At 39.5% G+C, this 236,034-nt stretch overlaps 20 protein-coding genes and 1 pseudogene across 36 annotated transcripts; 7 read left to right on the forward strand and 14 right to left on the reverse strand.

The window, feature by feature from the left end:
* Positions 1-8,303: 8,303 nt before the first annotated feature.
* ndufs4 (NADH:ubiquinone oxidoreductase subunit S4) lies at positions 8,304-24,787 on the reverse strand. Its single transcript, XM_067521978.1, has 5 exons — positions 24,630-24,787; positions 22,065-22,143; positions 9,851-10,023; positions 9,549-9,622; positions 8,304-8,503 (listed from the first exon to the last, which is right to left on the reverse strand). Exons 1-5 carry the CDS (start codon positions 24,710-24,712, stop codon positions 8,400-8,402), a joined length of 513 nt encoding a protein of 170 aa, XP_067378079.1. The 5' UTR covers positions 24,713-24,787; the 3' UTR covers positions 8,304-8,399.
* A 369-nt stretch (positions 24,788-25,156) lies between these two features.
* Positions 25,157-31,501, reverse strand: fsta (follistatin a). 3 transcript variants are annotated; one of them, XM_067521998.1, is made up of 6 exons: positions 31,295-31,501; positions 29,836-30,033; positions 29,476-29,694; positions 29,102-29,326; positions 28,293-28,523; positions 25,157-26,367 (listed from the first exon to the last, which is right to left on the reverse strand). In XM_067521998.1, exons 1-6 carry the CDS (start codon positions 31,383-31,385, stop codon positions 26,279-26,281), a joined length of 1,053 nt encoding a protein of 350 aa, XP_067378099.1. In that variant the 5' UTR covers positions 31,386-31,501; the 3' UTR covers positions 25,157-26,278. The 3 variants fall into 3 exon arrangements, with proteins under 3 accessions (XP_067378099.1, XP_067378101.1, XP_067378100.1); XM_067522000.1 differs by having other exon boundaries at positions 25,157-26,755; XM_067521999.1 differs by having other exon boundaries at positions 29,842-30,033; positions 31,295-31,500.
* A 3,040-nt stretch (positions 31,502-34,541) lies between these two features.
* itga2.2 (integrin, alpha 2 (CD49B, alpha 2 subunit of VLA-2 receptor), tandem duplicate 2) lies at positions 34,542-48,963 on the reverse strand. 2 transcript variants are annotated; one of them, XM_067521979.1, is made up of 30 exons: positions 48,750-48,963; positions 47,522-47,642; positions 46,327-46,436; positions 46,097-46,182; positions 45,474-45,588; positions 45,119-45,246; positions 44,858-45,006; positions 44,435-44,585; positions 44,085-44,250; positions 43,842-43,918; positions 43,290-43,428; positions 42,610-42,755; positions 42,385-42,528; positions 41,984-42,187; positions 41,774-41,904; positions 41,439-41,602; positions 40,613-40,764; positions 40,346-40,456; positions 39,900-39,967; positions 38,830-38,968; positions 38,567-38,650; positions 38,412-38,488; positions 38,231-38,314; positions 38,016-38,118; positions 37,797-37,907; positions 37,433-37,543; positions 36,843-36,956; positions 36,640-36,729; positions 36,255-36,371; positions 34,542-35,910 (listed from the first exon to the last, which is right to left on the reverse strand). In XM_067521979.1, exons 1-30 carry the CDS (start codon positions 48,793-48,795, stop codon positions 35,821-35,823), a joined length of 3,528 nt encoding a protein of 1,175 aa, XP_067378080.1. In that variant the 5' UTR covers positions 48,796-48,963; the 3' UTR covers positions 34,542-35,820. The 2 variants fall into 2 exon arrangements, with proteins under 2 accessions (XP_067378080.1, XP_067378081.1); XM_067521980.1 differs by having other exon boundaries at positions 47,522-47,645; positions 48,750-48,907.
* Positions 48,964-55,905: 6,942 nt separating this feature from the next.
* paip1 (poly(A) binding protein interacting protein 1) lies at positions 55,906-62,722 on the reverse strand. The gene is made up of 11 exons (XM_067521789.1): positions 62,322-62,722; positions 60,989-61,140; positions 60,445-60,639; positions 60,231-60,343; positions 60,034-60,145; positions 59,377-59,502; positions 59,191-59,297; positions 58,774-58,891; positions 58,635-58,689; positions 58,246-58,324; positions 55,906-56,897 (listed from the first exon to the last, which is right to left on the reverse strand). The coding sequence occupies exons 1-11, from the start codon at positions 62,518-62,520 to the stop codon at positions 56,810-56,812; spliced, it is 1,344 nt and encodes a 447-aa protein (XP_067377890.1). The 5' UTR covers positions 62,521-62,722; the 3' UTR covers positions 55,906-56,809.
* Positions 62,723-66,648: 3,926 nt separating this feature from the next.
* fgf10b (fibroblast growth factor 10b) lies at positions 66,649-73,649 on the reverse strand. Of its 2 annotated transcripts, XM_067521823.1 has the most exons (4): positions 73,299-73,649; positions 72,277-73,028; positions 67,617-67,720; positions 66,649-67,437 (listed from the first exon to the last, which is right to left on the reverse strand). In XM_067521823.1, the coding sequence occupies exons 2-4, from the start codon at positions 72,734-72,736 to the stop codon at positions 67,246-67,248; spliced, it is 756 nt and encodes a 251-aa protein (XP_067377924.1). In that variant the 5' UTR covers positions 72,737-73,028; positions 73,299-73,649; the 3' UTR covers positions 66,649-67,245. The 2 variants fall into 2 exon arrangements, with proteins under 2 accessions (XP_067377924.1, XP_067377926.1); XM_067521825.1 differs by having other exon boundaries at positions 72,277-73,649.
* A 5,766-nt stretch (positions 73,650-79,415) lies between these two features.
* adamts12 (ADAM metallopeptidase with thrombospondin type 1 motif, 12) lies at positions 79,416-99,643 on the reverse strand. 2 transcript variants are annotated; one of them, XM_067521821.1, is made up of 24 exons: positions 98,327-99,643; positions 97,804-98,162; positions 91,549-91,726; positions 91,204-91,412; positions 91,043-91,126; positions 90,381-90,505; positions 90,100-90,249; positions 88,701-88,844; positions 88,343-88,487; positions 88,152-88,244; positions 87,854-87,999; positions 87,584-87,753; positions 87,032-87,162; positions 86,741-86,861; positions 85,591-85,835; positions 84,639-84,780; positions 84,401-84,527; positions 83,842-84,052; positions 82,594-83,709; positions 81,958-82,110; positions 81,597-81,773; positions 81,138-81,284; positions 80,893-81,046; positions 79,416-80,693 (listed from the first exon to the last, which is right to left on the reverse strand). In XM_067521821.1, exons 1-24 carry the CDS (start codon positions 98,442-98,444, stop codon positions 80,578-80,580), a joined length of 4,761 nt encoding a protein of 1,586 aa, XP_067377922.1. In that variant the 5' UTR covers positions 98,445-99,643; the 3' UTR covers positions 79,416-80,577. The 2 variants fall into 2 exon arrangements, with proteins under 2 accessions (XP_067377922.1, XP_067377923.1); XM_067521822.1 differs by lacking the exon at positions 98,327-99,643 and having other exon boundaries at positions 97,815-98,096.
* A 1,691-nt stretch (positions 99,644-101,334) lies between these two features.
* agpat9l (1-acylglycerol-3-phosphate O-acyltransferase 9, like) lies at positions 101,335-106,628 on the forward strand. 2 transcript variants are annotated; one of them, XM_067521746.1, is made up of 14 exons: positions 101,335-101,480; positions 101,804-101,977; positions 102,099-102,165; positions 103,145-103,293; positions 103,388-103,533; positions 103,848-103,922; positions 104,060-104,149; positions 104,242-104,335; positions 104,434-104,549; positions 104,761-104,816; positions 105,042-105,127; positions 105,244-105,372; positions 105,495-105,574; positions 106,099-106,628. In XM_067521746.1, the coding sequence occupies exons 2-14, from the start codon at positions 101,825-101,827 to the stop codon at positions 106,205-106,207; spliced, it is 1,350 nt and encodes a 449-aa protein (XP_067377847.1). In that variant the 5' UTR covers positions 101,335-101,480; positions 101,804-101,824; the 3' UTR covers positions 106,208-106,628. The 2 variants fall into 2 exon arrangements, with proteins under 2 accessions (XP_067377847.1, XP_067377848.1); XM_067521747.1 differs by having other exon boundaries at positions 101,403-101,480; positions 101,752-101,977.
* Positions 106,629-108,523: 1,895 nt separating this feature from the next.
* myl7 (myosin, light chain 7, regulatory) lies at positions 108,524-110,293 on the reverse strand. Its single transcript, XM_067521748.1, has 7 exons — positions 110,158-110,293; positions 109,878-109,979; positions 109,459-109,534; positions 109,243-109,347; positions 109,056-109,134; positions 108,905-108,953; positions 108,524-108,820 (listed from the first exon to the last, which is right to left on the reverse strand). The coding sequence occupies exons 1-7, from the start codon at positions 110,158-110,160 to the stop codon at positions 108,716-108,718; spliced, it is 519 nt and encodes a 172-aa protein (XP_067377849.1). The 5' UTR covers positions 110,161-110,293; the 3' UTR covers positions 108,524-108,715.
* Positions 110,294-111,065: 772 nt separating this feature from the next.
* gck (glucokinase (hexokinase 4)) lies at positions 111,066-116,220 on the reverse strand. The gene is made up of 10 exons (XM_067521745.1): positions 115,617-116,220; positions 115,127-115,289; positions 114,839-114,993; positions 114,571-114,690; positions 114,378-114,473; positions 114,192-114,291; positions 113,911-114,094; positions 112,718-112,873; positions 112,285-112,518; positions 111,066-111,971 (listed from the first exon to the last, which is right to left on the reverse strand). The coding sequence occupies exons 1-10, from the start codon at positions 115,695-115,697 to the stop codon at positions 111,824-111,826; spliced, it is 1,437 nt and encodes a 478-aa protein (XP_067377846.1). The 5' UTR covers positions 115,698-116,220; the 3' UTR covers positions 111,066-111,823.
* A 3,375-nt stretch (positions 116,221-119,595) lies between these two features.
* On the forward strand, positions 119,596-124,543 carry ykt6 (YKT6 v-SNARE homolog (S. cerevisiae)). Of its 2 annotated transcripts, none has more exons than XM_067521760.1 (8): positions 119,596-119,712; positions 120,115-120,290; positions 120,384-120,466; positions 121,538-121,638; positions 121,726-121,830; positions 122,080-122,145; positions 122,525-122,626; positions 122,721-124,543. In XM_067521760.1, the coding sequence occupies exons 2-8, from the start codon at positions 120,187-120,189 to the stop codon at positions 122,754-122,756; spliced, it is 597 nt and encodes a 198-aa protein (XP_067377861.1). In that variant the 5' UTR covers positions 119,596-119,712; positions 120,115-120,186; the 3' UTR covers positions 122,757-124,543. The 2 variants fall into 2 exon arrangements, with proteins under 2 accessions (XP_067377861.1, XP_067377860.1); XM_067521759.1 differs by having other exon boundaries at positions 119,627-119,824.
* Positions 124,544-125,266: 723 nt separating this feature from the next.
* sb:cb288 (uncharacterized) lies at positions 125,267-130,125 on the forward strand. Its single transcript, XM_067521268.1, has 5 exons — positions 125,267-125,769; positions 126,095-126,146; positions 127,044-127,118; positions 128,064-128,148; positions 129,427-130,125. Exons 1-5 carry the CDS (start codon positions 125,710-125,712, stop codon positions 129,473-129,475), a joined length of 321 nt encoding a protein of 106 aa, XP_067377369.1. The 5' UTR covers positions 125,267-125,709; the 3' UTR covers positions 129,476-130,125.
* A 967-nt stretch (positions 130,126-131,092) lies between these two features.
* On the reverse strand, positions 131,093-137,522 carry osmr (oncostatin M receptor). 5 transcript variants are annotated; one of them, XM_067521265.1, is made up of 17 exons: positions 137,295-137,522; positions 137,051-137,205; positions 136,758-136,908; positions 136,082-136,354; positions 135,851-135,980; positions 135,582-135,730; positions 135,183-135,316; positions 134,958-135,090; positions 134,578-134,663; positions 134,266-134,470; positions 133,746-133,928; positions 133,561-133,662; positions 132,999-133,154; positions 132,622-132,750; positions 132,399-132,480; positions 132,225-132,309; positions 131,093-131,897 (listed from the first exon to the last, which is right to left on the reverse strand). In XM_067521265.1, exons 1-17 carry the CDS (start codon positions 137,380-137,382, stop codon positions 131,508-131,510), a joined length of 2,631 nt encoding a protein of 876 aa, XP_067377366.1. In that variant the 5' UTR covers positions 137,383-137,522; the 3' UTR covers positions 131,093-131,507. The 5 variants fall into 5 exon arrangements, 4 of the variants coding, with proteins under 4 accessions (XP_067377366.1, XP_067377365.1, XP_067377367.1 ...); XM_067521264.1 differs by having other exon boundaries at positions 131,095-131,897; positions 132,622-132,774; XM_067521266.1 differs by having other exon boundaries at positions 131,755-131,897; positions 132,269-132,309; positions 132,622-132,774.
* Positions 137,523-137,564: 42 nt separating this feature from the next.
* On the reverse strand, positions 137,565-176,521 carry LOC137136143 (rho guanine nucleotide exchange factor 28-like). Of its 4 annotated transcripts, XM_067521259.1 has the most exons (39): positions 176,330-176,521; positions 175,381-175,424; positions 170,712-170,853; positions 168,853-168,962; positions 168,379-168,565; positions 166,131-166,314; positions 165,603-165,804; positions 165,262-165,337; positions 163,828-163,874; positions 162,891-162,963; positions 155,178-155,299; positions 154,641-155,002; positions 153,965-154,124; positions 153,439-153,550; positions 152,272-152,314; positions 151,268-151,357; positions 149,888-150,011; positions 149,024-149,168; positions 148,700-148,755; positions 147,637-147,694; positions 146,985-147,126; positions 146,532-146,656; positions 146,308-146,448; positions 145,738-145,988; positions 145,534-145,659; positions 145,326-145,443; positions 144,509-144,763; positions 144,350-144,426; positions 144,087-144,265; positions 143,868-143,965; positions 143,562-143,753; positions 142,356-142,487; positions 142,069-142,202; positions 141,935-141,982; positions 141,600-141,704; positions 141,316-141,480; positions 139,603-139,854; positions 139,162-139,516; positions 137,565-139,038 (listed from the first exon to the last, which is right to left on the reverse strand). In XM_067521259.1, exons 2-39 carry the CDS (start codon positions 175,411-175,413, stop codon positions 138,851-138,853), a joined length of 5,409 nt encoding a protein of 1,802 aa, XP_067377360.1. In that variant the 5' UTR covers positions 175,414-175,424; positions 176,330-176,521; the 3' UTR covers positions 137,565-138,850. The 4 variants fall into 4 exon arrangements, with proteins under 4 accessions (XP_067377360.1, XP_067377361.1, XP_067377362.1 ...); XM_067521260.1 differs by lacking the exon at positions 151,268-151,357 and having other exon boundaries at positions 176,330-176,520; XM_067521261.1 differs by lacking the exons at positions 162,891-162,963; positions 163,828-163,874; positions 165,262-165,337; ... (5 more) ...; positions 175,381-175,424; positions 176,330-176,521 and adding an exon at positions 159,780-160,038 and having other exon boundaries at positions 137,569-139,038.
* Positions 176,522-177,810: 1,289 nt separating this feature from the next.
* Positions 177,811-183,291, reverse strand: utp15 (UTP15 small subunit processome component). Its single transcript, XM_067522341.1, has 12 exons — positions 183,127-183,291; positions 182,485-182,600; positions 182,302-182,394; positions 181,993-182,177; positions 181,236-181,414; positions 180,681-180,806; positions 180,257-180,392; positions 180,044-180,128; positions 179,638-179,793; positions 179,311-179,412; positions 178,962-179,095; positions 177,811-178,570 (listed from the first exon to the last, which is right to left on the reverse strand). The coding sequence occupies exons 2-12, from the start codon at positions 182,572-182,574 to the stop codon at positions 178,270-178,272; spliced, it is 1,587 nt and encodes a 528-aa protein (XP_067378442.1). The 5' UTR covers positions 182,575-182,600; positions 183,127-183,291; the 3' UTR covers positions 177,811-178,269.
* A 518-nt stretch (positions 183,292-183,809) lies between these two features.
* On the forward strand, positions 183,810-187,519 carry LOC137136432 (transcription factor BTF3 homolog 4-like; annotated as a pseudogene).
* Positions 187,520-190,831: 3,312 nt separating this feature from the next.
* On the forward strand, positions 190,832-196,102 carry il12b2 (interleukin 12B 2). Of its 3 annotated transcripts, none has more exons than XM_067521783.1 (8): positions 190,835-191,003; positions 191,402-191,483; positions 192,229-192,480; positions 192,774-192,876; positions 193,020-193,210; positions 193,592-193,740; positions 193,836-193,946; positions 195,541-196,102. In XM_067521783.1, the coding sequence occupies exons 1-8, from the start codon at positions 191,001-191,003 to the stop codon at positions 195,730-195,732; spliced, it is 1,083 nt and encodes a 360-aa protein (XP_067377884.1). In that variant the 5' UTR covers positions 190,835-191,000; the 3' UTR covers positions 195,733-196,102. The 3 variants fall into 3 exon arrangements, with proteins under 3 accessions (XP_067377887.1, XP_067377884.1, XP_067377886.1); XM_067521785.1 differs by having other exon boundaries at positions 191,405-191,483; XM_067521786.1 differs by lacking the exon at positions 195,541-196,102 and having other exon boundaries at positions 190,832-191,003; positions 193,836-195,517.
* Positions 196,103-197,495: 1,393 nt separating this feature from the next.
* On the forward strand, positions 197,496-201,209 carry LOC137136271 (protease-associated domain-containing protein 1-like). Its single transcript, XM_067521472.1, has 5 exons — positions 197,496-197,719; positions 198,048-198,148; positions 198,247-198,356; positions 200,173-200,340; positions 200,453-201,209. The coding sequence occupies exons 1-5, from the start codon at positions 197,644-197,646 to the stop codon at positions 200,571-200,573; spliced, it is 576 nt and encodes a 191-aa protein (XP_067377573.1). The 5' UTR covers positions 197,496-197,643; the 3' UTR covers positions 200,574-201,209.
* Positions 201,210-202,154: 945 nt separating this feature from the next.
* On the reverse strand, positions 202,155-205,596 carry LOC137136270 (uncharacterized). The gene has a single exon (XM_067521471.1). The coding sequence runs from the start codon at positions 204,055-204,057 to the stop codon at positions 203,170-203,172; it is 888 nt and encodes a 295-aa protein (XP_067377572.1). The 5' UTR covers positions 204,058-205,596; the 3' UTR covers positions 202,155-203,169.
* LOC137136193 (trace amine-associated receptor 2-like) lies at positions 205,594-207,306 on the reverse strand. Its single transcript, XM_067521334.1, has one exon. The coding sequence runs from the start codon at positions 207,304-207,306 to the stop codon at positions 206,425-206,427; it is 882 nt and encodes a 293-aa protein (XP_067377435.1). The 3' UTR covers positions 205,594-206,424.
* Positions 207,307-208,197: 891 nt separating this feature from the next.
* Positions 208,198-213,417, reverse strand: LOC137135546 (sphingosine 1-phosphate receptor 3-like). The gene has a single exon (XM_067519739.1). It carries the CDS (start codon positions 210,151-210,153, stop codon positions 209,272-209,274), a length of 882 nt encoding a protein of 293 aa, XP_067375840.1. The 5' UTR covers positions 210,154-213,417; the 3' UTR covers positions 208,198-209,271.
* A 1,584-nt stretch (positions 213,418-215,001) lies between these two features.
* hic2 (hypermethylated in cancer 2) lies at positions 215,002-233,102 on the forward strand. Its single transcript, XM_067521474.1, has 2 exons — positions 215,002-215,111; positions 225,299-233,102. The coding sequence occupies exon 2, from the start codon at positions 225,367-225,369 to the stop codon at positions 227,119-227,121; it is 1,755 nt and encodes a 584-aa protein (XP_067377575.1). The 5' UTR covers positions 215,002-215,111; positions 225,299-225,366; the 3' UTR covers positions 227,122-233,102.
* Positions 233,103-236,034: the final 2,932 nt, after the last annotated feature.

Raw genomic sequence — 236,034 nt, forward strand, 5'->3', positions numbered from 1 at the left:
TGCTGGAAGGAGCTTGCGGGACAACTGGTCAACTGGCAGCTAGTGTTCCTGGAAGTTTCCCGGATAGAATAGTAGAAGTTTCTACTAAATAAACACATCCATTCTCTGTAACTACTTATCCTGTTCAGGCTCACGGGGGACTGGAGCCTGAGAGCCTGATACCGAGAGGCCGAGTGAAACCTGGGTCAGGTCGCCAGGGTGAACATGCAGAGAGACGTACACAGATCAGACACCATAGTCAATTTAGAGTCACCAATTAACCTAACATGCATGACTGTGGGAGGAAATCAGAGCCACTGGTAAAAACCCACACAAGCCCAGAGAGAACATGCAAACTCTGCACAGAAAGGCTGCAGGTGGCTGGTGGATTCAAACCAGGGACCTTCCAACTGCGATGTGGCAGCAGTAACCATTCCACCTCTGTGCTGCCCAAGACAATGTTTCGTTATTTCAATAATTTGACTCTAAAATTAGTTGTGCAAAATAAGTTGAATTTCAAAACAACTATTTTGCTAATTTTGATCAAATTTGACTTCCATTTAAAACCCCAATTCCAAAAAGGTTTGGACAAAGTTTAAAACGTAATAAAAATTAATTGCAATGATTTGCAAATCTCATCAACCCATATTTTATTCACAATAGAACATAAACAACATATCAGATGTTGAAACTGAGAAATTTTCACATTTCATGAAAAATCACACATCAAACACATCTCAAAAAATTGGAAAAGGGCCATGTTAACCATTGTGTAGCATCCCCTCTACTTTTAACTACTGTCTGTAAATGTCTGAGAAGTGAGGAGACCAGTTGCTGGAGTTTTAGGAGAGGACTGTTGTCCCATTCTGGCCTGATACAGGGTTCTAGCTATTTTCTATTGGTCAAAGATCTGGACTGCAGGCAGGTCGGTTCAGCACCTGGACTATTCTCCTGCGAAGCCATGCTGTTGTGGTGGATGCAGTATGTGGGTTAGCATTGTCTTGCTGAAATCTGCAAGGTCTTCCCTGAGAGAGACGTTTGGACGTTTCGTCTGGATGGGAGCATATGTTGCTCTAAAACCTCTATGTACTTTTCAGCATTTCAGTGTCTTTCCAGATCTGCTGGATGGTCCCTCTCCTATTTAGTCCGCAGGACACTGTGACCCTGATTCCTGAGCCCATGCAGTGATGTCCAGTAGAGAATGATGGCTGTTTTTGATGCTCTCTGATCCTCTTGATGATATTATATACTGTAGATGGTGGGATCTTTAAAGTCTTTGCAATTTAACATTGACAATTTTTTCTTTAGATGTAGTTTGTCACAGATTGGTGAACCTCTGCCTACTTTAACATTCAAGAGGCTCTGTCTCTCTGAAATGCCCTTTTATACCCAGTCATGTTACTGACCTGTTGCCAATTTACGTAATTAGTTGTCAAATGCTCCTCCATTAGTTTTTGATTTTTATATATATATATACATACACACACACACATACAATGTCATGTAGTGTACTTCATATTTTTGGCTCAACAAATCAATGGCAAATATTTTCCATAATTTTGCTATACATTCTTGCAGCTTGTTTTACTGATTTCAGCTTTACTCAGTCATTAATAACATGTTGACCCTATCAAAACTGATTAATATTTTAGATTTAAGCGATAAATTAAAAAATCTAAAACAAATATATAATATACATTCTAATCATTCATCATCCATAGCAGCAAGCCTGCAAAAAGAATCTAAATTAAATTAAAGTTTTGGCCTTTTTTCCCCAAACTAAACAAAGAAATTAGCTGCTTAAAGTTGAAGAAGTGACATTCTTGAATTCTCCCCAGTTTTTGTCTCCTGTTGCTGCTCGGTGGACAGGCCCCCCACCCCCACCCCTCTGTATCAGCCTGGTTCACATACACAAGATTAAGTAGCAAAAGTGACATCCAAGACCAATCGGGCCACCCAAGAGAACCACAACCAGCGGAAAGGCTGTCAGAGCCCCCTTTTGCGACATTAATCTTCAAGCCTCTCCTGAGCTGCCAACTCACATCTCCTTCAAACAAGACAGGGAGGTAGGGAGCTGAACTTTTCCCTCCCTGAAGGATTTCTCCTCTCCATCAATTAACTCTTTGGGGGACAATTCATTGTCACCTGCCATGTGCCAGAAAACTTCAAACATTGGCAAAATGAATGACTTTTCCAGACATATTTTAAAATATTGCCTTTAATTTGGCAACATTGAGATTAGTGTCGACATTAGTTCAATTTGTTATTGACCTAAATGCCTTTACAAAGACGTGAGTCCGAAATTAGACAAAATAATGGTGCTTTAAAGTGATTTATGCCTGAGAAAACGACACTTAACCGCTCTGTATGTCACTACTTCGGCCTGTTCCACTCATTAATAAGATGTTAACATTCAGCAGTGGAATTTATCTTTAACATAAGGCCTGTTAAAATAGACATTGAGGGATCAGCATATTAACTGAGCTACTTTAACAACCTCAAGTGACCCTTTTGTCTTCTTTGCTCACCAATAGCATCTTTGATCTCTTTCAAGAGGATAAACCTATGGTGTGTGTGTGTTTGTATGGTGGGAGTCACTCTGACCTTCTCGGGGGTTGGTGTCACGTCCAACCCGATAGCGGTGGAGATGCTAAAACAGAAATGCTGAATACAGCAATGGATAAAGAGCGGAACATGAGTGTGTTATGCTGTGGATGCCTTCAGTCCCAGGAGAGAGGCTTCCTAACCCCAGCCTTTCTTCTGCCCGAGACCTGAGACGCAAAGGGGGAAGTCGCGCCACCTAACAGCTATTCTTTGAAATCAAGCAGCATGCCTCAAATAGTTTCTGCTAGTTTTCAGCGAGACTCTTTGGCTGCAACAGATCAACTTTAATGATCAATCTGTTGATTTTCTCATTGTCAGCCTGTAACATGAAAAGACTAAAACCAGCAGTGATTTAAATAATGAGCCAAAGCCTGATACAGTACACAACAACACCGAGCACACCCCTGGTAAATAACATTGATATTACTTCAAATAAAATTATTATAAAAATAATTGTATTAGTAAAACAGGAGTGTTTGAAAATACACAAAATATATATGCGGATGACACTTACCCAAACACCCAAATACTGAATGAAAAGATGACTCCCAGTGTCAAGATGCTTGGCAGGAGAATAATTTTCCAACATGATTGTACACTCCACAAATTGCAAAAACATGCAAGGAGTTGTTGTTTTTTTTTATTTCATTTATTTTTTTAAAGACAAAAACCGAAACTAGGACCTGGCCAAGTATGTCCCTTGACTTGAATCCAACAGATTATGTTTGGAGTATTTTAAAGCTGGAGGTGGAGCAACAAAGTCTCTCCAGCAAGCTGAAAAGAATCATCTGTGAACAACATTTCTCCACAGATTTGTGCAAAACTGGTGTTATTCATGCCCAGGAGGCTCGGGTCGGTCATCAAACATAAAATTTAAAAACAAAATAAGAGAATGGAATCTGTCTAATAAAGGATGTACTGGATAGGGACATCGGCAGACTTAACTGGCTTAACTGGCTTAATTCTTCTAGAGCTTTGGTTGAAAACACATAAGTGTATTAAACTGACCAGATTTTTTTTATTTGGTGTAGCTCATACATCTGTGGCACACAGTTCCATTGTTGTCCGAAAACAGAAACGCAGACCTGAGCTACGCCGTCGCATTGGTTAACACGCTCCTTCATTACAGCAAACGTGGGCATTGTAGTTTGTTTTGATTCACTTCCACATACACCATCCTGTTGACATAAACACTCACTGTGTATGAATCCACAGCCGTGTTTACTCCTGTGTCACTAACATTTGCTAAACACCACAGTGCTCAGCTGCGTTTTCTTTTAAATTACTTAATTTTTTTTTTTAGTTTATTCACCATTTTAAAGATTTTTCTCTTCAGTAGGAGCCACTGGTCTTAGAGTAGCACCAGGTTATTAACTAATCATTTTAACGACTTACCTCTTATAGTATCAAGCCAGACAGTTTTATGTGCCCAAGATGTGAGATAAGTAGTCAAAGTTTCTACTTTCAGTCCATTTCACTCTGTAAAAGCTTTTGCTGAATATTTTAAATGACAGTTTAAATGTTTTGAGCACAATTAAAAAAGTTTATTTCCTATGTATTGAGGTGGCAGCAATATCTAGAACTGAATAAAAACATGGAAATATACCATACAGAAGTGAGCAACATGGATAAAGTTATCAGTTAACCAATTTTAATGAATATTTTTTTTTTAATGTTATACAATTATTAGATAAATAAATAGTGGTAGTGTGTGTTTTTGGCTAACCTAAAAGACTGTCAAGTTAGAAGAATCATCAAATGGAGGCAAAAACCATATAATAATGTAAATCACAATAAATAAGTCCTGCTCATGAAGACCTCATACACCCAGGAAATTCAAACGTAATAACAATCAGTTTGTCAAAATCTTTGGTGAAAGTAAAACGTGTATATTATGTCGCAGTATAAATCATATTTTACTTGTAAAAGAAAATTTAAAAAAATCCTCACTGAAGAGATAATATGGCAAAGCTGTTTTTTCTCAATGTACAGAGAATAATTAGTGATGCAAGAATAATAAACAGCACGCTTGGGGTAAACAGGTTCGTTCCAGTGTTGCTTGCTATGACCTGTCTGGATAACCAGAAGTCATCATCAATCTGGGAGCTGTGCCCTTCAAAACAAGCTCCAGTCCACTGAAACACACACACACACACACACACACACACAAACGTATAGGCATGGGGAAGCAGGTCTTTGGCTGCAGACGAGCAGGGTTGCGTGCCTCATCGCTTAGGTTGGGGAGTTCACAGTAGCAAGCGACCACAGACGGCAGCGATCATTAGGTCATCGTGGGCTGGAGAGTGGTTTGCATGAGTGAAGGTGTGTTTGTGTGTGTGTGTTATTTAGAGAAGCTCCATTAACAAAGGAAGACTTGGCCTTTGTTCAAATTGAAACTTTCACATTAGGTCTTCTGTCCAGCTGCTGAGTCAAAGCAGGATGTAGGTCTCAATAACGGCCTACAAGTGTTCCAGCAGAGTGTAGGAGGATATTTCTTTACCCTCTTTGTATCAGAAGATAAAAACAAAACATGATGGATTAACATTTCATCTCCAATGGGAGCACCATTTGTAGATACAAACCTTCTACAGGAATTCTTATCTTGACACGTAGCATCTTTTTTTAATAAGAGGCATTTTGCGAAAACTTCTTGTCCTGGAGCCAAATTCCCCTGTCAGCACTATATAAGTTGAATAAATGATTGACTCAGATTGTCGTTTGTTTGAGCATCACCGACCTCATTTTTTTTTCATGTTCCAGCTGGTGAGGCCACTTATTACTTAACCCATAAAACAATAAAATATTTCAACAGTGTTATTGACTACAAACAGTATTAACCCTGTAGTAATGGACCGGTGCTGCACTGCATAACAGTCATAGCTCTTCCAATCTACTCGGCACATACATGTATTTAGTATTCTCTGTAAATACAACATGAAAACCTTCAGGTGGTACTAATTTAGATACTTTCTTTGGACAAGCAAACCCCCCTAATCCCTAAATATCCAATGGGATTTTCTCTGTGGTGCTCACTGGGTTTGAATACAACATTTAAAAATTAGCAGCACCTTTGTTTAACTTGAGAAACACCTTTATTTCCTATTACAGAGCAGCTGCCATAGTGACCTGCACTATGCTGACTCCCAGAATGATAGTCTTCTGTCCAAACGCATTGGGACATGAAGGATGTCTACACCAATCAGCCACAACATTAATCCCACCTGGTGGTTTTAATATGAAAATGTTTTGTTTTTCTTATAGAAATATTGAGAGCTAATAAATGGTCATGGATCATTACTGGTTAATATCCTGTCAACAAAACATGGTTAAAATCAGCTCTGCTTTTTTAATTACTGTACATCTTTTGCTAGAATTACAATATTCAGTACTGTTTAAAATACTTGTTTTTTTAGTGGAGTATCTTCACCTTTGCACTTTAAGTAAACAAATATAAGTACTCATCAGATTATCTATAAAGAGATGAAGTGGCACTTTTATTAAAGAATTATTAAAGGCCAACGCATGCAGTGTTCGTCCACCACCTCTGCACACAGTGCATCACATTTTGCTGCAGACAGCTCAGAGTGGCCATGTTGACCCTTATCCTCCATGAGACTATGATGATCACTAGTATTAATGAGGTGGCCGATCGGTTTTAGGTATCTTGCTGGTCTATTGCAATAATTTAGTACTGACAGAAAGTTTGTTAACAGTAGAAAACAGCCCCTCTGGGATTTAACTGAGCTTTTTGTGATTGTTGCATCCCCAAAATTTCACCACACATCACCTTTTCTTTGTGATGCATGTTTCAATGGTTTTCTGATGTTTTAAAGAGCAAGGTCATGCAAATTTCACTGAGGATTGAAATTTTTGCCTTCACAATGTTGGAAATTTTCTTGAGGGACTGACAAAATTTGAATCCATTTACTCTTTAAATGAGTGGTTTCAAGAGAGGCAGAAAAAACGTGGTTGTTTTTTTTTTGGGGGGGGGGGTTGGTTTTGTTTTCTTGCAAATCACTAGCTCTTGTGCTTGTCGGTCTCTTTTCAAACACGCTGTTAGCAGTTTTCATTGAGACTGTCTTTTTGGCAGACAACTGAAAATTGTTGATAGGTCTGTTAATTATTCTATTAAACACAGACGTTGGTGCTGAATGTTTTTTATGCAACTTGTCCATGTTTTATCAGCTAGCAACAGAAAATGATCTTGTCATTAATCTGAATGGCATGAAAGGCATAAGGATACTTCATACCGTTTTTATTAATTGGACTTTTCATGTAGACTGACTACAAATATATTTGAGTTAAAGTCCTTCAATAGTGAGTAGAATTTTAATATATCATGACGCTTTTACGTGTTGCTTCAAAAAAACTGTTTCTGTTGCTATTAAATGGTTAGAACTCCACATACTTTAATTGAACCTCACTTTAACCTAACGTTTATGTCCTGACTGATCGGAGCAGCTGATGTGAGTGTTGTAATGATGTTTTTGAACAACAATGCCGTGTAGCTATTCTCATTTCACATACATTGCTGTGGTTATAGGCCAAGACGGGCAGAATGCTTTCAACTTTTATGATACAAAGTTGTGCCAAGAGCTTTCTGCCCCGCTGCCTGTCTCCGCAGGGATTTCAAAGGGGAAAGCAACACATGCTGTCATTCATGTCCTGCCATTCAGATAGACCATTACGCTCATATCAGATCGGCGCTTTTGATGACCGGAGTGACAGAAAAAAACAAATAGCGAGCACAAGGCTGTGAAAGTTTTGCAATGCAGTGCGTTAATTAACGAAGGGGTTTACCAATTAAGCGCTCCTGATTGGTGTGCGAATATCAGTGCAGTCACGCAGTTTGGGACTCAGCGAGTAACACCACTGTTTGCGGAACACAAAGACCATAAACAAGCCCTGGCAACAAGTACACAGCCAAGTGTGAATGGCTGGGCATTTCAAACAATTCATGGCTTTTCCAAAGAGCTCAACTTTATTTCAACCGGGAGAAGAATAGAGTAGTTTATTTTATTTGCTTTGTGAGATTTCTTTTTTTTTTTTGAAGCAGTAAAAAGTGTAAGAGAAGAGGAAGAAAAAGCACCTTTTAAAATCTGTATGTCCTTCACATAAAACATGCCCATGTTACAAGGAAACTAGTGTCCTTATCTTACTCATCATTGTTTACAGCAGAGGTGGGTTAAGGAGAGCATTTGATATGTTAAACTGTAGAATAATTTTAGATTTTAGGGAGAACAACCATGTTGAGCTTAAAAAAAGAAAAAGTGGCATTTTATTTGTCATGTTATGGTCAAAACAAATCATTAGTTGCAGTTCTAGGTATTTTATATCTAATGAATGTACCAAAGAAATCCAAATAACAAATGCTTAACATTTTCGGATATTGCTCATAAAAGACTTGGTAACCTCACTCAGATGCTGCAGTAAAAAACCCTTTTCGAAATTCCCATTTGTGCAGCTTTTCAAAGACTGAAACAATTCAGGTAACAACGTGGAAACAAACACTCACAAAGGAAAAAGTGTCACTGGATTTGGCCACAGAGATATTTATCCCTGTGTTTAAACACGTTCTAATTGTAATAATATGTTCCCTTTTGTTTTTCAGCAGCACAACGTGAGTCAGAGAACAAACACTTCATTAATCGAGTAGACTATATTAGGTAGTCAGTAATGAGGTGAATGTTTGAAGAACAAAAGCGATAATGACCCAAATGTTTGGTTTACCCATATATAATAATGTATTTATTGACAATAATGATACAGGTCTGCTGTGGGACAGACTGAGGTCAAGCCAACTAACAGATGTGTGTTTACTTAGCAGACCTCCTGGTTCTCTTGTCCCAGGAGAAGTTTGCTCCATAGGATTTCACCCGGGGCTTTGAGGTCCTCTTCTCTGTTATATCATAGCTCCAACCTGAAGGAAAAAACAACATGTAAACCATGGGAGAGATCATCATGTATATTCATTTTGGGTGAGTTCCAGCTACAATGAGGTGTTTTGTAGACATCAACAGGCTGTGTGTAGTCAGAAGTGCACTAATCGCTTTCATGCTGCAATAAACAGAGTAAGCCGGTTTCCTTTGCTTAGTTTCAACAAACTTTCCCAGATGGTCAAGTTCTGAGTCAAAGTGAACTTACTGACAAAAAAAACTACATGAACCTCATTTACCTTTGATTAGCACAGGACTGTTCTATGTTGTCATATGATCTTTTTAACATATCAAAAGTTTTTTGTTTTTTTTTAAATGAGTCTTTTATTAGGTATTTTAAAAGTGATCTTTTATTTTTATCATGTCACCTGATAGAAGTCCTGATCTAAAGGGTTTAATAAGCTGTGACCATAATTTTATTACTACTAGAAATAAAGTTAGCATAAAGAGTGGGGTTGACCTTCAACCGTCTGGTTGCCGATTTAGCGTTTTGTCGCAGCGTTTAGTTTTTCAATCAATAGACCCTGAAGTCATATTCGTCACTATATCCTGAAAACTGTATATTAAGCTGAACCAATGTTTTTGTTCAGGAAGAAGAGAAAAAAAAACACACATTTCATTTACCACCCAGGGTGATTAAGTACCTCAGCAACACTTTACTGTACGTGCGTGATGCTGTAACTGACTGTTAGAGATTTGATTAAAGTGAACACTGATCCAGATCAAATGTAGTTCCTGCTACACCAACCTTATTACTCTGCAGTCAATGTAGCAAAACTGGCAACCATCTCAGTCACGATTACAGTCTTACTAACAAAAGTTATTGGCTGCTACTCCTAATATTATTACCATTAACAATAAAATATCTTTGTTACGGAAATAAATTGTGTTCCTTTAAAATTACTTCTAATTGTTTGGTTAATCCACATACAATAAGTGGAGGCACAGTTTCCGTACGTTATTGTTTTACAAACAAATATTGCTTTAAATGTTGCATCTAAAATTATAGGAAATTCTTTGATTTCTTACCGTTTTTCTCAGCAAAAGCAATAGCATCTTCCTTGGTGGAGAAACTGAGTAAAATGTTGGATAAGGGATCAGCCCTGAAAGGCAGAAAGAGCAGTTTGTCACAATAGTCACACTGTAGATGATGCTGTGTACTGTGCAAACTGTAAAAAAAAAAAAAAACATATGCAACAATGTGTCCATATACATACAATCATTCAGTTATTTACTGAAAGCAATGATGACTCCTCAGTTCTCTATTCATATAATTATGGAAGATATTTTTAAAAATCCACAATGAGCAGGTACATGTATGAGACCCTTACGTTGAGGCCCAGCCCATCAGTGGGTTTTCCCAGCGCTCTCTGGTATCAAAGTCCATCTTCCACTTTTTGGTGCTGTTGATTCCTGACTGCATGGCTGTTTTGGCGGGCACAAAGATGTGAACCTTGCGGGTTTTGATGTGCTCCTCTGGGACCCCAGTCAGAGTGGTGATGTCCTAGGGAACAAATAGAAATCAAAAACATTTTGCTGTAAGTGAAGAGTGTGAATTACAAACTGGAGAACAGCAGGAATTAAAATCAACTGAAGCCTATACGTTCTCCTCCAAATGTGTCAGTATGGCAAGATTAATTTTTTGCTTCAATGTGAAGACATTTGTGTTCAAAAACATAAGTTGGAGATTAAGATAAAATTCAGAATTTCACCTTTAATTTGATGTTATCTACACGTAGATATTGCACAAGGATCATTCATAGCGATACATATAAATGTAGAAAGGTCCTATGAACATTCAAACGTAATATTACGTTGTGAGTTCTGAGCCCTGCTCCAACTACTGGTATCCAAACTTCAAAATGCAAGTGGCCATACACTGAGATGTCTGAATAGAGAACTGTAGTATTTGTACGGAAAATAATCTTTTTTCTTGTTGTTGTTGTTGTTGTTGTTGCAGGGCACCCATTGGTCTTCCATAACAAATCTGACATCCATTTGAGTTGACGACTGATGTCTTTTCTTGCAAAGAACAGGAGTTTGTGCAAAGAGAAGTCTGTTGAGAAAGGTCATCTGAAAGTGAGCTTTCAGCTCTGACAACATAATCTTAACGACAGAACCAGGGTTTAGAAAAATGTTGACTCGCTTTAAACAGTAGTTAGGCACGCAACTACTCTGTGTTTTATGTTTTTGCGCTTCTCATCTGTCTGTAGATTTATTTTCACTTTTAAATATGAGGGTCAAGACCAGCTCAAATTTATTTTCAGTGTCAGAAAAACAATAAAACATTTTTAATAGGCACTCAAGTCAAATAAAAGTTTGGATTGTGTTTTACTTGTCTGATATCAACCTGTGGGCATTTTTATCTTCAATTACATATGAATTTTCCTGTGATTTAAAATGCCAGTATGTGATTTGCTATGATGTGTTGCTTTTAAATGTCCAACAGTGTACTAAGAATTAAACACTTTCCAATAACAGTTCAGATATTCACATCTCTGTTTTTAGTCTTTTGAACAAGAACATCTCACACGTAAAGCCAATGAGCCTAATACAGGGGGGGAAAAAAACAATGTAATAATCATCTTTTTGTCGTTATTCATATGCCTTTGCATTGAGGTGGATGAAATTAATGCATAATACTTGAGGTGATTTATTCCAGACCATCAGAAAGTAGGCCAATGCGAAAACAGAAGGAGGAGGGGCCTTTGGGTGTACTAAATGCATATTCCTGAGCAACTGGAGCCCCTTCAAGCTCCTATGAAGGATCTGGTCCAATTCTTTAGGGAATTAGCAAACAAGCAATGGGAAGTCTGCGACAAAACACAGACGAACCTCCCAGCACGCAGGCAACAGCCACCCAAGACTGGGGGCTTTCCAGGGTGCTCTCCTTTCAATAAAAGAATTTTACACATTTCAATGGCCATTACAACTTCAAAGAATCAAATTTTCATCATTGTCTGTCATCTGCCAGTTGATTTGTAGAAAGGGGGTCGTTTTGCATGAACTCCACACAAAAGCCTGCTTTCCCTTTGCAAGAGGATCTTCCAATGGTATTTGAGCCTAGTAAATTACAGCTCCAACTGCTAAACTACTGCTCGTTTCTATGAAACATCTTTTACCAAGAGGCAAGACCAGACTCAATTTAATCATAAACAAGATCTGCACACTGAAAAGATTGCTAAAATGAAAGGGAAAAGATGAACAAAAGAGGGGGGGGGACTTCACAAGTGCTTGGTAATTATTTCCGGCTGCCCTATCTACTTAACCTTAACAATCCCTTCTTGTCACAGAGAGGAGGAAAACATGTTCTCTTCAACCAAAGGGGAAATGGTGCACAGTTCATGACACAATAATGCACGAGACAGAGTAAGCAGGTAATCAAAAATGTTTTTAAACGTCGCTACATTTTCTTTGGAATGAATAACGCACCACTGCAAAAGTGAGAGGTAAGGAAACGAGTATTCTGGTTTTGAGATAAATAAAATTTGCACCGAGAAACATTTAGCAGTTCTGGTCTCTGTTCTGCGGGATAGATGCATGAAATTCCTTCTCCGAGACGCATTATAAATTATACCCTCGGGATTAGCAGGCCTGACTACGGTTACATGTATGTATGTTACGTAAACTATAACTGACACATGAGGCCCATGTATGGTATACTGGTGCAATAATTTGTCCAGATGTAGAAGACCTCAATGAGGACAAGAGGTCCTTCATGAATGAAGGAGTATATGTCAAATAAGCTCTTCCAACAACTGAAAACAAACTACCCGTTATCTGACATTGTTTGAAAAACACGAGTCTAGACTTCTATGATACTTGCATGCATTACACTGGAAGCTAGGACGGTTATCAGCATAACAGGCTCATGCACAATACCCAGATTCACAAAGGGAATGATTGTGGCTGGAATGTGGTGTGTTCCCAGGAAGACTAGAGAAGGCCATCACAAAAGGAAAACCCACACGGTGGGCACTTTTTCTTCTGCCATGTACAGGAAGTAAAATGAGAACTATCAAGTTTGACACTATTCACAGGGCCTTCACGGGGCCCTACAATACCTGGCTGGGCAGACAGAAAGCTAGGCTTAAGAAAGGAGGGAAAAAGGCTGGCAAAGTCTCCGTCACATGAAAGCGTGTCGATATTTCTGACACCTCCAGGCTACGTGCCAAATAAAGAGCATAGGGGCTTGTCGCTGTGGGGCCGCTGGGCGCACTAGAATGCTGAAAGCTGGTAGCCCTAACGCTCCAACGGGGACCTGGAACGGAGGGTTTCTGTCTAAACAAGAAAAAAAAGAATCCTCAAAGTTTAGGGTGGAAAAAACTTAAAGAAACAACAAGGTATCAAAGAATTGAGAGTAAAAATACTATTTCTCTCTCGAGGGGACTTGAGGTATATAACACCTCTGAAGCAATTGCGTGAACTTTACTGTATTCTGATTAACATTAATAAAATCTGTCTTTTCCATCCTGATATGCTTTTTTTTCATTTTAAAAGTGTCTTTGATATGTTAAATGATGTAGATCATGAAATATCAATAAAACACAACCTTATTCCCATAGGTTTGTGTAGATGTTTAACTGTATCTGAACCCTAACCAATAAACATATTTGTTAAACAAATTTACATTTTTTGAAATTTTACTTCCAACAGCCTTCATATCCTCATCAGTGTCAACTCCATTTCTGCGGCTCTGGTACTAGAAGGTTGCATCCTTAATTTTATCCCCCCTCTACAAATCTCTGACTGGCCACATTTGGTTTCCTGAAAGTCATCGAACACAACTATTGACCTATTTGAATTGACGTAATAGAGAAAGCTTCCCCCTCTATTTCTGTATGTATCCTCCACTGGAGTTACTGACGTTGCCATATCGCTTAGCACATCTTGTCATTTTCCGATGATTTGCAGATGAATGTCCACATTTCCTGTTTTTCATTTCCCACAGTTTGTACAGTGAAATATTAAAACCATCTTTGCCTGCTCAGTGTTGTAAAATATGGTCCCCATATTCTTTCTAATATTATTTGCAGATCTTATACTAATGAAAGAAAAGTTAAAGGATTTTTGAGGTATCGTGAATTTCTGTAAAGGGAATTATCTGGGCCAAGACTTAATCTAATTCACCTAAAACATGGCTTTGTAGTCCATGCATCTTTAAGAAAATGAACCAGTAAAAAAATACAAATCATATTAATTTTTTAAAGCACGGGGAGCTTTGAATAATGGTTCATGCTGGGATACTTAGAGCATCACAGAGTTTGGAAAAACATAGACAAGGACTTGAAAAGAGGTGAGTATAACGACCTTGTCTTCTGAGAACATTACTGTTCATTCACTTAGTGAATTGAACAGCCCGGTCTTTTCCACTTGATACTCCCTTTGTACCCTAAAAAAAAAGATCACTTTAAATTTAAAATAAACCATAAAAATGAAAATCACATCTGTTCTTTCACTGATCCTGGATGGGCCAATTATTAGTCGTGAAAAAGATCCACTCTCAGATAATGGAGTGGGACAGACATGAGGATTTCAAAAAAAAAAAAAAAAGAAAATGTTCTAGAACTAGAACTGACGCATTCCTTTGATTACCAGGAGAATCACCTGATTTCCTATTGGTAATATCATTATTTATTAACCTGCTAATTATATTCTTTATTTGATTCATTATGCTTTTAAAAAAAAAAAAAAAAAAAAAAAAAAAGGTCAGAAAATAGTGAAAGTCACCCGTTGCAACTTCCCAGAAGCCACGGTGCCATTAAATTCCTGGATTCTTCGGAGGTGGTCCAACCCATAAGATGATCAGTTTAAAGTTGAAACAGATAAAAACCAAATATGGTCATACTTAAAAAGCTGATACCACAAATTACTTTTTGGTATTTTTGTTTGTAACCAAAATTAGTCTATTGTCAAAGTAGTTGCTATTTAAAATATTGCGAATTAGCATTGCAATTTACTAAAGAAATCATTTATATTACAGTACTAAAATATCTGTTGTTTTTGAAAAACATTTTCTTTTTAATTATTTTCTACATTTTCTATTAACTATAAGGGCTACACAAATCTAGCCACCTGAATAGGTTTCCACGGCCTAAAACATGTTTTTGCTATTTACACATTACCTTAAATCACAACACATAAACACATTCATTAGTAATGATAAAGAAAAAAAATTTTTTAGCTGCGCACAAAATTGTCTAATCCCTGAAAATAAGACCTGATACACAGTCATAAAGTCTAAACACATTGGTACTGGTGGTCTTTTTTAAGACCCAGTTAAAGAGTGTATTTTCCTGTTAGTACAGTAACCAAACAGACAAAAGATGTCTCTCCATGACTCGCTCAGATGAAGTATTTCAAGTGTCACTACCACATTGTTATGGGTATTAGTGGCCATCCATGACCAACGTATGGTCCAGTTTATCCAAGCACATAAACTCATATGCCTAAATGCTGACCAGCAGCCACAAAGGGTCACAAGGTCAGCTGAGCTGAATCATGTTGAGTCAGCATGTGGTGAAAGCCAAAACACATTACCCTTAACCCCCCGCTGCCCAGCCCACACCCAGACCAAGAGCCTCACTCATCAGCCTCACCACCGGCTCCCACCTTCAGACATCTTTGAAGTGGAAAAAAACATTCCAATTACTGATTGGACATAGGGGACATCTGTAATAGAAACAAATATTATGTTGCTTGCTCATGTGTGGGAGCAGTTCAGCGCTGGAGAACAAGCAGCAGCTGGCGTGAGGGTCATCTCAATTCTCACATTACGCATACCAGCAAGGATCGAAAAAAGAAAGTAAGGAAGGGGGTCATTTATGAATGTGCTGGATGCAGATGCAGTCGTTTGTGTGTAGTATGAATATCACAGACACAAAAGCATATAAGTAAACATTTTCCAAAACTATAGAAACATATCAAGCATTAATGTCAAACATTAATGTTTTTATTATATTTAACTGAATGTTGTAGTCTGACATTACAAGCAATGTGCACAGATTCCGTTTAGCTCTGTGGCGTGTGATTTGTAAGTAGTTTTTAAACATTTATTAATTGTAGGGGTAAAAAAAACAGATTGAGACAACAATCCATTGTTACAGCTCTGAAACAGGGCAATAACAGTATACATTGTTTAGTAGTGCACATTTAGTCTGTAACTACCTTCATTCAGATGTCACCCAACAGCAAAATATGACCATTAGCTCCACGTACCAATGCAGGCGTCCTCATGGGTCCTGCTTTGTCTTAACAACAATTCACAACTCAAAGATGCAGTAAACTATCACAGATGATGTAGAAAGACAAAAACAATAATCACATCTGAGAAACTGAAACCATAGAATCTTTGGCATTTTTGCTTCATTACTAAGTCCTCAGCTGTAATACATCTTTTAAAGTGAAATTCAAGCTTTGCTAAATGTTATCTTCTTTGTTACTAATACTACAAATAAGATAAGACAAAAATTATTTATGAAAGGCAGTAAAACTACTTTATAAAATAAAAGGGGGAACTAGATTACAACTACTTTTGAAGTGTAGGCAAATAGAAGAAGCAAACCATTCATCCACTCTTCAAACACTCAGCAGCTAGACACTTCCTAAAACTACCCAGCGCTGACAGAGCTGAGGAGTTTGCTTAAGAGGCTTAGTCTCTATGGAAGAGAGTGTTAATGAATGAAATACTATTTAGTGGATGATACATAATAAAGCCTCTTGTCTGGCACTCTTCAAAGACCAACATCCTCTGACCCACTGCTCTAAACTTGGGCTGAGAGATTTTTTTTTTTTTTTGCATAATCTCGCTGTATGAGAGTGCAACCAGACAAAACAGACACTTAAGTTGTCTATGTGCAAAGGAGGGAGGCATGGAGAGGAGGATGAGAGGGAGAGGAAGGGGGTGGGGTGGTGAATGTGGTCTGCTCCACTGCAGGTCAAACTGTATGTCTGAGGCTAGACAAGCTTATATACACCCCTGCACTGCAGACTTAAACTGCTTGTGCTAAAGTCATTCTCATTGAGGGATGGCTGGGTTTATATTGGGATTCTGTGTTTTCATCGTCCAAAGCAATTTTACATTATTTTGCAATTTTCCAACTGAAGTGAGTGAGGGTTTTATGCTAAATGATAGTCTCATAACTTGTTGAATTTTAATGAAATGAAGTTTAAGCCAACCGATCAGCCCTAACCCTGCTCTTCGACTGGCTTCCATTTAAGGGGATTCTCTTATATCTTTGCATAAAATAGAATATAACAGAATGGAAAAGAATAGAACCTTTTGTCATCATTGAGCACAGTTACATGTAATGTTAATTTTATTCTCTGCATTTAAACCATACGTGGGCTGGAAAATGATCAGGGAGACTTCTGAGTCTCAGCATGATGCTCTATCCTTTGACACACCAGGCCACTATAGTACTAGTAATTTATTACTGGCAGAGTTCGGATCATCCAAACTTAAGTGAATTTTCTTTTTTCTTTTAAAAACACCCTGCTAACTGCTTTTAGACTCAACTACCTTATTGCAATCAGTCCTCACAGCTTTTGGCCAGATGTTATGTTACTTGCCATGCAAGCTGTGGGCCTCAAATTCACAAGAAACTAAAGATTTCAGATTAGCAAACTCAACATGCCAAACATCAAATGGGCCCACTATTTTAATACTTTTCCTCTCTTCGTCCTTCTCCTTCCTTCCGCCTCAACTCCCCGCACTCTAATAACTGTCCTTCGCTGTCTCGTAAAACCCTAGTGCCTTTGGAGAACTCTATAACAAGGCTTCACAAGCGCTTTAAGATTATGGTGTTGTCTTTATGTGGAGAGGGGGAGTTCACTTGGCCACAGCTGAAGCAGGAGTAGACACTCAGGCACAAGTGGGAGTATTAATGCATATTGAAGCACCTGCTAAGGTTATAACCACAATTGTTTCTACAAGGGGCAAGAGAGTAAAAGCAGAGGTCAGACTCTAATCGAGCAAGACTGCAGACATTATGTGTGAAGCTCTGTATCAGTGGCCAGCCAGCCGGACACTGAGAGCTGCCCAGCATGCTTAATCAAACAGTAATTACAAACAAAAGCAGGACGGCATGGGCACTCTGAGGAACAGCTTTGGACAGTGGAGCTCTATCACGCAGGTCTTTTTGTTTGGCATCATTTCAGAAATTCGGTGGATGACACTTAAGCAATTTTTTATTTTATTTTATTTTATTTTATGAGCTTTAAAATAGAAATTTAAAAAAAGGCCAACAATTAATTTTCATTCTTTAACATGCAATTGGTTAATTCCAATTTTATGCTCACACAAATGTCAAATAAAGGGAACTTTTTTGCTTGAAACATTACTTTTAAATTAAAATACCACATTTTGTGTCATTTAATGGCAGGGAAGTTGTGAATAGTTAGATATTAGTAACATATTATCACCATTTAAGGAGATATTGATCATTGTAATGCAAACACAGCCAATATATAAGGACTGACAGCATAACTTAACAACTGTCCTTCATTCCACCTGCTGAATGCAAATCTATTATTCACTGTTGTTTTACCTTCAGTTTTTGTCTCTACAATCTCATGCACGGAAACTTCGTCACTTCAGCTGCTAAATGCCACATTAAAATCACCAGCTAGTTACCAACTTTGTCTGTCTGCTGTTTGGTGGTGGGCAGGTAGCATACAGTCGTTTGAGTTTTCATGTTGAAAATAGCTGTCTGTCACTGCAGAGCTGTACACTGGTGAGAGGACTAAAACTGTATAATTGCAGGCAGGAAAACCAGCCAAATGAGCTGAAAGATAATATAAAACTTGAAAATATAAATGCAAAGTCAGTGGGTTTATCATGATCTGTGACACCTGTCACACTTACAATAATTGTTTGATATACTATTGTTAATCACTAATCAAATATCAAAACAGTTACTCATTACTTTTCAGACTGCAGCAAAAACGTGTCCAAATGCAAGTAAAAAGCGTTCTTGCTGCATTAGTTCCTATTTTTGTACTGGAGGAGATTCTTGCCCTTCATAGCCTAAAATTGTCTGTAATAGAGATGGCCAAACAAACTGTAGAAACGCTAGTTTCTGTAAAGTTTGCATTTTCTGGACAGATGAGAACCAAGGACAAGGTAATGAGTCCCATAACATACATTTACAGAGTTTGGGGAATTAATTGAATATATCACTTGCACAGGCCAAAATGCAATCTCATCTAAAATGAGGTTATTCAAAAATGTTCACTACACAACAAGTGACACCAATTTCCCCTGAGGCTGCTCGAAAGAGACAGCGTGCGAACACAGCATAACCTCTCAATGGATCGAGACCTTTATTTGATTGGTCTAACCAGAAAGCGACTCACTTATTGACAGCCTGATGAATGAGTAGCATGCTGTCATATGCTGAATGCCCAAAAGGGAGACTGCTCTCATTGCCCTCTTCCATGTCAGATGGAGACCACTGTACTGTAAACAGCTGAGGGCCTCCCTCTTTGGCCTGTCTGCATTAGGGTACTTCCCGCCGTCGCCAGCAGCAGCATGCCACAAAGGAACCTCTGTGGCCAACAACACTGAAGTGGCCACTGTCTTTTTCGTGAGTCTCAGGGTGTCTCACAAACTTTCCATGCAAGCTTCTTTTCTTTCACCCCCTCCCCGATTTTTAGAGGCCCTTTTCTCCTCTCCTCTGCTGTTCCTCTTAGTGGCCCCTACTGAGAGGACAGAGACAGACACTCCGCCCAGCCAAAGGTTTGTCTGCCAGTATGGTCAGCTTGGGTCTGGGACAAAAGCGCACTGACGCTGCCCACATACGGCAACCCCCACCCTCACACCCACAAAACAAGTTCACAACAGACTCCCACGTTCTCCCCAAACTCCTCTTTCACCGTTATCTTCCATCTCTTGCAACTTCTAATGACAAACCATTCATTTTAAAGACACGTCTTTGTTTTCTACAGTGGTTACATTGATAATCTAGGCCACTACAAATGCATAACTATCTCTTTAGACTGGGCTTTACTACTTAAAGAAATGATGCACCAAAGACCCCTGTCAGATAATAGTCTAAAGCTACACACAGCTGTACCATATAACTTATAGAAAAAGAAATTCTGACCAGCGACTTTTTTTCTGCTTGATGGCCTGTAAAGTAGCATTTCTTTTTTTAACTCAAACCTGCTCTGTGCTTTTGGAGCTACAGTGTATACCTAAAGCACAGCAAATGTAGCGCATGGTCATTGAAATTCATGTCGTTTAACATTCATCAAAGTGATTGGGTTAAAGCTGGCTTTGTGTAGTTCTTTTCTTATAAACACCCTGTATATTATAAACTTAAACACCTGGTTTCTATAATCAAGGTGAACTGGAGAAACAAAACGTTCTTGTACAAAATAGGCCCGGCCTTGTAACCAGTGGCAATGAATGGTTAAGTAAAAATATAAAAGTGTAAAGTAAGTGACTGCATATTTACTCCCTTTAAATTAGGATTAAGAAGTTGCACATTTGGCTGCAATTACAGCTTTACACTTGCATGAATAGGTCTTATTTAGCTTTGAACATCGGGACACTGCAACTCTTCCTCATTCTTCTCTGCAAAACTGCTCAAGCTCTTTCGGGTTGTGTGGGGAAACTAAGTAAAAAGCCCTTTTCTAGTCCAGCTACAAAAATTTTTGGATTGAGGTCTGGGCTCCTACTTGACCCCTCCAGCACATTAAGGATAATTTTGGTCATTTTCAAATTGTTCGTATTGTCCACATTCAACATACAGATAGATTTTTGTCCAAACACTATTAAAAACACATCAGCCGGGCACACAAGTTCAGCGGATGACATGTTTCCATGTTCCAAAACTGGTGACCTTATTATTTTTAACTGGCCTAGTAGCACTGTATGCTCCAATTTGGCACTTCCTTACAAGTGAACTGCGCATGTGCAACATTTAAAGTGAAGAAGAGTGTGGACAATATTTAAAAGGGTCTTGGTTTTCAGCATGATGTTACACGTCATCCAAAACAGTAGAAGTCTATGGCAACGTGGGGTGGCTGTAGCTCATTTGGTAAGCCAGTCGTCCAGGGTCTGACAGGGATCCGGGGTTCGATCCGCGGTTCCGGCTATATGTCGAAGTGTCTCTGGGAAAGACACTGTACCCCTAACAGCCCATTCCCCTGCCCAGCTGTGCAGTGCCGATCCAAGCCCGGTAGAAATTTGGGAGGGTTGTGTCAGGAAGGGCATCCTGCGTAAAAACTGTGCCAAATCAACATGCGGACAATGATCTGCTGTGTCGACCCTGAACTCACAGGATACGCCAAAAAAAAAAAAAAAAACAGTAGAAGCCTGTGGCATCAACGAATGAGCAAATCTAGGGTGCAGACTGACAACTACTCAAACGAGAGTGGAGAGGATTCAGTGTTGGCTTAAGCATCTGTATGGTGATTGTGGACAGTAAGATTATTTTATAAAATGACCAAATTCATCCTTAAACTTGTTGTCAGAAGCAGAAGGAGCAGAAGGCTGCAAGTTTAAAATACAAAAAAAATAAATAAAAAAATAAAGACGACCTGGAATGGCTTAAAAATAATTAATAAATAAATAAATTTTGTTTCTACTAGATCAATTAATATTTTTAGTTTTTATTGAAAACATAAATGTGAACATTTCGCATGTTGTCTTTGTACTATTTACGAGCAAAAATAGGTTTTAAGTGATTTGAAAATTGTTGTATTCTGTATTTATGTACATTTTAGATCTAAACCTATCTGGAACTCTGTTTGGAACAGAATGGGCTGAAGGCTAGTGAATAGGTAGCATTTCAGGAAGATATAAAGTGCAAAGAACAGCTAAATAAGATTAAAAGAACAAATCTTTACTGCAGATTTATTCTGTTTGTGTCTGCTGTTCAGTTACCAACTGTGCTAGCAAAAGACAGAGCTCCAAATATAAGCAGCATTAAATATTAATAATATTAAACTCATGTAAGCTGCTTTGAAGACAGAGAGTGATTTCACCTTATATATCAATGATGTTACTTAAAAGAAAAAAAATGAATACCAGTGTTTATCAGTTTTGACTTAAATTGTTCCACAGAGGTGCTGAATACACTCACAGCAAACATAAATAAATCTGCATTACAGTGAGTGGTAAATCCCATAACATTTACAGTACTGGTAAGCATTAGTTAATGATCATAAATCTTTTATAGTGATCCACATCACTGATTATGTTGGTTTTTAATTTCATTTAATTAAAGCCAATCTTACTTTTAGTAATACCAAACAATTGGCTAACGAATTTAACAAATTTTTAAAAATTATGTAGTTCAATTCTCTTATAACTTGCAAAGGGCAAATTAAGGACTAACATGAGCTGTGAACACATACAGTACTACCAGTGGTAAAATTTGCCATTATGATTCTACTGTGACAAAAGCCTACTGTCAAAATGCAAGCTCATTTTGGCAGCAACTTAGAAGAGTTTTTAAACAATGTTTTTAGGAAAGTAATTGGAAGACAGCAGATCAGACAATGTGTCCGTCACATTTAACAGGGAGGAATTCTTACCAATTTCTCATCAACTGTAATAAGCTGCGTGTCTTGTCCTGGTTTCTCTGCCAGCCTTGATACCGATGTGCTTGTGAACCTGAAAACCATTAGACAAGCATTACATGCAAAGCATAAACTGACAAAGACAGATAAGCAGCAAACAAGTAAATAAAATGAGCATGTTACAGTCTAGAAAGAGTATCTTGGAGGAAGTGGTAAGATGACAACACAGGAAAAAAAAAGAAGGGAAAAGGAGGGAATTCCCCCCGCCACATATTAGTTCTGTCTGGTGAATTTCTGGCAGACTCTTGCCCTCATCCTAATGACAGGACGTGCTTAATGTTGGCTGTGGTCAACTGTCAGACGAGGGCTGTGTAGCTCATTGTAAATGTGCAGCCGTCACAAAACAGCAATGTGCCATGATGGCTCAGCCAGGAAAGAGGAGGTTCCAGGGAATCAAACAGTTGTACATTTATTTACAATCTATGAATTTTAAAACAAGAAATCCACCACGGACTAGTTTTGGTCAATTAACCAAGTAAAATGCCAATTGTGGGTTTTAATTAAATTAAGAGGTTGGAGCATTTACTTGCTAATTAGGTATAAATTTCAAATAGTTGGAAGTAGAATTAATCAAAAAAATTATTTAAACAGCTTTTATTTTAAGCCTCAAGCATTATTTTTACTCTCAAATAAGAGAAACACGCAACGGTTAGTTATTTCATATACAATTTGAGTTAGATGATTCAAACTATGTAAACAAAATAACTGCTTATTGTCAAGGGGGGATTTGGGGTACTTTATTTCTGTGTACATTATATGCATAACTGGATTGCTAATCTGGTTTTACAAGCATGCAAGCACATTACAAAATGCTGCAAACTATTGCATAGTGGTTGGGTTCATTACACAGAATGATAATCTGGCTAAAACTGAAACACACCTCTCACAAACAGTCAAACTTTAAATAAGTCACTTTCTGCCACATATAAATTCAGATAGCTAAGATCCTAGGTCAGTCTTCCCAACTTTCTCTTACTGTGCTGTTAAGTAAGCTCTGACACACAACAACAACAAAAAAAAAGACAAGAAACGGCATCTTCCGTCTTTATACTGTAAAATGTGTGACCCAAGATTCCAGAATAAGTCAGGAAAAGGATAGCTGTAATCAGATTACTTATGCATGTTACTTGTTCAAGTCCATGTAAAGTCATTCCCCAATTACCTGAGTAACCTCGTGACTTAAGTACATGTCAATACAGCCTATGATCTCAAATTTTTTATTAGGAAACTACACTGCCTCAATATTCACTCATGGAGAATCTTTGGTAACTGACAAGGAACCAATGTAGGATTATAGTGCAGTACCAGTCTTAATGGAATAAAATCATTTTTTCAAAAAATATTAAATAGTGTTGAAAGTCCTCAGTAAACAATACATTTAGATAGCTGAATAGGTCAAAAGCTATGAAGATTAATCATGTCATCTTTCACCAAGTACTGTCTGCTAGACCATGTGCTTTATTGTGAATGAAAATAGTGATACAATATCCAGGTAAAAAGGCAATAACTGATCATCTGATCCAGCTCGTCAGTCCAATGACACTGTGAAACATGATCTCACCACATCGCAGTAGACAGTACAACTACTGACATATTTTATCAAACACTGGATATCTCCCAGCTGCATGAACCAAATAAAAATGCACTTTCCTATTTTTTGCTTTTATAAGCAAAAGCACTTGTCTCCAACCCAATAGACAAATAAAAAAAGATCTTAACAAATCTTGCTGTTGGGCATCATTTTTGTAATAGTGTAGGGCTGGATGAGAAAGAATAACTTACAAAGGATAGACTGTATTCAGATAATTATTAAATTTACACTTATATAAAACCATGTTGTGCACATAATGCAGGGGCGTGCCAGTTGCTGCAAGAAATGTATGATGTCTGAACATAGCAAACTTTGTTAAGAGTGTGTAGTGTTTTGTTTTTTATTGGTAGCATCCATCGGTAAGATTCCTACAGTTGACTGAGGATTTAGCTGCTAGGCTACAGTTAGCGGCGGTGGGTCAGACAGTAATATTGGCCTTTCCGGTAATGGACTTTATTTAATAAAGTTCCAAGACTTGCCCAATATTAGTAACGGCATGCAGCATGTGTTGTTTGGGCCAATGAACAACCTTTGATTACGTTAGCCCTTAACTTGATTTGTATGGACTAGCCAGACAAGGCATTAGCTAATTATCTGGCTAGCCGAGCGCTGTGAAGACACTGCACACATATTAGCCCTACAAAATAGTTACTTTGAAGACTAAATAGGCAAGCAAGAACGTGGTGACGTGGGTAAACTCTCATACACTGCAAAACAAGGAGCGAAAACTATTCATATCTGTTTATTTAAAAGCATTATGCTAACGTTATTACTATGGTTAGCTTAACGTTACTATCGCTTGCTAGCCTTGCATTCCTGGAACACGACCCTCTTGGTTTACTGTCGACCTTGTGTTAAATATTGCACACAAAATGTCTCACAGAAACACGAGAGTATGTAAATCTATTAAACAATTAATATGAAATTACCTGATAGGATTAAGAGGCATTTTAGAAGCCGCGTTCATCACAGACAAACGCCCAAAGCCAAGAAGTGACATTGAGGACGCCATGTTTATTGTCAACAATGACGTACGGCGACTGAGAAGGAACAAACAGTACGAGCGTGCGACGAAGACTGCTGGCCATTTAGCTTCACCTAGTAAGAGTTTCCCTTTATATGACAAAAAAACTGGATGGAGTTGATGGAAAGAAACCCAGAAAAGAAAGATACTTATTGGTGATATATTGTCTTGGATAAAAACTAACTGCATCTCAAAATCATAAATGTAGGATTGTTCACAATAGCCTAACAAACCTAGATATATGAGATTACATAAGGATCGATCAACCAGTATAGAACAATTTGTAAATTCTCTGATTGTAGATGACGGTATTTCCTGGCAGTCATCACATGGCCCATCCCAATATGTAGGTCAGTCTAAAATGTGATTTAGGTTCACAGTGATGAGTATTAACTCCATGTTACTCACAAATCAATGATAAACAGAGCCAGATCAAGTATAAGGAAAAAACTTTTATTGTTTCACTCTTCATATCTGTACAAATACCATCAAACTTTGTATGTACATATGACATTTACATAAAAAATACAAAACTATATATTCATAACAGAATTTTGTATTTCTCTTTTGATGTTTGGAAATAAAAATGCATTCTGAGAAAACAAAACAAAACAAAAAGAAACAAAGTGATTAAGTCAGATATTGTGTTGAGTACTGCAGTATGTTAGTCCTATTTTAGCTCTGCGAGAGCAATATGGAGCACATTGGCAAGAAGACAGCAGACAAACGTTAATGGCACATTGTTTCCAAAATAATCAAGTATCATCCAAAACTTACCTCTGCTCTAATGTTGTGAGACAGAATAAAGGCTACTGAAAAATGTCTAGAGTTGCTGTCTCCATGTGGAAACAAACATAAAGGGCTAAAACTGGAGAATAACCAAAAAAAAAAAATATATATATATATATATATATATATATATATATATATATATATATATATATAAAGAAAAATGAATGGCTCTTTTTTTCTCTTCTGTTTCCTCACTGCTGTGTTGCACTTTTACAATGCTCTTTTGCAAAACCATTGAGAGATTCCCTTTGGTCAATTATTTTGAATTGTAAACAAACCAGAAACACTTTCTGTACATAAAATGACTGATATATTTCCAATAAATAAACACACAGCCTAAACATGCATTTACGTATGTGTGACATAAACATCTGTGATAGAGATCTGACAGAAACAAGCAGATTTTTACAGCTTGGGGAATGCAATTTACAGCTTGTTGAGGACTTATACTTACATGGTAACATGACAAATAAATAACACTGCTTCTCTTTGGACAAATATATTTCTTCATGATAAAAAAATTAAGTACAAGGGACAACAACGAAAAAAGAGGAAGTGAGTGGTAACACAATATATCATGGTAGAGAGTAAGCCGGACATTGTAAATGTATAAATTATAAAACACAAAAAGTATAAATAAACATCTAGCAGACTGAACTATATGTATACTTCCTTTTTCTTTAAAAAATAAATAAGCATACACATAATGTACAGTATGGGCATGATTCCTTGCCCTAGGACTGTTCCCCTAGTGATGGGAGCCTATCCATCCAGTATAGAAGATAAATGGACATAGCCCATGTAGTCTGAGTCCTCATCTTCCTCATCCTCCTCCTGGTCTTCTGTAATGGCTATATGGGAGAATATATGGTAGCTGTCGTATGAATATGGACCACAACAGCGCAGAATTTCAGTGAATGTTCCAAAAAAGCTCACAGCAAAAGCCACTGGCACACAGCCTTCCTTGTGTTTCTTTTTGTGTGTATGTATATGTTTATATTTGTGTGTGTGTGTGTGTGAGGAAGGGTCTGTGTGACTTGGCATTAACAATTACTGTCTAGCAAGTCAGGCCTGCAACAAGAGAAAAATGTGGGATAATGGAAAAGAGGGGTGGATGGGAGGTTGGGGGGAGGGGGGGGGGGGGTCACATGGTTGGTTAGGAGGGGTGAGGCTGGGTGGCAGGTATGAGGGCACTGGGGCTGATGGTTCCAGTGGCTTGGGTCTCTTTTAAGACGATTCCTGAAAGCAGACACACATAACACAGAAAAGTGTTCTTGTGTTCTCGTTTTGCTAGTTTCTTAGCTCTGATTGTTATATTAGTTTCTGGCTCAAATGTACAGGGAGGGAGGACTCTGTGTCACAGCCTGGCCCTAGCAAGCAGGTGTGAGGTCATCAACACAGTTCTGAGGTATTTTCTTTTCTTTTCACACAACTGATTTACATTGAACATCTAAAAAAAGGACACTAGCTAGACCAAGAGTGACAATACCAAAAGAAAAAAAAATCAAAAACAGACAGTCCCTCATCATTTCAAATGGATTTGGAAGATCCAATACATATTCTGGTAGACAACACATTCACTGGAACCGGCACAAACAATAAATGTTAGCTGATAAATGTTAACTTTTGTCCTAACTATGAGATGAAAAGTAAGAGAGCATGGTTCTACAAGCTTCTTATGCTTATCCTCACACTGTAAGTATCACATTTATATTTAACTCATGAGGTGATCATAAAGTTGGTCCCTTGGATTCCATCACATACCTTAGGCATATCACATTAAGGTACTGAGTCAGAAGAAAAAAGAAGAAAACTAACAAAGAAACATTCTTCCACATAGCAACTTGGAATGTAAATTTGATACTTCCTTGAGGCCGTTGTTCAATTTAATGGTTTGCCCACAGATTTGTGAGCACAGGAATGGCTCACTCTGTTCTACAGACAGGTAGGCTACATGAATCCATCATCATTATCGCTATCACGGCACCAATGTTACAATCACCTTATGCACATCATATGAGTATATTTGAAAGTATTCTGTTCATGTTGACATGTTGGCACCATGGTGTATGTCACAGCGGCAGTGCTTTTTTGAATTGATTGATTACAGCCAAAAGCAACAAAAAGTAAAACAATACAAAAACACAAATACACCATTATCATGAAATTAGCAGTGCGACCATGGACTTTACAAGCTGCAAAAATATGACCACTGCCATAAAAGTAAACTATTACTGATTAAAAACTGGATGTGATTTAAGGCAACCTACTCCCGCAGGTCACTAGCATGACCATAAACTTAAACGTTTAAATATCAGGACTGTTACACTGCAAACACAATTCCTTTCTCATTTCCTTCTTTATCATTTGAGCTAGTGTAATGAAGCGATCTTTTCCCTCTCTCAGATAGTGCTCTTATGTAGAATTATGCTTTTTTTTTCTCCATTCACTTTTTTGTTATTTATTTTTGTAGAAGGATTAAGAATAAGTAAATTGAAAAAACAAAACAAAAACAAAACACACAAGAACACAACACACACAGAGCCAGCAACAAAGACATCACCATGCAAGTTCTTCCATTCCCAAGTCCTTTCTGCTTGCTTAAGCTGTGCATGGTGGTGTGGCTGGGGTGGGAGTTTGGGGAAAGCTGGGAAGTGGGGCACTTTCAGGGGAGGTTTTGTTGGGAAAGCAACATGGAATATTGTCTTTTGCTTGGAGAGGGAGTGGGTGTTTTGTTTGATTTTCTTTTCATACTTTGCTTTTGATATTTACTTACAGTTGCAAGATCCCGAGTGCTTGACTTCCAGCAGCACCCCCATAGAACAAGCAGCTTGCTTCATGGCACATTCACTGGGATATGTGGTGTTGTCACTGGCACACACAGCCTCATCCGTCCTGCTTTCTGGACAGGTCTCATCACACAGCGAACAGCGGCCCCGGCTCATTCGTGCATCCCACAGACACTTTTTCCCCACACTGCACTGGATGTCCTCACAGGACTTGGCCTCTGCATGGAGAGAGGAAGAAATTAACACCGGAGGAAACCTTTGATTAGATGGATTATCACGAATGCTTTTCAAGTTGGATCAGATGACTGCTGGGTTTTTGGAGAACTAAGGAACAAAAACTTAATCCTGTTTTATTGGGTCAGGTCTTGTGGCATGGAACAAAAAGTCATGTTTTAATTAGCATTTTTAAAACTACATGACTTAATTTGGCTGCTTTCTGGCTACGAATCAATCTGACTTAAATAATAACTTGAAGCATGTCTGCCTGGCCCCCAACACTCCCCTGTTGTGCTATTTCTCCTTCCCCCTCTCCCTGTTTCTCTCCCATGTGGGATAGTGCTGCCAACATCAGGAAATAATAAGATGTCTATCATTTCTTGAGCAAATACAAGCAACTAGCAAACACACACACTCTCTCTGATCCCCCCCTCCTCGGTGGAATGTTGGCAAAAACCAGCAGAATAATTGTAAGGCTGGCCAGGAAGAAAACACACTCAAACAATATTCAAAGCCAGTGCCTTGAGGTGTTCTGAGGGAGTGAAGTCTCACGCTCTCACGTCTCTAATTGCACACTTACTAACGCATTTTCCCTCATACGCCACCCCAATGGATCTGCCGAGGAGACAGGTAGCTCTTCTCAGGTGACAGGCGCTGGCGTAGACGATGCCGTCGTTTCCGCACAGGTACTGCTCAGGCGACGTCACCTCGGGGCAAATCCGATTACACGTCACACAATACGCGTTATTCGTCTGGTCAACGACGCACGTGGAGCTGCCGGGGCACAGTACGTCACGGCACGTTTCTGTCGAGACAAAGAAATTCGAGGATTTCATTGAAATCACATGAAGAATAACATCAACTGAGGATAAACAGCTGCTTCCTTAGCGTGCGCCGAGCCAGTTAACATATAACCTCATACCTCGCCACAATTAAAGGTGATATTTTACTTACTCTTGCACTTTCCCTGGTATTGCACGTCCAGGTCCGGGTGGCCTTTACATTTAGCCTTCAGCAGTGCGCATTCGTCTTTGTAGGTCTTCCCATCTGAACCGCAGACTGGTCCTTTCCAAGTGATGTTGGAGCAGTCTGGTGCGCACACGCAGCGGGGCTTACTTCTTCTGTTCAGCTTGCACCTCTTTCCAGGCCCACAGTCAACGTTATCACAGGTTTCTAAAATCAAAAAGGTCTGTGTTACGTGGTGCTGTTGGAGATTTTGGCCTTCTGGATAAAATTACGCATAAAGTACACACAGGGATTCATTTGACCATATGGGGATGTGTATTATGAGAAAACGAAGGGAAATGAGTGCACCTCCACCTTTGCAAGGTATGCAATTAGGGGCTCCACCATTGAAGATCATCCACCTAAACAGCGTGCTGTTGGGGACGTCCTCCTCGGTCCAGGACGTCCCCAGTCTTCCACTCCGACAGCACTCCTCCCTGCTCATCCCGGGCATGTAGAGCACCTGGCACCTCCCGTTCTTACCCTGCTGCAACCAGCAGTTCCCAGCTGTAAACAGGAAAACAAAACAAACAAAAAAAAAAAATCGAATGTCGCACGTTCAGCGTCTGAAACCGCTGACCCAGACGCACTAGACACTCACGCAACCCGTATTATCCGAGACGCTCCCTCCCCTCTCGCCCTCCCGGCAGCATTTTGTCTGATTTCTTTTTTCTTTTTTCTTTTTTTGCGACACTGTTAACACTTGCCTATCCCATCTGTGACTGACAGCACTTACAATGCTGCCACAAACCAAAAAAAGTAAGAATCTTTGGAGGTCGGGGGTGGGGTGGGGGGGCTGTCTTTTATTTCCATAGCCTCCTTGTTATCACTGGACAGAAAGTGGAGCGTCTAGACAGTGTTAAATAGCAGCCAATCTCCTTTAGAAAACCACGGTCTGTAGGTAACAAGGCTAAACACAGCACCGTCTCCAACGCCTCAGAACAATATCCCAGACATGCACCCACCAGACAATGACGTGCGAATTAAAAAGCAGCTTAAAGTTCGTTTCCAATGCAGAAAAATCATTACCAAACACAGAGTTGTTATCCTATTTCTATGGCACAAAAATATCCTTTGATCCAGATAACAGCAGGATGTCTAGACTCAGACAGACACGCATGACATAAGTGTTCATGAACTGGTGTGTACCTTAAACTGAACACAGATTTCTGTTATGTATATTTGAACAATGAGCTAACGAATCAAAAAAATATAACAATGGGTGCAAAACCCGCCAGTTTAATTGTTTTTATCGTAACTAAAAAAGCCTTTTTTGCTCACAATGCTCACTGGAAAAAAAAAAAAAAAAAAAAAAAAACGTTACACAGCCATAATCTGACAGTGGATATTCTGAAGTTTGTTACAGGTTTGTCGACAACATCGTGAGACACTTAACGCTCATGCAAAAAAGTATTAGACTATGCTCAAAAGTATCACACTATGCTCAGGTAATTTGGAGAGATGGCGCTGCCACAAACACGGCGTGGCGGCTTAAGTGTGTGCGCCTGGCGAGAGCTGCAAAAACTTGTCATACAGTCTGACTTTGAAGTGCCCCATATGGCACCTGTTTTATGGGCTCTTTACGCACGCACTGTCCGATGAACAGAGTTTTATCGGGGAGAAAGGACATTCACTTTGAAAAGTTTCTCGCTCGCAGCAAGTATCCCATACTCGTGTGCGCTTCGTGGCTGTCAGGAGCCCAAGTTTTTTTGTTTTGTTTTTTTCCAGAACCGCACAGACTAAAAGCAAACTAATCAAGAGAGCTTACCTTGAACTTTTTGATGTTCCATGAGGTGACAAAGCCATATGGAGATAAGAAAAATGCGCAGGTGAAGGTGGTGTTTCAGCATCCTAAACATGATGAAGAGGCAAAATGAACCACGTATTTGACACAGGCAGCGCAAAAGTAATCTGCTTAAGGTGGCAGTGTTGAATAAGTGTCAGTCTGAGAATGCAGCCTCTCTTTTTAAATCTATAAGGGGTCTCGGGTTGACTGTCTCTGGTGGGCGGTCTCCTCTTCTGTGGGGGTGGGGAGATTTTTTTTTCTTACTAAAGTTCTTTCAATCCAAATCAGGTGACATCGTTACAAGCAACTTTCTCTTGCCACAACAATGACAAAATATGTAAATATGTCCGTTTGTAATAAGACACCACAATTCGGAATTATGTAAGCTAAACAAAGCAGAGACGGCAAATAAGACAAAATGTTAGTAGAAATTAATTTTGTTTACATGGTGGATGCTATTATTAATATTTCATTCTAATCGTTTTAGAATTTTATTTAGTTATGTCCTTATTCGTCAGATGAACAACTCGTTTTACGCATAGCTTGTGGATGTACTTTCAAAGCGATAATAATAGTAGCAATAATAATAATAATAATGATGATGAAGGTCATTAATACTGATATATGTAGATTGTATTACCATGTAATCAAACCCATCCCAAACCGGGCATACCATCAATACTTCAAATTAAGAGTACTATTTGGTTGTAACTGATATTCTTTCCACCAGCTGCAGACAAAAGTCTAAATCTTTTGATGAGAGTTGTCTTTTGGAATAAGTCCGAGCCCAGACAATAATAGAATTCATAGTAGTCCGCAGCCGCACTGCTAATATTAGAACAGACAGTTGTTTGGGTTTCTCTCCCGGGTCAAGCTTTTAAATATAATCAAACCTGTTTCCGAGGAGGTTTCAGACACACACACACACTAACACACACACGCACAGGCACAAGCCGAACTCCTTCAGAAGTCCTTGCGCGACCTCTTCAGCGGAACTCTGGCTACAGCTCTTCGGAGGAAAGCGCAAAGTGCCTGCTGTGAACCAAACACCATGCAGTTAATTATCTGTCATCCAGACAGAAAACATTGTAATCTCCTTTTTCATTCCAGTGGAAAACCGATTGGAATCATTAATCTACAGAATATGAGAATATATGTAGCCTGCACTATGTATTGTCAATTAATATCAACAGCATGATAACAAATGATTAATAGCTTAGTTTTACTTTCTGATTTTGGGGGGTTTATTGTTGTATCTAACTTTTAAATTTCACGTGAGTATATTTTAATTACAGCACAGAAGGGATTAAAACTGACATCAAAACAGAAGCATGCCAGATACATGGTAAAGAAAGGATTTTTACAAAAAAACTTTGTGTTTCTATAGTAACATACACAGACTGTGAAAAAGGTCATCATACAACCTAAGTTGCAATCATATTCCCCTGTCACACATCATTCCTCAACACCCACTTTCTCTTGTCCACCAAAAAAAGATAGATTTAGGATTTTGGTGTTTGACAAATTTTATTCACATGAGAGGTCCTTGCAGTCTTATTTATGGTGTGTCCTTTCTGTGAACCTTTGCTGTGAGTTCATGCTACAGTACATACATCAAACAAAGAACAAGAACCAGAAAAAGAGAAAGAGGATCTGTTGCTCCTCAACCCTACAGGCCTGCCTTTAAAGTCTGAACTAACGGGTCACAAGTTACCTGCATAAATCAAAAACTGAACAGAAATTAATTGGTGGACGAAATGGACCAAATTAATGCAATAAAAATTTCCCCAGATACCTAGAATATGAAATTACAACTTCTTGACCATCATTCAGCACGTGCTGATTACAAACACCACAGATAATTGTTTTGATTGGGGCACATTTACATTAGACTCATACTATCTTACTGTTCCCCTGTTGTCCATGCATCTATTACAGTTGCTCTATCATCTGTCTAACAGAAGTTGTCCACCTGTTGTGGCACATGTTGTTTAGAAATCCAAACAATATTAACAGCAGGCAGTTCTTATGACAATTAACTTTTCAACAAATCTGAAAATTTTCTCTTGATGTTGAGATTTGTTCTTTAGGACTCTAGGAGATTAGCGTCTTTCAGGATACTTCCTGACATGTGAGTACATATCTGCCCTGCTGTATCAACTTTAAAGTGCTGGCTGCTGTCCTGAAGCAGGGGGACATCCACTGTGCCCCGGTCCAGTTTTTGAGCGGATTTTGGATCAAACGGACCGATCCAGTGTATGATTAGTAGTAATTACCTCGTTGCAGCCTTTAGATCAATGCCGTTGGCTGACAGCAGACTCCTGATGACAATTATATATTTTTTATTTTGATGAAGAATTTATCTTTTGCATTAAAAAAAAAAGCCAAATAATATTCTCTAAAAATTTTTGTGGCTTTTTATCATTAAATAAATGGACTTTGGCCCTACCTTGTCAGCTCACCAGTCATTTGTTAATGACAAACCTCTTAAAGGCCATTTTAAAAGTCATAGAAGTAGTTGCAGTGAAAGCATTCTAACTAAAATCGTACAAAGTGCAAAAAAAGGCCAACAGATATTGAATAATCTTCAATGACATCATTTTTGACTCACAAGAACATTGCAGCAATTTGTGAGCAATCATCCCACTGTGGCATGGGTCAAATGTTTAGCTGTAACTGCCAATCATCTGCAGGAAGCCCCAAAGGGAGGAATTTACAATGGTGTTCAAACATTTTCACTGTATCTCATTTCATCAACTATTTCAACATTACTCCCTGTGCACTTCTACACACGATCCAAAGGCTGTTTCACAACAGCGTAGTGTATGAGTAATTGTGAAATGGAGCAATTCAATAATCTATCAAATTCTATATATCCCATCCAACAAGGAAGATTCAAGCCAAGGATTCCAAAAATATGCTACTTATTAGATTCCACCTCACCAGATGCAAAGAAGTGACTGCTAAAGACTCTGCTGGGTGCTGGAGTTGGCTCATCCAAAAGGAAAACATTCAGAAACACATTTCAAAACAGTCGAGGGACAGACCAACCAAGCAGTGGGAGAGCACGGCAGTCACAAATGTGAGAGGAACTTAATTGAGTTTGAGGGAGAATTTCAGTTGTACTGATGCTAGGAAAGAAGTAGCCCCAGTAGAGTTTCTAGCAAAATGAAGCTATCAAAAGGTGATCCAGAGAGAGAAGATTGGATAAGAAAGGATAAAAGAAATAAGGTCCAAAATATGTAATAAATTATGGTGTATTATTGATAGTGGTATTCAAGTCATCAACAGGGCACTCTAGAAAATGCCAACATGTCATCTCATGCTGCCATCTTGTGGCAAAGCTGTTCCAATACATGTCTAGATCCTGCAGGTCTAGCTTTTATTGTACATCCAAGTTCTGCTTATTAAAAAAAAAACTAAAACAAAGGCACAGATTGGGTGCAGTCAAATAGCAAATCTGTCTGGTTTGCTGGTTGTTGACGATCAGTGTACAATCAAGCACCATCATAAACATCATAAATGTGACACTTTTGTTCTGAAATTATTTGCATTATCAGCAGTTTGTTTCAACATACAGATTAATAATAATAAAAAAATACAGGTGAAGCAAATATCAGAATAAACCAGAAACCCTTGTGATAATAACAATTTGCTGCTCCAAACTGCTTTTGTCTTTGTGGAACCTGAAAAACCTGGATAGACAATTTTAAAAACAAACGTCTGAAGTGACTGGTAATACAGACAATAATATTAAGAGAATTATTTAAAATTTAAATAATGGTCATTTGCACCCCTGAAAAATGTGTTACTAAAATATTTATACCTGACATATCAAGCAACAACAAGAAGAACAACAACATGTAGCTACCCCATGAACATCTGAATGTTTTATCTACAATACCCAATATGAAAGATCATAGTTTATCTTACAATATATACAGTACAAAACAATGCAAGGATAGATTCTCCTTTTGGCTATTAAACTATTGATGTCAATAATGCAAGAAAAGCCTTGATTGCCAAAGCTGACAGTGGATCTCAAGGTAGTTTGTGCTACAGACTCAATGCCAATGTTATGATAAATGTAAGATTTGTGAGTGCAACTATTATTTTAAAAATCATGTTGCACAGAATTTACCAAACACATGACAAATTGTACATGTAATGCCCTGACGGGGTCATCTAAATGCATCTAAATCATCAATGCCGTACAGTTCTGTCATGTTAGGAAAAATACAGTTTTTGCATCTATTCAGTATCAGTGTATAACAGCAAATGGTCATTGTTCAGTCCACAGAGAAAAACGGAAGACTAATAAAAATCGTCTATAGCATGGATAGAGGATTGAACTCCACTAACTAAACAGCTTCCATTTTGTTAAAATGACAGATTTCCAGTGATTGAGCTATAGTCCATTCGTACTTAACAAGAACCAGGGAGAAGCACCAGTATCCACACTGGGCACAATCCAGTGGAAAGAGAAGGCTGCAGGTTTCCTTTTTAGTTCACAAGACTTCATCGACATGTGGGCGGCTCTGTCCATCCTCATCTGCCTCCTTCAGCAGCTGCTGGTACTTTCTCTTGAAAAACCCAAACTGGAAGATACATGGATTAAGCTCTATCATAACTTATAACTATTGTGCATAAATATATTTTCAATAACCTTTCAGTTTATACTTGTGTAGGCTACTGTAGGAATATATCCACAATGGCCTAATGTGCAGTAATGATATTATATAACGTTGCATGTTAAGTTTTCTTTTGAATCTGTTAACACATGTCGGTCCACTTTCCTTTCTCACTTTAGCAGATGCGAAATTCTCCCATTCAGAAATATTCACTTATATTTCACACATTCATGGCTAAGCTATTGTATTCATTTACACATGTGCCTCATTCTAATGGTATTATCTTTGTAAAAATGTAGATAGGCACTAACCTTCCAAAGCAGTCCGACAGCCACAGCCAACAGCAGCAGTCCGGCAATGATGCTGCCAACTATCACACCCACTGGTACGTCACCTTTTTCTCCAGGTTTACTGATTGTCACCACCACCTGGTTCCAGGAAGACAGTACAGGTCATTACAAGGTCTGTGACACTCCAAAAAAATACACAAACAAAATATATAAAATGTCCTACTTTAATTGCCAATGTAAAATATTCTAATAAGGTGTTTTGGCATTTGGTATTTACATAAACGGCTCGAGGTTTGTGAGAGAATACAGAATAGAATCACAACACGTGCTCAATATTCTAAGACTTGTTTCTTAGATTTCTTTATGTGAGAACTAAAAAAAAAAAAAATCACAAAAGGGATCTTACTGGTAGCTGTTTGAGGCCGATAACAAGCATATCAGGGTTGAAGGTCTCAACATTAACATGAGAGGTCAGTTCGATGCTCTGATAGGTGGCCTATCAAGACAAAAAATATATGTAAATGAATTCATCTATCAACATAATGCAATTATTTGTGACAAATGGTGACGAAATAAGTATCAGAAAAATCCATCCTTAAATATATTTACCGAAAGAAACGTGCCACTCCAGATCCTGGTTTTCACTTTTACAAAGTAGTTGCTCTTAACTTCAGTATCTTTAAGAAGGCATTTTATATTCTCGCATTTTGCAGTGTTGCAGTCCTGTCAGTTTAAAAGACATTCACAAAGCAAATCAGCACATAAAGCTATGTCATGACATCACGTAGGAAAACAATGTAAAAGTGAATTATTAATTTAAAATATTCAACAACAGAAGGAAACCAGACACACAGCTGAATATAAAAATGACCAAATAAAGCACACCGTAGACACTTCGCAGGGTCAACAGCAGATATAGAGAAAAAAACCTTTGTTGTGCAACATTTTTTGAGTATAAAATAAATAAATAGTTTATGTATTTCCTCAAATTGCAGCATGCTTTTCTTAATGGGCCACTGTCATATGCCGTATGCAGCTTTATAATTCATTGTTACTCTACAGAATGAATTTTACATCAAAGCACGAATGGTGTGATCGCTGTGCAAGACACAACTAATAATTCAGCGTGAGAAGCAAGTGTGCATATTGTACTGTGCTGTATGTAGGGAGAAAGATACACAGAAAAATGAGTTACCCACCAGTTTCTTTAAGCCTCTGAGACTCTCAGATGAGAAGGTTACTTTGTGGGTGTTCATACCGATCTTTAGAGGATCAACCAGGCTGCCGCGATCGCAGGTGATAGAACCTCCCTACATGGAGAGAAGCCTTATTGTAGGTCATTCACTGCAGATACACCTACATATGCATATGTATCACACTAAATAACTTTAAACTTTAAATTTCTAAGGCACTATAACGAGCACCCCATCTCTCATTACTGAATTAAAAGAGTGGTTGAAAATGTCTGTTGTGTTTTATTATGTTCTCCTATGAAAACCGGGCTCTAACTGGTTATTTTTGAAGCTAAACAGTTTTAAAATGTGCTGGTATTTGGTAACTTACTGCTTGTGTGTCCACACTGGTCACATAGAGGATTGGATTTCCGCCTTTTGTGGTCATTGGCAGAGCAATGCTCAGATATAGGAGGTTGACAGGCAAGTTACCCGTTGTAACCTTTAAATACAATTTGTTCTAGTATTAATATTAACTACCTATATTTTTAAATAAATACAATGACAAATTAGATTATTATGTTTTAAGAAATGGGCTGACTTATTGCACCTTTACTGTAAAGTTGAACTCTGGGCCAATGTCATTTAGAGTTTTCACTGTCGTTACTACTGGAATGTTAACGTCCGCCACGTAGAATTCGATGTTTGACTGCCTACAACAAAGAGACTATAATTTTAATACACTGCCATCTTCAATTGTCAATCTCACACTACGTGGCACAAATGAAAGGAAATAGTGTTAAAATAACGCAAAGTAAAACGCACCTTGATAAAACAACTTCTGCATCGTATTTAACAGGAATGGATATGTCCACGTCGTTGTCTGCAGGTCTTTCTTCTTTACTATCACTGTAAAGAAAAAAAGTAAAAAAACATTAGCCCACATGAGTCATTTTGTTTAACAGTCACTGAACTGTTTATTTAAATACTAATTAATTCAGTGTACCTCTTCGCCTGAAATTTCACCTCAGCGTGGTCTTGCAAATCATTGAGGCTGTACTCAAAATTAATGCGAAATTGCACCTGTAGCGACATAACACATTTTGTATCAACTGCTGTAACCAGTTAAAATCAAAACATGTATATTTTTCGTGAATGTACCTCTTCGTCGGTTTTTAATACCGGGTATCCCACTTGGCAGGTGACAGTTCGTATTTGTGTTGATGTGCATTTCACGTCCTCTGTCTGTAAATATAATAATGTTATTTGAACAACTTCTCACCAGCACAGAATTTCTATTTTACAATCACTACAGTACAAATAAAAAAAATAAAACATTTTTGGGAAATGCTGAAAAGGTGAATCATATGACTTCCCAGTATCAAAATGTAGCCTCACGTCAACCGTAACGGGTTTTCACTCACAGGAGAGATGGAGGAGTAGTAGAGGTTGCTGGAGTACGTGGCTAAGACCTGAGTGTTGAATGCGTTCTCCTTTCTGTTCTTCACAACAACTTCAAATGATAGTTCTCGGTTATTAGAGCTGACCAGTACAGGAGATGAGCTGCAATACAAGAGCAGTTATTTCCGTGACCTGCATTCTCATTATTTAATTTGTCCATATCACAGATTAAAAAAGAGGCATACCGAACCAAAAAACTCAAGTTACCCCAATGAACACTTGAACGCTTCATCTACTTAATCTTTAAAATACACAATTGAGTATTTATACAGGAACAAATTGCTCAGCCTTACATAAGACCAAGAAGCACAAGAAGCACAAAAAGCAGCATGCCACCAAGTCTTCACACCATAAAACCACATGTGATCTCATGCGTATGAATGTGGGAAGGTACATAAAACATGCTATTAAGTCTTGTTCAGCTCCTTTCATCTGAGTTTATTCACTGAGCATGTATCACCCAGAGTTGGTAAGTTTCTTCCAAACTTACAAGTCTGGCCCAACCATTTTATAGTCTCTGAAGTGGCTGTATAAACTGGAAAACTTTAATTTCTGCAGCTATTAACAATTAAGACAAACTCATAAAACAGAGAAAATAGAAAATTGTGTAACTGTTGTTAAGAGTTACCAGGGCGTAACTTTAAATAGGCAAAGTCACACATTCTGCCAAGTTTGTAACAATCTTTCTTCCCAGTTCTAAAACTACTCGATTCCTTTATGTGGCATTATACCGTAGCTGTTTCACTGTCAGGACTATAGTTATGCAAGAGAAATATAGAGCCTTGATGATGATACCATGATAGTACAATGTACTGTCATTTGTGTACAGCCCACAGGGCTGTAAGGAGAGCTTGTGATAGAGGTAGTGCAGCTGAGAATGTGTCTTTACAGTCACTGACTTTACAAACCTCATCGAGTCTCTGCAGATAAGGTATGATGACATTTGATTGACAACGATTCGGCGAACAACCACCACAGCACAGACCTACCCATCTTGCTAGTTTTTACGAGCTAGTTTTTTACTCCATATTACCTCTTCACACTCAGCACCAGATCACTGTTGCACACTTCATCATTGCCACAGTCTTTCGTGAAGGGAATCTGAAACAGTAACAGAGCAGTACGTTCAGAACAGGACGCTGCCTCATTCTTTTGATGCAATGATGCTTATTCTCCTATATTCTTTAAAGAAAACATGTTTTATTGCTTCAGGCCAACTTACATCTTGTTGAGAATTGCAAATCTGGAAAACTCACGTGCAAAACTCACGTGACTTATTGAGACACTTTAGCTTTTAATCATAGTAATCATCACACACACACACACACACACACCATGTCATTTTAACTGGCTGTAGAGACAACTATATTTAAAGCATATTTAAAGCTATGTTTAAAGCACTGCATCACCTGATCTGTTACCCGTAACCCTCCGAAGAACAAAGGCTGAAAAGAAATTAACACTGTATCAGTTGCTTACAAAGAACTCGGAGGCTCTTGGAGAGAACACATCGAGCACAGGATTCACATCTTCATTCTGCTGCTTGATTTCCACTTTCAGACTGAGGGAATTGACAAAGTCTGCCGTCTCCTGTTGAAGAAATCATTTTTAAACCATCTATGCTTATTAGGGGAAAACACATATCGAATGCCTAATGTTGCCAGAATGTTCCCCAAAAAGACAAGTGTGCTCTTTGATACCAGCACACAACTGAATCATGACATGGTGATGACTTTTATCCATTACCTGAAGATAAACCTGGTAGACTTGACACAGGCGTGTAGATGAAATTTTTGCCTTTTCTGAAAGGGAGCGTTCATTATTTTTTATAAACATTCCTCTAGATGTCACTCGAGAGTCCAGCAAGTCAGCATCCAGAGTTAAATTGTATGATATATCTGAAACAAATTCAGACAGACCCTTTGTCACCCTTTGACATTTGCATTAAATTGTGTTCTTGTTGAAAATGTTGGGGTTTAAGTATCATTTAGCAATAATGTACACTTTTTTACAGCATTTAAGTGTTTGGAAATTAGCTCATTCAGTTTCTTGATAAAACTTTCACACCCTTATTGTAAATATCTATCTATCTATATATATCTATATCTATATATCTATATATCTATATATCTATCTCTCTCTCTCTCTCTCTCTCTCTCTCTCTCTCTCTCTCTATATATATATATATATATATATATATATATATATATATATATATATATATATATATATCTGTCTATATATATATATATATATATATATATATATACACACACACACCATGCATTTAGCTAATGCAGTGGACACAACAACTCCACCATGCAGCAAACTACAACTTAACAATTTACATGGTGTAAACGTAGACCGGCAGAGTTGTTTTACCCTGTTACTAGTCATGTAAAGAAAACTAACTAGGTGCTGGCTGTGGGCTCATGTTTAGGTATTAGGTATTATACAGACATAAAAGTGCTTCTGGTCTACTGTTGGATAATTTCCCAACATGTCAGACTACTGCAAGTTAATTAAAAAGCATCCACATATTCTTGAGAAGCCTAATAGTCATCAGATTTACCAATGGGCCCAACGGGGTTCTTGGGCCTGAATGCAGCACTGAAGCAGAGCTGCGTGTTGAAACATGAAAGCTTGCGTCCATTAACGCTACAGTCTTTGTTGAAAATGTTAATTTTATCAGGGCTGAACGAGGCTTCAGTTGTGACAGATGCCACACCACGGGACCTGAAGAGGAAGTGAAATTTATTATTAGTATTAGGCTAAAGATAATGTGTTTGAACTGAATAAAGTTCAAAGAATAATAACATAATTCATTACATATGTACTTTCATTTTTTACTAACAGTTGACAGTCTACTATATATTTGTTCCCACATACTTTGCAGTGTTAACTCACCAGAGCTGCACCACTTTGCCATAGGCACCAACTGAGATGTCAGGGAGTGTATCTTCATTCAGATCTTTGTAGCTATCTAGGGATCTTCCAAAATACTGCAACTGAGGATCCAGTTTGGAGCCAAGTATTTTCTGAGAAAAAAAAAAAGATCATCACTCTTATAATTACACATCCTCTTCAAATGTTTATGTTTTATGTTTCTTTCCAAACCTGTGAGAACTCTCTCTTTAATGTTTTCCTCTCCCCATTGTAGATGTAGATGACACCTTTTCCTTTGTCTTCTAACGGTGCTCCAACCACAACATCACTGTAACCATCGAGGTCCAGGTCAGAAATGGCAGAGATGGCCATGCCAAAACGAGCATTCTCGTTCGGGGGTGGACCACTGAGGAATCCCTGCTCGTTCAGAATACCCTTAACAAGACAAGAGTGTGCTTTTTAAAAAAATTAAAAATATTAGTTTTGAGCATGTCTCTTTAACTTTATGCATATCATCTCTTCATTCAGCGCAAAGCATCTACCTTTATGCCAAAGGAGTGAAGACTGGTGTTGCTAAGGAAACCCCGGGAATAAAACGTTGCCATAAAAAGTAACATTTTGCTCATTTCTACCTTTGTGACGGAGAAGAGGTAGACCCTGCCTTCTTCTTTCCTCAGCTCGTTCATGAGCATGGGTGCACCAACCAGTAGAAGGTCTGTCACCCCGTCTTTATCCACATCCAGGGAGCAGAGGACACTTCCAAAGTATGACCCAATCTAAGATGACAATTAACTGTTCACCAATGATTTATTCATTGTGACAAAGGCTCCCTCTGGCATATCCTCTAATGTCTGTACCTGTTTGCCTCTTGCTGAATCGATGATAGTAGATTTTTTCTGAGCATTCAGAGTGTAGACAATAACTTGCCCAGAGTGGTTGGAGCGAGGTGCACCGGCCACAAAGTATAGTGTAGACCCATCGTTCATCGTGGTGACAGAGTAACCTGGAAATACCCAGAACGATAACAGGGTAAGGTGCCGTGCCTCGACAGGTACAATTTTTAAAAAAAGGGTGAAGGAGATGTCAATAAAGAGCAGTTTGTACATGTCCACCCTGTTCCGAGAAGAGTAATTAGGCAACATGCTGAAAACATCTGTGTCAGTGGATCATGGGTGTGCAGGGACATATTTCTCTTGCAAAATATTGTTTTAGATCACAAACAGAATGTAATGTACATGTACTACTATTTATTATTATACTAGACTATGTTATAAAGATGGAATTGGCTCTATCCCTACAAGCTACACCATTGAAATGCTGCCTATCTGTAAATACACTTAAAAAGCGTAACGCTAACAGGCTTCGCTCATGCATAGGTAGCACTTTATGTCATAGGATTTATTTGGAATGCAGTTCTATTTGCTGTGTTATTTTACTGTGGGAAGTATTTCGAGCAAGATTTACGTTACGTAACAAAATCAAAACATCAACCAAAAACAAACTGGCAAATAAACGCAGGAACACTCTGAATGCCTACCCAGTAATGAGCTGTGGTTTTTGTCCTGAAGAGTTCCCTCAAAGGCTGAAAAAGGGAGGATGTCAACTTTTGACCCTGTTCGATGCACAACAGTCCCGCTCCAAGCGTAGGCTCCCGCTGCTCCCAACATCATCACATCCTTAAGAAGTGCAGATCAAAGGTCAGTGAACAGACATCTTATGAAAAGTACTGTATTTTTAATTTTAGCTTCAGTTTCAGTTTTTGTTGTGGTTCATATTGCATAACCTGATCTATACAAAGACCAGCTTCATTGTTCAAGTAAAAATGATCAAGTAATGCCAAGTATCCAAAAGCTGGTTAAAAATCAGAGAAAATAAACACAGCTGAAGAGCATTATGTATCTTTCAAAACCAAGAGATAAGACCAAATGCAAATAGCCTTTTATTACAACTATAGGGGTAAAATTATGGAGCCTTTGCATTAATATAAAAATATGCAGCACTGCAAATTGTTTTAACAAATTGAATAAATCATTAAATATTGAAATATTTAAGTCAAGGAATTGGACATGTTATATTGGGAACTCTGTACCTGTTGACTGGAGTAGTGAGCGCTGATTCCAACCTGGGACATCTCCATCTTAAAGCTATCACCCCCTTTTCCTGTCCCTTTGGAAAACAGATCATTGCACAAACACCAGCATTAACCAGAGCATAAGATGCATATGAAAACACATTTTATCTTTGCAAAGCGTATTTGAACGTACATGCACTGTCAGGTAAATTACAGATTAGGTCTGTACAATCAAAGCAAAGGAAAATAAATAGTATTCACCTTCTATGTTGAAGATGCGGTCTCCCAGTGTTCCGGCAATGTTGGAGAGAGCTGCCTCTTCAGACACATTAAAGAAATACTTCTCTGTGGGTAAGCTGGCGATGGATTTGATTTCTTTTATTAGCATCTCTGTATTAATGTTTTGTCTAATATAATAACCTAAGACCTAGGGAAAAAAAGGAGATATCAGTGTTAAGTAAATGTAAGTAAATTAAGTCATGCTGCCTAAATGTGAAGATGAAAAAAAAAAGAAAAAGAGAACTCTGGCTCAAATCATCAATTTCTGAAACATTAAACAGAAGACACAAACATTTGTTAAAACACAACTGTAACTTTGGATCATTACTTACAGCGATACCAAAGCGGGTGATGCCTTGTTTCTCACATTCTGCAATTACAGTATCTCTCATGTCAAAATCATGAGACTCTCCGTCAGTGACAACCACCAACACCTTGGCAGCGCCTGGCCGACCTCCATTTTGTTTACTGAAACCCAACTGACTGTAAAGAGTAGACACACACTTTTTTCATTTTTAAGTTCTACAAATTTATTTTTTAGCTGAATGAATGATAATAAACAAAGGAAACTGCCACAAATGCAAAAGAAAACATAAAAAGCATTCAGTCTCACACAGGTAATAAGTTTTTCCGACAGAAAAGACAAGCAAATAATAACATGGACACGTTAACAAACACACAAACAAGAAAGTTCACATGCAGAGACACTATGCATGTTGTCAGTACATAAATCTCAGTATTGCTATACTACCAACCTTGCATATTGGATGGCCTGGAAGGTATTGGTTCGGTCACCATACAGTTGTGTAATTTCAGATGCAGCAAAAATCATCTCGTGTTTGGTTTGAAAGTCGTTTAGTTTGAATTCAACTTTCGGATCAACACCATATTGAATGACGCTCACCTGTAATAATAACAGATTATATGAAGACATCAGTAATAACATTAACTAAAGATTACACCCTGCTTCATTGCTTCTTAAATTTCCCCTTACAGCTGACAGAAGTGGACATTACCTGCGTGTTTTGGGGCCCGATGTCGAGCGAAGGTATCAGCTTCTGGAGGAAAAGGGTCATGGGAGCCCAAGGATAAATGCTGTTGGATCCATCCAAAACAATCACAATGTCCATAGGCCCTCCACATGCTAGAAATGTCCAGAGAGTTTAGGCAGCTGTGATAAATCACACTGAGGATATCCACTTTACAGTAATGCCGACAGCAAGCCTTCAGTATTTTTTTCCTCCTCCCATGCAGCCACTGAATTCAGTTCATGCATATACTGTAGATTTATCTTGGCAAACATATCACAGTTAACCATTAGTGTTTTTTACATCTCTGAATATATCAATCATTATATTGAAAACTTCTTACTCTGAACGGCAGGGGAGAAGGCAGGTTGAGGCTGAAAAAGTGGGCTCATTTTTGCACATATTCCAGGGTAGAAGTCCTGACTGCCACACAGCTGTCCCCAAAGAGGACCACACATCTGTATCACATGACCGCAGAATGTGAGAGAAGAGACTTAATGGATGTTCAAGCTTGTCACAGCCTTCAAAAAGCTCAGTTTAAGCCCCATTAAAATCATTAGCTGTATTTATAGTGTGGCTGATCTGGCTCTTAACAATAATAATGACAACATATCTTTTTAAAGATGATTGATTCTAGGCAACTTCCTTTAGCAAATATCTCTTGATGTTAAACACTGGCAGACTTCCTCTTACCAAAAAAACAGCTTCATGTAAATTTTAAAAAGGAAACCAGTTGATAGCGAAGCAGCTGTTTGTGTGTTCATGTTCTAATTACAGTATTTCTGACAGCTAATGGTTGTGTTACTAAGTATGTATCATATTATGAAGTAAGAAACTAACCAAGCACTATGATCAGATAGAGCTATGGCCATTTTACAGCAAAGATATAATCTGGCGGTCTCTGAGACAAGATGATAAAAATTGAATGTGTTGTTTGTAAAAAGAGACACAGACAAACACACATACCATCAAATCACTAGCTGTCCGGGTAAGAGTCAAACCCAGGGACATGTTGTCATTGACATTTTTAACAGCTGGGATGCTGACAGAATCTGTAGGTAAAGGGGCAAATTCAACATTACAACAATTAACTTTAGATTCTAATCTGACAGTTCTCAAAAATTGTATGAATAAACAGCAGAAAGACGCTAAATATCTGCAGAGATCGAGCATCTTCTCAGCTCACCGAACCTTACCTTGGAGATTGAGCTTGTCACAGGTGTTTTTAGATCCAGAGACGGGACATTTGTAAATATCTCCTTTCCTGTTTTTGCTGAAACCACTCCATGGAGCACCAACCAGAAGCCTGCAGAAAACACAGTTATTCATCTCATCGCCACTCTTATAAACACCCACCACGTGACGCACATCTATATGTCTTTTAAGTACAGTGCACATTTGAATGAGTTGTCCATCTTATGTAGGGTTGAAAATTGTTCTTTGATTACACAATCTAAGCATGTCGACATGTTGGTATAGCAAGTTGCAATTCAAGTTACAACTTAAAATTCGTATGAACCACCAGTCTCACTGCAGTATCCTATATATACTGATACAAATATCGTCTATATTACGATTCGCTTGTTCTGAGCAAGAACCAACAAGTCAATCAAATTCTTCTGTCACATTTTAATACTAAGGAACAGCAAGAAATCTTCTACAAGTTCATACAAGAATTATCCACTTCAAAAATTATATTGTCTGCTTGCTTTGGTTGATTTAAAGCTGTTAGGCCACAAATTAAGATATTCACATTCAAGAATTGCCAGTATGAGCCAGTCTCAGAGTTTATACCATCAGGCCTTTAAATACACTCTATGGTCTGACTCAAACATCTATATAATGATGTCATCCTTTTTTTATCACTTAGAGGACAGGAAACAGGAAGTGCTAGTGCTGTTTTCAACACTATCAGGTCCATAACATTTCCTCCAGTCATACAAACTGAGACACTCCTCCAGACAGTGTCCCTACGGAATTGAGTAATGATTAACTAAATGTTACAAGTGAGTGGGACAAAATGTAAGAGGCTTTACATATGGTAGGATTGTTTGTTACAGTTTCACAACAGTGCTATAAGATTCAAGAATGTAGAACATCAACTAATAAGAGAAGCTGGACTGATGCAAAAGAAAATGAAATGGGCAATGAAACATGCATAATATTCAGCCAACAGAGATCTATATATGCCTTGATATTTCACTCTGGGCCAAAGAATGAGTAGCTGAACTTTCTAAATATTCAGTGCAAATAGCATTGGTTCACGCAAATCGTGCTCATAATCATGCCCAGGTAATGTGTTGTTGAATAGAGAATGAACCCCTGGTCAACAGAACAGGCCAACTCCTTTCACTCTGAACAAAATCCTTAAGGGATGAATAAAATCCATACCATTGGCCTTCATGGTTTGCTGCCTGTAGCACTGTGTAGCCAAACTCTTCCGACGCCTGTCCACTGAAAACCTTGGCGCCCGCGGTTCCCACGTTGAAGGCCTGCGATTGCCAGACTTTCTCTGCTGGGTGGAATAGAAAGATGGGGTTGGAGGAGAGTGACAGTTTATAAACCAGCATCTTAACTTCAGATAATTGTATTTTGTGATAACAATGACTTTTTCACAACCTAACATTACCAATTAAATGATTGTTAGCTGACACTTTCCTATGTGTGTATCTGTGTCATCATCACATTCCACAATAGGCTTTTCTGTTGTGTTTCCAGCAGCAATTTCAGCCATTAGCTTCCTTCTTTGTATCTCCTTTGTAACTCCTTTGTCTTTTTGTCTGAATAATGTATGTTTTCAAAGTACAGCATGTGTCTGTTTGACTGTAAAAGCGCCATAATACACAAAGGTCCCACTAAGTTTTGTATGAAGATTATATTAATAGGCCGTGCTTGTAATGGAGCTATGAATTTCTCCATGGACACAGTTCACCTTAAAAACCCAGCGATCTGAGCTCCCTCAGGACATGGAATTTGCTTTCCTGCCAGTGAGTTTAGAATGCAATATTAGACCCACAAGCCCATACAGGCAGAGCTCAGCCTCTGCCTCCCCCTCAGCCAGCAGGCAGAGGAATGTGGATGTGTACTGGGCTGAGGAGACCTTCACTAGCCACGCCTGTTTACCTGTAGTACAAAGTACCACTTTGGCTCCTCTTGAGGCTTTGCAAACCACAAACATATTCATATTTCCTTTCAGAAATAGGCCGCAGACGAGTAAGTGAACGCCTGGCTGCATTGTCAAAGCTCAGGCAAAGGTTAGTGAGCAGACCACACGGGAAACAAACTTTCCTCCACAACCCATTTGATGCACGGAAAAAGAACAAATGAATTCGAATCTGGCTGATCAAAAATGGAACATGCGTTTGATAACAGACGAAGAAAAGCTGCAGGATGATGATATGATTCAAAATAAAGGCAGGTAGGATTCATTCAGCAAATCCATGGTGGGTGTGCACTCATCTGGTGTACGAAACCCTCGAACAAACACATCAGATAATAAAACAAAACGACTGAAAATCAAATTCAATCAAAGCGACAGAAATACGTCGCTTTTCGGGGCGAGAATATCTGTAACTTTTTTCTGTCTGGGTGAGAGCTCGGAAACACATCCGGTACTTACCAATGACTATTAAAGTAAAGAAGATATTCTCCCAGTAGAAATCCATCGCTGCCTTTATCCCATCTGCATCTGGGAGATTAAATGAAACCGCTGCACTTGTCAAAGTTGTGAATTCACACAAGCGCGAGTCAGCGATGACGCACCAGACGGACTTTCTAAATAAGGACTTGAGCTCTTCCTCGTACGGCTGATGTTCCGGTACAAACTTCAAGAGCTACAAAGGGTGTGAAGTCAAGTTTGCAATACAGTCAGACAGTGAGAGACGTATTGAAACTAATAAATAAACACTTATGCTCGTGCATGAGGTCTGAGGTCCCATCTACAGTATCTGATGCTCCACAAAGAAAAGCCAAAATCCTAAAAATGATATGTGAATTCTGTCCACGCCCATCAGCCTCAGTTTAAATCCCAGAGCCACATCATGTGCAGACCAACAAGATGTCACATAAAACTCACACATCATCAATAAACATTTAACTTTTTGACCAACAAGATGTCACATAAAACACATACATCATCAATAAACATTTAACTTTTTGGTCACCGGACCTTATAATTTCTGTATGTGCAACTCATTGGAAACTAATGGTTGACAGATAAATATCTTGTGAAATTTAGAGTATCAAAAACCTATAAACTCAAGCCCAGACAATAGGACAAAGTATTTTTCTTTACTGGAAAGCAATTGTGAAACATTTTATTGGAACATGTGTTAGAGTCAAAAGACGCCTAATTTTCAATGAGTGGTTTCATTCCAAAATGCTGTTTTGGAAAGAATGTTTGTTGGTGCTTGTTGCTCAATCCACAGAAGGATAATTACATCTTTTATTTCCTCATTGTTTCATCAGCAAGGAACTCAAGATGGAGTTACTGTAAGTGCCCATTTCAGAGGTATTCTTAAAAGGAAAGTCACAGATTTCACACAAAAAGCTATGTTTCGAAGTCATAGGGAGTTTCACTCATGCTCAGAGGAGAGTTGTGCAATGTCTTCTGGGGGTCTTGAGGAAATGAGTGAGAAAATGACCCTGGTGACATCAGGGTCAGCTACAGAGTCAGATCAGAAAGCTTGCATTGTGAACTGGGATTGTGGAATGGGAAGGATGTGGAAAATAAAGCATAAAATTTAAAATATCCTTTTGTTGCATGATGGGAGATGTAGGATGCCATATTTCTCGAGCTGATTAGAACAAAAGTTGTGATACTTACAGTTTGGACTTTGTTTGAGTTGTGTTGACTTTTGCCGAATTTTCCTTGATCGTGGCCCAATGCAACTACTATCTGATGCCAGGGAGCAGTGGTAATAAGGGAGGAGCAAGAACTGACCTCACTCACACTGATCGTGCAAGACAAGACTGCTAAATTGACCAAAAAGAGAAGTTTGAGCTGTTTGAGTGTGGGTTTCTCGTGTATTGTTAAAGTTTGCATACACATCCTGCGGAATTGAGCGCACTTCTTTTCTGTTCGAAAACAAAAAGCTACAGCCTACAATCAGTTAAGAGTTATCAGATAGGCCTGCTGTTTTATAGTTAAGGTATTTAGGGCGACTGTGGCGCAGGAAGGTAGAGCGGTTATCCACCAATCTTGCAGTTGTTGCTCCTGGTGAGTGTTGGCCAGCTGCATAGCAGCTCCCCCATCTGTATGAGTCTGTATGAGTGTGTGTGTGATTGTGAGTGCGAATGGGTGAATGAGAAGCAGTGTAAAGCGCTTTGAGTGCCAATAGGTAGAAAAGTGCTATATAATTGCAGACCATTTATTTAGTTAATGAAGACAAAGTCATAGTTCTCGAAAAAGGCTGCAGTCGTCCTAACATGGTGACATTTATTAATCACAGCCTGAAAAAACTGATCACATTGAGCACTAATTAAACACATCTCACGTGTCCAAGTGTAAATAATTAAATTAGTGAAATAGATTTTTTTAAATTGGAAGAATCCATTCAGACAATCTATGACAGTGTCACATCCTCCTTTGTCTAAACAGTCTGAGTCTTGGTGTCTCTGTGGTGCCAGCTTGAGTTCAATGAACCCACTGTCTAATAACAAAGATTAGCTGGACACTTTTTTCAGTCCCCACCCTTTCAAGGAGGTCATGACAAGTCATAAATCATAACTATGAGTTAAGGCATATAAGTTGCCAAAATCTGCGAAGCCCCTTTAAAGCTTTGTGAGACACATGCAAACCTCATGTAAAAAACTCTGTTTGCTGGAATTCCTGATAGGCTGATATGCTTCCTTGGAAACCTTGTGGGCTGAAACACACTGAAACAATAAATTCCGTGTGCAGATACTGTACCATGTAGTCTTTAGAGAGGCCGGATGGACACAGACCCACGACTCAGCTGTGTGACTCAGTCAACCATCTTCTGTGGCTTTCAGGTGATGCCAAACCTTATTCATCAGCCAAACCCCTACGAGACTGCCTTTGTTTGTGCAGTCATGATTAGTGTGTAAATCATCTAGTGAGGTGAACCACCTTCAGAATTTAAAATAAGCAAGCTTACGAATTTGTGTGATAATGATGTGAAGCACATCCTGGAAAAGTCTGACCACTCCTTTGGTGATATTTGTATTTCCAAGACTTGCTTTGAGAAATAAAGCCCTCACAGAAAACTACAGTACTATGTGAGGTAAATCTGACTCAGTACTGTTGTGACATGGAGAAATAAAACTATATTCCTTAAATTCCCCTTTCTTTAAAGGATACCGTATTCTTTCATTTTCAATGAGTATATACATTGTTTCACTAACAACTGTGCCAATCGTTCTGGGCAACTTGCTGTGTTAAATCACACTGAACAATATAAGGAAGGATCTTGAAAAAGTATAGACCCTGTGGTGTAGTTTCCTGACAGGCACTACATAATGGAACAGTGCGAGCAAGTCATTAAAAATCCCCACGGAGGATGAACATGAATCACTGAAGTCAGCCTGGATGCGTGGAGACCAGATATAGTCACAGAACAAGCCTTTGTCTTAACTATTTATATACTACAGTCATCCACATGATAAAAAAAAGCTGTTTTCTCAGTTTCCAGGTGTATGTCTATGGGAAGCTCCCAGAATTGGAAAAATGTCCTTTGACAGTCCTCTCCCCATTACTCTGGATAATCTACATAACACAAACAGTTCCACATTTACAATCTTCACAGTCGAAACACAGATTGAACACACAGTACAATGCTTCATGAGGTACACGAAGCCTCTATTTATTGCCAGACAATGGAATTACATTTTACAGATAGTTTCGTTATTACCTCTTTTTTTTTTGTTGGCAGTGACTGAGTTAATTTCAGAAACATCATTCAACATGTCAAATGCAAATATAAATCACAGTTATATTATTATTATTTTCATATAAGACGTCATAAATCAAGTTTGTTTAATTCCCCCAAAGCAAAGCCATTGTTAAAGCCTTTCTGACACAAGGAAAGTCTTCTCAAGCTCATCTTCAGTCTTGGGTTCCACCTCAATAATAGCAGCAACAAAAAAAGAAGTGAGGTCATTAGTGCTTCTGCACAGGAACAAAAATATTGCACATTTACTGTGTTTGCTATTAATGAGAAGGTGTGAAAACTGCATGCAGAGACATGGATACAGATAGACACACATACAGTTCTGGATGAGTGGACTTTAACACTAGGCTAATCCCACTTTCACACCCATCTGCTGACCAGGGGAGGAATCTAAGGCCCTGGTTTGCCTTTTTGTTTGTGAACCAGTGTGATCCCGTCACATCCAACAGGCTCAGAGGGACTCACGAGCCGGTGACTGCACACAGACACAGTGGTAATGTGACTTGTGGACAAAGTTTTCCTTCTGTCAGGTGATCAAACATTTTGTTTAAACATGTGCAAAGGGTGACAACCAGTGGTTGGTAAATGAATATACAGTACCATCCACGTGCAATGTATTTGCTCAGCGCCATTGAATGAAACACACAAACATGTACGCACACACAAATCAAGAATACATTTAAGGTAATAAGAAACAGAAGAAAAAAACAAGAGGAAAAAACCCCACAAATTGGGGTTTGTTTGGGGGGACCTCAGTGTGTTTCTTTGCCTAGGGCCCCCCATAGTCTAGGATCGCAACTGCGAAAAACACATGTACACAAATGCATTCACATTGAAATAAATACTGTTTCTTTTTACATCTAATAATACAAAGATCAGATAAATACAGACCTATGTGAAAGATCTTTTAACTAAAACAACACCAAGGCATTTTATTCTAACATTTTGAAGTTAAACAACAGTCTAAATACATATGCTGACAATAAAATATGATAATATGCCCACATTAAAGTATACTATCATGCTTCAAGTATAGCATATAGTGTTTTTCAAGTATATGATGGATATTACTTCTGAAGCTCCAGTGTGAGAAGGGGGTTGCATGCAACAACGCTCAGATTAAGATTGTTGTGGTTATATGACATTAATCGTACATTGAAGAAGAACATGAAAGAAATAAAGTTGTATCAGAGGACAAAATGCTGTCGTCTTTGATGTAATCTACACATTGAGCTTTACAGTTTTATCATGTGCTTAGTAGGATTTAAACAGCACAAAAGAACTGTTTGTGGCTATTGAAATTGTTGTGGCGTGTCATTGAGGTTAAGTAATATCATAGCATGGCCGTTTGTTCTGAGCTCAGGAAACCACTAAGAATTTTCAAGGCCATGAACACATGACAAAAATTTGACATGCCAGCAAAGATGCTTCTCATTTTTGCTTTATATGGAAAAGAAGGCTGTATGAAGTTGGGAAACAGAAGGATCCAGCCTTCTTTTGTGCAACTTAGACAAATGAAATGATGCGATACTTAAAACATGAGCATGGTGTGACAAGAGAGGCAGAATTCAGAGTTAGTGGTTGTCGGACTCTCAGCAAAAGCCAACCCTGAGGATACGTTTCTGTTTTGTGGTGAAAAAGTTCACATGAGCTGCAGTAGAACTGCTTGATGAGCAGATGCTCAAATGAGGTTGCTCTAAAATGCTGCCAGCATCACTTCATTCACAATAAGCTAAACCAGTAGTGTACAAACACATTAGTTTTTTGGATCAATTTATGATATCACCAGAAAAAAAAATACTTCATTTACTGAATAATTTACATCTACAAAAAGAAATTAAACATTACAAAGCAGATGTCCTAAGGTAACTTATTCAGCTCTGTACAATGAATGGTGACTTTCATGACTTTATTCAACTTGGTCACAAGGTGGTGGCAAAGACTAGTATAAAATCGGCAGATTTAACACCATCATGCCAACCAGAGTTGGTAGGTTATTAAGTAAATTTACAAGAATCTGCGCTTAAAGGGCAACGTCACCACATGGCTTTAGTTTAGGGTGTAAATATACAATAATGCTTTTAAAACCCTCTCTGACTTCCCTATATTCTCCGTTCTTCTGGCTAAAAAAAATATGCCTCCAGATGATATAACTTGGGAAATTTCACTTCAGAATGTGTCATCTCGTTGCTCACACTGTGGAGGTTGTGATCGTGGTCAACCTGCTTTTCCAATAATTATTGTTCAACAAGTGCAAAGTTGGTAAGCGATACTTTTAGTGGAGAATTTCATTTGAAAAAAGTATTTTTTTTGGCAAACACAGCATAATGTAGAGTAGGCCAGGTTCCTTTGAAAATAAAAGGTTTTTAGCAGCTTTTACAGTGTTCAGATTAATTTTTCATACTATTTCTGTCCAACTAAACGCTGCGAATACCTCCTATATTTTTAAATGAGTCGTATTTATAATTTATTTATACACTACTCACTACTACAGAAAATGTTAAAAGTTCGTGCTACAGTGATATTATATCATGAAAGTACGGCAGTACAAGTAGATGCATGCTATGGAAATTTCTTTATCTCAAACAATTTATTGAAACAAAAGCTAACAACAGTTGTGGGTATACCACCACAAAAAATGTAAATGTCTTGTGACTTGTTCGGTGCAGTCTTTATCTCATAATGTCAAAATGTGAACAGGACGATGAAGAGAACTGTTTAAATACCAATTGTCATTGAAAGAGAACATTTAGTGGTAAATTCATGGATTAAACATGTTTCATGAATCACGGTGGGATTTGTGTGGTTAATCACCTTGTTAGAGAACAGCATGTAATTCCATAAGTACTAAAACAGTTGGACATGTGCTTGTTTTAATCTGTTGGCGGACCAAAAACCCGCGGCCTAAACTCATAGATGTCATAACTTTTGTCAAATTATTCTAACTCTACCAAATACAGGGTGTAACTCAAAAAGGCTCAGACACAAATCACACAATAATTGTTCACATTATAAAGGATTTATTGCAAGCAAACAATACTATAAATAATATTAACCAACTAAAAAAAAAAAAAACATTCCTTTTTATGAGTTCTGCGGATTGCTGGCAAACAGTCTTACAGTCTTGCAATAACAACTAATCCTTTTTGCAGTTGTGTCAGACTGCTAGCAACTGCAAGATGTGTACTGAAAAGATTTAAAGCTACATTCAGAAAATATATCAGATTTAGATGCACAGCATCTAAACCTTGGGATTTTTCTTAATCATAAAAATTAAAATTTCTTAAAATGTTGAGCTTAAAGCTACAATATGCAACTTCTGTAATGAATACAACCAGTAGACATTTTATGATAGTCCTATGAAATTACAACAAATAATAAAATAAAATTACAAAACTTGCAATTGAAGAAGAAATAACAGCTTCTGATTGGTTGGAGGGGTGAACCTTGCTCAAAAACCATTAGATGGAAATATCTATGCACTATTGCCAGTGATGTTCAACATGTCTGGGTCACATAAGCATTTCAGAGCGACTATCCACATTAGGATACGTTTTGCTGCATTTTTACTAAAAAAATATTCAAAAAAGTTACACCCTGTACCTTTAACCGCAAAAAGGAATTGTTTTTTGCCTATATACTCACTTTCCAAATTGTGACAAAATTTTATATATTTGTTTTTATCGTAGTGTATAACATGTTTTTCAAACTGCCAAACCTTTCACTGTTCTCGTCGACTCAATAGAACAAGGCTGGTGGTTTTCTGTTTGTTATTTTTAAACCAGTGCATACAGAGATGGAAACTGTTAATTACCAGGATCAGGTGTGTTCAGTCAGTCAGAAGCTGAAAGATACCATGTGAGGTGGGGGTGAAGTGGTGGAAGATTAAGCAAATTGTTTGCCTTAAAGCCCTGTTGTTTGCCAAAAACTATTAAAAACCAATCAGTAGGCCACAGTGGTCCAGTGGGTGGCATACTTCTACATTTTGTAATAAAGTACATACTCAGTGCAGTGGTGTGGTTCACTGGTGTTTTTGCTTTTTTGAACTGGAGCTCTGTGGCACATATGATAAATTTAGACTCATTGCTGTGGGTAAATGCAATTTACTGTTGAGTTTAAGTCTGTATAGGAGGTTTTGAAATTAACAAAAGTATAGAAAAACTTTATTGTTTAAGTGACCGTCAAGAGATTAATAAGCTTAAAATAGTGTTTAAATTTGCAACACATAATGTCACAACTGTGGAAATAAAAGTTGTATATTGACTGTATCCAAATGTGCAGTGCATTGAAAATCATGATAATCCATCTTCAACAATGATGATTGAGTTTGGCCTGTACCTTATGCATAGGGCATTCATTAGTATCTAGCAAATTATGCACACATTTGGTGAAGATTATCTGCCATTCAAAAAGTATCTAATAAAATCCACAGCACAGCATTTCCCTGTTGGCCTTTACTTTTGTTTAGGTAAAAAGAAAAGACGTTTCTGTGAGAATTTAAAACAAAGAAAACTTTTAGTATGTCCAAAAATTCTCAATACCTTAGAATCACAAACAATTATCCCAGTTGTCCCCATTTTCATATCAACACTGACTGAAGAAAAAAAAAGTGTCAGAAGTGCAACTATGAACAGCTGTTTTTGTTAAAATGCTTATTTGTAGTAAAATAACAGTCTGAACTTATGTCCTGCTAGTTCTTGTGGCTTCTTAACATTCCAACAAAATGACTGTTTGTGCCTGTTGAGTCTAACAGCTTTTCACTCTCATGTCATTGCTGTCGTTTCCTCTCCGATTCTAAACAGAAATTCTCAAAAGCTTCTTCTATCTCAGGCTCCATCTCATCTTCAAAGTCGTATCTGTAAACAAAACACCACACCAGTGATTTAAAGGCACAGATTTTTTTTTTTTTTTTTTTCAGTTTTAGGATCTTTTAGAACAATTGTGTTCCTGACTAATATTTACAGACACACTAAATAACATGCTCAACAGACAAACGCAAGTCTGGTAGAGGGGACAGGAGCAAGTTAAGCTCCCTTTCACACCCAACTGCTGACTAAACAGAATCTAAGGCCATGGTTGACCCTGTTGCGCTGTGGGCCAGTAAAACACATTAGCGAAGCTCAGGGGCCCACAGGTCAGGAGTGGAATTATGACTTGTGCGAAGCTTTTATTTTTTCACAAGCCTAAATTCGCAGTAACACAATGGTACTGATGACCATTTATAGATCTGGCCTTAAACAAAACCATAAACTGGTGATGATTAATTCAGATAATTGAGATAAAGAATAAGGTTGCTGACAGAAAATCCTTCAAAATAATCCCCACTTGTTATTCGACTACATCCTTAAGACCGAATGTGCCATTTGGAAACGTTTTCAGGCACTAGCACTTTGGAGTGACTGGGAATCCCCCCAGGATATGAACAATTTAATTCACAGAAACATTCAGAATTTACTGCTGCATTATGCAATGTGAGTATCTGTGTTACATTCAGATTTATACTGCTGATGCTCCTGTCCACCAAAAATTCAATAAAAAATTAAATTTTAAAATAAACAAGGAAGAAGAAAGTTGTTTGTTTAGAGTGGAGTTATTCTTATACAGGTCCATTTGGTACCTCAGGAACTATTATACACTACTCACAAAAAGTTATATTTGGGATATTTGACTTTCGGGTGACATTTATGGAAAATGTAAAATGTTTATACTAAAGTGATGTGTCATGAAAGTAGGACATTTAAGTAGAACCATGCAATGGTAATTTCTCCATCTCAAACTATTTCTTGAAACAAAAGCTAACAACAGTGGTGATTATACCACAACAAACAATGTCAGTGTCATATGCATTCAAAAGTTTAGAGAAGGTCAAAATAAGATCACCTGTAAAGGTCATAGTGCATTTTAAGTGTATTTTCACCCAAAATTTGAATGTCCCAAAGTTTTTGTGAGTAGTGTCTGTATGAAGTACATGAAGATACTTCATTGACTAATCTGTTAGAAGAAATACAAATCCCTGTTGCTGTCCACTAAACAACCAATGTAAAGAAATGTTCCACACATGTGATTTTCATTGACTGCAGGTATTGTCATGGTTAAAAGGCTTATAATGGAACTGCTGAATGGTAAAAATGTATCCACAGCAACAAACATCAACAGGTGGCTTTACAAAAAGAATATTATTTTAGCCATTCAATTTGTACTTACACTTCATCTCCATTTTCTCCATCAGTATCATGGAAATAGTCCTGTTTATCCAGGATTTCTTGGTATTTCTCAGCGTATTCTGGAAAAGCAGAGAGACAAGCATCCAGATACCTGACAAACAGTTTTCTTTCTAGCTGGTGAATGACTATTGAGAGTAACAAGGATGAGTAAAGTCAAAATATCACTTTATAACAATTACTTGTATCTAAAACAATAATGCAAAATGTATGGAAAAGCACATTTAATGAAAACTTCAGTCATCTTTCATATTAATAAAACATTCTGCCTGCTTAAAAATTGGAGAATTGTTATGGTTAAAAATCACGCTTTTATGTATTTAGTCAATATAGTAATTAGTTCCTTTGACTGAATAGGTTTAATAGCCTTACCTGGGTCTGCTGCTGTAAAAGGTGTCCCGTCTTCTGTGTAAAACGTAGGTTCATTCTGAGAAGAATAAAACACAACCATGAGAGGACCAAAAAAAACAAAACAAACCAAACTAAAACTGTATAGTACCGTTGTACTCACCATAAAATAATTGGGGTCATTGTCTGGTGTGGCATTACTAGCTGAAGCACCAGCACAGACTCTGCCCCAGTCACTGGATCTCAGCTCAACTAATTTCAGAAGCATCTGCCTGACATCCCTGAGGAGAAAATCATTCAGGTCAGAAAAACTTTTACTGAATTTGATCTGCTCTTATTTGCCAGTTCATGGATAACCTTTAAATGATGGTTCCTATGGCTGTGTATGCATGTGTCAGTGTTAAAAAGCTTTGATGTATGACTGTCTTTATACCGTGAGTACAATATCTGCAAAGTTTTCTGAACTCTGGATGTGTCCAGCTTCTCAAGGTGCAGAGGCAAATCTGTTTAAACCTAAAGTTACCTTAAGCATACGTTTTGACTAGCAGCTGAACACAAAAGACCATTTTTAAATACACACCTGCTGCAGGTGGCATCTAATAGAATTGTTTCTATTCTTTGGACCAGTTCTTCCATATGTGGCTGTCCCCTGTCTTTCCATGCATCGTCGAGGACAGAACCTGTTAACTACAAATTCAAAAGACATTCTCATTAACTCTCTAAATGAAACGAAAATATGTTAGAGTACGTAATTGAGAATTAATACCTTAAGCAGTTTCACGGCACAGATGAGGTTTGCATCCACAGGATGGGAGAAGAGACTCTTCATCAGTTCAAACAGGGCAGCGAGGAGGATGTGTGCTCTTTCGGGAGGTCCTTTACTACTTTTTACCTAAACCAAAAAAGTTCAATAAATGACTGACACAATAAAAACACTGAAGCTATGTAGAGTAAAATGTGTGTTGTGTTGTATGAAATCAGTTTCCAACTTTGGCCCTTTGTCTAAAATCTACAACATAAAAAGGTGGATGGTCTGTGAACTACAGGAGTGGCAACAACACAACTGAGTGCACAACCAGAAGAACCCTAAACAGCAATTCAAGAAGCAAATACCAAAACAACCATTAGTGATAAGATGATACACATAACCCAAAATAAAATCTATAGTTTGAACTGCTATGAATGAATAGCTGTCTAATAACCAAGCAAGCATAAGTCCCACAGGGTCACTACCTGCAGTTAAGTAGTTTGCAATAGAAACCAGAGTAATCCAAAAACAGTTTTCATATGATTCACAAATGTTTTAAATCAAGATTTAAAACATTTTAAATTGTAAGCATTTACACAAGTTTAAGAATGATAATGTGTCTTAAAGAAAGCCTTAAAAAAGGAGAAAGTTAGGAAAGAGCCTGGGACCTCTTACCTCCAGGTTAAGATAGAGCTCTCCCAGAAACAAGACAAAGGAGTGAAACTTCTTCTGGGTGTCAACGTCTCCTTGCACAGCTGCATCCCTTTGTTCAAACTCTTTTTGACATCTACAGCAGACAGCATACCCACTGTTAGTGCCAATATAACTTATACATTAACAATACATTAAGTAAAAACAGCGATAAAAATCACCTTTTCAAGAGAAGCTGACGAAAGCTGCCGTTTGGTGAGTTGATACTGAGGCGATGAGACAGGTGGTTACAGAGCCTTGCGCCAGTATAAGAAAAGTTTGGAATGGCAGTAGACTGCAATGAAAGGCAAAATTGAATCTATACTGTGATGAAACAGGTCTGGTTATATAACAACCATAATTAATAACTATAGAACTCAATGTGTATCTCCAAACCTGTGTGAAAATCAGTTCCACCAGCTCCTGCAACAGCTCTTTAGTAGTGACCCAGTAATTGAGCGTGTCAGTTATGTATTCAACATCTGAATCAAAGGACCCTGGTGAAGAGCTCAGGTGGTCAAGAAAGTCTGTGACCATATCAGACAAGAATGGTTCACTGTAATAACCTTCACTGTCATCACAAGCAGAGTCCTAAAAGGAAATCACAGTACAAACATTAAATGAATGAATAAAGATTAGTAAATGGCCTGGTTATTAGTCATTAGAAATATATTACATCTGAAAACACCTGTTTAACAAATGTAATCTGTTTAACTGGTGCTACAGTTTTGAGTACAGCAGCATTCATTGTCAATCAATGCTTCAGTTTTTTCCTTCAGTCACACAAGCATTGTCAGCCCCTTATGAGATTCTTTAAACAAGCATTTTAGTTTTCATCTCCATCTACAGCATCTATGTTTCTGGCAAAAAAAAAAAAATCTAGCAGTAGACAGACACTATGTGTTATCTACAACAATAACAAATAATAAATTACTCTTACTTCATACTGGGGCATTCCAGATGGGACAAACTCTGGAGCGCTGGCTGAAAGCTTTGATGACTTGACCAAAGAATCCACATTGTTACTCCCTCTGTAGGCAGACGTACTGTTGGTATTTGCACTTTGCTGGATGTTATTTTGTCTTTTGCAATCTGAGAAAGAAAGAAGCAAAATCTAAAAGGGCTGGGCTCAGAAGTCCTGTTGCTTAAATAGATGTAAATATACATTGGGATTTTTCTGGCGGCATAAGGATGTATAATGTTGTACCTAGGATCAAACATGTAGGATCCACACTGAAACTGTTCATAGGATCAGTTCCATGGTGGTTTTAGTGCTTTCATAATTTATTTATTAACTTTACCTTCCGCTTCACTGTATAGCACTTGCACAATACAGTGCAATTATGTGTGCTGTCAATAGGATATGTACAGCAAAAACAATGGATCCATAATTTTCTTTTTAGTATGCTTATATTAGCATCTATTGCTGGTGTACATATAGGTTGGTCCTTTATAGTTCATAACTGAGCGCTTCTTACCTCGTTATTGTGAAAATTTGGTATTGTTCGGACATGTATGTTTTCAAGAAAAACAAGCAGTAACAAGCGGAACGTCCTCGTGTTTGGCAATGATTTGGGAGACGGTGTAAATTCAGACGTGGCCTAGCTATGAATGAACAGACAGTACATTGGAAACCGGATTTTAATAATATGGTGCAAATGTACGGAAGCTGTTGATCTCGGCTCTTGTGTAACTTTGCCTCATATCCAAGCCAAATGTTGAGATATTGCACTCCATTAACCCACAGTAAGACTCCAGCACCGTCACGTTGGAAAGATTTTTTATTATTTTATTTTTTATTTTTTAAGGGAAATGGATTATTCCTCTTTGCTCTGCATTGCTTAACGTTACGTTAAGCTAGCTGCACGAAGTTTCAGGTCTCCTGTTGGTGATGTAGCCTTAACTGTGGCGTAACTGTTTCACTATGTGACATCCGAGTGGCAGCTTTATTTAGGTGCTGCGTTAATAGTGGTTACCCCCTTACACGACACAACTATCCAACAGGTGCATGTCGCTGCGCCAAAATGCTATGGTTAACTGAGCTAGCAGCTAGCTAGCTAATGACAGCTCCGTATTTAGCGCTTCAACAGTTAAACAAGTAAATATTAAGCACCGGGGTTCTTGGGGGAAGTGATTGTGGCTATTGTCATATTTAGGCAAAAATAGTTTTGGCTTTCATTTTAATTTCATATAATCGGATATGAAACTAGCGAAGGTGTTAGCTAACTTGGCTCTGTTAATGTCGACATTCGCTTTAAGTAACAGCTACCTACCTCCACCGACCATTTCCCTGGCGGTACTAATGCTGCTCTCAGCAAAAGGCGGGGTTGTTCGCGGCTGTCTCAGCGGTTCCCTCTGGTTGAAGAGCATGGTTTTGGCCTCATCGTCCTCTGTGGCACCGACAAGCCCGGGATCTGTTGTCAGATTGCGGCTTCTCCCTGCTCCAGGAGCTCTGTCAAAATCGTCGTTCATGGCTGCTGTTTTTCACTCAGCCTCTACCAAAGTAGCATCGGAAGAACTATTTTCTTGATGCTTTTTTGTTCCTTTTACGTAGCGGCAATTGCTGCTTTGTTTTAAAATTACAGCAAAACACGCCCTATCTCCGTTTCATGGTGGCTTTTTCTCGAAACTCTAGTATCACACAATATACACAGCTTTTTTTGGCCACTTCCTGTAACAACAAACTGTCTTCTCTATGACAGTTTTCGATACCAAAACAGAGCTGTCTCCCCCTAGTGGCTCGGAGTAGAGATGAACGTCCACATTATTCAGGCAAATAGTTTAAAATATACTATTAAACGGTAAATCATAAAGTGCAACGGATTGTTAACTACTTTATCCCGGTGGACGAGTTTATGTATCTATTCATGAATACAAGTCCTAATTTTCAAGATGTGTCCAATTTGCTTAACCAGGTCTTTTGCAATTAAAAACGATTGTATTTGTTACACTTAGAAATGGCATTTATTGACAGTAGAAACTGTGTCAAGTCAAAGCAGTTTTATTTGTGTAGTAGTTTTTATAGGTGCCTCATATTAGAACTAAAAAGCTAAATGAATAAGATTCTAAAATCATATTTTAAGAGCTATCTACAAAAACTTAATACAATTTCTTAAAATGTTTAGTCAATTTATTTTATTTGTGAACCTTAGCAATATTTTAATTTTTTTTGTCTTTTCTGTTGTAACCCATAATGTCTGTATGTGCATCGTTAAATTAATTTAATCTTAAATATGATGAATGTCCACTTTAATCCTTACATTTTAGCAATTTACATTTTACAGTAAATGACTGAATGTCATTTATTCATCCGAATGTGATTATGTTATTTTTAACAGTTGCTTTTATCCAGAGCAACTTGCAGAGGCACAAGTAATTTGAGCTACAGTTACTTGCCCAAGGACACATAGACTAAAGAGGCTGAGATTTAATCACAAATCTTGTTATTTCTGAACAACCTGCTCTACCTTCCAAGCCACAGCCCCCACCCCATGCTTCTGTGAAGTATGTTGTCTAAATGTTTTAGGAACGTAAATAAGGGTTTTCTCTTTCAGGATTAATTATCCATCAATCCATTATCTTAACTGATTTTCCTGTTCAGGGGTGCTGGAGCCTATCCCAGCTGTCAATATGTGAGGGGTCGTCAGCCTATCTTGGGGCCAAGACAGAGAAACAAACACATACAGACAACCATTCACACTCATATTCACACCTACGGACAAGTTCGAGTTACCAGTTAACCTAACATGCATGTCATTGGACTGTGGGAGGGAAACAAGAGTACCCGGAATAACCCACACAAGCACAGAGAACACACACACACTTTTAAAAGATTTATTATGAAAATAATTTGGGACTCCAAAGAAAATAGTGAAGAACAGGATGGACATTCTTTTTTCACAAAGAAGTACATACAATTCATTCAGTCCATAAAAGTTCAGTTGCACAAGCTAAAAATGGATTAAAAGTTAAAACACTCCTTATGGAAAAAACTGCTAATGAATGATACATAAGTACTGTACTTATTGTAAATATTGTTGGGTAGTTTTTTGAGAAGTATTTGATGAGAATTTGAACTCTATATGCAAGTGTAATATTTCTCTCTGAAATGGACTGGAATAGTACTTTTATAGTGGGCATTTGAAACATTTGGTTCCTCACCATTGTTTAGTACAAGCTACTGCAGTTGGGATATTGAAAATAATACATTCATAAGCTCAAACTCCCCCAGTAAATCCCCAGCTCTCTGTGACAAATATGCTCACATAAACTTTATTAATTTAACTGTTTCATGATATGTATATCTTTGTGTATCAATTTGTCTCAATGCTATTTTATTTAAAGTTGTCAAAAAGGTTTACTGTTTAACCTTTCAAAATAAGGAAATGCAAGCTTCTGTACTTGACTATATATTTTTGTGTTCTCCATGATGTGCCCGAATGCTATTAAAAAAAAAATAAATCTACTCTGACAGAAATCCTGGTTTAAAAAAATCATAAATATCTTAATTATATTTTAGTTTACCTATTTTAACTTTAGTCACACCTAGAGAGAAGATTGTCCATTTTGCCTTTAGACCCAGTTTTCTTAATTTTATGTAAACTCCTGTTTAGACTGTGTGAAATCACCAAATTACAGAAAAAAGGTATTGAGGACATGGCCTTAGTGTTACGCCCTTATATAGACTACGCCAAACAAGGCGTTTGGTGATTTAAGTGGTGCTTGCCGGCACAACATGAGTGCGTATAGATAAACCATTCCAAGAGTCATTGAGGTTCATTTAGTTAAATAAGCTCATACTCATCTAAGATATTTGGTAGGGCACTAAAGGTTGGATAATTACATTTATTCATTCCAGGAAGATTCTGGACCTCTGCAACCCCCTCACAAGTGCCTCTCTCAGTAGCTGCCCACATGTGTTGCACCAGACTTCTCAGTGTAAGTATTCATTAGTTGTTTTAGCCTCCAGTCATTTTCCACTTGTTTCCCAAAGCTGGATCACATTATGCCACAAAACATTCCCGTGCCAGAGATGCAAAGACCCACTTTGATAAAAGATTACTGCCCTTATTTTCTGATATTGCAGTTTTTCCCTCATCCCTGCATCTTGGAGAGAGTTCAAACATTCACAAACATCAGGAATGCACGGGATGACAAATAGCTGGTGTTGAGAAGCGAATCATCCGCATGCTGCATCACCACTATAGGTTTTTAAAAGCGAACAGCCAACAAATCCCCCAAACAGCATCTCCAGATTGCTCCAGGGCTCCTATTTACCAGTACACATTATGCACGTTATATTCCCTTACATGTTGCAAAAAGCAATTAAAGATAAAGTATAAAAAAAATAAAATACAGCGTTAATGTTTATGGAGACAAATTTCTCCTATGTAATTTGTAATTACAAAATTGTTGAGAAATGAAAAAAAATAAAACTGGAAACATTAAAAATATATATTATCCACAGAATACAGAAGAAAATAAATTGCAAAAGAAACCAATACATACGGAGGCTCTCTGGTCCTGATCTTTCATCTTAGCCAATGTCTGTCTCATGGACACTGTTGTGAATGTTGCCCCGAAGGCGCAGGAGCAGCAGCAACATCACATTGCTCAATCACTTACAAGAGCAGAGAAAATGTAATACACAGTGCCGTGCACGGTGCAGACAAGGTCATGGCATCGTAGTCAAAGTGTTGCCATTGGCTTTGGCTGTCAGGGTGCAACACACAGCAGAATGGCTCAGTACTAATAATTCATCAAAGTGAAGCCTAAAATTGATATTCATGGAGAAAACACCATAGCTTATAGTAAATAACTTTCTGTACTTTGAATTATTTTACTTTAGATCGTCTTTGTTGTTTTTCACTGCTTCAAATAGTGCACATACGGTAAACGTGTCACAGGGGAACCCGATGATCACAACGAAGACCATAACCTGTTGCAGTCTTTCCTCTTCTCTCCCAATTTGTCAGGCCTCTCCTGAGATAGAAGTTCAGAGAGGCTGGAATAAGAGAACACAAGGTCCGGAAGCCTGTTGCGTTAATGTTCTCCCTATGCTCTTTTGATCTGCCATCATGGCAGCTGTCATTGATTAGTGAGCGTAGATGATTACTGAGGGAAGTGGGTGTTCAGATGCAGGTCATATCTGTCCCTCATTTACATTTTGTCACTACTTGGCCTTCCAGAAACCCACAGGCACGAAAACGTTGTTTTAAAATGTTTTTTTTTTTTTTTGTTATCAGCAGGTGCTTTAGCAGCAAACTTTACTAGGCCTCCTGCAACAGGAGAATGTTGGAGCTCCACAGTAATGGCTGATATCAGGAAATGATGTCAGCATCTACGGGCCATACCCTGGAAGTTAGCTCTTTCCCATTTTGTTGTGGTTGGTGCTTGTATGTTTCCAGTTTGTTTGGGAACTAATCATTAGTGCAATGGTTGCCACATGCACCACATATCTGCCTTGCTTGCCTCTTGTCCCCTCCTAACAGATAAGACCGTGCCCTAAACGTTTCACTGGGATTTTTCACTACTCGTGTCCCTAAAGTTTCCCACCACTAAATTCATCCTTTGATGTATGGAAGAAGAAAGACTACTCGGTTACAGAGGAGTAAATTATAATTTTATTTTCACATAGTAGAGTTCCTATAAAAAGTAAAGAATGCAAAGGAATGTTTGCCCGTTAAGTGTTGCCCTCCAGTTTAGAATTTCACAAAATAAATAAGTCATTACAATAAAGTCAAACCAGAGTGGTTAAGTATCAAACATTTGCTTTAACTGAGTGGTATTCTCTGTTATTTATTGCTGTCACAATAAACTGACTGATTTCCCTCATCTTGCCGTTGTCATTTTATATTACTGTCCTTTATGTGTCACAGAAGAATACAGGCTATAAATTACATCTTCAGATACGTCTGCATTAATAGTTCATAAGCTGGGACAGTATCCTCTCTGTTGTCCACATTACACACATACTCAAACTGTTTGGCACAGTAAAAAGGATAAATATTGCATCCTGTGCCACCTACTAAAGTACCTGATCCCAGTCAAAATCAGGAGGAGAGACCATATTTTTGTGTAACAGTGATAGTGCCTTGTTTCCATTTGAGAGATGATCAGTCAAGTCTTTATTTTTCTGTATTGTAAAACTCTCTGTCCAGTGCTGCTAATTCTCCTTCTCCAGTGGAGTTCGCCAGTTCACACCAAAATTGGAAGGAAGTGGGTGGCCGTGTTCTTTCTGCGGGTTTTCTTCCCTCTCAATGGCTTCCCGTGGACATTTAGACCCACAAACATCTGCCGCTTCTTGTTCTTCCACTTGGCCGATGCATACGTGTTATAGCCATTCTCCTCAATTCGCTCCTTCAGGGTGCAGTCAACCCCAAATTCCTTCTGAAGAAAAAAAAAGAAAAATCATCTTAATCTACACTGAATATTTTAAACTAGTGTTGTACAGATTTCATGTAGATATTTAAAGAAGCAAAGATGCATCATCCTCTGATAGAATAAATTATAATTAATAATAATCTTTCTCTCTCTCTGTCATATTGACAGCTGACTCAAATACTAACCGCTCCATACACCTCGCCCTTTCTGCTGATTGCCAGATAGTAGTTGCTGTTCAGCCCTTTGATGGCTACCACTCCCACGTCCACTGATGTGATTTCCAGAATATCTGGGCAAAAAGAAGTTTAGGTCAATATGTGTCAACGTTTAGAATTAACATACTGTAAGAGCATCAACTTCATTTCTGCAAATGCAGTGTATTGATTTTTGAAATACGGGTCACTGAGGAAACCCAACTGCTGAAGGTGTTTTCTGTCCATATCTAAAAGTCATTTTACAAAGGAAGTAAAAGTGAGACAATGATTTCCTGACTTATAGGTGCTGTAGATAAGAGTATAGACACTACTTAATGCTTGGGCAGGAGTCACAGGCCAATTACTTGAAAGTCTAGATGCCTAAATATTTTTTTACAGACATTAGTAGAGTTATGATAAATAGCAACATATCACATTCTCATTTTAGGACATTCACATGTGGGAACACGCCGGATTTTGTGTAATGTCACATTTATTGTTTGAGTGCATTTCAGTGATATTACAAAGTTACTTTAATAACCTACACCTATGTGATTCCAGGCGCACAGGCTATATACTGTAGTATGAACATTAATAGGTGGATACCGCTGACATTTTCGGGCTGTTTATGTTCTGTTTGGTAGTCAGGTTACCAAGTCCCTATGCAAATAATTCAAGTTTCTCATAGGAGCTAATTTATATTCCATTTACCAAGGCTGCGCTGTTTCTGAAGACAGCTGTGGTTTATTTTGTGTGGTTTCAGCATTGGAACTCAGAGAGATATAACTTCCTAATGTGTCCTAACTTGTCTCATCTAATGCTGGTGTGTGTGAGCCTCCCCTCTTCCCATGGCATGTTTGATTTCATCCCTCCCTCCCTCCCTTCCTTTCCCCACTTCCTGTGAGCTGTCATTATTTTATCCTGATAAGCACACATGTGACACACACACACACAGTTTACTATGGGGGTGTGAACTCCAAGAGTCGATGACATCCTTTGATCAGATCAGCAGCCCCTCCTCTGTCTGATGACTGTTTGTGTGGCAGCTTGCTCTACTGTCAGACCCACTCTCTGGTGGCTGGAGGGGCCTCTGAAGCTGCCAGCCTCTTACATGAGTGGACAGTGTGTGCAGGTGTGCCCCCAAAGAACAATCCCTCTCCTAAAGCTACAGCAGCTTCTCTCCATGTCCATGAGGTCTTGACTGTATCGGTTTCTAGTTCAAACAGTGCCACCTCGGGGCAGTGAGGTCTGAAGCGGCAAGGCGGTGGTGGGGACTGTGACACAACGGCCATTGAAGATCTGAGAGGGCCTGGTTTCTGTATGATATCGGGTGTCAGGTATGGAGTGAGGATGTAAGACAATCTATGGCAGTCTTTGGCTGCTCTGTAAACATGGGAGGGATGAAAGGAAGGAGAACAGAGGAGGACAGAGGAGCCATGACAGTGAGACTGGGGGTGGAGTGAGGATTAAAAAGGCTGTAATGATCACTGATCAAAGTCAGCTACCGGAGGCAGGGGCGAGACAGGTTACACACACACACGCACGCACGCACGCACACACACACACACACACACACACACTCACACACACACACACACACACACAAAGGCATTTACATATAAGCATTCACACAATGTTGTGGCAGGTGAATGTGCACTGTCCTGCACACAAGCAAACTCAACCTGGCTGTGAATGTACAGAATCTCCCTTCACTGTTCTCTGCTGCGTGTTCAGCTTCTCACAGAAATGGAGAGCAATGAGCTTAGAGCCGTTAGCATGGGAAAAGGACATTTTACATCTTATACACCGCACATGTTGCCTAAGGTAAACCAGGCAGGTCCAGCTGTTTACATGGGGAGACAGCAGATTTTTTTTCCTAATGTGTGGCTTATGGGAAACACTGTTAGGTGCTTCAACAGTAAATGGTGCGTTGTTTGTGGAATTGCCAGTCAGAAATAAAGGTGGATTTTCCACAGTAGGATGCCAAAAGTGTGCATTTTGCAGCTTGTGTTGCTATTCTTTCTCACTCTTACTATGCTTTTGGATGATCTACACAATATAACTTTTCGGCACATTAGTTTCGTTGTAAATCAGTGTATAAAATAACAACACTTGACAAGCGCTATACTGAGTGTATTTACATAGAAACGGTTATCCAGCCCTTCCCTTTCTCTGAGAAAATGCTATACATTTCTCTCTTCATCTTTCTTCCCCACGCAAAATTCTGTGATTCAAGGAAGATGAATTTGCTTATATGTGCACACATACTCTACATATACATCAAGCACACGGTCTCGACCCTACAGCATGGAAACACTGTTGGCCAAGCACAAACACACACACACACACACACACACACACACGCGATCTTGACAGGCTCGCCCTCTCACACCAACACAGCCGTGGATAATTACCTAACCTTTTTGCCGCCAAGCCTTCGCCTGATACTTATTTAGCAATATTTCACCAGTCACTCAGACCTGCAAGTTGTCTTTAAATTTACGAGAACTCAGCTGGGAATCATTGATATTTTAGTTACGTATCTTGGCCATGCAGAAAGCTACTTAGTTGACTTTTACATTTTCTCGCTCCCGCTCTCTGTGTTTCTCTGTAACCTCAGCACAAGCTCCCAGCGGGTTGGAAAGCCATGTGGGACAGTTTTGCACTGGCATCCCCATAAATCTGTGGGAGGCTGGATACTGGTTCTTTAATAGACAGTGAGCCGGGTCCACGTACTGTAGGTCCAAAGGCAGCACCCAAAACCAAAGCCCCCCACATCCCACATCCCATACATCTATTTACCTTGCAATGCCTACCTTTAGAAAAGTCAAGCTTTCCTTCAAACACTAAAAAAAAATGTGATATTTTGTCACTTCAAGGGACCATGATTGGTCTACAAAGGACGTCAGTCCTGGGATCATGTCCAGCCCCAGGGGCCAGAGCAAAGACTGAAGCTGCTGTTGTGTAGTATCCTTTACCATGTGAACCTGATATGAGAGCACATAATCCACACACAGTGTCCCCAGACCCCCTCAGGACACAGCTTTTTGATGGCACCATCATTGATACTGAAGACAAATGGCTTTGATGTGGCCACAATTATGTTCAGCCGTCATTCATGAAGTTGGACCTCTAGAGAGCCTCTCTTTTTCCCTCTCTACCTGACGCTCCATTCATGATATCTCAACCTGGCTTTTAAAAAAGGCAACACATTCCTAAAATATTAACTCATGAATCAGTAAAAAAACAAAAAAAACAAAGACAGAGGAGTGAATCATCTTCCAAACATACAATAACTTCAGTATGAAGTAACAAACCACTTTTACAATAAACTGCACCAAACGTCCTTACTCTCCTTCGGTTTTACTACTTTAAAGAAATGGCTAACAAGGATGGCAATAAAATTGCTCCCAATGCATGTGACAGTAAATAGAAATGCTCATATCATTACCTTGTCAACACTAACATCTCCTCTGACAATCTGCCTCCTCATGCCTTTTCTGTTAAGCCACTTTGAATGTGTGGTTTAGCTCTCCCAAGACGAACATTATAAACTTTCGCAGGAAAAGAGCACGTGAGAAGGACAGAGATGTATATGTGTGTGTCAGTAATAAGCAAGCACATGTGTCGCTGTTGGCTGCTATATGATCACACACCCACTGGAGCATGTGAGTGCCCGCTGGCTGAGAGGCACACACACGTAGCTTGGTGGGAATGCTGAGGGACTAATGAGAATGCTATTTTACTGACTGATATGCCGAAACATACAACATGTAATCACTCTAAAGACGTGTTTCTCCAAGTAAGCACGTCAAAGTGCTTTAAACAAATGTCTGATCTGTGACTGAGGGTATGTAATTTGCTGGACACTGGCTGGCAGGCGGGCAATGTGAGTGGGAGAGACTCAGACACAGCACAGAAGGGCAGACAGAGCCTAAAAGCATCAATGAGACTGACATCTATATCCTCCCCCCCCAGCTCTTCTGCAGTTAATATTAGTTCTGTTTACCCTGGACTGTGACGACTGCCTGATAATGACCAGGTTATCTGCCCCTGCTCCTTTTTAAGCCATCTGAGAGCTACCACCATTGTACTGAGTGTTTGGACAGGAGAGATATCAGAGGGATGTCTGGTTTAAAACAAAAAGACGACTCTAATCAGGAATGCTAAGGAATGGGCCTGCTGGCGAGCTCTGAAAATGAATGAATGAAAAGTTATGTTTTGAACTTAAACTCATTTTATTTTTGTATTTTAGAGGGGTACGAAAAGAGTTTTTTTTTTTTTTACACAAGAAATACACATCTCATTTCTGAAATTAGAACTAACCAAACATTTAAGAAGGCTTCTTGGTGCCAGACCTGTTCCTGACTTACTAAAGCAAAAGACAGGTGCTGTTTTTTTTTTTTTTACATTTTGTTTGAAATATGAATGCTTCAAATTTTAAACAAGGTCCGCAGAAAGTTCAGAGAATTTGTTTACAGGCAGTAAAAGCCTTTAAACAACTTGTAATGCCAAGTCCTTAGCTTTGGATGACTTTTACCTTTAGTTGCCAAGGGAGATGCTCATATCCATTTTGGGTCTAATCTAATTCTTGTCATTTTTTTTCTTTTTTGATTGCTTTTTATATTTAGACACTCATTATGTTACTTACTGAGGGGATCATCCTTGCTCTTGGTTCCATTGACCGTTCCATTCTTATCGATCCTCAGGAAGAATTTCTGGAAAGAGAATAGCTTCCGCCTCCGTATATCCCCTTGGAGATGATTGTAGCTGCGCACATGCCTACCCTGTGGTACTCCAGTCCGACCTAAGGGGCCCCTAGTGGACCTGGGCCTAGAGACTAACTCTGTCTCACTAATGTTCAGTGGAATTCTGAGAGTTTGTGAGTTGGCATGCCTCAGTCGTTCTCTGCGGTGCTGATGGCAGGCCACTCCGGGTAGAGAGAGGGAGAAAACCACAAGGGCCAGCAGGACAGGCAAAGACAGGGAGGAAAGCAGTGCTGATGACCTTAGTCTGGAGCTGGTCCCAGAGTCAGAACAAGCCACTAACCCAGACTTGGAGCAAGACGAGGCAAAGGCAGCCTTACTCCCTCCAGCAGCCCATCTGATCATGGTAGTGTGCTGTGTGGAGGACTAGAGGCAACCTCAGAGCCTGGGACATGCTGCTGGGGGCGAGTAGAGGCTGGGAGGGCAGGAAGGGGAGCCCGCCACAGACTGGCTGAGATGGTCCCCCTGAGATGAAGTGTAATTTATTTAGCAACTATGTGAAATTCTTAGATTTCCCTCTGAATTGTTTTTGATAATGATGTGACTGTTCAGCAAGTCACTGTGTTGCAAGTTGTATTCCAGTGAGTTTTCCTCTCCACTGTTGAAGAGCTGATTATCATAAAGTCTGCAGTGTGTTCTGAAAAAAAAAAAAGATTACATAAATAACAATACCTCAGTTACAATTGTGTGTGTCTTCCAGTAAGACCCGTTTTCTTTCGTTTTGTAATTCGTTTCAAATTGTTTGTGAAATTTTCACTATTATTCTTGGCTGCTCCAGTGTGACCCCTGAAATTCCAGGCAGTTACTCAATTTAAGAAGAAGTCCAGAAAAAAAATCCCAAAATATAAAGTTTACCGATATCCAGGTGTGTAAAAATCCCTAGTTCCATTGAAATCAGGCAGTTTACCTGTCCGATAGCTGCTCCACTCTACATGTGCAGAAAAGCATTTTCAGATTTCACTGTGAGGAGGAAAAACTATTCAAGACTTAAAGAGGAACAGTGGTCAATCCAGGCGCATGTCAGATAATCCATCTGTCTTCTTCTTTCGCCCTGCTCCTCTTGCGGTCTCTTCATCTCCCTCCCTCTCTCTCTCGCTCTCTCTCTCTCCCTCTCTCTCTCTTACTCTACCCCCAAATGACTCCACCTTCGTACAACATCGAGGTTGGGGTTTGGGGAGGTGTTTCTGTCTGTCTGAGGATTGAATCAGAATTGTTTGCCTCCTTGCCTTGATATGAGGATTCCTGCTGTGATCTCCTCACCTGAAGGTGATAACAGAAAAAGACTGTGTGTTGTGTTGTGTGTGGCAGTGTGACTGTTAGTTATTTGATCCCCTCCCTCCTTTACTCAACTTCCTCTCACACATATGGGAGCAAGTACTGCTCTGCATCTGGAGTGTGTGTGTGTGTGTGTGTGTGTGTGTGTACATGCCTACATACAAGCCAACTTACGACTTATTAGTGTGGGTGAGAGGTGACAACAGGGTTTATCTGAGTGGCTGTTGCGGGGCAGGAAGAGGCAGTCTGTTAGTAGTGGATCAGTCTTCATGGCCACAGATTAAAGTGGTGACTGCAAAGTGTTGTTGTATTTGTAGAGTCTACAGTGGCAAAAATGGGAGACAAGTATTTTATTCATGTTCCTTTTAGTCATCCCGTACATTGGCTGTAGGTTTGAGTGTGAAGGCGAAACATATCAAAAATTGAAATGGATCCACTTGTTACTCATTAAGATGTGATAATCCTGACAAGTGGTCACCCTTTTTTATCTCGTCTGATAAAAATCATATTAAGTTACCCTTGCCGGTTCCAGTCTGGATGCCACCTTATCATGACCATCTTGCTAAGGCCTCTCTCTTTCCCTCAAGGCACTTTATCGTAGTGTTATCTCTCCTGCAGCGTTTTAACGCAATGAAGCTCTCTAGTTTCACTCACCAGACCTCTGTCTTCCTCTGACTCAGGTGTCTGAGTGGCGCACGGCCAATGAGACTCTCTTTTACAAACCATGCATCATTTTCTCCTCAACATGAGGCAAGCTCAGGATAGACAATGTCATAGCAGAAAAGACAACAATTGTGCAAAGACTTTGAAATATAGTGGTAATAGTCAGCGTACTGATGAGGCAACTCTGCAGGAGATAACATTGTATCTTATTGGCCTTATTGGTGTCCTTCTTATTGAATCATCATTGAAGATGCACAAAGAGGCAAATCATACCCAAATTAAAGAAACACTTCCAAGTTCTGAAACAATTCAGACATGAGTGGTGGATTTATGGACTGCAACATTAGTAGGAACTTTTGAGGCTCGTTAAGTTAAAAACTGAGATTAGAACCTTATATTGACATTTTCAACAATCCAGTGAAATAAACAAAACTTGCTGCTGGCAGTCTTATCTCTTCTCCCTGATCCTAAAGTCTTTAATGTTGGGTGTCTGTCCTGTTTCCCGCTTTCCTTCCTTTAAGTCCTAGTTTTTAGTGCCTGCTTTAATGTCTGTCAACGATCTATGGCCAGAACAGCAGTCTGGTCTTAACTCTGGTCTTGGCATGGCGTTATCTAGAGATACAAACAAACAAATCTTATCAGTGCTTCCTCTGTGGTGTCTCTTCCCACCACGATAACCTCAATTGGTGCAAAGAAACCAGAGCTGAAGTATAAATTAAATTGATTATTGTTGCAGCAATGATAGTGTATTAACTGTTTTCCTCGATGTCGAGGATTAGTTTTGCCAAAAAAAAAAAAAAAAGATGTTAACATAGTGACTAAATGAATCTAATATGTTTTTTTTTAAACATACAATATGACTCCTTCTTTAACATGTTGTGGCAAACTACAACCAATTAATTGCTTCCACTTGTAATACGACTTTCAAATAAATAATGATTCGGCAGCCCTGTCTCATATAAATTTCAAATTTCATATATTTGTGTTTAAACTTAAAGTTAAAATGGGGAAAAGTTAACAAAAATTAAAAAGGGGAAAATTTTTCTATATCGTGTAAGTAAACAGTTGGTACAATGCATTCTACATACTTTCTACAAGCAGTTTGGAAGTTCATAGAGTGTAACTGCCTTTCACCAACAACCAAGATTTAAAATAAAACTTAAAAAATAATTTCACACTGGAGGCTTTGTTCAGAATTTCAGCCTAAAATCATGCAGATATAAAGGGATGGAGACTTTTAGTGATGCTGACAGCCTCACAAGATTTGTAGAATATCTTAGAAGCCAGGGAGCAAATTCTTTGTAAAGGTAACTGTCTGTGTTTTTTCTACTAACGCAATATAAGTGAGATTTGCAGGGTGATGGTTTCATCTCCCTCACCGGTCTACAGCTTTAGCATTTAGTGTATCTTTATAGATCAATCTCGCTGAATTGCATTTCAAAGTTCAAAACAATAGGCAATAGAACAGACAAATGCTTCTGATCCCTCCCTACAGGCTGTGGCTTTAGCTGTGTTCATACTCTATTCCCAAAAACAAAACCATAATTACAATATAAGCAATGAAATTCCAGAAATGTATATGTCAGCAGAGGTTTGGATTCACACAATTCTAATTTCCAAAAAGTTAAATAAATCAAGGCAAAACATTTTTTTTATTCCTAAATGTAATATAAGTGAGTTTCACTTTGTCTTTGATCGAGTGTTGCTTTTTGTGACACGGTGTGTCTGCAAAGCTTTGATTTTAGGTCAGTTTTAGAATCAGTGAGTGGCTTTTAGCAAATTTGATTGAGGCGAAGGTCTGACTTACAAGCGATGACTCACCACCGCAGACTAAAATATCATATCAGTGGTTAATGGTTACTATATCTCTATTTTTGATTCTTAGTGAAAATTGTTGAGGTTTGCTACTGTTTTTATTTTGACAGTGTTCTGGTAATCTATTCCTCCTGCAGAGCCATTATGTCATTGTTGCTCACGCAAACCAGTCCCCTTTTTTAACTGCTGCTGCCAGCCAACAAAAAATGCATCATTTCCTGTGTCCTGATTTTATTCCTTGATAAAGACCTGCGTGACCCCTGTGTAGAACCAATAATGTGGCTCCCATGCACAGGAATTATATGGTCAAAACATTTTTAATGTTTTGTTACAATATAAAAAAATGTTAATAAAAAAAAAACACCCTGTAAGCGTAATCCCTGTGAAGCATAATCTCTGTGAAGCATTGGTTTAAGTATAGAATTTCAACTGAATCCATTTGCTACTTAGTTTTAACCTGCATCTGAAGGTAAATTTTGACCCGTGCACTTGAATTTGCTTAATCCTGATCCTTGTGGCAGCAGGTGGACCCAGCACCACCATGCAATCTGTTGTTTCTGCTAAACACACGGTATCACATTAGCAAGTTGAACTGTGGAAATTCACCTTATTCGTATCATGTGTCTCTGATTTTGCTTGGCCTCATTGTGAGTATATTGGCCCCTCCTTTTGGGTACACTATCATTAAGCAGATGTTTTATGAAGAAAAGCACCTCACTCCCAGTTATTTAAGCTCAAATCCATATGTGGTCTATGAGGGAATCAAACACACAACTCACAAACAACCAAACTGACCTATGGGAACCATGTGTGTTTCTTTTCCCTGGGGCCCGCTCTGTGTGTGCTGGGTCAAAGGAGGCCGAGGCTTTAATAAAGGTACAGGCCTGGTGCGGGGATGCCAGTCTGCCTGCCTGGGGACATGCAACCTGATGGGGTCCAGATGAGAGCCACTAGACTGGACTTCTTCCTCCAAACCAACAGCCTGTTGGTGCACGGATTACATTCCGCTGCCTTCTTCTTCGATCCTCGCTCTGGGTTTATGCTGGGATTGGAGAGGTAAGCAGTCAGATTACAACACATGTACAAAGGATAATGTGTTGCTCATGTAACACATGAGTATGGTGCAAAGAGATAATGTGCAAATACATGCTTCGCTAATACTAGAGGCCTTTTTATCTGTTGATCATCTGATGTAAATATTTCATGGGTTTCTTGCCATCGTGTTTGGGGGGGGGAGTCTGGTAACTTACAAGATGAGGTTACTGTTTCCTGCTTTACAGTGATCAGTAGATGTTTATCATGTTATCTTCCTCATCCTGAACAGGCACTTACATCATCCTCCTTTGCTGAGTGTCAGTTTCAGCAGGACAGAGGAATTTACTTACAGATCAGACACCGGCTCAACTGATCCACACTGAAGTGTCCTCTGTCTCGCTCAGGGCAATTCAAGGTAACATTACATTTAATTTTACAATGATAAATATGATGACGAGCAATTTGGCAAAGCATACAATGAAAAAAATATACATTCGTTGGATTTTGACTTGTTGTGGCTGATACCCTGTTTATATGTCAGGTTATTAGAAGCTGCAGGCAACACTGTAAATCAGGGAACAGCAATGCTTTAAGTCAACAGAGTAATTAATTATCTTACATGGTCAGGCATTTATTTTGATTATTAGTCAAAGCACATATAAGATCAACAGCTTTCGGCTTGTCCCTTCAGGGGTCGCCACAGCGGAACGTGTACCCCAGGTTGATTTGGCATGTGTTTATACGTCGGATGCCCTTCCTGCCGTAACCCTCCCATTTTTGTTTGGACTTAGGGGCCGGAACCAAGGTTGCCATTGGTGACTGGGCGGGGTTGCGCCTGGTGGGTGGGATTCTAGCCCACGGCCTTCTGCATCCCAATCCAATGCTCTACCACCGAGCCACCAGGCCCCCCTTTTAGTCAAAGCACATATCTGCCTATGTTATCAATTTAACATACTATAGCAATTACAAAATGTATGCAAATTATTTATGGGTTTAAATCACCAAGTTAAACCAAATTGGATACTTTATTTTACGACTAGTGTGTTCACCTGCAAATGAGAAGTTTACAATGTGCTCTCAATACTAACATTACCAATCTCTAATGTATATTGTTTAAAATTTGAGCAATTTTTAGTCAGAAACAAAGGAGAAACAAAAACAAAGCAACTTGTACTTAAAAGAAAATACTTTAAAAACCATGTGCAACAGACCCAGTCAGTGCTGCAACGAGAGAATCCACACCTGACAGCTTTTGCATTTACTGCGTGTCGGACAGTCAGATCGTTATTTTAAAATGCCCTAAAGTTCTGGAGGCAACATGTGCTTGCTACTGTTGGCACCGGGCACAAAAAGTCTGGAAGATCTATAAATAATGAAGTAAACATTCAACTATTGAATCCAAACCACAATTGTTTGGCTTTAGAACATTTGAATCTTATTGCACAAGCTGTTGAGAGTAATTTTATAGCCATTTGTTCCCTTTTTAGAGAACAACCAAAAGCAGCTGAAATCGAGTTGTGCCAGCCGCGCTAACTACTTTAGCGATGTTTTGACAATATCAACAAAGCTTAATGAATGTTACTTTCTGAAAAATAATTAGACCTTAAAATGCATTAAGACTTTATTTATATTAGCTCTCTACTGAGAAAGACACTGAAAAGACAAAACTATCTGATTTTCGCTCTATTACTTCTTCACATTTGGTTGCTTTTCAGATTAGGTAACAGCATGACGACGTTTTCTTTGTGTTATCATGGCAAACACAAATACTGCTGGTTTTTAGGCCATAATGCTCCTCAGTATTGTGTGTCTCCTTCCATTACTGCTGACTAACTCTTAGTACCTGTCTTGAATGACAGCAGCAGGGTGTGTGGTGCAGGGCAGTGTCCGTCCATGTCAAGTTATCTGGCACAGAGGAGCCTGGGAAATCTGGGCCAGCTCAACCTGATCTCTGAAACAGAGCCTAGTGCTGCTGATTCTGGTGTTACACATCCAGCTGAATCTGGCACTTTCAGGTGAGAATGACCTTTCTGACATGAAAGGTCATCAAGTAAAAGACCATGAGGGATATAGAGTGCTACAAAACATGAGGGATTAACACTCCTATTTACACTGGTATTACAGTGGCAACTAGAGCTTTGAATTTTACAGTATCAGCTTTCGAGCTTTAAACCTAATTAAGATATGAATATTGGATGTGAAAAATGTTAGGAAGGTTGGAATTAACCCAAACGTGTGAAACTATTCAAAGATATTTTATTTCATTTTTCAATTACAAAGCAGTTTTGTCACAAACATCTTTTTTTGTCACATTTACAGACTCATGTCAGGGAGGAATCAGTCAAGATGATGTACCACATGCATGACAACGGTAACGCTTTTACTGTAGAACACCATACAAATGCAGCAGCCATCTTTAAAGGGACCTGAGAGGGATGACCTGCAACACCTCTTTCGCATTAGTCAATCTCACCAGAGAGGAGGAGCACCATAGATTCAGCTACACAACTGTGCACATTCTGCAGCTCATTTCATTATCGCTGACAATCATAAGGAACATGACTAAAGCAGTACCCAACATTATGTAAACACACAGTTCCCGCTCTGAGAATAAAACCACAGTCCAAGCAGAGCAAAGGAAAATATAAGAGTAAAAAAAAAAACAAATTTCAGTCCAAGAGGTCACACAAATTCTTGTTTACATTCTATTTTTACCAGTTCACTTTGCAATAAAAATATGACTGTGACTGCTGAACTGTGAAATGCTAGCACCTTAATTATTTAATTAATTATTTAAGCACCTTTGGCCCAGAAAAATATATTCCATCATAATTTTTTTTCTTACTAGCTCCTGTATTGCTTTAAAGTTTTTGTAATAGTTGAAGTCATTTTTCTTTTGTTATTGTTTTTTATAAAGTACTGACTGAATCATTATATGTTTCAACATTTAAATCACATTCATTTTATGGCAGATTTTGCCTGATCAAATAATACAAATATTATAATTCTAAAAATCCTTTCTGCTTACCTCAACACTGTTTTAAGAGCAATATACTCTGTACACACCGTAACAGTCTAAATGTATATCCGTGCTCTCTGTTGTTTTTTTGCTTCGTTTCTATAAACTTTTGCATTGGTCCTGGCAACGTAGGAAGATTGCAGGAACAATTTAAAAATATCTAAATAGGCAAAAAAAAAAACAAAAAAAAAAAATTAAAACATCATTGACCCAGGTCTGTGCTCAGTAAAATGTGTTCTTGTGCAGGTTATGTGTCATTAGCACTTTGGACTCGTCCATCTGTGGGTGGCATGGCTTTGTCCTGGTATTGCATGAGGTTACAGTAAGTAATACTGTAGTTGGGATGTGTCCATTATAGTATTTGTGGGTGTAACCCTGGCTACAACCCACAGCTAACACAGCATTGTCTCTGGACCGACCTGAGGGAGCACCGGCCCAACAGCTTCAGCTTGTCACAGAACCGAGAAGACATGGTGTTCTTCTTGCAAACTGGTCCTGCACGACAAAACCCAGACGTCAAATGCCATGAAACAATGAAATACATATACTGCGCAAAAATCTGGTTTGTCACAAAAAACAAAAGACAAACTGCAATGTCATAAAAAGTGCATGAATCTGCTGATACTAAATCTGCTTTTCAAACCTTCCTCTCAGCCAGACAAACACGGAGACAGATTGAACATGGCAAACAAACCTGTGTGGGTCTTGCATTCCTGCATATTGCACTTCCTGAGTGTTTCTGGTTTGGAAATCTTCTCACAGAGGGTGTCTGGCATTACAGCCAAATCTTGATAGCTCACACATTTGACTTCGCGCTGCTGTTGACCCCCACCACAACTCACAGAGCACTGCAAAGACACACAGGCACAGAATAATGGTTTAGATAACCTCTGGGACTATTATAGGCCTAATTATTTATCTCAATCGTGTGTCACTGACCTGTTCCCAGTCCTCGGTCTTCCAATGAGCACAAGGTTTTAGATGGCATGGCTCTGTGCTGTTTGGCCGCTGCGCGGTATTACAGCGATGAGGCTTAGGGCAGGACACCACGCGCTCCCTGATCGCTTCGCCGCAACTGCTGGAGCACTAAGAAAAACACCAAAATTTGATTAAAATACAACAGAATTTTTACTAAAAAAAGCAATGACAAAATCCAATTTTTCGACATTTACACTTAGACAATATGGGATCTTAATGTGACAATATGGCTAAACAAGTGAAATATTCGCAAGTCTACAACTTAATATACAGTAGTAAAAGACCAGCAGATAACTAAAAATCTGGGAGGTTAAACAGCAATTATTCTTGTTGACAGTAAATAACTTCATGAGAAGTTGTTTCACCCTTCAGAGCTACCATGTACTATACTGAGATTTTGATGTGTGCTTATGGTCTTACGGGTCCCCAAGGTAATGTACTCCAGGACATGCAGAGCTTCTGGGGGCAAGTCGAGCTGCTGAGGGGTCTGCTGAACACAGCTTGACAGTGGAAAGGTCTGAGAGGACGTTTACTCTGAGAATCAACACACTGGACATCACGGTACCTCTTTGCTACTGATGCACAATTATCAGGGCACTGCAAACATAACAGTGCAGTAAATGTCTCAGAAGTGTATGACAAATGAAAACGGCAAAAGAAAAAAAAAATCTGGAAAAGTAACAGATAATAAGTGGAAGTCTAATTAAGTATTAAGTGTGATTAAGAAGTAATAAGTATGATTATCAGATTCAGTGACGGGAGGATATCTAACGTTACTCACCTTGCTCCAGCTGCCACTTTGCCAAATGGCACAGGGTTGCAGGTGACATGTACGTGCAGGCTCAGGTCTTTTCATGTTGGCACAGTCCTTATCATTCTGGGAGCTACACATGACTGTCCGCCATATTGCACCAATCCCACAAGTTGTTGAGCACTAAGGAAGGAGACATGTTTTCAGGTTAAATATCAGTTTGGATCACATACTGAACGTGGCATGTGAAGCAATATTATAAAGAAATAGGTCCCGGAAACATTAAATTTGATTGTGCTAAAGGTTTTTGCTGCTTTTTCAACCATATGCACCAATCCAGAGACAAACAGGGCAGTTTTTAAACTTTTCATTTCTGAAGTTCAAGCATACACCAAATAAAACAATGTACTATTCCCACCACAGACACTTGCATGTTTGTAAGATACTGCTTTTTAGCAAATTGCAACCTACAACTTAGATCACAAAGCTGCATCTGAAGAGAGTTTAAACTAGCTACTCCATTCCTGTTCACTGCAATAAAAAGGTCATGTCTCTGCAGGTCATGTTTCTGCAGGTCAACTTTCAAAGCTCTCTATTTTTTTAGAAGTACTAGTTAAATTAACTGGTACGAGCATGATAATATATTTATTAAATGTCTGCACACACCTCACTCCAGTTTCCTACAACCCAGAATATTTTCATGTTAACAGGCTCTCTGGTCATCAGGTTGCTGTCGTCACCAGCAGAGCTGATCACGGGCCTTTGCTGTTTTTGGTTCCTGCCTTTGGACCGGGACGAGGGCTTTTTAGCATGAGAGACAGAATTGGTTTTCTTGGATGTCACTGCAGGCTTCTTAACTGAGGGTGGGGGCGATGCTGCAGCAGTGAATAGGTTTCTGGGAGTCACTGATGGAGCTTGTGTTTTGGGAAAGCCTGTTTTTGATGGGATGGAGAGGATCTTATACATGGGGGTAGTGTGGGGAAACCTTTGTGTCCACGTGCTGTATGACTTAATATGTGGGCTGAACGAGTGATGAGTAGTTTTTGCCCATGTTTCAGTACTGGTGTGTGGGGCGGAGTGGGTAGTTGTGGTGGGTGCTCCGGTTGTGTGCATGGTAGGTGGATTTGTTTGTAAAGTGGGTGTGATGTGTGGTGTTGGTGTGGTTGATTTAAGAGGATTTTTGACTGATGTGGCTGTGGTAAAATCCAGGTCAATAATGTCTTCTTCCTCTGTGGCTCTCTCCTCAACAACATAATCATATCCTGGAGTGTAGATCACTGTATTTGGCGTACTTCCCTCCTCTCCTTCCTCCTTGTCATCCACCTTTCCCTTCTCCACATCAGCTGTTTTCTTGCTGTCCATTTCAATAATACTGGATCTAGTAGGGAAAGCGGTCCCACTCCTATTTTTCCTTGTTATAACATCGAACTCATAATTGTCTGCATCTACTGTGGTTTCAGGTATTGCGAGGGATGTGCTGGTAGGCAATAAAGACGTTGTACTCTCTGTAGTGGTTGGTTTCTTCCTCACTGTGACAGCAATTGTGGGTAAAGCTGTGGCTGTGATGTTTGAGGGAGCCCGGGTAGATGAGCCAAGATGCTTGATGGGGTGGCTCTTTGGCAAGTACATTCGCCGGTAATTAGGTGAAGAAGAAGGTCGGCAGCTCTGCAGGGCACACAGAGATCTGGAACGAGGTTTGGTTGAGAGGTCACAGGTCTTTTGGGGTGCTAGGGCACATGTGACTATGCGTGAGCGAACCCCTCCTCCACATGTGACTGGGCACTGCAAAGAAGCCAGATATGAAATATTAATTCAGAAATAAAGCAAGGTATTAGGGTTAAGGAGTTTAAGGGGTTTGTGATCTGTAAGACTGAAGGAGAGAAATGAAAAGAAAAATCATAGAAAAAGGCTTACCTCTTCCCAGTTACCGACAGTCCAGTCCTGTCCACAGGGTACATCTCTGTTGCAGGGCACTAAGGGCTTGGGCTTAAGGAGATGCTTGCACTCCACAGGGGGGAGCACCCTTTCCTCACCCGAAACCGTGCGGACACAGAGCACCGTTCGCTTCCTCACTCCGTCTGATCCACAGGTAGCTGTACACTGCTGCCAACCTCCAACCCACCACCTGAGGCAGAGGGGATGGAGAAAAAAATAAGGGTGAAGACAAAGGCCCCTGATAGAAGATTTAAAAAAAATAATTTGGAGTTAACACAGTCATCTTTTTTGCTATTAATGAACAGGCCTATGCTATTGGTTATGTGTTTTACATTAAAACAACTTGTGGATTTCTACAATATCCAATTTTCATTTACAAAAGGAAGCCAATTTTTTAAATGTTCTTAATGTCTTTACAGTTAAACCAAGGAAAAGGGGACAGGAAATAATATCACATAAGGCAGTGAGCTAATCAACTATATTATTTAATGCTGACAGCGACAGAGAAAAAAATTTAATGGCATTTAAGAGTAAGGACCTTGCAGGACAATCCATATTCTTGCATTTTCGATGTCTGTCTTCTGGACGGAGGTCTGTGTCACACAGAGACTCGTCCACTACGCCAGCATCCACTTCAAAACAGCGAACAGGCTGGTGCTGCTCACCTAAAAGCCACAGCATGTCAGAAAGCAGAGGGCCACGTTATATTCAATTCATCATTGGAACCTGCTGAAACTACCACAAATTTAAAAAGCAGTAACAAATGCAAAACCAACCTAAGCCACAGGTGGTGCTGCAGTCCGTCCATGCCCCGTGTCTCCATTTGTAAATGGGTTTGATGATCTCATTTCCCGTCTCGTGGGTCTTCTTAATGGTGTACTGATATGTTATACCAGGGTTTTTCTCTTGCAACAGCAACTAGAAAGCCACATCAGTTTTGCTTTATAGAGTACACTCTATGAATTATAAATGAAGACAAATACAAAGAGCATGTTTTTTACTTCTTTAGCAATTTCCTAAGAGTATCTACTTGAAACTTGCCTTGAGTTGCTTAGAGACAATAGTCGATCTAAGGAACCTGGATCAACCATTTTTCAGTCAAATCTTCGAAAAAATTTGGTTATGAAACATGGATTTTTCTGAATTTTACAAAGAAATGCTTGGCTTCTCCAATCAAATCATAATATACAGTAGCCTGTATATTAGCCTGTTGATCTTTTGACTCACCAAGTCCACAGTAGTTTATTTTTTTAATCTAATTGAAGATGACTTCAATCTGTCCTCTGCTCTCGCAATTCAGGACGAAAATAAGTCACACATTGATTATATTAAGCTGAAGAGAAAGCAAGGGGTAAAGCTAGAATCTGGACAGTAGCGTGCATCTCAGTCGTAGCACAGAGCAGCAATTGGCAACACATTAGTGCAATGTTAGCGAAGAAGAAAACTAATTGGTCAGTGGGGTTGTCAGCTGTTTTGTCTTGTGTGGTACAGTATAAGCTAATTTGGAAAACATGCTGTTTGTTTTCTCTGATTGGTTCAACAGCCCTTCAAGTGAGTCTCTGATCTGTCCGTCTTCCTTATTCGCTGAAATCAATATACAGAGAAATTGGGGAAAAATATAAAATGATAATACGTTTCGTCTATACATCTCACAATACGGAAACAACTTTTGAAAATGAATTAGTTTTCCAGTCCAACTCCGTGATCCTCTGTAGTATGGTGCCTTACCTGTAGCATAACTGGCTGTTTGGTGGGTCCAGGAGCAGTGAGATTCTCCATGTTCCCACTGCGTTCATAGTAGAATGTCGTCCCACCAGCCTGGTACTCTCCATTCCACTGGATGATGAAGTTGCCATTAAGGAAGTACTCCTCCGATGCGTCACTCTTCAAAGCCAGGAAGTTACCTGCCTCCTCTACTTCCTTTACCAGGATGTCCCGTGCCCCCTCAGGTATCACACCCACGTCCACATACCCTGGGAGATTCGGGAGGGGAGTCAGAGTGGCAGCAAGGTAATATGGCCCACCATGGCTGCTGCCACACTCACAACCAGACTACCAGACAGTTTCTCTGTGATCTTTAATACAGGGTGGGCTCAGTCTAAATGAGTGGGGGGGGGGATGGGGTCGGGTTGGGGGGAGGTCTTGCATGTGTGTGAGTGAGTGTGCATATACAGCGTGGGGGGCACTGCCCTGTCTCAGATTTTTTATTGTGTGTGGATGGGGGAGGACGAAAGCAGCTATGAGTGGGTATCTGGAGTTTAATGATGTTTGTGGGAAGGTGTGTGTGTTTCAGTGTTTGTACAAAGAAGGGGGAGGTTTGCCCTTGGTCTCAGTCTTTTGAAGTCTTAAACATCTGGGCTGGTTATCTGGAAAGGATGCTGTGCAGGGCAAACATGCAAGAAAGAGAGAGAGAGAGGGCAGAAACGAGGGACGGAGGGATGTTTTTATTGCTTTAGAGCCTCTTTCTTTATTAATCTGTCTTCACGGTATGTTGATTCTGCACAAGCTATACTTTTTCAAGTGCAGTTAAATTAGCCACAGACATGTGCATACATGGCCCTGCAGATAGGAAAACACACACACACACGCAAACACAGCAGCCAAGTATTGCAGGACAAACAGCTGCACAGTGTGGACAAGACGGTTGTCATGACGACAAAGAAACAACAGAATGGTGTAATGCTAATGAAGTGTCCTGAAATGACTTTCTGCCTGTTGAGATTAATTTCAATTCTGTGATTTTCATGCTCTTCTCTTTCTTTTTTTACACTGTAGCTTTTCCTCACTAATACGCTGGGTCTGTTTTGTGTTACCACAATTCATATGATTCAAGATAATTTGTTTCAAGCTGCTGCAGTGTCTTTAGTGTGGAACTCACCAAAGCCTTCTCCTTCATCAAAAAACGTACTGACTGTTTCACAGCTTGTGCTGTCACCCAAACAGACTCCACAACGATCCTCCACTGCGTTGGAGTCAATGCCATAGTCACAGCCTACCTCCTACAGACAAAACACACACGCACATAAGAATACCACCATAAACACATTACAGTGTAACATGAGATGGCAGTTTGCACAGAACATCTCCTCCTTCTACTTAACCGTGGTCACCCTACGGTTACGAACTGTAACCCCCTAGTCTCTTTTAGTCTCTTACCCAGCTACAATACCTTGCACACTCCGTTGATGCAGACGCTTCTGGACTCGTTCATAAAACATGGCGTTCCGTCCGTCACAGCGTCAAGCATCTTCTCTGAAAAACGCTCAGAGACTGGACGACAGTGCAGCTCACAGGGATTTACTGTGGATGGAGAAAAAAAGATTGCACTTTATTTGCAGTTAATTGCTGATAAAGTCAAGCCAGCTAATGGCATATTAATTACATTTTCTATTTTTCTATAGTTGGCTTTCTTCTTTCTTCAACAACATTTTAATCGTTAACCCAATAAAAGTTTATTTATATCACATGAATAACTGCTCCATATAAAAACTGATTTATACAGCTCTGCACTCCTGTTTTGAAAAGCTCCCACTACCACACAGCACATTAAGTACATGTAGGTGCTGCACTGAGGGCTTTCCAGTGTAAATGCTGCCCCCTGTTGGGCAACATGTGTGGGTGCCTCTAATGATCGTAGGGAAGAGGAAAATGCAAAGGAGAACTATAGCATCTGTGTGTCTATCTGTGGAATCTAACTGCGTATTTAAGAATAACCACTCACATGGGTTAGCAACAGGAGTCCACTCGTACAGCTCATTGTGGTAGGGAACAGTGTCAAACTCGCTGCACAGCATCTCTCGAAATGTTGGTTTAGTCACCTGACAGGGTTTTGTATTACAAGTCCGATAACGCTTCCTTTCTCCAGTGCAGTACTTTCCCCCAAACTCTGGTCTGTGGAAAACAGTGCAGCCCTTCGAATCAACAAGGTTTTGTTTCACAATGTCACAATTAACTGCAAGAAACATGGTGTGAGGCTAAAATGGTCTCTTACTTAGGGTTGTTACATTCTCTATCTGCTGACTGAACACCAATTCCACAGGTCCTAGAACAGTGAGACCAGGTGCTCCAGTGTCCCCAGCCTCCATTCACAGTCTCCGGGAGTTTACCCACAACCACACACAATCCTGAGATGCACCACTGAAGGACAAAATGTTAAACAGAACGGTTAAAAAAGGCACCAGAATTGTATTTAATGATGCATTTAACACTTATTTCATATTTGAACCCTATATCTATCAATGTAAATAAAAGCCAAAACCTAACAAGATAAAGAAAGTGGCACCATTTACCTTATCATGTCCACAGCGAGTGCCATCTATAGGTGAGTCCAATTTAGAGCGACACGAGCCTTTCACTGAACACCACAGAACCTGGCAAACATTCTAAAATAAAGAGAAAAAAAAAAGAATGGAAAAAATATTTGGCCAAAGATTTCCAGCATTTGGTTTTAAGCTCGTTTGGTTAAGTGTGTGATACTCACTTCAATCTCTGGGCAGAAAGTAGCATTTGGGCCATACTGGAGCTGGCACTGGTGGTGTGTGGTGTAGCGGACCCCAAGACGTGCCAGTGGGGTGGTTATATCTCTTTTGGAAGGACGGTCATCCAGACAGAAACCCCAACCACGACTAAGTCAGACAAACATAAAGGCGCCATTAAATAATTGAGCTTTATGAAAGACCAACATACAGTATTTACTTTATCTGCAAAAAGGAATCGTAGAATTCACAATAATTTTACAACACTAATAACTCATTAAAAGAAAAACATTGTATGTAAGTGAAGTATGACATTTATTTCCTCTTTAATGACTTCATTATAATGTATAAATTCAGCCTTACTCAAGGAAGCGTGTGATGTATTCTTTGGAACAGGAAGACCAAGTGAGAGGTGAACTGTCATACATCAACTGTCTGGACATAATAAATGGGTGCCTCCCTACCAGCTCACAGTCATTCCCCTGGCCGTCATGGTGAATTCCAAAGCTGCAAACAACCAACACGATCAGTTAAGATATTATCATTAAACAAAGAAATGCTTGAGTATCCCTGATCTGACATACTTTGCTTGCTTTTTACCTCACTTGCAAGTAGCTCTGGATAAAAAACATCTGCCAAATGACTAAATGTAAATCTACATCATTTTCTTTCAGTGCAAAGCAGTAAAGTACATGCATTTGTTGTACAAACATTTTCTAGGATCAATTTAGTAAACTGGAAGCAAAGTCCACGCTTTTTTGGTCCTTTCGGCTTATCCTGAGAGTTCATCAGGGTAATCACAACGGATTATTTGTCCGCATGTTGATTTGGCACAGTTTATGCCGGATACCCGTCCCGACGCAAACCTCCCCAATTTCTACTGGGCTTGGGACCAGCACTGCACAGCTGGGGATGGGCTGTTGGGGGCTCAGTGTCTTGCCAAGGGACTCTTCAACATGTGGTTGGGAAGAGCGGGCCGCGAACCTATGACCCTATGGTTGTTAGGCGGCCACTCTACCAACTGAACCAAAGTCCACACCGTGCGTTCCTAATATAATGTTCTAATTCTGTTAATAATGTACATACAGTATCTTCACAGTGTCCTGTTTGTAAAGGTTTAAAGGGAACACTGCCCTGGGGTTGGAAACTGTGATGAAGAAAACACCATGTTCTATGTCAGAGTTTCCGTAAAACTTTTCCACTCTTTTTTAAACTCTTTTGCATTTAGTTTTACTGTTAACACTGATCTACACCCAAACACCGGGTATTTATCTGTTTAAAAGCTTGTTACTCCATACTAGTGATTATTTCACTATTATTTATTATTTATTATTTTATTATTTGCATGCAACCACTACATGGTCCTATGCACTGATATTGAAACATTCAATAACATGACTGCAGCTATAGGAGCTGAAAGAGTTGCTTTCTTTGTTCTTTGGCCCATTGTTATGATTTTCAATTATTGAGGGTTTAGCAGCAATTACAAATTCACACACATACACACGTGTTACTTTCTCTAGTTATCAGAACACTTATTTTACTAATGAACTCCCAAGCCCCCTTTGCTGTAACCATTACAACTAGAAGCCTAACCCTAACGCTCACCCTAAATTAACCCTAAAACAAAGGCTTAACCCCGAAACATATCGATACATTTTTAAAGATCAGCTAAAATCTCCACACAAAGATATATTTAAGCTAAACAACATAAAGAAACTCAACAGTTTGTATACACACACACAAAAACACACACACAAACCTGTGCCCCATTTCATGAGCGATGGTGAAGGCGACAGGTAGTCCTGAATCCTCATTGATGTTGCAGCTCCGATGAGGTTGACACATCCCAGACAGATGAGACAGACCCAGGGTCTCACAGGGCTGGTTCATTCCAGCACAAATGTCTTTCCTGGTAGAAACACATCCAAATTATGTTCAAACAAGCCATATTTATACCATGAAAAGGGCTGCCATCACTGGATATACTTCATTTCATTTTACTCTAAAAATTGATGACACACACATAAATGTGTCACTTGCCTGGTGACCAGCACAGCAAGGTCATGATGAGCTGGGTGTGTGTCACTTTGCGGATTTAGGTTTTTCTGCCAAGCACAGAAACTGGCCAAAGTATTGTCTGCGTGGTGAACAATCTTTAACCCTTTCTGTAACAAAAAGCACAATCAGACGCATCGTTCTGAACATTTTTTTCCTTTTTGTTTTTGTGTCAGTGTCAGTTGCAGAGCAGTAAATACGAGCTGCTGACATTTATCATGGTCAGTTTCAGCACATCTCTGCCAAGCCCAGACAGACTCTTCCACTCACTTTCTTTTGAAAACAAGTGTTAATTACTGCACATAATTGGTAACATAACAGATCTTTATCACGGCAGGCATTTTGTCTGGTCGAGCTCAGTTCCAATTGAATGAGCTAGCAGGATAAAACATACTAGCTCTCCTAAATGGAATGCAGCAATTCTTAATGTTATCTATTGCACCTGTGCTTTCCCTGCAAATCCATGCCAAAAAAGAGTTTCTTGCAAACGTTAGGCAGCTGACTCAAACACCAGAGTCATCAGCTGGATGCTGCAGTGGGGAATACCCAGTTTAAATTTTTGGCCTTATGCCTTATGCATCTGCCTTTAAACTGCCAAAGTAAAATTGATAAAGCCAGATTAAAATGTCCTTAAAGCCAAGTGTTACCTCTTCTCCTTGTAGTAATATAAGGCGCACCAAGATGACATGGATAGCATTCCCAATACTTGCGTCATGAAAGATCCCCGCCACCTGTACAGAAACAGAAACTGAGCATGGATGAGGGCAAACATAAAGAGTAAAATGAAAAGTTAATTGTAACCACTCACCATGTTCATGATGGTGAAGATGTAGGCCTCCACGTTATCGCTGCCATGGTATTCGATAAGTTTGGAGTCAGCCACCACCAAGGTCTCCACCCACCGCTCTCTGCTGACTGAGCGCTGCTTGCGGAACTGAGCCTGACCCTCCCCACTCTGCTGCTCCCTCTCCCATTGCTCTCTTTCCCTTTCCAGCAGGACAGTGTCACTCGGGGGATCTAATGTGTGGATAATGGAAGGCATCCTTTGAAGCACAATTGAGACTCAGCCTTGCATGTGATGGGTGCAGACAGGGAAAATGTCTTACTTTTGCATGATAGACAGAAACACCTGCAGTACTGTACAGACACACACCTTGAACTCCACAGGGGCTGGGTGCCTCTTTGGACTCAGGACTGCGTTTCTTTCTGTGGTTTTGTGTAGTAATTCTTGGATAGACAATGTGGGGCTCAGGAGTGCCTCCAGGATGATCAGGAGATTTCGGGGCAGGTTCAATGAAATAGTGTCCTTCTGGCAGGGAGAAGAAGCCTCTCTGAGAGTAAAATAGAAGAAAGCATACACAGGTGAATATTCACTGACTCTGTCCCACATAACAAGTCTGAAATACAAGGCAAATCTATGCTGTCTCAGTTATTAAGAGCAACGTTTTCTACAACCCAATTCCAAAGAAGTTGTGTAAATATATTAAAAAAAACAAAACACAAAAGAAAAAGAGAATGTAATGAATCACAAATACATACTTTATTCACAATAGAAGATAAACAACATATCAGAAGTTGAAACATTTTATTATTTCTTGGAAAATATTAGCTTGTTTTGAATTCGATGGCAGCAACACAAAGGCTGGAAAAGTAATTGTAATCCAAAACTAATGGAGAAGCATTTGCCAACTAATTAGGTTAATTGGCAACAGATCAGTAACATGACTGGGTATAAAAGGAGCATTTCAGAGAGGCAGAGCCTCTTGAATGTTAGGGTGGGCAGAGGATTAAAAGATTCAGAGAATCAAGAGGAATCTCTGTGCGCAAGGGACAAGGCCGAAGGTCAAAACTGGATCCACGTGATCTTCGGGCCCTCAGGCAGCACTGCATTAAAAACAGGCGTGATTCTATACTGGTCATCACTGCATGGGCTCAGGAACACTTCCAGAAATCACTGTCTGTGAACACAGTTCACTGACAATCCACAAATGTTAAGTTAAAGCTGTATGTGAAACCATATGTGAACACATACAGAAACGTTCTCAGGGCCAAAGCTCACTTAAAATGGTCAGAGGCAAAATGGGAAACATGATAAGATTAATCAAAATTTGAAATTCTTTTTGGAAACCATGGACGCCATGTCCTGTGGACATAAATAGGAGGGGGACCACCCAGCTTGTTATCAGCAGACAGTTCAAAAGCCTGCATCTCTGATGGTACAGGGTGCATTAGTGCCTATGGCGTGGGCATCTTACACATCTGGAATGACACCATCAATGCTGAAAAGTACATAAAGGTTTTACAGCAACATATGCTCCCATCCAGACAACGTCTTTTTCAGGGAAGGCCCTGCAGATTTCAGCAAGATAATGCTAAACCACATACTGCATCCATCACAACAGCATGGCTACAGAGGAGAAGAGCCCAGGTGCTAAACTGGTCCAGACCTTTGACCAATGGAGAACATTTGGCGCATTATAAAAAGAAAAATCCAGTAACCAAGTCCCAGGACTGCAGTTAGAATCCCCCATCAGAAGAGAATGGGACAACATTCCTGTCCTAAACTGCAGCAACTGGTCTCTTCAATTCCCAGACATTTACAGACAGTTTTTAAAAGAAGAGGTCATGCTACATAATAGTAAACATCGCTCTGTTGTGACTTTGATATGGGTTGATGACATTTCCAAATCATTGCATTCTGTTTTTATTTAGGTTTTACACATTGTCCCAGCTTCTTTGGAATTGGGGTTGCACTCACAACTGCAATTTGTGATTAAAAAAGATTAAAAGATTATTTTCTCGCCCTAAAATCTTGGCTAATGCAGCCTAAATCTTTTTTTGTAATGTAGTGCATTTTCAGACTGTGACTAAAGCAGAAGACTTACAGCCTGGTTACCAGCATGCTTTTGGTTTATAACAATTACAGTGTGATTGCAACAACAAATCACCAGAAATTGCAGTATTTAAATAATTCCCACACATAAAAAGCTGGGCAGATAGATGTTTTCTTGTTAAACCCACTAAAGAAATCAATCCTCATTTTCACTGGGTTGGAATCCATCAGTCACCACATCTAAATATGAACCTTTCTCCTCCCTGAGGCACATTTTCCGTGTGCAGCAGAAGCAGAAATACAACAACTTTGTCCTAAGTATGCCACACATGTTCTTACTGGTACAGGTTATTCACTCATAGCTGATCTGTCAAGTTTGCTGGTTGAACACACACATAGAGAAGCACATAGGTAAGCAGCCTCACACACAAATACAGCTGTATTAAAGTATACGTGCATGCAAACACACAAAAGCATTCTGTGCAATCTCTGACTTTGTCTTCTAAACACAAACATTATGAATGTTCCACCTCCAGCTTACTGTTTGCAAGTGCTCTTCATCAAGGTGAGTGTGACTGCTGTGTGTGTGTGTGTGTGTGCGTGCATTTGTGTGGGTTTTGTGCAAAGAGTCCAAACAAGCCCAGACTGTTCAGTGAACAACGCCTGCTGCTAGCAAACTTGCAAAAGAAACTGAAGAAAGAAAAAAAACCTAATTTATTTTCCCCTTTCTTCCAAGAAACGTGCATCTGAAAAAGTGTTCCACTACACGAAAAACATAAAATGTCTTAAAATGCATGTGCAGTTTTTAAATCATGCAGTGAGTTAAATAAGGACATGAAGAAACATGGATGCTGCATCTGATTTCTGGATTTCTTCTCAGTGTTTTTAGGAGTCACGGGCAGATGGGATAAATTAGGTTAAGCATTGCTTACAGTACAGCTTGGCCAGTTGCGATTCCGGCCATCTACCCTGCTGTTTTCTGCAGCTACACACCCTGTTCTTTTCAGTTTTCATCATCCGAACAAGTTTTACATGTTTCTTGCAATATGTGTCTCAACCACACATGTTCAGTAGTCCAAAAAAAAAACTATGATTGGATAATCCATTTCTCCATTCACAGAGTTCAGAAAGTACACATCTGAAGCAATAGACCCTTTGGAAATGCTATTACTCCACCTGTTAAGGTGCGTCTCCTAAATTAAGGTACAACATCCACAACTAGAGCAGCAAAAGGACCAAACTAAGCTGTTGTATCATATGCACATAACACTGGAAATGTTAAAACAGTCCTGTGTACAGTATATGTCTGAGGCTTCATTATTCTTCTCCAACTCAGATTAAATAAAATATTGGAAAAGGGATCTCCAACACTGACTCAGAGCATGGCTTTCAGCCAGAAGTCCCAGAGCTGTGGTGGACTCATCAACAAAGCATGCAGGCTGATATGTCTACACTCAGCTGGGAAAGTTTCCCAAAGGCCCTGTGCAGGGAAATTCACTGATACTCTGTGTCTTGTTACCACACAATATATATTAATGTTTGACAGCATCAATATATTAAACTTTTGCATCATGGCATTGCAAGGAAAAACATTGTGCTGTAGCTACATTCTTTTGAATCCACTGTTACCAAAAACCTTCCTGTGTCTCCTGAGTGTTAAAACTCCAAGTGGAAAAGCAGGTGGTGCAGTGCAGAATATCCAGCAAGGAATTCTACAGAGAGGCCCATCCAAACACTCACACCATTGCTCCGCATGATCTGTATGATCTGCATACCAAATGCAGTCCTACTGTGCAACACAGCCAGCAAGGCTTTGCTTGTAGAGTGTGGTTACGGTGTTACTTGTGATCCCTAAATTACATGTACATATTTCGTATGATGCCTGCCCTCTACAAAGACAACTTCAACAATGCCAAATATGACTTTGTTCTCCATTTAGACATAAAATATGTGGAAACTGTTTTTGCTAAATCCTGATTCTTCTGCCAGGTGAAAAATGCTAGGATTGCAATTCACTTTGCACTTTTGTTACCGCTCTTTGCCACATACTGCTCTTCTCCTACTCTTCTCCATCGATCCACCCTCCCCTGACATAAAGGATGTGTGTTTGGGTGTGAGGTTCCAGGGCCAAGCAAGGTTACCATAACACAGGTCCGCATTCTAAATATGCCAGCCATGTGTAATTGCTTTACTTCTGTTTCCTGCTTCTGTGGGGTTTGCACTGTTGGCCAACTAGGTCTGGAACTAGGTCTCTGCTGTTCCATAGCCTTTGGCCTCAGCAGTGATTAGTGGAACACTGGGAGAGGTGGGAGTGGATGGTGCTCTTTACTGGAGTATTACTAATCACAACAATGTCCCCCAAAACCTTTTTATTCTTTATTCTAATTTTCATTTGTTACTTCAGGTTTCCCTTTTCCCAAGATAATTCTGCCTGTGAGTTTATTTCTTCTTCAGAGGTTAAACACATTAACATTTTTCATTTTCACGGAGCTCAGAAATATGCATTTAAGTAATAAAATAATAATACCGCTGAATCTGCATATCCATGTTTGATGTTGTGCTTCAGAGATAACCAAAGCTCCAGTAAATAATCTTTAGCCTGGTTGTAATTGGTTTTAACAAAAAAATTACAAAAGGACCGAATCAGCAACCTTCACCCAGATTCACATACACAGTAAATAGTTGAGGTGAAGGGTGACACAAATTTCAATAATCATGCAATGTAAATATAGTAACACTCAGTGCAGTACAGTTCTATTTGTATGAGCAGATGGGTTTTTGCAAAGGCTGGATGCTGGACAGCATGTAAAAGGCAGGATCCTGCTCTTTTGCCTGGTCTGTGCCAAGCAGAGTTTTAACAATCAGATAGTTGATTAACAGAAAATTTATTTAAACTTGACCAATTATTCATTTAATTCCTCTATCAAGCAACATGTCAAAAGTAGTCTTTTTTTACTCCACCAATCAAAAAACAACAAAGGCATAATTTAAAAATAGAGAAGCTTAATTTCAGTGGTTGTGTGGACTAATTTTGTAGAACTTGAAAAATGGGCACGTCTAGTAGCACTACAGGAATTACTCTCTCACTTCCACTCCACATAATGACTAACATCAGAAACTCCGGAATTACTGTTTGCTTGCACTTTTCAAAAAACATTTAGTTAATTCATAACAAATGATGATCATGTTTTTATATTTTCAAGCAGTCCATCTCTATATGTCTCCATGTCTCCTGAGAGTGAATGCCCTAAGCAGCAGCTGGCAGGGTTTCCCTCCCACATCTGTCTGCCTGAGTCTTGCCATTTAGTGGTCTCCCTGTGGTTTTAGCTGCTATAAACAGTCTTCCACAGAACAGAAAATCACTGTAACATCATAGTGGTTTCCCTCGGTGACATGGTGAAAAGAGACAAACTGGGGCATGTAGCATTGCCTAAAAATCTTGTAAACGTGTGAGATTGTAGGTAAGTGCAGATTAAAGTCAGAGAAATGTTTTTCCATTAAGTGGGTCAGATGTAAATTATAGTACTCCAGGATTGGCTGTCATGGTAGTCTTCTTGTTTGGGGTCAGATGTAACAAATAAACTGCATTTACAAGATTTGGCAGGAAGAGGCAGTGCAGCCCACACAAACATAACAGAAGCAGATGCAACACCCTGCAGGAGGGGCATTCCTGCTGTAACACAATGAAACAAGAACACACAACCCATCATTTCAAAAGGTGGAAAATTCTGTTTCCACGTTCACTTCCTATTTGGCAGTTTCAACATACTGGATGGAGTAAATTGAATATAGTAGCTAAGTACTTTGAAAATGCTGAAACAAGGAGGTCTTAAACAGTCCACTTGTGATGTGCATGTCTCTTTTCATAAATTAAATTCTTCATGTGTTAAGCTGCTCACTTGTCTGTCTATTGTCGAGGTGCATTCTACTCTTTTGAAACTGACGTATGTATCTGGTTAAGAACATTACATTGCAATGCCATGATGCAACATTGCATTGCATATATCGTGTCTCCCCATCTGCCGGACTTTATTGTGCCAGTCTATAAAAATGTGCCAAAATCTATTATTGAAGATCTTAGAATGTAGAACAAAGTTGGACTGCACATCTAAGTGTGAGAGGTTGCAATGGGTTTCTGCAGAAACAGACAAGAATCAATGGATGAGTGTGAAGAAGTAAGGGAAAAAACATTCAAAAGACAAAAACCAAAAGAGGGAAAGTGTGTCATGGTTGGCTGAAAAGTAGCAGTCGTCAGCAGGTCTGCAGCACAGTTGTTCTGCAAATAGTGTCAGGAAGTCTTTGAAGGGCATATTAACAGACGGGCACTGTCAGATCTAAGGGGTCGCTTAAGTGAACAAGCCACACACCAGCTTCCTTAGAGCGATGCCTCCTTTCTCCTGTGTATTTAAGAAAAACTTCCTGCTAAAAGCAACCGGATTTGTGCCGATTTAGAGAGGAGGATTCTGCATAAAAGGTCAATGTGGAGGGGTTACATGGTTTAATCTGATGAATGAGACAGGGATTAAAATGGATTTCTGTGCCCTTTTATGTACATAAAACGGTGTGATTGCTTACCAGTCCCTTACAGGTGCTGATTGCCGCAGTCCCTCGCACATCAGATGCTTGCACAGTCCCAAGGAGATGGCAGGAGTTCCCCTCAGAGGCACCATGCTCTGTCCTGTTAGTGCTGCCGTTCCTCCGCTCCAGGATATAGTCATTCGAAACCAGTATGTCGTTTGCAGTCAAATTGAACATTAAAACTTGACCCCTGTAGTCAACCTTATAGTAAACCTGTCCTTTAAAATCAAGTGGTCCCAGGTCTCGCCTGACCCTCCCATCCTTGAAGTGGTGAGACAGAGAATGGGAGATGAACTCTCCATCAGCGTTAGTTTTCACTGGGTGGACAATGGACAGATCTGACTCGGACAGCGGACCTACAGAACAGAGTTTAATACAACAGTAACCATACACAGTGAGATGCACTGTTAACACCAATATTTACTTTTTGTGTATACTGAAATCAATATGCACCAAACTATACAAAGTTTTCCAGACATGCACAAAACTGTAGCTTGTCTTATAGCTGCACCACACTGACCTTGCTCTGCAAAGAGGGAGAGGAGTCTGCCAGAGTCGGAGAGCTCTTCGTGGCAGGCCGCCAAAGTGAAAACAAAGTGTAGCAGAAGAAGAACCGGGCTGACCTGCGAGCATCGCATATTTCATGTAACCAAACTCAAAGCACTGGAAACAAGTCCTGGGCACCGGAGACCCAGTGGCGTTAGAGGCGACCACGTCGATTTTGCACCAAACTGTGTCATGACACGAACAAGCTCAGAAATGTCCCCTCACCAGGGGAAACAAGCAGCACCGTGGAAGTCAGAGAGCCAGAGCGTGGTTTAAAGAAGGAGAAAGCTCCGGCGCTGCTGAGGGCGGAGGGGAGGGGAGGAGTGTTTATTGGGCCAGTGTCTACTTTTCTTGCAGGAGCGAGGGGGAGCAGAGCTGCCTCAGTGGAGGACGCTCCATTGATGGGTCTTGTGTCGAGACTTGCCATTTAACTGCACCAGAGGCACATCACCAATGTGAGACAGTTTGCACACGTTTGACAGTTTGTAAACGTTACGCTAAGCAGACTACGTGGTCCATTCATGAAGTTATGAATTATTTAGTTACATCATTATGTTAACTACAGCTGTAAAGTACGGTGGCCCATAGGTGTAAAACACAACATTTACTTTTTGTGTGATTATCAGGTTGATTTCTATATTGTCTGAAAACATCAAAACATAACAAAATCCTGTCCTGGAGAGAAAGTAACAGCTATGAGTCGGTCTCAAACCCTGTACCACTTTCTCATACTGATTGACATACTCTGGCTTTATTATAGCCAAGTTTGGCCATGATTTGAACTATGATTGGTATGTGTACAAGTACTGCATATGACTATATGATTATTCAATATATTTATATTAAACATTAAAAGTCCCCAAAAAAAGCATTATTTGACATTCTTGCTATAAACATATATAATAATTCAAAACCATTAATCTGTATTACATGTTACATTTTATGTTAGACACTATAAAGTAGCATTTGACTATAAACACTATACATGCTGCGTGAATATTAACTACAATTGTAATATTACTGTGATCTAATGTGTTTTAATTGGCCCCCCTAAATAAAATAAAGTAATAAAATGAACAATAAACTGTAACAAACAATATTGTTCCTCCCTTCCCTTTTTAACCAGATGGGACGATCCTGTCTGTCATCAAACCTGATTGGTTGAACAGAACACACATCAACCCAACATTCAGTCAATGCACTGTCACACTGTCTTGTGACAGAGCATTGTGGCTGAAAGATAACCCTATTATACTGTTTTACATTACTTAAGCCCCCCCCCCAAAAAAAGCCAGCTCCTATTGCTCCCTGCCTTTTCTGTAATCTGAAATGCTGTTGTGTATCACGGGGTATTTTTGTTGTTTGTTGTGTTTATTTGTTGTGTTTATTCTAAAATGTTCAAATGCTTCCTCCTATTTTTGTTACCTTTTGTGAAATGCTGTTGAGTTTTGCAGCTATAGACCACCATACTTAAAACAAAAATTTGCAGTGTATATTTTAAATTAAATTGAATATATACGCTTACTATGTGCTCTGTTCTTATGTATCTTGAATGCAATAAGCTTGGCTAGAATACTCAAAAATCAATCACTAACCAATTGAAACACTGCTCTGCATAGGTTTGTACATTGTGCAAGTGCATAAGAATGAGTCACTCTATTGTTAGCTAAGAGCAGGAGAAGTTATGTAAGTGTTTTTATACTGGTACTTGTTTTTTCAATATTGCTGCTGCAGCAATATTGAACAACCCCCATACAGACATTTTCTAATTCTGTCTTTTGGCCAACAGAATTGATATCCAAGTTTATTGATGAGAATATTTTGACATTTAAACAACATATATATTAGCTATACTTGCAGCTTGTATTGTGCTTCACTGAAAAAAGAGAATGCAAAAATCACCAAGAAATGCGAGAGACTGTGGGAGACGTTCTTTCTTCACTGAAGCTCATGGTAAAAGACTGGTCGGAGGCATATCCTCTGCAGGCCGTAACCCCTCTCGGTAAATACTGCAGTGGTTCAGTTGTCCAATGTTTGTCCCTGGAATAGAGTTATGTGCAAATGGCTACTGACACATGACACATTCCTTCCTACGTTGTCTCAGTCTGTGGGAGACACAGACGCAGACGAGGCAATGAACTCATTTAATTGTGGAGTTTAACGGCACCTCCGAGTCTACTGTTATCTCTTGTATTTTTCAGAGGCCCCAATGTGAGTCAAAGGAAAATTATTACAACAAAGTACAATAACTGACATACAATGGGTCAGACATTTTCTCACTTTTTCTCAGAAATGTGTTGTGGAGCAGAGGGAAGATCATTTGATGGGCCACACTGGGGAGTTTCCTCATCAGGACCTAATAAAGCTAACACACCATATGAGCAGTAAACTCTTTGTGTTGATGGTTTAAGATAAAAAAAGAGCTGTTTTATGCCTAAAACCACTCTTGCTAAAACCATAACACACCCTAGCATTAAAGAACAAATCGTGTGTTTTACTCCACTGGTGTAAAACTGGGCAATTTATCTGATTTATTAGAAATATATAAATATGAAATTATTGCTCAAAACTGTTTCACTAAATCAGAGTGATCATATATTTTTGAATGAATTTCTTTACTTTGGCAGGATGTGAATAACCCAAGAAGCCAGACTGTGGTGCAGCTGTCTGGATCCTTAGTTACCACACTCCTAAACCAACCCACTGAATTTATTGCAATGTGCAACAGTGAAATGTCTGAATCTGGACAATAATTAGGAACTTTCTGTAGGCCAAGGTGGGAAACAGGCTTCAGAATCAGGTCTAGTGAGATCAATATCTTCAAACAGCATCAGAAATAGTCACAGAGATCTCCAAAATCCAAAATTACCCCTTAGATTCACTGCCATTCACTGAATGTGATTTTTTTTTTATTTCACTAGCTTCTCGAGAAGGTTCATCCTTATCACAATGAATACTTTTTCCATCGGAGGTCCACGTGTCTCTCTTCCGGTTTTGTCCTCCGGGAGGCGCAGTTGCCCGCAACCCAATGAACTTTGTTCCAGTAGTAAATGGGCGTGTTTGCTTTCCACGCTCTGCTCTTTTGAGCAGTTCCTCAAGAGCCCAGGACATGGATTGAAGTGTGGCAGGTAAGTGGGAGTCGTTAAACGTGAAAATAATGCACCTGGTAAATTAGTAACTGAAATCATGCCCTGTGTACAGTTTGTAGTGTAGAGGATAAAAGAATATGGTTATAGTTCGGTAATTGTTAACATATGATTCTGTCCGTTTCACTGTGCGCTGTTGTTCCGTTGACTATTTATTAAATCAACCGGAGCCTTTCAGCGTTTTATTGACATTGCTTTGTTGTGGTTGTTGGTGACCTCCATATGCTGACAGGAAGGATTTATTTTCGAACAGTTGCTGAAAAAAGTGGACACTCGCCCCCAAACAAACACCTTCTCGCACACAGGGCTGCACAGCCGCAGGGACGATGGTGGAGATGGAGGAATTCTGGGCCGGGCCCCTTTGGGCTCTGAGGATCTGGCTGTACCTCATTATCAGCCTCATTATGATCCCAGCCATGTTTGGCTTCTCAATGGGCATCTCCGAGGCCTACATGACCATGCTGGTGAAAACCTTGGAGGTACTGATGTCTTATGGTTTTTGCAGATGTATACATTTTAAACTATGCAAATATTCTGATAGCCACCAGTTTTGTATGTAGGTGAAGGTCATTAGTGTTTCCTGTCCGTCCTCTCCTACAGTGGGCCACTCTGAACATACAGAAGGCACACACAGAAGAAAAAACACTGAAAGCCTCCGGATCTAATGGTGAGTGGAAAGCTGTCTGAGATCATGTTCAAAGTAGATCGTTAAATTCTAAACATAAAACGTGTGGTAAGGGCAGTCCTCTTAAGAAAAAATGGTGTATCCTTTATTGTGAAACATTTAGTGACGGATATGTGCATGGCCTCAGTACTAGATTTCACAAGATGCTTTTATTACAAGTCTGGGCAGACGTGTTGCAATGATGTTGCCAAGTTTTAAAAGAGTAATTGATCTACCTGCAGAGTGGAGAGTGTTTTCCAGCTACAGATGCACTTGCTACATAACCTTTTAACACACTAAAGAAATGCACCTTCTGTTATTGGCAGCCTCCGTCTGCCACCATGACTCCATTAACACAAAGACCTTTATGATACTGTAAGCAACGAGGCAAAGTTGCCCTGAGAACTCTGCCTATCTCACAAGACATAATCACTCAACTCAGGGTGGTATGTTCTGTAGCACACACGAATATTTTTCAGTATTTTTAAAATATGTTTTAAATGGGGTGAACAGTATAACAAGTAAAAGTGCTTCCTAACAGAGATTAGAAAGACATTGTTCAGGAAACTTTGATTGAATATTGAATACAGAGTTTGTTACTGCAGGCTTTGGACTTTGCCTACTGAGTTATCAGATAATGTGCAGTTGAAGCTGAGGCCACCTCTTAACTCCTCCTGAGACCTGTTAGGTTGGAAGGCAGCGTTCTTTACTTAAAAGTAATCTCTAAACAGCTCTTAACCACTTTGTCATAGTGTAATAATTAAATTATATTCTGTGGATTTACATTATTTTTGCAAAGTAACAAAGGCTTTGTCCTTCAAACACAATCCTGAACGAACTTTGATTTTTTTTTTTTCTCTTGAATCAACCAGTTTCCTCTTCCAACACGATAACGTGATCAACTTAATCTCAAGAGTTACGACGAGATAAGCCGATATCAGATGATTGAGACTGTGTGTGTATGTGTTTGTGTGTGTATCAGGTCTTATTCAGAGAGAAGATGGCTCAATGGAGAAAGAGTTGGAAGAACTTAGACGCAGTCGCCCTAAGCCACCAATGGGCGGTGATTTTACACTTAGTGACTGTTTCTATTTCACCCGGAAAGGAATTGAAAGCATTGTAGAGGATGAGGTACAAGTGTACTTTATTAGCGAGATCACAATTTGCTATGTAAATGGTAATGGTCAAATATAATATTTAATTTTAAATCTGATAATAAATTTAGGTGACCCAGCGGTTCACTTCAGAGGAGCTGGTGTCCTGGAACTTGCTGACTCGCACCAACAATGATTTCCAGTACATCAGTCTGAAGCTCACGCTGGTTTACGGCCTCGGCATCTTTGTGAGATACTGCATCCTCACCCCGCTCAGGTACACAAATGAAGCTGTCCATCAAGTTTAGTGATATAAAGGCAGAACAACCTTCTAGACAGATGTCAAAGGTTGTTCTTTTTTTCTGATATACAGCTTGACCCGTTTGTTTTTCCTGAATGAGCTTGCAAGTCACTTACAATGCTCCAAAATATCTGGATGTCCCGTTAATTAAAACTTGCATATACTCAAGTTAGATTCCTGACTTTGACTCCATAGATCTTAACAGATTAGAACCAGTATGGTATTACTCATATGAGTTTCTTAATGTTAGTGCTTACAAAAAGACCAAATGTGTGTATCTCTCTTTCCAGGATAACTCTGGCCTGCATTGGTCTGAGCTGGTTGGTATTAGGAACATCTGCAGTTGGTTTACTTCCAAATGGGAGGTAACTACAAAATATTGTTGAGTCAAAATCCTTCATTAGTGTATCTGACATTTGTCAACCATTTTCATTCTCATGGCAATTTCTCACTCCTCAGTTTATCTTCTTTGCATATCATGTGTGTAAATGAATATTTCTAGGATTAAGTCCTGGCTCAGTGAATGGGTCCATGTCATCTGCTACAGAATCTGTGCTCGAGGACTCTCTGCTGCTATCCGTTATCACAACCGGTATATAAGCCATCATACAACTTTAGAACAAAAATCAGGAAAAAAGCTTTCTACTCCTAGTCTGATTTTCTGTCTTCGCTTCACAACCACAGGGAAAATAAACCCAAAAAAGGAGGAATCTGTGTTGCCAATCACACCTCTCCTATCGACATTGTGATTCTCTGCAACGATGGGGGTTATGCTATGGTACGGAGGCAACTTATTTTTATTTTTTATATTGACAGGTAATAATTAAAGCTACACCTTGATATTACCCAGTAATTAAAAAAATATATGTTTTTCAGGTGGGTCAGGTCCATGGAGGCTTGATGGGAGTTGTACAGAGAGCCATGGAAAGGTCCTGTCCTCATATCTGGTTTGAGAGAGCAGAGATGAAAGATCGCCACCTAGTGACCAAAAGGTTTGTTGAGGAGCAGAAGAGCAGATCTGTTTTGGAAGGTTTCTGCCAAGCAGTGACTCATATGGTTGGACTACGGCACCTTATAATATCATCTTCACTCAGACACTTGTTCTAGATGTTTGATGCTTCATCCCAAATGTGAACAGACTCTTTAAAGGTGCAACTTTCAGATATCTATAATGTTTCCATTACCTCTTTGTATTGCTTCCAGGCTGAAGGATCATGTGAATGATAAAACAAAGCTTCCCATATTGATATTTCCAGAGGGTAAGTGTGACCAAGAAGGAAGATAGAGTTACTAAGTCCAAACCAGTTTTATGTTTGTCTTTATGTTGTTAAAGACATGACTCAGTTAGTGGTGTTAGTTTACCTCAGTGCCTAATGGCAGTCTGACTGCTGCAGCAGTGACAAATGAGTAGCTATTTTATGTGGGTTTGGACAGACCTCACACAGCCTTGTCTCCTTTAATCTCCTAATATCTGGCTCTTACAGGAACTTGTGTCAATAACACATCTGTCATGATGTTTAAAAAAGGAAGTTTTGAAATTGGAGCAACAATATATCCAGTAGCCATCAAGGTAACGTCACTCGTGTCTGTCGGTCCAGACTCATCTATCAGTCGTATTTTCTGGCCGTACATGTTTCAAGTTATAGTTCCTCATTGATCCTCTTTGTGTTTTTGAACTTTTCTTAGTATGACCCAAAATTTGGAGATGCTTTCTGGAACAGTTCCAAGTATAGCATGGTCAGTTACCTGCTGAGGATGATGACCAGCTGGGCTCTCGTCTGTAACGTCTGGTACCTGCCAGCCATGCACCAGCAGGTGTGTATGACATGTGCTGAAGGAACTTAGTGTATGTATGTGGAAAACCATGTGTTCGGCCCACATATGTGAATACACAAATCATGGTAGACTGAGGTTGTTTATTTATTTACCAATGGCAGGAGGGGGAAGATGCTGTCCAGTTTGCCAACAGAGTAAAGTCAGCCATTGCTCACCAGGGAGGGCTGGTGGATCTGCAGTGGTAAGATTGTTCTACTTTTTGTTTTTTCTTAATAAAACAAGGTTTAAATCAAGAATTCCTTAAATTCAGTTTAGTCCAGATCAAGGCTTACAATAATATGGCACTGAGAAACTATCACACACAAACAAATATACCATTACAGTATATCACAGATCTTTGTTACTGCAACATAAATTTAAAAGCTACAGTTTATTAACTTTTTTCGTACTCTCAATCCTGTTTAAGGTTCTCGTGATACAGAGTCTCACTGGCAGCAGTGTAGACATATTCACTTCTAAAGGGTTTTGGAGCGAGGCTCACTCTTCTAACTCGCTCTTCAATCTGCAAGATACCTCAAGCTAGCATGATTACTAAAAGTTGGATATTGTAGCTTTAGAGTTTCCAATAGGCTGGTGATACTCTAGCCCACAGTAGAGGAACATGGAGTTCTTTGAATACTAGTTGTGAAAATCCCAGATTGCACAGTGTAATGCATGTGCTTGGATGATCAGTTTGTCCTGCCTCTACCTTGCTGCCTCCCGCAGGGATGGAGGCCTGAAGAGAGCAAAGGTGAAGGAGACATTTAAAGAGCAGGAGCAGAAGAAGTACAGCCACATGGTGGTGGGAGACGACAGCAGCAGCAACAGTGACTAAGACCCACAGTCGGTACGAGAGACAAACCCCAGCTCTTATTTTGGAGACTTATACACTGGAGACAGGCCTCTCTCCTATAGTATGTTGTCATTAGCTGGACTCGGCATGGATTACAGCATAACATACACTGAAAATATTGGTACAGCTAAAAGGAGGAGAGTCTCCACGAATTACAGAAATTACAGTGCAATATTGAACTTTATGTCAAACTCATGAAAAAGGAAAATACTCTTTTTATTGTAACTTAAGAAAATAAATGATTGAATTTTAATGTTGATAAAATGCTCTGGATGAAATGTGTGATTGAAAACAAGCCACTGGTTGGGCAAACTGGATTTATGGATTTATCTACTGACACAGCCAGCCGCCTTATTCATTGTTTTTTTTCTAAAAATAAATGTTAGTTTACAAGTTCTATGTTCACAGTGTGAAGGTTCATATTATTGTATGATTTAAAACATAATACGACACATGATTTAGTTTATAAAACATGTAAATACTGAGATGAAAAGCTTACTGTAAATCTATAATATAAGCTGATACACACCTGTGTAACATTATTTTTAATTACCATTTGTCCTCAATTTGAATTTAACACTGATACGCCTAGTTATCTTGTTATTCAAAAAGGAAACGTCTTGCAGACTGTTTCTGGCAACCTTGGACCTGTCACCATTTTTCACAGGACTGCAAAGGTAAACCGTGACAAGACACGGCTGAGGAAAGGGTTAGGCACCTAAATAATAGATGACAAAGCTGTGTGAAAGACCAGTTCATTAGATGTCAACAAGAGATGTGAGAGCCTTATAGAATAACACACAGCTGAGACTTTTTGGATCCGTCTTCCCTGGGTAGATTTCCTGAAGCGTCTTCCAATCTGCTGGCATTTTTCTCTAGGCTCTCCTCTTTGGCTCCTTTAAATAAATACATATTTATTTTAAGTTTTTCTCATTGTAAAGTGACATGTTCTTGATATTTCTTTTGTATTGAAGTGTCAGCGTTCTCACCATCGTTCTCATGATCAATTGTATCTATGCTGTTCTGCTTGTCCTGTGAAAAACAAGCATCATTCAGTCGTACAAAGTCAGTCAAAGCCTCTAAATAAGGTCTGAGAATATATGGGAAACCAGCACTTACCTGCAGCATGTCTGGGTTGTGTTTCTGTCTTTTTTTGAGCTCTTGATATCTGCAAAATCAGTGAAAAAATTTGATGTGCCATTGACATTTTTCTTTAATGTGACTTACTGTCACTATTTTTAGTGATCGAGCCAAAAGAAACAAATCGTTGGGTGAAATATTTATGAGCCATATTACGGCATCACGACTGTGCCCTTCTTCAGATGACACACACAGTTCAGTTTGCTATTGATTCACTCAGTGTTTGAATTAAGCTGCTCTGTAACCCATGATTTTACCTCAATGAATACAAAGGTTTCTACTTTCCGAGCAGCCCACCCCGTGTGTCTTTTGTTTCATTTCTGTTTCAAAACTTAGTTTTGTCATGCTAACTTATTTTTTTTGTTATTCAATTAGCTGTTAGAAAAATTGGGAATGTGTGTTTTTAGAATTACACGAGCATGCACTGGCATTAACAGGATCTTTTTTCACTTACTCAAAAATTATCTTTCTAAATTTACAGCTTCATTACACATGCAGTAATCCACTCACCGTTCTAGATAGGAATTGTAGTTCCTATTGGGAGGTTTGGTCTTCTTCTTAAGTCCATCTACTGTCCAAGTTATGCTTGTATCTACACCTACATTCACCCTGCCTGCAGCTCCAGATGCAACTGGCATCTCTGCCGGAAGGACTAACGATTTCAGAATTCAAAATCGTCTCACAGTCAACTCTGCTGTTGTCTCAAATGTGCCTGCAGAGGTACTTTCCATGCAGAATTTCAAACACTCCTGGTCCCCTAGTAGTTGACTGGCTATTTGCTGTGTGAGCAGGAAAATGTGGCTGTGGAGTTAATGGAAGGGCTTGTTGTTGTATCCATGGCAATAGTCTTTCAAATGAATGGAGCAGTTAATGAGGCCTCTGTGAATGTAATGGATCCACTGACAGTAAAGTCCTGCGTCCTTTTACAACTCACTGTGGTAAATATTACTTCTTAAAGGTTGTCATGGCCCTGGATGGGAGTCGCCATAAAGAGGAACAAAACTTTCAGGAGAGTAAGTAAATAGTAAATTGCCACTTTTTGAAAATTAAAGCAAAAATATTAACCCTGCAATTTAAATTTTACTGTAAATAAAGTATTTATAAGGTTTTATTTCCAGTGCAGTGTTGTGGAATAAAATGAGCATCAAGAAACAAACATTTTAGGAGCCCAATACTTTATTTCCAAAAAGCAAAAACAAAGAGCTGCAGCTTTTATTACTCTTGAACAATTGAGGTTGAATGAATCAAATATTTTTAAATTACTACAGGAGTCATTTATGTTTTGAATGATAACCCTCCACTGTGGGAACAGCCATCAGCATGTTCAGATGACCTGTGGATAACAACTTGTTAGGATTCTTCCTTCTCATCTCCGTGTGTAATGATGTAGCACAGCGATTTGTAGTCAATGTTTCCAGTTGGGTCGATGGGAGCAAGTGCGAATGCCTGATCCACCTACAGGTTTGTGAAATCACATCTGCCTGATTAATATAATCATAGTAATGAAAAGTTTAAGACTATAAAATATAAAATACAAACCTCCTCTGATGTGAATTTATCCGCCTGGTTCATCAGTAATCGTCTGAATCTAAATTAATGATAAAAAGGTGAAAAACAAGGTTACTGTAATGTCACTGCTAATAAGGGAAATATGAGTAACATGAAAGCTTTTTAATAAAACGGATCTTACTCATCCTTATTAACAAAACCTGTCCCATTGGGGTCAAAAAGTTTGAAGGCAGCAAGTATTGTGTCTTCAGGATCGGTGCCTAGAAGAAAACAAAAATAATACAGTAAAAAAAAAAAACAGTAAAAATCGCCTGAAAGTCTGTCATTAAAATGAAATGTTTCCTCAAACATCTGTGAAAAGTTCTCACCATTGAGCTTCTCCCCAAAAAGGCTCAGGAACACAGTGAAGTTGATTGGACCTTTTCCCTCGTTTAGCATCTCTTCCAACTCCTCATCATTGACATTAAGCTTCCCTGGTACATAGAAACAAAAATAAAATCCCATATATGTGATATATGTGTGATAAGATGTGCATCACTTTTTTATTTGAAAGTGTACAAATAAAAAAGCAGTAAATGAATTACCCAGCTGTGCATAAGTCTCCTTCAAGTCTTGTTTTTTTATTACACCGTCTCTGTCTTGGTCAATGCAGCCAAAAGCCTATGGGATAAATTGAACAAGCTTCATTAAAATAAAAGTTCACGTATTACTTTGGTAACCAGGTGTAGATATATATGGGTCCAATATTCTTTAAAGACGTTCTGTCTTGATTTCAGTGCTTCTGACTTTAATTTGGTGAATCTGCAAGGGACTTTCTGCATTATTCAACATTCACAGTTGTAGTTGTTAAATAAGAAAGTTTTTTCATATACTTTTCATTCATGTGGGTTGAACCTTGAGGTGACCTTGAAAGCTTCTCTTCCTATGAATTCAAAATCCTTAAAAAGTTTCTGCACATATTATTTCTAAGAAACATTTTAAAGAGAATTATGTCTGACTGTACCTCCTTGAACTCTTGTATCTGGGACTGCTCAAACATGGAGAAGACATTGGAACAAGACTTCTGTCCTCCCCTTTGTCTTTTGTTGGAGGCTTTCTTGCTTGCCTGAGAAGATGAACACATGAAACACAAAGACAGTCAGTTTAATGAAACCGCTTTCACAATATGTTAAATACATGACCAAAGCACAATACGATTTGATTTTTTTAAAGATCTAACATGTTTACTTCATGAATAATCACTATCTGAATGCGTTAAAAGATAAAAACACGGACTGACTTACCATGTCTGATGAATTGTATGTGGACTCCCAGTTGAGGTGTGATGCTGGGGTGGGTTTTATGTATGAGCCATCTTATCTTCTCCGTCCTATAATAGCCTTCAGTGGGCAGCACAGTGCCTTACATGGCCACAGTTGGTCACAGTGTGTCAGTGAAGGCACCTGATAAGAGGTGAATCAGTCAGGAATCCTCTGGGCTGGAAAATAAAGATATGAAGAGCACAGAGGCAGAGTGCAAACAAGGAAAAGTGACCTTTCACTAACTAATTTAGTTACTCTTCACAGGTCCAGCTCTAAGTTAATATAATGTTTGATGTTTTATAAGGTTTCTGATACAACATTTCATTTCATAGCACCAAAGATAGGAGTTAGTTGCTAATTCAGATTCTAATTCTTTTTTCTTTTGTGTTTAATTTGTGTATTTTCAACATGCTCACTGACAAATAATAAATTGTGGAAATGTAATAATGCTCAGTAGTTTGCAGTATATGAGTAAACACTTCATCTGTATGAATATTTTAATTGTTCTGGATCCATTATTTTTTTAAGAACAATGGAGGTGTGCAGATATGTGGCAGCTCCAGAGGAATAAAGCTGATGAGCCAAACAATGAATTTTTCGGATAGAGTAGTGAAAGCTAGACTAAGGGCAGAGGTGAGCATTTGTTAGCAGCAATATGGTTTCATGCCTAGAAAGAGATGATTCGCTGTGGCGACCCCTGAAAGGGAACAGCCGAAAAGAAAACAAGCTCCATCCTGTGCATTTGTAATAGAAGGCATATAGCATAACAATTGGCACATTTTTAGACAATAATACTTTATATTTAAGTTTGCTTACTCAATTAGTTTTATTATTTTATTCAGTGTTTAGGATGTATTACATTACTTGAAAGTCATTACATCTGTATTGTTTTAAAGGGTTTTTAAAGATGCTGTTTATTCAATGAAATGTTGCAATTTGACAGGAGGAAGTAATAAGTAAGGAAGTAGGAGGAAGTAATAAACCCCAACTGGCAGATGTGTTTAAAGGTTCACACAGTCCAAAAAGCTTTTTTTTCTCATCCATTGTTTATGTAGAATTAAGTTATATTTGACAATATAAAAAAGAATAACATACTATTAAAGTACAATAGCTTAATTGAGCAGTTTTATATACAGTTAAGCATATTCACATCCAAAGCATCTTTCATCATGTACAAATGAGCTACTGCTGGTTAATGCACAAAGAGTTGTAAATATAAAACTTAAATATACAGAACCAAAGAAATATTTAATTGCCCACATATTGGTACTACTACTCAACAAAACAATATATTTTATGCAGTCATAGTCTACAGCAGTATTTATAAAAAGAAAATTCTACAACCAGTTTGCCCTGGTATTATAATGCACTTCCACAAATTGGCTTTCATGCCACGTAATGTTGTGGATGCAATAGTAAACCAATTCTTAAAATTTCGAAACATTAACATTACTGGAAAGTTGGTCTAATACTATCAAATACAGTTGTCTGTACATCTGCGAGCAGTGAATATCCAGTTTGCCGACACTCATCCCTCAAAGCCTGAAAAAGGCCAGAGCTGGATAACATGTCATCAGAGTCCTCAGATCAGAGTCCAGGCCAGCTTCACTGCCGTCCTGCAGGGAGACACCTCAGTTCATGGCTCCATCTACTGCGTGAGCAAGCATGCAGCCATCTTGGAGGCCACTGCTGAGATCAGAGCTGCTCCACGACCGCTCCCCTCCTCCGATTGTATGAAAGTGATCTCGCAGTGAGGTGTGAGGTCCCAGACGATTTTGTGGAACCTGTCACGGAAACTGAGACAGAAAAAACATAAGTTGAGTCATTAGAATATCCATTCCAATTTCAAGTCCATGTTTCATGAAGCCAACAAGTATGCACCAAGTGCTACTCTTCCACTCTTCTCCTTATACAGTAAAACTGACAGCTATCAGTGTATTAACCACTTCATATACTGTTTGTGAAACATAATTGTCCACATTTGGCCCATATTATGTATTAGTGTGGCCAATTGAGGAAAAGGGAAAATCTAACCATATCAGCACCATGGTTTTAGTGCTTCAGTAATCAGATATTCAGATGTCTAAAAAAAAATAGGGCGTTCCTCACCACGGGTGCAGTTTGTAAACAGATCCATCAACCCCTACTGTGATCTTCAGGGCTTCCTGGCAGCGGCGCTCCCGCATAACATTTATGACACCAGCGAGCCCTGCACCACACATGTGAGCAGAGCGGGTGGAGACACTTTCGCAGACCAGACGCACAATGTCACAATCCAGCTCTGAAGGCAGAACACCCAGCGAGGACAGGATGTTGTAGATTTGTTTTCTGTCCCCAGTGTCACTGAAAAGTAGGCAAAAGGCAAAATCAAAAAGAGCACTACTTTGTAAATGTGCATGATGTAGAAATTGTAAACAGTTTATTCCTATTGCTCTCTCATAGTCTTAGACATTTTATACAAATGAAATGATTCCATTTCAAAACACTGTAAATGAGGCAAACAAAGATGCTTCCTCATAATCTCTCTCAGCACACTGCTCACCTCTCCACCTGTGAGACGTAACGTGTCTCAAAGCTGCCACGTGTCTTCAGCAGCTCTGAGGCTTCACCGTTAAACAGCAGGTCTTCATTCACCAGCTTCATCACAACAAGCCTGACCAGCTCACCCATGTATTTCCCACTAATCAGCTTCTCGTATCTACAGGAGGCAAAAACAAAAGGCCACTTTAAAAAGAGAAAAATATTATTCAAAGCGACTTCACCAATTTTCAACTTGCTCTCTATGACTTTAGTTTAGGATCTAAATGGACATGAATGCTTTAAAACTTCCCTCTGACTTCACTGTATTAAAATGTTCTCCTCCAGATGACATCACCCGTAGGAGTTTTTCATCATTAGGAGTTCAGATGATGTCATCTGGTGGAGCTCTGGGAAAGCAGGGTGACCATGATTACAAACTCCATAGTGTGAGCAACAAGATGACATAATTTGATCTGAAAGCTCCTTTTAAGTGATGTCATCTGGAGGCATTTTTCAGTAGAGAGATATTTTATATAGGGAATTAAAAGTAAGGTTTAATGGCATTTATGTACATGTACTAGCCATACTACAACCAAAAGATGTAAGTTCAAAATCAGTCAAGGCGTCTTTTAGAAAGGGTGTGGAAAGTTAAGTGAAAGAAAGTTGTTGACATAAGAAACAGGAAGGACACGTGTGTCATAAAACACATGAGCAAACAACGTTCTGGGAAAGAGGGAGAGCAGATGAAGACAGCAACATCAGTGGTAAAGAAGCTGAATGAGTCTGGGCTCAGCGGTTGTCTCTGTGAAAGAGTTGCCAGTGCAAACAGCCATTAGGCCAACAGACACTATGGCAAGCAGAGGAGAGGGATCATTAATCTGACACCCCCACTCACTGACTGACCACTGACGTATGAGGGCTGTGGCCATTTACAAACACCCACAGGAAAAACAGCTGGCAGCTTGTTAACTACATGGAGAACTCAGGTGAGAGTCAGGTCAATATTGCCACAAAAGGATGATTGATTCAGAAAAACATAGAGTGGTGGAGGAAGTGAGGAACTTTTACATTTTACAACATAAATCTCCCTCTGTCTGCACTTATTACTCTAACAGCTGAGTGCATGTGCATTAAGATACAGTTAGAAGACATGCGGGGATTGGTTTAAATACATGTTGAGCTTTCCGGAGTGTGATGTTTGTTTCTTTTACTTACAGCTGACGGCCGGGGTTAATCGAGGTCTCGTCCACAACTCTGTCATACTCCAATCTGAACTCCTCCAGCTCCCCGTTGTCGCCGAACGCCCCCCACTCTGTGTTGACGCACATCCTGCCCTCCTCTCCTTCTACCAGCTCTACAGTCCTCATCTCCTCCATGTAGCATGCATTACAGCCCGTACCTGAAGGAAAAGGACAGATACAGACCTTAGACCTAAAGAGTCTGCATGAGTTATGTGTGTCAGTAGTGCACGTGAGTGAGCGTGCACCGCTTCTTACCAACAATCATGCCAACTTCACAGCTGCGGTCCTCGTAATAGCAGGAAATCATGGTGGCTACTGTGTCATTCACCATGGCAACCACATCCATCTCAAAGTCCTGAAAGACAACATCACAATGCAGCTTCAGACATTTGCAAACTATCCGTCCCTACCAGTGATGAATTGTGATAAAATCCAACTCACCCCTCGTCTCTTGATAGCATCTCGGAGCAAACCCACGACATTGTTTCCTTCTGCCCCAGAAGCCTTAAAGCCTTTGGTCCAATTGAGAAGGATTCCCTGCGGAAAGTAAAAAGGACAGATCTCAAATGTAAACGATTTTCAGGATGTGAAATGTGACTAGGGTTATTATCCATTTTGATATTGTTTAACGTACCTTGTCAATGTCCTCGTGTCGGACAGGAAAGGAGAACGTAAAACCCAAAGGAAGCTTTTTGTGCTTGATGTGATGTTTGTCCAAAAAGTCTGACATGCACTCTGCTATGTAGTCAAAGAGCTGCAGAAAGAAAGCCAGGTCATGACAGAAAATGTATTTGTGCCTATTCAAATGTTAGGCCGGTGTTTACAGAGGACCTAACACTTCTAAAGAGCTATATCTGCATTACATCGTTACTGGGGAAATGCTAGAAATACCAGATACTAACCATTTCAGCAGTCCCTGTCATTGCATCTTCAGGAATTGAGTACATTTGATTCTTTGTCTCCACCTTCCAGCTCCTCTCCTCATCCTCACCGACTTTCACCAGCATCACACGGAAGTTTGTGCCCCCCAGGTCCAGTGCCAGGAAATCACCCACCTCTGTCACAACAAAGCAAAACACATACTTTATCACGACTAAAGCCATGCCAAGTGATGTGGAGCAGATGAAACTACATATTAGCTGACTTTATCTAAAATGTGACAATTTTAATTTTAAAGAAAGATGACCTACCTGAACCTTCAGGGGTGGAGCGGACGTAAGTTGGAAGCATTTTGACACTGGCCTCTTCGTGAGTCTCTAAACGGAGTCCTCTGCCCATCTCACGCTGCATCCGCTTCATGATTTCTTTGAGATCCTCCTTATTCAGTCGGAACTCTGACAGGATCTGCTCTACCTGCCACGACAGGAGGAAATAGCAGGTCAGGATGTTGCATGAAAAACCTATTGTTCATTAGCTTTATACTTGATAAAATGCTGTGGAACAATGCTGGGAAATAGAGTTTCACGTATTTTTAAATGATGTGCAGTAAAACCCAGAGGTTAAATCAAAGCACACACAGGTGAGATGCTGCTTTGGTTTTTCTCAAACACTAAGGATCACCGGTATTAATTCATGCAACAGTCACACAGAATCTACACAAATTTATGGCAATACTATCAGTATAAATTACATGAATCTCCATAGATTCTAAAAAGCTGGAGACTAAAAAGCAGATCTTACCATGAGGATTTTATCAACCACAGAGCGGTAGGTGCAAGGTATCTTCACCATCTGGTTAAGATGAGAGCTGACACAGGGCATCTTCGCAGATTTAATTAAATGAGCTTCACTTCACTGTGTGTTTTTCTAGGTGTGTGTGTGTGTCCACCCTGTGTGTGTGTGTGTTTGCAGTCAATGAAGTGTGACTACCACTGAATCACGGCTGCTTTTATGCTTAGGTGAAGTGGGCTGGATGCACCAGACATAAATGCCCACCCCTTACCAGCTTCACCCCATCTGGTGATGTATGTTCACAGACACACATACACACACATACACCAAAGTAAAGTGTCAGTGCAAAGTCCAAGAAAGAAGAGAGCAAAAAATCTCTGTGTCCTCAATTCTAAAATGTTACAATTAAGCTTCATAAAGTTTAGCGTTTAATCGAGGGAGGCAAAGGCAAGAAAACTGATATCTTAGATGGAATTATATTATATTAAATTATATTATTTGAGGGAAAAGAAATAACATTTTAAAACATGATATTTTGAATAGTTTTACAAAGCTACTGCAAAATACAAATTTTGTAGTATTTGGTACTCAGTACACTGCCTTATGTTGTTTGCTGTAATTCAGCTTCATCCATGCCAAAATAAGTGTTATTTGTATTATTAGATTTTTATATATATGTATATGTGTATATGTATAAATATATATACACATATAAATATAACTTATCTCATAGTGATAGCTCTGATTTGTCAGTGCCAGAAATGTATTTATTGCTAGATTAGATAAAAATTGTCCTAACACAAAAAAAAGGCTATTTGTGGTATAAAAATAGACTTAAGATAAGTTTAGTAAATTATTGCTTTTATGTTGCAAGTTGTGACCTGCGACCCAGAGATGACCCAGCTGCCTGAAACTTAATAGCCCACTGGCAATTCAAATGAATTTGAACATGAACCTTGTGATCTGAGCCCAATGTATTTCTTGTTCATCAGCAGTGCAATGGCCCTGTGTTTCACAATTGGAGAACTTCAGAGACCCTGGGAGTTAGGCATATATTTGTAGAATTAGAAAGATGTCTAAAATTAGTAACAGTGAGGGATTATTGACCTCTAAAACTAACAATAGTAAGATGCAGGTGAAGGCCTCCTGTGCTTATCAGCACTAGTAGGACAGAGCTTTTTTTAGCTCACTGTCTCAGAGATAACTATGACCGTCTACCCCAGTAGCCTGACTGTTGCATTTTAAATAAACCCAGTGATAACTTGAACAAATAGAACCAACATGTACAAGCAATATTTACATGCTGCTTATAATTTACACCATCTAGCATATATAATAAATTTTAATTTTTCATATCTTTAGAAAACACTGTGTATCTTGAATGGTTGTTTAACTAAAGAAAGTAAAGTATAACATGTTCTCTTTCAGTTCACATTGCTGTTTCCATAACTTTATTCCTTTTTCTGCAATTGCCAGTTTGGCATAAAGCATTTGGTATGTTTTGAAAATTATGGATCTCTGCTTTAAATAAAGATCTGTGGGTTTGAACAATGTGTTTGTAAAGATGACCCTGACCTGCTGCTCAGTGGTGTTGAAAAGCAAAGAAAATGAATATTTAATGCCTCTTTTAGATACGCGTATCAGCTAGACTGGACAGGACAGAGCTGCTCAAGGCTGAATTTTATTGGGCTGCTTTTAGTCACAGTAGATTCATTGTTGACTGGGTCTAGCTGACTACTGGGAAAAAAAGAATTAACACAAATTCCTAAGAAACGTTGAATAAAGAAATTGTAAAATCCCAAGCAGACAAGCACACACACAGAGACAGACACACAAACGCACACACACAGACTGAATCAGCCTGTATTTCTTCCATTTATGGATTAGAGTTGAATGTGTGCCAAATGCTTGTCAATAGCTGATTATCCGGTTAATTTAACTTACTGGGTTGTTTGCACAGAGACCTACCTGATGGAGCTCCCTTCAGCCAGCTGTCTCTCAACAAGTATGTGACTAAGCCACTGTGTTATTTGATTACATGAAAAGGAATTATAAAGACCTGTTGGGTTACAGTAAATTACCTGACACTTTACATGAAGGAATTATAGCACAATTAAATCAATAATGGTGAAACTTAATGTTTTTACTTATTTTACTTATTGCCTTACCTTATCCATAATATCACAATAAGGATTAAATCCCAAGTGTCCTGCCAACCATCTGTGCTCTGCAGTGGAGTTCTTCCCAGATGTGGAAATTCCCAAGTTTGTGCAATTATTTTGTTTTCACTCACTGTCCATACGTGAAGTATAAATAAAATTGTATTATTTTCTGGAACTTTTTGAAGCCGCTGCCATATTACTAAAACTTCTGATGCATATTGTTCAGCAGCAATTCTGAAACACATTTACATATTAGCAATATTTTTCAAGGCTTAGCAGATACTGTGCAATAGAATGTGTTAGTGTTGTAAACAGCCAATAGGTTTTCCCTCATTCTTGCAGATATAAAACTGTTTCATTTTAAAAAATAAAATAATAAAGATCCCATTTTAAGTTTTGCACAGGCTTGATGAAAAGGTTGTTGCAGTTATCATTCTTGAAGGTATTAAAGGTATGAAAATAACGGTTCCTCTTCATTGCTGCAATTACACCATGTAAAACCTGTGGATTTAGCGAATCCAGTTGTGTCCACATTAATGAATGTGCAATCAGTTAAAATCTTTATTCCAGTGATGAGCCATTCAATTTTAAAGGTTAAAAAAAAGAGTTTTCAAGCAAGCTCCATGTCCTAGCCAAACTTCTTACTGACCTTGTTACTTCAGTGTTTTAATGCAATAAAATCTAGTTCCAAGAAAATAAAACCACTTCTTCCCCTGGTGCAGTCAATCTGTTGGCAGATGCTCCTTCCAATGCCAGAGCGATGTGTTTCCTTGGAAATGAATTACAGACACACTTCTGCTATGGAAAACACTTACCACTGAGTTAAGTGGCCAGGAGGAAATTGTTAAATGGAGCAAGATTACCAGAGACAACATCAACTGAGGGTGGTATGTTTTTGTAGACAAAACAGTTGAAAGACTTTAAGCTGTTTAACACTTTCAGGTCCAATAATTACAATGTGAAGAAGAGGAAGAGGAAGAAGAAGACAAACAACAACAACAACAGCAACCACAAGACTAAATTTTTTTTAAATTCACATAACTTTTTACAAAATTAAATATTATTATAATTATTTATTATATGTATTGTGCATAATTTAACTGTTTGGCTTCATCTTTTTATTGTGTTTTTGCTAAATAATTAATTTAAAGAATGTATCACTGAATAAATAAATAAAATTTCTGAAATGTATTGATAATAAATTAATTATTGGCCGTATAAAACTGTAAAACACATATATGTAAATGGATTAAAAAACACACAAAAAAAACAACAACAGAAGAACAGAACAGAAGTATTTCTCAGGAAAGCTGTTTTAGGCCATTTTTAGTTCTAATTTACACAAAAAAAGTCAGGTCACTCTAACCATAAAAGGAGAGCCAAATATAAACTCATATTATTGGATTGTTGGACATGAACCTATTTTAAAAAGTTTTAAAACCTGAAAGAGCATACACGATCAGTTTAAGAGCATCCACACTTACATTTCTGAAAACAACAATCAGTAGAATAACATGCATTTGTCAGCCTTGTCAAGATTTGTTTGTCTTTGTTCGTGTGTTTTGGGATCCATTTACAACCATTTCATTAAATAAAATAAACTAAAGAAATTATAAACATTCATAATTGTGAGTAACGAAAAAAACAACTTTTGATTACCAACCTGGGCTTTTTTTTTTAAATTATAGCAAAGATTACTATTATCCGTTTCAAAGTGGATGTTCAAGATGTCTTTCTGACCTAACTGTCTTCCAATACTGGATATTTATTAAAAAAAAAAAAAACTACTGCAACACCATTTAATGGTATTCTATTCAACCGGAACTGTGAAAACAGCGACGTTTGTTTCCACCGGAGTCAATATACTATCGGACAACCTGGCGATCGTGACGTGGTGATTGGTCACTAGACAATCTTGAAAAAAATTTAGTGCTAACTATATCGTGAGTAGGTTGGAGGGCATGGGTTGTACATATTAACGAGTTTTGGTTTATGTGGAATAAAAGCTTTTATTTTTGGTGGAAACAACTTGGTTGCTGCTCGCTAACTGACTTGGTAAGTTAGTTAGGCCCTACAAACACCAGATAGCATCAGTTAGCTAATGTTAGCTTAGCAATACGCTTAACTTGATTTCTGAAATGTATAAAGTTTTGAAGCTTGGTTACACTACCAACAATTTGTGATGAGTTTGTGCTACTCGCTGCGAGTTGCTTTCACTTTTAAGCTGACACTAATCAGCTACATGTCACTCAAGTTTCTTAAAAGTGGTACTGTCAGGGGCGCTAGCTCGCTGAACTGGATCGGGAATAGAGCTTTCATGTATTTCTGCTTGTGTCATCCTTCAGATTGGACCACCAGAGCTGCGTGATCGTATTCGTTGTGACTGATTGACCGACCAGCTCAGATCCGGCGGAAGAATGAAGCTCTACAGCCTCAGCGTCCTCTACAAAGGACCGACCAAATCCAACCTCCTCAAAGCGGCCTACGACCTATCCTCTTTCAGTTTCTTTCAGCGCTCCAGGTGCGTACTACTAATCGCTACCTTTAAAGTGCCCAGCCGAACATATTGCGTATTTCTGTGTTTAAAATGATCATGTTGTTTTCGTTTGTTCAGTGTTCAGGAGTTCATGACTTTTACCAGTGCCTTGATTGTCGAACGAACCACACAAGGAAGCCGTGCCTCAGTTAAAGAACAAGGTAAAAAAGAGAAACCATAAATATATCAAACTTGAACTTTATGCAAAAGTCGAGTTCAAATTAATTCTGCCAGCAAACTCTACATTCCTTTATATTTCATTATGCTCTAATGGAGAGTTAAATTTGATTTTAATGTTTTTTTTTTTTAAAGCTTAAAAAGGAGAAATTGCATTTATTCATTATTCATTTTGCCAGCAATCAAAGCAAAGGTTCTCTTTTCCTTGAATTGGATTATCACATATAAACATGCCAAATGTCTTTAAACATCTATCCATTCATCTGTAATCATCTTCGTTTATGCTCTTCAGGGTTGTGGGGGCCTTGAGCCTATCTCATCTGTCACTGGGTGAGAAGTGGGGTATGCTCTGGAAGGGTTTCTAGTCTGTCTCCGTTTGCAGACAACAATTGCATTCACACTTCAGAGTCACCAATTAATGTAACATGCATTTCTTTGGACTGTGGGGGAGAAACCCACTCGAGCATGGGAAGAACATCTAAACCCAGGGGTGACTGTGGCTCAGGAGGTAGAGCAGTGGTCCAGAGATTCCAGAACTGTTGGTTCGATTCCCTCCCGGCTTCTCCGGTCACATGTCGACATTGAACCCAAACTTAGTTGCTCGCAGTGAGTGTAAGGCAGCTGCGTGGAATATTGTGAGTGTAAAGAGCTTTGGGTACCAGCAAGAAGCAAGGTAGTGTTAATTATTGCAGGCCATTTACAGCTTATGCACAGAAAGGCTGCAGCTGGCAGTTAAAGTCAAACTGCAGACCTTCTAGCAGTGAAGGTAGAAGGGGGGCCTTCTGGCTGTAGGGGGGTCTGTGCTTCTTGAATTATCATAGCACATCTGCTTATAGAGTTATCAAAAACATCAGTTATCAATTGGTATACTCCTCAGTCCTTGCGAACAAGAACAACTTTATGAGGCTTTATTTGGAAACGTTTTAGTTTTAGTTCTGCTTTACCAAAGTGCACTAACAGGTTCTTGGTCCACCTGCACTTTAGCACCAGGAAATGCTATTTTTAAATGACACTTTTGTTTTGGTCATGATGTACATGGTTTTTCTTTCTTTTAGAGTACCTGTGCCATGTATATGTAAGAAATGACAACCTGGGTGCTGTGGTTATAGCAGATACTGAATACCCACAGAGGGTCTGTTTCACATTGTTGGACAAGGTGGGTACAAAATTAAGTGGTTAATAAAGGGATATAGTTAATACATGTCACTATTAGCATTAGTATTGAGCTTTTTCTATTTATTAGGTATTAGAGGAGTTCTCCAGGCAGGTGGAAAGTATAGACTGGCCTTCTGGTAATCCTGAAACCATAAACTACAAAGCGCTGGATGTTCACCTTGCTAAATACCAGGTCTGTGTTTAATATTTTGATTCTTATGACTGTGATTGTGTAATAGCAGATTTGCATTGTTAAATTATTGCCAGACATTGTTTTCTAGTGTCATTTGATTCCGTTTACCAAATGGTATTTAGATAGTCTTGACTAAATGTAATGATGAAAATGAAATCATAAACTTAATTTTGAGATGCTGCACTGATCAACATACAATAGCATTCTACCAGATGGCTTGCTGTTTAATTTTTTTATCCCCCCTCCCAGAACCCCAGGGAAGCAGACGCAATGACCAAAGTGCAGGCAGAACTGGATGAGACAAAGATCATTTTGGTAAACTACCTCCACAAAGAGGATCCTTTATTCAACAGGCGAACATCTGTGCACTTGGCTCATTAACATGGATACATTATGAGATATATTTAATATACTATTATCACAGAACTTCAGAAGCTGCATCTCAGCCCAGACGTCTGGGCTCCAAGACTGCCCTTATTAAGCATATAGAGGAAATATTAAGCATATTGAGGAAATACTCCACAGACTAGAATTCAGATTCACTGCATCAATTTTATTGACTTAAGTGGGACTTTTGCGTTCTTGTCAAGACAAAGTCTTCACATTACACATTATAAACAAGTATTTTTTTCCTCTTGCCTGTTGGACTATTTCTCCTTTTGTTTTGAGTATTCTTCACCTCTGCTCTCTGTAGCACAACACCATGGAAAGTCTGTTGGAGAGAGGAGAGAAACTGGATGATCTTGTGGCGAAGTCAGAGCATCTGGGTAACCAGTCCAAAGCCTTCTACAAGACTGTAAGTACTCACAACACGTCTTATTTACACTGGACCCAAAGACTTTTGCCCAGTCAATGTTTCATTGACTTTGTACTTTATATTAACCCTGCAGGCACGGAAACAGAACTCATGCTGTGAAGTCATGTGATGTTGCTGCCTCGTCCTCGTGGACACGCCTCTCTCTGCCTTTCTGCTTTTCCTACAACTCCCATCATGCACCAGCCACCAGCTCTCAAGAAAAAGGACAGAGTGGATACTGTCTCATGCGGGAAGGGACGCCAGTATGGGAGCAAGAAAGGGTGGAAGGTTTTGGCCAGTCTTGATTGTGACCTATATGGAGTCTGACTGATGGGGGCTGAAGGAGTGATGGGGTTTAGTCAGGGGAAGAATTACCATTTGAATTATTTTAAAACTTGCAAAAGGGTAAACATCTATGTTGTGCTAATACCAGCTGAGGACATAATAATGTGATGTTGTGTGTTGTTGATGTGTCTTTGAAGCATTTAATATTCATAAATTTGAATCGGATCCTAAAGTTTGAGGTCAGCTCTTACAAAAGTATTAACCATGGCTGGGCTTCCGCTTTACGACAACCCTTGACAATCTCACAGTCTTTAACTTGTGAATTAATACAGCACATCACCATTTTGGTTTGTTTCTTCCCAACACAAACCATTTTTCTTGGATAAGCTTTTATGCCCACTAGGTGGCCGTGTTATTGACTTTAGTGTTCTATTGATCCCAAAGATCAGGTCAATCTAAAAACTCTAATGTGGGCCAAGGCAGTAAGTGGCTGCTTTTGACATAATATTATTCTCACAGAATTTTATGGTGTTTATTATTACATTTTAAAAAATGATTTCCTTGCTATACTGGACTAAGTTAACATGACTAATTTGATTTTCTTTCTCATTAGTGATAAATGAAATCTTAAACATTCCCACTTTGGGTGATAGTGTTATTGAGTGATGTGTCTTTAAAAATGGTTCAACATGAAAGATTAGATGTAAAAATGGAGAAAGCGGTTTATCTGTAGAGGCAGCCTTATTGCAGTGTGGATTAACATGTCACCTCCCCTCCCCTGTCCTGTTTAAGAATGATGTTCTCTGATGAGCATGGCAAGACTCCTAAACTGTTGTCTTAAACTGTATGTACCACAACTAATACACATTGCACTTAAGCAAGTTTTTGGAGTTAAAAATCCTACTTTTTCGGGGGGTGCGTCATTTTTTCTGACGGAGATAAATCTGAGGAACCTCAGGTGCTGTTGCTCTTTCTGGCCTCGTCTACTGTGCTAGTTAGGCTTTTCCTAAAACAGGAGAAATGTTTGAAATCTTAAATTGATTTTCATATTTCACATCCCACTTTTGTTTTTAAAGACACTCCGCAGCTGACATTTTTTCATATTCATTGTCTCACTTGATAGAAATTATTTCATGGACTGCTGATCAGTGTCAGATGAAGAGACACATTTTTGTGTCTGTTAGATGTTCCTCTGCATATGTGTGTGTATAAAAGTGCTGATGTACAACATCTGCAGGCTGCATTGATGTCTTGCGTGCCTGTGTGTGTGTGATTTGAATTGCTCTTTCTGCTTTTACAGTGTAAACATTTGTGCGATATTGTTTGTGTGCGTGTCTCTCTTTAAAGTAAAGAGAAAAAATGGAAATATTTCTCATAAAGGACAAACCTTTTTATGTATGCAATTCTTATCACTAACACTTACTATGACACTTGCCCGACATGGTTTCTGAGATACTTTATCTTTTCAACATTTGTTAATGTGATAAATTTGAAAATTTGTCAGACATGTGGCTTCATGCTGTAGCTATTTGCAGGTCAGGTCTTACTGACCACTGTGTTAAATGGTTTTGGTCTAAATGTGGTCTGCAGATACTAAACAGTGACCTAAACAATAAACAGATCTCTACTGTCTGTTTTGGGAACATTGATTTTTTTTTTTGTGTGTGTGTGTGTGTGTGTGTGTGTTTATGTATGTTTTTAACCTAGATAATCAGGAAATCAAGCTTCCCCTGGGGATTTTATTTAAGGTGGAGGGAGGTGTGTTCAAGACCAAGTAAACTGAAGTTGAAGAGTGACTTCACCAATTTTCAACTTGCTCTCTATGGCTTCAGGGTGTAAATGTACATTAATTTTTTTAAAACCTCTTTCTGACTTAACTATATTAAAACATTTCTCTGCTTCTAGCCAAACAACTCCTCCAGATGACATCACCCAGAGGAGTTTTTCATCAGTAGGAGTTCAGATGGTTTCATTTTGGGGAGCTCTGGAAAAGCATGATGACCACGAGAACATACTCTATACTCTGAGCAACAAAATAATTATCTAAAAAAAAAAAACCCAAGATAATCTGAACTGAAGGCTACTATCAAGTGATGTCATCTGGAGGCATTTTTCAGCTAGAAGTAGAGAAACGTTTTGATATAGGGAAATTAAAAGGAAAGTCTAGTGGCATTTATGTACATGTACTGGCCAAACTACAACAAAGATAAGCAAGTTCAAAATCAGAGAGGGCGGCCTTTAAGGGCAGCAAAAGGAAGTCAACAGTCCTATCTTCAGATCCATATCTTCAACAAATAGGGCTGGTTGATCTCTCCTCTTGCTTTTACGGCATGTAGACTCCTGCACGCTTCACCTGCTGTAGGACATACAACTTAACAAAGTACAACTTGTAAATTATCCCAAACAAGATGTGGTGGGCAAGGACAAAAGCAAAGCGGGTGTTCAGACAATGCAAACCCTCATTTAACACCCTGTTCTTTGTACCATATCTTCCTAGAAATTAAAATTGCGCCCATTCTCCATTAACTCTGCGATACAATTTAAGACATAAAAACATCGCAGCACGCATCCGTTTTTTTTTTTCAAATGTAACGAAATCAGGTATTTTAGGCCTACTAATGTGAAAATGTCGGAGAGATCCCAGAGGGACTGCAATGAAACACGGGCAGCTGTGGTTGTTTTGCACTTTTGCAAAGTACGAGTGCCAAACGAAGTACCTGAATGCAGCAGGCGAGGCGCGTCCGTGCGCACAGCTGAGGTGAGGACTGCAGAGCCGATGAGGTTTGAAACGCACCAAAATGTGGACGGAGGCGAAAAACCGGAGCAGCACTGTCAACACCGACGGCAACAGCTCGAAGGTACGAAGGCAAAAGAGAAACCGGGCTTTGTGTGAAGGGAATTGGTTGAGTTAGCGCAAAGGTTTTTGGAAAGAAAGTGGCTCACATATACTATCTGTTGTGCATGTGTTTCTATTTTTATTTTTCTGATCTTCCACAAGTTTCCCACCTGTGCTGATCTACCTGGCACCTGGTTTTTTCCCCTTTATTTTCTTTTTTGCGTGTTTTGTCGCCATTTCTAAACTGCACAACGCTGTTGTTTGAGCTGAGGTGCGGTGTCCTGTCCTCCCTGTGCCCCGGGATTCACTTTCTTTGTTGAAACATGAATGTTTTACTGCATTTTCAGATTGACACTGGTGTAACACGGCAGCTTTTCAACAGTTATCTGCAGACAAATGGTGAGTTGTTGTCTGTGAAATATTTAAATTTGTGGTCGTAGGATGGTATCTTGTGGTGTACCACGGTGATGTGTAAAATTATTCCAGTCCCACACGAAAAGGGCCTTAACCTTGACATACCCAAGCCTGATTACAATGCAAGAAAAACAGGAGAATCCACCTCAGGCAAATTCCATGTGGCAGTATGCGTCAGCTGCAGATGGCTAGCAGTAAATCCTACTTTTTGTTAAAAGCAACTCAAGACAAATAGCAAAGTCTCTGCCCGAAATCAAGGTGTGGTGCACGGTCACATAAATGCAAAAATGTTGAGAGAGTGCACGTCAGTAGGTGGACACCCTTGACAAACCTGCTTGCTGTAAGCAAGAAAGTGTTGGATGCACAGAATGCAAACATACTAAATGAAAAGCAGATCAGATGATTGAACTACTTCACAAACAGGTCAGTTTTTATTGAAAGAGACATAGCTGCACTGTTCTGCAGAACTTTAATATTCAAACGTGACCACCGATTTGAATGAGCAACTCTGACACAAACACTGCGCACAACGAGCATGCTGAAGCTGCAATATATATATATATATATATATATATATATATATATATATATATATATATATATATATATATATATATATATATATATATATATATATATATATATATATATATATATATATATATATATATATATATATATATATATATATATATATATATATATATATATATATATATAAAAACCAGCATTCTTACTTCCCCCCCCCCCCCCCCCCCCCCAGGTGCTCTTTGGTTCATGTATGATGAGCGTATTGATAATGAGTGGTTTTAAAATCACATGGAGGATTTAAATTTTAATAAATAAAATTGTTTCAGCAAACTTTTTTTCTTGGTTCTGAAGGTTCAGCTACAGCTGCCACTCGTCCCTCCGGCTCAGAAAGCCCTGTCACAAAGCAGAGCAGTGGAATCATCCCTGGTGAGCTCGGCTTTGGCCTCTGTAACTTTACAATATTATCTATTTCATTCAGAGTCAGGAGACACTAATATATATACAAACTGCAGTGACAACATCCAGCTAAACTTAAAAATAAACCAGAAGAATTATACTTTGTTAAGTCAAAAATCCTTGAGGTTATTTTTCCCGGCTGAGCAAGTAACAAGATTTTCCAAAACACTGGTGTTTTTTGTTTTTGTTTTTGCAAACAATTTCCAAACACACGCACCTTTGACTGCATGCACATTTATATATGCAGGCTTTGCATTTCCATGACTTACAAGGTCTATGACTTGCTTGTCACTTGAACCTAGTGTTGAAGAGCGTTTGCCTTTTTAGTGACCCTAGATCTCTCATGTTTCTGTGCCTCTGTTTGCTTGGGCAGGGTGCAGTCTACCCTGTTCCCCTATCACTACGCATGGAGAAGTTTCATTGTGAGAACGTGCACATGTGTGACCAAAGTGGAGGCAGCGTTTCACGTGGTTTATTGTGAAAGCAGTTTCTATTCGCAACCCCAAGTTTGAAGGAATTCATCCCTTTAAAAAGAGCGTGTGAGGATGCAAAGATGTGCAGTGCACGTCTTTGACCTAGGGGGCTGTATTTTGTGATTTTTTTTTTTTTTTTTTTTTTTTTTTTTTTATATAAATATTAGTTCAACAGATAAAGGCAGGAAGTTTGTTTTTGGTCAGTATGGTCAGTGATGTAACGAGATTGAGGTAATGGCTGAAATAATAGTTGGCAGTAATTTCCAAAGAACTGTTGAAACGATGAGGAACCGATTCATTCAGCTCCATAGAATTAAAAAGCCAACAAGCAAATAATTTCCGCAGTACTGCCTGCAGAACACAGTGCAAATATACATCTTAGGGCATGTGTATGTGGTTTTAACTTGTGCAAATAAACATATGTATGTTTTTGTGTCTTTAGGTGCAATTGCAGCCACAGTGTTCATTGCCTTTATACTAGCTCTGTATGCTGTTCTCTGGAAGTGCATGGTGTCGCCACCACAACGGTACGCAACAGACACGAGCTCTAATGAGATTCTTTTTCTGTTCAACTTAATTTATATTGTGCAAATTCACAACAAAATGGTCCCGAGGCACTTTACGTAATGAGTCAAGACTATATAGATTTATAGAGCAAACCCAGCCCAGCAAGCACGAGGTAACAGTGGAACGGAAAAACTTGCTGTAACACAACCAGGGTTGTTGTGGGCTGCCATCTGCTTTAACGGTTGGGGTGAGTGGAAAGTGGAGGGAGAGAAAAGAAAAGAAGAGCAACAAGAGGCAACAACAAAATACTAGTCGGGTTGGTAGGGCCAGTAGCTGCATGTTGGAAATGCACAGCTGCAAATCCTGTGGAACTGTGCCTGCAGAGAGGCACAGGAAGAAGACACAAGGGAATTGTGGGCAACAGTGGCTCCCAGGGTTGTTAGTTGGATTCCCGACTCCTCCTGAAACATGTCCTTGAGCAAGACACTGAAACCCAACTTAGTTGCTCCCGATCAATTCGGCAGTGTGTGTGTTTGCATGATTGTGTGAAAGGGTGAAAGCAAACCAATGCAAAGCTTACCAATAAGGTAGAAAAGCGCTACATAAGTGAAGACTGTTTACCATTTCATACAAGCATTGGTAACATATAAATGTATGGGATGGAGAGGTAAGGGGATGGAATAGGAGGAGCTAAAGGCTCCACTAATAGAATGTACTAATAGTAGGAGGCCAGTCTAGAAGTAACAAATGCACAGACTAGTTCTTCAGCATCACTTTGAGACAGGATGCTCCTTATTTTGGCTATGTTTCGCAGGTGGACGAAGGCTGTTCTAGAGATTTGTTTGATGTGCAAGTTAAAGGACGTATTCTGGCTTAAAATAACTTTTTAAGCTTCCGGATAATAGTACTGGAGGCCAAATCTATGCCATTTAAATTAACTCATTAATATGAGTTAGATTTGTAAGCCCAAAAAGAATAACTTCAGGCCTTTGTCTTTTCGTCATGCTTGAAGATTGTTGGTGACTTTCACCAGTGCTGTTTCTGTATTATGATCCACTCTAAAGTCTTTAAACGTTATATTCCTTCAGTTTGCGGAGCTTCAGTGGGAGTTCTGTTGACACAGCGTTGTTGCAAACTGGTATTTGTTCATCTGCCTTTACTGTCACATGTCTGCACTTTGTATCCCAGCTCATCAAAGAAACCTCACGTGATCTGTATCTTTTTTTTTCCCCCACTTGTAGCAAACTGTTACTGTTTCAAGTGTCATGTAAACACACTTATTTGCATTTTACTTTCAGAAAGCACAGCAAGGTGAGGGTAAGGATACAACAGAAGAACTCTGCCTGAAGACTGGCTTCCAGGTTGTGTCTGTCCAGCAGCAATCTGTTCGGACTGTGATAGTACAGACACAAATCTGACAGGAGAGTGTTTTGGTGGCATACTTTGACCAGAGTAACAACATCCCACTGAAGATCCTCTGAATGGATCCAGAGATCAAAGCACAAAATATGATTTCTGTGAGCGGATGTGTCAGTCTGTGCCACATTGACATGAAACACTTTTTTGGCAGGTCTGATCGTCCTGCCCTTTTTATTTATTAAGCTTTTTTTACTACACTACTGAGAGACTCCAGTGACCAATAAGCTCTGAGCACGTGCATTTGTGAGGGTAACTGAGGAATACTTACTCTTTGTAAAGGATGTTTTTCACATTCTGTGCCTGTGCTAAATGGACAGTTAAGTCCTCAGTTCTTACATAGTATCTCATGATTACATTTTATAATTATTGCATTTATATTGTCCTCTTTACTCAAAACAATTGGGACAATCATCTCTACACAGAGCAAGCTGACAATTTATTGTGGAAACCTAGAAACTGGATAGTTTTTCTATTTATTCCCCGTTGTGAACACTACGTGGTTTATTCACTTTACTCAGGATGTTGTAAATAATGTGTGACCTTTGACTCTAATAAAAGGTAGCTTGTGTAAACCTAAATCACTTGTTCATCCCTTGCACCCTGAGGTATTTCTCACATACTGTAAGTGTTTTCTAATGCTCTAATTGTGTAGCATTTCCCCACTTATGTCCTCCCAAGTACAGAAACAAATAACATGCTTCTGATTCTAAGTTGCTCAGTTCTCTAAATCTTCCAGTTATGAGAAAACATGGGAAGATGAAACAGTTAATCTCTGAATCTATACAATCAACGAAAAGTAAAGAAATAAAAAAAAAAAAAACCCAGACAGCTTTTCTGTGACACACACGCATGATGTCATCAGGAACAAATGAACACTTGTTTCCAGAACCAGCCCTGCAACTTATGAAAAACTCATAGTAAAAGTATTTTTAAAAAAGTAGAGAAATTAATAAAATAGAAAGCCAATGCAAACTGTCTTTGGTACTTAGACATTTGTTGTAATGTTGATGTCCAACGTACGGTAAGCATGATCAGCGTGATCATTTACTCCATTCTTCTACAGTATCTAGAGCAAACAAAGATTATTCTTTCACACCCATGTTAATTTAGGTAGCAGGGTTACTGCTAAGAAGCAGTTCTGTTTTGTAATAAAACTGCACATGTAGGGACAATTACACAACTCAGATGCACTTGAAGTGACAAAACAATGTCTTTTCAGGCACGTGAAAAATGCACATCAGACAAATTGACTTGATATTAAATTATGTGATCAGTTATAAATATCTGGATTTAAGTGGCTAATTAGCTGAAACTGTAGTACAAAATGTCTTGTAGGAAGAGATTTCTGCTGTTACTGACACCTGATCCTGTGAAATTTGATTCAGAGCCTCACACAGTAAAAACACTTGCCATTTGTTACTAAATCCAAGTGAACGAAAAAAAAGTGCTAACCGCTAACCCTTTCTTATTTCTCCTTTTCATTATTCTCTTAACTATTATGTCAATATGAGTATTAAGTAACTAATACAGACCTCTACGTTCTACCTGATATCTCAATACAGTTTTTAAAATTGTAACTTTATTTATGAAAAATAAGTCACGAAATTTATATACAATTTTAAAATATGTTCAGCTGCTTTATCAGTAGCACCAGATGCATCCTGAAGATAAAATCTACATTTCCTCTTTAGTTTAACATAATCTTTACAGTGAGTTCCTTTTAAGCTGTTTCATGTTTGGCTATGACTTAAAAAAAATACAGATGTACAGAGGTTTAAAAATCCCCCAAAATGCTCTTTATGTAAATATACATGCAGGAAATCACATGAGCATATACTGTAATATGCTAAAATGTAAAATATTAAATTAAAACATTTTTATATTAGAAAGTTGAATATTTACATTATATCAAATGAACAAAGCATCAATCCACTCCTGAAATACATGCATGACTTATTGCCTATAAAGTATCTTTGGAGATATAACCACATTCAATGATGCATGATTCCTCCGGACAATCAGAAGGTTCAAAACTTGATTTGGTTTCACTCAACATTACTTCTTGTGGCTCAAAGACACACTCCACCACGGAGGGGATGTAGCTCTTGTTTGTGATGAATGTTACTTGCCCGACATCTGCTTTGTCAGAGAGCAATGTGGCTGACTGTGGGCAGTAGTCTGCTTTGAGAGACATCCAGGAAGGTGAAAAAGGGGAGTGGGAAACAGGAAAGGACAATGCGTTCATGGGTTCAGGATCTCTCAGTGAAGCTGTGTCACTCAGAGAATTGATGATCTCGATGTCACAGCTGATGCACTCCTCAACGTTTTCAGACAGCACAGTGTCAAAAGTCTGTAAACACACAGAGAGGGTTTCTGGGATTTGTAGGGGGTCATGGTCACTGCTTTAAAAGATTTTTATTGCAGAATGTTATCAAACAACATTTATACGCGTGGTCTTAATAGTGCCATGGAGGACATGGGTCAGCATGGTCACTTAGAGCAGTCTGCAGTTACACAGCAAAAAGTGATACACTGTTTCAAGAAGATCACTAACTTGCTACTCAAGTAAAAGTAAAACCTGCAGCCACCAGGACCCAAAGTAGAAGGAAGTACTGGCCTAAAAAAAGTATCCACTGTATATATATTATTGAAAAGTGTTTTAAAATAATACTTATACCTCATTCAATATGGTGTCTAACTCAGAAATTTTGATGTTCATACCGGCAGGATAGGAAAATATCTCCTTCACCCCATTCTTCAGCCTGGAAGAGGAACGCAGACAGAGGAGGATCTAGGTCATTTTCTGTAGGGGTGAATGATTACGTGAAGATTTAAAGATCAAGTTACTCACTTTTTTCTTTGAGGCCACAGGAGACTGATGCAGCCCAAAAGTAAGAAGATGGGAGTCAGTATCTTGGCCAAGTGAGCAGAAACTACCAGTGAAAAATAATGATGAGTACTTTACACCATCAGCAAAGAAACTGAAGTCTGTGTACTAGGGTTTGATGACTTTTACTAGAGTCTAAAAACATTGTTTACATTTTTGGCATATGACTGGATGTTTTGGAGCTCACATTTGATTTTGGTCCAGATAACGACCGTGGCTGCTTGTCCCGGCCCCTTGTTAGTGAGAGCACTCAAAGATAACTTATACTCATGGTTCTCCTCCAGGTCCTTTATGGTCACCGACTTCTTCTGAGGGTCTGATACCAGCACACTTAACATATCTAAATTTACACAAGATTATTAAGGCATACTCACACTCAATGACTGAGATAATATTACATAACAATGCATGCTAATGCTCTCCAATATTTTGAATTTGGACTGCAGTACTCATTTTAGATACTTAGCATCAGGGCTATACTGTTCCTTCACAGTCTGCATCTGCATCTATTAGATTTCCTTTTGAACCATGGGAAGAATGATTTAAATTTTCCTCCGCACTCACTTGCATTAGGACCTGGCAGCGTGTCCTGCACTGTGACCAAGTAACCAACGATGAACGCCGGATGAGTTGGGTCTGCTTCGTTGTAACGCCACTCCAGTGTCACAGATGAGTAGGTACTCTGAACAGGTTCAATCAAACTTGGGGACTGCACAGTCTCTGATGGAAGATGATGATTATGACTAATACGAAAATTCACACGCTTTGTGTGATGCTTGCACTGTTGTGCTCAATCTGCAAAAGCTTTGATCTGTTCACAAATGCCAGTCAGAAAAATATATTGCCTTCTTTTCTTATCTTCTGCCTCCTACATATCTGACAAACAGGAAAGATGGCATCTTGTTTAGCTGACATCTGGAGGATTTCCTCATCACGGCCTCTGATGAAGACATCCTGTGTCAAAAACGGCCACACCTTGCTAAAAGTTACATTTTAAAGAGTCAAAACCTGATCTCTCCTGTAGAGCGTCTCACTGTCCTGTCTATTGATGCAACAGTCCATCAGATGTCAGGAATACACACACGCACACACACACATTCCCAGCACAACAAGCATTGACACTCACGGAGCTCTTGTGAGTATCCACTTTGTATCTCCAGTAGTTTGTGTCCATCTTTTGTGCATTCATAGATATTGAATGTATACCTGTGACCATCTTTGAAGTGTCCTGCAAAATAAAAGACAAGAAAGGCCAAAATAAGCTACACTTAACCAATGGACATGTACAGTGACAACTGGACAAAAACTCACTATCTGGAAGGATCAACGTGTTGTTTCCCTCTGGCATCTTCTTCCATTGCAGATCACATGAGTGTGCACTGCTCTCAATGCACCATTCCACAGTATAGCCACAGGTGGCACTGACCTGCTGGGCCCAGGTCAGATTGAAACCACCAACTGTGTGGCTGCTCAACTGCTTTTCTACCACTTTTACTGCACAGAAACACAAATTGGACTTGTTAGACTGTGCATGAGAAAGAACACATTTAATTAAGTACAGTCACAGCAGAACCTCCACATATCTAAAATTGTTCATGTGGAAAAGTGGCAGTGAAATTTGTTTTACTACTACAACTAAAAAAACAAAAAGCAAGTTTTCACATATTTTATAAAAAAAATGTTTTATATATTTGTCTAATAGCATAAAACTAGGTTACCCGACCATATCAAATGTTTTCTTATTTGTTACTACGTTGTTTGCAATAAAATAAAACTTCCCAAGTTTTCTTAAACATGCAAAACTGAACAGAGAGAATCTCGGGCTGGTCACCTCTATTGTCCATCTTTGGGATGGTGATGTTAGCAGGGATGGAGTGGCCGCTGAGGAGGACAGCCTGCACCATGAAGGTATACTGTCCTGGGCCGATACAGACCTCCATCTGCGTCTGTCCAATATCTTTACTCTGTGTCCCATTGTTGCCTTCCTGCCACCACTGAACTCTGTATTGTTGGTTCTTTGCGAAGTCAGGAACATCCTGAGAGCAGAGGGGTTCATGATTGATGGGGCTGTGGTGTCATATATTCCAGTTTAATGAAACCAAAAAATGTGTTTAACGGATATTACGCCAAGTGCGAGTCTCACCGAAGTCCACAATAGAGTAATTTCACGGCTGTGCGGGTCGGACAACTGCTTTATTTTCCTCCATAAATTCAAGGTTACTAACAGCCCTGAGAAAAGCACATTAGGATTATTTCACACTATTACTATTTACTTTTATTCCTTACTTTTCTGGCTTTTTGTGATCTACATTGCTGACATTTTATGTAATCTTAAGATAGAATATAAAAAACCAAAATTACAATTGCAGAGAAACTTTCTGGTGTAGAATGAAAATCTTGGTCTAAATTTAAGTTGATATGAGCGTGGTCTTGACTCTAACCTCATTGAACCTGGACTGGAAAGGAGACGACCACGACATCTGTACAGATACCAGCCTGGTAACACACAGTTGTGGTACTCACCGGTTTTAAAGAACCTGGGCTCTGTCCATTTTCCCCAGACTCTGCCATTGGTGGAGCAACGCACCCTGGCAAAGTACTGGGTGTTGGGAAGCAGATGCTCCAGTTTGACAGTGCAGCGACTGTTGCACCACAGCTGTTATAAACACACAGATGATTGGTAGAAAACAAAAAACAAAAACTTAATCTTAAATCTGAATATTGATTTTAAAACCAGATTAAATTCACCTCAGTGATGCTGTGTGGCTCAGTGGTGACCTGACAGAGGAGGTTCAGTTGAGTCACGTTCCCCTGTACGGTCCAGGACACAGTGGCGTCCGTCACCTGAGGGCTCAGTCTGGCCCAGTCCACAACAGGAGACACTAACAGCAACAAAAACACACAGGTGTGCACATTTGTTATATGTTCCTTTTTCAAGTGGTTGTCTACTGAACTTTTAAACACATTTTAAAAACATTTAAACAGCTTAAGTGCACACACGTTATCAGGGACACATAACTCAGGGCATTTAACACGTATTTGTACTGTACTTGTTACTTAAATGTTAAGGCTTTTAAAACGCAACTATACGCGTATATCAGCAACAAATCCTGTATATTTAATATTCTGTTCAGATATTTGGTCAACCTCTGTCTGAGATGTTGAAGCTGTGGGTCTCTGTCTCCTCTCCAAACTGGTTCTGCACCACCACTCTGACGTTGTATTCTTCCAAGTGTGGAATAGCTGGGAAAGTACAAGACAACTCCTGACAGCTGATGGGAGCCTGGTTTGTATTCCTTTGTTTCCAGCAACAAATAAAGAAATAAAAGAGAAAAGAGAATTGTGTGTTTGCAATTTGTTTGGAGCAGATAAACCTAAAAAGTACTGTGCATCCTGAATGTTTTGTGTGTTCTCACTCTATGCGGAGAGTTTGTGTCTGATTGCTGCGATCCCATTTGTATCTTTTTCTGCTTGTATCCCAAGAGCAAATGATATTTATCATGTCTAAGGTCATACAGGTGAGGTTTCTGAGCTTCTGCGGAGGGACTGGTGCACAGAGAAAACAATACATGTAAATAAATTAAAAAGTTGGGAAATCGGTATTAAAGGAACGTCAACAATTTAAAATAACAACCATCCAAACTCACAGCTAACGTAGTTCCCAACGTTACCATGTCTGCCCTTTGTATCAGAGAATTGAAGTATCAGCATTTTGATGTATGTAGTTGGGATTGTTAGCTTGTCCACAGCAATAGCTGTGACTCTGGGTCCAAAGCTTATAAGTGGGTATGCTTTGTCATAGATGCGCATCTCGATAATATTCACTCCTGGTGGGGAAACGCAGCAGAACATAGCACTGGCACCCTCTCTCAGCACCCTCTCAGAGGGGAAAGCCTTTGTCTTGTCCTCTGTTTGGACTCCTACAGGTCAAGAGAAAAGTGACTGTAAGGCACAGTTTGAGGATCTGGAAGCTCAGCACATTAACAGTGGTGCTGCACATATGTAATCCCTTGTGTGTTCTAGCGCCACTGACCACTTTCTGATATCACCTCTCAGTACAAGTTACTGGATAAGATGAGAGAAGTAAAAGTGTTTTGATTGATGGCTCCAAAAACATTATCAATAAAGTTATACCCATCTAAGGACGTGCTTTGAATGCGAGCTGTATTGCAAGAGGCATCTGCAACCGCTGTGTGACAGTTGGTAAACACTGATATACAGATAAGCTAACAGTGTGCACAAGAAGCAGACCTGTTCTCTGTGTTCTTGGTTTGGTTTTAGTCACATATAGTAACAATTTAAACCAGGAAGGAATCATCTCACCAGGGTTAGTTGTCCAGCTGCTCCAGGGACTCAGGACAGACTGGTTGCAGTACTGTCGTATCCTGACTGAGTGATCGACGCACTCAAGAGGCAGATCAGAGGTCCATGTCCATGTGTATTCAGTTACATCTGCAGGTACACTGACATTTTCCTTCATTAATACATAAAGGGAGAACAGAAAATTATTTCACAGATTTTGTGTTACACATAACATCACAATATAAAGTGTTGCCTAAAGGAACTGAGGCTTAAAACAGCATGGATTTCAGACAAACATTAGTAGAAATACTCACTGCATAAGTAATGATGTGGTTTTCAGTGCGGCTGATCTGGACCTCATTAATATGACCCACTAAGTCACAGTGGTAAACCAGCCATCTCACCATGAGGCTTTGCTTGTCACCGACAGCCAGGAGATGAGTGATGTTCGGGCTTGGTGGCTGCCAAACTGGCACACAATCCAACACAATATGTTTGAAGCTGCAGCACATATTTGAGAAGTTTTAAAACAGGAACACATTTTTTTTAATGACTCACCATTTACAAGGCAGCATCCACGGTGTCCCTCTGACAATATTAGACATAAAGCAAGGAGGCTAATCGTGAATATTCTGAAATGTATCATCTCAATGGCTGGCTACACTGTGAACACTGAATATCCTGGGGACGAATGATTAAAGACAACCTATCTTAAATAACTGTAACTGTGGATATTGCATCACAGTGTAGCACCGGAAACTAGAGGCGAACCACACACGCACGCAAGCACACACACACACACACACACACACACAAAAAACAGCCAGTTTGCCACAGTTTTATATACAGCATAATATTAATATGTCACATCACAGTTCTGATTACAGAGATTACAGGACAACACAAATTTACCAAAATATTATTAATGGTGACAGTGCATGAAGCTATGTACGCAATAAATTATCCAAAACAAGAGATGAACAGAAAACATACAGCCATTCTTTACAGAAAACAATAGCAGATAGCAAGATTTTTGGCACTTAAGTGAGAATGATAATGACAGGGATGTACACTCATCAGCCACAACATCAACACTGGCCCTAATACTGTCACGGAGGACATTGGTCAGCATGATGTTCGCAGTCTGTGGCTACACAGCCACATACTCTACAAAAAATGTGATACACTGTGTGCAGAGTGGGTAAAAGTACAAAAAAAATCAATACTCAAATAAAAGTGCAAGTATTGGCAAAAGAAAAATCCCATTACCACTTCAAATGCAGATTATATACATTTTACTAAAGTACTAAGAAACAGATGCATTTCAAACAATACTGATTATGGTAATAATGACAAAAACATTTACAGAAAAAAAATATTTTACACACTTTGTGTGTTGACAGGTGGTTAGCTTAATGATACATCAGAATTTATAAGTTTATGATTTTTTTTTATGAAAACCACCAGGGAGTGTTAATATTGTTGCTGATGGGTGCAGCTCCTCTTCCAACACAGCGTGCATAGGTAGCCTTTCTATAAAACTATACATATATTTAATATTTTTACAATAATGTCATTATTGTTGTAATATTTCCAAATATTTTAGATGTTTATAATCCCTTATAAATATTATTAAAGAGCACAAAACAATAATAGCACTCTACATATAGATTAGGGAAGGGCTTAGTTGGCTTTGCAAATATTTCCTTTTTCTTTTAAGTGCTCATTGGAAAATAACATTGATACATCTGTCCTGATTGCTGCCATCAAACAAGTGCAACAGATACTAAAAACACAGGAGAAATACAAGTACAAAGGCTGATTTACAAAGAGCTTGTTTGCAAAAAGGCACAATGGTTTCATCCCGCAGGAAGTAACTGATTAATGGCTGCCACATACACTGATAAAGGCCCACACATTATGTGTTTGTGTACTTCTTCCCTGCAGCTTTTCTTTATTTGATTACTTGGGATTTTAAAAAATGAACTTATATCCATCACCATTAGATGGATACAAGTGTACACCTACACAACCACATATAAGCAACACATATATTATTGTGGGTCCAGTTATATGTCAGGCAACTTGCACTGTTCATTTGTCTCTAGAGATTCTCAGAGATAAACAATGTTCTCTTCACCTCCTTCCACCATGTTCTGTCCTTCAAGAGAGAGGTAAGCCTGTGGGGCAAGGAGGGGGGTAAGAAGGGGGGGCGAGGAGTGGTTGTCTTCATAGAGTCCATGACCCATGACCTCTGAACTCCAGGGACCCAGGGATCGCTTGTCCAGTGGTGGACTGAGGTCTGATGGAAGGAGGACAAGAGAAAAAATCAAGTTTTGGAGGACTGGACAAAAATTTCTAGTAATACAGAATCAGAATCACAATGTGGTTTCTTGATTGTGTGATGTTATACAAGTGGTCTTACTGTTGTTGGTCCCCTGTGCAGTGACCCTGCTGCTGAACGGGTGGACAGAATCGTTCAGGGGAAGAGGGCAGTTTGTGTGCATCAGACCATCCGGAGGCTGCTTGCTGTGTGCCTGACTCAGCAGCGTGTTGAGGCTGTTGTAGAGGTTGGCACTGAGGCCAAGGTTAGTAGTATAGCTGGTGCTGTGCAGAGAGCCATCTTGGTTCTTCCTCTGTGCAGAGAGCAGAAGCTGGTGCTGGTTGTTGTTAGCCGGCTGGTGGAGGTGATTCTGCTGGAGGGAGGCCAGTAAGGCTGCTTCGTTCTTATACGTTGAACTGTTTCCATCCAGGCTGCCTGAGCGGCTGTGATTGGCCACCTGGGACAATAACATAACATTTTACACCATTCATCCACCGTTTCCTCCTTAGTACTGTTCCTTCACCTTCCTGTCTCATGTCTTACCTTGTATCTATCCAGTGGTATCGCAACAGGCAGGCTGCTCTGACGACTGTGTCTCCAGCTCTGCAGTAGCCTGTGCTGGGCTTCTATCTTCTGCTTTTCCCTCTCCACATTCCTCTGGCCCTCCCTCAGTCTGTCCAGGTTTTGCTGATACTCCAGCAGCTGGGCCTGCAGTTCATCACGCTCACAGCTCAGCCGTTCAGTGTCCAGAAGGCACTGCTGCTCCCTCTGCTCCAGAACACTTTCCTGCTCACTCTGTTATCAAGCAGAGCACATTAGATGAACCTTTTCTTGGTTATAACAGATCTAATATGCTGCTAATATAGAATAGGGGAAAACACAAGGATATAGAGAAAGGAAGTTACACCACCTCACAAAATAACATCAGTACTTTACTGCACATCATGTACTGATGATAGTGACGATATGATGATATCTTAGTTCAGTTTTTTGTTTTTTTTAAACGCTACACATGATGGCTATGTTAGTTAAGCAATCCCATGAATTGCAGGGTCAGAGGCCCAACATCCAGTTACTCCGCCACATATTGAAGTGGACAAGACGCTGAACCCAGAAAACCGAGCAACTTAAATGTAGCAGCCTGGCCACAAAATGTCTCCATGGGGATTAGAAAAATATATCAAAAACAGAACAAATTCTAGTAGAAAATAGTACAGATGAAAGACAAAGATGTGCCCACGGTGTTTATTTCGAAGCACCCCATGAAGGGCAAGATAGCTATAAATGTTCAGTAAATACATCATGTTTTATTTTGATGGATCTGTTTTGAAACGGCTTAAGGTTTAAAATATTAAAATATAAATCTCTATAAATATAAAGCTCAAAATAAAATATCAAAGGTTCAGTGACTGAATTTAAGTGCACTTTGAGGCATGGTGGTACTTTACGTTAATACTTTGTATCTATCCTTTGAACAAGTGAATGCAATAGTAAAAAAGAAAAAACGATCCTATAACTTCAAACGCTTTTGATGACACTGTCTGCATGTCTTGTCAAAGTAGAGCAGACCTCTTTGCAGACACTGTCCCCTCACAAGAAGAATGCTTTCTCGCTCTCTCTCCCTGAACTGAAAGTGTCAAGCACAGCAATGTAGCATCTAGCCATCGCTGCAATGTGAGGAAAATACATTTTGTGGCATTTTAATTTATTTTATTTTTGACAATGACCCATTGGGTCATTGTAAATCTGGGTAATCTGACCAATCTGGGTACCTGCTCTGTATGTGCTCTCTTAATTGTTTCAGGAAGCCCAGACCAGTTACCTGCTCCTGACCACCTGCAGCAGACTCTGCAGGACCTGGGTCTCCCCAAACCATGCTGCTTGTTGTTTTCAGTCACTTGACTTAATAAATTAAAACCGCTGGTCTACTCTGTATTGTTTATTCCTTAATTGTTGCCTCTCTTTGAGTCCCCTGACGGGCGGCCCGTCGTCTTCTCTCAGCATTTAGTGCTGTGTGCTCAGTGTTTAACACTGTAAGAGGCACAATGGATGCAGACAAACCATTTTAAAAGGTAGACATGGCATCTGAACTTAAAAGAAAACGTTCTCCCTCGTCCTGGGTGGGCATCCAGCAGGTGGCACCCTGGGCAACCACCATTCTCAACTATGCCCTGCTCCAGTTGAGTTACAACTGGGAGAGACAGGAAAGACATTTCACCTAGGACACTTAAGCCTGAACATCAGCATGAGGCTGACCTGCTGTTTGTCTCTGGCCAGACACTCTCTGTCCCAGCGCTGCTGCTCCTGTCTCAGCTTTGCGTGGAGTTTCTGCACCTCGTCCACCTCGTCTTTCTTTCTGTCTAATCCCTTCTTTTCTACTTCCTCTTTCTTCTTATCATTACACCTCAGCTTTTCTTGTTCCTGGATGACAACAAAAAAGGGTTACTCATTTTTTGCGATTACACACCAGTGTGGCTCAGCTTGTGATATAATCTAATTATTTTAAAATATTTAGTGTCAGATGATGATGCGTCTGGTACCAGGCTGTTTTGGAGGGACGTGAGCGTTCGGAGCTGAGGTCTTTCTCTCTCCTGGAGAAGGAGTTTCTGAACTTCACAGCAGCTGTCTTGGAGGGTTATGGTGGCCTGTAAACACAAGGAGATGACACCTGACATCCTGTGACATAACCATTGTAGAAATTAGGGTTTGTAATCTGAATCCATATGTCTCTCACTTATTAAAATAGTTCTAATTAACATTTAGTTTAGATCAGGATCGATTTAAGTGATTTTACATCTTTTGCCTTTGATTTCATGCATTTACATCCACAGTATCCAGTGTTTCATGATGGTCCTGCCCAAGTGTTTCTTCTCACCTGCAGACTATAGAGAAGCTGAGTCAGGCTCTGGACGCTCTCTATCACCTAAAGAACACTGTGTTATTACAGAGTAACAGAAATATACACTGTCCATTAAAACGTTTTTTCATCGGCAACTACAACGGTGGAACCTTTAACATTGTTGCTTTGGTGTCCCCTCTTCTCAGCTCTACTGCAGAGCTCCACAGCACACTGTCCAACCCTGTTGAATCACAGTCGGATCCAAGAGAGGTGGAACTCATACTGAGCGTGCTTAGATAATCCGCTGAAGACAAAAGAAAAGGAAGCCACCTGGTAAATATCCAATGTGTTTAAACCACATAAGAAAAGATCAAGTAGTATGTGGGCAGCTTTATGTCAACTTAAAGATAAACATACACTTTAAGATTCACACTGACTGCGTTTATCTGTGACTCACGTTCAGAGGGAGACTCCTGAATGCTGCTGCCATGGCTGTTATAGCTGAAGCACTCTGGTCCTTTGACAGGAGAGTTCTGACTTTGTACAGAAAGGCCATCGTGAGCCTGCAGGATGTTGATCAGGTTCTCCGCTGCAATAAAAGCAAATATCTGTCAAAATTCATAAATTTTGGTTTTGCAAAAGCCAACCATGGCAAAATAAAGTGTCATATTTTGTTAATTAATTCAGTTTAACTTTTATACTGCTTACTACCAAACTGTCTTTTTTATATTGATGTCTGCAGAGTAATTTTATTGAGGTTTGTATGTCTATATGGTTTTATTTGATTACATAAACAATACTACGCCTTTTAACAGTAGACATCTCTCAATGGATATGGCAGGCAAAGCCTAATGCAATTCAATAATTATATAAATGACTATATCATTGATTTCAAGCGTACCAGGGAGTCATAGTTATTATACATAGTTATTATTCGGTTACATAAACATAACTTGAAAATGACAAAACTAGATGGCATGTGGCATATTTATGATTGCAGAATATTTTAACATGTAGAAGTGTCCCTGGGCAAGACACTGAACCCCCAACAGCCCATTTCCCAATCTCCAGCCGTGCAGTGTCAGTTCCAAACTGTGCCAAGTCAACATGCGGACTAATGATCCGCTTTGGCGACCCTGAATGTACGGGATAAGCCGAAAGGACAAAAATAAAAAAAGGAAAAAAAGAAAAATGGAAAGCCTGTTGTTTATCCTGTTAGTTCTAGTTCTGAACAACAAAGTAGCTACAACAAAGCACATGGGAAGACGAGGGAGTTGTCAATAAAGCACGATGTGGGCATTGTCCTATCAGCTAAAGTTAAAAATAAATTAAAAATCACTGTGTGCATATAAAAAATGTATAAAAACAGTGTCTCGTTGTGAAAAATATCTCTTGATTCTACAAACAGGTCAATCCTCTGTTTATATTTAGTAATTGTAAATCTTTGATACAGTGCTTCCCATTTTATCTAAGGTGTCAAATGAAATAGATTTGCTTAAAGGACTTCCATTTTTAAAACTATGATAAAGATGGTACCTGGCAAAGAGCATTAAAGATCATTTTTATGCATTTTACTACTAATGTACTAGTCATGTTCATTAGATTTGTGAAATGTATTTTCAACCATTTATACCCAGTGCAACTGATACAGCCATCTTCTCACCTTCTCTGAGTGCAGCAGTAAGTAATGATGAGGCCTGTCGTGGTGTCTCGCTGTCCGTGTCTGGTTGCACCAGCAGATGGCGATGTGGTACAGGTTCTGGGGAGTGCAGCGTTAACTCTGTGAGCTCAGCATACAGCTGTAACTTTTCCTCCAGAGTGTTGCAGATACGTTGGTCCTGGCACAACAGTGTCTCTAAATGAAACACACACTAAAATTAGTGCTTTCTGATATTTCATTATGACTCAAGCTCACCATAACTTCACTAAAATTAATTTAAAAAACAGTGACACACAAGTATTTTCTAACCTTGAAACTTGGTGATCCTCTGAACTCTCAATTCTGCAGCTCGCCTGGCCTCCTCTGTCTCAGTGTTTTGTTCCTCCTCTTCTTCTTCCTCCGGACACCTGCCAAGTAGATCAGTAGGTTGGGTAATGAGTAACAGAAATAGACTTATCAACATTAACAAGTGACGCACGGTACAAATTTTACGTAGGACCAACACTGGAGACAGGATTTCACACTCACCTCTCTACAGCTTGTCGTATGTGTTTCATCCATGCATTCCTCTCCTCTCTGGTGGTGGTGTGAACTTCATACATCTCTGGTCCCACTGAGGAGGCAGAGATAAGGAACATCCCTCTCTCCTCATTGGCTACTTCTCTAACAATCAGCTTTTGTAGAGGAATTACTGGAGGCTTCTGGTCCTATAAATATAGATGAAACCCAAAAGAATGGTTAAAAGATGAAGAGAAATGGACAAGCAGTGATTAAAATGGGTTGGGACTTACTACAGCAGCAAATATGAAGCGCTGGTCTTTCTCTTGTAGGAAAACCAGAACGTCAGTGAGAAGAAGAGCCAAAGTATCTGAAAACAAAGTAGAAATACATTTAGATTTGTTGTTTCCAACTCCCAGAAAATCTAGTTGCACAGATGATGTCATGCACACCTTTTAAGCGTCCTGTGGCAGTTTTCCAGTAGACGAGTCCTTTATGCTGCAAATCCCTGTGTGTGCAGTTTAAGTCCTGTTTGCGAAACAACTTGCCTTTTTTTAGTTTGGCAAAGCTCTTATTCTCCAGCCGGGCGAGCACTTCTTGCAGCTCCTGATACTTCTCATATTTACTCACAGTCAGGTCCACTGCAGTAATGACATCACGAATCTGAGACAAGGCACTCGACAAGTCTGAGTGTTCCTGACTTCCTTCTGTGGGCGGAAAGAAGCAACAGAAATGACAATAAAACAACGCATTAAGAAATACAAGTACAGTACAAGACAAGTGGTTAGGACGTCATCTCTGTGTTTATGTTTAGGCAGCTTTTTTATACAGATAGAAATTCTATAAATGAACTACATATTGAGAAAAAACAAACTCTCAAGCCATCGCATTATGAAGCCACATCATCTAATTGTAAAAAAGAAAATAAAAAAGTTGACAATAATCCCACACAGTTTAAAACTACTGAAGTGTACTTTTAAACTGTGTGGGATTATTGTGAACTGTTTTATTTTCTTTTAATATTGTATTTTGATAAAGAACACAGGAAACAGATGTTTTTGTAGGTAAAATTGTATCTTTACATTTAATGATCATCATCAGGATACAATTTAAAATATATATATTTGGGCTAAAAAAACATGACATGCAGTTCAGTGTAACAAGATTTTCATTAAGTCATTTGACACTTGTTATCCAAATTGACCTAGAAGTGATACAAAGCAAGCAAGATTTAACGCTGCACATTCAGGTACGGAGTAAATGACTTACCCTGAGTATACTTTAATATCCTCTCCAGCAGCACTGGATACTTGGTGATGCGCTGAGTGACTAGCAAGATAAACTCCGGCACCTCTCTACGCCGGACTAGAGAGTTGTTGCTCTGTTGCTGTGAGCAGAAATGTAAAAATCTAAATCCGAACATCAACCGATTAATGTAAAACACTAGATTTAAAGAGGCCTGGGAGCAGGATCTTACTCTGACAAAGTTTTGGAGTTTCTTGTTCTGTTGCTGCAGCTCTTTGAAGACATTAACAGCCTCGGTATGATGACTGCAGAACTCTCCGTACACCTGCTTCATCTTGTCAGCATTTTCATCTGAGAACTGAGAGTGAGACCATCACATACAGAGTACAGACAAGTATCAGTGTGTGTTCATGTGTGTGAATCCCTGTTCGCCAACCTGCCGAAGCAGTATATCTCCGATCTGATGGATGAAGTAATTTCGAGGGTTGTCAGGTTGGGTGGCAGCCTGCCTGCGTTCCTGCATCACTCCAAAAAGGTTCCTGTGGAAGATCAGCAGCGGATCCAAGCAGGGAAAAATACGGGTCACACAGTCCCAGTCCATCTGCAGCTCCTCCAGCATGCCTCTCCTGAACACCTCAGACATGACTGTTAGGGTCTGAATGTGGTGCAGCTCGGTCTGCATCAGCTCTGTGGCCAACAAGCAAAAGTGGATTATGAGCCTTGAAATTACTGGTGGAGACGTGTGTTTACGGGGGCAGATGGGATGTGCAGTTTGGCAAATGTTTTTTAGATGCTGAAAGAAGCACTCAGTGGAAAATGTATTTATTCCGGATAATTTCAATTAGTAGAAGAAGCAAAAGGTTCGACAAATTTGTTGAAAATGTAACTAGCAAATATTTTTATGAAACTTAAAACAGGAAGTGTGAATTATGTGTATTATGTCTCCACCCAGTGGAGTTAAACTCAACCACAATGACTGACATAAACAAAATAAGAAATGTCTTACCGTAAATAACTTCCTGTCGTTTCACTGCGTGCCTATCGTGCCGCCTGCAAAAGTCCGGACTGACAACCAGACTCCACGACTCTGCCTCGAGTCCCAGCAGATCAGCTGACAAGTCACTCAGTAGTGGGGCGTCAACAGCCTCTGTGAGAACAAAAATGATGAACATCTCGTCTTCGTAACTGTTCAGTCTACGTAATTCTCATTTGTGTCTCTGTCTTCTTCACCCTGTGTTGTGATTGGCGGCTCAGTGGACGGAGGAGTTGTTGTGACGGGTGTTCCCTCATCAGATAGTGAGGTGTTAGTGAATGCTGTCACACCGCACTCCCCGTCTGGTGCATCACTAAGCTGTCTGTGAAGAAAAAAGCAAGTTAGAAAAGAACATCATCATCTTTGAAAAAGATATAATGTGTTTGCATGTGAATGTGTGATTTTAGAATGGAGATGTAGGGATTTTAAAACATATTTGTAGTCTGACCATAACCCCCCACCTCCCCTCATTTTTATTGACCATATATATCACAGGGATTGATTGAACCGAATCACAAATATCTGGAGAAACTGATTTGTGTATAATTACACAGTTAAACTAAAAGATTAATATGTTTAAAATAGAAATAAAATAACTTTAAAACACACATAAAATATAAAGTTGAGTTATACATTAGGAACACTCCTACCTGTTGTCTATAGAGATGGAGAGGCTTTTGGAGATAGGGACAACTGTTTCTCTCTTCTCTCTGGTCATTGTTGGCTGTGAAGAGAAGGAGGCGGAGGAGGAGGAAGAGAAAATGGAGGCTGGAGAGTTGTCTTTCACTGAGTCTGCAAGAGGAGATCAAGAGGGAAAACAGTCAGTCACACCTGCTCAAAGCCCAGATGTTTTTATTTACTCAGTCACTGGATGTGAGTCGATAAGCTGTCAGTTCTATATTTGCTATCTTCTCATTGTCACAGTCATGCAGCCTTCAGGCACGACAATATGTAGTAACTGAAGTTGACTTTTTGACCTTGACACCTTTTGTCAGACATCGAACAGTAAAGGCACAGAGGTTCACACTTTGAAATAAAATAATCCTGTCAGTGAGGGAGAAACACTCAACCTTGGTATTCCTGCACAAACACAAACATAAACCTCATTCAGGCCAGATCCCCCACTGAGGTAGATTAAAATTTAACTTTTCACCAAGAAAAGAAAAACTGGAGAGAGTGCAATGGCTTACTTAGTCTGCTACAAGAGAAACAAGGGAGGACAGGTGAAAACTGAAACTATCAAAGACTGGGGGGAGGGCTCTATGGGAGGAAGGGGGAGACATGCTGTAATTCATGACTCACTCTGTGGGAGAGACAAGGTCTTGCTTTTCATCTGTAGTGCATTCCTCTCCTGCGGCTTCTGGGAAAGGACATAATCATATTAACATCAACAGATGTAAATCATAGTGTTTTTGCTTTAAATACCAAGTTGTTGTAGTTGTAACACAATAGATTCAGTCAAAACTGGACTCAAATTAGGCCTGAACAAAGAGTTCAAACTAAGATGCTGTTGTAATAAATCATTAGCTTTTTGATGTTCTCCACATTCCAAGAATTCCTTTGTCGTCACGTGTTGGAATTTACTCTTCCTTCATGTCCAGCTCTCAGCAGGACTCTACTTCAGTAACTAATGTATTTCTGGTTTGGGCATTTTGCCTGCACTAGACAGCAGAGACAGAGACAGAAGGAATGACCAGCAACAAAGGCTGGATTTGGACTGGAGATGCTGCTGCCAAAAAGCACGTCTCACTACGACAAATTACACAAAACTACCTATGACGTCATTGAGTCTAAACAAACCTGAACTGAATGATGTTGCATTCAGTCTGATGTCATTTTTGCAGACATCAAAAGCAATAAGCAAGTTTACTGGCAACAAACAACTAAATCTGGATGTTTGCTGAAGAAATATATAGTATTGATGTTATCTATAAATTTATATTCTCCACTCAAACTGAATGGTTTAGTGAAAATGTAAAATGAACTGGTGCTGAAATGAACACACATCTGAAGCACATATCTTATTAAAACCATTGTTACAAATGTGTAGTCTCAGGCTGAGACTGAATGAGCTTTTAAATCTGGAAAAAGACTCTCCTGGGAAAGCGTGTGTTTTATGAAACCATGCAACATTGTAAAGAAAACCCAAGCACGACTTATGACATTCAAACAAATATCTTAAAATGACACATTGTCTGTACCTGCCAAAAAGAAAAACCACATCATCAAACAAAGCATAGTCCCAGAAATTCCTTTTCCACCAACAACATGTGTGTTAATGCTTGTAAAGCCACTATGGAAAGTCTGACCTTTCGCTGTTACTTGAAATCATTCATTTTTGAGATCAAATGAGGTGCACGGTTACCTTTCCACAGGCTGCAACAGACTCTCGACAGCATTTATGGACATTCAGGAAACAGTCTGCAGACACAGGCAGATGAAATCCCAGTCAATTTAATCAGCTAACTGATGATAAACAAAATTACCACAATGCTGGATGCAGTGTGCAGATGTCAAACAGCCCCGGTTTTCACGATCTATTGTGACTGTGGCAGGAAGAAAACGGATTTCATGTCTTCCACTAAACGCAACATCACGACAGCACGTGCAAAGAGATTTACACAAACCTTAAACAGTTCAGCCACCACAGAGCACATAACAACAACAGTACTGGCAGTATAATACTTACTGGAGCACTGCAACAGCTCCTTCCCAGAAACAGACTTATCACAGGCCACACAAAGAGTGGGACCACACTGAGACACAGGAACAAATTGGTGTCCATTAATAGCCACCGTCTTCTCCTTTCCCTCCTTCACCTCCTTTCCCTTTACCTGAAAAGCAAGTTATAAATATTCTTAATTTACTCATTCACCTGACATTTATGGCAGTTAATAACACAAAAGTCACATAGAGCTCGTCAGTAGAAACACCATAAATCTGAGCTGTAGGCAAAAAGAGACATACAGCGGTCATTTTTATACTGAAACACACTTGTTAACGGTGAGTGAGTTAAGATATAGAGGCCTCCGAGTGAGCTTTTGGTTTTTACTTTGTTAGGGCTCATGGAGACAGCTGCTATTGTGGTGCTTTGAGGGAATCCCTGTGTGTTTGTGTGTGTTTATTTAGAATCAAGCTTTACAAAGAAGTGTTTGTTTTCTGACGGTTCATGTGCAGAGCCTGTCTGGACATACATGGAAACATGCTCTTTTATACCTGTACACGTGTTTAAAAGATGGAGAGTATACTATGGAATGTGTTTTGGTTCCTCACTCTGCGTGGGGGGGGGGGGGGGGGGTCTACGCCTTATGTAAGAGGATATTTTCACTGTGCTCTGTTGCTAAGACCTGAGGAGGGAGAGTTTTCTCCTTCACCAAATAAAGGCACCCTACACAGACAATGGCTCCCCAGCACAGGAATTCCAACCTGGCTTGTCTGAGAGGTGGTAAAACTTTTACTGCAGACCTTTCAGCCGTGACTTCTTCATTATTAACACAATTGTGTTTCAAACATGCATCAGCGGTCATATTTTCCGTTGCATCAAGGGCCTCACCTTGGTCTTGTTGCGAGTGCTGGACATCCTGCTCTTGAGGAAGCTGAACGTCCGGCTGACTTTGTACTTCTCTGACTCGATCTTAGATGGGATTATGTACTTATCCCACTCCTCATCCTCAATCCTGTGTCAGGGTGAACATTTCAGTCAGCAGTCATCACAACACTTTTTAGGCCGTGGACGACTGCAGCATTTAAGCCCAACATGCACACACATTTTAGTACCAAGACCTAAATAATCAGGTTCACCGGTGTCATGCTGGAATGAAAGAATGTCCAGACAGTCTTCTAGGACCCCTGGTCAACAGAATATTCCTCCTAACAACATACAGTACTTGGCATGCGTGGAAGACACTATAAGGTTCTAGTAGATGGTATTTATAGTATGACCTTGATGTAATTAATAATGTGTCAGCTATTTACTGTAGGCTATGGTAGTTATATTAGACATTCTCAGGGAAAAATGAAAGAATGCAAAGAAAGAAGTACATGCAACATCATGTCAAACCTACAGTATATTCAGGTCGAAAAGTCTGAAACACCAACAAAAATCTGCTATATTCCAATGTAAACCTGAAATAATCTCCAAACCACTTGGTGTACACTTATATCGAGTGCTTCTCATCCTGATAGCACTAGTAGACAGCCTTGTTTTGACAGTGCTTTTGCCGTTTGGTGTCTTGCGCTCCTTGTTTAGCGAATTCTGTTGCTTTTCTTTTTCTCAGTGAACAAAGCCTTCTGTATGGATCATCTTCTGCAGTGTCCTTTGGTTTGCCTGATAGTGCTTTGGATGCAGCTGATCCAATTTCAACAAGTGAAACTTTTGGTCCCGCCATGATTTAACACTGAGAAAGCCCCTAGTTGCTTAGAACAGTTTGACTTCTCACGCTTTCCCTTAGTTCTGATGCCACGTTTCCACTATCACGATGCTGCTTAGTCGGCAATGGTCTGCAGGAAACTTGAGCCACAGCCGTATTTATAACAGGAGAACAATAGCTGCAGGTTGATTTACTTAAACAAGTCTCTGATGAGTAGATCAAATCCACATGAGTGTCATCTGAAGACATTTCAATGCATTTTAATACAAAGAAGTCAAGATGGTCAATGCCTCAGCTAGGAATACTCCATAATGGTAATATTTCTTTTTCATTTTGTCCTAGCGTTTTGTTTCTCTAAGTCCTCCAACGCTATGATTAGAAAAATATTAGATTTTCTGTGTGGTGTCAGACTTTTGGACCCTAAGGTGACATTAAAAACATTGCCATAAGAATAAATATACAGCTGCAAAGAACCAATGTGGTTAGTGATGCACTGGGGAATGGGGTTACAATGGTTTCAGCCACACATGCATGGCTGTGAGGTTGTGGTGGTGGAAACATACTCTTTGAGGAACTCTGTGAGGGTGAGGTGTTCGAGTGATGCGCTGTTGTCCTCCTCTGCTGACTGGGCCCGTTTACGGAAACCCAAAACCCTGCGTGGATATAACACACCTCAGACCACGTTGCTGTGCCTCAGCTCATCAAGAGACTGACAATGTTAATAATATTTGAGGCATCGAAGATTAGAGTCTAGGAATCTCTGCCTCGCGAAAATGTTAAATGTTAATATGACTACAGGTTTTACATGTGGATAAATATTTTGTTATGTATTATTTTAGTTAACAATATATATGCAAATCCACAAGGAAAGGGCAACATCCATATTTTGTTAATACTGGATGGACACTGATATTGCGAGGGACCAAAATGGTTGGTGAATCTGGTCAGGCTGGTGTTGTAAATATTAATGTGATATTTTCTAATGATAATAATAATCTAATAATCTAATATAATAATTTAGTTGTCTAACTAAATCTTCTAAACTGTTTCCTGTTAGCAATGCAGGGTTATTAGTAAATATTAGCGCATGATGAATGTATCAGGGAGTGAAATGAAGTTAACTATAAAATAAATATGAATTGTGAGATTTATAATGTGAAAACAAAATAGGCAAAATCTGTTACGTGACAAGACTGCAAAGCAAAGCAAATATTAATTCAGTACACAGTATTTTCAAAACACATTTTATGTTATGTACATTATATAAATTGATTGTTATTGATGTGCTCAAGAAAACTAACTAGATGTTTCTGAAGTCCAGGAAAGACAGGTTTCAGTGTTTACTCAGGGTTATACTGGCTCCGGCTTTGCAACAGGAAGTATGTCACATCCTGCACATTCAGACCTGAACCACAGGCTTAACACTTGGGATACATGTGCGCAAACACACATGCTGAGCCAATCTCTGACCACCGGTCAACACTGATGCTTAGAAAAGAGGAATGTCTGAGCAAGAGCCTGCACAGTGAACCTCGTCTGAGCTCATGAAATGACAAAATGATTTTACCTCTTTTCTCTGGGCGCCTCAATCAGGCTTAATGCTCTCTGCTCTGTAATGTAGAGTAACAAGGACAAACAAATGAGTAAGCCAGAAACATATGGCAATAATAAGTAGACAGCATTATTATAGATTTTAAGTGAATCAGCCGAGGGGGTTTAAATCATCAGCTCAGAATTGAGTTAGAAGCAAATACAAAAATCCCTGAAACACTCTGGGTCTAGTGAAACCCCTACAGAGAAAGGAGCAAGTTTTGCTTGGAAAAAACAGATGACGATAAAGATATGAAAAAATAAACCAAGAGGGAAACTAAATAGCGAAGCAAAACAGACCCCTCAGAGCAGAAAGAACTTCTTAATCATATGGTCTATAAGAGTTGTGTAGAGAGTCTGGAGATATTAAAATCATGTCAGTGAGCATATAACAAGACTTTGTATTTTGCATGTTTTGGCATCAAATTTTGGCTCAATAATGATAATACCAATTAAGTTAATGAATGTTTTCTTTACTGAGACAGTGGGTAGACAGTGGGCATTGCACATTATGAATCCACACCAACAACTCAGCCTACACAGGTTTGGACTACAGTGGGTTTTTTACATATCTAAAATAAGTACCTGACAAAACTATTTTACACCAAAACAGGCAACACAATGATTGGATTTTTTTTTCTATATCAAGCTCAATACACTCACTTTATGTCAGTTTTTAAATCTTGTCTGCATGTAAAAGGTCCAATTACAGCCAAATATGCATTTTAATTGGACAGCTCTTCATAATCGACGTTTTTTTTCCCATGGTTCACCAGAAAAAGAGCAAAGAAACACTAAAATGCAGCCACCAGCCAATCAGCAGTGCCCAAGTTGCTATTTTGAAGCTGTTCTTGTACTTACTAACTTGGGTGAGACAGGAAAAGGATTTACAGAGAGATAAAGCTTGAATGCTTAATGCAGCATCTACACAGGACAAACCATGGCATTAATACTGTGCATACAGTCATACAGTGTTGTTGTATGAAACCAGAGCTGACTCTAAACATGCATATAATTTAGAGACATTCAAGCTGATTTATGACACCTGTCTGTTCTTCCCCTGTGAGACATGTGGCACATGTGTCTATTCAGCTGGCTCTTGAGAACAGAAAGGTTACAGGGTAAAGGATCAAAGTTCACTCGCCTTCTGCCAGGTCAGTGCTGGTTGCATCTCGGTTTAGCAGAGGTCGTGTCAGCTTCGCCTTGGGGGAGGAGTAGGAGTAGGAGCGCAAACGGACCTCTGCTTCCTCTGGGCCCTAGGTAAGAAAACCAAGCAGAAATAATGATCAGGCAGAGTAGTAAACAAAAGTTTAGAGGTTCAGTCCTGTGAACAGCAAAGTCTGACAGATCCATTCGATATGTCTGGATTTTCCTTCGTGTTAATGGGCATTATTAAGGTTTCACTGTTTTTTCTTATTTATTATGTACTATAATTTAAATGCAATTGCAAAAATGATCAATGGCATAAAAGATCCTTTCAGAATACCTAGTCACAATGGACGACACAAGTGAACTGCAAATGGCTGATCAGTAAGAACAAAAAAACACTTCATTCTGCTCTGTAGAGAGCTAATATGGTAATAAAGAAGTAGGAGAAAGGGCTCTGCAGGTATTTTACACACAGAAAAAAACCACTGAACACTTCATATGACTTGCTTAATCAGAAGTACCTTAGTGAATTTGTGTGTGCTGTTAAAATCTGGTGAAGTGTCAAAGGAGTCCCTCTCCTCTTTTGAGCTGGACCTCAGGATGGACTGTTGTTTTAAAGACGAGCAGGGGTAGGAATGTCCTAGAATGTCTTCTTCTTCGCTGTCACACTCAAGACTAGGACTATTTATACAAAAAACACAAATGCAACCGTGCACATATGATTATGTTTCTGCAGTGGGAATATTCAGTAATCCTCATGGCAGTGTACAGGCTATATCAGGCTCTGAATACGCAGCCTTTCCCCAGCTTCCACAGAGAAGATACTGGAACACTTAGGAAACTGAAAGGAATGTTCAGCAATACACAAACAACTCAATTGTGTCCAGGCTTCCTGTCACTTTCTGCACCTTCAGGGACCACAATCACTGCACTAAATGTCTAACTAAAACCAGCTTTTTCTGAAATTCAAATCAGATGGTCTTAGTGTGGATTAGTTGATGTAATTTTAAGTACACAATAAACTAATGCAGAGGCTCACTGCACTGGTTTAATTTTTTTACCCCCCAAACAAAAATCAAGGAAGTTGGCCTTATAATGTACAATGCTTATTCTTTTGCTTTACATAAAAAGCATCATGTTTTACACTTTGAAAGTTTGTGATTTTTTTTAATTCTATAATTAAAAGTTATAAAGTACCTCAGGGCCCGGCTTGTCTCTGTCAAGCTGCATCCTCTGCGATTCAAAGCTGGAGAAACTGGCTGGCAAAGCTGTGCTTGACGCCTCTGTGCTCCCTCGAACAAACGAAGGGCGGAGGCCAATGGGGAGGAAGGAAAAGATGGGGAGATAGCAATGGGAGAGGGAGGAGAGGTGCGAGGGGACTGCTCCCTATGATCGTCCCTCTCCCCACTATGGGGTGAGGAAGGCTGGTGGCTCTGGGAGAAATTCCCTGACACCGGGGAAGTCCTGGAGAAGGAGTCCCAGCATGGGCTGCCAACATGGGACACATGGTTACCCTCCTCCTCCCCTGGAGAGTGGTATTTAATGTCAGCGCCATCCACCTGCAGCAGAAAAGTCACAAAGTGAAGGGAATGAAAAGAGACAATTTCAAACGTTGATGTGTAGCTCATGCTGTGGTACAACGTAATGTTACTTAATGTTATAGTCTACATAACTATGTATGTATATTTTTACCTAAAAGATGTATGTAGAGCTACTTATTGCAGCCCGACTCACCTGGTCCACCAGCATGGCCTTCGCATATACTCTGTCTTTGCCATGCATCATCGCCGACAGTCTGGCAGCTGCAGCAAGAGTCGGGGATAAGGGCTGGCTTTCCCTTATAGACTGGTTTTTCTCTACAGAGGGACAGAACCACAGAGAGAGAGAAGGGGAATTTTTCAATATTACATCTGGTTTCCACAGCAACGCCAAGTAACTGCTCACAAACACAGGAAGTGACATAGACATCCTGGGCAGTTGCATATCATTGTTCTGGACCAAAAGCCTCTCTATGAGCCTGTGTGTCTGTCTCAGGCACTAATTGTGCACACACGTGAACCAGTGTGCATGGCATTGTGAGTGTGCATCTGTAGGCATGTGTGTTTCTCCACCCTGCCTTAAATACAGAGGGTCAGTGGAAATCTCTCCCGGTGAGCACACAGTAGCATTGAGAGGAACCCTTTCAACACAGAAGAGTCACTGTGAGCAGTAGCCTGGTTCTGCATTTCCACAGGAGAAAACACTCCTGCTCTCGAAACACACACAACTCCCTATGGGATGTTGCCATGTGCAAAACACAGCTACTGCACCCCTTAACTTCTTACAAAATATTTCAGACTGAAAGTTGGCCATAGCACTTGCTACAAAGAACCTTTGATCAGACATTTATGCAACACAACAAAGTATTGTTTAAAACTGTTTGTCTTGAAAATAACATGTAGACATGACATAATGAACAAAAAGAAAATGTGTTTATACTTTAACTGTTAGACAAATTTAATAACTTTTCAATTCATCAAAAATGGACAGTATATACTTAAAATCTGTTATATATACAGTATGTGTGTACTATAGGTACATGACAGATTCACATGTTCACAATTGTGAATTGTGAATAAATGCTAACGTCGCACTGCCCTTAATAAAACACAAAATTTGCCGATGATGCACTGCCCTTAATTTGAGCTTTAAAGTAGAAAAAATGAATATTGAAAATGTAATTTTAAAGGACAACTTGACAGATTTTTAACTTGCTTGCCATGGCTGTAGTTTAGGTAGTATTGTCATAAAACTTCCTCTATATTAAATGTCCCTGGTTTATGCAAAAAAGCACCCCACATATGATGTTATCTGGAGAGTTTGACGTCATCGGGTTGCTCATATTATGAATTTTGGTTTACCTATTTTTCTAGAACTCTCCCAAATGACATCATCAGGGTTTTAGCTAGAAGAGAGATATTTTTATATACAGTTGAGAAAGCAGAAGGAAGGTTTAAACCATTTAAGTACATGCATTTCCAAAACGAGAAGCACAAGATACAAGTTGAAAATAGGTACAGTCATCCTTTAAAATGGAAAGTTATTGAACAATGTATTACCTACTAATAAATAAAGAATTAATTATTTGGCTGTTTCTCTGGTCAATTCATTATAGTTTGTCCTCAATTTCTTTTTGTCTGATGATGAAATGATTATTTTTAACCGTAAAAAGAAGCCTTTGCTTTTCATTTTGAGGAACTGATGTCAACTTTAAGAGATTATCCTTTTTTAGGCTGTCTACGTCTATTATAGCAGCTGAATAAGATACTTTACTTTCTGCTGAGCATTCACTGGACAGAATGTCTCACCACATTAGCAAACGGCAGTAACAGTGCAGTACGATTAACTCAGTTATATTATTATTTTCCTATTGACAGTCTCACTTTGTGACAGCAGAGCCATGCCTGCAATTATGCCAGCCATTGGTGCTAAAACTTGTCTTTAGCACAGCTGTGTCCACCTTGATAATATCAATAACCTATTTTATCCACAGTTTCCACAGCTGCCAGCAATGCAGAATACAAAAAGACAAGTCCAGCATTTCTAACAAAGAGTAAATCACACCAACAATTGTCTATCCTTCCTATAGGTGGTGAATCCAATAAATCTCAGAGGCAACAGGGAGTCAAGCAGACATTGATGAGGACTCCAGATGATTCCTATTCCATCCACAAAATGTAAAGCTCAAGTTAAACCACTGCAGGAAATACAGTGACTACTTCACGTCAATGCAAAGCCCACTCAGTTGTTACATATCAACAAAACAGTGCGATATCTCCCAGCACATTAGTTGCGACAGCCTGAAATTAGTATACAATGGCAAAATACCTTAGAAGTTTCAACCTGTTCGTTAGGATCCGCTAAGATGAAAACATTATACTGAATACAAACTAAAATCCATATTCATAATAGCTGCACAAAGTCACCTTACATGTTATACTATGTATCTTAAGATTGGGTCCAACATTAAATGCACAGTGGGGGTCCGATCCTGGATGTTGGTCAAAAACCACGGTTTTAAAGCAGATACTGTTTCATATAAACCCACTACAGGAACTTGACAGACAGAGCTAATAGTTCAGGTTCTGGGCCAGGTCCAAAACCACAGCTGGCTGCCACAGACCGATCATTCACACACCTCTGACCCATAAACACAGCCTCGGTGAGCATTACTGTCAGGCACTGCAATCTGTGTTTAACATTAGTTAAGTGGAGGAATGACAGAGAAGCAGGGAGTTCAGATTACTAACAAATTAGAGCTGCAAAAAATCAAGAAGCTGTCTTTATCATTGAGACTCAGAGCCCTGTCTGTAGGTTACCATTACAAAGATAGTTTTAGGGAACGCAGAGCAGTGTGTGGGGCTGTTTGTATAGGAGTTTTGTTCACAGAAGGTATATTTAGAGTGATGTGATATTCTGAGCATGTCCCTGAGTGAGAACCAACCCGATATAGTAGCACTGCCTGGAGCAGCAGAGAGAGAGCTGCAGATCTACAAAGGCCCAGACAAAGACAGCAGTCACCGTGAGGTTGCCAGACCTGGGCAGGTAAACACATGAAATGACCCTTTAACCCATGCACACCCCTGGGAGAGGGAGATGGAGAAGGCGGGATGCAGAGGGGGCAGGCGAGACTTTCACAAGGGCTCTTTCTCAAGGTTTACTCTCAGGAGAAGCTGTATAGCAAAAGACCAAAACTTCATAATGAACTGTGTACACACCTAGGCTTGTTAACTGTAAGCATAAAAGGATCATTAGCATATTCTATCACTTCTTCATGATGAAATATGCCTTTAAAGCATCACACTAAGCAACTGGACAGAGCTGGGCAAAATTAGAAGCAGAGAAAAATAACAAGCTGAGTCTATAAATGGCGAACACAAATCATGTCATGCTCTTACAAAATGGGTGCTCAGTGTTCTTGAATTTCTATTTAAATCATTAAAACAATTGTCTACCAAAATCTACAAACCCACTTTGAGATATGACACCTGCAGTCAAACAACTCGGTCCAAGCATCACATTGTGCATTCTCATTGTGTTTACATTACAGTCCGTCCACCGGCCTAAGAGATCCAGGAAGAGGTAAACCAAGAGTGAAGCAATCAGTCCTAATGGTGAAGAAATAAACTTGTGGCTCTGCACACCTGAAATCACATCTCCCATTGCAGGTGCATTGCTACACCAGAGTTGATTAACTTCAGAGTTTGACTTGTAAAAATGTCTACATCCACTTGGAGAATATGGTCAATGATATGGTCAATTTAAAAGTTTTTATAGTTCTGCTTTTCCTTCTCTTCAACTGAACAGCACAGACAAGCACTGTGTATAAAATCTGCAAAACTAAATCACAATTAAGAAGTAATAACATGGATAATCTTGCAGAGGTTTTTAGTGAGATGAGAAAAAGACCACTGAGGTTTAGCCATGACACAGACATGGCAGTAACTTGATCTTTCTGTCTCTCTCTCTCTCTTTTCTCTTCCAAGCAAACACAGACAGACATTTACACATAAGCAATGAACTATTTAACCATTCAGGTTCAATTTTGCAAAGATAATAACTCTCTCATGACTTATATTGAAGCAACAAACTTGCCTGTTTTTGGTTTTTTTTTTTGGTTTTTTTTGGCTCAGTTTTTCATAAACTGTCAATAAACTGTGGCAAAAACTGAGCTTCAGTTCTGACAGTTCAGTGAGACCCAAACAAAAACAGACGATCAAAACATTAGACATCTGCCCTCCTTTCTGCACGTCGTGGCAGTCAAAGAGCTGTCACACGAGGCCACGGCTTCTCAGTGGGACTCATTACTGCAGACGGCATTGTTGCCTGAATATGTAGAAACCCCCAAACCACTCAATGAGCCTTGAGTGAACATCTGACATTCCCTAACACACTGTCAGGTATCAGGTTACATCACAGGCAAACATGCAGTTATCTCACTCTGACCGACTGTGCTGCAGTGGAGGCTAGTGAGTAAGAATGTGTAATGGGAACAGTCTAATTTTAACTTTATTGTTCCACAGTGAAGGTGAAACATGTCTGCCAAGGGGGCAGTTTGCAGTAAAGTCTTCCATTTGACATCTGTAACATGACGTAGCTTTAAGGCTACTGAGTATACACAGTTTCTTCTGACATTCAGTTACATGCCGCTAATGTGAATCAAACAGTGAAGAAATCACCACGTCAGATCATCCTTTCAAGGCTGTTTCGGTTTATGAAGTGCAAAGAGATCCAGTCAACATCTGTGGAAACTTTTACAAGATGGATTTCCATATGTATTGATTGCTGCTCTGTTACCTTTCTTTCCCATCTTCCTGCGCATCCTCATCTTAGGAAACGAAGGCCAGGAGTAGTTGAAAGGAGAGTCCGAGTCAGAATCCATGATTTGCTGTCTTCAAGAAAATATTCATCCGTGAAACTGAAGATGTTTGTTGAACAAATCAATCAGCGCTGTAGTTTATATTCTTTTCCCCATGGCTGAAGAGCCTGCGAACTAGCTGCAGCACTCCTCTTCTTCCAGAGCCCCATGTAGACACTGACACTTTAACAGTGAGCCAGCATGTTCCCCTCAGTCTCCCCCAACCACCCCTCCCCCTAAAATCCTCCCCCTCCCCCTCCACAACTCTAAACCAACTGTCTGACAGAGCCAGGACTGAACCTTGTCTCCTGTCTCTGTTGCTTTCTTAACTTTATTTTCACTAGCTATGCCCGTTTCCTGTCTTTGTGATTGCTCTTCTCAACACTGTGGCAATATCTGTCTCTTAAGTCTTTCTCTATCTCTGTCTCTCACATACCACACACAGTATGAAGGGAGAGGGAGAGAGATCAACACATGCTGACAGGAGCAGGGGGAGGAGGGTACTGACGACCGGAAAGAGTGACTGAAAGAGGGAGAGAAACAAAGTCAAACATAGGAGTGACTTCAGAACCGACAGCAAAGACAAACACGAGGGCAGACAGCTTTGCGGAGGTGATTCTCGGACACGGGCGAAATCATTAACCCTATAAGTTCATGATTGTCTCGGAGATATGTCAGGCTACAGAGCTGCACAATCCACACACTCCAAGGTACAAGCCATTCACCGTGAATATGCCAATGTCGCATCTGAAGAGAGTCCCTCTCGACCACTCCATTCTCTCTGTCGCTCCCTCTATGTTTTAGCATGTCAAAGCCAAGCGGAGGGGGAAAGGGGTTTGGAGTGTGTGGGGGCAGACTGCCAGGTCAGCAGCCTCACCATGGAGACACCAGTGAGAGCCGCTGCTGTTTTCTCCTTCCATACCATTTTTTCCCCACCAGTTTCCTCTACTTGCCAACTTACAGGAGTACAGTGTTCCATTAAATGCTGCAAGAATACAAATAAGTTTGGCTGGAGGTGGCAGAAGCCACAGAATCGGATAGTGAATCTGGGTTTACGAGACAAATCAGACAATGGCACTCTGGAGAGAGGTCAGGCATGGGTTTATACATCCACATAAAGGAAGGAATTTGGATGAAAGTTGTTTCTAAGCAGAATATAGGCAGAGAAACATGCATTGCAACTATAGAAGGTATTTGCGTGTGTGTCCATGGGAAGGGGTGATGGAGAGTGTTGGCACTGTATTGGTGAACATTAATGTGGCCTTTGTGGGGTCTGTGTGTGAGGTTTAATCCTTTTTTCCATTCTCCAATTAGATCCCTCATCCAGGGTCAGAGACTCTGGTGTTGCACTCTTCATTTGTTGTCACCCTGCCAAACTATCCATATCATAAATGCCTTTTTCATGCTGTCTTTCTTTTCCTCTTATCACACACACACACTATTCTCACACTCCTCCGCTCTCCTCTCCCCCGGGATCTCAAACAAGCTTCTGGAAAACTGCATTCAGCAAAGCCCTGGCAACCCCCATTCAACTACAAACACCCCCTTATTTCACTTCCCCATACCCCTTATCCCCTTTAGACTGCTCTTCCTTACTGCATTCTCCTTCTCAAAAACACACAAGTGAACACAAAACACCTCCTTCCTTTCTTCAGCTGTGGAGAGCAGAGCTCCTCAAGCTGAAATGATCTTTACTGTTTGTTCACATTAAAATGCTGATCTGGGAACATGGGAGTCTGAGTCACAGGTTTGCGTGATAAAATTGTTCTTTTAATAATTCTGAATTGTTATATTGTAAACCTGTAAAACCTGCACTGGCAATATCATATTTAATGACAGTCATGCCAGGAAAGAGCTGACATTAAGAAGACAGGAGGAACATAACAGGTACATTCAAAATTCCTCATACCTTTCACAAGTTCTGGCTACAGTAGTTGTGTTTGTCTATTTGATGACGCATTAGTTCAAGTCAAGCAGCCATAAAAGCAGCATTTAATAAAAACAGACTGCAATCATAATTTGCTTCCATTATGGTAAAAGCACTAACAATCTGCCGGTCACTTGTAATGCCTGACAGCTCTGGAATGTTTAATGAAGAAAGGGTCAAATAAACACAGTAGACCTGGAAAGGTGACATGTATAAAACCTGACTCATTTCTAATCTGAGCTATTTTTTTCACTCAACCATGACACTGAGGCAAAGCTTTAAAAAAAAAAAAAAAACTGTATTGTGTATTATATGTGAGTAATGTTTTTCATCTGAACCACAAAAAGGGGTTTTGGGGGCATTGAATAAAGTCACAGGCAGGCAGTCTTCAAAGGCTACACAGAAAATGTGAAAACCCTCAACCAGACAGCAAACACATTCACAAATAGACAAATGCACATATAGAACAAAATGGCCAAACCATATAGCATGGAAAACAACACTCGCCACAGGAAGTTAAAATTGCAGATGTCCACTGCCAAGGGTTATAAAGCCTGAAACCTCAGTTTGTGACCACAGCATTCTTACACTGAGGCATCAGTCTGTCTCTGCAGCAATACAAGGCAATTATTAACCCACAGGATGTTCCCACTCTCAAATCCTTCCCTTTCTGTCCCAAGGCAGATCAGGGTGAAGCCACCTAGTTAGGCTTCAGTCCTGTTGCCCAGTCTCTGTTGGCAGGGGTAGCATAATTCAGCAGTAAGTGCAGCAATGTTCTTTTCTACATGCCATATCAAAATGATTAATTCTCTGTGCCACAATCACTCTAAACACAGAGTGACAAAAGTCCTAAAGTGTCAGAGCGAAGGGGGATCTGAAATGGGATCATGCTGTCAATGTTAGACAGCACAGACTCTTGGATTCCAGGTTACTTCCTGAAAGGTGACGTTTCCTGTAGTTTGACTCGCTTAATAATTGGAAGCTGCTTACAATAAAACAGCTCCTAAAATAGAAATTATCCGTTTCATTCTGCTGAATTAAAACAATGTCTAAAAACAGGTTACTGGGAAAGTAACCTGGCTTGGATGAAAGCCTAAAAACAATACAAAAATAAAAACTTTACCAGAGTCAGACTGTGACAGATCGTAGTCTTCGTCCTCCTCATTCAGGCAAAACATTAGTTGCTCCTCATAGTCCTGAGGGAAGAAATAGGACACATTTCACCTATAATCATGCACATTTCCACAGCAGGCTACAAACACACCCGAAAAACTAAAAAACAGAAAAGAGCTAAGTACAAAAACACAAGTCTTTGGCAAGAGCCTAGGTGTGCGGCAGACAAACACAAATTAGGTAACCATCTGTATCATATTAAACAGGTCCTTTCAGAAGAGCAGAATCATGTGCACAGGCCACACCTCTAAAAACCTAAAACACACACTTGACCGCTCACAAAGTCAGTTATTCAGTAGCATGTGCAAGGTGCCAACTCCAGCACCTCCACAATGAGTGTGAAACAATGTGGAGCATTGAGGGCCAATCAGTGCCATGTCCTGGCCATGGCTACGGTCGACCACTAGCTGTGCAGATGTTCGTGGTGTACAGAGTGGAGCTTTGAGTGTTTAAAAAAAATACCCAGCAGCAAAGGACTGTTCTTTATGTTTTAATCTAATCAAAACAACACGTGAGCACAGGGAGGGAAAAAGCATTGTTTTAGTTTGACCTTCCTCAGTCTACATCTTTTTGTTGGTGAAAACCCATAGGGATCATAAAACTGAAGAACTACTGAACCTCCATGCCCATGACATATACTGTTTTTTTCTTTAATTTAATGACACATGTTGTTGCAAAATAAATAATGGTCAAATAATAACTAAATCAGCGATTAGGAATTATTTTGAAGGACAGGAAACAAACTTCACATTCATTTCATCCAATTAAGCTGTTAACACACTCTAGAAAAATTTACAGTATGAATGAACACATTTTTGTATTATTTTCATTCCATAGCATTTTTGTATATGAAAAGGTCTATTTCTGTCCTTGCATCAAATACTCACACTTTCTTCTACAGCAGAGTTTTCTCCATTGATATCAGGATACAGTGCTAAAAGAAGAGAGACCATATTTAGACAGTCTTCAAAAGACTCTCAAGTACAAACAGATGTTCATCAGTTCAACAATACAATGTAAACTCTTATTTTTGTTTTCCTTTCATAACCTTGGGGAATCTTTACCGTGTGGTCTTGATCTCCTGTCTTTTCATTTAACTACCATGTGTGTCCCAGATCAAAGGACATGGTGTATGATCACATACCAAAAACAAAGCAGCAACACACAGAAATTAGTGTTGTGGGTGGTTGGATGCACAGTCTGTGGTCATATAAAATATAAAAGCACGAAACGGAGAGGGGGAAAGTGGTAGTGACCTATAAAGAACGTATAGGTTGGGAGAGACAAGAAAGCAGCATGAGAGGGAAGGACAGTATATAATGTATAGGAGAACAACAGCCCTAATCTGAGAAAAGTCTGTCTGTGCTATGTAGTGGTTTAATGAAGCACATTCACTCAGGTCCAATATAATGGCATCACCAGGCTCAAATGTTGCACTCACCCTAACCAGAAAGCAAAAGGAAAAGAGGCAGAGAGGCCCGAACGGAGGAAATGGGACTGAATATATACAGTTCATGACAATTTATCGTCATGAACTGTTGCAAATACATTCAGAGATCCTAACATCTGAATCTTAATGCCTATGTTGATCCTCTGATTTTTCCTGTAGACCTACTGTACCAGAAAAACATATTACCAGATGCTCTCCCTCTAAGCGAATTGTGATACCTTTGGTGGCTTTTCATTTAGCGCCATCTACAGGTCAAAAGATTTATTATGTTAATTACTCTGGTTTGGAACCAAAACACCGTCAGAACTGATGATATTCTCATCAGCTTCTGCTACACTTTGCATTTGAGGTTCATTAGTATGCAAAACATGCAATACATTAAGTGTTGATTAATCTTAGATTATTAAATTGATCATGTGTCTGTGCATGATAATGTAAAAAGTGGCCGTTTTTATTTCCTATTAAAATTAACAATGATAAAAAGCAAAAATAGAGCAGAAAAATCTTTGAATCTAAGTTTGGAAAGTTGACCATTGCCACTTGACATGCACATATACTTGATTATTTGTTAATACATTTTCTGGTATTACATTTATAATTTATAATCAAATAACTGTCAGCACTACTCTAGAAGATAAATATACAGATTGGATTTTCTCTTGATGTTTTCACATTTTGCAGTATCTCTGTGCCCCCAGTGGAGGGCAGCAATTATCCATCGGGGCTGCTGCCTGAGTACACTCACACCATCTAACCCCATAAACCACTAGAACAAAAATGGCAGACATGAAAGAGAAGAGTTAAGGCTACATGTTGTTTAAGCTTGCTTTCAAAATCTCACAAAGCAGACAGATTAGGGTGGGTATGATACCATTCTCTGCAGGATCATCCACTAGTTCTTCCTTCCCTATGACTGTCTCCACCAGTTCCCTCCTCAGTGCTTTAATCTGAGGGAAGAAAGGTCATGCTTAAGTAAGAAGATGCAGTAAAACAAACTATATAGACTCTAAGTTGTCTGATTTACATCTAAATGACACAGTTTCTATCTGACTATTTTGTTCATACTTTTCTGGGTCAAAATGAACCTGTTCACGTCAGAGGTAGCTCAAAAAATGCAATGATTCAGTGTCCTTTTTTCCATACGAAATATAGGTTTATTGAAATACTTTTTCATACCAAAAAAAGCTTGTGTTTCCATTAAAACACACTCACCTCTCTGAGGAACTCCTCATCTCTGAGCCGGTCTCTGAGAAACAGGATGTCAGCGTGCCGGCTCTCAGTTGAACTCCATCTCAGGTTTTGTCGGACAGTCAGGGTCAGGTTGTCTGTGTCATGACAGAACCTCAGCAAGCGGGACCGGTCTGCCCACACTTGGGTCAGGCCTGCTGGAGGTGTAGCTAGTGGGTTGGGTGGGCTGCAGCACAACAGGAGGTTAGTTTGATCACAAATCACACCAATAACGATATAACCAGGGAATGTGTTTTTCATTGATTATATGTATTTTCCAGGCTATTAGAACATAAAAATAACTGGATGTGCACTGTAGATAATATAAATAAAGCTGAAGTAATGATTAGGCACTAAATATTGCTTCTTCATAAAATTTACTTCAACCAGTACATTTGAATCGTCTAAAGAATGAAAAGGCGCTGTTCACCGAACGCATAATGTTACAGCAGAACACTGGTTCATTTGTCAGCATCTCATCCTGAAGGGCCCCGCTGGAGCTTATTATCTTACTGTGTGAGCAGCTCCAGCAGCTCAGTGTTGCCTGCTGCTTGTGCCAGCTGCAACGGTGTGACTCCCTCTTCGTTTGGCAGACTGACAGCCATCAAACCCCCTGGCTGGCAAAGCAACAGCTCTGCAAGCCGACACATACCCCATCGCACAGCCAGGTGGAGGGGAGACTCTCTGGGATTGTGCCCTGGAGATTGAAGGAGAAAATCATAAAAAATATATTATTAACTTTGCAGAGTTAAACTGCACTGGGACCTTCAGAGACAAACAATCCTGTGTGACCCAAGACAGCTGCTGAATAGAAGGAGGAGGTGAGATTAAGCGTTGGGCAAGAATTAGTCAGTGGCTGATGGTGAGAAAAACTGCAGGAAGCTAACATGATAGGAGCATTGTCTTGATAAGCACCCCCTCATAATAATTAACCTAAATGTCAACGACTGATTTCTTCTCTTGCACAGCACTGGATCCTTCTGCTCCACTGACCCACTTTAAGACAATAAGAGCTTTTTAACAGAGTGGTGACAGCTTCTTGGTTCTGTCTCTGCCACTTAATGCAGTCTAAGATCTGTATCCAGGTAACTCCAATCCGCTTAAAAAAGTACCGTCTCAAAATGTAGCAGTCATTCACCACAATATTAACATGTTTTAATGCAGGAGCATTTTCGTTAGGTGTAGGTACTATTTAAAGAGGCCCTAATATGTACAATTATGGGCTTATATACTCATTCTGGGGCTTGAATGAAATAATTTGAGATGATTCATAATTCCGTAAGTTTCTTATGCTGTCATTATGCAGTAGTTCTTCTTCAGTTAAGCTCATATTTTCCTTTTGTTTTCACTATAAATAAATTGTGACCACTGATTGTGTCAATAAAAGCAGTCTTGAAAAAATTTCATGATTATTTTTGGTTATTACTTTGCCTCTTGGAAGTTTGAGGTCTGTGAGTGATTCACCACAAATCCACAACGTAAATACAATAAATGGCAATTATTAGGGCAGTTGCAGAAGTGAGTGATAACTTCTGGGATTACTTCCATAAAGTTCTCGGTTTTCAAACTGAGTTTTCAAGACTGTAAAACTGCATTTTTAAAAAAAAGTAAAATAAACACACATCAAGAGGCCAAGATAGTGACTGAATTGACTACACATAACACATAAATACTGCAAAATCTGGCAAGACAACAAGAGTCAAGGATTAATGCTGGAAATACCACACTAGCAAAGACAAACACTGGTTATAGTGTCTATACCGGATTAAGGACTTTTAAGGATGAGCAACAGCACAGAACATAACCTGGAATTTGACCATCAAACTTAAACAGCTTTAAACAGACTAATCAAAAATACACAATCGGTACTTTTTGTTCAGGCAAAAACTGGTCCAAGATAGTTGTTACTCTTTAGGAATTGATTGACCTTTCTGTTCAATGTGAGCTTACTCAAAAGTAAACCGATAGAAGCATGTGAAACCAAACCAGAATTTTAAGTGCAGATCTAAAGAGCTCCTGACGGCAGGCCCTGTTAAGACTAGTTAAACACTCTTGCCAGCTGTATGTCAGATTTGTTTCCAGTGCCTTTACAAATGCACAGAATCTGTAAAAAGCTACAAAAAAAGTTGGGGCTTGTTCATGCAGTTGTGTGCAGCACCTGGGGATGAGGTCATAAGCAATATTATCAAATAAGCTGCAGACATTTAGAGGGAGACGCTGTAAAGAAACAGACTGCCATAACTATATTAATGCTAAATCTAGTTTGTTATTTATGTAGGTGGCCCTACACAAACACTCACGCCAAACAGATGGTGGCATCTAGTAAACATGGTGGTCAGCGCCCACACACATGCACACACACACAATAGCAGCACACACACTCGCCCTCATATTTATTGAGCTCTGCCTGAGGCTACTTCCAGATGGAAAGGCTTTATTAACCAGATTACATGCTGCTTAACTGGCTTTGATGAATTCAACAGGAGCACACTTGTGACCATGTTCACTTCCGATTTCAGCCAGTGAGCAATGATGGCAGTGAAAGTAGAAAGGGAAGAGTTGAAAAGTTCACCGTCTTTCGATGGAACTAGCTCCACGTTTTTCAGCGCAATGCTTAAGAGCAAAATCTGTTCGACATTTCGCCTTTATCTTCGCTCACTATGTGCCCTCACGAGTTTTTGTTGTAAATAATGAAAGTATAATGGATGGATAGATGAATGGAAGCAAATGCCTGGTCAATACAAGGCAATCCTGCTCTCACCAACTCCACCGTGCCACCCCAGCACATTCCAGTCCTGAGGGATGTCCAGGTTGGCCATAGCCAGGGCCATGCGACAATCCATTGCACATCGAGAGCTCTCCTGCCCCAGGTTGAAGAGGCTTCTGAGCTCCTTGTGATCTGTGGCAGACAGACTATGTCCATTGATTACAAGGTGTTCTGCCAGGTCCTGAGAGGAAGATAAAACGTATGGCAACCAGTTTACAATGCAAAAAATACAGCAATGTCAAAACTACTGCTATCTAACATGTGGGATGATTTCACTTCTTTTTAATGCGAAACAAGAACTGAACAATTATTAGAGTAATTGATTTACTATAAAAATATACAACTACACTTCGTTTCGTAAGATAGATGTGTTTTCACAGCGAAAAGACTTTGTTTTATAAGCAGGTATCTGTTACCACAAGAATGTTTAATGTGTAATATAGGATCATTTTTGTGTATCTTCCCTACTTGAGCATCATCCTGGACATACTCCAATGAAGCTCCGCCCACCCAGGTGAGGGGTGTGGTTTCAGAACAGAGGTAGGCCTGGACAGAGACCGCCTCAGCCAGGTTGTGTCCTAAAGAGGGACACAACACAGCAAAAGCCAGACTTTACTTCAGAAAGATTTATAGATTTAATACTATCTAATTCTATTTAAAGGCTCTGCCTGCAACTGATTGTCTGTGCCAAAAAAACTTAATTTACTGCAAAGACAACGTCCACAGTGATTGATTACCTACAGTATCTCAAGCCAATTCAATTCCAAGTCTCTGTTTCAAATTAAGAAAAATACATGACTGACGTGGTCTAAAGCATAGATAGATAGCTAGATAGATCGATCAAGAGATCGATCGATCCACTTGGTGCCAGATGCACTGCTCCCCTGGGTGACATACACTCACCAGCCATTTTATTAGGTACACCTGTTCAACTGCTTGTTAATATTTAATTGGCCAATGACACGGCATTAACACAATGGATTTATGAATGTGGACATAGTCAAGACTATCTGCTCAAGTTCAACCTGAGCATCAGAAGGGAAAAGAAATGTGATTTAAGTGACATGGCATGGTTGTTGGTGCCAGATGGGCTGGTCTGAGCATATGAGAAACTGCTGATCTACTGGGATTTTCATGAATACCATCTCTAGGGATTACTGAGAATGGTCTGAGAAAGAGAAAATATCCAGCGAGTATCAGTTCTCTAGGCGAAAATGCTATGTTGATGCCAAAGGTCAGAAGAGCATGGCCAGCCTGGCTCGAGCTAATAGAAAGGCAACAACAGAGGTACACGACTTTGAACTTTGAAGCAGGTGGGCTACAGCAGCAGACAACAATCAGTGCTACTTTTGTCAGCTGAGAACAGAAAACTGAGACTACAACTCACAAAGGACCACTGTATTTGAACAACATAAGATTGGATAAATGTTGCCTGGTCTGATAAGTCTCGATTTCTGCTGCAACAACCTGATGGTAGGGTCAGAATTCATCCTAAACAACATAAAAGCATGGATCCATCCAGCCATGATTAGGGGTTCAGGCTGGTGGCGGTGGTAGTGGTGCAATAGTGTGGGGAATATCGGGATAACGTGCCATGCACAAAGCTACAATCATCTCAAAATGTTTTTTTTCCACATGACGATGAGTTCACTGTACTCAAATGGCCTAATTACAATTTTTGAAATGAAGAAATATGTCAGCCAGTGTAGCAGGGTGTCTGGTTGATGTGTTTAATTGTGTTTAATTGTTTTTGGACAACAAAAGAGGTCAATGGCCAAGACGAACAAGCTAATGCAGGCTGCTGGATAGCAACTAACCAAGTGTAAACTGAGAAGATTCAATGTTCGTTTTTGAGTCTGTATGATTCTTTTACAAAATGACCAAAGCTATCCTTAAAAAAACTGATACTGTGATCACTCTCTGTGTGCTAATGAAGGCAGTAAGCTAATGGAGAAGCAGATCCAATTCTAATAATCCAGCTATTGTAGAGGATGCACATGCCTACATGCCTGCTGTTGTGTCTGTGTCAACCCATACAGAGGTTCAGTGATGTTGACATATTGTTTATGGAGCAGTTTCTCTCCTGAGAGGAAGTTGATAAGATTTTGTGTCCTACCAGACCTCAATTCAGAGGCTGTATATGTGTGTCTGTGTCTTTGTCCATGCCAAGATTGAAATTGTGAAATACTGCTCCTCATTATATAACAGACAGGAGTGGAAAACCCTGGATTGTCAGTCAAATGTCAAGCAAGTGGTTGTCACAAATGGCACAGCAAAATAACAAAGCAAAACAATACAACTTAAACAGACAGTACAGTAGCACATACCAGGAACTATAAAGCAGAGCATGACATCACTCTGAGCTCTGGTGACATGGACCAGGGTTGATCCTTCTAACACAACATAGACCTCTGCACCCTCTGGCACCGAGTCCAAACCCTCCAGCAATGCAAATACCTTTGCCTGGCCCTGAAATAAAAAAAAAGACAGGACAGGTTGAGAGGGAAAATAAAGAACTAAGATGCTTTCTTATTCCTAAAGATACAGGCTTGTTTTAAAGGAAGTCACTATTCTAATGCAGTGTTCTACATTTCTGTGAAGTACACCAAATCCCCTGACAGCAATCCTCTTGAGGGTGTATCTTCTGTCAATAAAAAAAGGAATGTCTTAGTGTCTCTTTGAAAGACCTACGCTGATCCCAAAGGCCTGGGAAAACTAAAGAATTCTGATAGGAGGCGGGAAAAAAGAGAATCAGGAGAGACTAAGCAAAACTATACATACAGTATGTAAGTCAGTATGTTGACTGAATGGAAACCTTTAAAAAAAACTTCAGATCACATATCGGTTCAACAACATATTGTGCATCAGCCTGACAAGACTGTAAATCTGCACTTCAACCTGGACCATGTATTATAGATCTCACACTATCTGATTTGTGATACTGTTACCAAATTTATTTTCTCTTTTTCAGTGAAAACAGGATACTCAAATGTATCTTAAATAATATTTTGATCACAGTATGGAACGAATAAGAAAATGCTGCAGAGTGTCAAAAAAATAAATACATAAATGAAAATGGAACTTTGTTTTTGATTTTTGGTTTATAGGAATATTTTAAATGATACAACCAATATAATGGGCCAGATTTGTGAGTAACGATTATAAATAATTGGATTTTTTGTGATAATTCAAGTGTTTTGTGTAATATAGCATCTCATGTTGTTTAGCCTGAGCTCTTTGGTCTTTGTTATATTATTTAAAATATTCTGTAGAAACTAAAAATCCAAAGCAAAGCATCCAAAGCCTCCTCTTTGTTTTTTATTTATTTTATTTCTGTTTTCTTCTTTTATTACTTCTGTCAGTTTGAAGTTATTACAGAAAAAAAATGTAAGTTTTGTATGTTTTTTTTTCTTTGAAGGCTCCCAACAATTTTGTCCACATCTGTATATACTATGTATATCCACGTAGCCATTAGAAACTACACATCTTGGAGAAAACTGAATTAGCATACAAAAATGTCTGCTTTCCATCTACATCAAACTGTCTCTGAAGAAATGTATTGTGCAATTTATTAAATTTGTATACCTCCAGTGACCTCAACAGACCAGGCATTGCAGCCTTAAGCACTGCATGAGTTATTCTAGGAAACATACCAAACAACTGACTGAGGCAGGCGTAGAGGAGACAGGCTGAAAGTAAGAAGACCTTGCCTGAAATAATGTAAATCATAGAGCTTAACTTGAAATGCTATGAACATCCCAGATTAGCTTTGGGTGGTGTAAGACTGCGGGTTTTTTTTTCAAGCAGCTCTCTGTCTTTTCTCCTCATGAGAGTCTGTCTATTACCCTTGCATCACCTCAACAGCTGACCTGATTTCACTTCTTTATAAAACTGCAAGGCTTTTCTCTTTATTTCGCTCACTGTCTAAGAGAGAGATGCCATGAGTAATTCCTGCCTCAATGTCTCTCCATCTCTCCTAATCCTACCTTCAGGTTCACTTATCCACAGAGAAAAAAACAGTTTTACCACAAATTTCACATCTACAGAGTTTCCCTTGTGCCCTCATTAAGACTCATCAATGTGAGACTGACCACATGTTGACCACTAATGATCCTGTAGGCAAAAGATGAAATGCCGGACATGACAGTGGAGACTATTAGAGGCAGGAGGAATGAACATAAACAGACTCTGTAGCTTAAAACAGTTTATGCCGCAATAAATCATACAGTAAGAGGCAATGTTTTCAAGGCACCCTAAAACAGACACACAGACTCTGTGCATACATATGACATTAAAGCCTGACTTTCACACGAGCAATGTAGAAATTTTGTTTTTTAGTGAAATTTCTCAACATCTGTGAAATAGATTGTCATAGATTTCCACAGTGCACAGATGATGAATCTTAATGACTTTTGTGATCCTTTTTCTTTTTAGCAGTACAAAGTTTCAGATTATCTAACAAAAAATTTCAACATCTGTTAGATAGATTTGAGTTTAGCAGTACAAAGTTTCAGATTATCTGACAAAGAATCTCCACATCTGTTAGATAGATTTGAGCATTTACTACATTTTATCATCGTTATCAGTTTATAAAAATAATTATCACATCATATTACAAAGTGGTGGAATGAATTTAATGTGTTTTCACTTCTTCATTGTGTAGGTGTTTGGCACAACTTGCAAATCACAGACGTTTGATTCATATCTGATTTGTTGCAACAATTTCCAAAGACAGAGGACTGTGGTTTTCAGAATTCACCCTTTCTCAGGAGTGAACTTCACCTTCCCCTATGTTTGGTCTGTTTGTATTATTGTGTGAGGTACCCACAATAAGAGCATCGCGGGAAGAAATTCCAGAAGATATTCAGAATATAGACAACATGATCTAAATACTAAATATTAATAAACACCTGAAAAACTACTGACATTCCCATTATCTTCTGTGTAGACACAGTTAGCAATGTAAGCCCACTATGGCTAAGATGATGACCACTGACTTGTGCATATAAGCATCATCTTGAGCATTTTAGCATGGTAGTCACTAACACCGTTGACTAATGACACCAGTCAGCCTCCTGTTCTTTCCTTTTACAAGATACCATCTACTTTTCAAATTGAGTTGTTGCATAAATGTGCCATCCATGTCCCTCACTGGAAAGAGAGCATATTATCTAAGGATAAGATTTTCACACACAGTAAAATGGGTGAGATGATGAATTAATCTTCAGCATTCAAAATGTGTCGAAAACGTTACAACAGATTAAACTGACTGGGTACAGTGTGAGCTCTTTAGGGAAGCATTATTTCTCATTAATGTTTGTAAATAATAATTTAAAATGAAACAGATAAACAAAATCTCTGACCGCACTCCTGTCCTGTTTGAAGAGAGCTTATTCTCACAGGCTCCAGATCTGTCGTCTGTGAAAATACGCTTTAACACGACCAAAGACATCACTAACTGATCGCAATTACAACTTCCTTTCTAATTCCAAATAAGTAAATCCATTTAAAAACCACTGTGAATGAATCACAGAGATGTGCTAGTTTCACACACAAATTCCAGGCTGGAATTGTCTCCATTGTTCTGGTAGATAAGTTGTTTTTGTCAGTGTTCAAATAGTCCAGCAGCATAACCCCAAAATGTTCAATTCAAAAAACAATAAACCTCACGGAGCCTATGAAAGTACATGTACAGTAAACACGTGTATTCTCTCAGATACCAAATGTTTTTTTTATTTTAGGCTTTAGATGCATTTTTATATTCAATTCAATTCAATTCAATTCAACTTTATTTATATAGCGCCAATTTACAACAAAGTCATCTCAAGGCACTTTACAGAATAAAGTCCAGACTACACAAGCATGTAGAAGCAACCCAACAAATCCCCCTTGAGCAAGCCCTAGGCAACAGTGGAGAGGAAAAACTCCCTTTAATGGGAGAAACCTCCAGCAGAACCAGGCTCAGGGTGGGCGGCCATCTGCCTTGACCGGTTGGGGTGAGTGGAAAGTGGAGAAAGAAAAGAAAAGAGCAACGAAAAGCAACAACAAAACAACAAAAAGCAACAACAAAACAACAAGAAAAGCAACAACAAAACAACAAAAAAGCAACAACAAAACAACAAAGCATCGTACAGGTTGTAGGATATAGAATTAATGATATACAGTGGTGACAAGTAAATGTATAGAGAAAAGCTAGTTCAGGTTGAGTGAGCAGTTTAACTATAAGCTTTATCAAAAAGGAAGGTTTTAAGCCTAGTCTTAAAAGTAGAGAGGGTGTCTGCTCCCCGAATTTGGATTGGAAGCTGGTTCCACAGGAGAGGAGCTTGATAGCTAAAGGCTCTGCCTCCCATTCTACTTTTGCAAACTCTGGGAACCACAAGTAGGCCTGTATTTTGGGATCGAAGTGGTCTAATCGGGCGATACAGAACTATGAGATCTTTTAAATATGATGGAGCTTGACCATTAAGAGCTTTGTATGTAAGGAGGAGGGTTTTGAACTCTATTCTAGATTTTATGGGAAGCCAATGAAGAGAAGCTAGTGAAGGTGAAATATGATCTCTCTTTCCTAATCCAGTCAGCACTCTTGCTGCAGCATTTTGGATTAATTGAAGGCTTTTTAGGGAGTTATTAGGACACCCCAGAAGTAGGGAATTACAGTAGTCCAACCTAGAAGTAACAAATGCATGGACCAGTTTTTCGGCATCACTTTGAGACAGGATGCTTCTAATTTTAGCAATGTTCCGTAGGTGGAAGAAGGCTGTTCTAGAGATTTGTCTTATATGTGACGTAAATGCCAAATCCTGGTCAAAAATAACTCCAAGGTTATAACTATATCAAATAAACTCCGTGGTAGATTTTTTTTTCTTTTGTAAATATATCTAAAGATCTTTTACGCATTCTAAACCGTGCTGAGATTTTCCAGAGAGATAATAAACTCTTGAGATTAATTGGAGAAGCTGGTCTCACACTTGACTGCAAACACGAGCACATACTCACATAGAGAGGCACTTTCCTCCTGCTCAGCTCCATCTGCACAGCAACTGCAGGCAAAAACAGACATTACACAGACAATTGAGAGAACAATTTTAAAAAAGGAAAACTCAGTATCAATGCAATGTAGCCAGGTGACTCCTCATTACATCTTTGGTTATTCTAGTTATTCTCCATGCTCCTCTGAACCAGAAGAGATTATATAACTCTGACTGTGCCAAGCTGAGTTAGAGGTCCTCAAAGCTAATCTTTTGATCCATAGTATGTGAATAATGTTTTTTTAATTTTAATGATGATACTTTCAGTTTTAGTGTGTGGAGACAGTGATCAGAACGCAGACTGTGCACAAATCTGATATACAGCTATGTGTAGTCTGTGTGTGTGTGTGTGTGTGTGTGTGTGTGTGTGTGTGTGTGAGTTGGAAACAGATTAAGTTTCAGTGTTACAGGGTTCAGGACTGTTCTTCATCAGAGGCCACATCCTAAACTGGAAACAAGAGCATTGTCTTAACCATTTCCAAAGAACTTGTTTCCTGCACAATTGCATATTTGTTTTGCTTTTACATTTAACATATAAAAACTTACAACACGCCAAATATTACATTGATTAAAGAAACATGAGGACACCAAAAGTGTGCTAGCTTTATGACACAGCAAAACTGTTTAGCACAGTTAAAATGGCAGCACACTTGGTTATTATTTATTAAAAAAAATAATAATAATTAAAAACACAAATACAACAGTCTACCTTGGGAAAATTCATGCACTTGTTGGTAATAGTTCAAATTAATTAAACACTTAGTTTACTGATCTATTTAGCATAAAAATACATTTGTGGCTGTCTTTTATGGCCAGATCTTAAAATTGGAATAGTCTGTTGCAAAATTAGCAAAGTCAATATCCTAGGAAACGTTGCACTAAAGTGTGCAGATGGTAGAAAAGGCTTATTGACATACCGATCTTCACAGCAGGAGCTCAAACTCCGACAGAAAACAGCCTGACAGGTCCCTTTTCATTCAGCACGAACCTGAGCACCTGACTGGGATCATCCTCCTCCTCCTGCTTACTGCTGCTCCCAGAGTCGTTGATGAAGCCACAAGTTGAGAAATGGCGTTGAGTCGGTGTCGCTGCTGTTTCCAGTCTGAGCTGCAGGCTCCCGATACACACACAAACACGCGCACACACACGCACACAGAGAGAGAGGGGGGGGGGGGATAGACAGCATCCTCCTCTCTGTCACCGCTGATGCTCTGTCTTCCGTCTGCTTTCTAATTCAAATTCCTCGTTTGTGAAAGTTAGATGTTGAGATTACAGCGAACTCTAGTGGAAGGCGATGAAAAAACCGGAGGAGTCCACTGGAAAAGGTTTTTTATTCCTGCATGTTGTCATCTGACCTTTACAGCCTTAAGCAGCGAATAAAAGATTATTATTGGACTAGATCGGACTGTAATTCCAATGTAGTTTTACTCAAATACAAGTGTGATTGGATGTATAATTAACATGGAAAAACTAGGAAAAAAATGGCCCCCAGACACAGTTGGTTGTGGAATTTTCCTTTTGGAAATTGTTACATTTTTGTCATTTTGTGTGTCTGTGGTCATTTTAACGTTGACTTTTTAAAAATCTTATGTGTTTGTTATCGGAATTTTACGCGTATTGCAGTTTTAGGCTGCCGTTCAGCAATTTCCTTTTGCATCTGTTTGTACTTCATTTTAGGTCCTATGAACAGTAACTTCAGAAGCTCATCAATCCTTCAGGTTATAGCCCTGTAGGTCTGTTCAGCAATCCATCCATAGCTCCTCCTGTAGGCACCCTGTTGCAAAAAGCTAATAAATGACTGCAGTCCTTGAATAAATACTTTATTTACTAAAGTATTAAATAAAAATTACTTGAATTGCCAAAAGTAAAAGTACTTTTTTTGGCAGAAGAGCTAATTTCACATGAATGAATGTTATTGAATTATTATTACTGATGCACTGCGGTGTCCATCACTTAAATGTAGCAGCTGGTAACGACACAATTTACCTTATATGCCGCTTTGATGATCCTCTTTTGAATCTCACAATTACAAATTTTATTATTTTACATACTGCTGGGTAGATTCTGAAAAATGACTAGTAACTACAGCTATCACATGAATCTAGTGGGATTACATTGCCAGTATTTGCATATGGAGTCGAAGTATGAAAAAAAATCTTTCAAAAATGTACTTCTGTACTAAGGTAAATGTACTTTTCACCACTGAATGACTATAGCAAAAATAATAATAATAATATGACTATAGTAAAATATAAGAAGTTAAAATTGACAATACTGTACATGACATCCTTATGTCTGCTTATACACTGTGCATTATTAACTATTAAATGCTTACATAGAACTTTAAATGATTTAAATATTTCATGGAGTAGTTTTTTCTAACACAATTACAATTAAGTCAGTTCCAATATTACAAAGATTTATTTTATCTGTTTATAAAACACGTCATTGACTATTATGAAAAGACAAAGCAGAAACAGTAAAATCATTCAAATGCACAAGCGACTCAGACACACACATACACACACATTAACAGGTGTAATTACATCACTTCCAACACAACCAATGCCTTGCTTTACATTCACACATTTGGAGATACTTTATACAGTAAAATCTGTCTTTTGTTGTCTGTTGCGTCGTCAATCTCACTGAGTTAAAAAACTGGGGAGGCAATGTGTTTTTCGGTCTCCTAAAACCTGTACCAAAATGTTTCTGTTGTTCTGGCAAAGTCTATGACATGTAGGTTGACATGTCAGGAAATCAGATTTTTCCAAACAAAAAAAAAAAAAAAAAAAAAAAGGGGAAGATTTAGAGTTACAGTGGCACTCAAACCCCATCTGAAGCAATTTTTCCCTTTTCAGGTGGCCTGAAGCTGTGGCACTGAGGTACTAGCTTCCCCCTGAGTCAGCCCATTAGACCTGCTGATAGCAGAGCATGGCACCTCTTTTCTAGGCAGAGTGGAAGCGAACATTGTGTCCAACATGCCTAGCACCTCCAGGAGTTCCTGCTGGTAGTCAATCTCTCTCTCCAGTAGTTCCTGCAGCCTCAGCAGTTGTCGGTCCACAACTGCTGACTGGCCGATTACTGACTGATAGATGTCTAAGATCATCTCAGCTGCTGTTACAAGAACAGGGGCAAACCTGGGGTCAACCAAGTTCCTGGAGAAGAAATGGTAAAAAGGTTTTACTGGCAAAAACTGTCTGCACAACAGAAAAAGCTACAAATTTCAGAGCTGTATTAGAGAATGTGGAGTTGATGTCACACTGTGCAGAATTTTTGTTTTTGTGCACCATGTGGTGAGCACATTTCTGCTGATGAGTTAGAGTGACTTTGACCGTGACTTTGCCCCATCCAACGATTTAAACAACTTTTTCGCCAAACAAATGAAATCGTATGCAGATAACCCACTGTAATCACTGCAGGAGAGAACCGCCCCCTCACAAGATGGCACTTGCATCCCTCAACAGTTATCACATGACATAAATTCAGTCTCTTTGTGTCAACGCTTGGTTAAATCTGTTCAACAATAATCTTCTAACTGCATCTTACCCTATAAGGAAGTTGAGCAACTGTGAGACCCCCTGTTCATCCCTTCCTGCTAGAGCGTTCTTCAATGTTCCTCTTCGATCCAGCTCTTTTATAACAGCAACAGTGATCTCTGGCTTTCTCAGTCTTGTCCAACTCTATAAATAAAATAGAATATACTGCTAACTTAACAAATGTAAAATAATTATTCCACTTTACTGAATGTTTATTTGTGCATGAGGAACAACTTAGCAACTGGAAATAACTTATTGATATTTCAATCTGAAAAAGGACAAAGTCAAACCTAAACAAACTGGCAGAAACCAATTTAACTGTGTTCCAAATGTTATAAATACATGAAAGTATACTGTACCTCCAGAGCAGTATCCAAAGCCTTGGACACATTAAATTTCTTGAGCTGCTTGTCGTATTTCGTCAAATGCTGTTTCACTGGCTTACTGACAAGATAATCATCCTGGAAAATGATGGAAAACCCAAGAAATGAACAATAGTTAGAGAGAAATTAGTCTGATAAGCCTTATAAAATATTCAAGCTTGCAAAATCAAAAAGACATTACCCATTATTAGACAGTTTGACATTTTCTTTTTAGGTATTTGGTAATTTTCGGTATAGTCAATGCATTTATTAGGGGGTAAAAAAATTAATCAACAAACTTCATATTACTAAATGAAAATGTACCTGTTTAGGGACATAATTTTTCCCCTTCACAAAAACACGATATGATGGTTGCCGCCTCTGGTGGCCAGAGAATTCCTTTGACTCCTCAGGGCTTTTTCTGTGTTTGATACTCAAAATACTGTTGGTCATACCCACGACAATGGACTCATCATCCGGCTGAGGAAAGATCAATTATAGTTTTATGTTGAAAAATTCTGTCTTTTTCTTTTTTTTTTTTTTTTCACATCACTGAGGAGCAGAGAGTAGCCCCTTACTTGCTAATATACATCTCAGACAACACATATCAGTATGTGTTACAATTGCTCAAATTATTCATTTAAAAATTTTATAACTGTTATTTTCCTATGCTTTATCTTCAGACATAAAAATGTATATTAAATGTGAAGTGTAGAATGTGATTTCTTACAGCCAAAGCCAGACTGAGGATGGAGGCAGCGTAGTCAAAGTTGTGGACCACTTTATAGTTAGTTGTATTGTACACCTTGACATGCCTAAGAAAGGAAAAAAGAGGCTCCGCATTAGATCAGATTAATTACTATTATGCCTCAGGCATCAACAATTCAGCAAACCCTTTTGTCTCTGTCTGGTATGTCACACATGCAAACACATGTTCATCTACCTGTCCAGAGAAGCAGACAGCAGTCTCTGTCCATTGCTGCTCAGACATAAACAGGTGACGGTTTTATGATGATTCTTCAGTGACACCAGCGGCTGTCCCCCTTTTAGCAGATCCCACACTTTGACATAGCGCCCACCTACAGAGGAAGATAGCAAACCTGTCTTAATTTTTTTTGTTTTTAAAAGATCTGGACAAACATAAGTATATACAAGGTGCTCTGAGTGTATGATTGCAGTTATTTCAACAGAGGAAACAGTGTGGGAAAACAATTTCGGGTGGTCCACATTGTTCGCATTAGATAAATCTAATGGAGCTCCACTGATTTCAAATTATCAATCACAATCAACAGAATGTGTGTTTATTCTGACAAGTCCCTGAATTTTCTGCACCCACGTACTGAACAAGGTACCATACTGCTAATTACCTGCAGAGACGAGGAGTCCCTCAGAAGGATAAAGAAGCAGACTCTCCACTGGCTGGCCATGGTCCATGGTCATCACACTCTTATCCACTCTGGCATCAAACAGTTTCAGTGTGTGATCATATGACCCTAGAATAACAATGTCAGTGATCAGTCACACAGTAACAGATGAAAGTCTTTCAATCCTAGTCCTAATTCTTCTATCTGCAGCAGCACCATGTACAATTAAAAGTGGTCCGTGGACGACTATCTTTACCAACTGAGCTACAGCCGCCCCCCGACATATAGTTAATAATAATAGTTCTAATTAGTATTCTAGTTAAACATTTTACTTGGCATGTTTAAAAAAAATAGACTTACATTTAATTTTCTTTTAATATACAGTAGTTGTCTGTTTGTTGAATCAGTTTAGTCTAAAAGCCACTGTATTCTAACAGTCTGCAGAAAACTAGTGTCAAAATATTTAACTCTTTCTAAGATGCACCAAACATTGATGCTAATGGAGTAAATGTTTTACTTCCTGACCTCATTTCCCTCATACTATTTACGACATCTTACCAGTAATAAAAAGATCTCTGCTGAGTTTGCTTGTGACACCACAGCGAATGTAATCTGTGTGTTCTTGGTAGGATGTGAGCTCAGTGGAGTTTGGGATGTCCCAAAGTCGGCAGCTGTAGTCATCAGACCCTGTGAGGATCTGGTAACGATCTGAGGTGAAATCTGTTACATGTACAGCCCTGACAAGAAATACATTGAGAAATAAATCAATAACAGGTCCATCTCATGACAGGTCTACAGAACAGTTTACAGGTTGTCCGAATACTTGAGATCATCATGAAATTAAGTCGATGGATCACTCAGGAAATAATCAACACAAACATCTTTTTGCAGTGCAAAACAACCCAGAAAGACACAATCTATGAGTCAAAAGCATAAGTGTAAAGTTTTTAAATGAGTTCAAATAGTTGATCAGATCCCTGACAGTTCCTTGGTTCCTTTGAAACTATGAGAGCAACAGAAGTGAGATATTGCAAGTGTAGTGGAAATTGCAATCAAAAGTATTAAAAACCTTTCTGCAATAGTAGTACTAGTACCAGTGAGGACTTGTGTTAAAAAAAAAACTTGCAGGAAATAAAGACATGTAATCTTCCTCTTGGAAATATAGCACTGTACTTCTGGATAGATGATGTGACCACCTCAAAATGTACAATATGAAAATTTTGAAATTAAGCCTATTTTTTTTTTTTTTTTTTTTTTTAAACTCAGTTTTTAGGACAGGACAGTACCTTTCTGCTACAACAAATAGTATACGTACTTTGTGTGCCCTTTGAACATCCTGAGTGCCACCTTGCCACTGACGTCAAACAGCCGGACCACAGAGTCCTCACATCCTGCCACAAGCAGTTGACCGTCTGACCTGAACCTCCCACAGTATGCAGTGTCCTTAAACCGTGTAAATGTTTTCACAGGCTCCTGGGAGAATGGTCCGTATATGTGGATCTGTTGAGAAATTGATGCTAATGAAAAGTAATTTCACACTGGAACCAGTATTGCTTATAACGTGAATATTGACTAAACTGAGTGAACATAACTTGTTTGAACTATACAAGGAAAGCCAACATACTCTTGTGAATGCTGTCACAGCAAAATTATGTGGAGCCACAGGAGCATAGTCTATGCTTGTGATCGCTCCAAATTCTTTTATTTGGATTGGAGCCTGTAAAATGAGAAACAAACATTTATTGTTAAGACTCATTAAAAAAACAAAACAAAAAAACCCACAAAAAATTCAATTCAAGATACTAACCTTGTAGTTTTTCCAGTATAATGTGTCTTGAGTGACTTTCTCTCCAAGTTTGGGGTAGACTTGTATTTTTGTAGGCTTAAATGAAGCCATTTCTGTGCTGACCACAAATATGCTCTCTGGAAGGCACAAGAAATAAAAACACGACTTTTAAAATAATCAATATATACATATAAAGATATACAACCTTTTAGATCCGACGGACTGAGATGTCTAATAAATTTTATTCAAAAGCATACAGTACAATCATTTTTAAGCTTTGTAAAAAGACAATTAAGAAGTAGATGTTAAGTCTTTAATAGCATAGCCAAAACACTTCTGACACATAAAAGTTGGACAACGACAACATGGAGCCCTTTAATAATTTTAATTTAACAACATCACAACCGAAATAATTAAGGCTAAGTTGACCAAATCACCGTTTAGAAGCAACAAACCTCTTTGCATTAGTATTTGGTCTGGCATAAAGAACTCGGTGATATAAAAGCAACGACAGTGATCTTTTCATAACTGCTAAAATAAAACCTATCCTTATTAGACTGATAACGAACCCAACGTGTTCAGAGTGGCACAACTTAGTTATCACACTGCGCTTTAGCCGGCTAGTAGTTTCTACAAGCTAAACTGTGTTATGATCATTCTCACCTTTACACAAAGATGTCCAAAAGCACAAACTGATGTTTTAAGTATAATTACTTGAAATCAGACAATATCGATGAAAGCATTCCAAGAAAACCAAAACTTTAACATTTTAAATAAGTGATCACGTTGCCTCTCGCGGCACAGGAGGACACCATGACAAACCATGCTACTTCCGTTCAGAATTTTTCAGAACTTTATTGTTCACGGTATGGGTAACAATGTTAAAACTTTCTTTGGGATTTCTTGGAATTTCTAAATAGCACTTGATAGAGACAACATATTATATATAGGCTAAATATTAGTTAGCCCAATAAACAAAGTTTCTTGGATTCTTTAGAACTTATGTTTTCATTGATTCCTGAGATAAACCCTGTTCATACGCTATCTTCATTAATTTATCCATTGAACAGTGGTTTATTATTAGTATTAAAATATGTGCGACTATTGGAAATGATATGTTTTTCAAAACTATCTTGTTATTTAACTGGTTTATTTATTAACAAAATAATTTATTTCATCTAAAAAAATGTTAGAAACATGTAATCGTTTGACGTAACTCCTGGAAATTTATGAGGTTAAACCGTACATTAGAATATACTAGATTTATTCACAGTATATCACGTTAAATTCTGATTACTAACTTAAGAAACTCTTACATCTTTTAGCATTTCCGGCAAGTTGTCGATCTCATTATGTCACTTCCGGGCTTCGCTCCTTTCTCCGATCATCTATCGACTGTGTGGCCCGCGTGTTTACACACTCCCAGGTCTGTTCATGTTTCTGTGGACGTTTTACGTTTTCTCAAGCTAATTCCGACCTTTACAATAAAGTGCAGCACACTGAGCCATCTTATGTGTTAACCCAAGCTGCGAGGGAAACGTCGGTTTATACTGGAAGGCTATCTTTTGTTTCAAAGGCCTCAGCTAGCTGTTTAGCTTGGTGGCTTGCCACCTAACGTTAAGGTCGTTGGTATTTGAAGTCTTTTACAGTTCCTGATCATCAGGGCTAAAAATACGAAAGACCCTAACGTGGAGGGTGAAAGTTCAAGCACTAACCTACCAAACATGGTGTCGTTAAGCCGCAATATGAATAGCAAGGTAGTACATATTGTTGTGCTGTGGAGAACGCTGCGAATCCATTGTAACCACTAACTTTACATTAGCTGAGCACTTGGGTCTTGCATAAAGTGAGACAAAAAAAAAAGGTGTGCTACTATTTTTGGACATCTGGCTGCTGTGCCAAACGGGAAAAAGGACAGGGGAATTTTCGAAGGGGGTGGGCTTTATGTTTCCAGGAAAGAGTTGTATTCACACTTTAAATGCTGACAGTTTCATTAATTGACTTTTTTTAGACTTGTGTATCATTTTGCGTACTTTATCTCAGGTTCTCATCTCATGATTAAACAATTTGTGAATGTCTCATTAAAAAAAAAACTGTTAAAAGAATTAGGTCAATACCATAAGTGGTAATTTTGAAATGACTGCTGATTCATATTCACACTTACAACATTGTGTTTAGTGAGAATGTTATGTTTTTTTTAATGTCTTCAACGTGTGACCAAATATTAAGTTTGATTTTGTGATTTGTTAGATGAAGGAATCAATAATGAACCAGGAGAAGCTTGCCAAATTGCAGGCGCAGGTCCGCATAGGTGGCAAGGTGAGTTGGGATACTTGTTAACAAATGATTTAAAGCAGGGTTTCTCAATCGTGCTCCTCAAGGCCCCTGCTCTGATTGTTTTCCAACTATCCCTATCCCCCTGTTGTATCAGCTGCTGATTACCTGGATCAAAAGTGTTGAGCCAGTCAAAAGCTTTCTTAACCCACGCCACCCTAATCTAAAATGGTATCTTCCAGCTTCTGATTGAACACTCCTGATTGAGGTAATCAGCAGTAGGTAGGACAGGGATACCTGGAAAACGAGCAGAGCACAGGTCCTTGAGAATCCCTGGCTTGAAGCAATTGCTTTTGTATTTAGTCTTTTTTTTTTATACGTTTATATGTAAATAGTTAAACCTTGTGCTTTTCAGGGGTCCGCACGCAGAAAGAAGAAGGTGGTGCACAGAACAGCTACAGCAGATGACAAGAAGCTGCAGTTTTCCCTCAAGAAACTGGGAGTCAACAACATTTCTGGCATTGAAGAGGTACAGAATATCTTTTCGATGAAGATAAAATTAGTAGGCAGACTTTTTCATAACACTGATGCAAGGTTGAGGTTATCTGGTTAAAAAAGATACTGCTTATCTTGTTCAGAGTTACAGAGGAGCTGGCACTGATCCCAGTTGTCAGCGACGTAAAAGGCTCAGTAAACCTAGCCTAGCTGCATGTCTTCAGCTATTGTGTAGACACTAGAGTACCGATAAATAACCCATGCAAACTCAGAAAAGTAACAGCAGGCAGATTCAAACCCAAGAGCTAATAGTGCTAACCACTGTGTTGCCCAATAATATAAGTTAAAAATGGTATAAAACAATCAAATTTGAAATTTAAAAAAATAATCTGAAACGTCTTAGTTACTGCATTACAGTTTTGAATCCATTTGTCAGTTTTCAAAGATGGCAAAAACTTTGACACGCCAAGTCAGCGTCAAAAAAAACTAGCGGTGACCACGGGCAGCAGCTTTGTCTGGGCTAACGAGTGGCCCTAGAACACACGGCAAAGATGACATCTGACAATTATGCAGAAAACCTGGGACCATCTGTGCACCAACCTAAACACAGTGTTAGCTTACTGTTTTCACACTAATCTTACTGGCTGAAGGGCGACTGAGCTTGTTGTGCCACAGCCCGTAATTTACTCAACTGTTAAATCATCCCTTGACATTCATCAAGAAACTTTTTATTAATTTTTTTTTACTTTTGTGTTTCACTGTAGGTGAATATGTTCACAAATCAGGGGACTGTGATCCATTTCAATAACCCGAAGGTACAGGCCTCCTTGGCTGCCAACACCTTTACAATCACAGGGCACGCAGAGAACAAGCAGCTTACGGAGATGCTCCCAGGAATCCTAAACCAGCTGGGAGCAGACAGTCTTACCAGCCTCAGGAGATTAGCAGAAACCCTCCCCAAACCAGGTACCAACAGCAGTCTGTATTGATCTGTTTACATGTATCAGTAGTTTTGTGTGGCGTTGTTCCATAATTAGGTGTTTATTCTGCTGTTTCCTCATTAGTATCAGACAACAAAGTCCCAATCGTTGCTGCTGAAGAAGAGGATGATGAGGTTCCAGGTAAGATATTTTATTTATTTATTTTATGTTTTGATAATGCCCTATACATGATAAAATAAATAAATAATTTAACCGTGGACAGCAGTAAGGCTTGTTTGTTTGTTGGCATGTAGGTATAATGGCATCGAACAAGCGCAAATACATTTAAGGCATTTTCAAACCTAGCTCATCCAATTTAACTCTGCTTTGTTTTCCCCCTTGGTGCAGTTTGTTTTCACAGGTCTAAATACAGCAGTCATACGTTGGTGCAAACTAAAAGAACCAAACAGAAACTCTGACTCAATCTGCTCTCCCAAATTAATTTTGAAGCAGTTTATTTCTGATATGGGTGTGATCTCACCTCAATCCAGGTAGTTGACAACTTGTTACCTTGGCATCACCACCGATTTGAACAAATGTCAGTGGAACAGAACAGGATCTGCTTAGTGTGTTTACTTTCGCGTTCCCACCGCAGATCCATTTAAACGATGCAATAACAAGAAAATTCTTGCATGACTTTTCGTCACGCATTTTGGTTCGCTTGGATTTTCAATGTGTGAAAAGAAACTGAACCAAGGGGAAATCCACTAAGCTTAGTAACTAGTCTACTGATTTAATTCACAGCAAACTCCAGGTTTTACAGTGCCCAGTCATTTTATCTGGAAGACTACTAAAACATAAGACAATCCTGTCACAGAATCGATGAGCTAATTTTGAAAGGCTAAAATTTTAGGTCATATTTACACAATTTTCTCTTTTTAATCTTTTCCCTTTTCTCCACCTCACTGTCTTTTTTTTTCAGATCTTGTTGAAAATTTTGATGAGGCTTCAAAGAACGAGGCAGACTAATCAGTGAACATTTAAAGAGTTCTCTTGATGCTCCATACATTGTCACTGCAAGCATTTTGTAAATTTTCATCACTGTTATTACTGCGTGGCTACCAACTAAAGTTGCCTTTCAATTGTAACAATTTGGCTAAAACAAGTACAATTCATGTTTTATGTCAGCTCTTACCTCCACTTTGTCTAATTTGCCTCATTCTACAGTTCAAGTGAAATTATTTAAAACCGTGGAATGTGCAAACCTTTGTCTTTGTAACACTGCCTCTCCTACATTGTTATGCCCACAAATCAAAAATGTATCGGTGGAATTAATCATGTATTAAAGATTGCATTTAAATTTCTCATTTCTTTCACAGACGACCTGGTTTCTACTGTTGACATACTAGCATAACAATTGTCATTCTGAAAGAGAAGTGGAATTGACTTTTATCCAAGGTGTTACACATTTTCTGGTTGGGTATTGACAAGTGTTACTTTTTCACTTAACCCACCCAAATTTTATCAACCAGTCAAAAGTTTGTTTCTGTAACCTATGGGACAACAATGCCTCTAGGTGTCATACTTTGTTAAATTGTGGAAAACATTACATTGTAGGGTCACCCATTGGTATCACTTAGTAAAATTTATGTGATGCTCAATATATTGTCAATCAGCCAGAGATGTTTCTTAAACTGTGATGTGAGTTTACAAATGGATAACCCAAAAAAGCTTTCCTGAATCAGAACCATAAAAGTAATTAATCTGTATAAATAAAACAGCTTAAATATGTTCTGTAGGATAGATGTTGACCTCGATATAATAGCAAAAGTAAAATAAAATGTAACCACGTTTTCATTTCTTCTTACACATTTAGTAGTTTTGAACTTGTGACTTTGTTTACAAATCAGATTAAATGGACAGAAGAAAGAATCTTTCAATTTCAAAATGCTTTAACTTCCGTAAAATTCTTCACTTAAGTGAAAGTCCAAATGCTGTGACAAATTACTAAATTACTCTATTCAAACCTACAAGAGAACTGAAACAAAAATAAAGCAAACTGAATATTGTAGTATATGACGTGCATGTTGTAAGGCTAGGGATCGTACAATGTAATTAATATGCTCACTAACCATAGTTGCATCTCTCCCTGGTTACTTTTCAATTACTATTATACTGTATGCAGTATATAGTTTGACACCAATAAACTGCATATACTATATACATTTGATTCTGTGATACTTCAATGTGAACATTTCAAATAGCTTGACCTCTTTAAAAACCCAACATTAACAGTAAAGTTGGGAATTCACTTACTGAGGGTGCTTACTGAAGTATATTCAAAACATTTCAACAGCAGAGGCACAAATAATGCTATTTAGGTTTTATGGAACTGAAACCTGAAAGCACAGTTTCTATTGATGACCAAACATGTTTCACAGAATTGTAGGCTGCAACTGGCTGCAATACACATATTGTACTGTAGGTTAGTTTCGATAAATATGAAAAAGGATGTACTTGACCTGTAACTATCTAAGAAGACAAAGATTTACTACACCGTGGTAACAGCTCTTCTGCAAATGTGTATTGCAAGGCTTTATGTAGTTTTTTTGGGCAACTAAACACTAAATAGAGTTTACCACCTGGGAGCATAACGGGAATTACGAAGAGTGGATATGGAAAAGAGGCCCCTCGCGTGGAAAATTTCACTTTTTTTATCATTGAATTATGGTCTGAAGTGAAAACAGATCTCCTAATGACCTTGCAAGCAGGACACTAGTGAGGGAGGCCACCGAGAAACTTGGTTACAAGCTCAAGAAGTTACAAGCTTTAGTAGCCGAGATGAGAGAGACTGTCCATAAAATAACTGAAGCCCAGCTTTACCAAATATATTGTCTAGTCTGATGGCCGAAAAGGTTATGTTGGTCTCATCAGGCCTAAGTAACTTCATCCACTTGAGTCCAATCTCCCATTTGCTTTCTGACAAACTAAGATTTAATTCGATCTTTTGTTTTCTCTGTGACATTGTTCGATAAAGCACGACTGCCGAGGAACCCAGGTGCCATGTGGGAGGGGGGTGGCCACAGCGCATTTGAATTTGGCATGTGTTTTTAGTCTGGATGCCCTTTCTGCTGCAACCCTTGCACTTTTATCCTGGCATGTGTATTTACAAGAAAATAAAAGGGGTGAATCTTTATACAATCACACATTTTCCTTTGTGGAGGTCAGTATTCACATGAAAGCCTGATTTTGGAAACATTTGTACCTCCCAAAAAAGTCTAATCAAATTGATATAATGCAATGTATCCAAGGGGAGTTATTTCTATACCTGCTGTATGTGCGAGGATACACACATGTACGCAATGTTATTTCTAAGTGTTATATATGATATACTAGTAATTCTAAAGAGAAAAGAAATAATTGGCCCAAATACAATATGACTAATGGGCTGGGAAAATCCTGTCTTTTCCTCCCTTGTTCCTGTGTGAAGTTGTGGGTGGGTGGTTGTGTGTGTGTGTCTGTGTCTGTCAGCTGGTTTACATGCAGCATTGAATGTCCTCACAAAGATGAGGCATGATAGGGACATCCTGTACAAGGAAATTCATTGTGTTGGTCCCTCTCTTTTGCCAAGATAACAGTGGAAATTTCAGAATTAACTATCCAGGAAATGAATTATCCATATACACAGTACAAACGTTTTATCGTGTATGTAAGGCTGCATCCAGCTATAGATTTCATTATTATTGTCATGATTAACTTCTCAAATAACTGGTTAATCACACTCTGTAAAGTGTGACGTAGTGAAGAAATGCCCATCACTATTTCCCAATAGCACAAACGTAAATTTTAAAATTGCTTATTTTGTGCAGTCACTAATCCAAAAACTTTCTAATCTTATATATGTTGTAAATCTTATGGTTGACCAGTATTTATATTTTTATTTTGTCTTTTTCACCTAAAAAATACTCAATAACTTCCATTATATCCATTGTATAAATTATATATCCTGTAAAGGGGAGCAGGGTGCTGGAATTTATCCCAGCTGTTTTGGGGCGAGAGTAGTGGTGTCCCCTGGACAGGTGGCTTTTCTCAGGGTTCACATATAGAGGGACAACCAGATGGAAGAGCAGTCACATTCACACCTATAGGAAATTTAGTATCAACAATGTAAAACAAATAAATATTTACAATATCCAAATAATAACTTTATTTTTTCAATAATATCTTTAGAAGAGATAAATGAGACTGTACAATAAAAACCAAACAGGAAAGAAGAGAATATTACTAATTTCACAATACCCAAAAAAAAAGATTACTACAGTAGCGAAGATAATAATCTGTGAAATTTCTGTTTCATTTCTCCATCTGTTTATATTTTATCACTTAGTGTTTGTTAAAAACACTAAGGCTTGTAAATACAAAGATTTCATTTAGCTCAAATGTTTGTCCTGTTTGTGTGATTGCAGTTTTGTTAATCAGATATTCCAGATAAACAACAGACACTATGATACAGTATTTCAGTTTAAATGCATAAGGGTAATCTCCCCACCCAGTGAACACCCACACTTCTCTCCTATCTCTTATCTCAATCTCTGTCCCTTATTCAAAACTTAGTTTATCATTTTTATATGCAAAATATGACATGTCTGTGTTCTTGCTAGTTTTGGTATGGCTCAGTTTCTTTTTTGCCTCAGAGGTTTCGTGGTGATGATGATGTATGCGTTTACAACGATATAAAGATGTCGCCCCATGGGGAATTAAAGCATTCAGTCACCAGCAGTACTGCGGCAAAACTTCTGCTCCTGATTATTTATAGCATCACTTCTGTGTCACTGTAACTTCATCCAAATGGTAAGTAAGCATTTTATTACAGGATTGGATGCATTTCATTTATTTATTTATTGTTTTAGTTATTTTGTTAGTTACTGTTTAGTTACTTGATTGTTGAATGTAAATGGTGAAAAGATACATGTTAGACTGGGGAGTAGCTTTTAAACCTTGTTATTCAGCATATCTTCTATTACCCTGACACATTTTTAACTGCAAACATTCAGCCTATTGTAATGTGTCTAGAACACATTTGTATATGGTTTCTCAATATGAAATATTGATTAGAGTTAGAGAAGCGCTATATAACTGCAGACCATTTACCACTTATGCAATAATCACTGACAAACGTGAGGTAATTAGTTAGGTTTTAATATTGTAATGGACAATTTTCACCAGTTTTCTCCTCCTCTTGCTGTTAGAAGACGTCAGCATTTTGGATATTCGAGATCCTTTTCTTCATCATAACAGGAGCAAATGGACTCAGTCACTTCCCACCAAATTGTAAGTGTTAAGGGCCCTAAGGGCCATGAAAACACCAAGGTGATGGTCAGTGGCTGTCAGGGTGTGTTGGCTTGTTTATAGTATTCGGTCCCATTACTTGCTTTCTCTTCAACTCATGCATGCGCAAAATGTGCAGCTCTACATGATGTGCTACTGGTGTAGCCGATGTGAGCTAATATTTTTTTTTACGAAAAGCAAGATTTAGCAAAAAAGGACTACTTTTGATGACTTGTATGGTCTTTCAAACAAAATAAAAGTATTTTAAATTGATTGTTTGAAATATTTGCACAGCGATTATAAATACTTTGTGGTGCTCAAAATATGACGAGTTAATTTCAAACATATTTTGCCAAAAAACACATTTATTTCCAGTTAGTATATGTTAGCCAACTAACTAACTAACTGGCCTATTTGTTAATGCTGCTTGGTAGTTAAAAATAAGTTGAAAACACTGCAATTCAATAGAAAACATGGTCTGGCATTTTTGAAAAAAGCAAACAAACAACAACAAAAAAAACTGTCCCTTTGCTTAGTGTCCATGGAGACATTTCAGAAGCCACTCTTCTTAGGGCTAGTTTATGACATTGGCTTGGTGCGTTATATCCTTTATTTTTGGATCACACACACCTCTATATAAATATATATAATAATATTTTTTTATGTTCTATATCTTGAATGGTTGTAAGTTTGTTAATAATGTGTCTGCATGATCTTCTGTATGTGTCATTTATCTATGTCTGTGTAGTTGTGGTGGTGAAAATGAATGATCAAACGGTATTAACTTGCAATACGAGTACCAACGAGACTGTGGTGTGGAAGTTTGATAATGACATTGTGGAGCGTCATCCATATCCAGACAACTTCGAGCAGGTCGGTCAAAATCTGATCGTGTCAGACATAGATACACCAGTGTTAGGAGAATACAGCTGCTGGAGGGGAGACAAATTGCTCTCATCAACTTACCTGCTCCAAGAGGATGAGGAGACACAGAAAGCAGGTGAGATACTATTAATTTATAATATATTCTACCGGTAATAGCATTGATCTCTCATATACTGGACCTTATAGTGCAAACATATCCGAAGCTAGACTTGACAAAGACTATTTAACTATTCAACTCTGTAAACCTGAATGTGTGAAATAGTTCTTTAGATAAGGTGAACATATACTGAACCATTCTCTGATGCAACCCCAGCATAAATATCTTCATTGTGTTATAATTGCCTTTATTTTATAGTGACTAAGTCCAAACATTTTGCATTAGAATTAACTGTGCATGTTTCTTTTCAGATTCTCCCTTGACGTGTTGGGCAAAGTCTTATGACTGTAAGTTTAACTGTAACTGGACAGGCATTGAACACACTGTGGTGCGCCTGGGACTTGGCCATGACTGGTAAAAAGAAAACCACCGATCTATTACACTAAAAAGTCCAAACAATTGCATATAGTGTGTAAACCTAGACAAGAAGACAGATTGGAACATTTCCCTCTTATATATTTCATCTTAGCGTCTGTGTTTACTGCTTACTTTTGTAGCAGTCAAGGTGGGAGTTTGTGTCAATGGGTCAACAGCAAGGAGCAGGCCGTGGATGGGGGATTCCAGTTCGAGGTCTCCCACTACCTCTCACCCTATGCTGAGGAAACCACCATGCTTGAAGTCACTGCTGAGGCTATCGCTGGCCTCACCTTCCTTAGGACAACTCAAAGATTTTATCTCAGAGACATAAGTAAGCTGAGTAAAACTGAGCTACATTAAGGAAATTCAAAAGAATATTATCAGGTTTTAAAATAAACCGCATCTTTTGGAAAACCAATGACAAATTTGGTCACAAAGTACACATAGCACTGTCTTGTAGTAAAAAGGTATATACTACACATTACATAAAGTCAGACCAATTTCGATTTTAAATCGAAACAGAACAGCTGGAACTACTTAAAAATTAAGTAAAAAAATGAAAGGAGTGTAAATTGTGAGCAGTCATGACATTGTTCATCAGTTTTTGAAATATTGCAGAAGTGTTTATTATTAACATACTATATCTACATCAGTGTTTCATTACTGATACTCTTGGGTTTTTGTTTTTTAATGTTGTTTTTCTTTTTTCCAGTTGAACCAGATAGTCCACAAATTGGCAATTGTCAGGAGGTGGGAGACTACCTGAATGTGAGCATTGATCCACCATCCAGCTGGTCAACTCCTCACAGCTTCTTCGGGCTGGAGCATGAGATTGAATACATGCTTAAAGATGATGGCAAGGTATTCACAACTGTGCTGTGAAACTACATTTTGTGATGTCTTCTGTCCTTTTTTCTATTGCATTTTGTTTTATCATGTGACCTGTCTGATTTCAGACTGGAATATCTCCATCTACTGTGATACCGAAGAAGATCAGCAAGCTGAGGGCCCGCTCCAGAGATGCATTGGTGCTCTCACACTGGAGCCAGTGGACTCCCTGGAAAAATGTAACCTACTGATATTCTTTGCAACCAAAACTGTCCGCTCCTGTTCTCTCTTTGTTGCTACATTTCTACACTGTCTTCTCAGAACCTCTCACTTACATTTCATTTTTTCTGTCTGTTTCACTGTGGCCACAAAAGAACCCACCAGTCACCAGAAGCTCAGTAATAGGTCAACAGTTTTGTTTTGTAATATAAGATTTTTAGAAGATATATTTATTTTTTTTATTTTTTATTTATGAATTTTTAAAAAATATTTATTTGTATATATCAATCTTACAAAAGTAAAGCAGCACAAGAAATAATGTATTGCATGAAAAAAAAACAACTCTTTCTTGCCAATGAAAGCACTACTGTTTTATTTAGGATCTGGAAACCACCAGTGATCTTTGTTTGATCACATGAAGATACCTAGAAATGTAGACTCATGACACTTAGACTCATCTATTGTAAATTGTAAGTTCTCTGCTTCAATATAAATTTTGATCTAGCAGCAAGTAATTTCAGATAGTGTTTCATGAGATCAAATCCTGTCAGAGGGATTTTAACAGCTGTGGGTTTTATTTGATCCCTGACATTAAATTCAATGAAAATCGACATAACATATTATTGAACATGCAGAATTTAATTGTGCTTTTAACTGAATGAGTCTAGTCCAGTCTGCACATTGACAAACATTCACACATTAAGGTTCTTGTTCCTGTTATTTCTGTGTGTTGGTGTTTTTCTGTATTTTGGTGTTACTGTGCAGAACAAACGGCTATTAAAAGAGCTTCATGCTTCCTTCCTTATATATGTTCCTTCTTTATTTGTGTGTTGCTCATAACATGTACCGACTGATCAGAAAATCCGAAATCCCCCTGCACTGTTATGTTGTGCCAACCCACACTTGTGTATTTGAGGGTGGACAAAGTATTACAAATGTTAGTCACTGAGTGTACATACATGTATACTTTTTCATTTTAAAACGAGTAAAGGCCAGAGCTAAAGAGTGACTTCTGAGTTCTGTTGTTTGGAAAATACACAACAGAGCTTATTATTTAAATAAATGTGTTAAATGTACTCATGCAGTTTTAAGGTTGTAATTAATGGGCAGTAGGCCTGTTTTTTAACAAATGTATTAATTTAAGTATTAAACCCACAATTGGTATTTACCAGTCCATCATAAACAATACAGTCACCAACAATAACAACAAAATGCAGTTGATCATAATGTCATTGCTTTAGGAACCAGACTTGTGTCCATGTCTCTCCATTTGTCAATTTGTTGTTCATAGCCTATAAAATGGTAACAATAGAGGGTAACTTTTGCCTTCCATTATTCAGTAAAGACAAACCTTAAAACGTAAAATCAGTTTGTTCATCAATATGCTGCAGTCGAAAGTAATGCGTTACCACATTGCACTCAAGGTTATAAAATGTATCTTATCAGTACTGTAAAGCTAGATTTATACTTGTGTATCAAATCTGTACTGTAGGTCTCATGTAGGTTCTGTGTAGCTGCAGGCCTCCACTTCGTAAACAAGCAATTCTTCATAATTATGCCTGAACACATTTTCTTGTCATCACTAAAGTCTTATCTGTCACTAATTCATTGCAGGTAAAAACAGGGGTTTCAAAACTATGCAAATGCAAAAACAAAGAAAAGTATTGCTGTCCTGAATTGCCACCTGGGTACTTGGACCAGTGCAAGAAGAAAAGAAAGAATAAAAGCAACAAAGATATCGAAGGAAACCAGAAGTCTTCAAAAAGAAGACATTTAGAAAAAACATTTATGTCAAATGGAATGTAATTACATCGTAAATTTATTGTATTGGATTCAGTATTGTGTATATATGTGTTGGGGGTTAAAGCTAATGTAGTGTCATACAATTCAGCTACAATTCAATAAATTTTATATTAGAATATTCAGTTTTTTGATCCATAGTAATATTATTATTATTATTGTTATAGTTATTATTGTTATTATTATTATTGTTGTTGATGGTGGTGGTGGTGGGGATGATGGTGGTGGTACTGCTATTGTTATGCTAACTGTTATTATTATTAAAAAATAAAGTCACTTTACAAGTACGTTTTCTAAAAATGTTTTTTTTTTAAATACAAGATTAGTTTTTAATTATTGTATTACTTTGATGGACTTTATACTGTTTTACTTAACCTTTTTCAGTTAATAAAATCATACGTAATAAATTCATACATGGTTACAGTATATTTATTTTCTGTGATCCTGTGAGTCCTAGTATTGTGCATTAATGGTCACTTTCACACTTTCATGGCTCACTGCGATACTTGAAAAGCCAATAGTTTGACATTTTGAGAAATTAGATTAAATAGTACAACTCCAAGGCTGTACATTATAAATCTACCGTAAATCAGTTAGCTCAATTAGCTGTTGGGAAAACTTTGTTTCAGTATATGAATCAATCAAAACCCCAAATCCATCACTAAATCCAACTAATAATGTTAGGTCTTGATCCCATCATCACTGTAAACAACTAGTGAGGACTCTAAAACCTCACTGCACAATAGATCTGTCTATAACTAATCATTAAACTGGTCCAGGTTGGGTAAGGATTAAACTAATGACAGGCTATATTCATATAACATGCAAATACGCTTTAGCAGTATAGTTTTATTACCTTTGGACAGAACAATGCAAATGTTTTTTGCAGTCTTTCCAGTCTTTGTGTTTAACTAAACAAAGAGCAATACCACAATTCTAATCTAAAAGCAAATAAGCATGCCTCCCTAAATATCTACAGTTTTTAATAGAGCCTGTGCTTCTCTTCCTGGTGAGCGCATCTATGTGCCTTTTTTATATTTTTGATCAATTTAACACATCTGGAGCCAAGTTAAACCCAGTTTGTGCTTCTGTGAATTAGCTATAGACTCAGTTGGTAAGGCACTCATTCACTGACCACAGGGTCAGTGGTTCAATACCTGGTCCCAGCTATATGTCGAAGTGTCTCTGGGCAAAACACTGACCCCCTAACAGCCAATTCCCATCCCCAGCTGTGCAGTGCTGGTCCAAGCCCGGTAGATATTGGTAAGGGCCAAATCAACATTCACAACGATCTGCTGTGGCAATGCCTGAACACAAGGGATAAGACAAATAAAACAAAATATTAAACCTTTCTTTCTAAAATATAAATGGGTGGTGCACAGTGAAAACATGTTTCCCAAGTAGCATTTCTGTTACATACAAATAAAGATGACATTTGAAAAGAGTTTTAACTTTAGAAAGGGGTTAAATAATTTTTTATTACCATCTATCAGCACAAACAAAGCTCACTTATATTATATATCGTAATGTTATGACGTATTAATGTGTGTAATTGAATGCAATCCAATACAGTGGATGATTTTGGTTGCCATATTAAAAATGAATTAGGTGGCTACATTTCAAACATTGCTGGTTATGTTTAAAAGAAGTGTGTGGCTCTAATGTGCTAAAAACAATAAAAATATAATTGTAGTCCACACAGAGCAATGTTACAGACGCAGAAAAAGGGGCTAATGGGGCCAACAGATTAATCCGCCAAAGCAATTTACGCATGCGCCTGAGAGGAAGCAAGGAAATGTTTGTTAACCGGCTGCTAGCAGCGACAATAACAACAACCAACAAAAGACCGGGCTCAACTCAAAGACACACTGAAGTGTCGTTTGTGTAACGCCGAGGAGCGACGCAAATGTCCTGAACATGGAAAAGGCTTTTGGGAAAACACCTTTACTTTTATGCCTCTGGAGTATTTTCATGCAGTTCAGTCGCATGTCAGGTGAGAGGGAAAGGCAAGCAGCTAGCATAAACGTAGCTGCCGGGTAGGCGTTAGCTTAAAGCTTTCAACAGCGAAACCATCAAAAATACAAAGAAACACCAACCCACTTAAAATAAACAGAAATAACAGGGACGCGGAACTTAATGTGTGACTCTAGTCACTTGTGAAGTCAGGTGTCTGTGTCATACTCTGAATTTCCATGGTATCACTGCTTTTGTGGGTAACCCACGCAGACTTACGCGAGTAACTAACACTAGTGTTTTAACGTAACGCAACTATTTTTACCCTTGAGGTCTTTGTTCCTTTTTTTTTTTTTTTACTTCCTCAGGTCTTGCGATCAACGAACTGCTGTATTTCCGTGTCATCAGTCCAGAGGACATAAGGTATATCTTTAGTGCAGCACCTGCTAAAGACTTTGGAGGACATTTCGTAAGTCACTCATAACTTAACTTGTTACCCAAATTATTTTCTAGTCACGTGCAAGTATGTACACTCATCCTGCATTCTTTCTCTCCTTTGGTTTCTAGAGGTCATCCTATGATGAAATTTTCCTGGTACCCGCAGACCCAGCAGATGGCTGTTCTGCTCTGACGAATGGGGAAATCATTCAGGGACAAATCATTCTGGTGGAAAGGGGGTTTGTATGCATGCCTCAGCACTTACAGTGGACCTTCATTAATGATTTAAACAAAAACCAAAGACTGGGAAACTGACACTGAAAGAACCTAGAACTGGAAGTGGAACCGGAACTTATATCAAGCAGTTTAGTACAAAAGTGAATAGGAAGCAGTGGCTTGAAGTTTAAGATAAGCAGTTCAGGATGTTTGATTGTAAATCCGCTGGAATGTGTAGTGCAGCTGTCAGATGAAAGTTATTGCAAAGGGGTAAAAAAAAATATATATATATTAATGTTCATATTATGGAGGCACTAAGGTTATTAGACTGTGTTCTAGCTCTAAACCCTAAAGTTGTAAATATACACTCACTGGCCTCTTTATTAGGTACAACTTGCATGCTGCCTTTTTTTGCTTTGTGTTACGTATTCAACAAGGGCCTGGAAACATTCCTTAGAGATTTTGGGCCATGCTGACAGGCAAGCGTCACGCAATTGCTGGAGATTTGTTGATTATGAATCTCTTTTTCCACCATATCCAAAAGGTGGTCTATTTGATTAAGATCTGGTGACTTTGGAGTCCATTTAAGTACAGTGAACTCATTGTCATGTTCAAGAAACCAGTTTGATGTGATCTCAGCTTAATGGCATGGCAAACTGTTGTCATAAAGAGGATGGATGTGGTTAGCAATGATACTCGCGTAGGCTCTGACATTTAAAAAATGTTTAATTGGTGCTAAGGGGCCCAAAGTGTGTCAAGAAAATGTCTTCGAAATTATTACACCACCACCAGCCTGAACCACTGAACGAGGCAGGATGGAATCATGCTTTCATGTTGTTTACACCTAATTTTGACTCTACCTTCTGAATGTTGTAGCAAAAAACAAGACTCATCAGACCAGGCATTATTATGTCTGATGTCAACTCAACAGCTCCTGCCTACGTTAACTCCCTCATTCAGGTCTACAATCCCTCCCACCCACTGCATTCTACCAATAAACCTTGTCTGGTGGTCCCATCACCACAAAAAAGATCCCAAGCAAACCTTTTAAGCTCAGTGTTCCCGTCGTAGCGCAGTACCTAACTCTGCATGGTCAGCAGCCTCATACCCAATATTCAAAACCTGCTGAAAACAGTACCCTTTTGCAACTTTCTATACACAAAAAAAATTAAATTTCATATCGGTCAGCCCTACTGTAGCCCATGTGCTTCAAGGCTTGACGTGTTGTGCGTTCATATATGCTCTTCTGCATACCTCAGTTGCAGCATAAATCGTTTTTTGAGTTTTGATTTCTTTGTATCCTGCTTGAACCAGTCTAGCCGTTATATTCTAACATCTTGCATAAACAAGGCATTTTCATCCACTTTCTAAGACCATACTCTGTAAACCCTAGAGATGGTTGTGCATGAAAATCCCAGTAGATAAGCAAATTCTGAAATACTCAGGCCAGCCTGTCTGGCACTAACCACCAAATTCATAGTCACTGAAATGACCTTTCAGTGCATCTTCATGCTTGGTTTGAACTTTAGCAGATAATTTTGACCATGTCTAGGTGACAAAATGCATTAAGGTGCTGCCATTTGATTAGTTGATTAGATATTTGCATTAACAAGCAGTTCAACAGGAGTAACTGAGTGTATTTGCAGGCCATGTTGTGTAAATTGTTGTTCTGGCTTTTCAAGAAATAAGAATACTACTATATTATGTGAAAGAATTTAGTGGTGAAGTGACAAGGCTCCTTTTTAAAATAGGAGGGAAGATGTAATCATTTTTTTTTTCTTTTATGGAACAGTAGGGTTTTAATAAATGTCATTCTTGCTGTTTTTGTGTGGTGTCCAGAGGTTGCTCATTTGTACAAAAGGCCAGGCACGCTGAAGAGGCAGGTGGCAAAGCTGTTCTGATTGCTGATAATGCAGTGGACAATGACAGTCAGTACCTTGATATGGTTACTGATGGAAGCACTACCAGACCAAGCATACCTGCTCTGTTTTTACTGGGACGTGATGGGTAAGAACACTGCATACACACACAATCATTCAGACCACTTTTATTTCATATGAGCATCGGTAGTACATTTCGCATCATAGACCAATTTTCTCCCATTTTTCATTTATTATAGAATGATGATCAGACGATCCCTTCAGAGACGAGCACTGCCATGGGCTGTCATTTCCATTCCTGTCAATGTTTCCTCTTTGGCCTCGTTCCCACTCAACCAGCCTCCGTGGACAGTGTGGTAGAAATGACACACACACAACTTGAAAAATTTTTTCATCAGGATATATTGTCAGCAGTGTGTAAAGTCACAGCCTAGCAGGGAAATTTTTTTTTTTGGTCGTGTTAAACAAATTCACACAAACTAGTGGTGAACCACTAACATTGACACATGACTAGACTTTTTTTTTACACACACAGCCGATGGCATGTGGAGCAATCGTTTTATGCAAGAACCATTATGCAAAGTAAGGGCAAACTAACAAGAAACATGCACAGCTGTAATCAAATGTCACCGGAAGTTCGAACTATGAGTAAGTAGTTTTAATGATTGTGTGTTCCAGTAGAGCAATCCTGAGGAAGTTGTTCAGATCATCTTATGGTCGCTTCTAAGTGGTGCATTTAGAAATGTTGTTTAAATTGTACAGTTCCTCTGTGCAAATGTCAAATAAAGAACTTTGGTTGAAGCTCTAGCGTAGGCAAGAATAGGAAAAAGCCATGACAACATAGTCTGTATTTAAGATAACCCTCCATGAAGCATGGGAATGTCATGTCACTGTACAAATTCCTGTTTATTTGCATGAACTTTACAAGGTGGTACACTGATTAGAAAATAACATAATTTTTCTTATGGAAAATAAATATGAAATAATACTTTTTGCTTTAAAGACTACCATTTGTTGCTTTTGTGGGGTATACATCTGCACAACCTCAAAGGCTTTACATGTTGTTTTTCTGTATGTACTGTATATGAAGCTTAATATAGACTAGCAGCATAACATGTTGCTTTGCATGTTTTGTATTTAAAATATTACGTTTATTATTACTCTTTATGCAGACGTGTTTGTGCGCAATTAGGTTAAACAAGATGACAATGACAGTGATGTTTTCCAAAGATGATTTAAAAAAAAAAAAAAAAAAAGGAAGACCTGTGTTATGTGATGGCCAAATAACCTAAAAGAGAATTTTTGTAAAGTTTTTGCCAAAACTGGGCAGTAGCTTATAGGAAATCCTGCATTACGGGTCTAGAGAAGGTGCTGTTTACTTTTTAAATCCAATTAAAACCCCAACCAAGCTGTCAGAATGTTGAAAAACAAATCATACTCAATGGCTATTAGTTGCAAAAAGTGTTACTATAGATTGTTTTAGCATATAAACTGTTAGAACTTCACATACTGGCATGTTTGTTACCAAACAACCAGTCACATTAATCAAACTATTGAAATATTAACTATTGCCACATATTCACAGACCCTCTCAAAGCTTAAAAGCTAGGTCAACCATTAGGTATACAAATTATTCAAACTCACTGAATTTACAGTATAGTGACAGCTCTGCACTTTTTCTTCATCAACACCTCATGTAAACTCTGAACTACAGCTCAGAGAATGTCTAAGAGCAGAGAGACAGCTCTGTGGTCCTTGGTTCATTCATGTATGAGTCACAGAACATGGGCTTGTGGATGCTGTGGAATTCACACTAATGATATTAGATGTGTGGTCTTTCTGCTGGCCAAAACCAAAATGTCTAAACTCAATCTTGTTATATAATAATCTTGTTACCATATAAATTGATTATAGGTAAATATAGACAGACTGGTGGATCAGTGATAGCTCATTGGGTTGGGGTGCAGAATGAAGTGGGTTCGCATCTGACCCCACCAGGTTTTTTTTTTATGTTTTATATTTTCAGCCCCTAGTTTTCCGGTTTTATTTTTAAAAAATTGTTTAACATTCAAAAACATAAACTTGTCATTAATATTTCTCATTTATGTACTGTATCTTTTGATGCGTTATCATTGAACAACAGGCCCTCGGCCTGATTCTGCAGCATTAAAAAAAATCAAATTATATAGCTACAGTATAATTAAACGTATACGTGATACGTTAAGTTACTGCTGTTGCAAAATATATACAAACTGACCCTGATGGTAACAATATTTGTAAACCTATAGAATAATTTGCAAACGCTTTCATCATGAGGTAGTTTAACGAAGAAGGCCAACCGATGGGAATGTTTTGTGTGAAATTTTAAAATGCAACCAAACATTTAACAAAGCGTCGATTTCAATAGGGACAATAAATATTGGATAAATATTTAATTTCATATTGATTTGTATTTAGCAACTACATTAGCACATATTATTTTATGGTATGAAGAAGTACATGCTATTTTCCTTATAAATAACAAACACTCGACTACACAGTTTAGGCTAAACACAAGATGCGACCCAATGAGTTGGTACAGTGCACAGTCAACACACCGCAACACTGAACCAATCAAACATAAATGAAAGATAAACCTTTGAAAAAGCCGATGGCCTATAATTGATCCAGTTACAACTGTCAAGACCTGCGGGAAAACTGCCTTTGAAGGGTAGTAGCAACCTATTCAAGGGAATATGTAATATTTCAAATTAAAGTTTTAGCATTTGTCAAATCCTTTTAGTCCTTTCATACAACCCCTCATCGAATCCTTTGAGTCCCTTACGTTTTCACAGTCTTCGCCGCCTTTCCTTTGCCGCTCCCCGTCACAGAACTGGACTGAGAAACTCTGAGAAAGAAGCGGGTTATTGAAAACTAGGGAGAAAACGAATGGCATCTTTATCGCTGAAATAGCCTCTTACCTCGTGTTGCATCTCGGACACACCCTGCCCCACACTGTCTTCATCGTGGCCTTTCTCAGAGCAGGACTCCCCCACAGGTACACGGACGGGGTGCACACAGCGTTACAACGAGCCATGATGGCGAATGGATTTGTGGCTTCGTTCCTAAATATCAGCCCTTTTCCTAACAGAAGTCTTAGGATTACATTAACAAAAGAGGGGGACCACAGCACCAAGAAGCTCATAACAACAAAAATGATGATCCATAATGACTCCTTGTTGCTTTCTCTCTCTGCGCTGGGAGGGTCTCTGTCAAGCTGGTACCTGGCAATAACATACAGTTTAATAGTCATGATCACTTTTGTGAGCACGATGATTTGTAAGCCTACGGCACTGAAAACATACAGCTGCATTGCTTTGGAAATGGGCATGAAATGTATAATAATCAACTGAAAATAGGTATGAAACCAACAATAAACATTCACGCAGATAACCACACCCCGCGTTATAAAGCGCGCGTAGATGAACGGATGACAAACTGCACAATATCGGTCAAATTGTGCAAATAAAAATGTCATTATGTTTACCCCTAGAAGATAAGATAACACATTATAACTTCCATTTCTCGAAGGATATCCTTCTTGAACATCAAACAGACCAAGGTAATAGACCGACAGCCCGACCAGCGTGTCACAAAGACTGGTGTTCAACATGAAAATAAATCTGTTTTGGACTCGAAGCGCTCTGGTGGACGCGATGGCTGCCGCTACAGGCCCGGCCACGAGAACCGTGATAGTGGCGAATAACAGATGAAAACTAAATATGAGACAACCCACAGGACTGTTGAAATCAACCGAGAAAGGCACTCCTCCAGCTAGAGGGTTCGTGTCATTGGAAGGCAGCATCGTTTCAATGATGCAGCTTGAATTTAATGTCTTTATATATCAGGTTGATGAGCCACTGCCTATGCAAATCCAAAATGTAATTTCCCCCATGAGATAGCCTATGACCTGACCTCGTTTGATATTTGTGTATAGCTTGATAAACCTTTTTTTTCCCACCTTTCTTTTTTCTTTAGAGATAAGAAACAGTTGCATCATATTCAGACAGATTATCTAGATTTTATAATCCAAATATTATATCATCGTAGATACAGAGCTAATCACTTATTCACTAATATCCTGTGTTTTACATAACAGCAGGAAAAACATCTGCACGCAAATAAACCCATAATTATTCTGATTATATATAATGTAGGAAAGTTTTAAGTGCCACAGGTTTTGCCCTCATCCAGATGAAAGGCACGTTCTGATCAGCTGCTTTTGGACGCCGGATACCGTTTCTGCACTGTGTATTCTGCAGTGTTCATTATGCCATAGTGTTACTGCATGTGACAGTTTTATAGGAAAGCTTTAAGAAAGTTTATTTGACAAGGACACGAGACTCTGAAATCTGTACAAGCATTGCTTCCTGGCTTGTAACGAATTTCCGTGATTTTATATCACGAAAGCACAGGGCACTTAAGTAGAAGCATGCAATGGTAATTTCTTCATCTCAAACATTTTATTGAAACAAAAGCAAACAGTGAGTATACCACAACAAAAAAGTGTCAATGTTTCAATAACTTGTCTTGTGTCTGTTGAGTATAAACTGCAGCTTGGTCTCATGATGTCAAAATGTGAACAGCATGATGAAGAGGACTGTTTAAATACCAATTGTCACTGAACCGGAACATTGAGTGGTAGATTGAATCACGTGATTTTTTTTCTTTTCTTTTTTTTTCATGTTGACATGTGTATTGTATTTTAGTTGCATTCTGAAATTTCACCCGAAAGACGATTATCCCTAACTTTTTGTTAGTAGTGTAATTGTTCGGGAAGATAAAGTTGAAATATGACGGGTTAATGGCATTTGCCGGATGGGAATTTGAAAAAACACCTCACATTGTCTACACGACAGATAAGTCTAGGAAAACATAAACGAAGGCCTATCTACGGGCAGCCATTCTGGTCACTTTCCTAGGAGCAGTATGAATAATTCAAACTTAAAAAAAATCCCCTGAAGGTGTGAAAGTGTGTAGAAAGCCCCCCAGTGGGTATTTTCTACGACTAAGTCCCTAATGTGGTCTAATATCACCTTTAGTCAGCGTGAAAGTTGTAAAGCCACCGCACTGACCTTCAAAAGAGTGAGGTAGCTTATCAGACATGCAATATGCTGTTATCTGTAACACTTTCAGGTCAGTTATTCCTGATGATCATTACCTCAACAGTTACATTCACAGATGGGTGTCTTCGAGAACAGAGCATTGGCTTTGTAGTAATTTCCCCTTTTCACTCACACATTGAAGAGACATAAAAAAAGATTTCTCACGTACAGAATGTCTATCACCTCTACATGCCACAAAACTCCAAATGTATAAAAGAATATACAAACGGACACTCTGATTCCCATCAGTTTAATGACCACACCCACAGAGGACACCAGGAAAGCGCTGCTGGGCTGTCAGGCCTATAGCCGAGATAAGCCCCCGTCCCATAGGCAGTGGTTTAGTTGGCTTGTGATGGCAGGTGGAGGCCTCAGGCGGCTATAGGACCAGCCGTCGCTGGAGGCTCAGTCCACGCACAGACGGCTTTTGTTTGTCCGTCCCCACAGAATCGGGATTCGGAGCTTCAGAGCTTTCAGTTCTCCTCTTTAGGTGCAAACTGGTCCTTCCAACCGTAACGTTTCAAATATTGCAATAAATTGGAAAAGAAATGCATGAAGCTGTTGGTATGTCGGATGTAGCATTACCATGTCATATGAAAACAACAGTTTTTAAGCTAAATAAATGATTTATTTTTATAATGTTTGCAATTAGTGTGTGCGTGTGCACTCGGTGCAGTAATGTATGTAGTCATTAATAATGAAATTGAACAACATTTTGTTATTTTACTCTAGGCCCCTTCTAATTACTCAGGCTTGACATCACAGATGATGTCGCCAGTTTTTACTCAGCCATTGAGGTCAATTATTGTCAGTCATGTGAGAAGTTGAGTTCATCTCAGGTTACACTAACATGTATTATGTTGGGTCATCATAGAAAGAAAGATGTTAGCTCATGTGATTGAACGAGGTGAAGAACGGGCTTCACGTTATTTCCTGTTGTCCTTCCTATTGCTTGAATCGTCTCTGAAGAAGATTGTAATACACTATTTAAACATTCAACAACTGCATGACAAGTCACAACATGTTTGTATAAGTAATCTTAAGACTGACATGATTTTCTGCCTCCGTTACCTCCTCTTGCATCTCGGACACAGTCTGCCCCACACCGTCCTCCTCACGGCTTCCCTCAGAGCCGGACTCCCCCAGATATACACAGACGGGGTGCACACAGCGTTGAAACGAGCCATGATAGCGAACGGATTTGTGGCATCGTTTCTAAATGTCAGCCCTAGTCCCAATACCAGTCTAAGGACGAGATTAACAAAAGAGGGGTACCACAAGACCAAGAAGCTTATGACAACAAAAATAATGATTCTCAGAGATTCCTTCTTCCTTTCCTTTTCAGCGCTCGAGGGGTCTCTCTCCAGTTGGAATCTGGCAACAATATACAGTTTAATAGTCATGAGCACTTTGATGAGAACGATTAATTGAAAGAAGATAATGCTGCATACGTACAGCTGCATCGCTTTGGAAAGTGGCAACACATTCCTGGCGAGCAGGTGAGCAAAGTTGTAAAGCCAGCAGGAGATGTTGACGCATATCACAAGCCGCCTCGTGATGAAGCGGCTGTAGATCAGTGGATGGCACACAGCAAAGTATCGGTCAAATTGTGCGAACATAAACGTGATTATATTGACCCCCAGAAGTGACGGTAGCACATTATAAGTACCATTTCTAGACGGATATCCCTCCTGAACGTCGAAAAGACCAAGATAATAAACCGAAAAGCCAATCAGCGTATCACAAATACTAGTGTTGAGCATGAAAACAAATCTGTTTTGAAGATGAAGCGCTCTGGTGGCCAAGATGCCCATCGCCACTGTTCCTGCTACGAGAACTGTTGTTGTAGCGAATAGAAGCTGGAAAATGAAGATGAAATAGTCCTCAGGACTTTCAAAGTTTACTGACAGTGGCACCCAGCCTGAGTCTGTGCGGTTCGAGAGGAGCATGGTTCGTGCGCACACTGCTGCGTGCAGCCAGAGTTTTATATTTAAGACCTGCTGTAGCGTGAAATCAGCAGCTTATATCTCTGGAGATGTTGGGCTTTGTTTCTTTTAAGGCGTCATACCAAGTCCAGCTGAGAATTTAGTTTAATCTGGCAAGGACATAAATACCGCGCAGTATAGACTAATATTTGGAGGGATTGTCATTAAAAAACAACCGGTCCGAACCTTGAGGCAACAACAATACAAAAATGGTTTTGTCTTTCTTTGCCAACATATCTGAATAAACTATACTGCTTAAAACGTGTGGCAATTATCACCTTTATCATTCGTTGGACGTTGAGTTTACTCAAGGCTCTGTTCCTATTGGCCTGTCCTGTTTTGTGTGAAATTTTAAACTGCAACCAAGCATTAAACAAAGCACCAGTTTTACCCCTTAATAACAAGTGTTCTTTTTTTAGTTCATGTCCATTCGTTTTTAGGGCAATATTACTAAAAAGTATTAGTCGATAATTAAAGTCTAGAATGTGTGGAAAGGTGTTTTTTTTCAACAATAGTCTGTTACTGGACCTCACAATTTACAAATTGTGCACGACACACTACTACATAAACCTATTTAATATTTAAAAATTTGTCAGGGCGGTGGTTTTATAACAGATAAATTAAGGAACAATCTTGTCTGTTAATCTGATAATGCCAACGGCTAGACAACGATACAGCTCGAAGTCAGAGACAAAAAAAACTACATTTAAGGTTCAAATTGATTTTACAGTTTTAATGTTTTCAGTCCCTTTCGGTCATTTTCACAAAATCGCTTATCATTGGATCAAATTCTGATGAAGTCCCAAAAACATGCTTCATAGACTGTGAATTTTCAGCCTTCTGTTGCCATTTTTCTTCACAGGACTAAGGAACTGGAGCCTAATGAAAGTTTACTGTTGCAAAAAGAAAAGAGTATGTTTAAGTTTAATCACATATTGAAAAGAGAGAAGCTACCACCAACCAACATCAACATGAAAGTGAAATTTCACTAATATGCAGATCCGTGTAAGATTACATCTTGTGATAATTCATTTGTTTTCCCCAATTTCCCCTGCGAGCATCTTGGAAACTTCAGTTTCACGACGATCACGTGTTTACTCTTCAGGCTTCCCCGGTGGACGGCGATGCTCACACCTATAGATCAAAAACGATCCTCCAAAAGGAAATCTGAGGTGTGCTTGTAGATCTAGACTGGAACCTTTAACACAGCAGAATACAAATACACGTTAAAATCCAGAGGCTTCCCCAGTATCAGCCGCCTTAACCAGTCAAGTAGTGTGGGTTCGTGGTCTTTAAACATTTTCTTGTAGCTCGAATTTCTTTTCCCAGGGTTAAACAAAATAATAAACTAACTACAATAATATGGTATAACAGAAAGGAGCGTTTTCCCCAGTATAAACTATGTGTGTGTGTGTGTGCTGAACTTTGGAAACACGGTGTGTGAGAATAACAGCAATATTGATATCAATTTGTGGAGCTTTTTTGAAATGGAAAGTCTACACTGTGAGTTTTAAAGAAAAGTAAGATAGGAAGACATACGGAAATGAGAGCACACAATCCGCATAGGAAGGTCAAGTTCACACAGGCCGTTTTTACCAACTCTTATCTGGTTATTTAATTGTGTTACGATAAGAAAGTAAAAAACTAATTTTTTTTTTCGAAATGAAATGTCAGAACTAGTGTTGTTAGCACTAATGTCGAAGTTTCTCCAGGCAAGACACTGAACCCTTAACAGCCCATTCCCATCCCCAGCTGTGCAGAGCCGGTCCAAGCCCGGTAGAAATTGGGGATGGTTGCGTCAGGAAGGGCATCCGGCGTAAAAACTGTGCCAAATCAACATGCGGACAATGATTTACTGTAATAAATAATTGGAAAATCATCAAATGTTGCTAAAGACCTAAATAACAAATTTCACAGCACACCGAGTCTTCACACTCGGTCTTTCCTCGCCCTCCGTCTGAGGCAGACCCTCTGCCACACTGTTCTCCACGTGGCCGCCCGCAGCGCCGGGCTACCCCAGATGTACACAGCCGGGGTGACCAGTGCGTTCAGGCGCGCCATAATGGCGAACACGTTGGTGGCTTCATTCCTAAACCTCAGACCTCGGCCAGTCAGCTGTCTGACAATTATATTCACAAAGGATGGGCACCACAGAGCCAAGAAGCAAATAACCACAAATACAATGATCCGCAACGACTCCTTTTTGCTGTCTCTCTCAGCACTGGGCGCCTCTCTCACCACATGATTCCTGGCTATGATGTATAGTTTAACTGTCATCAACACTTTGATGATAACTATAACCTGCAGAGTCATTACACCAAACGCGTTTATTTGAGCCGCCTTTGAAATAGGCACCATGTTCTGCACCGTGAGGATGGCGTAGGTGTAAATCCAGCACAGCGCGCAAATCCCAATGACCAAAGACCGTGTTACGTAGCGCGAGTAAAAGAACGGATGGCACACGGCGAAGTACCGGTCAAACTGAGCGAAGAGGAAGGTCAACACATTGACACCAAGGAAGGAGGGTAAAATGTAGAATGTCCCATTCCTCGAAGGATATCCCTCTTGGACGTCGAACAAACCGAGGTAGTAGACCGAGAAGCCGGTCAAAGTGTCGCTGATGCTCGTGTTCAGCATGAATATAAAACGGTTCTGGCCTCGCAGAGACCGGTTGGACGATATCCCGATGACCACCGAGCCGGCGACGAGCACGGCACATGTGCCAAAGAGAATATGGAAGATGAAGATGAGAAAGTCCTCCGGAGAACTGAAATCCACCGACAGATGGATGGTGGCGTTAAGGAGCACCATGACGCTCCGCCAGAAGACGAGCCTTCATTGTCTTTATACGCGAATGGCAGCAAACCTCGTCTTCCCTGGAGGGAAGTGATATGGTTTTGAGTTGAACTGTGTCAGCCATAAGGGAAGCACGAGGCCTAATCACAACGAAATCCCACGTGTTTTGTAATAACGAAGATGTTCTCCAATCACTTGGGTCTTGTTGTTTCTGACTGTCTCTGTGCGGCCTTCAAACGTGACGTCTGACATCCACATGGTGCAGGATGGACCAGAAAAAGATTAAGATTATAAACACGAATTATTTACCGGGGTCAAACAAGATGCAGTGGGGTAGACTGTTCCCCCTCTTAATTCTAACAGAATGTTTAGGCCTTTTTGGTAATGCACGCTAATGAGCATGCACACGCATCCAACACACATAACTAACTAATTAGCACTTAAACACTTGATTGTAGCAGATTGTAGGGTATTTTCTGTAAATGCAGGCTACATTTTGCACGTTTTACGTTTAATAAAGCTTCGAAACGTACCTGGTTCCCAAGGACCCATGTTGTGCTTATCCCCAGCCGCTGCTGATTACCTGCATCAGGTGTGTTCTATCAGTCAGAAGCTGGGAAATAAGGGTGGGGTGGCAAACGACGAAGAGAACTGGGACCTTCAGAGTTCTCATTGCCTGAAAACATCGGAGCCAGGTAATCAGCAGTGGGTAGTTAGAAAAAAGTTTGGGATAGTTGGAAAAGAAGCAGAGGTGAGGTCTTTTAGGACCATGTAGGACTGAGAACCGCTGCATGGAAGAAATCAAAGGGATTGTAAGGATGCTGTTCCATACATGTAAAAGGGTTAAATTTTCCAGTCAGTTCGTGTTCAGAATATCCGGTGTGATAATATTGTCGTATGTGGTGGCCTCATAAGTCAAGGAGACCGGCAGGATTGAATCTGGGTGGGTCAAGCAGCGCTCGCAACTCCCTCGTTAACACTGCCGTGGTGCCGTTGAGCAAGACCCTTTAACCCAACTGTTCCAGTTAAGCTGCTCAGTGGCCACAGGTGAGACTGTGCTTGTTCTGGGCAGCTGCAGGTGTGATTGTTATGAGAGGCGATCAGAAAAAGCTTAAAGATTATTAAAATGAAATTTTGATGCTACCAAAAAATTGCCCCTAGACATGACATAAAATAAACAACTTCCACGTGCTGTTTGCAGCTTCTTTGTCTATAGCAATTAGTGAGCAGCCGAGCTTACGTTTTTTATTTATTGTTGTTATATCATTTGAAGTTATGAAATATGACATGAGGTGCAGTACGTTTTGCACAAAAACAAGAAAAAAAAAGAAATGTCTTCCTTTTTAGGTGTGTTTCACAGCCCGTACTTTTACTTCCAGCTGGTTATAGAAGTACATTCTGCAAGACTTAAGAATGTGTGGACTTTTCTTACTTTTGGGAAAATGTCTTGCTTATGTGGTCCTCAAAGCTACACTTCCATTCTTCCAGTAATCGTATAATCAGTTTTATAACTGCCTCAGACCATTTTTGTTACTAAGGCCTATTGGATGAGATTATAAAGTTGAAACTTATACAAGTATTAATGCACGGAGATCATTATAAAAGAATCATTTAGTGGAACAGTCATGACTGTAACAGCTGTTTTTGTTTTTCCTAGCACTTTGTTGACATGCTGTTCATTGGGAATTAAAGTCACCCATGTGGACGTATTCCTGTAAGCATGACTGTGCTGCCTGCATAAATCGGTAAACCCTCTCACATAGGCGTTCTGCTGCCAGTCCTTGTGGTCCAGTGCAGACTTGAACAAACCCATGAGTAACAGCAGCCACGGTTTCTCTCCCGTGCTGCCTCTCACAAGCTTTGGTAATGTCTTGCTCTTTCTTTTCAGCATCCTCCTCGCTTCAGCCATTGTTTTTCTCAACGTATCTGTCTCTCTCTCCATACTGCTGAACACGGTGCTGCGCTGCGAGAACCGTTTCATGTACATGCTGAGCACCTGTCTCAGTGATATCTGCACCGGTGTGTCCTATTATTATGTTGGGGTTCTCGATGTGCGGGATACCTTCGACTCCCCTACGAGGACCCTTTACATTGCACCCACATTTCTAGGTCTGTCTTTCATGGCCATCCTGGCCGCGCAGGCAGATAGATACCACGCAGTGATGGCACCCTTTAAATACTCTCAGCGCATGACCCGAAAAATGACCCTGCTGGTGGTCTTTGCCTACTGGGTCTATGCTTTCTTCATTGTTGGCGTGAACAACTTGGTCACAGTCGGGGTAGCCAAAAAGATCACGAGTATTGGTACATTTGTGGGCAATCTGTTCGCCCTGATTATAATGATATGGCTGAATATTAGACTGTTCATTATAGCCAGGTTCCAGCTGGACAAGCAGCCGCCCTCTGAGGAGAGGGAGAACAAGCGCTCGTCGGTGTATCTCATATTGGTGGTGGCTGTGTTTTTCCTGGGGACGTGGCTTCCTATATGCTGTCATGTTACAATCTGTAATTTTATTGGTTCAACCTGTTATACCTTTAAGAATGAAGGCACGGACCCTCTACGCATTTTGCCCCGAGTCAACGCTGCCCTCACCCCTCTCCTGTACATCAGAGGGTGCGCTCCGCTCAGAGCGACACTGCTCACCAGAGTGTGGAGACCCTGCTGTAGGAGGAGGTAAGAGGGTGATGATGTGTGACGAGTCTGCTGTTATCCTGATACCTGTCGCCATCGTTGAAGAGAGTTTTCCATTGTTTCCACATGTTGATTTAAGGCCTGCACCTCTGGACCAGGACGTCCCGCCATCACTAATGAAGCTATTAATTCTGACTAGTATAAGTAAATTCTACAAGAAAATGTGAAGGTATGCAAACGAAAGAAGAAAGTGGACAAGGATAAAAGCAGAGGAAATGTTTGGCCGAGTCAAAGATTAAAATGTAATGCCATTAACGAAACACACATATTTAAGGTTAGATCATTTTCCACAGTAAATTAATCAACGTGTACTCCTAATTATGTATGTCATTTGGGCTTTTTTATCCAGTTTTATGGCTTGTATGAAAATCGAATTTTGCATATTTAAGTTTTTATGACCTTACAAGCGCCATTGCACAGTTTTTAAAATGCTCTGAACTCCCCTCCATATGTTAACCACCTTTGGTGACAATGAGTGCGTGTCCTTGCGAGGGCAGTGATATCAAATGTTCTGCTTTTGCTTTCTGCTTTTATGTTTGAGCGTCATCTTTTTTGTTGTATCTTACTTGGAATTCTTATCCAACTTTTTACAGCCGTGAAAATGTAGATAAATTTGGATTTTGCCTCAATGTTATTGTGAAATTGCCTTTAATTCCTTTATCTCGCCCGTGGAACATATATTCAGTGTGACATAATTCTCAAGACACGAAGTCTCCACGGTTTAATTTAAAAGATAAATCGTTTCTAATTGGATGCATGTCAAAGCCAATGTTATTTTAAATCAACATAAACAAATCATAATGAACGCATACCAACTGGGTTGCAGGGATTAGAAGATGCTGAAAATGATTCCAACACACAACAATAAACTTGTTTGGGTTGTTTTCACATTTGATCGAGATTCTTATTTTTAAATATCCTTGCGGCCACTTGTTTGTTGTTTGTGAACGACCCTTGGATGGGACAACCCAGTAGGCTACAGGAACAGTGCATCCACACACCCTCATTCTGCATCTTCGGGGTCGCCGAGGTTTCCCTGCGGAGGATGCACTGTCCACAGCAGCCACAGGGTGTCAGGAGAGCCCTTTGGCACAGCGCCATAACCATGGAACGTGAACCATACCCACAAAGCATGGGAGAGGACAGTATCTGGATCCGTGTGTGTCTCTACGGGCCAACGCATGTAATGGGGAAATAACATTTATTATTGGCTCCAGGCAGATGGTATCAGAAAAGTAATCTCCCTGATTAAAGACCAATAAATGCTATGTTGGTTGTTCCTACAGATGAAGTGGCTGGAAGCCTCGATACTAAGAGGTGGAGCCAACATATCGCCACACTTCCGCACATCTGCTGCCTAATTATTAAACTAAACCCCACACACTCATCTCGTCCCTTAATAACTTGGAATATTTGACATCACCCCGGTCCTGAAACGGACTACCTGGCCTGTACTTCAGTGCTGCACAAACTACCTATAAAAACATGTAAACGCACACATAAACCTAATGTTGTCTGCGTGAAACCTCCCCAAACACAACAGAAAAACACCGAGTGGACAACTACACAATGTCAGTGTTTTTGAGATGTGTCACGGTGTTGAGCTTTAACAAGAGGTCTTGAATTGCAATTACCCAACTGTGAAACTGAGTCTAGAATGAACACGAATCAAAGCACTTTTCTATGATAGTTGCAATAACCCCATCAAATACACCTTGGACTCTTACAGTAGGTCATGCAGCGAGATTTTTATATTTATACTTTGTGCAACTCGAGGCCTGTTAAATAATTTGCCTTAATTTACGATATCTATCATAAAATCAACGTTAGCGTGTTCATTCTTTATAATGTCCACTATTGGAAACATGCAGTATACATGTGGGGTCTTCTCTAAAACCATAATTCGTTTTGTTCAATTATTCAGTGTGTTTACAGATGCAGGCATAAAAGTGACACGGGATAACTTATCAACAGATTGTTTTCCAGCATAGACCTGCATTTAGCAGAGTAGAAGGCGGCCTAAACCACCGCTTGAATATACCATATTCCTCCTCTGCCATCTTGCAGGTAAAGTTGCCAGGGGTCTTGGGCTGAGAAAGTGGCCCAACCCTCCCACACTGGGACGTTTTCTCTGCTTCACTCTGGACTGGTTTCTATTCAAATGTGGGTCAGGGGTGAGGAAGCCTAACGTCACAAGCTTGCAACATGGCGTCCCGAAGGCTGTGAGATGAGCAAGAGGATGGTAAAGAACGCTTGAGAACGATCCTACCGATGTAATAAGGTATTTTAAAGAAATCATTTCTCTTTCGGGTGGGTTGTAAACGCGCCATTGTGCTTATTTCGCGTTTGTTTTGATCGGATCGTTTTTCTACCAGCCGCTGCAAGGATCGCAAGGGTTTTCGGTGTTACGGTTGTGTGTGTGTGTGTGTGTTTTTTTTTTCACGGCGTGCCAACAAAAAGGGGCTCTGCTGGTGCCTGTTCTGGGGTCTACCAGCCTGCTTGGCAAGCCGAGAAATCCCACGTCGTTTGTCCCAAGTTTATCAGGGCTTCTGCTTCAGACCGCAAAATTAATAGTCTGTAAATGTCGCGGCGTTTATTTTGGTGTCGTGGGCTTATATGGGATGCCTCACAGGACGGGTGTACCAAATAATTACTGGGTTGGCAAAGCACGTTAGGCGACAGAAAGGCTCCACAAGCGGCTCGACGCAGCGCCTCACGAGAATGTTTCCACACTTTACGTCGCTTTTTCGTGTGTAAGACCCAGAAATCCGCGTCTAGCAGTGTTTACCGAAATCTAGGGGAATTGGTGGAGATCCCAACCAGTTAAACCAGTGGCTGTCGTGTTGGTCACACTGAGGCTTTTCACAGATGAAACCCGGACTGAACGTGTGGGTTTTACGTGAGATCAACCATCCTGATTCTTGTAGAGATGTTGCGGTAACACCTGGGTTATTTATATGTAGGTTGCGCCACCTTGTGCAAATTAAATTTTGTTAAAGAGACTTGGAGATGTACTAATTTAAACGCAGCTACTGAATTTTTAGCACTGTGGCGTAAACATCCTCTCATCTGTGTGCCCCTATAGTCTCTCGGTGAGCTACTGGTTTACATCGACCATGTTTGTAATCAGTTACAGTGTGGGCGGAACGTTACATTGTTTTGCTGAAAGAGTTTAGCGTGACATTGATTTCCGCATGGAAATCGTCACTCTCATAAAGCAAAAACAAACTCCATCCGTATGGAAATATTTGTTTAATTAAACTCAGTCCAGCCGCAAATCACCTAATAGCTAATGAGACGGTATAATGTGCTCAGGTGTGAAAGCAGCTCTGCTTCTCAGGTGATTATGCATGGCATGGGGATAATAAAGCACAGGAATGTCAGTAATGTCGGTTCCTATGAGTGCTGGTTTTGTATAACCACGCTTTAAATTGGCTGGTTTCAGCAGAGTCCAAAAAAAATACCATACAATACACATTAGACAATATTTCTGCATGTGCACGTTTGTGATAATTTACTGGACCTAATGTGCCTGGTTAAATTGCAATGTGTATGACCGTATAATAATAGTAACCTGGCAAGTATTTAGCCATTTTTTGATATCAGATGTGTCACTGCTTTAGTAAATAGTGTTGTCACATACAGATTGTTAGGTTTGTCTATAAGAAGTTGCTCAGCCACAATGATTTTCCGGTTTTATCCTGTCGTGCATGACAATTTTGTTTGGTATAGTCGATTATGCCAACTGCTGGCTGTTGTTAGCCTCAACCCGTTTAAAGAATTTTGTTAAGGGGTTGAAAAAAAAGATGTCAAAATTGTAGGGAAATCTTTTCGATATGAGGATATACCCACATACTGCACATCTTGTTGGTTGCAGGGTGCTGTAGGCTAATTATAGGTCTATAGTTCAGCTGGTTGCAACCTTCTAGAAGTGTTGGGGAAGTATGCACTTGCTTTGTCACCCTCAAATTTGGTCACATAATTAGCTGAACCGTACATTTTAACTACAAAACCAAAGAGCAGTTGAAAAGCACCCCAACACATTTTTTTTCTAAATACATAATCTTATTTTGCGAGGCTTGTAGGGCCCCCCTCTGTAGTGACTGTAGCGTTTGATGGTGACAGTGCTGCATCTGTAGCAGCGATAGGCTTTGTAGACTGGCAGTATTGAGTAGTAATGATTAATGATCCCATTATTTAGAAGAGCTTTTTAGTAACCAACATAGTATCTAATTGGGAAAATGTTCTATTTAGACTGGGTAGCAGATGTGTAGGATGCTGGGAGGTCTACTAAAACCCCTAACAGAAACAAAAAGTAAATATTCACCAAAAGATTAATGGCTTAAAAAGTAGCCATTGATCTCTTGTACTTGTTATGATAATGACAAGCCTGATTATCTGCATACTGTAGCTGCTGTCATATATATTACACACATGTACATCTAGTAACGAGTTTCAACTAAGTTAATTTAGGCCATTAAAATGACCAAGTCAAGTCAAATGATTAGTGTGACTGGTTTCATTGATTAGTATGGACTACAAAGTGTAGCCTGGAGGGTAATTTGAGGCCCCTGTGCATGTGTGTTGGGTGTTTAGTGTGTGTTGCATGTGCCTCATGATCCTCATGATCAGCCGGTTGCTCTTGCCTCACCCTACTTTCCCCTTCTCAACACACACAGTATTCTGTGTACATTGAGATCGTGCTTTCAGTGGTGTGTGTGGGCACCACAGCGCAGTAAGAAGGCTACTTAGGCTATATGTTCTGCTGACATGTTGGAAGAGGACTTATAGATTGTGCTAGGCTTGGGTGTGCGTGTGTGTGTGTGTGTGTACAGATCTGTCTGAGCTGCCTGTTTGAAGGCAGTTACGTTTGTTTGCTGGCTAAAGCACCACAGGGCAGGGCTGTTGTTGTTCTTTAAGGAGAAGAAATGGTCTGTGGAATGTAGTGCTGATAGCCAGAAGGTTACGCAGTGTGTAAAGGCTGGAGGAGGAGTAGGAGGAGGAGGGGGTGGCATCTCTATAAGACCTTGGACCATACAGGATCTGTACTTGCCCAACATGCCCTCTGTCCTTAGCCTAAGCATGTGAACACCAGGTCATCTGGGTATGCTGCTTTTTACGGGGAGTTTTATCTCATCAACAAAGTTCATTCTCTTAAGACAGTGGGTGCCTTATCATGTAAATCATACAGTCACTCGTTTGATCACTTCACTTTTGGTGAGGATACACACAGATTCAGTATGTGTGCGGGGCCTGTGGGTAAACCGGCATTGCTGCTAGCCTCGCTGAAAGTCATTTTTTGTTTGGTTTTTTTGTCACTCTTGATGCACCTGAGTCAAAAAATACAACACAGCTTGTGGGACACAGAGCATTACACCCATGGTAGATAAAAAGAGACACTGGTTTTGAATGAGGCTAAAAAATGTTTTCGTTAGGTATTAAATACATAGATTAGTTCATATCAGGTTCTAACAAAGCATTTCTTTTTTTTAGCTTTTCTTTTCTTTTTTTTTAAACAGCAATTGGCATACATTTAGGTAGTCACCCAACTAATGCATGTAAACATTTTGTTAATTGAGATGGTTTGAAGTGCTTTTAGTGTCATATTAACATACTTCAGATTCACTTTAAATTCAATTAAATAAGCCAGTCAGTTACTCTGCACTGAAATCTGCCTGGCCCAATTATGCTGGTGCTCTCCGGTTCCTTTGAAGAACAGTATCATAAGAAAGATGTTTTTATTTTATTTTTTGTAAATGTCGCATTAAAGAAGAAATTGTATTAAAAAGCAAAAGCTTTCTGTAGCTACAAGACAAATACTGGACCAGACGGTATTTTCAGCAACAGTATGTACATAGCTAATAATCTCTCCCCACATATTGTACATTTATAGCTATTACACAGCCTTAACTATCCTTAAATGGTGTCTGGCTTTCTGCCCTGTCCTGTTCAGCTCTAAAATCTGACATCTGGTGTTTAATGTTTTATTGTACCTTTTTAATCATGATATTAAATTGTTCCATATCAATAAATAACTTGGCCGCAGTCTCTAAAGCCTACGCAAGTTTGTGACTCAGCACAGATAACAGTGTTCAGCACCTTAACAATAATACATTTGAAGAGGGTGATTTTTAGGAAAGCTTTGGTTGCACATGCTATTTTACCACACCTGAGAGTTTATTTGTGTACCTGTCAATCCTTCTAGACTTGCTTGTGGTTTTTATGTGTAGTATTACCAGTGAATGACATGCACACCATAGAATGTATTCATTCATGGTCTGTTGTGTTGTAGGAAAGATTCCTACTAATGCTTTATCCCACAAGCAAAATCTTATGAAAAATTGTTCTTGTTTTTTCCACTACTTTTAATGCTCTGTTACGAGATAATCCTGAAAGGTAAAAAGTGTTATTTAAACAGGAAGTTTTTTTTCCCTTAAAGTGTATGAATTCACATGAAAATGCTTAGTACAGGTCGACTTCTGTTCATGTAGAAGGGCTGGTGTGTGTGTGTGTCTCTCTCCATCCATTTCTTTCCTAACTGCACAGTACTGGCACACCTGGGGTACACAGCAGCCATTGACCCCCTGCTGTGATGAAATAGATGGTTCCCTTTTTTTCTACTGCACCTTGTTTGGAGTTTGTTTGTCTGCAACATGACTGAACTGCCTGACAGACAATGAGTATTAATTGGTTGCACTCAGACTGTGGCAGGGATACTGTAATTCATGTACTTCTGCCTTCAGCCATGCAGCACTAGGGTCATGCACCTTATCACTAGCTTTTGTATCCACCAATTCTGCAGAAATGTAAGTTTCCAGCTCACAGCCTTAATGTTTTTGAGCTTTTGTAAAGCAGGATTCTCTCCTGCAGCTTCTCTGAAGAAACACATATAATTGGAGGAGTGTCCAGAATTCCAGCAGATGCTGTGCATCAAAGATATCCATCCATTTGCCACAAGGATAGGCAGGTATTGTCTCAAACAAAAACCACAGCAGGTGATTTCACTTATTATTTCCTTCTGTGTAGTCTGTCTTTGAAACAAATAACTGTATATTTTGATCTCTATGGCATTTGGTTGGTTATCGTACTGTGAATGTATAATTGGAGAAAATGTAATACAAGAATGTACGACGTGCCCATTAATTCAATGCAAACATTTTTGTTGCAATGTTTTTATTTCTCTGCTCAGTGCCTTTACATAACCATAACCTAGTACTAAGACACCAGGTGTCCTTAAACAAAAGGGGGGTATAAGAAAGAAACTGCTAACAGTACTAGATTCCAGCTGGATAAACCTGATTTATTTGCATTTTTACACCTATAACAGTATTTCAGTTTTTATCTTATATGCATGTGCTTGACAAAGACTTCAGGCAGGGAATGGATAGCGCTTTGCTGTGTACTCGTAATTGTTGTAAGTAATCCAAACTGTCAGAAATAAGAAAAAAATAAGTAATCTAGTTTACACAACTAACTAGTATAATATTAGTAAAATTGCCTAGCACGGAGCAAATCACTCACTCACCACCTGCACGTACCTGACGATTTTACACTAACCAGGGTACTGCAGAGAACATAGGCATTTTCTTATTTTTCTTTTTTTTTATCTTAATGAGATTTGCACTAGTAACCTGTTTGTGCAAACACAGTATTGACACTAAAATCATAATCAAATCATAACAAATAGGCTTGTTGCATTTCTCTTGAAGCAGCAGAGATGACACAGGTGTAAGGGAACATGTAGAGCAAGTACATGAAAAGCACAGCTTTATTGTCATTGGGATTTGGGTACTAGGAGCCATTATTGTATTTACAAGAATACGGAAATTCGGATGACTCATGAGTACTCATGAATCCTGGATAAACCTTACCCATGCACCAGTGTGTTGAAATGGCTCAGTTGTGGTTGCTTGGTGTTTGTATTTCAAACTGGCTTTGTACCATCCCCCTAGCCCCTCCCCCACTCTCGCCCATCAGTGTGCTGTGTGTGCGTAAGTGCATTGCCTCTGTGACGGTGCGCACACACCAAGGCCTTTTACTTATGTGCATGATTACATCTCTTTCTCTGTCTTCTTAAATCAGTCTCTACCTCCACATGTGCCCTTTTTTTTTCTCTGGAAAATTTCACCATGTACACAGTCTTACAAAGTCATTACAGTATATAGTTTAAGGAAATAAGTGTCAAAGATAACCTTGTTCCAAAGCCTAGGCTTTTTGTTTTTGTCCTTTCGGCTTATCCTGTGAGTTCAGGGTCGCCACTGCAGATCATTTGTCCCCATGTTGATTTGACAACAGTTTTACGCCAGATGCCCTTCCTGACGCAACCATCCCCATTTTCTGCCGGGCTTGGGACTGGCACTGCACGGCTGGGGATGGGGATGGGCTGTTGGGGGTTCGGTGTCTCGCTCAGGGACACTTTGACATGTGGTCAGGAAGAGCGAGCGAACCTCCGACCCTATGGTGGGTACGCGGCCACTCTACCAACTGAGCCACTGCCACCCCTCCAAAGCCTCGGCTGAATATATTTTTTAAAATCCTACTCGGCCTTGTTTTCAATTGGTTGTTAGTGGATGACCTTTCACAGTAGTAGGGTGTGTTTTGTTATTGCACTATAGGACTTTGCCTCACCTCTGCCCTGTCTTCTGGCTGTCTATCCTCTATTCAAGAGATTAGTGCCACAGCCCACTGCTCTCTCAGTCACCTTTGCTGCATGAATACTGACTCTGAAAGGTTTACCTACTCCGTTTAATCCATAAACTCCTTGAAGAAAGGATGCAATGGCTGGCAGCACTAAAGGAAGTCAAACCAGATCAAGATGTGTTATCACTGCTTAAATTTAGATTAGAGTGACATTAATTTAATGCGGGTGGCACTTTGACGATAGCTAGTTTTCTGTGTGAAACCAATGCGTGAATACAGTGTCCTGAACATGTCTGTCAAGTCTGTGTAAACATGTTTCTCTGCTCATCCCCCTGTTAACATGCTCCTGAAACAAATTGGCAGTTGGTTAGGCTAAGTTTTTGGGTGCTGTGTGTTTAACATAGTTTTTCTGTGTTTGAAAAGATTAGCACAGTGTGATTATCTTGTGCCCATGGCTTTGTTTTAAGTGCTATATGTACCCTGGTGTGCAGTTTGAACACATAGCTGGCTTTTGTTACAATGCGGGGCCATATTTGGTCAGGCCTAGTCAAGTTTGTAAAGCCGCTTCTGATCAGCCATCTTGCCATCTCTCAACCTCCCTGCCAGCATTTGCACTGAGCTTAAAAATACTGGGATCCAATCCTGTAGAAAATACTTAATGTTAACTACGTAACATTTTACTAGTGAACTAATGAACTAGGCCTTGTGATTACTAGAGACATTATTCTAGCTGTTTTAGTACGGTCACTTTTCTAGCTTCATCCCTGCCTAACTTCACACTACAATTGTGAGGAAGTGATGGTGTAACAACAATGGCAAAGATATACAAGTGGAAATAGTTCTACAAAGGGTGTTTTACTCTTTCAGACTGAGCTGCCATGATGGTACAGGCCTGTCTGTCCCCTGTGGTATTAAGCCTGTTTTCCTGGGCAGTACCATTGGAAGGGGAGCGGGGCCTACATGCGTCCCACCCTAGCTGCATATAGATCAGCGGTAATCCTTTAGCAGCTCCCTGCAATCCAACCAGCACAGCACTGGAGGGGCCAAGGGAAGAGAGTAGCCTTATGGGTGATGGGGGGGTTGAGAGAGAGAACGAGGGATGAGAAGATGAGGAAGGTGGGGGAGGGCTCTTTTTTTTTTTTTTTTTCCTCCCGGCTTCTCTGTTCTTAGCCCAGCCCCCTTTTATGTCAGTCTGCCGGAAAAGCCTCTTGAATACCCCCATAAAGCCTGCAGAAGTGTGTATGTGTGTGTGAGACTTGACTGATATATGGCTTCCTGGCTGGCATCATAGCATAGCAGAACCTCTTTTGCATTACCACTTGCAGGGTTGAGTGCTATACGCCCCTTTTTAACATTCTTCAATCAACAGCAGATCTATATTATCCAGAGTAGCTCATTATCATTAACACTGGGGACAGGAAACTCCAGGGATGTGTCTTGATGCCCAGTGTGAGGCTGGTGAGGTTGGGAACATAAAAAGAAGACTGGAGAAGCAGAGGAAATATGGGGGAGGGGATGAAGACCATTGGTAAAAGTGTCATAGCAGAGGAGGCAAGCCCAGACCTGGTCTTGAGAGTAATGATCAGTCCAGCTGATTGTATCAGCTAGCCAGTTCCAACAGGGCTGATTTCAGCCAAACATCTGTAGTCCCTGCCACCAGATCTTATATACTGTCACTTTCTTCAGTGGCAGTTTGTTTGACCTTATTATAATTATTAAGTCTGTATTTATATAACACAAGGCAAGTCGAACAGATGGGTCTTGAACTACTATATAAAGGCAAATGCAGTGTCCAATGATCTTAAGTTCAAGGAGACGAAGTTCCAGAATGTATAAGCTGCAACATCATTTTTGTTTTTGTTGTTTTGAGCCTGAAGTGAGGAACTTACTGGTGACAGAGGTTTGCACTAGATCTCTTAAGTGGGCAGGCGCCTGATATGCAAATCTCTACAAATAATCTAAAGAATTCTGAATTTGATAGGGACTTGGTGTAAGGAGATCAGTAATAAGACCTGGTTAAGAGCTTAGCAGCAGCTTTTTGTAGCTCTTGCAAATAATTCAGAACTGTTTTTCAAAGACAGGTACAACAGGGAAAAAAGAAAAGACTGAAAGCTATGAAATGAAAGCATGAACATTCATGTCCATCTCAGCCTGTGACATCATATTTTTGAGTTGAGCAGTATTTCTTGGAATGAATGAATGAATCAGTTGCTTCAGAGACTGCTCCATTGGCATCATCTGCCTAACATTTCTGACAGAGGCTATAACAATGAATGAGAAGAAACTCATTAATTGTTACGTGACTTACTGCAACTTTGGAACAAGAAAAAAGCTTTTGTTAACATTACAATGTTCAAAATGATAAGCCCATTTTAAATTGCTCTATGATATTCGTGTGATATGCTCTTTTATCCTCTTTTCACATTTAGTTAGAGATGTGACCATCTCTGAGATGGAAGAGCTCTGCTGTCTTTTATAACACATTATTTTCAGAAAATCTCTAGGTTGGCACTAGGTTGAAATAGTGAATTTTCTTTTGTATTTACAGCTTGAGTGCTTCCCTGCATTAGTTTGTAGTCTCCTGTATATACGTTATACAGTGCTCTGATCAGGCGCATTTAAAATGTGTGTCCGTATTCCCAACATACCCAGAGCTTTAAGAACATGTAAAACATGAGTCAGGGAGAGAGCGTAGTGACTCAACTAAGCCACACTACTACTGTTACCATCAGATAACGTCAGGTTCTTTGCATCTATTTCAATAAATTGCTTTAATCAAGTTTGTGTCACACCTAGAAGTACACTGAAGTATCATAGAAAGTACCAGTCCCGTGTTATGCAATAGGTCATCAGATGGTAATTTAACTGTGAATGAGAGTCATCTGTCCCATTTCCATAAACAAGGGCCTCTGGAGGATCACATGGTACTTTCCTTGTCTTTGAGCCACACCCCACCCCCTCTTCTGCTCTAGCTCCTGTGTAGTTTTACCTGTTTAGGTGTCACCTTATTCCCCCCCCCCCCCAGGCCCACTATGCCACCTACTTCCACTCCCAGACAATGGGGTAGGGCTGACATTACCATGACCTAATTGAGCCTGGAGAGAGCTGATTTTCTAAAGAGGGCACCCCACCGAAACTAGAGTTACTTCGTGGAGATGGGAAGAGAAGCTGAGAGGTGGCACCTTTAGAAAAGTAGTTACTTTACCCCTTCCTGTGCACCACCCCTTTGGCCTTTGTGCCGGAACAGTGGCAACGTGTACAATCAGAACTTGATCCATGTAGGATGGCAATTTGTTTAAAAAGGAAAATGAGAGGGAGGGAAGGGTTCTAGTTTCTAAGCTGCTGTGTGATTATGTGGCACGCTGTGCTAACAGAGTTCCCCTGAGAGCTAAAACCTTAAATTGATGTACTCACAGTGGGAGTTGTAACACATGCAGTTTAATTGGTAGATGTGTTAAGAAATGAAAGCACTGCAGCTGTTAGTTTTTTTTAAAAAAAACTTATTAAAATTTTATTTTACTGAAGTCTGCAATAAACTTGAAATTAAACAAGCTGACATGAACAAGCAGGGTTTTTAAGGGTATGAGTTCGGTTTTGCTACTAGGTCAGTGAATGCCGCATTGATCAAGGCACATTGTTTGGTCAGTATTTATTTACTTTTCATGTGTAGAAACATTTTGTGCTCTGAAGACCAAAGTTCTTGTTTCATTTTTAAAATGTCTGGCTTATTCACTGTATTTGACAAATTTATATTGTATCAGTGTAATACTTCATGTCTACAATTTAAAACTAACCATTTATAACCACTAACCTTTGTTTTTCTTTCAGCTTCAGGTGGTTCTCGTGTAGGAAGAGAGAGAGAGAGAGAGAGACAGAAGGAAAGAAAACAGGTGGAAATGGAACTGCCAAATCATGCCAAACAACTGCTGCTGCAACTCAACCAGCAGAGAGCCAAGGGCTTCTTGTGTGATGTCATCATTGTTGTGGAGAATGCACTCTTCCGTGCCCACAAGAATATTTTGGCCGCGAGCAGCATTTACTTTAAATCTTTGGTCCTCCACGATAACCTCATTAACCTTGATACAGAGATGGTCAACCCCTCTGTATTCAGGCAAGTTCTGGACTTCATCTACACTGGGAAGCTCCTGTCTTCATCAGACCAGAGCAGTGAGCAAAACTTCAGTGCCCTCTTAACCGCAGCCAGCTACCTCCAGCTCAATGACCTCGCTGCTCTGTGCAGAAAGAAACTGAAGCGCGGTGGTGGGAAACCCCTGCCAGGTAAACCCTCCACTACAGCTCCTCTTAGCCGCTTACGCCTCAATAATCAGCGCCTTTCCTCTTCTACACCTGTTTCCAACAACCACTATCCTCCAACCCCTTCCGATGCTGAACAGCCACAGCCAGATGAAGGCCTTCGGGACAAACTCTCAGACGATGAGATGTTTGTCGGCAGCTCTGGGAAGAATGGAAATGGGGCAAATGGCAGCAGTAATGGTAATATCAGTAGTGGAGGAAGTGCTGGCGAGCCAGACCTTGGACTAGACCTGTCCAAGAAGAGCCCTCCCTCTGCAGGGACAGTCACTGATGCCCTCAGCCCACAAAGCAACTCCCAAGGATCCCCTCAATCTGCCTCAGTATCCACGACCAACAGTGCCTCTCTGGATGACTCCTCTACCACCCTACCAGGTGTAGACACCTGTGGCTCAGAGACCATGGAACTCAACTGTTCCTCTAAAACCTTAGAGGTAAACCAAAACCAACCTGATGGTCCCCCACCTCAGAAGAAATCCCGGCAGGGAACTCGCAAGAATGAATGGCCCAAGAGAGGGGCATCGGTTCTAAAGTCTGAAGATAGTGACAGGCCTCTGGTTAATGGGGTGATTGTGGGTCCTAAAGATGGACGCTCATCTGGAGCTGGAGGGGGCAGTGGTAGCAGCTTCACCTCTGACCATTCCTTCCATTGTAAAGATGAGGAAGAAGGAGGGGAGAATGGACAGGACCACAGTGAGGAGAGCGGTCAAAGTGATGGAGAGAGTGCAGGAGGGGGAACCGGAGGGGGGCACCACAGTGCCAACTACGTATACAGGCAGGAAGGTTTCGAGCCCGCACTTGGAGACAATCTCTATGTGTGCATTCCCTGTGGTAAAGGCTTCCCCAGTTCTGAGCAGCTAAATGCTCACGTGGAGACGCATACTGAGGATGAGCTCTACATCAAAGAAGAGGGAGGGACCTTTGTGAAAGAGGAAGATGAGGAGGAAGCTGAGGACCTTTCTGCCCCTGTCGGTCCCTCCAACTTTGGCTCTGAAACACGTCCGTTTAAGTGTACAGTCTGCAGTAAGAGCTACAAAGACCCAGCAACGCTGAGGCAACACGAAAAAAGCCACTGGCTGACCAGGCCCTTCCCCTGCAACATCTGTGGTAAAATGTTCACCCAGAGGGGCACCATGACACGCCACATGCGCAGCCACTTAGGCCTCAAGCCGTTTGCATGTGAGGAGTGCGGCATGCGCTTCACACGGCAATACCGTCTGACAGAGCACATGCGTGTCCATTCTGGGGAGAAGCCGTATGAATGCCAGCTATGCGGGGGAAAGTTTACTCAGCAGCGCAACCTCATCAGTCACCTGAGAATGCACACCTCACCCTCTTAGAAATTCATCAAGCCAAAGAACTCTGGGATTTAAAAAAAAAAAAAAAAGAACAAACTCTACATTTTTCCATCTCAAAAGCAAAGAAACGCACATGTTACACATTCACGTGCAGACACGCATAGTTTTACAAAGTAATTCCTGTTTATGATGCCCTGGCTAACATGGTGATGTAGCTGTTGGCCGCAGTGGCCTCTTGGTGATGGAGGGGTCTTGTTGATGCACGGTTCATGTCATCACTGATACCAAGTGACATCTTCTCACCTCTCAGGAGTTCTAGAGGGACTGTTTACTCCCGTCTCGCTCCAAAGTCCCAAAGCCATGGTGGAGTGGCATGACTTCTGGTCTGCATTGCAAGTCTGTGAAATGTGAATGTGGGTACTGATATAATGTCAAGCCTCCCCCTCACCTCATACCCCTCCAGCAGCCTTCCTCTCTTCGACCTTTGAGCTTTGAATTGTGTTGAGGTTGGTCCTCAAATGGAAAAACGATCTGTACTACATTGCTATTTTGACCAAAAACCCATGAAAACAATACTGGCAATAATTCAGCAAAAAGATTATTTTAACCCTGACAGCTTTATATCTGTTGTGATGTGGGTGATGGGGATTTGTATGTAGGAGGAGGGGTAACTGGGTTGGGGACCATCTCTTTGCTTTAACTGAAAGTCCTGAAAGATGGTGGGATGACATTGGATTAAGTTTTACATACAACCAATAGTCAATGCCCTCTGCACAGCTGTTCACTGTAATACAAAGAGGATTTTCATTTTTATCGGTTTTGCCTGCTAGTGTGCCAGGAACGATTCCTGGTTGGAAAGATAAACCCATGAGGTACTTGTTTTACTTAAAGAACTTGTAACGTTTCAGTGACTGTTTAAACTGGAAGGTCTTGGGATTTTTCTTGTTGAGGGGAGGGATTTGAGTTGGGGTGGGGTTAAAAGGGGTAAGGAGGGCGTTTTAGACTGAACAATATGTTCAGTGGGTACATTTATAATTTTTTTTTTTTTTTTTTTTGTCTGTATAGCTTTCCTCCCCTCAGAAAAAAGAAAAGTCTATTTAAATAGGCTTGTGACCTTGCTACCTCTGATTACTCTTATGAACTCTATGTTGATTAGTTGAAAGTTCGTATGTAATTAATTGTAAAAAGTGTGTAGATTATGATAACTTTTCACCTAATGCTTTAACCTGCCCATCTCTCAACACAGGTTTTTAATGCTCATAGATATTTTACATTATTATTGTTTTTAGCTGTTGCTTTTTCTTGTCAAATATAGCTTTTGGGTGCCCTGCTCAGTGTGGCCCCACCTCAAAACGTACTGTAGCTTCCTGCCTGGAGCAAATAGTGGTTAGTTAGTTTAGATGTATAGCGTTCCAAAGATCTTATGAATGTTAAGGAGAACAGAGCTAACTAACAAACATTGCTAGACAAGTTCATAACCAAAGTTTTTAAAGAGATGTACTTAAGATATATAGCATACTAAATTATTTCAGTTTTGATTTCTTTTTACTGTATAAAACAAATTATGAATTATATTCCCTAAGTCCCCACAAAGAAACCCATTCTTTTGATGGAGTTTTGGCCAATGACTCTGAGACTGAAGGTTCTTGTGGTTTGTGAGGAAAAGCTTGTGCTGATTGGTGGGCCAGTGTGATGAATACTTTACCGCCTAACCCAAGCTGGTAAAGTTTAAAAACCTTTCTTTTTGTTGGTATCCGGAGTCCTTATCACTTTATATTCCCTGACTTTAAAAACAGGACTTGGTGACATTGTATGTGTTCTGTTCAGACCAAAAAAAAAAAAACCTGAAAAAGAAAAAAAAAAAAAGAAAGGAATTATAATCAGAATTTTAATGTGAAGTTCCAGTTGCTTGTTAGTTTTTTGTTTTGTTTTTTGAGCCAGACTTTGAGAAAACTTGTATTAAGAAGGGAGAAGCAGAGGTGCACTGGACAGCCCATTTGTCTGTATTCCATAATACCACACAATACATGTAAATTATTTTAAAGCTTTACCTCATCTTAAGTAACCTTAAGTTGGGATTGGCCCCTCTGATGTCTGTAGGTTTCACTGAAACCTGTCCAGTGTATCATCTCTTAAGAACTACACTGTGGAGTGTGAACCTTCACTACAAGTTTTTGGTATAGGCATTCCTCTATTTTGTTGGTTTAACCGTCTTCTTGGCTTTTTTTTTTTTTTTTTAATTCCTCTTTCGTTCTCATGTTATGGTCTGTGAAATGTTTGTTGTTACTATAGGGATGCAGCTACACCTACACAACCATCACTATTGTTTTAAGGTACTCGCGACCTGGACTCCCAGAGTTGTTGCTTGTTCATGTTGTTGTCTTGCTGTTTAAGCAGTTCCTGTTTAGTGATTGCATGGTACATCTATGAGTTTTTCCACACTCCCCAGCCCCCAACCACAAACATGTTATTTATCGCCTGATTCATTGTTGCTTGTGACCTCTTCCAGGTTAAGAGGGAGTCCACAATGCATTGCCTTCAAACGTTATTGTACTTGTCAGCACTTACTGCTGTACGACATAATGTCTGTCACGCAAAGGGTGTTTTTGTACAACACGATCTCTAGCCATCTCTGCAGAAGACTTTGCAGCTGCATTTGAATGCTTGCTCGTTTGACATAACAAAGAAAAAACTATGAACTCCAAACTGTGACCATACTACTACTACTACTACTATTACTACTACTACTACTACTACTACTATTACTACTAGTACTACTATTATTCAAATACTTCAGGGATTGTTCTGCGTCTGTGAATGCAGACTCTCAGCTACATTTGTAAGACATAGTATTGTATCGATTTCTGTATTTTAATCCTGGGGAAAAAGCAAAACACTAGTTTCATATTGATGACAAACAGGGGGGTACTTTTTCATCTAACACAAAGAGCCTTGACAAAGGCGAGGCAGCTCGTAACAAGTCTACATTTTTGTTAGTAACACAGTATGTTCAGAAATAGTTGCAAAGTTGTACAAAGAACTAAGAAGAAGAAGAAGAAGAAAAAAGCTCATACCCAAATCCACAAACTATTTTTTAAACCAAAGCACATTTGAATGATTATGGAACCATGTGTGGCTCTAAAAAGAAACATATGTATTTATCTCATTGTTTACATAAACTTTTAACAGATTTACAGACCTCAGTGGAGGCTCGGCCAGCCAGGGAGTTGGTTTTGTGTGTATGTATTTTTATTTTTACATTTTTTTATTTTTTTTTTTAAAGATGCTTACCACAGAGGTTGCTGCCAAAACAAAGGCATAGCGTCAAGCACGAGGTGAACTGCATATTTAATTAAGGGGAGGGGTGTGTGTGGTTTAAGCACACCCCCTCACTCCCCACCCCTCTCCCAGCTGGCTTTGGGGTGACCCTGTGCCCCAATCTCCTTGCCCTCTGGCCTGTCTTCAGATGGGCTAGCAGCAATGGGGGGTGCGTAGTATGTCCTTGACATATTAATCAAAAGGCATTGTTAGTCTTGAGTCAATGTTGTATCTCAGTGTTTACCCACATGCATTTGAGGGCTGCCTCTGTTTCTTGAGTCTCTTCATATGTAGGAGTGGGTGGGTGATGCTTGAATGGGTTGTTTTAGTAACGTGGTAAATCTCATATGCTGGCTGTTATTGACACCTATCTGGAGAATGTAGCTTTTCCCCCACTGCATGTTAACAGGCTTATGTAGTCTTAACTGTGAATGTTTTACTTTTGATGTTATGAAACGTTTTCTTTTTTTCTTTTTTCTTTTTTTTTTTTAGCTGCCCTTATTCTGTGTGTAAAAGCAGCACAAACCTCTGGCTAGCCGGGCCTCATACAAAGTTGGTGCAAACACTTATTGACAGTGTTCTTTTTTTATCAAATGTCTATTATCAGTGATGAATGTATTTATTTCTGGTCCTGCCGTCACCTCTGCAAAGAGTTTTCTCAGTGTGTGAGACTGAGGTGGAGGCAGGACCCCCTTTTTTGTTTTGTTTTTGTTTTAAGGATTTCAAGCTGAGAATCAAAAAATGAGACACAAAACATAGCCATTAACCACAATCTGTGAAGTTGACTTTTTGTGAAAGATTTTTTTTTTCCAACTCAAAGAAAATGGTCTATGGCATTTAATATCTTCTTTTCTCAGTTTTTCCTGACAGTCTGTAGGGTTTTTTAATTTTATGTGATTCACCATGGGTGTTTTTTTTTTTTTTTTTTTTACCCATGTGTTCTTGAGTTCTCACTGAATGACTGCACACTAGGGGAGTTGAACTTTAACCTCTTGTGTGTGTCTGTGGACACAGGCAGGACACTGTGACCTGTCTGTGCAGAATGGAGGCTACTGTAACTTTTCCACCTTGCTCTTCCTGGGTGTTGCCATGCTGCTGCGATTTAAAAAAAAACACACAAACATTATCACAGGAGAAATGAACACTGCTTGTGTTCTCGTGACTATTGTTACATTTTGTGTTAACACACTTACTACTTCTTCCATCTCTTTTACATTACTTTTTAGTGTCTGTTAGTTCCACGTTGGAGGATTTTAGAAACGGTGGATAAGATAGCTTTACTAAGTGCACTTTGTATGTTTTTCAAGGCTTCTGGGAGGACCCAGACGCTGTCATACCAGTTCACATATAACTTACACTTTACTGTTTGTCTTTCTCTTACCTCATCTTTGTTGCTGTGTGATTGTTGGAATATCATATCATTATGCAGTGTTACAAAAGCTTTAAAAATGAATATAAAAAGCAGGAAACTCAACTGAGAGTCTGTACTCTGCTCTGAGCATTTAAGTTTTCATCTAATTTCTTGGTGTTCTTGCTACCTGTACAGTTATTGTTACTACTGCCATTCACTCCAAGCATTTGTATAGCAGAGGGGCTGGTCTGTCCAGTTATTTATGGAGATGCTCCTTCTTACCTCGGCAGACTAAACCAAAGCCAGTTTTAAAATGAACTCCAATGCCATAAAACCTACCTAAGCTTTATTGTCCCTTGCTTTATCTCAGATACGCCTGATCCTCTGTAATCTCTGTTACTGTGTAGGCGACTGTATCCTCCCCGCTGCATTTTACATTTCACATCAGTATTTACTGTACCTCCGCTGACATTGTGCAGTAGTGACTAGAACGGAAAACACCAAATTACCTCAAAACTTTCAGTGTTTACAGAAATGTGCTATCTTGCCATTATATCACATCTGACTACTTTTTTCTTTTTTTTTTTTTTTTTTTTTTGCCGTCCATCTCTAACCAAATATCATTTGACCTGGCATTTGTAGCAGCAGATATTTGTAAATAACCATTAATCTACATGTTTTTTTTGTGTTTTCTTGTTTTTTAAAGGTACAGTGTCACCTTGACGTACACTACATTAATGTAAAGACATGATTAGCTGCTAATAAATAGTACTTGAAGAGTTGGTTGATAGGGCTGCCCATGAAGTAGGTGTATCAAGCCTTCTAGCTGATCCATTTTCTTCAGGTACAGCCCCTTAATAATGTATCAGGATCCATGGGCTAAGATGCTCTGGAATAGAGACATAGGGTCTTTGCTAATAAATAATTAAAAGCCAAGAAACCTTCCCCTTTGGCAAACACACTTCACATGCAAAGGTGCACACACCCAGGTGCACTTTTGCTAGCATGCATGTACACTCACCGCAACTGCAAATACATTTCCCACCAAGTAGACTTCAAACACACACAAACAAACAAACACACACCAGTATATATGGTGAGATTATGCGACACGTTCTGTGGCTTTTGGCAGCACCCAGGTTGGACTCTCTCTCTTTATCTCCACTCCTCAGAGAGCTCGTATTCAGGTCAGAGCCACTGCCGTGCGTGGCGGTGGGGCTCGCAAACTCAAGTGTCATAAAAGTGTAATACAGCTGACCTCAGCACTCACAACCTTGCAGTCTTAATGTACAGCAGTGAGGAAAAATAAACTGTTATTTTATGATCTTTTCATTAAAAGCTTGATTGAAACCAAGTTTGTTTGAATTTGCTTCTTTTCTCCTGCAAAAAATAAGAAATCTGTCTGTGTGTTTGTTTTTGTAATAGCAGCCAACTTGTACATCACTTGTCTCTTGTCTTTTTTTAAGTGATTATACTCTGAAGTTTGCTTCAGGCTTTTTCTCAGTATGTACTGGTGTGTCGTGATGAGATTCATGTGTATGTATTTTTTTTCTTGTGATGCTTCCTGTTAGAACAGTAATTATCAGACCTTTGTTATGGCTTGCTTACTAGTGTTCTACAAGTACAGCACTTTGTCATTGGGATTAACAGCGTTCACTACCATAATTGCACGCGTACAAGACATGGACACAGCAAATGTCTATTATGCGGCAAAATTATAAATGGCAAAAATCCTGAGCATAAACATGGAGTTTCTGCAAGTGGTCACAAAGGGGAATTTACAGCAAATATTTTAACAACAAACTGCACAAACTAAAAATAAACAAAATGATTAATTAATAATTAGTATGGTGACTATGAGGAAGTCATGTAAATGCATGGAGTGTGCCCATCACCTTTCAGTAAACTAAAGTATCTTGCTTGGTAAGAAGACAATAAATGAGCAAATGAAAAGTGAGCATTATGGGCCCAGCAGTGTGAAAGGTTTGTGCATTCATTTCCACCTCCTGTAGTTGGGGCAGACCCAGCTGTGGTAAATATTGGGCCTTTTCCAGCCTGTCTACAGCCCCCTCCCCCAGTGTCTCTTTGTCATATTCCTTTTGATGCCAGGGCAGGAATGCCCCTGTGGGCTGCTGACCTGCTCATCACTTACACTGAACACACATTTGTGCACACACCCTCCTCAGGTATGAAGATAAGCTCCTTCAGTGTCTCTGTCTGCGTCACCCTGGTGTTTCTTGCTGCCATTCGTCTGGCCATCCATTATGTGCTACCTCTGTTTCCTTTTTAACTTGAGTTTCGCGTCTATATTGTCACCCTCTTATTGCCACCCCCACCCCCCTTCCATCGCTCCTGTCTTATTTCCCATCATTGGTTAGAGTGTAGAGAGCTGGCACATTTATTGCTCTTCTGTGCCATTAGTAATGCACTGTGCCCCTAGAGGTGTCGCATGCTAAATGACCCTGAATGGGGGTCGCTGAGAAACAATAGGCCTGGTGTCGATAGCCCTAGCCTGCCCTCCCCCAGCCGAGGCCCTCTCTCCCCAAACAGCAGCATCTAGCAAAAGACAATACTACTGAGAGCAGGGGGGGGGGTCAGTGGGGTGGGTGGGTACAGCGTGGACATCACAGCAAAGACCTGGGGTGGCTGCTTGCCTGCCAGGGGTCATTTACACTGAGATCTCCTGCGGCTCATATACAACCAACTCAAATTTCAGCAGATTCAAATACTGGTTTTGATTTTTATCTACTGAAGAGAGCAATGCGCCCACTTCTCCCCAGCGTTCCTTATCCCAGTGGGGGATAACGGTGGGTCTGCAAGCATGAGTGGAATTTACCAGGGTCTACCCAGGTGGGTCCAGACTTGTCTCTGTTCGCCTGGGATGGCCCTCCATAATCTAAGGAATGTGGATGACAGATGCCTGGCCTGCCCATGGTGGGCGAGGGAGATGGACAGCGTCGGTTAAAATTGGTACACACACATACACACAAACCAAATCCACATCCACCTTTATCTTCAGTGCCAGATGACCTTCTTGTCTCCCTGCTGATTACACAAAAGGACTCAAGTTCTGTTGTGGTCAGGTTAGATATGTTTCAGCTTCCATGTGTGAGGAATAGTTTTGCATTATCAGAATGCTTATTCATTGCAGATAATTATATTGGAAAAGCCTATATTGATACCTAAATTCATATTGGTGGAGGAATTGTAAGGTTAGAGCCACTGGTCATTGATTAAAACAGTCAGGCAGATAACGCATTAAACCTAACTTGAAACCAGAGTTTGTTGGGATTTAATGTGGGTCATATAACACTTAAGTTAGTACACGATTAAACAAAAGTGATATAGCATGTTATTAGTGATTTAATTGCCTTTTGAGAGAGCCAGGCTTTTTGGTTCTAAGCTAAACTAACCGGCTGCTGCCTCTTGCTTCATTTTTACTGCATAGGTGCTAGATGCAGTATTCGTTTTCTCATCTAGTTCTCTGCAAGGAGGTCTGTGTTCCAACATGTCATACTATCCTATAAAGTCCTTTGAAAATTCTCCTTGAAGATCTTTAGATGTGTCAGAAACAAACTTTTCTCAGCTCTTTCTCACACGGTTCCATGCACAGTGCTGTCACTGAGTTCATATTCTGTTGACTCACCCAAGATGTCTGTATTGGTCAAGTTGCACCTGTTCTGTGATCAGGTTGAACATGATTTATAGAAAGTATTATTAGCAGCGTTGTTTCAAAGTTGCAGTAAATACCGAAGACAGATATTGTAGCTGCCCACAAACAACATGGATAAATCACCCTGGAGAGAGTGTGAATCATCCACAAGTAGAATTTATGCATTCTGATCATGTGTACATATATCATCAATGTTTTTGATGCACATTAATTATTAAGAATGTGATGAATTAATGTCTTGGAGCCCGAGGAGGTCTGCAAAGCCGTTATAAGATGCTGCTCCTGGTAGAGTAGAGGAGAGATATTGATTAATGCTGTTTTCCCATCTGATTCAAAGCTCTGTCCTGTTCTTCCAACGCTTCTTCATAGTTGCACCTTTTCATCTCCCTGCCTCTACCTGTGGGGCCCTTCCCTCTATCCAAATTACTAACCGTGCACTCCTCCTCCTTTTCTCCTCAGGGGGAGAGTGCGGTGAGCCCGTCCCACTGGGAAGATGTATATCTTGGCACAAAGGTGCAATACTGCAGGCTCTCTCTATATATATAATATACATTTGTGTTGGATTTCATTGATTATTGCGTTGTGAGTGTGCACACATATATGACAAAACCCA

Source organism: Channa argus, chromosome 11, assembly GCF_033026475.1.
Source record: "Channa argus isolate prfri chromosome 11, Channa argus male v1.0, whole genome shotgun sequence".
In the NCBI taxonomy this organism is placed as follows: domain Eukaryota; kingdom Metazoa; phylum Chordata; class Actinopteri; order Anabantiformes; family Channidae; genus Channa; species Channa argus.

Excerpts from the sequence above, each read along its gene's own strand:
- agpat9l (XM_067521746.1), top strand. The coding sequence starts at position 101,825 with ATGGTGGAGATGGAGGAATTCTGGGCCGGGCCCCTTTGGGCTCTGAGG. Across the intron at positions 103,294-103,387 it reads AAAGCATTGTAGAGGATGAG|GTGACCCAGCGGTTCACTTC; the intron begins GTACAAGTGTAC and ends TAATAAATTTAG. Across the intron at positions 104,336-104,433 it reads ACGATGGGGGTTATGCTATG|GTGGGTCAGGTCCATGGAGG; the intron begins GTACGGAGGCAA and ends TATGTTTTTCAG.
- hic2 (XM_067521474.1), top strand. The coding sequence starts at position 225,367 with ATGGAACTGCCAAATCATGCCAAACAACTGCTGCTGCAACTCAACCAG.
- LOC137135546 (XM_067519739.1), bottom strand. The coding sequence starts at position 210,153 with ATGGTGCTCCTTAACGCCACCATCCATCTGTCGGTGGATTTCAGTTCT.
- LOC137136271 (XM_067521472.1), top strand. The coding sequence starts at position 197,644 with ATGGAAAAGGCTTTTGGGAAAACACCTTTACTTTTATGCCTCTGGAGT. Across the intron at positions 198,357-200,172 it reads ATCATTCTGGTGGAAAGGGG|AGGTTGCTCATTTGTACAAA; the intron begins GTTTGTATGCAT and ends TGTGGTGTCCAG. Across the intron at positions 200,341-200,452 it reads TTTTTACTGGGACGTGATGG|AATGATGATCAGACGATCCC; the intron begins GTAAGAACACTG and ends CATTTATTATAG.
- sb:cb288 (XM_067521268.1), top strand. The coding sequence starts at position 125,710 with ATGTGGACGGAGGCGAAAAACCGGAGCAGCACTGTCAACACCGACGGC. Across the intron at positions 127,119-128,063 it reads GAGCAGTGGAATCATCCCTG|GTGCAATTGCAGCCACAGTG; the intron begins GTGAGCTCGGCT and ends TTGTGTCTTTAG. Across the intron at positions 128,149-129,426 it reads ATGGTGTCGCCACCACAACG|AAAGCACAGCAAGGTGAGGG; the intron begins GTACGCAACAGA and ends TTTTACTTTCAG.
- myl7 (XM_067521748.1), bottom strand. Across the intron at positions 108,954-109,055 it reads GGTTTTGTTAATAAGGATGA|ATTCAGACGATTACTGATGA; the intron begins GTAAGATCCGTT and ends TCATTAATTTAG. Across the intron at positions 108,821-108,904 it reads ATAAATTCACATCAGAGGAG|GTGGATCAGGCATTCGCACT; the intron begins GTTTGTATTTTA and ends ACAAACCTGTAG.
- itga2.2 (XM_067521980.1), bottom strand. The coding sequence starts at position 48,795 with ATGGATTTCTACTGGGAGAATATCTTCTTTACTTTAATAGTCATTG. Across the intron at positions 38,651-38,829 it reads ACTACTCCTCCATCTCTCCT|ACAGAGGACGTGAAATGCAC; the intron begins GTGAGTGAAAAC and ends TTATATTTACAG. Across the intron at positions 37,908-38,015 it reads AGTTCAACTTTACAGTAAAG|GTTACAACGGGTAACTTGCC; the intron begins GTGCAATAAGTC and ends TTGTATTTAAAG.
- utp15 (XM_067522341.1), bottom strand. The coding sequence starts at position 182,574 with ATGGCTTCATTTAAGCCTACAAAAATACAAGTCTACCCCAAACTTGGA. Across the intron at positions 181,415-181,992 it reads ATGTTCAAAGGGCACACAAA|GGCTGTACATGTAACAGATT; the intron begins GTACGTATACTA and ends ATTTCTTGTCAG. Across the intron at positions 179,413-179,637 it reads AAAATTATGTCCCTAAACAG|GATGATTATCTTGTCAGTAA; the intron begins GTACATTTTCAT and ends ATCATTTTCCAG.
- LOC137136270 (XM_067521471.1), bottom strand. The coding sequence starts at position 204,057 with ATGCTGCCTTCCAATGACACGAACCCTCTAGCTGGAGGAGTGCCTTTC.
- LOC137136193 (XM_067521334.1), bottom strand. The coding sequence starts at position 207,306 with ATGCTCCTCTCGAACCGCACAGACTCAGGCTGGGTGCCACTGTCAGTA.
- adamts12 (XM_067521821.1), bottom strand. The coding sequence starts at position 98,444 with ATGCGATGCTCGCAGGTCAGCCCGGTTCTTCTTCTGCTACACTTTGTT. Across the intron at positions 86,862-87,031 it reads GCATCAACGGAGTGTGCAAG|GAGGTAGGCTGTGACTATGG; the intron begins GTATTGTAGCTG and ends TTTTGTCTGTAG. Across the intron at positions 84,781-85,590 it reads AACAGCCAGTTATGCTACAG|TTGCTGTTGCAAGAGAAAAA; the intron begins GTAAGGCACCAT and ends GTGGCTTTCTAG.
- osmr (XM_067521264.1), bottom strand. The coding sequence starts at position 137,382 with ATGATACATTTCAGAATATTCACGATTAGCCTCCTTGCTTTATGTCTA. Across the intron at positions 135,981-136,081 it reads CGTTGGGAACTACGTTAGCT|TCCCTCCGCAGAAGCTCAGA; the intron begins GTGAGTTTGGAT and ends TCTGTGCACCAG. Across the intron at positions 133,155-133,560 it reads TGGATACTCACAAGAGCTCC|AGACTGTGCAGTCCCCAAGT; the intron begins GTGAGTGTCAAT and ends ATCTTCCATCAG.
- ykt6 (XM_067521760.1), top strand. The coding sequence starts at position 120,187 with ATGAAGCTCTACAGCCTCAGCGTCCTCTACAAAGGACCGACCAAATCC. Across the intron at positions 120,291-120,383 it reads AGTTTCTTTCAGCGCTCCAG|TGTTCAGGAGTTCATGACTT; the intron begins GTGCGTACTACT and ends TCGTTTGTTCAG. Across the intron at positions 120,467-121,537 it reads TGCCTCAGTTAAAGAACAAG|AGTACCTGTGCCATGTATAT; the intron begins GTAAAAAAGAGA and ends TCTTTCTTTTAG.
- fsta (XM_067521998.1), bottom strand. The coding sequence starts at position 31,385 with ATGTTTAGGATGCTGAAACACCACCTTCACCTGCGCATTTTTCTTATC. Across the intron at positions 29,695-29,835 it reads CATACCTTGCAAAGGTGGAG|AAACCTGTGATAACGTTGAC; the intron begins GTGCACTCATTT and ends TTTTGATTTTAG. Across the intron at positions 29,327-29,475 it reads ATACCAGGGAAAGTGCAAGA|AAACGTGCCGTGACGTACTG; the intron begins GTAAGTAAAATA and ends TTGTCTCGACAG.
- LOC137136143 (XM_067521259.1), bottom strand. The coding sequence starts at position 175,413 with ATGGAGCTGAGCAGGAGGAAAGTGCCTCTCTAT. Across the intron at positions 146,657-146,984 it reads TCCATCTCTATAGACAACAG|ACAGCTTAGTGATGCACCAG; the intron begins GTAGGAGTGTTC and ends TTTTCTTCACAG. Across the intron at positions 139,039-139,161 it reads TGCACAGGGGACCAACAACA|ACCTCAGTCCACCACTGGAC; the intron begins GTAAGACCACTT and ends TCCTTCCATCAG.
- paip1 (XM_067521789.1), bottom strand. The coding sequence starts at position 62,520 with ATGAACGACGATTTTGACAGAGCTCCTGGAGCAGGGAGAAGCCGCAAT. Across the intron at positions 58,690-58,773 it reads ATGACCCCAATTATTTTATG|AATGAACCTACGTTTTACAC; the intron begins GTGAGTACAACG and ends TATTCTTCTCAG. Across the intron at positions 56,898-58,245 it reads GGAGAAAATGGAGATGAAGT|ATACGACTTTGAAGATGAGA; the intron begins GTAAGTACAAAT and ends TTTTGTTTACAG.
- ndufs4 (XM_067521978.1), bottom strand. The coding sequence starts at position 24,712 with ATGGCGTCCTCAATGTCACTTCTTGGCTTTGGGCGTTTGTCTGTGATG. Across the intron at positions 10,024-22,064 it reads TTACAGTTGATGAGAAATTG|GACATCACCACTCTGACTGG; the intron begins GTAAGAATTCCT and ends TTTGTTCCCTAG. Across the intron at positions 9,623-9,850 it reads CTGATGGGCTGGGCCTCAAC|GGCTGATCCCTTATCCAACA; the intron begins GTAAGGGTCTCA and ends TCTGCCTTTCAG.
- fgf10b (XM_067521823.1), bottom strand. The coding sequence starts at position 72,736 with ATGATCAGATGGGCTGCTGGAGGGAGTAAGGCTGCCTTTGCCTCGTCT. Across the intron at positions 67,721-72,276 it reads GAGCAAGGATGATCCCCTCA|ATATTCTGGAAATCACATCA; the intron begins GTAAGTAACATA and ends CTTTTTGCCCAG. Across the intron at positions 67,438-67,616 it reads AGGGCGAGGTGTATGGAGCG|AAGGAATTTGGGGTTGACTG; the intron begins GTTAGTATTTGA and ends TTTTTTCTTCAG.
- gck (XM_067521745.1), bottom strand. The coding sequence starts at position 115,697 with ATGCCCTGTGTCAGCTCTCATCTTAACCAGATGGTGAAGATACCTTGC. Across the intron at positions 115,290-115,616 it reads TGGTTGATAAAATCCTCATG|GTAGAGCAGATCCTGTCAGA; the intron begins GTAAGATCTGCT and ends CTGTCGTGGCAG. Across the intron at positions 112,519-112,717 it reads TACGTCTCACAGGTGGAGAG|TGACACTGGGGACAGAAAAC; the intron begins GTGAGCAGTGTG and ends CCTACTTTTCAG.
- il12b2 (XM_067521783.1), top strand. Across the intron at positions 193,211-193,591 it reads ATTTTATCTCAGAGACATAA|TTGAACCAGATAGTCCACAA; the intron begins GTAAGCTGAGTA and ends TCTTTTTTCCAG. Across the intron at positions 193,947-195,540 it reads AGTGGACTCCCTGGAAAAAT|GTAAAAACAGGGGTTTCAAA; the intron begins GTAACCTACTGA and ends AATTCATTGCAG.